General features: G+C 42.8%; 9 protein-coding genes and 1 pseudogene across 13 annotated transcripts in view; 6 read left to right on the top strand and 4 right to left on the bottom strand.

Moving 5' to 3' along the window:
- Positions 1 to 13,387, top strand: part of LOC306920372 (tryptophan 5-hydroxylase 1-like) — a gene marked incomplete at both ends in the record, with an annotated part of 16,940 nt that extends 3,553 nt beyond the window's left edge. Inside the window, 10 exons of the mRNA XM_079497115.1 lie at positions 2,153 to 2,287; positions 5,331 to 5,511; positions 6,417 to 6,514; positions 6,816 to 6,883; positions 7,861 to 8,057; positions 9,872 to 10,007; positions 11,698 to 11,824; positions 12,144 to 12,239; positions 12,559 to 12,692; positions 13,213 to 13,387. Of these exons, the coding sequence (XP_079353241.1) occupies positions 2,153 to 2,287; positions 5,331 to 5,511; positions 6,417 to 6,514; positions 6,816 to 6,883; positions 7,861 to 8,057; positions 9,872 to 10,007; positions 11,698 to 11,824; positions 12,144 to 12,239; positions 12,559 to 12,692; positions 13,213 to 13,387 (1,347 nt within the window). The remainder of the gene's footprint in view (positions 1 to 2,152; positions 2,288 to 5,330; positions 5,512 to 6,416; positions 6,515 to 6,815; positions 6,884 to 7,860; positions 8,058 to 9,871; positions 10,008 to 11,697; positions 11,825 to 12,143; positions 12,240 to 12,558; positions 12,693 to 13,212) is intronic.
- A 10,927-nt stretch (positions 13,388 to 24,314) lies between these two features.
- On the top strand, positions 24,315 to 26,077 carry LOC306919684 (mitochondrial ribonuclease P catalytic subunit-like; annotated as a pseudogene). Its single transcript has one exon. The product of its transcript is annotated as a mitochondrial ribonuclease P catalytic subunit-like (transcript).
- A 4,751-nt stretch (positions 26,078 to 30,828) lies between these two features.
- Positions 30,829 to 41,921, bottom strand: map1aa (microtubule-associated protein 1Aa; the record flags this gene model as incomplete). Its single annotated transcript, XM_079496238.1, has 4 exons — positions 37,875 to 41,921; positions 35,198 to 37,661; positions 33,885 to 34,111; positions 30,829 to 30,984 (listed from the first exon to the last, which is right to left on the bottom strand). The coding sequence occupies exons 1-4, from the start codon at positions 41,904 to 41,906 to the stop codon at positions 30,829 to 30,831; spliced, it is 6,879 nt and encodes a 2,292-aa protein (XP_079352364.1). The 5' UTR covers positions 41,907 to 41,921.
- A 43,437-nt stretch (positions 41,922 to 85,358) lies between these two features.
- Positions 85,359 to 112,270, top strand: tp53bp1 (tumor protein p53 binding protein, 1). Of its 4 annotated transcripts, none has more exons than XM_079497883.1 (29): positions 85,360 to 86,135; positions 86,980 to 87,067; positions 87,148 to 87,232; positions 87,630 to 87,697; positions 87,810 to 87,941; positions 88,089 to 88,143; positions 88,347 to 88,513; positions 89,220 to 89,331; positions 90,248 to 90,330; positions 90,449 to 90,630; positions 91,292 to 92,447; positions 93,297 to 93,416; positions 93,953 to 94,117; positions 94,989 to 95,055; positions 95,545 to 95,625; positions 97,541 to 97,645; positions 99,507 to 100,107; positions 100,502 to 100,570; positions 100,942 to 101,097; positions 101,623 to 101,783; positions 102,179 to 102,253; positions 104,115 to 104,518; positions 104,880 to 105,071; positions 105,987 to 106,181; positions 107,557 to 107,748; positions 108,072 to 108,166; positions 108,425 to 108,621; positions 111,436 to 111,572; positions 111,955 to 112,270. In XM_079497883.1, the coding sequence occupies exons 1-29, from the start codon at positions 85,830 to 85,832 to the stop codon at positions 112,137 to 112,139; spliced, it is 5,631 nt and encodes a 1,876-aa protein (XP_079354009.1). In that variant the 5' UTR covers positions 85,360 to 85,829; the 3' UTR covers positions 112,140 to 112,270. The 4 variants fall into 4 exon arrangements, 3 of the variants coding, with proteins under 3 accessions (XP_079354011.1, XP_079354009.1, XP_079354010.1); XM_079497884.1 differs by having other exon boundaries at positions 85,361 to 86,135; positions 102,182 to 102,253; XM_079497885.1 differs by lacking the exon at positions 97,541 to 97,645 and having other exon boundaries at positions 85,359 to 86,135.
- A 45-nt stretch (positions 112,271 to 112,315) lies between these two features.
- tubgcp4 (tubulin gamma complex component 4) lies at positions 112,316 to 122,637 on the bottom strand. The gene is made up of 18 exons (XM_079497886.1): positions 122,281 to 122,637; positions 121,542 to 121,670; positions 121,047 to 121,169; positions 120,615 to 120,668; positions 120,410 to 120,466; positions 120,175 to 120,254; positions 118,937 to 119,138; positions 118,344 to 118,515; positions 117,719 to 117,843; positions 117,576 to 117,626; positions 117,210 to 117,315; positions 116,719 to 116,826; positions 115,984 to 116,128; positions 115,344 to 115,521; positions 114,436 to 114,570; positions 114,228 to 114,344; positions 113,720 to 113,859; positions 112,316 to 112,471 (listed from the first exon to the last, which is right to left on the bottom strand). Exons 1-18 carry the CDS (start codon positions 122,356 to 122,358, stop codon positions 112,465 to 112,467), a joined length of 2,007 nt encoding a protein of 668 aa, XP_079354012.1. The 5' UTR covers positions 122,359 to 122,637; the 3' UTR covers positions 112,316 to 112,464.
- Positions 122,638 to 123,426: 789 nt separating this feature from the next.
- On the top strand, positions 123,427 to 129,071 carry cdkn2aip (CDKN2A interacting protein). The gene is made up of 4 exons (XM_079496934.1): positions 123,427 to 123,722; positions 124,663 to 124,915; positions 125,433 to 125,554; positions 127,285 to 129,071. Exons 2-4 carry the CDS (start codon positions 124,665 to 124,667, stop codon positions 127,824 to 127,826), a joined length of 915 nt encoding a protein of 304 aa, XP_079353060.1. The 5' UTR covers positions 123,427 to 123,722; positions 124,663 to 124,664; the 3' UTR covers positions 127,827 to 129,071.
- A 6,861-nt stretch (positions 129,072 to 135,932) lies between these two features.
- Positions 135,933 to 137,334, bottom strand: cart3 (cocaine- and amphetamine-regulated transcript 3; the record flags this gene model as incomplete). The annotated part of the gene is made up of 3 exons (XM_079497023.1): positions 135,933 to 136,064; positions 136,798 to 136,881; positions 137,170 to 137,334. The coding sequence occupies 3 exons, from the start codon at positions 137,332 to 137,334 to the stop codon at positions 135,957 to 135,959; spliced, it is 357 nt and encodes a 118-aa protein (XP_079353149.1). The 3' UTR covers positions 135,933 to 135,956.
- Positions 137,335 to 159,271: 21,937 nt separating this feature from the next.
- Positions 159,272 to 160,795, bottom strand: cartl (cocaine- and amphetamine-regulated transcript-like; the record flags this gene model as incomplete). The annotated part of the gene is made up of 3 exons (XM_079497033.1): positions 159,272 to 159,376; positions 160,436 to 160,516; positions 160,655 to 160,795. The coding sequence occupies 3 exons, from the start codon at positions 160,793 to 160,795 to the stop codon at positions 159,272 to 159,274; spliced, it is 327 nt and encodes a 108-aa protein (XP_079353159.1).
- Positions 160,796 to 168,976: 8,181 nt separating this feature from the next.
- Positions 168,977 to 230,259, top strand: iqgap1 (IQ motif containing GTPase activating protein 1). The gene is made up of 37 exons (XM_079497614.1): positions 168,977 to 169,260; positions 170,889 to 170,991; positions 187,958 to 188,114; positions 191,057 to 191,134; positions 191,576 to 191,652; positions 192,856 to 192,923; positions 194,109 to 194,222; positions 195,548 to 195,726; positions 196,248 to 196,335; positions 196,877 to 197,034; positions 197,489 to 197,573; positions 198,083 to 198,246; positions 198,543 to 198,703; positions 199,466 to 199,590; positions 200,837 to 201,000; positions 209,438 to 209,528; positions 210,024 to 210,191; positions 210,603 to 210,745; positions 211,598 to 211,768; positions 212,118 to 212,201; positions 212,294 to 212,365; positions 213,102 to 213,171; positions 213,906 to 214,270; positions 215,099 to 215,262; positions 216,526 to 216,750; positions 217,748 to 217,888; positions 218,447 to 218,531; positions 219,461 to 219,693; positions 220,476 to 220,608; positions 220,916 to 221,018; positions 221,507 to 221,642; positions 221,854 to 221,941; positions 222,807 to 223,019; positions 225,216 to 225,385; positions 225,941 to 226,063; positions 227,854 to 227,962; positions 228,342 to 230,259. Exons 1-37 carry the CDS (start codon positions 169,197 to 169,199, stop codon positions 228,453 to 228,455), a joined length of 4,986 nt encoding a protein of 1,661 aa, XP_079353740.1. The 5' UTR covers positions 168,977 to 169,196; the 3' UTR covers positions 228,456 to 230,259.
- Positions 230,260 to 230,606: 347 nt separating this feature from the next.
- Positions 230,607 to 286,867, top strand: crtc3 (CREB regulated transcription coactivator 3). The gene is made up of 15 exons (XM_079497111.1): positions 230,607 to 232,131; positions 240,701 to 240,811; positions 244,641 to 244,769; positions 249,179 to 249,240; positions 263,324 to 263,386; positions 266,397 to 266,503; positions 274,315 to 274,353; positions 275,108 to 275,193; positions 275,594 to 275,643; positions 276,265 to 276,485; positions 278,178 to 278,452; positions 279,087 to 279,335; positions 279,989 to 280,072; positions 283,485 to 283,695; positions 284,382 to 286,867. The coding sequence occupies exons 1-15, from the start codon at positions 231,997 to 231,999 to the stop codon at positions 284,579 to 284,581; spliced, it is 2,022 nt and encodes a 673-aa protein (XP_079353237.1). The 5' UTR covers positions 230,607 to 231,996; the 3' UTR covers positions 284,582 to 286,867.
- The last annotated feature ends 1,491 nt before the right edge of the window (positions 286,868 to 288,358 follow it).

Genomic DNA, 288,358 nt, shown 5'->3' with positions numbered 1-288,358 from the left:
GCATTTTGAGCTTGTAGATCGGATGTTTGCTACTGTACTTTTGTGTGCCACTGTAGTTAGTGTCACAGAAAGTAGCAAACATATTACATACTACAGTGCAGTATGATGAATTAGTGCATCATTTACAAAACAGGGGCGCTCTTATCATCATACATCATCATACATGATCACACTCTGGCCAATCACAATTGGCGTCCTCACTTTTTATCCTCAATACGTACATTGCTCAGCCAATCAAATCATCGCTATGGGGTACGCACAAACACAAAGCCGGGAATAGGAAGAGGGGCTAGTGCCCCTCAAAAATGAAATATAACATTGAAATATGGAGATACAGGGTTTCTGCCTGACATGGAGGTCAGAGTGTTTTTTCAAGTGAATGGAACCAAACATCTGTCACTGTGGTTGCTGTGTGTTCAAACACAGCGTGAAAGAGCTACCGTACAGATGAAAGAGGAAATACAGTAAATTGTCTGTCTCATTTCAGCAGGACGGCAAACTCACTAATGATACTGTCTTTAGTGCCCACTGACTCATTGTCAGAACTGGCGAAGCCAACCCTAAAGAGCATGCAAGCGGGCTGCCATGCTTGTTGGCCCGAGACCCGAAAGGCTGAAACACCAGAGGATGCCTTAGAGCAGGGGTTCTCAACCCGTGGGTCGCGACCCCTCGAGGGGTCGCCAAATTATTTTGGGGGGTCCCCAAATTATTAAAAAAAAATGTTTTTTTTGCAACTGAATGGCTGTAAAGTGGAAATGAAGAGTTTACATATAGTACACATAGTACATGCATACACCTTCCCTAATGATTATGGTTTCAGTATTTATTTATGGTGTATTGTCTCTATTATTAAGGTTATTGTAGCAGTCAATTTATATTGGGGGTCGGGAGGGGGCGGGGCGGGGGTCCCGAGACGTTGCCAAAGCATTTTCGGGGGTCCCCGGCCAAAAAGGTTGAGAACCCCTGCCTTAGAGCTCCAAAAGACTGTTTTCTGTGGCATCACAGCTGTGATACACCACATTCATGGATGAATAAACATTGAAAAAACGTTCATTTTTAGACCAGTTATAACCCGGTTTTAGACGGCTGGTTAGACGTATTTTAGACATACCTGTATAATATCCCGGAAAATGCTCAGTGAGTCCATTTAACTAAAACAAAATGAATTCAGTTATGCACATAATATATAGGCTATCAGTACACAGTCACACCCAAGTCTGTTCAAGTTCACTTTTAACTTCATGTTTGAACACCTTTGGTTTTGTTTGTTCTGTAGTAGATTATCTGATTCCACATGGTGGCTCCACTCACTCAGAGCTTTAATTAAATGCAGCATTTCTGCTCAGAGGGATTTGAAGTTGATCCACTTCTACTACTAATCCTGAGCTGCTGTTGACGTCAAACATGTGCATGTGCAATTGTGCATGTGCATGTGCATGTGCATGTGCATGTGCATGTGCATGTGCATGTGCATGTGCATGTGCATGTGCATGTGCATGTGTGCGTGCGTGCGTGCGTGCGTGCGTGCGTGCGTGCGTGCGTGCGTGCGTGCGTGCGTGCGTGCGTGCGTGCGTGCGTGCATGCGTTATATCGATATAACAATATATGAGACCATGCTTTACATCACCTGAGTCTTATTTTTACTGTTTATTTTCAAATATTTTCAAAAATAGTGAATATCGAGCTGATATTTATAGTATGGTTAAAATTGTTAAAATATACAATATTAGAATCTAATTAGTGAAATTATATTCTGTTGGAATTCAATCAAGTCTGATCAGATTGTACAGACATTGTGCTTATTGTTATTTGTGGACAGATCCACCATAATGCATCTGGTTTGGCCGAGCGTCTATAGTACGAACACAATTGGCCCATGTTCAGCCGGGCGGGGAGGAGGGCGAACTTTGTCACTGCATATGTATTCCTACGGGCTTTGGTGGCACCTGTCAGTGGGGAGTGTCGGGCGGGAGGAGTAGGACGAAGGCTCTACGTCCTCCCGGTGGAGGCTCCTCACTGGCAGGTGAGTCAGTAGGATAGGACAGCAGTGACAACAAACAAATGTGTGAGGGGAGGAATCAATTGGGATAACGAGTCTTGGGGAGAAAAGGGGGGAATAAGCTAAAAAACAAGTGTTTGTGTTTGTGACCAGATGTGCAAGCTGAGCTTCAGCAAGATGGGTGACAGCAACAAGGACAACAAGAAGAATGGGAAGGGTCAGGCTGCCATCGTCTTCTCCTTGAAGAACGAGGTGGGAGGGCTGGTCAAGGCTCTCAGATGCTTCCAGGTGAGTGTTGCATTGGCTTTACAAGGCCTGTGGGGCTTTTCACCTCGCCATTTACCGGTACTAGTTTAGAATAGCTTTTGCACGCCCAGAATAAATTGGAAATTGGAAATTGGACTTTCTGCACAATTAGTATGTCCCAAGAAGCTCGCTAGCCTAGCAACCCAGTCTGACTGCTGCGCTCTGGGAGAACAGAGCAGCTGATTTATTTGTTTTGATCAGGTGTTCCATCATGCTCGTTTGAAGCATGGCTGAAGAAGGCTGTTTCAACCAATCAGATTGCGTTCTCAAAATGACCTGTTTTATAATAGGTTAATAACCTGGCAGAGTCACTTTATTAACACAGGTCTCCTCATTGGCTGGAGCTCAAACTCTAGCTTTCCATGCAGTGCGGGGTAAACTACTAAAGTACCCTTACGTATCATTTCGAGGTACTTTTACTTTAGTGGATTTTTTTCTTTTTTTGTCAATTAACTATTAGTGTTAGTCATCACAGCTTAGTTTTTATTTCGTTGTTATTTCGTTTTCCTCAGTGAAAAAATTTAGTCGCCGAACATTCTTCGTCATAGTTTTAGTAGACGAAAGCAACACTGCCTTAATTGTCCTGCATGTCCTCTCTCACTGAATCCAGGAACCTCCTCTTGTACCCCTCGTCTCTCCTCTGCACATATCCAAACCTCCTCTTGTACCCCTCATCTCTCCTCTGCACATATCCAAACCTCCTCTTGTACCCCTCGTCTCTCCTCTGCACATATCCAAACCATCTCAACCTCCTCTTGTACCCCTCATCTCTCCTCTGCACATATCCAACAGGAACCTCCTCTTGTACCCCTCGTCTCTCCTCTGCACATATCCACACCATCTCAACCTCCTCTTGTACCCCTCATCTCTCCTCTGCACATATCCACACCATCTCAACCTCCTCTTGTACCCCTCATCTCTCCTCTGCACATATCCACACCATCTCAACCTCCTCTTGTACCCCTCATCTCTCCTCTGCACATATCCACACCATCTCAACCTCCTCTTGTACCCCTCATCTCTCCTCTGCACATATCCTCCTCTTGTACCCCTCATCTCACCTCTGCACATATCCACACCATCTCAACCTCCTCTTGTACCCCTCATCTCTCCTCTGCACATATCCTCCTCTTGTACCCCTCATCTCTCCTCTGCACATATCCACACCATCTCAACCTCCTCTTGTACCCCTCATCTCTCCTCTGCACATATCCACACCATCTCAACCTCCTCTTGTACCCCTCATCTCTCCTCTGCACATAACCTCCTCTTGTACCCCTCATCTCTCCTCTGCACATATCCTCCTCTTGTACCCCTCATCTCTCCTCTGCACATATCCAGACCATCTCAACCTCTTGTACCCCTCATCTCTCCTCTGCACATATCCAAACCATCTCAACGTGTTGCCTCTTTTGTTTCATCCCCATGCAAGTCTTAACTAACTTGAACTGAAAATGTAGTCATTTTTTCTGATCTTTTACTCCATTAATTTCTATCCGCCAGTGCCACCGTTTCCAAGCCGTACAGCATGGCTGCTCACACTACTGTCTTATAGGCTACATCTTCCCTTTCACTCTTTCACCGTATTCTGGTCATCGCCATACTGGCTTATGGTGGAATTTTTTGTCAAAATTATATTTTTGCCATGGACCTACAAAATGAGTAGACAAACACATAAAGACATACAATTGGAACCAAATGGACCCATAGCGTCCATTTAGTTCCATGTGGAAGGCTACACACCAGCCAGGCTCCATACCAGCTAGAGGTCAAACCCTAATGAGCTGGCATCAGGGCTACTCTGTTAACACCTCCAGCCAGGCTCCATACCAGCTAGAGGTCTGTTAACACCTCCAGCCAGGCTCCATACCAGCTAGAGGTCTGTTAACACCTCCAGCCAGGATCCATACCAGCTAGAGGTCTGTTAACACCTCCAGCCAGGCTCCATACCAGCTAGAGGTCTGTTAACACCTCCAGCCAGGCTCCATACCAGCTAGAGGTCTGTTAACACCTCCAGCCAGGCTCCATACCAGCTAGAGGTCTGTTAACACCTCCAGCCAGGCTCCATACCAGCTAGAGGTCAAACCCTAAAACGCTTTCCATGTGGGGATAAAACCCCATTAGTCTGCTTCTTACCAGTGGTGGAAAGAAGTACTCAGATTTGTTTTACTTCAATGTAGAAATACTATCATAATGTAGGCTACTTAAAGTGCCAAAAGCAGAATGTGCCATTTCAAGTTTTCAAATGTATAAAAAATCTTTAGAATATAGCAGATCTATAAGCTCACAATGTGTCGCAAGTCTCGCGCCGCATTGTGAAAAGATACATTGGCTATTTTCAAATGGCCAAAATGTATATAGGGCTATGTCAGTGTATGTTTTGTAATAATAATCAAAATATACAAATTAACTAGTAACAAAACATTTCAAATAATTGTAGTGTAGTAAAAGTACAATATTTGCCTCTGAGATGTAATTAAGTATTAAGTACAGTACTTGAGATCATGTACTTAGTTACTTTCCACCACTGGTTCTTACAAGGGGTGAAGTACTCAATCAGTAATCAATTATGCAGAATGTTTCTGTGTTGCCTTTGTCAGCGTGACACTGATGAAGGCTGGATAGCCGAAACGTTTGTGCTTCATTGTAAAGAAGAATTAATATAAAAATTAACTCTTGTCATTCTGAGTGCGACCCATCATTTTTGTAAATGATAATGGTAAATGATTAGTCTTGTTCTTACATTGTAAATTCCCCCAAAAAAGGGAAAGGGGGAAGTGTGCTCCTCACATTATGTAGAATGCACTTGCATAATTCACTGAAGGATGTGCCTCTCTGGCTTCTTTCAAAACTTTGAAATGAGGGGTCATATGTTCTGTAGCTAGTTTTTTTATATTCTATGATCTGTTGATGAATTGACTACATGCATGGGACTAAAAGTGGACTAAAAGTGGAAGTCCCCAGCCAGGACCTTTTATTATGTTATCCTTTTAAAGCCCAATTGTTTGAATTGATCCGCCGACAGGAGAAGCACGTCAACCTGGTGCACATCGAGTCGCGCAAGTCCAAGAGGAGGAACTCGGACTTTGAGATCTTCGTGGACTGTGACAGCGACCACGAGCAGCTCAGAGAGCTGACTCAGCTGCTGAGGACACACGCCAACGTGGTGGAGGAGCTGGAACCTCTGGGCAACAGCAAAGAAGACGGTAAGGGGCTGCACAACCATATTGGCTTGTGGTCAAAATTCCATGTTAGCCAAGAACATACAGTACAAAATGAGTGGACAATAATATTAACAGAAACACATAAAGGGCTAGCCTTGGTAGTGCTGTCGCCTCACAGCTAGAAGGTCCTGGGTTCGATTCCCGCTGGGGACAAATGTGGGCGCTGGGGGCATGTTCTCTCCTCCGCGTCATCAGTGCCCATACCCGAGGCGGGGTTGGCGAAAGGGCCTTTCTGTGTGGAGTTCTGTTCTCCCCGTGTCCCCTAGGGTGCATAGAAGGAAGAGGTCAGTCCGCTGCCCCCCCAGGTTGGCAGAGGAAGTGTAGCGTCCAGGATTACATTAGATAATTGACACTGGGTGAAAAAATGGGGTGCAAAATTGTGGGATAAAAAATTATCACCATCATTTAAGATACATGTAACCACAGTAAGACTATGGCTAAACCTAAACGTGTTCCTAAATGTAAACTCAGTAAAATTAATACAAGAACCGCTGGAGGCAATCAGTCCGCGAAAACAAACAGGACGAGAGTGTTTACTGGTAAAACATACAGTACATCAACCACTTCAGCTCTATTTAAACTTGGCTATTTGAAAATAGACGAGCAAGCTCACAATGCGACACGTTGGGAGCTTGTATAAATCTGCTATTTTCAAAAGATTTTAATACATTTTATAAATACTGTATGATACCTTTTGAAAAGAGACATACTGCATAATGAGTGCTTTTACTTTTCGTACTATATTTTGATGCCAATACTTTTGTACTTTTACTCAGGTACATTTTTTACCATACCCTGACTTTTACTTGTAACAAAGTATTTCTACATTGCAGTATTGATATATTTTAGTTAAGTGAATAATTTGAGTACTTTGTCCACCACTGCAGACATGACGGCCCCCTGGTTCCCCAAGAAGATCTCAGATCTGGACATGTGTGCCAACCGGGTCCTGATGTATGGCGATGAGCTGGATGCTGATCACCCTGTACGTTATACTACACTGTACACTACAATACTACTGTATAGTACACTACAATACCCACAATACCACTGTGCAATACACTACACTACACTACACTACACTACACTACACTACACTACACTACACACAATACTGATCACCCTGTACGTTATACTACACTGTACACTACAATACTACTGTATAGTACACTACAATACCCACAATACCACTGTGCAATACACTACACTACACACAATACTGATCATCCTGTATGTTATGGTACACACACAATACCAGTGTAGTTTGTTTGTTTGTTTGTTTGCAGGGCTTCAAAGACAACGTTTACCGTAAGAGAAGGAAATACTTTGCTGACATGGCCATGAGCTACAAGCAGTGAGTTTACTCAAAGTACACTTCCTCAGTGGAGAGACTATGCCACATATAGACATAACATTATATATGTAATTTGTAGCCTGGTTTCCAGCCCATATACCAGTAAGATGCCTGAGGGCGAGAAGCTGGCGCTTTGGCATGGGGGGGTCAGATCAACATATCTGCCTGGGCGACGGCAGACAGCAGACTGCTGGGCGAGCGCTGGTGCTTTTGCATGGGGGGTCAGATCAACATGGAATGAATTCTGTACTGGCCACATATGGAGTATGTCTTGAGTGTACAGGGTTCGATGAGGTCAGATCAACATATGGAATGTCAGAACCGGTCAGCTCCATATATGGAGATCTAAGTGTGACAGCGGGGGCAGTGTCTTGAGTGTACAGGGTTTGATGAGGGCCCAGGTAGGCCCGGGCCTTAATTTTCCGCCCTGTTGAGAACGTAAATATTGATGACATCAGGGATCTCCATATATGGGCTCAATTGTGAGAGCAGGTCGCATTTACTATGACATCAGGGAGCATCACTGATGATGTCACATGATGTCATGAGACCTGGGCACCATATATGGGACTTTCCCCATGTGATACACTGACAGACAGGAAATGCACGATTCCATATAGTTAATATGCCTGGAGCAGGTCACTCCACTGAGTGAACTGCTTCTTTGGAAGCTTCAGAGTCTGATAATCAGGTTATATGTTATGTATTTATTCCTCAGTGGAATTGGAATATAGTCTTTCCACTGACGATTAAACACATTTGCCACATAGACATACCATTTAAAAGTTATATAGGCTATGTTATATGTTTATTCCTCAGTGGAAAGACTATAGTCTTTATTCCTCAGTAGAGAGACTATACCTATGATGACATATAGACATGACATTTAAAAATTATATATGTTCTGTTTATTCCTCAGTGGAAAGACTATATGACATATAGACATGACATTTAAAGGTTATATGTTTATTCCTCAGTGGAGAGCCTATATGCCACGTAGACTTCACAGAGGAGGAGGTGCGGACGTGGGGGGTGGTGTTCAGGGAACTCAACAAGCTGTACCCCACGCACGCCTGCAGAGAGTACCTGAAGAACCTGCCCCTGCTGTCCAAACACTGCAACTATAGGGAGGACAACATCCCACAGCTGGAGGACGTCTCGCGCTTCCTCAAGGGTGAGAGAGGGGGCGCCAGAGGGACCCTAATACTGTAATGACAATTAACGTGATGTGCCTGTTTGTGTGTGACAGATTTACCTTGGTCATTGATTGATTGAAGTACAGTTTGCAGAATTACAGTACATTTCAAGCACAACTCAATACAAAAAACTGTTAACTGTGAGTGGACGACCCAATAAAGCACTACACTTGTTTACAAGAGGGTCCACCTTGTTCAATTCATCATAACATTTAGAGACATGCAAATATACACTTCTAGCCAAAAAACAGGAAATCGTCATCATAAAGGAGGTAAAAAGGGAAAAGAAAACATATACAGTGAGGGGGAGAAGGGGTGGGTGGGGGATTCAGCTTAAGTAAAACATTTGGGTACTTTTTCCACCACTACCTAAACTTGTGGCAGTGGTGGCCGAACGGATAGCGGAGCGGTCTTGATACCGGAAGGTCGCCAGTTCAAATCAGCGGTCCGACACGTTAAAATTATCACCGCTGAAGTGCCCTTGAGCAAGGCTTTGAACCACTACGATGAAATGTGTTCTATGAGCAGGGCCTGGCTGGAAACAAGTTCTTGAGCTTAGCCCAGATACCCTGGGTAAATATAGTAATCATTTCATTTCATTTCATTTCCTAACCTTATTCCTAAACCTATAACCTCAGTAAAACTATGCCTATATGTCTTGTGGTGAGCGTTCTGAGAAAAAACAACATACAGGCGAGTTGGTTTGAAGGTGACCGTTCCGGTTACCATTTGTTTTCATGTTTTTGTTACTGTTAATGTACAGATTATTATCATGCTAGTATATAGTATAAACATATAGGAGCCAGTGGTTAGAGCATAGTATATAGTATAAACAGATAGGGGCCACCCTAGTGTAGTGGTTAGAGCATAGTATATAGTATAAACAGATAGGGGCCACCCTAGTGTAGTGGTTAGAGCATAGTAGTATAAACAGATAGGGGCCACCCTAGTGTAGTGGTTAGAGCATAGTATATAGTATAAACAGATAGGGGCCACCCTAGTGTAGTGGTTAGAGCATAGTAGTATAAACAGATCGGGGCCACCCTAGTGTAGTGGTTAGAGCATAGTAGTATAAACAGATAGGGGCCACCCTAGTGTAGTGGTTAGAGCATATGCCTTTCAAGCGGAAGGTTGTTGGTTTGACTGGGGTCAACGTCAGCAAGGGCATGCGGTCCCAACGTAGTCCAAACACCACATAAAAAACGGCCTTACTGGCCCCATTCAATGGTATGATACCAGTCGAATGGGGGGCCTTACTGGCCCCATTCAATGGTATGATACCAGTCGAATGGGGGGCCTTACTGGCCCCATTCAATGGTATGATACCAGTCGAATGGGGTGCAGCAAGAGGTGCGTCTATAGCATGTCCTGGACGGGGAATGCGGACGTAAAAGTTGGTGGTAATCTTTGCATATTGTTTTTAGACTGATGCTACATGGGTGCATTGTTTACCCTGTGATCCTAGTTTACTGAGGCACTACTATACACATGTCTCTCTGCATTCTATGGATGTGTTTACCTTATTATAAGTCATCTGAAAGTTGATTACCTTGCCATGTAACTAAATTATGAATTGTAACAGATGATGTACAATAGTTTACATATCATGCCCAGGTATTTATAAAAAACAAATTGTGCATGGATGCGTGTATGTGTGTGTGCGTGCGTGCGTGCACCCGTGCACCCATGTGTGTGTGTGTGTGTGTGTGTGTGTGTGTGTGTGTGTGTGTGTGTGTGTGTGTGTGTGTGTGTGTGTGTGTGTGTGTGTGTGTGTGTGTGTGCGTGTGCGCAGAGCACTCAGGTTTCATCATCAGACCAGTAGCAGGGTATCTGTCTCCCAGAGACTTCTTAGCAGGTCTGGCCTTCAGAGTGTTCAACTGTACCCAGTATGTGAGACATAGTTCTGACCCGCTGTACACCCCCGAACCGTAAGTACACACACACACACACACACACACACACACACACACACACACACACACACACACACACACACACACACACACACACACACACACACACACATAAAATGGTGTAATAACAGCAAGTATATGGGTGATTAAAAAGGTTATGTCTGTAGGAGTGCAGGGCTGCAGGCTAAGTGCAGGTGGAAAACGTTAGTTAAACTTGCAAAGTTTAACAACAAAAGTGACACATTAGCCTACAGGTTACATCTTCTGATAGTTGTACTTGAATGTTGACATGAAATAATAATCCTGCTTAGTTTTTCATTAGCGTGAACATGACAAAATAGGGCAGCTTGTTGTGACGCATCATTCTGATCACGATCACACGTGGGGGGGGTGACAGCCATCGTTGCTCTACTCGAGGAGCGGTCGGTCGTCTCTGCTCCGTCATTGCCCCATCTGGGTTCCTAGAGAAATAGAGACAGAAGGAAGAGCGATAATCGAGGAGGAAGAAGGAGCTTGGGGTGGAGGAGGACGATGAATTTGAAAGCAGTTAATGGCAGAAATAGGCGATCTACAAGAGCAGTACTCAAGTCACGACCCATGTTTGGTCTGTTGTGAAGCAGAACAGACAAGCCGGCCGAGATATCACACTGTGGTGATTGCAGCCATAGATATATATAAACTCTAGATAGCTCACCCGCGCTGTTGGCCAATGGAGAGCGACGTCGTTACGTGGCGGCCATCTTACCTCGGGCCACATAACATTGTGTCTATGGGGCATGTACTCTTAAATGACCATAACTTGCTCAATTTTCAACCGATTTTCAAACGGTTTGGTTTGTTATAAACGTCAGAGACGTCCACATACTTATATGCTTTTATACGACGTTCATATAAAAAAAAATAAGCAGATACGCGTCCTGAATCATAGCCACGTTGACAACGTTTGTAATAAACCAACCCGTTTGTAAATCCGTCAAGATTTGAGCGAGTTATGACTGTTTCTGTTTGAGCTGCCATTGAACATACTGTACTGTAGCCCCGAAGTAAGATGGCTGCCGGGTGAACGACGTCAGAAACTCCGCCTTGAGCCATCTAGTTTATATATATCTATGATGATTGGCTGTGGTGAGTGGAGGCAGGTGTAGTGGATACGGTGATTGTGAATGGGGCGTGGCTAATGAGTGAGGGCAAGTGTGGTAGATAGGGAAGCGATTGAAAATGTGGAGTGGCCGTGATAAGCAGAGGGTGGTCTCTACGTTGAACACAACTACATAAAGTGATGCCACTGTCATGCAACATGGAAGTAGTATGGACTGCGACCGAGTCAGCGTCTCTCCGCTGGAAGGTTATAGCTTCACGGCCCAGGAAACTGAATTCCCGGCCGCCCTCTTGGTGGTACATGTCCTGCGTATTGGCTCCATAAGGTCAGAGCAGAACATTTAGAAACATTTAGGAAACGTTTATAAAGCCTGCAACATGTTGGAGGCGCCAGACCTTCCTCAGTCGTTCTGGAATAAGATCATCTTCAATCATTTCTTCATTTGGATGCTGCAGGCCTCTCTGGGGCAATTACACTCGTTGGCTAAATTGTGTGCGTGCGTGCGTGCGTGCGTGTGTGTGTGTGTGTGTGTGACGTGTGAGTGTGACGTGTGCGTGCGTGCGTGCGTGCGTGTGTTGTTTGTGTGCGTGTGTGTGTGCGTTTCAGAGACACATGCCATGAGCTCCTGGGTCACGTGCCCCTGCTGGCGGAGCCCAGCTTCGCTCAGTTCTCTCAGGAGATCGGCCTGGCTTCACTGGGAGCCGATGATGACTCTGTTCAAAAACTGGCTACGGTGAGGACACACACATACACACACACGCGCGCACGCACGCATGCACGCATTCACGCATGCACACACACACACACACATGTGCACACACACACACACACACACACACACACACACACACACACACACACACACACACACACACACACACACACACACACACACACACACACACACTGTAGTCTGCACAGTGTACACAATACACATGGCTATAGTGAGGAGACACTAATGAATGGGATCATCTGTGTGAAAGCAGAGACTCTCCTCTTTCCTTTGAGTTAAGTTGTAGTGTAATAATGCTATATTATGTTTTTTTCTACAGTGTTATTTCTTCACAGTGGAGTTTGGTCTGTGTAAACAGGAAGGAAGGCTTCGCGCCTACGGAGCTGGTCTGCTGTCCTCTATCAGTGAACTGAAGGTATCAGTCTCCTCTCCTCTCCTCTCCTCTCCTCTCCTCTCCTCTCCTCTCCTCTCCTCTCCTCTCCTCTCCTCTCCTCTCCTCTCCTCTCCTCTCCTCTCCTCTCCTCTCCTCTCCTCTCCTCTCCTCTCCTCTCCTCTCCTCTCCTCTCCTCTCATCTGTTATCAGATATTCTGCCTCATAGTGTGATCAGGACTCATGAACACAGTTCTGTCTGTCTGTCTGTCTGTCTGTCTGTCTGTCTGTCTGTCTGTCTGTCTGTCTGTCTGTCTGTCTGTCTGTCTGTCTGTCTGTCTGTCCGTCCGTCTCTCCCTCCCAGCACGCCCTCTCGGGGAACGCCCACATTCGAGCATTCGACCCGGTGGTGACGTGCAACCAGGAGTGCATCATCACCACCTTCCAGGACGTCTACTTTGTGTCTGACAGCTTCGAGGACGCCAAGGCCAAGATGAGGTCAGTGTGAGTAGATCACCAGAACCCTAAAGCGGGACGTTTTCAAATGTATGAAAATCTTTTGAAAATGGCAGCTCTATAAGGTCACAATGCGTCGCATTGCATCGGCTATGTTCAAATGGCTGAGATGTATCAAGGGCTGAAGTGGTTAAAGAATGTTTTCTAACAATAATCTAAATCTAAAATGTAACTAGTAGTAACTAAAGTTTTCAAATAATTGTAGTGACGTAAAGGTCTAAGTAGAAGTAAAGCATTGGAAAATGCAATTACTAGTACAAATACCTCAACATTGTACTTTAGTACAGCACTTTAAGTAAATGTACTTAGTTACTTTCCACCACTGGATTTTATTTAGTTTTTGTTTCAGTTGAGGAACTCAACACTGCATGGTTTCCACGTCTCTCTCTCTCTCTCTCTCTCTCTCTCTCTCTCTCTCTCTCTCTCTCTCTCTCTCTCTCTCTCTCTCTCTCTCTCTCTCTCTCTCTCTCTCTCTCTCTCTCTCTCTCTCTCTCTCTGTCAGGGAGTTCGCCAAGACCATCCGCCGGCCGTTCACGGTGCGTTACAACCCGTACACCCAGAGTGTGGACATTCTGAAGGACACCAGCAGCATCACCAACATGGTGGAGGACCTGCGGCACGAGCTGGACATCGTCGGAGACGCCCTCAACCGCCTCAACAAACACATGGGGGTCTGAGAGAGAGAGAGAGAGAGAGAGAGAGAGAGACAGAGAGACAGAGACAGAGAGAGAGAGAGAGCTTGAGGAGGGGGTTCAGGGAGTCAAAACAGTAGTAGCGTAATATGTACAGATTTGGGGGTTTTCTAGTAGTGTATGTATGGAATTGCCAATCTGTGTTATTTCACTGTGTTTGGGTGAGATCGGGCTGGAAGTGTGTGTGTGTGTGGGGGGGGGGGGGGGGAGGGGGGGGCTGCTTCATTGGTAGGTTCCAGTTCAGCTCTAGGTTAGATTAAACAAGGCTGGAACTTGGTAAAGATGTGAAATATCTTAGTCCGGGTTTGGGTTGGAAGAACTAAACCACTGTTTCCTAAACCGTGTGTCGGGACCCATATGTGGGTCGTGGACCAATTTTCATGGGTTGCCAGTAAATACCAATTTATTTCTTTTTTTGTTTACTACGTTTTGTTTTGAATTATTATTATTTCAAAAGGTTTTCAAAGAATTCCACCCCAAAAGAGAATCCATTAAAATACTATGTATGTCTATTATAATGAATGTTTTGGTCGTGTACTATTTTACTATTAAGGTACACACCTACTTTAGCCAGGGCTTAGTAAGTAGAGACACCAGACGATTCTGTCACTCAACGAGATTCACACTCCCCAAAACCAATGGGTATTTATAGTACAAAGAAATGTTGGCTTGTTCGATTTTTAAAACAAGCCACGGAAGTTTTAAAACAAGCCCCAAAAGCCGCAACCTAAGACTGGGAAACTCTGGAAAACTCTTGGAAAAAAAACAAGTCAAAAGTTGCGAGAAATAAGCGCACTTGGCAACCCTGGTTCTGGACCAAAATGAGCTGGTTAGCCTGGTGTCCTCCTACTGGTCTGATCTTATGTTAGTAACTCATGTAAAGCATCATCATACTGTGTAGTGTGCACAAGTATTACTGTGTATAATGTACTGTATAGTAACGTCTACATGTATGTGTCTTATCCTATGGCATCTATCTCAGATATACACAGATATACAAGTAAACACACACACACACACACACACACACACACGTGCATGCACGCGCATGCACACACGCACACACACACACATCACATACACACACACACGCACGCACGCGCGCACGCACGCACACGCACGCTCCTTATCGGTTCCTTATTGTAACCCGTTGCTTGGGATGTGGTGTTTGAAGTAGTTTTTTTGTCATGTCGTGTTTTTTTGTGTGTTTAATAAAATGAAATGAAACACAATATCAACAGTACCCCAAGACCCTGCTTGTGTTCTGTATAATATCTTATTTACACGGCTGCTCGACTCTTCAGCGGTGTGTTATTTCTGTGACCGTGAGCTCTCTCAGAGCACCTGACAAAATGGCAGTTACAACTTTGATTGATTGATTGATTGATTGATTGATTGAAGTATTTATTAACAGATTGGAGAATTACAGTACATTTCAAGCACAACTCAATACAAAACTGTGGACGACACCATAAAGCATGACACTTGTTTACAATAGGGTCCACCATGTTCAATTCATCATAACATTTAGAGACGTACAAATATATACTACTATAGCCAAAAACAGGAAATCATCATAGAGGAGGTAAAAAGGGGGAAAACATATACAGTGAGGGGGGAAAGGGGTGGGTGGGGGATTCAGATTTTACGGGGGCCAGTTTCGAATTGCAGCCGTCCGTAGGTGCCCTTTAAGAATTAAGAGCGGTTTTGAAGGAGTCAAGGGATTTGCATGTCTTAATGACTGTTGGTAGGGCGTTCCACATTTCGGTGGCATAGGAGCAAAAATAATTTAGTCCCTTGTTTGTGCCGAATCTGGGTTGAACATGGTTCGTTGCACTCCCTCTGGTGTGGACTTCGTTGACATTAAGGAAGTATTTAGACAGGTACATGGGTATCTTGGTGGTGTATCGAATCTTGTGGACCAGACCCATTGCAAGATGCTGTACTCTGTCGTCAACCCTAAGCCATTCCAGCCTATCAAAGTGGGCAGGGGTGAGGTGGGTTCAGGGAGTGAGGCCAAGTAGTAGCCTGACCAGTTTGTTTTGGGAAGTCTGGAGCCTTGTTTTAAGGGCCTTTGAGGTGCTGTGGTACCAAGAGGTGCATGCATAGTCGAAGAACCTTGTACGAGGGCTCCTGTTAGGGTCTTCAGGGTGTTTTTGTTGACCAGTGAGGAGATCCTGTATAGGAATCTTGTTCTTTGGTTGACTTTTTTGATTACGCCATTTTATCACCAGAAAGATTTGCCTCCAGGATGGAACTTAGGTACGTAATTTAATCTTTACGTGTGATAACATTGTCAGTTGTCACCCACTCTAACAAACAAGCCATCTGCCTTGCTGAGATTATTATTTGATCCAAAGAGAATGGATTCAGTTTTTCCCAGGTGTAAAGATAGTTTGTTATCAGCGAGCCAGGTACAGATTCTACCGAGTTCAGAGCTGAGGGCCTTTTCAAAATGCAGTTTATTCCTGTCCGAGACCAGCAGTGCCGAGTCATCTGCAAACAGGAACAAGTTGCAGTCACAAGCTGATGTCATGGCGTTTACATATATTAGGAACAGTAAAGGTCCTAGTATGCTTCCTTGTGGAACACCACAGCTCATTGGGAGGGGGGATGGGGCCAGTGTTCCGTTCACCTCCACCATCTATTCTCTCCCCTCCAGGTAGGATTGCATCCAGCTCACAAGAACTAAACAGCAGCAGCCAGCTCTGAAATGTTTGGTTGTAGTGATCACAATTTGATTACTACCACAAGGCAAATCAATATACCCAAGGCTGGAAATAGGTCCTTTAAAAAGTTTAATCAAGATATATTTGTGATAGACATTGAGCAGTGGTCAGATGTAGCCTATGCTTAGAAAAAGACTCTGAGATTGCTCTAAATAGTTTCATGTTTAAACTGAACTAACCTTGCGTCTGTGTTCCTAAATCGCCTGTGTGATCCGGTCTGAGCGTGGTTTAGACCAGATGAAAACTTGAAACTTGGCATCGCTTTGTTTATCTCGGGCCCCCTCCCATAGAGTTATGGTCCCTGTTTGTTTTAGTCTCGCAGTCTCTACGAGTTGGAATAAAAGATGGATAGACCAAACAAACTATTCCAAGAAGTACTTGAAGAAACCTGTCGGATTCATACACTACAGTATAGGCCTACATCAAGACTTGTATTGGGAGAAGAAGGGAGGCCCGCACAGTCAGGCGCACACTGCCACTTGCTGGTTCAAGAGCTATTATTTAGAGTCCAGCAATGTGTCAGTCTTGTGACCTTCTTCAGGCATAAGGGTGGGTAGGCCCTAAAATAACGATGCAGGGAATCATTTTGCGAAATTACTAATTTTGATTCCGGTTTGGGGGTTCCGGCCTGATGACTATAAACTAGACTACAACATGACGTAAGTTATTATCATCCGCTCCCGACCGGATCATTAACCCCAAATGGTAGTGGATGGTTACGCCATGTAGTAGTCGCTGATTTGTAATCATCAGGCAGGAAAGCCGGAAACCACAAACGGGAATACAAGTTTTATTTGTTTTTTTTACCATCCGGTCGAGACCGGATCACACAGCGATTTGGATACACAGACCAGGCTTTCTTCCGAGGTGGCCTGGTGATGTGATGTGAAGTTAAGGCTAAAACTGAACAGACTAGCTGACAAGCATGCCCCCTTGAAGAAACGCAGTGTAAAGCATACATAACATAGTTAAACGATGAGTTGAAGGCTCTAATGATAGTGTGATAATGCTAAGAAGGCTCTTAATCAGTCTGCATGTTATATGACTGTATATTATATTACTATATATATTACTGTAAATTAAGAAATAAGGTCACTAAATTGAACAAGTAAGTAATGCAATAAAAAATTAGAATATGGAAGACTCCTGGCATTGCAAATTAGTTTCATATTTTACATAGTTTATTTACATAGTTTTCCACCAATAATATAATCAAATTAAGTGATAGCATGCAGGTTCCAACACGCAACACCCATAGTTCTACGTATGTCAGAATATTTGATTAAACAAAATCATTATGAAAGAGAAACAATGCAAATTTGAGTTCAGGCTGGTTGTTGTCACTGTGGTTGAGAAAATGTCATTGCACCTTTCTGATGATATCCTACATATCCAGGTATTGACAATATGGATGGTACATTTCTCAAGGTGGCAGCTAGATTATCTGTTGCTATGTCGTATTTTTTAACAGATGTCTGGCTAGTGGCCAGCTCTCTGTGTCCTACAAGAAGCTAAATTAATACCACTGCCAAAAGACAAAAAATGCTCATAATTGCCCTGAGTGGCATCACCTGTCATCAGGACCAGATTAACTAGGTTGGCTAATGAGCTCCATACAGACACTATATACATGAACCTGTCGTGTGTGAATGCCTACTTAACTTGAGTTTGAGTTGGCATGTTCGTGTCAGGTCCAGTGGTGTTAGGCCTACCTTTAGTTTTAGAAACACAGGATATGATGTTATTATCCAAAGTGCCTTGGACTCTGCATGGCAGGGGCGTCCTCCTCCCTGAGCCAAGCTTGCGCCTAACCGCATACCTGAATGGGACTGGGTGTTACAATCTGTTAAATACCATCAGGTGATTCACAGGTTTCAGGGGCGCAGGGGCATTGATTGATTCCCAGTTTGCAGAATTCCAGTATAGCTGGGTCTGAATTCGTCCAAAATCAACAAGATCGTGCACTTGGTGACAAGTTTTTGATTTTTGGTGTGGTGGTAGGTATGGTTATAAGGTTTTCAAAAACCATCGCAAACAAGTTGGGAGCGCCCCCTAGTGGTCCGTTTGCAATGAATCTAATATTAAATGGGTCAGTATATGGTTATAAATCAAAATAATTGATAAAAGAGATTTTCCAATGGATTATATTAGTATTGGGTGTGCTAAATAACATACTAAAAAAATTGGAAGAAATAACTTCTGGAAAGGCATCATTTTCAAGATGGCGTCCACGATGGCTGCCGGGAGCTTAAAATGCCTATAAACTGGGATTTAATACATAAAAAATCATAACAATTATGCACTTGGTGACAAGTTCTTGATTTTTGGTATGGTGTTAGGGATGGGCATAAGGTTTTCAAAAACCATCGCAAACGAGTTGGGCTCACCCCCTAGTGGTCCGTTTGCAATGAATCTAATATTAAATGGGCCAGTATATGGTTAAAAACCATAATAATGGATAAAAGAAAAAAATCAATAGATTCTATTAGTATTGGGTGTGCTAAATAACATACTAAAAATGTAGGAAAAAATAACTTCTGGAAAGGCATCATTTTCAAGATTGCGTCCACAATAGCTGCAAAATGACTATAAAGCTTCGATTTAATATGTAAAAAAATAACAAAATAATTGATAAAAATAGATTTTCCAATGGATTCTATTAGTATTGGGTATGCTAAATAACATATAAACATTTTGGGTGAAAATAACTTCTGGAAAGGCATCATTTTCAAGATGGCGTCCACGGTGGCCTCAGTAAGCTTAAAATGCCTATAAACTGGGATTTAATACATAAAAAATCATAACAATTATGCACTTGGTGACAAGTTTTAGATTTTTGGCATGGTGTTAGGTATGGGCATGAGGTTTTCAAAAACCATCGCAAACGAGTTGGGCTCGCCCCCTAGTGGTCTGTTTGCAATGAATCCCATGTTAAATAGGCCAGCATTGGATTCATTGCAAACAGACCACTAGGGGGCGAGCCCAACTTGTTTGCGATGGTTTTTGAAAACATTATGCCCATACCTAACATCATGCCAAATATCTAAAACTTAGTGCATAATTGTTATGATTTTTTATGTATTAAATCCCAGTTTATAGCTTACTGAGGCCACCGTGGACGCCATCTTGAAAATTATGCCTTTCCAGAAGTTATTTTCACCCAAAATTTTAATATGTTAACATATTAAATCCCAGCTTTATAGGCATTTTGCAGCTATTGTGGACGCAATCTTGAAAATGATGCCTTTCCAGACGTTATTTTTTCCTAATTCCTTAGTATGTTATTTAGCACACCCAATACTAATAGAATCCATTGAAAAATCTCTTTTATCAATTATTATGGTTTTTAACCATATACTGGCCCATTTGATATTAGATTCATTGCAAACAGACCACTAGGGGGCGAGCCAGACTTGTTTGCGATGGTTTTTGAAAACCTTATACCCATACCTAACATCATGCCAAAAATCAAAAACTTGTCACAAATAGTATAATTGTTAGGATTTTGTATGTATTAAATCCCAGTTTATAGGCATTTTAAGCTCCTGGCAGCCATCGTGGAGGCCATCTTGAAAATGATGCCTTTCCAGAAGTAATTTTTTCCAAATGTTTTAGTATGTTATTTAGCACACCCAATACTAATAGAATCCATTGGAAAATCTCTTTTATCAATTATTTTGATTTATAACCATATACTGACCCATTTAATATTAGATTCATTGCAAACGGACCACTAGGGGGCGCTCCCAACTTGTTTGCGATGGTTTTTGAAAACCTTATAACCATACCTACCACCATACCAAAAATCAAAAACTTGTCACCAAGTGCACGATTTTAACGAATTCAGACCCAGCTAGTACATTTCAAGCACAACTCAATACAAAAACTGTTAACTGTGAGTGGACAACACTATAAAAGCATTACACTTGTTTACAATAGGGCCCACCGCCCTCAATTCATCAAGACATTCAGAGACACACAAAACTCCTCCCTGAGCCAGGCCTGGTGGTGGGTGGAAGGGGCTAAGGGTTTCACTGGCGTCGTCAGGTGGGCGCCCTCCATCTTCGGTGTTTCATTGACTTAGGCCCACGACACCTCAAGAGGGTTCAACAGCAACTCCTGGCATCCCAGGTGTGCCCCCCTACGCCCCTATCCCCCTCAACAAGACCTAGGCGTCATTTCGGAGCCCAGCTGTTGTCTCTCCTCCTGATCCAGAGCCACTGGCTTGCTCTTTCAGCAGCGCTGGCCAGGGCTTTGATGGTTTGACGTTGGGCCTGGCCTCGGATTCCCATGTCCTTGAGGAGACTGGTAAATATTATATATTGGTTATAGCCTATTGGATACTAAAAATGGCCGATCTACAAGCTCATAATGTTACTTAGACACTTTGATGAAAAGAAAATTAACTCAAAACTTCCTTCATGGGGGTCCCTGGTATTAGATATATCTTTTTAGTTACAGGTCTGTGGCCTTACATCAATCTGGGGGTCCTAGACATATTGGAGACCTTTAGCCTTCTCTGGCTATCCCATAGCCCGAAGGTACAGGACCTTCGGCTGAGCCTGAGACTGTGATTGGTTGAGACACAAACAGGATTCCGCTTCAGACCGAACCTAAAATAAAATGAGTTACTGACAAAAGCTACACATTTTAATAGCTATTCAGTCAAATGAACGGAGCTGAACGTGAACGTGAATCCCCCCCACCGCCCACCCCTTTTTTTCCCTCACTGTATATGTTTCTTTTCCCTTTTTACCTCCTTTATGATGAATTCCTGTTCTGTCGATAGAAGTGTCTATTCGTACGTCTCTAAATGTTTTTGATGAATTGAACATTGTGGACCCTATTGGAAACAAGTGTAATGCTTAATTGGGTCGTCCACTCACAGTTAACAGCCTTTGTATTGAGTTTGTGCTTGAAATGTACTGTAATTCTGCAAACTGTTAATACATTTTTCAATCAATCAAAATCAATCAATCAATCAATCAATCAATCAGACATGGGCCAACACATAATTGGAGTGCCATGACTTTTGGCCACTTGAGGGCGACACAGACCATGGAATAAAAATAGAGGCACAGGTGTTGCTGATGGGAGGCAAACAGTTCCCACTGTGTTTGTTATGGTGGGGGGGGGGGGGGGGGTACTACCTGTCAGTGGGGAGTGTTGGCTGATGAATGAATATCAACATCCTAATACATCCTAATACTGGGGGGTCAAATTATGACAGGCAATTCCTGCTGTCAAAATATGACCCCCCAGTCAAAAAACACTTTGTTTGAAATAGACACTCATGCTTTCCAAGGTGTGATTTGGGGTCCTAAGGATGAATACAAAATGAATATCAACATCTTAAAACCAAAATGTTGAATTGTGGGTTTGAGCTCACATGCCCTTTATGTAAATCAAAAGGGGGGGTACTACCTGTCAGTGTTAGCTGGGAGGAGGAGTAGGACTTTGGCCCCGTCTTTCGATATATATATATATATATATATATATATATATATATATATATATATATATTGCTTATATTGACTGTCCTATTGGTGACACAGCACGAATTTAACCCCATTTTGATTTTGGCCACTTGAGGGCGACACAGACCATGGAATAAAAATAGAGGCACCCCCCCCCCACACACACACACACACACACACACACACACACAGAATTGTGGCTATTTGGTCAATGTAATAATTTTCTGAAGAGTGGCATTATAGATGGTTAGAGTGGTGGTTAGAGTGGGTGACAATGTTATCACATGTAAAGATGAAATTACCTACCTAGGTTCCATCCTGGAGGCTAATCTTTCCGGTGATAAAATGGCCACCAACGTAATCAAAAAAGTCAACCAAAGAACAAGATTCCTTTACAGGATCTCCTCACTGGTCAACAAAAACACCTTGAAGACCTTAACAGGAGCCCTCGTACAAGGTTTCTTTGACTATGCATGCACCTCCTGGAGTCCTGGTACCACAGCACCTCAAAGGCCCTTAAAACTAGGCTCCAGACTTCCCAAAACAAACTGGTCAGGCTCCTACTTGGCCTCACCCCCCGAACCCACCTCACCCCTGCCCACTTTGACAGGCTGGAATGGCTTAGGGTCGACGACAGAGTACAGCATCTTGCAATGGGTCTGGTGACCCACAAGATTCGATACACCACCAAGATACCCATGTACCTGTCTAGATACTTCCTTAATGTTAACGAAGTCCACACCCACAACACCAGAGGGAGTGCAACGAACCATGTACAACCCAGATTCGGCACAAACAAGGGACTAAATTATTTTCGCTCCTATGCCACCAAAATGTGGAACGCCCTACCAACAGTCATTAAGACATGCGAATCCCTTGACTCCTTCAAAACCGCTCTCAAAGGGCACCTACGGACGGCTGCAATTCGAAACTGGCCCCCGTAAAATCTGAATCCCCCCCACCCCTTTTTCCCCTCACTGTATATGTTTCTTTTCCCTTTTCACCTCCTTTATGATGAATTCCTGTTCTGTTCTTTGACTATATAGAAGTGTCTATTTATACGTCTCTAAATGTTTTGATGAATTGTACAAGGTGGACCCTCTTGTAAACAAGTGTAATGCTTAATTGGGTCGTCCACTCACAGTTAACAGTCTTTGTATTGAGTTTGTGCTTGAAATGTACTGTAATTCTGCAAACTGTTAATAAATATTTCAATCAATCAATCAATCAATCGATCATATTTACATTGTTAATTCCTCCTGCACGCATTTCCTTTTTAAGTTGTTTTGATACCCAAAATCAAATGATTGAATCGGATCGGAAGCAAAAAAAAACTTGATCAGGACATCCCTAGTTATAGGATATTCAACCCTTCATTTCCCAAATGAAGCACAGGTGTTGCTGATGGGAGGCAAACAGTTCCCACTGTGTTTGTTAGGCTGGTGGTCTGCATGCATGTGGCCGTTCATGTTTATGTATGTATTTTGAATGCACAAAGTAGGACTTTGGACAGAGAATAAATAAAATATAATGTATTACCAACATGGAAACGTTTTGGACATCAGTTCTTGAGCACACGTCTGAACCTTAATCCCTGGCCGTCCCATCGGCAACAACTAGTGCCAGAGTATAGGACTTTGACACAGGCCTCCAGTGTGTCCCTGAAGTTTGGTTGGAAATAAATTAAATTAAGTGATCAACTTTTATACGTAAAGTGATACTTGAGTCGTGTTTAAGGGCTGATAACGGCAACTATTTCTGTCAATAGCAGAATAGTTTTGCATTCTGGCTCAGATTATTTGAATATCATGTTAGCAGCAGCAGATTATTTAGCTAGTTTATTTTGAAGGATCTATTATGGACTTTACTCTTCTTTAGTATATTGTTGTACACATACTGTTGGTGTTGCCACAAAAACAAATTATCAGTGACAAATAGTATGCGATGAAACAACGCTCCTCTTCTTTTAGTGTTATTTAGCAAGTAGCTGTGTTGTTATCACACACCTTACCAAGGCTCCATGTTCAGGTCTATTTTAAACTCAAGGCCTCCTATTGTTTATTTGCCAGCTGTATCAGACATTTGACATGGTAACATGCAAACAATTAGGTTAGTACTGTACATTAGTACTCTTGGTTATTACAAGGTACTTGCAACGAAGGCTTTCACTCCTAAATCCTTTACGTCATATGAGTATTCGATAGGTTGCCCACTGAATATTGGTACTCCATATATGGAGATATCTTATATCTTACTAATATATCCAAGTCTGACATCAAAAACCCAGCTCCATATATGGAGACGACAGAGACATTTAGTGCCGACATCATGCCAATGTAGAACTCCTAGATGAAGACGACTGGCATCGTCATCAAACCCTTGAGTGCAGATGCAAGCAGTATTTACTATCCTCCTCGCCAGGTGCGTCTCCTCAAGGCTATATCCGCATTCAACCTCCATTTCTCACCAAAAGGAGACTCCATGGCCTTCCGTACGAGTCAGGATATTTGACCTCACAACCCAGATATCTATATATGCATTATACAGGGATCTAGACATCTCGGTTAAATTCATACAATCCAGATATCTGTGCATTATAAGTTCTTACCGGACACCACTGCGGTGGGGTTCTAGACTCGTACAACCAGTCCCTTTGAGTAGTATTTTATAGTATTGTCATATGACGGTGAAGTATAAAGCAAAGATATGCTTGCTAACTGTCTCCTCCAGAGGAAGCTGCATGGGTTTCTACACCTAAACTCCGTAGCAGCGTCCCTGTCTATAACACAGGCTCTGTGCAGCAGTGGAGGGGCCAGGGGAACTGCTGGGGGGATCAGTAAGAAGACAGAAAGAAAGACCAATGGAGCAGCAGACAGCCCCAGGCTGCAACACAGAGCCTCCTTCTTCCCCAAGTCTGTGTTTGCTGCTGGGACGGCAAAGAGGACAACAGAGATGCTGAGGAGAAAAGAAGCCCTGGCGTCCCTGGGTGAGAAGGAGGAGGAGGAGGTGCAGACGGAGGACCAGGAGGCTGTCGGGAGACGGAGACGAGTGAGGAAGGACGAGCCTCCAGAGCGCCCTCTGTCTGTGGCCGAGTGGAGGCGGATGAAAGAGGCGGCGTACGATCCGAAGCGGTTTGACGTTCACATGATGTCGTCGCTGCACAAGTCCGGAGCAGAGCTGGACGTTGCCAAGTCCCTGCTGACGTTCGTTGCCATGGAGACGGGAACCCTGTCCTATGAGCAGCTACTGCGTTACCTGACGGTGTGTGTGAAGGGCAGCCATGACGGCGAGGTGACAGATGTGTACGACATCATGCGCTCACGTTTCCCGTTGCTGGAGACGGGCGCCTGCAGCCTGTTCATCCAGTCCTTCAGCAGGACAGAGAGGTGGAGGGAGGCCCTCGACATTCTGCGTGATATTAACAAGGTCTCCCTCCCCTCGCCTCGCAACTACGGAAAAGTCATCGCCGGAGCCATTATGCACGGCGATTCAGCCACGGCCTGGGCACTCTACGACGAGCTTACCAACAAGGGCCTCAGCCCAGACCAGGACACCTGGGAAGTGCTGTTCAGAGGAAGACAGAGGGAGGCGGAACAGGAAGGTGTTTCCCAGTCTGAGTAGCAGGAGAGGCTTCTGGCCATTCTGCACAACATGAGAAACAACGAGGTGTATCCGCAGCAGAGACTAGTCAGCACCATCAAAACCTGGTTTGAAAGTCTTCCAGGACAGAAATGGAAAGCAGGTTGGACCACCGTCAGCCCCAACGGGGTGTGCAGATGTTGTGGTTCTTTGTTAGAGTCCATTGAACTCACTACTGAGGAGTACCAACAACTGAAAGACCAAGTGATGACTAGCGTCATCCAAGGAAGAGATGTCTTCAAGAAGACCACACCTTCAATGAATTTGTGAAGCAGAAGCCGGTGTTTGACGTGGTCGTGGATGGGCTGAACGTGGCCAATATCACGCACAATGGCAGGCTCGCAGAGACGTTGTTAGCTGTGGTGTCGGAGTTGGAGCATCAGGGTCAGGTTGTGTTGGTTCTGGGAAGGAAGCACATGCTTCGGCCCTCCCTGTCCTGGGACCGACAAAGCATGAGGCTCATCAAGAAGAAGGCACACTGCTTCTTCACTGACAACATTTCGGAGGATGACCCCTTCCTCCTGTATGCTACGCTGCATTCTGGGAACCACTGCCGGTTGGTGAGTCGTGACCTGATGAGGGACCACAAGGCGTGCCTGCCAGACGGAGGCTCCAGACGCCTCTTCTTCAAATGGCAGAGAGGACATCAGCTGGTGGTGCATGGACTACTACAACCCAACAGCAGGGTCCACTTCCAGAGTGTCCCTGGTCATGACACCATAATACAGACTGGACACAACACATGGCACATTCCCTATGATGACTCGGTTGAGGAGAGGACTATCCATGAGGTTCCACAGCGATGGCTGTGTCTCACAAAGACTCACTGAAGAAACAAAGGCCTTCATGTGGCAGGAACTGCAGCTGGGCTCACTTCACGTCATATGGTTTCATTGTAATTGTCAAACTGCAAATAAAAGTGTCAAGTGTGAAGTGAGTGGCGATCTTATCATGGTACAGATTCATCATACATCATCTCATTCCAGCCAATTAGAATTTGCGTCCTCACCTTCGTCTTCAATATTTGTTTTTACGCAATGTTTGTGTTTACACAAACACTCAAAACTGGCTATTCATTATGAAAGGGGAGGGTCTCTGCAGACTGAGGGTGAACAGAGAATTTTATACTGGGTGGAGTGGAGACGCAGGTGGTGGCTCATCAGTCATGATTGAATAGATAACAAGGGAAGTACTGCCCTCCGGTGATCATGTAACCAAGGTGCCAGCGCTTGACTCCCACTCGCTCGCACGCACGCACGCACGCACGCACGCACGCACGCACGCACGCACGCACGCACGCACGCACGCACGCACGCACACACACACACACACACAATCAATACATCAGAGATTTGTGGAGACTGGACTCCTGTGACAGTATGGGTAATAATATGCTTTTAAAAAATGACATCAAATGATAATGTCATGCAGTGAGCTAAATCCTACTTACTTAGGCCAAACAAAAAGGCAAAAATCATGTTTCTCAATAAATGTGTTTTATTGGTGTTAACCACACTTTACCATTTTACAATAAATTTGAATTCTATTTTTCAAGCTTTAAAGATGGAGAATAATATTGCACTTAAAACAAGAGAGGAAAGCAGAGCCATGAAGCAAAAAGGAGGAAAGGGATCACAAGGCTTTCTTTGTGGCGTTAGCACTGCTTAGGTTACAACATGTGCCTTCTCAATACCACACATTTTAGTTCTTTTTTTTTTTTTAAATAGCATTTCTATTGAAGTTCATTAACTATTACAATACAGGAGGACTCAAAATTACACATGCACATACAAGCAGGGCTCACTGGAAACCAACAGTCTTTATTGTGATCGGCATTCAGAGGTGTTTTAAGTAATAAGTTAATAATAATTTAATTAATTATAATAATTAATTTGATCTTTTGTCACACAATACAAAAAAAAAAAAATGCTGTTTTTCTGTTTTTGTATCGTTGTGTCTGGAGGAGATTGGATGTAAATGTGTATTTTCTCTACGTAAAAATGTACTGAAGGAGCAAACAGGGTTCCTCTAGCTCACAGTTTGGTCTAATAATAATAATAATATCATTAGCCTTTAGAATGAAGCATTAGTGACCAGTGTCAATACACTGTAGCTGTCTAATATGCACTCCTGCTCTCTCAGAAAAATAAAAGCTGATCCTGCTTTACCAAATCCAATCAATCCATCAATGATGACACTATATACTTCATCATCTCAAAATCCTTTTCAGCTCACTTGGTTATTATAATCTTCCTCCTACAGACATATGTCAGTGTTCATTTATTTGTGAAACAGTGACTGCCACAATTGCCGTACTTCATACATAAAGAACACAGTTATGGTGGTTAGATTAACAGTTAAGCTGTGCAGACGGACTTCAACGCTACATGACGTGTTGTAGTCTGCAGGTAAATAAACTGTTCTCAATACCAGTGACAGAGGATTCAGAATCATGTGAAATGCACACAGTAGCCAAGGAAACAAAGACATGGAAAGTAGTCCACTGAGAACATAAAGGTTATCTGCTTCTTCACATTACAATCAGACACAACCACGCCGAGTCCAGCCCCAAACCTCATCATGCTTTTTGTACATTTGAACAAGGAGCATAGAACAAAACATTGCAGCATTCAAAAGCATGTTTTTACCGGAAACATGTGCAAACTGCAAGTCTTTCTGCTGTTAAATCTTAGTGCTGTTATTTACAGGCGTATAGCATTTAAAAGTGTTGAAGAAACACAATAATGTGCAGCAAAATGTTTTGAGTTTTAGATTGCTGAAGATTGGGAAATGGCACCAATCTCTTGATTCCCAGGTTTGTTGGTCCTGTATTTTATGTTTCTAGAAAGTTGTAATTGAGCGTTGTTAAAAATCTATTCCAATACACAAAAGACGTCAAAAATATAAAAGCATCAATATCAAATTAGAAGACACATAATAGTATGATAATAGTGAAAACTTGCCATAAGAACCATTTGAGTTCCAATGAAAAACATTGATAATGAAAACACCAAATAAAATACTGTAGCCTAACAAAAAATAAAAAATAAAACATAGAGTTGATATGATGGGATATCCTGTGGATTCTGGTCCCAAAGATAAACATCTTAAAACCCACTAATCCATATAAATGATTTTTTTTCTTTTTTAATGACGTAAACTAAACAATAACATCAACTAAAGTAAGTAAAGTAAAAAGAAAGCAAGTGTAGAAGCAGAAAAAGGCCCAGGCTCAATATCAGAATAGCAAAAGCACTTTACTCTAATGTTACTATAGTTACTTCCTGAAACTGCCTGTCCTCACTACGTAGTTGCTGTTTTTGGCTCTACAGTGGCCTTTTTCTGCTTCTGCACAAGCAAGAAAGAAAGAAAGAGAGGTAAAACTTTGTCACTGCATGAGAGGGGGTGACCCTCTGGCAGCGGTGGCCGAACGGATAGCGGCGCGGTCTAGATACCGGAAGGTTCCCAGTTCGAACCAGCCGTCCGACACGTTAAAATTACCACCGCTGAAATGCCCTTGAACAAGGCATCAACCACTACGATGAAATGTGTTCTATGAGCAGGGCCTGGCTGGAAACAAGTTCTTGAGCTTAGCCCAGATACCCTGGGTAAATATAGATTTCATTTCATTTCATTTCTCTCTCATAGCTGTCCTGTCTCTGTTTTCACTGTGTCTATTGAAATAAAGCAGACATGTTGAAAACTTATCTTTAAATAATAATAATAATAATAATAATAATAATAACAACAACAATAACAATAATAATAATAATAAAATAAAACTTGCATTTCACTATAAATATATAAGTAATGGCAAACAATAATCACGAGATTTTGATTTGATTTGATACTGGCAGGTCTGTAAAGGTTTTAGATTGGACTATTGGCCCGTTGGGTTGTATTGGATGTTTTGTAACTTGTGCTTTTTGAGAAATAAAAGCTACAGGGTATTATAGTAAGACCCCATGACTGAAACAAAAAAAGTGCCATTGTATTATATGCATATTATGTGCAAAGAGTACTGGACCTTTTGTGTACTGATGGTCACACCAGTTCACCATAGGTGTACCTGGATATACAGTAGACTATATATATATGACTCTGGCACAATACATTTTCTATATATGTATGTGGTTAATGGTTATACACATCACCTTCCATACACCAAGACAGAAAGGCACATGTACCTCTACCACCTATCACACCAATCCACCCTACATCGTGTTCATCAATATAATCTAAAACGACCTTCACACCTTTACAGCCAAACGAACACTTGCCACATGTCACTATTGCTGTAGTGGAATTACATTCTTAAGTTCTATTACAGCTTTTATATGAAGTTTACCAAATAAAAAGCCTGTCTACCAACAGCTCACAACCAGTCTTTGTGTACTACGCACAACGTGTTCTATATATGTAATGATATGAGTGGTTATGATCAATATTTTTGTTTGTTTGTTTTGTTTGTCTTGTCACTAAATCTTTAATGCAAACCTGTGTTCCATCCTTCACCACATAAAAAGTCCCCTGCAGTAACTATATTGAAGAATACAGCTACAGACTACGGACACTGAACGATTCTTAGTGGATTTTTACTTTGAGATAGTTACGATAGTTAGCATTACGCATGAACACAACTTGTTGAATATGAGCTACCCTAAAAAGTGACAGCAAATATATTAAATGGCTACTGAAAGATACATGGGAATCTACTTGGAACATTACCTATGGGTATCACTATGTCAGTAGTAGGCACAAAGTTCAACAACAGGACTAAGCATTGTTTTAGATGCAGAGATAAGGTCTGAATAAAGCCTGATTTATTATACGTTGTCGTATGATGTGTCGCTCACAAAAACAAAAACAAAAAAAAGAGCTTGTAGATCTGCTATTTCCGTCAAGTAACATCATCCTACAACAGAGTAAACCGTCTGAATCACCATATTTAGCTGATGATCATAACTTAGCAATAGCATAATTATTACTTAATGTGATCAAATTGTATCATATAAAGGCTTCTGGGCATCAGGGGGAAACAACAATGTAATACGTCGCTCGCCTGAAAGTAAAAACAGAGGGCAAATTTGTGCTTTTAATTTAGGCTATTTAGTATATGACCTATCATAGTGAACCAAGAATCAAAATGTAGCTTTTTTTTCCTGAACTGATGCCACGTCAGAAAACAGTAGACAGAGTGTCGGACGATAGATACAGAAATTATTAGAGGGGGTTAGAAACAATGTTTTATACAGAACATCCATTCTCCCAGGATAGAGTCATATAATCCCATACTGAAGTGAAGGGTGTTGTGACCAGAAAAGCACCATTGTTGTAATACAAATGGTTGTGATAGCTGTTCTGTGAATATAAAAAAAAAATCTAGAAAAGTTTTAGAGTAGACTGCTAGCCAAACCTGTCTCAGCTTTAGACCAAACACACTGACACCCGAGTCAGAGACCAAAGCGGAGACAGACTTGCGGTATCAGGCTATAGAAAAGAGCAATTAAAAACAGATCTACAGCAGCGATGCTGGATGTCCTGTCACGGTGACAGGGGTGTGTGAGAAGACCTCTACTCTTTAGAACTCTATCTTGCAGGCGGGGAAGGACTCGTCCTGCATGACCACGGTGCTGCTGGAGGCCAGGACCATGATGTTCAGTTCCTGCTGTTTCTCGTGTGTCTGCTGGTACCACTCACGGGTCACGTCGGTGTCATGGGTGGGGATCAGTGTTACCTGAGGAAGGAGATATCAAAGGGAAAAGTAATACATTAAAACAAAGAAAAGAGGCTGTGCCTGCATGCTTCTCCTGTCTACATCATTTAGTGTTTTCAGTGTTTACGATAGAGGGCGCTCTTCCGCAACCTGTGAGTTAATCTACAGCTTTCAGATCAGAGGACAAATGGAAAAGCAAAACCAATCCGGATGTATAAAAAATATGTTTTCTCTGCTTTCTGTTACCAGACAGCTAACTCAACTGCCAATTACTAAAGAACGGAACATAGAAGTATACTCTCTTCTTTCTTTTGAGATATTTGGTGTTCACAAAATATTCTGTGGGTCTTGAAAGATTTGTAAAAAACACTCAAAAACACTGGCAAGGGCTGCAAACTCCGGGCAGTTAATGAGTTAACCCATTTAGACCTGAGCTCGATTCTACAAATGTCTTCTAAATCCTGACAGTTTTCTGAAAAACCTATGTTTCTTTGTCAGTGGTGCTCAAACTTGTTCATGTCAAGGAGCCCCACAATTATATGTATTTGGCCACCGACCCCCATCTAAAAATATGTTGTTCCGGGGCCCCCCCAGAAGCAAAGATTTGAGTTAAAATGTTCACTCTGAAAGAATATAATATTCAAAGATTTGCACCACATTTTCACGATTAAAACAAAATAGCAGACCTACAAGCTCATGTGATGTGCTATTTTTCAATAGCTAAAGTATAATAATAAATAATAATGCTTAAAACACCAAAAGGGGTTGTGTGTTCGTCAAAGACTCCTGCCCCACGTGCGGCCATTTTTCTTTTAGATCAGAATGGGTGTAAAACCAGATGGAAAAATAAATGGCTTCACAAAACAGATACCTGTTAGTACCATACAGTACATAGTACACATCGGAGCACAACACATTTAACATGAAAAACAGAGTAGACCTCTAGACCTACTGCACATGTAAACAGAGCTGCTACCTTTAAACGTATTTTAAATCTGAGGCTTTTGGTATGAAAATAGTTTTGAGAAAAAAATGCTATTTGTTCCAAAATGACTGCAAAAGATTACTGCTATTTGTTTAAAAAACCTTTATACAATGTGTATATGTATAGGGATACATTTTTTGGACACCACTGAAACATCTGCCATTCATTTTTCCCATAGAGATATACACAAATATTTATATCAATTATTTTAAGCCTACAATTAACGCATTGATTGCGGGAATTGGTTTTCTACGTGGTTCGAATCCCAACAGTCCGATGCGGGACATGGCTATCTACGTTTAGCGCATGTTTTTATTGATTATACTTTCAATCGCCTTTGTACACACCCGGACAATACATCAAGCAACCCCGATTCAACCCACAACACTCCGGTCACTTGATTAAAAAAAAGAAAAGCCTCTCCCAATCCCTTCCTGAAAACAGGACGGGAGAGGCGCAATGGCGCATTGTGTAAACTAGTCTCTATCACACAATGGCTGCGCCCATGCGAGCGTACTCCAGTCAACAGAATCACACGGCATAACATTCGATCGGCTTGGGCTTCCATAGTCTCCACCTCTCCTCCTGTTTCTCCCTGACGGATGGAACAATGCACGGATGGAACAATGCAAATACGCGCTGTTGTGTTACTGTTACTTGTTACTGGAGGGGCAGCACAGCAACACCACCGTCCCTCGGCGAACTCGGCTAGCCGAGTTGGACCGATACACAGTGACAGACACGTACATACCGGTAGATGGATAAATAATGACAACGCGTCTTTGCATCGTTTTATCTGCCCGCCTGGCATGTGCTCGATCCATCATCATCATCATCATCGTAAAAAATAAACAAAACAGTAGTAACGTAGCCCCGATATGTTCCCTCAGTCCCTATGCTCATTCTTTAGCTCATACAAAAGCCAATTACCGACGAAGGGTAAATGAGATCAATGTGTACTTTTTTCCTCGTAAAAGTAGACATTCAGGGCTTTCATTCGGTGTATAGAATGTATAGGATATTTTGTGTGTTAATTTTTATAACTGCCTGTCAACGTCTGACATAAAATGGTCCCTTCTGTTCAAGAAGAGCCCGTTACTACAAAAGCAGGTGTTACATAAAGGTAAATATCTCCAGAATGGAAGATGGTAAAATCTAATTTATTTTTTAAATTGGAGTGGACAAATTAAGCTTTCTTTTGAGGTATGCGGTGTGCTTTCGCTATAAGAGAACATTTGCTGTCAGCCTTGGAAAAGGTTGGTCGTCCAATGCTATCAGTGTAGTGTCAGGGCTAATCAGGCACGCGTTGTGTTAAGCCATCCAGGATCCAGGAAGCTAAACAAAACATTTATTTAATGTAGTAGGCTATATCATAATTAAATATTTATTTATATTTATATAATATTTATGGTCATGAAACACCAGGATCCTGGATGGCTTCATTCTAGGCTTAAAATAATTGATATAAATATTTTTGTAAATGTCTATGGGAAGATTGATTTTTCCGTTGTTCCAGAAAACCATGCCCACTGCTATGCCCGATAACTTGTGAATATAAGGATGCAATGAAACATAGCTCTGTTTACACAATGCTGTACCTCCTCCTTGCTGAATTGAATTGAATTGAATTGAATTGAATTGAATTGAATTGAATTGAATTGAATTGAATTGAATTGAATTGAATTGAATTGAATTGAATTGAATTGAATTGAAAGAATCACACCTGTGTGAACTGAGTGGTGTAAGGTATTATATAGCCTGATCAGCTGTGGTCTGACGTAATGTCTGACGTAATGAAATCACACCCGTGTGAACTGGGTGACCATAGCAACCATGCTCATTTTTTGCGAACAGACAGACAGACTAACAAAGCCAGTTGTAGGAGTGGTTTACACCACTCAAAAATAAATAAAATAAAAGATGGGGAAATGTTTACCTGCAGGTTGGACCCCCACTGAGCCTTGCCTTCCAGCAGGGCATCCAGGACTGCTCGGCTGGGTTCGTTGCTGCCCGTGTCGTTCCCGCTCACCACGTAGTATGCAGAGCGAACGCGCTTGAAGAACTCCTGGTCCACGTTCTTGGCACTGCAGTGGTTGGGTATGTAGGCCAAGTCCACATAGATGGGAAGACCCGAGGGAGTTGTTGAGCCAGACTTCTGAGAGCCTACAGGTGAGAGAGAGGAGAGAAGAGGCCATAGTGTCACCAAACCCCATTCTGTACAAGCAGTGGGATGCACTGGTATGGAAATTCTTGGCCGATACCGCTATATGTTTATTTAGTTTTTGTTCAGGACTCTGAGGAAGATCACAAGATCAAAAGGTCAGTCATTACTATTTATACTAGCACCTGAATAAAAGGTTTAAACTGGCAGAGCTGCAACAGCATCTTCTCCTTCCTCTACAAGAAATAAATGTTCAGAATCTACAGCTTGGAAGGCTGCAGATAACCAACACACCAACATATAATCTACAGTTTGGAAGGCTGCAGATAACCAACACACCAACATAGAATCTACAGCTTGGAAGGCTGCAGATAACCAACACACCAACATAGAATCTACAGTTTGGAAGGCTGCAGATAACCAACACACCAACATAGAATCTACAGCTTGGAAGGCTGCAGATAACCAACACACCAACATAGAATCTACAGTTTGGTAGGCTGCAGCTAACCAACACACCAACATAGAATCTACAGCTTGGAAGGCTGCAGATAACCAACACACCAACATAGAATCTACAGCATGGTAGGCTGCAGCTAACCAACACACCAACATAGAATCTACAGCTTGGTAGGCTGCAGCTAACCAACACACCAACATAGCCAATGCAAAATGTATGCTTATCAATAACAGATAAATATTGGCTACTGCCATCGGTTAATGACGGTTAATTAGTTTTATTATCGATTAGAGCAAATATCGGCCGATACCAATATGTGGCCGATACATCGGTACATCCCACCAGTTAATTCTTAAAATGTTTACATTTCAAATGTATTTATTATTATTATTATACTATTCCTTGAAGATTCATGTCTTTAAATGCAGTGTTCATTTTGACAGCAAATTTAGATTTAGTTTTAGTCATAATCTTAGGAGTAAAATTCTATTTAGTTTTAGTCATATTAGTCGACTAAAATATATTTCGGCGAGCAGTGATGGAGTCGTAATGCCTAATTTATACAGTACGATTACGACGAATATTTTTCGCCATAGTTTTACTCAAAATGTATGTACGTCATGCTTACCAGAGCTGGTCTTCACGCCATTGGTCAGCCCTCTGCTGGGGTTGAAGCTGGACCTGGAGAGGTCATCTTCTTTTGAACCTTGTCCGTCCGACAGACGAGACATCCTGGAGCTCTTGTCCGCATCCTTCCTCTTCAGCGAAGCGCTGCGTGGGGATGGCATCTGCTTGAGTGGCATGGGAGAGCGCTTGCGTCGAGCCGGGGACCCTGATTTGGGCTTACCAGAGGCCTTCTTCAGGCCTTTGGTTTTTGGCTCTTTCTTCATGGGACCCTCCAGCGCCCGTGTGTGCTCATTGGCCAGGGAGTCGGGGTCCACCATGCAGACGTCCGGGTGAGGGGGTTGTGGGCAGGGGTCCATGAGTGGCGCAGGGGGAGGATCGTGGCTCCTCCTGGAGGAAGTACGATGGCTGCCTCCTCCCATAGCGGAGGATTTATCTACGGGCATGTAGTCGGCATCCTCGTCGTCTGAGTCCGACTGAGAGCCCAGAGACTCACTGACAGAGGTCGGTGGAGTATCCTCGGTGGCAAGACTGAGCCCCGCTGGGTGGCGAAGAGAGCTCTGCACCAGCGGAGGCTGAGCGGGCTGTTTATGGGCTCTCCTCTTCGCCGACAGGTCGTGCTCATCGCCCTCCTGTGACTGGTCACTCCGGCACGCCGGATGCTCGTCGTCCTCGTCACTGGACACTTGTTGTATGCAAGGGTTGATGAAGGAGGGAGACAGATCCCCTTTGCGCTGCCTGTACTCGGAGGAGGAATAACCCGGGGAGGAGCGGCTGGGGTAAGAGGAGGCAGCTTGTGCAGTAACGGCCTGGTCACTGTCGTCGTCATCATCATCATCATCATCATCATCTCTCCCTCCTTGGCTACACTCCTCTGTAAAGACGGGGGCGCGGAATGACTGATCGGTGGAAGACAGAGATAGAGGACGGGCGGGACGCTCGGGTTCAGCTTCACATTCTTCTTCGAACTCCTCGTCGTGGCGGTAATGAGGAGGCGAGTCCCCGGGAACCATCCCCATCTGGGGCTTGGGTACGTCCCATAAATAGGCGCTCCTGAAACCAGGTCCCTCCCTTTCGGTCTTGGCTGGGCCTGTGGCTGCACTACTTGGAGGAATAGGAGACCTCACACTGCCATGCGTGAGGCCGTTGGCAGTTTCTGGCTTGCTCGGCTGGAGAGACGAGGGTATGTAAGCACTAAGAATGTTCGAGAGCGTGCCGTCTGCCTTGCTGCTGACTGCGGGAGCGCCAGGTTTGTCAGGCGAGAGACTACTGGTCAGAGCACTGGACGGAGACCTCTGGGTAAGTTCTCGCATGTAACCTTCATCGTCGTCCTCTTCTTCACTGCTGTCTGTCTCCTCAAAGTAATGCTTGGCCACTACGTCTGGCCGTGGCGAGGAGGTGACACCGATGAGAGCTGCATTGGCAGACTCTTTGTCCTTGGCCAGCTGTGCCCCTAAAGCACCGGGCGTCTCCAGCTTAGAACCTTCTGACCATGCTGGCTTGTAGAAGCAGTCTGACTTAGGGCCTTTATCAATCGCTCCACATGAGGTATCCATCTGACCCTTCTTGTCCGTAGTCAAGAAGGCAGAAGAGAGTGGCGAAAAAGGCTTGACCTCCTCGAAGGGACTGCTGGGTGAGAAGCGGGAGGTGGCTAAGCTGGAGGTAGACTCAGCTTTGGTGGTGGCGGGGGCAGCTGGTGTGGTGATCTGTTTCTCAGACACTTCCAGATATTCATCCTTTACCCCTCCGGAGCTGGAGAAAGGAGAGTCCATGGCTAGAGAGTGTTCCTCTTTAAAGGAAGAGTATTCAAAGAGTGGCTCTGCAGTGGCAGGGGTCTCCAGTTCCTCTCCAAACTGACGACTGGTGGAGAGAGAGCCTGAGGTCGAGGAGGAATAGCTGTAGGCGGAAGAAGAGGAGTACGCTGGCGTAGCTGTGGTGGTGTACTGGAAGCTTGTGTCCAGCGTTTTCTTCTGTTTCTCAAACTCAGAATCAGCCCTCTCGCTCTGGTAATATCTGTCCTCGGTCGAGAACTCGTCTTTGCCTTTGTCTGTGATTTGACTGGAATTAAAAGAGCCTCTCGCTCCGCTTCCATATGAGTATTCAGAGATGTGTGAGGTATCTGACTTATCGGCTGTGGACGGTAACCGTGTATCTGTGCTGTAATGGAATGCCTCCTTTTCTTTTTCTCCTACATTGTAAGGAGGCACAGTAGAACTGCTCTTGCCGGATATGTCGGTGGCTGTGGGCTTCCAGCTGTATAATGAGGATGAGCCGTCTTTCATCTCCCCTTGAGCCTTTGTATCTGGACAGCAGCTGCTTTTAGTGGTACTTGGTTTCCCCTGGCTGTTGTAACCATAGCCAGCCATAGAAATCATGAATTCAGGCTTGTTAGAATCAATTGTTTCACTGAGTGGAATTGTCCCCTGGCTGTTGTAACCATAGCCAGCCATAGAAATCATGAATTCAGGCTTGTTAGAATCAATTGTTTCACTGAGTGGAATTTTCCCCTGGCTGTTGTAACCATAACCAGCCATAGAAATCATGAATTCAGGCTTGTTAGGATCAAATATTTCACTGAATGTACTTTTTACTTCCTTCTCAGATTTGTCTTTGGCCCCTTTTTCATCAGTGGCACCTTCCACATCATCCTCATCATCTTCATCATCGTCGTCGTCGTCGTCGTCGTCGTCATCATCAACAACAACATCATCATCATAGTCTTCCTCATCCCTTGCTGTTAGTTTTCGCATATCAACCTCCAATCCTCCAATTGTGGTAGCTGGTTTGCCTCGATCAAAAGCAGCCATTGAGGAATATGGAGAGGACACCTTGTTATCAGTGTGGCCCGATGACAAGGTAGTGGATGAGGCCTCTGGCCTGTCGGCCACGGAAGGGAACCGGCTCTCTCTGCTGTATTCAAACGCCTCCCTTTCTTTCTTGGCGCTGTCATGAGGAGATGTAGCAGAGGTGGTCCACGACGACGAGAAATCTTTGCCATGAGAGCTGGCAAATTCCTCTTTCTCTGCCATCTTACCTTTGACTGTCGACGGAGACATGAAGTCACATTTCTGGGAATCCGTTTGGCTCTTTGCACCATCTTTCCCCATCTTATCTGAGTGCAGCTTATAAGAATCCGAGTCCACAGAGCTCATTTTACTGTCATAAATGTCACTGTAAGAAAATGTCTTGCCATGTACATAAGGAGTGTCTTGTCTCATGTCTCTCCCTGGTACCCTTTCTTGGCCTTCCCTCTCTGGGAAATTATAGAGGCTGAATTGAACACTTTTCTCTGCATCTTTGAATTCTACATTTTCTGTTTTCTGCTTGCCATTGTCTTTAGAGTCTATTTTATTATCTTCTGCTAGGGGCTTAGATCCTACCCTGCTTTGGAAATCAGGTTCGTCATCATCATCATCATCATCATCATCATCTTCCTCATCTGAATACATCATTTGGGTTTTGGGTTTCTCGTGTGTGCTACTAGAGACCTGAGTGACATCTGATGCTTTGGTTTGTATATCCTGGATAGACATGTCTTTGTCTTTATCTTCCTTAGGAGACTTTTGGCCATTGTAATCATCATCCAGGAAGCACCCCTCTTTCTGTTCCATAAGCTTTGCCTTAATGGTGGGCTTTAGATCTGTTTTCACATAATAATTGTCTTCCTCCTCATCCTCTTCCTCATCAGATTCTTCAAATGTTTCCTGGCCAGCGGAAATAATGACAGATTTGTCTGTCGTATGTGTATCAGGTTTCAGCTTGATGGTTGAATTGTCTTTTTGCTCTGTCTTGCAGGACATTTCCTTAGTGGGAGAGTATGCACTGCTAGTAGGAGCAGACTGTGTGGGCGATCCCAGCTTCATGGTGCTGTCATCTGGACTTAGACATCTTTCCTCACTTTCCGGCAAAAACCCAAACAGAGCCTGTGTAGCAGAATATTGTGTGGGAGGGAAGGGAAGAGAAGATATGGTGGCAGGGGGAAATGTATCTTTTCCCTGACGCATCATGGAGGCAGCAAGTTCATACCCCTCTTGTAGTTTTCCCAGTGGGATGTCAACATTAGGAGTCTGGTCATCGTCTTCGTCTTCTTCGTCGTCTTCTTCTTCGTGGACGGGTTTGGTCTTTTTACCGGTTTCCATCTCGGGGACGATGGGCTGGTACTCCTCAGATGGAGGAGACTTGAAGCATTTGTCCTCCTCCAGGGAGGAAGTGGGAGAGATGGTCCCCGCAGAGTGGAGGTAATCCTTCCCATGTGTAGCCTCGGTACGGGAGGGGATGCTGTTCACCGGGTCCAGCAGCAGAGAACTTCTCCCGGTCTCTTGTGCTGTCACGGACGTCATGGACTGGTCTTCTGCCATGGAAGTGGCAAACGAAGATAGCTTGTCATACTCTGTGATGGAGGTGGCTGAGGAGATGTGCTCTTCTTCTGCCAGAGGAGCAGCAATGATGGTGGGGTACGCTGCAAGCACGGGGTCATGACCTCCAGTGAAACCTCTGGGTTTGACATCAGCCATGTCCGTTACAGCCGAGGGCCTCATTCCTTTTATACCATGCATGGAGTCAAAGGAGCCCGGGACATCGGGGACAGAGATGTCATAGGAGCCCACGTCATAGTGTAGCTGCGGGATCCTGTCCTCTGTCTCTTCGTGGATCTCCTCATCGGAGATGGTCTGCTCGGTCTCAGAATAACCAGGGATGGTCTCGTCCTGGATGAAGGAGAACTGTTCGGAGACAGACAGCGCTGCAGCTGCTGAGCCAGAGGGCGGTTTGTGTTCAGCTGGCTTGGTGTCAGATTTCTCCTTTTTAGTCTCCTGTGGTCTGTATTTCAACTCCTCGTCGTCTTCCGTTCCCTCTAGATCAGCTTTTTCAATGACTTCGTCTTCCTCCTCTGAGCTGTCACTCTTCTTAGTTCTTATATCCATAACCTGTTCTGATACAGCCTTGTCCTTGCGGTCACTTTCTAGTTTAATTGGGGATTTAGCCAAGGGAGACTTGACCTCAGGATGAGTGGATGTGATCTTTCTCTCAGGGTGAATCACGGAAGGAAGCTTAGTATCTGCGTAACCTGGATGCCCAGAAATCACATCATTTTGAATGGGCTCGCTCCTAGGCTTGCTGAGCCCCTGTTGTTTCAAAGCCTCAAAGTCCTCCGTGAGATCCTCTGGAGATGACACAATGGACCTGTCTGCCAGGGCTGCGGCTGCTGCCTCTTCATGGGCCTTCTTTGGGACTGGCCTTTTCTGATCCACCTGCTCTTTTGCCGGTTTGTTTTTGTCCGTCTTGGGTTTGGCCTGAGCCTTGGCCTTGTGCAGCGTTTTCCTCACCTCAGGGGTGAGCGGCTTCATGTCAGGTTTGGTGATTTTCCTCAGCTCTGGTTTGTTTGGATCCTTCTTTTTATCCTCCTTAGCTTTGCCTTTTTCTTCTTTTTTAACATCCTCTTTCTTTACTTCACGTTTCTCTTTCTTGATTTCTTTCTTCTCTTTGTCCTTCTTCTCATCCATCTTGGGCGTTTTTTCCTTCTTGGCATTTTTGTCTTTTAACACTTTCTTCTTCTCTAGTTTGGCCGCTGCAGGCGCCACCTCACTGTTTTTCTGCTGTTTGGTGGCTTTTGCACTTTCGATCTTGGGTTTCTTCTCTTCTTTCTTTTCTATTTTGTTCTCTTTAATCAAATCACCTTTAGACTCATCTTCCTGCCCAGTGGTCTCTTTCTTGCTCGTTTTAGAGTGCGGTTTAGGCGAAGATTTGAGGCTCTCTTTGCTGTCGGTTCTTGATCTCATCTTTGTTTGTTTTATGATAGGAGGCGGTGCTCCAGAGGAGATGTCTTTCTGGGTGGCCACTGGGTATCGCAAGAAGTCCAAGTGCCTCAGCTTCTCAAGCCCTTCAAAGATTTTGTTCTGCGGTGCATTTCCCGGGAATAACACCCTCACTATCTTCTCCGTGCGACTGTGAGGAATCCAAACAATGAGGGCTGTAACTGATGTCAAATAAGGGACGGATATCTCTCCTTCTTTTCCATTGGACATCGTTATCCCCGTCTTGGCTTTGCTGTTCCCAGACCATTTCTGCATTAGAAATTGCATCTCTTTGCTTTCTTTAACAGGGTTCAGAACATACATGTCTAATTTTCCAACCCCAAGTTTATGGAAAAGTGTGATGGGTTCAATGGTGTTACTGACTACCCTGTGAAGAGGCTCTGGCGTGATGCCAAGTTTGTTGAGGTACTGCAAGGTTAGGGATGCCTCTTCAATGCTTCGCTTCACTTTCAGTGTGGACTCTGGCATCCGTAGCTTCTCGGGGACATTGAAGAACACAACCCCGATCTCGGGGGAGATGAGGTTCTTCGTCCAGTCACCGTAGGCATTGGACCCCTGGGACTGCTCCTCCTCCCGTTCAGCAATCTTCCTCTGGAACAACCCGTTGATGCCAGGGAGGTTGTCTGCCCCGATGTGGGTAAGCAGGACAGAGTCTATCCTGTCCAGGTGTCGCACCAGTTTCCAGAAGCAAGACTTTCGCTCTGACCCACCGTCCACTAGGATGTTGAATCCATTCACGGCGAACAGAGCAGAGTCACCCCTACCACCGGGGAAGATGTAGCAGCAAGGTTTGGACAGCTTCAGAAAACCGCCAGAAGTAGGGGCCTCCAGAAGGTCAAAGGACGACGGAATGTCCACCGTCTCTGAGACGTAATCCGTGAACTCTTTGACTCCCTCCATGTTAGGGAGTATTGAGTCGGGGTTCAGATGGTATTCCAGGAGTGGCTGCTGGTCCTCGCTGTGACTCAGGGAGCTCCAGCCTCCGTCCCCCAGACAGGAAAGCGTTAGCCGAGGACGCTGGTCTACAGATGCCCTGGATAGGATCTCAGTTACCTGCACGGGGACACAGGCACAGTAAGAAAGAGGTTCATGAAATCCTCATAAGGTCACTGTCGGGTGAAAAAAGAAAGAACCATAATGTTCTCAATAGATTCCAATGTGGTTATTGTTTAGTCTCAGCTAGTTTTTCTACTTTTGTATAAGGATTTTTATAGTTGACTAGGATTCGACTAGGATTATCTATAGACGACTATTAGTCGACTAGGCTGGGGGGGGGGGGGGGGGGGGGGGGGGGCTGGTGAAAGCTACAGGCATGGTGTGTGTGATATTAAATGTGAGCTTAGTTTACCATAACCACGGTGATCCTTAATCATATTTTATCATATATTCAAGGGCTTTTGGAGATAAATTAAACTTCAGTCACTTTACTGCAGAGGAGAGGTGTGTCTGTGTCCAGCTCGTTGACGCTCGTTAATGCATCAAGGAAGGCAATTGTGTTTCTGCAACTGTCAAATAGGTCTTCTACATCTATTCTAACTAATACATTCACATTTCCGTGGCACTCAGCATGTCACCCTAGACATAACTGGGCCCTTGGGGAAAACTAATTGAGGAACCCTGCAACAGAGAATCATTCCATTTGGGTTGTGGGGGTGCTTAATGTCTGATTTAAGAAAACTTGGTTGGTTTCTCCTGATAAATCATAATACATAACCTTTTTTAATATATATTTGTAAATTAGTATAACATATTAGGCCAATCACTAAGTCGAATCATGCAAAAACGAATCGACTAATCAGCATCAGCAGTCAGCCCTATCTGTAAGTGAGTGAATGTTTACATATACAGAAATCACTGTGGCTTACTTGAGGATGGGAGACAGTGTCATAAAGGTGTTTCCAAGTGAATGCTCCACCTTGCAGGAGTATGTCACCACCTTGTTCAGAGCTCTGGCCGCTTAGCACTAGTAACTTGTGCCTCGCCTTGTCAGTGACCAGAGAACTGACCTGTATGGAGGACATGACAAGAAACAAACAACGAAAGCAATGAATTTACAGTTTGTGCAAAGTCAGCATGGGTCATCAATATGCCTGCACACGGACAAATGTCAAATGTGTCCATGGGAAAGACTTGACCTTGTCCGTGGCAAATTTATTTTTGAGTGGTGCAACCACTCCCTTACGGAGCTATGTGTGTGGTTGGGTGGCTGGGTGGCTGGCTGGGTGGGTGCCTGGGTCTGAGCACGAAAACAGCATGGTTGTTTTTCACCACCTGTGCGCAACCACAACACACACACAAATGCACACGCACATATTAACTGTATATATGTGACCAGATTTGACTGAGAAACTGCCATCGCGCAAATTACAGCTTTTCACCAGAGGAGAAAAACTATTTTTTTTTTTACATTATAATTTTGATCATAAAACCAAATTGCGTGCGTGTGTGCGCGCGTGCGTGCGTGCGTGCGTGCGTGCGTGCGTGTGTATCTCTGTGTCTGTGGGGAAAGTGAAGGCATTGACTTCCCTGATCGGAAAACCAAACCTTCGGCGCTATTAAAGTGCTAGCGTGTACAACAATGGATCTCATGTAATGACCAAATACCCGCCTACCCGGCTACCATATACGGCAGTAACACCTCAGCAGTTTATGATGACATCAGGGATCTCTATACCGGTCATATGTACTCATAAATAGGTGTAGAATACAGCATACAGTACAGTATGATTGAAGAACTGCTATGGCAACACTAATACAGTACAGCAACTACCATAGTACAGCATGGACAAAAACAGAATACGATTTGTGTAAGTCTTCTTTATTTGCACCAACTATCTCTAAAGGTGATTCCAGACCGAACGAACTTGTTCAGACTAGTCAAAAGACTCAAAACTAGTTAAAACTGTCAAAAGACTGCAAACAGACTGCAGCAGACTGGAGGCTATATAATAGCCGGGGCCACAGGCCCAAAAGCTCAACAGTTAAGGATTAACCTGTGATGTCATGACATACTTTTTATTGTCTCCACCAGGCCGAAGGCATGGGGAGAGAGTATGTTTTGCACTCCGTCCGTCCGTCCGTGTGTGTGTCCGTGTGTCCGTGTGTCCGTCCGTCCGTCCGTCTGTGAACAGCTAATCTCCGGCATCGTTAACCCGGTCGATGCCAAATTTAGCACACACACTCCCTGGATGCCAACGATGAACCTCTGCCCCAAAATTTCCAGAACGGCCTGTTATAGCGCCACCAGGAGGCCGCTTTGTGCAAAACAAGTTTTTGGACAGTACACCTACAGATTTTGTCCAAACATCACGCAAATTGGTACACAGTCTCTCTAGAGCCATTCAACGAAACGGGTTTTTCAGATTTCTCAGACTCCATCCTGATTGGCTAAGATTGTCTTCCAAAGTTCGCAGGAGTGCTCAGTTTCAAACAAGATGCTGCAAATCATGAACACATCGTGTGATTTCCGTGAAATTGCGCACGCACATTCCCACTAGGCCGAGGAAGAAATGCCATGTGAACATTTTCAACTCAGCCTCATGGTGGCGCTATAACTGGCCGAAAAGTGTTTCTACCTCCAATTGCACGGATTTGTGGATAACTTTGTATGCCAACTCCCTAGAGGCCAAGGAAAAACCTTTGCCTGGAATTTTTCACATCTGCTCTTTATAGCGCCACCAGGAGGCCGACATATGTAAAACACATTTTCTAATATTACTCCTTCAGATGTTATCCAAATTTCACACAAATCGGTACACATGCTCTCCATAGTCATGTGATCAAGACGGGTTTGTTTGATTTCTCATAATCCACCTTCATTGCCTACGATTGGCATCTAAACTTTTCAGGAGTAGCCCGCTTTGTACCCGTTTTGTACAAATCGCCACAACTACTCAACGCAGCGTCCGATTGCGGTGAAACTGTGCATGCATATTCCCACTGGGCTGAGGAAGAAATGCCTGTTTTCAAATCAGCCTCATGGTGGCGCTACAACAGGCAAAGCCGTGTCTCACTCACACACACACACACACACACACACACACACACACACACACACACACACACACACACACTCTCCTGGTGGAGACCTGTGCCCAGAAGGGCACTTTTTCTAGTTTGTGTTTGTTTTGTAAATGCATTGACAATTTACGTCATAATGTGTCATTTACGTCATATTGTCTCTTTATTGTTAATGACGTTTAATGTTGTTGTTTTACATCACCATTACCTCTGGTTACCTTTTACCACCATCACCTAATCAACATGAGTTAGACTTTATTAGCGCCCCTCACTTCACACAGGTGTGATTTTTTTCTATTCACTTGGTCATTAAGGTCCACAGAATGAGAGGTCTGCTCTGCCGGAAACATCACGAAAAATGGCCATTTTTGTATACCACACCATAGACCAGGGGTTCTCAACCTGGGGGTCGCAACCCCTCGGGGGGTCCCGAAATTATTTTGTCCTCAAATTAAAAAAAATGAATTCATAATGAACACAGCGAACAGATAATTGATAATGCCATGTCATGTTAGCATGAGTGTTCTGATCTTAAGGTGGGGCGGGGCGGGGGTCGCGACTCGCGAGACATGGCCAAAGCATTGCATGCTTTTCGCTTGATGGAGATGCAATAAAATCACGACCTATACAACCAATTAAAATAGAAACCTCATAGATTATAAAGATCGCTTCAGATGAAATGACGAGTATGTATGTACAATACGCACACATGCATGGGTAGTTCTGTCCTACAAACAGTAATTTAGTATGCATATTATTTATTATCATGATAACGGCCGTCACTTCTGGAAGGCTGTAGCAACCATAGGACATATAGGTAGCAACAGAGTACCATAGAGGTATATAATACAGAAAACAAAACCGCCTCTAGCTCTGCACCACTTCCCTTTCTTTGATTTACAAGCTAAACAAGCAATGAGGGTGTTCTACAGAGCCTATACCCCATCCCCCCACCCCTCTTCTACAGAGCCTATACCCCATCCCCCCACCCCTCTTCTCTATCGACTGGGTAAACCCGTCCGTGAACGACCAAACATGTCGGGTTTATCACGATCCTCGTCCATAACGTCAAGACTAGCTATATCGACAACATGCCGACAGGCAAGAGACAGCAAGAAATCGTCCCGACGCCAAATCGTGAACGAATCTGTGCTATCTGAAGGTGCCTTAATGGGCATGCTATTAAGAGCACACACACACTGACATTTTGTGATAATTCCAGAGAGAGTTGCATATGAAGAACATTATGCCACTGTGGTCTTTTAAGGGAACTATAAATAAACATCCACTCAGTCTGAACGCCTAGTGCAGTGGGTGCCGTGATGCCAGTCCAGGGGTGCCGCAGATTGCGCAGAATACTTTGATAATATTTGGAATTCATCAATATCACTTCAGTTAAACCACTTAGACCACTATGCTTTAGTAAAACATAGTGGTGAGTGATGAGTTCTTCTTCCATCTACCCCAACCCTCTTCAGACAGATCTAGCAGATGTGCTATTTTTGGTGAATGTTCCCCCCAGAATAGGAATGCTGGGGTTCAAGTGGTTAAACGTCAAGTATAAAGTTATTTTCAGTCTGTGCTAATGGAAATATTCCTCCATGACATACTGTGTCTTAGGGGGAAAGATTTGCATATTTACGTTGCGTAATAGGCTTATGACATAAGATTCGAGAACTTCACATGGCTTTGTAAAAATGCTTGAAAGAAAAGAGAGGGCTCGCAACTCACTTTTGAATGCACAAAATAAATCACACTCGTGTGAAGTGAGGGGCACCTTTTATTTATTGTGACTGCAGGTCGCATTTACTATATCATATGAAAACGTGCAATTCCCGTCAGTCAGTCAGTGTGTCACTCAAAATCCCCATACATGGAAAAGCCTCAATATATGGTGCCCAGGTCTCGTGACATCGCTGCGATCTGCTGTCGCAATTAAGCCCATATATGGAGATCCCTGATGTCATCAATATTGGCCAGCAACTCCACATCTGACCTCAAACCTCAAACCCTTAGATCTCCATATATGGATATATGTCAGAACCTGTTCAGAACATGACATCCATCCTTCCCCATCCATCCTTCCTCCTCGATGTCTCCCTTTTGACTGATACCATGTCCATTCAAACTCTAGACGGGCCTGCCCCAAAGTTATTAGTGCAGCCGCGCCCGGAAGCCGGCGAAAACTAAGGCCTAGCCCTCATCAAACCCTGTACACTCAAGAGAATGTCCCCGCAGAATGTCCCCTTAGATCTCCATATATGGAGCTGACCTAAGTAGCTGTTCTGACATACCATATGTTGATCTGACCTCAACAAACCCTGTACACTGACTAGGCCTGAAAGCAGTGGCGGCTTTACAGGGGTGCATTTGTGGGCAATGCCCACCCAGATTGGACTTTGTGCCCCTCCAGTCCATATTGGCCAGTAGTACCCTACCCTACCAATATTTTAATGTTTTACAAATGTTAAATCTATAAGTTTGTCATGATTATTATAAATATATAAATGTAATTGAATAGTTAATAGAAATACAGGGTAATATATGCAAGACATAATGTTCAACATAATTGTATTTATTTGTTTGTTGTTGGTGCTGCTGCATAATTGTAGCCTACTTTGAAAAATAAAGTATGGAAATAAATATGCCCCCCTGCTGATTTCTGCCTGGAGCCGGCACTGGCTGAAAGTTTGTACGGAACAGAATTCGTCATAAAGGTCCATAGACTTGCATGGCCACACACATGACGTCACGGGCGGAACACAAAAAAACAGCGCCCCTCAAAAGAAATGCTTGACATTCTCTTTTGGTGACTGATAAACAGCTCAAAACGGTCAAAATTCCAAACGATCCTGCACAAATCAGAACATATGGTTATCTCTGGTGTGATTTACCTCTGATGTGATGGTCTCTTCTGATGGGTTCACCAGTACCACGGTCTCTAGCACATCACTCTGGTACTGCAGGATCCGCTGGCCTGTGTGGAAGACACACACACACATAACAACATAATCAAACATCAATGATGTCATGTTCGGTGCAGATAGGAGGAGAACCACAAACCGTAGTCCTTTGTAGTTTAAACACAACACTTCACGTTTGGACCCCTTGTTACGATGCAGTCCCATAATCCATGATTGAAAAATAATTACATTTCCACAGGGCAACACATAAATGAAACATGGTACTGTAGTCCTAACCTAACCTATGTATTCTCTAACATGTCTGGGAGAGGATGTCTATGGCAGTGGCATTCTTGGCTCTTTAAAGTTTAATTAGCGTCAGATGCGCGCGTCATAGTCAACACAGATGCATCCATTTCCCATGTTATCTTGCGGAGCTATAGGCAGTGACGGCAGGAGTGCTGCTTTTGACTTGGGTGCAGTGGTGTAAAGTAGCCAAGTACATTTACATTTACTGTACTTAAGTACAATTATGAGTTGTTTATGTTTACTTTACTGGAGTATTTCCAATTTTGAGTAGCCTACGTTTACTTCTACTCCACTACTGTACATCTCAGAGGCAAATATTGTACTTTTACTCCACTACAAATTATTTGAAAACTTGTGTTACTAGTTATTATTTACTTTGTAGATTTTGATTATTACAAAACATACCTTAACCACTTCAGCCCTATACACATTTTGGCCATTTGAAAATAGCCGATCTACAAACTCACATTTTGAGCTTGTAGATCTGCTATTTTCAAAAGATTACATGTGAAAACTTGTCAAATAGGACATTCATTCATTCTACTCTTGGTACTTCAAGTACATTTTGATACCAATGCTTTTGTACTTTTACTCGATGTTTTATTTATTTCCGAACCTTTACTTGTAACTATATAGTACTTCTATAATGCAGTATTGATACTTTTACTTAATTACAAAATGTGAATGCTTTTTTCACCACTGCTTGGGCGTAGTGCTATTTTTAGCATGTACATGTTGTAGAATGAAAACATTGTGACATTGCACACTATGCACTTGTAGCAGTTGTAGCATTGGAGTGCTGGCTCAAGAAAAGAAAACCACAAGCTAAATGGCTGACAAGTGCAGCCAACATACAGCAGTGCTTCTGTCCAATTGGCTGGCACGCGGTCAGGGTTCATTCATCTTCTGTCCTATTGGCTGGCACGCAGTCAGGGTTCATTCATCTTCTGTCCTATTGGCTGGCACGCAGTCAGGGTTCATTCATCTTCTGTCCTATTGGCTGGCACGCAGTCAGGGTTCATTCATCTTCTGTCCTATTGGCTGGCACGCAGTCAGGGTTCATTCATCTTCTGTCCTATTGGCTGGCACGCAGTCAGGGTTCATTCATCTTCTGTCCTATTGGCTGGCACGCACGCAGTCAGGGTTCATTCATAAGAGTTGAACCCGATGCTTCACAGAAATTGGACTTCACATGCTTCAACGCTCCGCCTCTTTTCTCCCGTATAATGGCAGTGAACAGGGAAGCTGGCACGTCTGGCACGCCTGACACGGATGTGTGTGATGCTGGCTTTAGAAATGCCAATTCACAGAAAGCAATGATGCACAGACACATGGCTGTTAACCAGGAGTGGAAAGTATTTGTACTTTACTTGAGTATTTCCAATTTCCAATATTTGTACTTCTACTCCACTACATCTCAGATCCAAATATTGTACTTTTCCTCCAATATATTTATTTGATAGCTTTAGTTACTAGTAATTTTGTAGATTTTAATTATTATTAGAAAACATACAGTAGCCACTTCGGCCCTTCGGCCATTTGAAAATAGCCGATCTACAAGCTCACAATGCGTCACATTGTGAGCTTGTAGATCTGCTATTTTCAAAATATGTTTTAAAACTTATAATGAGACATTCTGCATAATGATATTTTTGGCACTTTAAGTACATTTTGATGCAAATGCTTTTAGTAGTACATTTTGAATTCCGGACCTTTACTTGCAACATATTTCTACAACACAGTATTGATACTTGATACTCAAGTACAAAATGTGAGTACTTTTTCCACCACTGCAAACAACCAGTCTTCTAGCATTCGACAAACAACAATTACACTGTGTGAGAGGCTTCTCACCCCGCCCCCTCACTCTGCCAGCTCAATTTGAGTCTTATTTCTCTATAGCGAATGTCCTGCAATGAGTTTTATCCCATATGAATGCACTCTGTTCCAACACGATCATTCACAACAATAACGCAAAAACCCCTCAGCATTTTGGCTGTTGCCATGGGGATGCTTATATGGCTACTGCCGCTAGTCGAGTTACACTGACCCAGTCTTTGGCTGAGGGAGACGCATTGCAGCATTTCTGAGAGGGAGGGGAGTGGGAGAGAGAGAGCGTGGACCCGCGTGCTGCAGGATAGAATGCACGTAGCATATAACACGGGAGGTTACGACAAGTGCCACGGCAGCAGTAACATAACAAGCATGCAGGTGTTACGCCCTGGAATCTACATTTAGCACAAATGAGCTCACGAGCCCATCCCCAACTCAAACATTTGAGACAGAGGATACAGCAGTCCGTTTTCTTTCCCTTACTCTTCGCTATTGAAGGAATGATAAAAAGAAATGACCAGAACTGACCCCTAAATTACATGCCTTAACACCCAGAGGTTGCATTGTGTATAAGCTCATTAGATGTCACTTACGCTTAATAGGGCAGATGCAACAAGGCAACTGCCAAAGATGATGTTTGACATTCTAATAGCTTTCACAGCATCTCTCTGTGAGAAAATGTGTCAGCTGAGAGAGCCTTGGGAACGATAAGCCACTTTGTGCACACAAAATGTCTAAACTTATATCAGAGGCATATGCATATAGTAGGGCTGAATAAACCCACCACGGAATGGTTTAGAGACGTACTGTACAAGTTGTACTCTTGATGTCACAGTGTCTTCTGAAATAGGTTAACTGTTTGAATTTGTTCAGCTGCCAAGCAAGTAAATATAATTTTACTTGCTTGGCACGGGGGAATTAGGAGTAACAATACAACAGCAAATGCCAATATTTACATTCCACATTGGTATCTCTACCTTATGACAGGAAGGGTGTCCAGATAGCCATGTGCCTCAAATTATGGAACTACAATCATATTTCTCATCTCTTTTAGTACCCTCTAAGTGCCATGACATCATCCAGAGACCTGGCCCCATGCCAAAGGTTTCGTCAAATTGAGTGAATTGACGTTGCTTGAGAGTAGTACAGATAAAACAGCATGTCTGTGTTGCACAATCAAAATGAGAATCAGGAAATGTCTCTCCTACGACCTTCATTTCCTTCATGTCAGAGAATAATATGCTATGTAATAACATTACATATAGCCGACGTCACTCAAAGAAAAGCACAGCGGAAAGATTGCACTTATGGAAAAATATTGGAAATATGCTCAAGCTGCGAAATGTAAATTAATTATATGCTACAGAACCTCAAGCAACCGCTATACATTTCTGAAGACAGACATGAATCATTTATGCTTCACTGTGTGATGCAGTCAGGCCTCAGTGTTTCAGAGGCACAATGTTGGCATAGTCCAAGCATGTGCCATCCTGTTTGTTATGTGATCAAAAATAGCCTCTACAAAACAATAACCTCAAAGAATTAATCTTGAATCTTTTATCCTCTGATAATTCCCACAACAGATTAATATCTTCTTGGCAATATGTTCCAGGTGCTTCCATTCCATTTTGCACTGATCTACTCTACTGTATTATGTTGCAGTATGATTGAAAAACGTGTGTGTGTGTGTGTGTGTGTGTGTGTGTGTGTGTGTGTGTGTGTGTGTGTGTGTGTGTGTGTGTGTGTGTGTGTGTGTGTGCGTGCGTGCGTGCGTGCGTGCGTGCGTGCGTGCGTGCGTGCGTGCGTGCGTGCGTGCGTGCGTGCGTGCGTGCGTGCGTGCGTGCGTGCGTGCGTGCGTGCGTGCGTGCGTGCGTGCGTGCGTGCGCACATTTTAGACAGTATACTGTAACAACAAAATTACTAGACAAAGTGGGGAAGAAGGGCTCCAAACAGATCTCCACCAGGATGGGTTGGCTACCCAAGCCACACAAACTTTGGAAGTCAGTCATATAGCCAGTGGAATATGGAATATGACAAATCTGACACACGGTACACCAGATAATTTGTGCAATTTGTGTGCGATTTGGTCAAATCGACAATTGACAGTAAATCGAGAGTTGTAACTAAAAGTGTGTTTTAAATAAACACAAAATGGCGGAAAATGTAGATAAGTGCAAATGGATGGTGGCTTTATGGGGAGATGTGGAAACATCCAAGGAATCCGGGGGAAAGTATTTTTTGATTGTACCACGTACAGCTCAAGAGTTATAGGAAAGAAACTTGAAGCAACCTCTTATAGCGCCACCATGAGGCCGATTGGAAGGATTTGAGGTGGCGGTTCTTCCTTGGCCTACTCTACTGGGAGTCTGCGATTAACTGTTTACAGCCCTACAACAAAAACAAACACAAGGGCAGACAGGGGCCAAAAACATAATATCTGCCTTTAGGCTGTCTAGCCTGGCAGAGATAACAATAGAGACGTTAACAGGTGTTAAGTGTTAATACACGTACTGTACAACATGAGATTTAGAGGCAAGTCCATGCGTATGATTAACCTCCTGTGTATTTCACTGGTTCTCAAACATTCTTGTCTCTGTCATTCAATGTTTTGGTGAATTGTTTCCAAGCCATAGTGCTTTCTTGGGTCTAAATCTAAAAACACATATTGAACTGCTTGTCTTTGCAAACTGTTAATAATGTATTCAATCAATCAATCAATCAATCAATCTATAAATCAATCAATCACTATATAGAACCTTACATTTTATGTCATATTATGGTAAGTAAATATGTAAATATTTCCTCCGAAGATACATTATGTGTCACGACTCACGAGGACAACTTGAGAGAATAGTGGTTTCCATTACGACTGTTTGAAAATAAGTTTTTACCACTTGAACCCCAACATTCACCAAAGATAGCTGATCTACAAGCTCACAACGTGACGCATTGTGAGCTTGTAGATCGGCTATTTCTGGCGAGGAGGTTCGGTGGTCCATCTTACTAAGTATATATGTATTTAAGTGTTTAAAATGAAGTGATATGGATAAATTCCCAAAATATTATCAAAGTATTATATACGGCACCTCTGGATTTGGCAACATGAGACCCTATAGGGTTCCACGACACCAACAATCATCAATCCATGGTTTCACATGCACATTTGACACAACAACAACGCTACTGAGACACAGGGCTGGACTGGGGACAGGCGGTACTACAGTGTGTGTAGACTAGAGTTCAGTGGAGCAGCCTCTCCTACACTCAAAAAGAGTATAGAGGGACAGACAGTAGGCTGACAGGAAATGGGGGAGAGAGATGGGGGAGTGACATGCAGTAAAGGCCGTCGGGATGGCACACTGCCAGACTCGGGCTGCCGGCCAAGGTGCCTGGACCGCTGAGCCACGGCCCAGGCCAAAAGTTTACATTTTTAATATCAAATATATACATAATAAGTAGGTCCATAATAAATAGGCCTACATATTTATTCTTGTGATTTAAAGGGGCTGGCAACTATCCTCCAAAGCATATTGTGCCTTGAGAAATTTATTAATCAGGTACTGGTTTACATTTACTTATCTAAAATCTCTGCAAGTTCATTTACACAAAATATTGAAATAATGGAAACCAGCAGCTTCCAATAAACTATAAACAAACTATATTCAACAGTAACGTCGACTATCATCATGTCAAAGGTCATGTCTCACCTAGACACGGGATCTGACACGAATTCTGACATGATGGTCAAGATTCAATTTATTCATAGAGCAAGCAGGTCAGGCTCTATCTCAATGGTAAAAAGTTCAGCACTTGCGCAGGAAACAGGGTTCAAATCCGGGGTAGAAGAGGAAAGTTACATAGAGTGCATCTTTACCATGGCAGCCCACCGGTACAATCCTTAGAAACAATAAAGCCTTATACTTGCCAATAAGCACATTCTTTGAGAGCATGTTCTCTTTGCCTAGTTTCACTGCTGTACAACACGAAGCGTTCAACAAAAGACACACACAGCCCTTTGAAGTGAAACAGAGCTGTTGAAGAGTGAGTGGGTGTTCATGGCTGTAAGGAGTAATACAATGCACAGGAAGAGAGCTCATGGTGGAAAGTAAAACAGTACACTAAGTACTCAAGTACTGCACTTAAGTACATTTTTAGGTACTACTTTTACTTGAATACAAGAACGCCTGCCCCAAAACACGCTCACCCCAGGTCAAATCAGGCGACCTCGGTACAGTCAATACCAGGTATTGCTAATCTTAACCTCAGTAAAACTATGCCTAAACCTAACCTTATTCCTAAACGTAACCTGAGTAAAACTATGCCATAACCTAACCTTATTCCTTAACGTAACCTCAGTAAAACTATGCCATAACCGAACCTTATAACTTAACGTAACCTCAGTAAAACTATACCTAAACTTAACCTTATTCCTAAACATAACCTGCAATATATGCCTAGACCTAACCTAATTCCTACAATAGAGGGTATGCGCGTGACATCATCTTCATACCAGAAAGTTATACGGGAACACCTGAGTGGCAAAAACTCGATTTGCCACTCACTTTATTCAGGAGTTCCCTGAGCCAAAATGGTTTGAGAACCACTGTTCTAGTGAGTGACGGGCAACCTATAGAGGGTATGCGCATGCTTAAAGTGAATGGCACATCGAGTGGCAAATCGAGTGGATGTATTGGCTGTCAAGGCCAGAAAGTCGTGTTTTGCCACTCAGTAGGCGTTCCTGCATAACTTCCTGGTTTGATGATGATGTCACGCACATACATACCCTCTATAGCTGCCCGTCAGTGTGTGTGTGTGTGTGTGTGTGTGTGTGTGTGTGTGTGTGTGTGTGTGTGTGTGTGTGTGTGTGTGTGTGTGTGTGTGTGTGTGTGTGCGTGCGTGCGCGTGCTTGCGTGTGGAGAAACTATAGTCCACGCCCCTTATATCACTCTTTGTGACTTCACACACAGGGCATAACTCTCTGGCTAGTCTATAAACACACTTGGGATGGATCATCTGACTGGAAGACACAAGCGGGGCCTGAGGTGATTGTGAATGAGGTCGATCATTTTTAAATTAACCTGACAGTGTAGTTGAATCTGAAGCTGAATCTGAAGCTGAATATTAATCCATTAAAAAATGTACATGACTATTTTGATATTCTACAATAAAGAACTACAACATGCATTTCAAAACTGTTTTTAACATTTAATATTGTATTGTTAACATATTTCTAATGGTTTGAGCCTAATGGTTTGAGTCATTATAATACTGGCTTGTTTCCAATCCATGCCAGCTTGGAAAATCAACAATGGCGGACATTGTAAACAAAGTGGAAATGTAAATTTGGAACTGAAGACTGAAGAGGGGGGGGAATTATACAAAGTAGGTTGATACAGATGACATCACGTGTACGACCAAATCAGTTGAGCTGTTCCTGAGAGCAATTTCCATAAAAGCCCCTATGTGATGAGAAAGCCTGATTGTTCAAAATTGAGCATTTGTGGCGAAAACAAAATGAAACGTTGAATTTCATTGTGGTACTGTCTAATGTGCGTATTTAACTTCATATGCCCATAATTATTCTTATGGCGAACATACCGTTATGAGTCTGACAACAGAACTGATAATGACTTATTTGTATTCTCATTGGCCATGAGAGGGCAAGTACTGTCCCAGCTGGCATCATTAGTAAATGAATATGGATATAGTCCATAGGATATATATATGGTCAAGTCAAGTCATTACCATCAGTTCATTCATGCTACATTAGAGGTGTGGCTATACATCACGCCACAGATGGGATGAAATGAGAATAAACCTGTTGGTAAACCTTCGCATGCAGGTATACGTTTTACAAATTAAACTACTGTACTTAGTTAGTTTAAAGTACTTATAGCTGAAACTACTTTAACCACGTGATGAGGCCTAGCATCCATGGGGTGAACTTTCCCCCAAAATAGCAGGTCTACAAGTGATCTACTGTACCAACTCACGGCAAGTCGCATTGATGCATTCTGAGCTTGTAGATCAGCTATATTTGCCAAAGATATTTGGTCTAGAAGGAAAAAGAGGAGGGGGGGCTATTTTCAGCATGCAACTAAGTGTAAAATCAGCCATTACGACGCCATCAAGGCCTGCCAAAATAGTCGACAAAATCAACTGCAGATTTAGTCGACTAAAATCTTACTACTCTCCTTATGGGTGGGATGGCTCAGGGCAGACGACAGGGCACAGCAACTTGCAATGGGCCTGGTTTTCAGGATATTCAATGAACCAGTGTCAATGTACATTTTATTGTCAAATACTTCTTAAGAATGAGAAATGCCAACGGGCACAATGCCAGAGAGCTCCTGGCATTGTGCATTGACACATTAGTTACAAAGGATAGAGGGCGGACTGCCCGGCCCCCTGCTATTCATTTCGATGGAAGTTGCTCAGTGGCGTTTTGAAGCACCCGAAAGAACGGTCTACTTCCAATTTTTTTCGATTTGGGCACCAAAATGTGTGCCCAAAATGTGGACGTGCTCAATGTTAAACCCCAGCTGTATGGGGTTTCTTTTCTTTAGCACGGGCCCGCCTGCCGTCCCAGCTCTAACCAGTAGGGCCAAGCACTTCAATGTTGGCCAGCCCTTCTGGGGGCTTGAGAGCTCCACTATGACTTCCTACTAGTACCCTCCTTCAAAACCCCCATGAAAGAGCACCTGTCTGCAATTTGCAACCGGACCTAGACAAGTCTTATGGCTTGCCAAAAGAAATGACCCCCCACTGTTCTGAGTGCAACATATGTTTTGAATTGTTTACAATGTTTTTGGAAACCCCAGCAGTGGGGCGCGACGTAGAATGTTTTTTTTGCACTGGCACATTCAGCGTTTTTATCTGCTTGAAGCTTGAGCTGAAATATGTTCAACATCAGCTTTTTTCAGCTTTGGGGTTTTCAGCCCAGAGAAAAAGCCTCAGTGGACACGGCCCTTACCGTGGCAGATGTTTCACTCTTCCTCCAAACATTAGAATGAATGTTGTTTTCTGCTTTATCATTTAACCGCATTCCTCATCCACCATCTTAGAATAGTCTCATATAAGAATAGTGGTCCAAAAATAAACACTGTCTCTGCAATATTGTCGGGGAGGTGGCTCTGTATCGTTTTTTGTTTACAATAGTCAGTCACTTATACACCAGATACAGCCTGTATCTGGTGGAAATGTAACTAATTAAACAGCACAGGGGTTGACACTAAGCCGGTCTCCGAGGCACTTGCCTGTCGGGCCCGTTGGGCAAGTACGTTAGGAGTTAGGAGGCAGGCAATCATACTACACTCCCATTGGCTTAGGCAGCGTGTGTGGCAGCCAATCAGGCTAGGCTGTCAGTATGACTAGGTGATGACGATGTTGTCTACATTTCATGAGCGATCATTAGTCAGGTTTCACCTGACAAAAAATGTAAGCTTGTACCACACACACACACACACACACACACACACACAGAGCACACTCGTAGTGGTTCTCTTAGCTAATTTACAAACGACACAGCCGTAGGGCCTCTCTAATCATATTTACAATACAAATACAATTGAGGGTTTTCCAGACATAGGTGTAGGTATTCAGGTGTTTGGACAGATATTTTGTGTTGTGTTTATGGACGGAATTGTGTCCACTCTCAAATGAGCACTTGCCCAGTCGGGCAACCTGAAAGCAAACTCCACCTGCCCTAAAGTTTTTATTTACCTGCCAGGGGCAGGTGGGCAACCCTCAGCACTAACTTTAATATTTTCTCACTGTCAGTTGATTCTTCATATACATATGAGTCAAACTACCGGGATCATTTGTTTATTTTTGGAACACAGTTCTTATTTGACACAATATAAAAAAATATGGGAATTCAGGAGGGAAAGAAACGCGAGCCAGGTAGGATGAGTAAACTATGTCAGACGTGCTCTATAGTGCAAAAGGGAGAGATTGCAGTAGTAGAATGAATCATGAGTCAAAGCAACAGGGAGGAGGAGGCTATTAAATAAAAATGTATTACATGGTAGTGCATGTCCTAGAGAGTGGCATTGAGATGATTTGAATTTCACATATCCCCTTTATTGTCAGGTGCTTTATAGAGTTGTAATGGTGAGCTGAGGCGTGTACAGCGCCAGTTTCTAACAAAGACAAGAATCTGACCCTGGAGAAAAGGTGAAGTCTTCACACAATGAAATTATCTCTGACAATTTAGTTTCTGTCGTCAATATGGCATGTCAAAAGAAAATACCAACTTGAATGATAATACAACAAGTAAGACGCGTAAACGCGGGAAGCTAACGAAGTGTTGTGGCAGTCAGACACACACACACACACACACACACACACACACACACACACACACACACAGAGACCTCTGTATTGTTCCAATTTCAGTTTGTAGTTGCCCTCTGGTGGCGGGCGGGTGGTGTTACAGCGTGACACACAGACAGACAGACTGACACACAGACATACAGTTTTGGCCATCTTCTATAGTTAGTGCTCACTTCGTTCGCAATAAGTGTCCTTCCTTTTACCTCTAACAAGGATGCAGTGGTTATCTGAAGGAGATGATGCAAAGCTCCAGAGAAGCACACATTCTACAGGCCCACTGCATGTGGGTGGCAACAGTTCATCGAATGAATCGATTTCTTTGATTATTAAAACAAATATATCCTATATAAAACATAAAGAATAAGATTTACAAGCTCACAACTGAACAGTCAGTGTAGCTGAGCTTCCAGTAGGCTTGTATCCCATTCTACACTGCTGATGTCAGCATCACACACCCAAGCCTACTGTGTCATGTGGGATTTGAAAACACGTGTCTGCAGTGGTGTAAAGTAACTAAGTACATTTACTCAAGTACAATTTTGAAGTATTTTTTACTTTACTGGAGTATTTCCAATTTTCAGTAGATCTCAGAGGTAAATACTATACTTTAACTCCATTACAATTATTTAAAAACTTTAGTTACTAGTTACTTTGTAGATTTTAATCAATATTACAAAACATACATTAACCACTTCAGCTCTGTATACATTTCGGCCATTTGAAAATAGCCTCTACAAGCTATATAAATAGGTCACGCATCGCGATGTGACACATTGTGTGCTTGTAGAACTGCTATTTTAAAAAGATTTGTATACATTTTAAAACTTGTGAAATGGGACATTCTGCATAATGAGTACTTTCTACTTTTAGTACATTTTGATACGAATACTTTTGTAAGTAAATTTTGAATTCCGGACTTTAACTTGTAAGTATTTCTATATATTGCACTATTGATACTTTTACTTTAGAAATGTGAATAGGCTACTTTTTGCACTTACAATCCAATTGATTATGAAAAGTCAAAACAGAACCTGGCTATAAATAAACACCCTTTAGTTGTTTCGTGACTTTAGTCTAACTAATCTTACCAAGATTTGCCAGAGCAAGGCACTGCACTGATAATAGCACTAGCACTTACGTATTATAAATAAATTCCATTATTATTATTGATGGGCTTGAGTACCAAACCAACTATGTTATTATTATTATTATTATTATTATTATTGTTATTAGCCTATTTATTCGGCCTCCTGTAATGTGGGTCAATACATCATCATAGCATGCTACTCGAGCAGTAGCACACACTGTTTCTTCAGTATTTTCTAGTTATTAATATTATTATTATTATTATTATTATTATTATTATTATAGCCTAAAGTTGAAGTTAATAAGTCTAAATTCCTCACCTTGGTTTTGCAATTTTATAGGAAAGTCCTAGATTGTTTTACATAAGTCTGAAACTCTAAATCATACCAAACATCCTATTTGAGCATGCAGCCATGGGAACAAGCCATCGGCTTTCTTGGGTTTAAAATCCTCTTCACAAACTGTGGTCTGCCCTAGACCACTGCGCTTGTCTTTGTAAACTGTGTAAATCAATCAATCAATCAATCAATCAATCAATCAATCAATCAATCAATCAATCAAACAATGGGTTCGTTTCTGTAACTGAATTAATGAGCGTATGTGCATGTGAGGTTAGGGGATGATGCTCATTCCCATGTTCGGTTACAGTCAAATGAGTTAAGAACTTCTGTAAAGAAGACTTGAGTAGGCTACTACATGCCTACACTAAGCCATTAGGGCAGCCAGTGACTGGGCACTATTCTGACAGGCTAGGCCGCCGCCCGCCGCCTTACCCATGATCAGCCTTCCCATCACCAACGAAGGTTAACTTAAATCGACACGGTAACTCTTATGTTTGTATTCCTTCTGTTAATGCTTGCTTACATATATGCCTCAGTATTTCTTTCCTCGCATTTTCTATAGCAGATAATTATGGCTTTCAAGAAAAGGCGCCTGATGCGCATTCTCACAGTTGGATGCAGTGAATTAACACATCAGGGCAGGCCAATCACATGCACTGACTGAGCTCTTTTAAATGCTCCGGTGATTTCAATTAGTCTATGTATTATTTATACAATACACAACGTGATCGCTGATTTAGAAAACAAATACTCGACCTAAATACATTTTCAATCCACCTATACATTTCGCATGGGCTGGAGAAAAGAAATCCCATGCCATGCCACCACAGCGGCAGCCAGCAATGAGCATGCATGCAGTGACATAATAACATGCTAAAACTGTCTCTCTCTACACACCGATCGTCGTTGCCTGTTTAAAAGCAAACGTAGGCTAATGCACAGAGATCGAGAGAGACATAGACAGAGAGAGAGAGAGAGGGCAGCCGACTGCTTCTTGTTTGGCCAGATGGACGCCATTACAGGTAGCCTACGAATTAGACAGAAGCCAACATATTCTAGAGAACCGTTTAGCTTACCGTTGTGTGTGAGAGGACTTCGGAGGAACGCACGGTGTACCGTAGCCGACTGATGGACCACCAGAGGCTGGCAGCCAGGAGGAAAGTGGGAGGGGCAGGAATGGATGGATGCTGCTTGGCGGTGGGATACGGATGGAAACAGTACTCTCTGTGAATCCCATAGTCCGCGAGGACGATCGCGCGGTGATTGGTTGGTTGGTCGCAAGACCAGCAACCAGTGGTGTAATGTAAAGTATTAATTGAACTATAACCCTACATTTATACTCAGTAGCCTTACTAGCCTACTCGCCCTACTGTACTTATAAGTACAATTTTGAGGTATCTTCTTTACTTACAGCATATCTCGTGTAAAATAAGCAAACATACTAATTCCAAAAAGCTTATTTTATAGGCCTACTATTAAAGCTTTTCTAGGCCCTACCACATACAAATAATCTGAGTGAAATTAATATAAAATAGAGAAAATGGAGGAGCACGGTGGCACAGTCGGTAGTGCTGTCGCCTCACAGCTAGAAGGTCCTGGGTTCGAAATCATGGGATAAAAATTAGTTTAAAAAAAATAGAGAAAATGAGTGGAGGTATGCTAAAAATGCCATGTCCCCCATCATGTTTATTCAGCTTCAGTTACAAATATAACCAATCAAATCAAATAAAAAATATAGCTTATAGCCTATACACACACACACACACAAAAATATGTTTTTTCTTATGTACCTGTACACAAGATGTAACTTCATATAATTTCAGCCATTTGAAAATAGCCGATTGCGATCTACAAGCTCACAATATGTCTCCATGAATTAAAGTCTTCATGGGGTGTGTAATTTATTGATATAAAATAAATAAGTCACTTTGGGTGAACTATACTCCTTTAACATGCAACACTACCGGTTACCAGTGACAACCATAGCATATCACAGTACAGTATGAGCAACCGGGCTATGGGATCAGATACATGATTTGATGTGTGAAAGCTCCTTAGCTCACAAGGCCTGCTGTGTCATATGGTGCTGCTGGTGCAACACCATTTAACTCTCTCTCTCTCTCTCTCTCTCTCTCTCTCTCTCTCTCTCTCCATTTAACACCATTTAACTCTCTCTCTCTCTCTCTCTCTCTCTCTCTCTCTCTCTCTCTCTCTCTCTCTCTCTCTCTCTCCATTTAACACCATTTAACTCTCTCTCTCTCTCTCTCTCTCTCTCTCTCTCTCTCTCTCTCTCTCTCTCTCTCTTAAGGTGGCTTTAGCTGTCGTCATGTGTGTCTCTTAGATTAGGGTTCTCATTCTCTATCACCCCCCCCCCCCTCTCTCTCTCTCTCTCTCTCTCTCTCTCTCTCTCTCTCTCTCTCAGTCTCTCTCTCTCTCTGTGTGCATGGGTGGGTGTGTGCATGCCTGCTTATAAAATTCTCACAGAGGAACTGCTTACTTAATTATGCAACAACAAACACCCTGTTGCATTATGTTGCAACAAATGGCCATTATGCATATTATATCAAAACAGGGGTCTTGAAACAACGACACAAGACAAGCCATATAAGAACATTTATGTCTGTGTCTCGTCTCCTGTGTAGTGTAACCGTGTTTTTCCCACATCCGCCTGGTGATAAATGCTTCTTGCCAGGATGCCCTCCTCCCATCAGTCCCATCACATAAAGACGATGCTTCAATTATCCCCCGGAGGACCATTTCAGTGACCTATACACCCTCCTCTGTTATTGGGGGATGGTGTTTATTGTAGACGGGCAGTCATTGAGCACACAGTGTGACCGGTTGATGGGTGACCCTGTATCAATGATTCATTCTATTCTGGTAGAATAATGATGCTAAGTGTGGCAGTACAAGCATCTTGCTCCTTTCAGCAGCAGCCATATAGATTGGTCCAGGATTGTTTTATGGGAAGTTCTTAGCAATTTGCTTAAGAAGATGGACTAGATAATATATAAATGTTTTTTAATTGCTATGCTTATAGTTGCTATTATTATATGAGGAGGGAGTGGGTCATCTGTTCTGGAAAAGGGACTTTTCAAACAGCTGTGAATCAAAACCAGCAGCTGCTGTGAGGGACAGACAAACTGAAATAGAACGCTCTGCCAATGCCTACTGTATACCCAGCTCAATGTGATGTCCAAACTATATGAGCTCTATGCCAAAACCCATATCCTAACCTCACAAACACAGTAACCTAATCTTATTCTTAACCCCATAACCTCACAAACACTACTCCATGCCTAACCCTAACCTCACTGAAAATATGCCTAAACCTAACCTCAAAACCCTGTCTGTCTGGGAGAAACACTGGGGAAAGAGATGTCTGAACTATATGAGCTGTCTCTACCCATGCTCAATATGATGTCCCAACTATATGAGCTGTCTCTACCCATGCTCAATATGATGTCCCAACTATATGAGCTGTGTCTACCCTAGTACCCATGCTCAATATGATGTCCCAACTATATGAGCTGTGTCTACCCTAGTACCCATGCTCAATATGATGTCCCAACTATATGAGCTGTGTCTACCCTAGTACCCATGCTCAATATGATGTCCCAACTATATGAGCTGTGTCTACCCTAGTACCCATGCTCAATATGATGTCCCAACTATATGAGCTGTGTCTACCCTAGTACCCATGCTCAATATGATGTCCCAACTATATGAGCTGTGTCTACCCTAGTACCCATGCTCAATATGATGTCCCAACTATATGAGCTGTGTCTACCCATGCTCAATATGATGTCCCAACTATATGAGCTGTGTCTACCCTAGTACCCATGCTCAATATGATGTCCCAACTATATGAGCTGTGTCTACCCTAGTACCCATGCTCAATATGATGTCCCAACTATATGAGCTGTGTCTACCCTAGTACCCATGCTCAATATGATGTCCCAACTATATGAGCTGTGTCTACCCTAGTACCCATGCTCAATATGATGTCCCAACTATATGAGCTGTGTCTACCCATGCTCAATATGATGTCCCAACTATATGAGCTGTGTCTACCCTAGTACCCATGCTCAATATGATGTCCAAACTATATGAGCTGTGTCTACCCTAGTACCCATGCTCAATATGATGTCCCAACTATATGAGCTGTGTCTACCCTAGTACCCATGCTCAATATGATGTCCAAACTATATGAGCTGTGTCTACCCTAGTACCCATGCTCAATATGATGTCCCAACTATATGAGCTGTGTCTACCCTAGTACCCATGCTCAATATGATGTCCCAACTATATGAGCTGTGTCTACCCTAGTACCCATGCTCAATATGATGTCCCAACTATATGAGCTGTGTCTACCCTAGTACCCATGCTCAATATGATGTCCCAACTATATGAGCTGTGTCTACCCTAGTACCCATGCTCAATATGATGTCCCAACTATATGAGCTGTGTCTACCCTAGTACCCATGCTCAATATGATGTCCCAACTATATGAGCTGTGTCTACCCTAGTACCCATGCTCAATATGATGTCCCAACTATATGAGCTGTGTCTACCCAGCTCAATGTCTGAACTATGAGCCCTGCCTATACCATTACTTGCAGATCGGAATTTTTTTGGCAAAGAGATTAGGTGGTCCATATACAGTTGTAACTCAAGTGACATGCACTTTGTTTGAAATATAGTGCAGTGAAAGGTCACATGTATCACACACTGTGTGTGTGTGTGTGTGTGTGTGTGTGTGTGTGTGTGTGTGTGTGTGTGTGTGTGTGTGTGTGTGTGTGTGTGTGTGTGTGTGTGTGTGTGTGTGTGTGTGTGTGTGTGTGTGTGTGTGTGTGTGTGTGTGTGTGATATTAAATCAGATACTGTAGATCAGATACTTTAGGTGTCCCAGTTAGTTGAGTGACAGTCTAGACTAGACTAGACACTTAATTATCTTTACTAAGAGAATCACTGTTTATCTCCCTCTGAACCTGTTTTCTTTGATACAAAAATAGTTCCAAAAGACAGGAAGACAAAACAATTCACAAAGTTAAAAATAATTTTGGTGAAAATGAACCCTTCGTGTCACCTTTCTGTTATCCAAAAACAATTATTGAACCAATATACGTATATTATTACAGCTCACAACATTTATAGATAAAACCCAACGTGACAATACAATTCCCCAAATACATGCTGCTCATGGTCATGGATCAGTTTAGCATTATAGTAAATTGGTTTCAAAGTGCTTGGCTGTCATAGCACATATTTCTTACTTATCCAAAAGAATCAGGATCACCCATGACAAACAGAAAGTCTCCACCACCCATTATTGTAAAATCCTCAGTATTAATTTAACTGAGTGTATAAATGGAACCGTAAGAGTAGAAATTGATCAATTTTTATATGAAATCCTGAGTATCAATATTGAACTAGAGGATTTGAGTGTTATCAACCCATATTAACCAGTAGGTTACTTATCAAGCCCATTTAATGGAACCAGTAGGCTCTACTCTGCAGGAGCTGAGACATTGTTGTCAGCCATTGTCCGACGTGGCGTTGGTCGCGTTGTCCGACTATTACTAAGCCTAACCCTGAATCGAACCCTAACCCTGGAATGTTACCCTATGTTGACCAATCATCGTTATGATGAGGTTATCCTCTCTTCCACTTTCCCTTTCTGCAATGTTTCACTGTGGGAGCGCAGCCTGTAAGTTTAGAGGACAGACTCCGCAGGAGCTATAGGAGGCGGTTCTGTTGGATCACATAACGTAACGCGCCTAATGCATCCTTATAAATCACTGTAACTATAACTGCGTTAATGAAAGGGAAACGGTAACTAATTACGTTATTAGTTACCGCAAAGTTGCGTTACGTAACACTTTACATTAGTAACACGTTAGTCACAACACTGGTCTTATTAGCCGGCCACGTATAAGTAAACATAAAGGGAAGTTGTATAGCGCAGTTTCACAATGTTTTCGTTTCGGCAGCATTCATTTCACTTCCGCGATTCCTAATCGCATCCAGTTGGCTCCAGTACAGCCTACTTGCTCCATTGCATGGTCTTGATGAGTAACCTACTGGTGATTATGGGTTGATAGCATTCGAAGCAGGTGATTGAGTTACATTAACACTGACTCATCTAGATTTTTCATTGCAGATAAAGCCCACATACACTCACTTACATTGCAGATAGCCCACATACACTCACTTACATTGCAGATAGCCCACATACAGTACATTCACTAATGTAGATTGTATATTGCAGATAGCCCACATATTCACTCATGTAGATTTTACTTTGCAGATAGCCCACATACATTCACAGTGTAGTACCACGCCCTTATGTCCAGACATGCTGTCTGGACATAATGCTCCCCTGAATATCTCTGAGGTTCCTTCATTCTTATATTGTTTCCTCCACTCCTTGTAATATAACTCTGTTTCTCACGCACGCACGCACGCACACACACACACACACACACACACACACACACACACACACACACACACACACACACACACAGAGAGACCACGCAAATGGGGAACGGTGCGAGTTGGAATGCATCCCACCCAGTTATGCAGGATACCCGATTTACTATTATTATTATTATTATTATATTATTTATGTACCCATCTATTTGTCTGTGTCCCGTTTATGCCCATATATAGTTCTGTGAGGCGTGCCCAAATATGGAGTCCAGGCCCGTCTATATAACCTGACTGACTTTCACGCATCACTCCGCACGCCAGAATAATAGTCTCTATATATGGACATGTTGGCCTTGCCACGTCCAATGTGCAGTCGTCCATCCACCGTCCACGCATCCATGTTTGCCCGTTAAATCAAAAATAGATTTTAAAATCCTTGTAATCACCTATAAAGCATTGCATGGGCTGGCCCAATTTTATATCACTGACTTACTGCACTCAAAGCCCCATGTGAGACCTCTCAGGTCCTCTTCAAAGGCCTTCTGGACATACCTGCGACCAAATTTAAAGGAACTACACCATGCATTTTAAAACTATTTCATATTTAATATCATATTGTTTATGTCCCTCAAATGTATTTCTAATGGTTTGAGCCTAAATCACTCTGAGATAACCAGTTCAACTTTCCAGTCATTTCTGTCTGGCTTCTAAAGCAGTTTCAGCTGCAGTACCACATTGTCCTGAATGAATTGTGGCTGGTGTCGCTATTTAGCCACCACTACTTATATTTCAGTCCATATATCTATATGATGTGATATTACCACGTCCAGGGAGTGAAAATCAACACTGTCTTACATTGTAAACAAAGAGGAAATGCTAATTACTTGCGCAAGCAGAGCACGCAAGTAGCCTACTGCGATCGGCTGGGTAATGTATGTTGGTGTTGTCCACCGACCAAAGGGTATGTTGGTGTCCTCCACCGGCGGAATATTCCGGTGTCAGGTACCACTGTTCTTGATGACGTAACTAAAGTACGTTTCAAAATTGGTATAAAGGTCAATAGGGGGTACAGTATGTATTGGCTGGGTATGTATGTATGTTGGTGTCCTCCACCAGGCCAATAGGGGGTATGTATCTGCTGGGTATGTATATGTTGGTGTCCTCCACCAGGCCAATAGGGGGCCACCATTCTTGGTGACGTAACGTTTCAAAGTTGTATGCAAAGGGTGTAAAACATTTAGAACAGCAATTGTAGTAGACATTGGTTAATGCCATTACGCCATGAACGCATCTCATGGCATGCTCTGCTTGCAGAGCATGCCATGAGTAGGCTATACAAGTAGGCTATACATGGCCTACTTGTGTGCAAAGCACAAGTTGGCAGCTCGACAGAGTGCATTTCTAGTTTTTAAAACAAATTTGTTTCGTAAGCATTTTGTCTATGAAGCTTATACCTGACCCACTTGTGCAGGTCAATGTTTTGTTTTGTTTGACTTCTTGTTGTGTTAGAGCACCGAAGTCTAACGTCACTTTCAGTAGAGGGCGCCAGTACACAGGTTCATGTATTTTTTTAGTTGCATTGAAATCCCCATAGGGCGATTTAGGTCGCTTCATATAAGAACTGTGTTTGAAAAATAAACCGACCATCCCGGCCTTTCTATCAGGGGGGTGGCAGCTGTGCGTCCATTAATATTTGATACAGCCAGTTTCTGGAGAAAACGGAATTAATGTGGCCGCAAAAGCCTTGAAATTACATATGAAAGCAATGTCGCTGCTAATATACCCAGCTGTCAACACATTGCATTCCTGAGATTCCTTGTTGACGTAAGCTCAGCTGGCGGTGACTCGACTCGTACTAACCACGAAACATTAAATATCAATTCAAAAAAATTAAAAGAACGTAATTAATATGTCAGTTTATGTTGTGCGACAGGCAGCTGCAGCCACCCTGCCTACCCGGAAATGTAGTCGCTGGGTTGTTTGACTCGTTTCAATCGCTTATTTTGTTACTCTTTGGGTATATTTGTACATTTTCACCTGCAGTCGATGCTTCATATCCATATGAGTGAAAAGGCCGGGATGATCGGTTTATTTTTCAAACACAGTTCTTATATGAAGAGATCTATAATTCCCCTATGGGGAATTCAATGCAAATAAAAAGTACACAAACCTGTGGACTGGCGCCCTCTACTGACAGTGACGTCAGGACTTCGGTGCTCTATTGTTCTTATGTGCCTTGTTTTACTTTTATTGTGTTACAGTAGGCCTATATTGTTGTCCATTGTACAGCACTATGTAACATTGTTTCGAAAGGTGCTTTATGAATAAAGTGTCTGTGATAATTGGCAGTCGGCATATGGCAGAGGCGATGCTTCCTGTACCCGTGATCTGTATCCTGAAATACTTGTTGAGTTTCCCAAGATTGTGCATAGTCTACTAATGTTTGTGTTCAAGAATTTCTTGTTAAATGTGAACGCAAATAAAGATGTTAAATGTGTGTGTGTGGGACTGTGTGACACACCCAGCCCTTGGATGAAGGGGACAGGGACAGGAAGCTATAGTCTCTCTCAGTTGTCACGCGACCACTGCAGCGAAACACACGCCACAGCCAGATCAATAACAGCATGCTGAATTATTTATCAGCCCTGAGGATGCATGACACCGTCGCCCAAACCCTATCCAGATTCCAGACCAGCACAATCTCCATGGCTGGGATTTGAAGACATTTAGGATTTATTCCCTCCTATCCAGTTATTGTATATTTGACAGAAACTGAGACAGTATACTAATCCTCAGTGTTATAATTTAACTTTGAGAGTGTACAAAGGTATAACCGAATATATTTGACCATGCAGACTGAACTGAGGATGTGTGCTGTAAGTAAGTCATATATGTCTGAGAAGGAAATAGATCTAAAGAAGGGATTATTGTAAGCCAGCCATGCGCTAACATCCATGGAAATACATCACATTTATAGCCGCTCTACAGGGTCAGCATACCCAGGAGAGGGAAAACCATAAGAACATTAGAGATTGAAGGGAAAGGAGAATTTATAGATATTACATGTGTAATACAGTTTAGGGAATAATACAGTTGTCATAGCAGAGTAGAACAGAGGAATGCTTTGTTGACATTGTAAATTATTGCCTAATATTCTGCTTCTGTCACTGTTGGCTCTGACAATCGATTTTAGTTCAGAATCGTTTATTATTTTCATTTATTTAAATTTGTTTATGTTTACGCAACAATCATTGGATTGCAGAATCACAATATAAATTGAATCGGCACCTATAGCGTAGTGATGCGCAGGAGCGGGATTCGAACACCAGGCTCCCACTCGCCAAACCAACGCGCCACGTCTTGGCTGGGGGTTACACTATATGGAGATCCAATCGAATCGGGAGGTAAGTGAATCGTCCCGCCCTTACAAGCATACATGTGTCCATGTGTGCGTGTGTGTGTGTGTGTGTGTGTGTGTGTGTGTGTGTGTGTGTGTGTGTGTGTGTGTGTGTGTGTGTGTGTGTGTGTGTGTGTGTGTGTGTGTGTGTGTGTGCGCGCACACGTGCGAGAGAGAGAGAGGAAAAGAGCAGAAGACAGATGGACCAACATAAATAAAGATGGAGCAAGAGAAATACAGAGAGAGAGATAGAAAGACAGAGAGACAGACAGAGAGAGAGAGAGAGAGAGAGAGAGAGACACACACACACACACACACACAATATACACACACACACACACACACACACACACACACACACACACACACACACACACAGAGAGAGAGAGAGAGAGAGACAGAGAGGGTCAGAGAGAGAGAATCTGAAGAGGATCTTTCATATTGGAAGCTCAGCTCTTTGGACGGCCATCAATCATATCTCTCTCCCTGTCAGAGTCAAGCAGCTATTATGTCCGTCACAGTCCAAGAACTCCCAGTCAGCCTTTTTCTGTGTGTGTGTGTGTGTGTATGTGTGTGTGCGTGCGTGCGTGCGTGCGTGCGTGCGTGCGTGCGTGCGTGCGCGTTTTCGTGTGCGCGTTTTCGCGTGCATGTTTGTTTATTTATCTATGTAGTCTATAGATGCAGTATGTGGATGAATGGACAGATATAGGATGGATTAACGACTGAAGCCATATTATGGAAACATGCCCAGTGTTGCTGTCTGATGAGAGATGGGTGTGGTAGCAGGGCTGTTGATTCACCATCGGCCAGAACGAGCAGTTCCATCCCATGAATATGAATTGCTCAATGTGGGCGACAGATAGCTGACCACTGAACCCCTCCTCCTGCTCTCCTGGGATTGAAAGGTGATCTGTCATGTTGCCAGACTGACTGGCCTCGTCAATGGAATCAATGGAAGAGGAGAACTCAACCTCAGGGAACGGAGAATGTGTACTGGAGGCACTGGTTTTCAACCCTTTTAGTATCAGGGTCCATTATTCGGCATTTGAGCCACGGACCACCATTTGGTGAGTTTGGCCTCTCAGACCCAGACTTAGAATATACATATGTTGTTATCGTTGGATCGTTTCCATGCTGTATTATGTGGTACCATAATAGGAGAGACAACAGGCAAATGTTGATCAATGTTGTGAAGACGTAATGCAGATGTTTAACAATAATTTAACTCTTAAATTGCTTAAAATGAAACCAAATGGGCCCATATGGGTCCATTTGGTTTCTGTCAATATAAAGATCTTAAGGGTCCACTCCATTAGGTTACCAACTCTCCATCATTTAGCTGGGGACCACCCCATCGGGCTAGCAGATCGTATCATTTGACTGATGTGTGGAGTGGACAGGCCAATTACTTATTGTGACAAAAGTATTCATTTCATCATGACATAAACATCCATTAATTATTCATCATCATCATGACTCTTGAGAGAGACTGAGAGGTTCTGCTCTGGGGTTTCTGGGAGTTAAAATAATACCAAATAGATTGACATTGTCAATGAGAGAGATTTTGCTGCTGCAAAATAATTTGTTCAGTCCAGTTTTGTGTGGAAAATATAGATAAAAGGTCAAAAGATAATGGTCTGAGGGAGGTGTGAGCAGTGCATCAGTATCCCCTGTACTAGACTGTCTGTCAGTACTGCATGCATCTCCTCATCACAACACTGACAGCCCCATGTCAGCAGCTACCTCAACCTCATACACAGATATTGACCACCCTGTCTCTCTGCTCCCCTGCACTCTCTCTCTGTCCTGTCTCTCTGCACGTGTGTGTACATTATGTGCAGTCATGAATATGCTTGCATTTACATATCTGTATATACGCATGTGTAGCTGCATACTGGTCTCATGCAGGCAGGGACAATAAAAATGTTAATACAGTGTTCTAGCAAAGGTTTTATGACTGAAGGACACCGGCTGTTGTCCAGGACATTACGCCATCCATCTGGGAGGTCAGAGCTGTCCTCTCCTGCTCACCCTTGTGTGGCAGAAAGGGACAGGGTGTGCCGGCTGTAATGTAAGCATTACCTTAGTCTAGTGACTACCCCCACCTCCTTATAACCTCCTTCTTTGTTCCCCAACCTGTACATACTTTTGTTATTTTTACCTTTTATGATGATTTGAATTTTGTTCTTTTTCATGTCATGATGTTCTGGTGATCCCATTGGACGTGTGTTTGACTGTACCGTGTACCGATTACATTTGTTTGACTGTACTCTGTACTGATTACATTTCTGCCAATAAAGTATTCAATCAATCAATCAATCAATCAATCAATCAATCAAATGGCTTTCCAAGAAGAAGCAATAACATGAATAGGCTACTTGGAAAGTGTGTTCTATATAATTGTAGTTTGACCTGGATCTAAATCTGTTTTACTCTACTGAGGAATCAGGCCTCTCCTGTTTCACAGGCAGTGGACAGGCATGTTTTACTTAAGTAAAAGTATCAATAGCCTATATTGCAATGTATGTAATGTATGAAATAATCTGTTACATTAAGTCCGGAATTCAAAATTTACTTGAGTAAAAGTAAAAGATATTGGTATTCAAATATACTTAAGGTACCAAAAGTAGAAAGTACTCATTATGCAGAATGTCCCATTTCAAGTTTTCAAATGCATACAAAATAATCTGAAAATAGCAGATCTACAAGCTCACAATGTGCCGCATCGCAACGCATTGTGAGCTTGTAGATCGGCTATTGTCAATCTCACCTCCCGTCGGTCTCGACTCGGACTCGACCCCCTCCCACACTCGGTCTTGAGTTGGACTACCCCTCCCACACTTGGTCTTGAGTTGGACTCGCTTTATGTGGACTCGACTACAACACTAGTGTTCTGTGTGTGCCTGAGAGTGCATGTCAGCCATGATGACGGTGCAGTCCACCAGCAGCAGCTCTGTATTAGTATTCTAGCCTCAGAGCAAGAGGAGTAACAGCATGCGTGGCAGGCACAAGTCCAGCAACACATTTCTAGCAGGGGGTTTTCACAACCGGTGTATGTATTCAAACAGGTCGTTATGTTGGGTTGGATGAAGAAGATCAAATCTGCCAAATGTGTGATCTCAGTGAAATAAAAAAATAGTATAATTTTGTTTTGTATTGTACATTTTATTGGAAGGTCCGATAGGACCTTGAATACATTCATTCATTCATTCATTCATTCATTCATTCATTCATTCATTCATCCATCCATCCATCCATCCATCCATCCATTCATTCATTCATTCATTCATGCATGCATGCATTCATTCATTCATTCATTCATTCATTCATTCATTCTAAACCTCATACTGATGCTCTTAGCATTAAAGACTCTTGAATTTTGAATGATTGTATTTCCTAGTTGCAGCCCGTGTGTGATGAAGTGACCTTACTGTTCCAGTGAGAGTCATTGGACCTCATCATATTGACTCACATCACACGGTTCCAGCTGAGTGGTGACATAAAATGCTCGGTGGGCTTAATAAACCCAATACCAATATAGACACAATATATAAAGCCAACGCCATAAAATACACATTATACTCCTTCAAACACCACTTCACTGTAGGGTGCGTGCGACGCTGCAGTTATAACATCTTTCTGTTTATACGCATTGCACTGCAATGTATGGGGGATTTCGGTATAGATTTAACAAGGGGTGTGGAAATATCAAGTTCCGTAGACATACAACCAGTTCTGTGTTCCATAGCCTTGTAAGAGTGAGAGGACTGGAGCTGTGAGATTTGTGAGATTTTCTCTTGATGCTATCCTTTTTGAAGTTCTAGCTAGCCTATATATAGGCTATATGCCATTTGAGCATGGCATTAGGAATCTGTTCACTGTCAGAGGTTCAGTGAAATGGTGATGGGATGGAGGTTCATAGTCTGACCTTAGAGGAACACTTTCAGTGTCATTCTCTTGCTTCAATCTATCTTTGTGTCTTTGTTTTATTTTTCATGATCCCATCTCCGATTCCTGATCTTTACTGCCCTCAGATATAAAAAGAGGGATGCAACAACATGAACATCGCTGTGGATTAAGAGCGTCTGCTAAATGCCTTAATTGAAAATTGTATACTCGCATCTGCCTTCTCATCAACATGCAGGGACACCAAGTTGACAGCCTTTTTAAACCCTATATATTCAACCCTGTCTGTGAAGATTTGCTGACCCTTTGTACCCTTTTTTACAGCAATGTCCTTTAATGTACTGTAACTTTAAGTACAACAAATTCCCTGCTGGTATGTGCCCTTTGTAGCCACTATACTGCAGTGTTACAAGTAAAACTCTGGAATTAAAAATGTAAAAGTATTGTATCAAAATGTAGGCTATGTATTAGGCTACTTAAAGTACCAAAAGTATAAAGTAGGCCTACTCATTATGCAGAATTTTCTACGTGTTCAAAGTAAACAAATAAAAGTAAGTAAAAGTAAAAAAATAAATAAAGATCCTTTGAAAATAGCTATATTTTTTATATTTTATATCTTCATTTTTAAATGAAGTGGTTAATGTATAATAATCCTAATCTACAAAGTAACTATACCAGTAATTATAGTGGAGTAAAGGTACAATATTTTCCTCTGAGGTGTAGTGGAGTAAAAGTATTGACCGGGGATGGGGGTCCTCCAGGGCTCTACACTAGGTCCGCCCACTTTTTCCCTCTCCACGAAATCTCTAGTCGATCTACAAGTGCAGGGCGTGTTTGGTGAATGTTCGCCCCCAGAATAGGGACGCTATAGGGTTCATGTGGTTATGGACTGTAGACTATATTCACTTTCCCCACATACAGATTATCCCAGTTGATATCATAATTCCAATACAGTAAACCTGCTTCAAGGGCTCTACCCTGCCACCTGCTGGATGCTTAGTGCATCACAACAACTCACCCTGGCTCTTATAAACATTTAAACCCTGGCTTTATACTGTATCTCATTTACCGGAGTTCCCCCGGGCTCTGGTTGGCTATTATTTTCCTCAGCTGAAAATATATACATATATAGGGTTTAACTGGATACTGTTGTGAGCCTGTGCAATACATTTGTTAAATTGGGCTGTTGATATCTTTTTTGAAAGACTACACAGATGCTGATCAAATTGTCCTAAAAATAAAAAGATTTTCTGTAACCATGGCATCATCTATAGATGATCTTGATCACTGCAGATCACATCACTCTGGCTACATGCCCTATTTTTAGTCTGATGATCAATGACCAAGGAGAAGTAATCAATGTGATTAAAGTGTCAATGCATGGCCTGGCCCAGCCTAGCGGTCCGGCCACCTAAAATGGTAATCGAGTCCCGATCTCGAAGACCTTTTCTGCGTGTCTTCCCCTCCATCTCTCTCCCCATTTCCTGTCAACCTATGAATTATACTCTGTCCTATGATGGCGTGACGACGACCAGTGGCAGCCTGTGAGCCTGACATCTCATCGTCACACCCATAAAATCACACCCACTCCTTCGCTTAATAAATCTTTACTCCCCTGTGACGCACTTTGTGGGGAGCGAAATAGAGCAGCAGTACAGGAGAGGTGGAAAGGAAGGAAATGTAAATGTTGTGAATGAGAGAGTGGAATAAAGGAGATTAATCTGTGGCAGCCGAGACAAGTGTCAATATAAGGGTGTGACTGTCTGCAGGGCAGTAGTTAGAGAAGCATCAGTGAAGACTGTTGCATTATTCATGATGCTGACACAAGGGCAGACGAAATGCAGCAGAGGCAAAATGTGGAAGCATTACAACAATATGGAGGAAGGAGACAAGAACGGAATCCAAATTGAAACTAGTCTAGTGGGTTAACAGGTTCATGATGTGAATGTGTGTGTGGCACTGTGTGCATCATCGTCGCCCACTTGATTTGCATAATGAGACAGTAACTTGATGTGAAATTATGCAGAGCTGTGAAGATCAAACATTAGTCCTCACATCAAACAGCAAACTGCCCACTGTTCTGTCAGGCCTCTTAGACCTGACATAGAATACGACACAGTCACATTAATGTCCCGAGGACGTGCCATGCTTACTCATGTCAAATATTCTCTGCATTTTAAATACCAGTAAGACACCTGCGGGTGAGAAGCGTGCATGCATCTGCCTGGGTGACGGCAGACTGCTGGGCAAGCACTGGCGCTTTGGCATGGGGGCCGGGGGGTCAGATCAACATATGGAATGAATTCTGTACTGGCCATATATAGAGCGTGTCTTGAGTGTACAGGGTTTGATGAGTTCAGATCAACATAAGGAATATCAGAACAGGTCAGCTCCATATATGGAGATCTAAGGGTGGCAGTGTCTTGAGTGTACAGGGTTTGATTAAGTTTCGGGTCTCTAAAACTCTAGTTTTCGCCGGCTGCCGGGCGCAGCTGCACTAATAACTTTGGACGGACCTGTCATCGAAGAGGAAGGACGGGTGGGGAAGGATTAACATATGGAATGTCAGAACATGTTAGTCGAGATGGAGGCGTGATGTCACGAGGCGTGACCATATATGGAGGTGTGACATGACACACGAAAATGCAGGTTTTCATTGTAAATGTGACCTATGGTCGCAACAAAACAGCATTCTGTAACAAGTTTAGTTGTCACTGACCAAGAGTGATTATCACCACCTGAGATGTAGGCCTATTTGTGTTTAACTCTAGGATCATTATTATTGTGCTCTATAAATATGATGGATTGTATTGGATTAGATTGTTAAATAGTTACTCTCCCTGGTGTGCTGCACTGATCTAATACAAATATTTTATTTTGACAACAGCTTGTGAAATGCGTGGGAGGACTGTAGGTTGAGATCTAAGTGTATTTACTTTCCTTTTTTTAGTTGAACCAGAATTCATTTGTCCAAGCTGTACAGATTATTTCAGGTGTATGAATCCGGATGACAAACTATGGCTTTGGATGTCACAACTGGTTCTTGTAAGTACTAATGCAGTGATCCAGACAGAGCATATAGGCATATATGGTAAATGGTGCATTTATATAGCGCCTTTATCCAAGGTGCTTTACATAGATTGTGCATCAATTCACCCATTCACACACACATTCATACACCGATGGCGGCGGAAACCATGCAAGGCACTAGCCAGCACATCAGGAGCAATTTGGGGTTCAGTGTCTTGCTCAAGGACACTTCGACACTATCTCTGGGGGAGCCCGGGTTCGAACAGGCAACCTTGCGGTTACCATCCAGCCTCTACCCCTGAGCCACCACCGCCCGGCAGCATACAGCATAGCACACCTCTGCCAGTAAGAACCACGTTACAATACAATGCACGGTAGGCTCGCTTTACTGCAGATTTTATTTTCACCCAACAGTTAATGTTCTTGCTCACATTACAGCCATTGATTCATGGCTTGCCATGTGGCCTTCACATGAGACCCTGATCAATATACGGGCTACCCCCCCCCCCCCCCCCCCCCCACACACACACACACACACACACACACACATCTACAAAGATGGGGTGGCATGTTGTTTTGTAACTGCGGGAGGACATACAGCAGAGCTCAGAGGACTAAAGCAGATAGAGGACAGGGCCTGTCTTTGTCTGGCTCTGAAAGACCAGACTCAACACAATCTGATCTCCTGTGTGTCCTTCCTCAGTCACAGCCGCAGAGCAGACACTACAGATAAGAATACTGCAGCAGATTATGAAATCCCACTAGCTCAGCTGTGATATGTGTTATTTTGCATGGCTGTGTTGCTGAACACAGCTTAATGTTGGGAAAGTTACACGACTGAACCACCCAATTGATGGCAATGCCTCATACACACGTATCAAACGTGTTACATGTTCTGTGCTCTGTCTGTGTTTGATGGCCGCCTCAATGCTTTTCCAATGGGGGGGGCAGCAATCAGCAATCAAACACAAATGTTTGGTCAAACCATGTGACTCAATGCTTTTCCAATGGAAGTCACATGGTTTGAACAAACACTTGTGTTTGATTGCCTCCTCCCCCCATCGATTGTTGTTGTTGTTTTATTTGGTACTGACCTTTGACCTTTGAAGAAAACTGGGCAGAGTGTCTGGTCTCAAACAGCTGAAGTTCCTTGTTCAGATTGCATACGGTCAGATCAATATCCCAGCAAGACAAACCTAGTAAAACATCACATCATTAAGAATCAGGGGTCATCAATATCAATATAATATATTTTGATCATGAGACCCAATTACTGAATGTCAGTTCTCCAGGTTTTCTATCTATGACACAAAAATGGAATTTTGACCAAGTGTCCACCACAAGCCAGCATGGCAATGAACCCTGTTGAGAATGAATCATACATTTTTTCACAACATTTCATTCCTGTTCTTAGGTCTCAGACCACCATCACATTTCCATGGTGAATGAACCTATGTATGTATATCATCAGTACAAGATAGCGGAACTGTCTTCCATTGTTTTGGTTTTTTACATGAGGATCAGGAGGGCAAATGTTGTTGGTTGTTGCTTTACAAATGAATAATATAATATACAATACCTTCTTACAACCTGTACAATGCACACTTGAGACATGTCCTGATGAAGCTGTATAAAATATGTATAGGTGTTACAAATGAATACATAAAACAAAAAGAAAACTATGAGAAAAACTGGTTCAACCACATTAACTAATTGAACTGCCATGAAAACGGATCATCAGTTTTAGACAATAACTGTATCGACGATTTTATTTGTTTAAGTTTTGTCTTAAAGTATAGTAAGTTATTGCCACGCATGCAGTGCTCATATAGCGATGCACATACTTGTGTTAATGTGTTAGCACACACACACACTCACCCTGTTTGATCTGATTCTTGGCGCACGCAAGTTGGTGGCTGGTCGATATGTCTCCGATCGCTATCAGCATGCGATAGTGTCCATGTTGAAACGGCTGCTCTGTGTGGCGCTGTCCAGGGTGCTGAACCTCCAAGGTAGGGTGCTGCTCCTCCGGTTCTCCTCGCTCCGCCGAGAAAGGTGCTGCGACTGGGATTTCCATGGTAACAGTGCCACTAGCGGACGCTGAGCCCCTCTCCATCTCCATGACAACTGCATCCGCAACAGGCACCATGACGGTGCACGATGACTCGAGAGGACCATGGGGCGTGGCTCTGTGAGAGGCGAACGCCTGATTGGATCTCGGCTTATGTGACTATATGATGTCACGGCTCACCATTGGACGGTCGGAAAAGAGGGATATGGACATTTTTATGGTTAACCATATTTCATTTTATGATGGGACTGCTGCGGCTGACAGGCATAGGACATGTGATGAAGATGAAGATGAAGAAAGAAAACGTATTGATCACCAGGGTTGTCACACTATGCTTACTATATGTTAAACATGCTCTTTGCCAGCCAGTGCTTATTAATGTTAAATAAAAGCTACCTGCATGATCGTTTTTTGCAAAGGGCCCCTATAGCCCCCCTTATTCTATCCTATAGTATTCAGGATCTGTAATCCCTAGCATAACAGCAAAGGCTGAAGCTGAGAAATCTGAGACATATAAAGGTTCTCTTTATATCAGCGTCATTGCCAGAACCAGGCTGTGTGTCCCGAACAACAAACTGATACGTCTCTGTTCCCATTGTGAAGCAAACAATGCTTCATCTGTGCAAAAACAGGGACAGTGACAACGAGGACCTTCAGTTGGCGTTATAAAAATAAAATGCTAATTTAAGCATAACGCATTTGAACGAGACCTTGTAAAACCTGGCAATGATTCATTCTCCCAAGTTGACATGCATGACATTGAGCGGATAATGAACTCAGTGATACTTTTAACAGGACATTTGTGTGAGGTTATGATAAAGATAAAGATCACATGTTGATTTGTTGGTATCATCACCTTAATGTATAACATATGGATACAATTCACTTCGTTCCTTGGTATCTCATCTCAGGCTGCAGACAGTTCTTAGTCACTGCATTATAATAGGCAGGGTAAGTTGGCACAATATTCCGTTATCAATGATGAAGTTTTAATCTTCATCGTGCAACATATACTGTTGGGGCATTCACGTTTTGGGCTGACTGACTGTCATTCAGTGACACAAAACAGATCATTGTCCTGAACGGTCAAGAGCCTGCACTGCAGCAATCAGTACAGTCTGGGCATTAATCCAGCATAGGTCAGAAACAGGGGGAGGTTGAGAGGCTGGGAAGAAACCATTTTATATACCTGCATGCTTAGGATCTGCAGATTATGTAACAGATTGTTGAGGGTTTCGTTGTACTGTCAACATGTGTATACAGTACATGTATGCATTGTGCATACATGACACCTTATTTGTTTCACATTGGTGCAATTCTCTTGGCAGCATTGAAAACCCTGTTGTATTAAGAAATGTCTGTTTCTTTGAAATAAAACAGGGGGCGAGAGCCATGGTTGTTGCATCAATATAAGAAATAAGGTTTTACATCTCTGCTGATTACGTCATTGGCAGGTAAATTTTTTAGCAGACCGCCCCTAGAGAGAGTGAACTGAAATGGTGGCGTCCATTTGGGAGCATTATTGTGAGGACTGATATCATTATAGAGATATGGTTGAAAAAAAGGTGAAGGTTCCTCAAACATTAGGAAACAGTTTTGCTATCTCTTTGTTTTTCAAATTCATCTAACCAGAAAAAACACAATAGTTTTTACAAAAGAATAAGTGTCTTAATTCATCATATAATGGGCAGTAAAACAAAAAATGAATTTCATTTTCAATTTCTTCCAAATCACACACTAAACACATTCTGTATGAATCTACCCGTTTCTAAAGCTAATGGTAAGGTCCCAGAATGCAGCTGTACACAAAAATATCTTTGACTTTTGGATACATTTTGTGTAACATAAGGTTACCAGATATTGACACGTCTCATTTAAGTTTAAAATGTTTGTGTAGGCCTATGTAACAAAATCAACACATATCGGATTCGCCACCCTGCAACTCTACTAATGCTTGCTTTGGTTGCTGAGAAAGAACCCTGCCCTTCCTCTGTTCCCAGAAAGCTATTTTTCTCCCTTTTAGGTTGGTCACCTTTGGTGGAGTGGTATTATTGATACATGGTGCATGTTTACCTGGGAGGAAGCACGCTGTGATGGATTACTGGGCGGAGTTGGTATAGCAATCCACTGTATAGGCATAGGCACAATTTAACTGTGTAAGTATATGTTTAGAACTTTGTTGATTGCTTTGTTGCAACTTGTCTATTTTAGAAAGGCAGCAACCCCACCAAGTAAAATCCCTTAGGGATTGTTGTGCAATGTAGGCTACAACATCCTTCTATCCTCCAGAATTCAGAATCAGATTCAGATTCTAATAGAATCCATGCATGTCTGCAACTGCCAATGAGTCAGCATTCTCCACTCTCACAGTGCAGTCTGAGAGTGTCTACTGGCATCTGCTGGACATAATGGGTAGGTGCAGAAGGTAGCCATTTGACATTGGTTTCTATTTGCCACCTGCACAAGAAGAATGTCTGCCTTCCATAATGTAATTTATCCATTGTTATTTTATTTTTTAATCATGGACCTGATGTATACTGGACTTTGCAGGTTTGATTTGACAGGACTTCCTGAAGTTCCTGTTATTTTAAGGGATTGCCACTAGAGCAGCTCGGACAGTTTACTGAGTAGCCTATAAGCCTTGTATTCAGCTGAAATTACAGTTATTTTACTTGTTCCTTCTTCCTTCCTTCTTCTCTTTTCCTATTCCAAGTCTACCTGCAACTGCAATGTTGCAGGAAAGTAATTCCACCCACTGTTTCACACATGTAATAATCGTGTGATGTGCACGATAAATAAAAGTTGATTTTTAAATGTCTCTGCATACATTTCTCTCCTCTCCTCTACAGGCCTATGCTCTGGCATTAATATTATTCTTTTCACGCAATAGTGGAGCAGAACGAAGCTCCATCCATCATGACAGCAGGGAAGGTCAATAATATTCACATATAGACCTATTGCCAGCTGGATATTCTATTCACTGGATCGGATGCATGCATTAAATGTTCACTTTATACGCGCGCACCACACGCACGCACACGCGCGCGCACGCGCACGCACACACACACACACACACACACACACACGTTGATTAGGCTATATTTCACACAATATATATAAATATATAGCCTAGCCTAATTGGCATAAAAATGCCATTGCATCTGTACGTGCCATGCGTGTAGCTATAGCTATCCAACACCCCTGGCTCTCAGCAAGACAGAAGCAAGCTAGAAGTGATGTTGGACGCGTCATAATTAGGCTACAGCCAAGGGGACAGTGGAGAGAAATTTTAAAATCCACGAGCAAAACAATATTAATTGCTAAGGTAGGCTAAAGCTGTTTATGTTGTGTATTGGAGTAGCCTAGCGATAACAACGATTGTCGTAAATTGCTATTATCTCTGTGTTCGTGCATGCCTATAGCTCAAGAGGGTCGGCTGAGATTAGACATTTTGGGCAGTGGTTGCGCATTTCTTAATTTCTGTGCCAGTCCGACCTCCCGGGCGTAACGCTAGCCTATTACCGTACCAGGATGAACTTGCTCTGTATAGAAAACGTTTATCCATACTGCATGCTGGAAGCTTGACTTTAGTTTTGCGCACGACTAAATAAATAGGCTTTAACAACGATCGTTGCTTATATGGTTGTCCCCTGCATTTGAATGATTTTAATTCGTTTTTCGTGAGTGTAGCCTATTATTGGGCCTACGCCTACCGGCATCCATTTGATCTTCAGTGTCCTTTCATGTCAATCTTATTTTGGTCAAGAGCAGATCAGGATACCTGATCGGCTATCACAGGCTATTGGTGGCGTTACTGGCATACCACAGTTGTGGCGTTGACAGCTTCTTCCAGGGTAGCCTACTCACTGAGGCTTGGCCTAGTTGGTGATCCTATGTTGACTGCAAGCAGATGAGCCCCAGAGATATCAGTTACTTGCAATTGCACCCCAATCAATTGGGAAACAATTAGCCTAAGCCATAGGCTTTATTTGATTTATAATCCTGTTAGCAGCCCTTGCAGCTGTAGCCTACTTCCCTGTGCTCTTTTTTGCAAACTGCTAGTATATTCAATCAATCAATCAATCAATCAATCAATCAATCAATCAATCAATCAATCAATCACAATCACGCATCCACACCAAGGTACATGGATGTCAAAACTGATATTAATTATAACTAGAAATGCACTCTATCGAGCTTCCAACTTGCGCCATGCACACAAGTAAATGGCCTACTTGTGCGCAAGCAGAGCACGCAAGTACTGCCAACTTCTACAAACTTACTCTCAGCCCCTCTATAAAAGACGAAAGACAAAAACAACAAACAATCCCGACATACACTTACATATACCCTCTACCCTTATACCAACTTGTAACCTCGTGAACAACACCGACCTACATACCAAGCCGATCGCAGTACCTTTTACCCTCCCAAAATGAAACCTATAAAGTTACGTCAACATTAACAACCAATAAGGGACCACCGAGGACACGCCTACATACCCAGCCGACCGCAGTACGATCGCACTGCACCGATTGTGCAGTACCTTTTACCCATGCACCCAAACATATCTTAATTACGTCACCATCAACAGCCAATCAGCGACCACCGATGACATACCATACATACGCAGCCCTACTTGCGCGCTCTGCTTGCGCAAGTAATGACCAATACGAATATTAGTTTAAATTGACTCCAGATCTCTAATCATTCTGAAACATGGGACACTTGCATGCCTGCCTTGTTTAACCATATAATCTTCGAATGCCCCCCTGTCAAAAATAGCTAAAATCGCTAAAACGAAAGAAAGCATAGCAAATGAAAAAAAAGATTACACTCACCTTTTACTTTGTCTAATAACAATCTACAACCTGAACCTTGGTTGAAAAAAACTAAAGTTGTCCTTTAAGTAAAAGTATCAATACTGCAATGTAGAAATACCATACTTTTACCATACTTAAAAGCCTGGAATACGAAAGTATTTAATGGTATTAATTGTAATATACTTATAAAGTATAGTAAAAGTAGGCTACTCGTTATGCAGAATGTCTCATTTCTTTTCAAATGTTTAAAATGTATACAAAATCTAGGGTACCACAGCACCCACTTTGACAAACCCTGATCTAAGGGCATATTGTCAATTTGTTTGTTAAAACATGTGATTTCCATGTTACATTAGGCTATACATGAATATAAAGTCCTCTAAATGTCCTATTAGTTGTTGCAGCACTGATGCCCAGTGCTGTAAAGTAGCCAAACTAAATACATTTGCTCAATAACTGTAGTAGCCTACTTAAGTACAATTTTGAGGCATTTTTACTTTAAGTGAGTTTTTCCAATTTCAATACTTTTACTTCTACTTCACTCAGAGGCAAATATACTCCAAATATTCGTCACTACAATTATTTGAATAGCCTAGGGTGTCGTGTAGTGGCGCAAGTCCAGGGGTTCTTTTTCAATCTGTTGTTTTTGGCGATAGTTCCCCCAGAATAGGGATGCTGCATGGATTTCAAGTGGTTGGCCCTACTTCAAGTATAAAGTTAATTTCTATCTGGCCTATAATGGAAACGGATATTGTCTCAAGTTTTCTTCCTGACATACTGTATCTTATGGGGAAAGATTTACATATTTACATACCATAGGCTATTATATAGATGTAGGTGCTATAGGCCTAATTCAAGAGTGCCATGGATGAAAAATCTATTTACAGGCCAGGTGTTCCCTGAGCCAAAAAGGTTTGAGAACCACTGCCTTTTTAGTGAGACTACCATGTGAAATAGACACTGTCTCCATAGAGATGGATGGAGGCTGGGATAATTGGCCCATGACTCAATGGTCCTAAAACAGGCACTGAAACATATTGCTGCCTTTTATTACACTGGTGGTGTGTGGGGTTTCTTTTAAAATATGAGAACATTACAATGCATTTGCAACCAAAACTATTTTTTTTTCACAAACATTCACATCACATACACATATACACACAAACCCTTCCCACCCCCCCATTCAAAGGAAAGAAAAAGGAAAAATTATAATGCACAGAAACAAAAACAAAACGTACACAAATGAAAATAATAGATCACAGTTAAGAGTTTTAGAAAATAAAAAATAAAATAAAATACTCATGTGCATACATACTTCAGCCTGTTAATGATAAGTGAGAAAAAAAACGGTTGCCACATTCTGTCGAATACTTTCGTTTTAAGAGAAACGTCATATCTTATCTTTTCATTTGCAGCAGGTTGGTCAATTCTGCTAGCCATACATTAAAATAGGGTACTTCCACTCCTTTCCAATGGGTCAGAATTTTCCTTTTTGCGATAACCATGCCATATTGTATGGCTTTATCATGTTGGTAATGAGTTAGAAATGACAGGTCTTGAAATAGCACAGTAGGAGTCTGGGTGATAACACAGTCAAACACGTCTGAGAAAAACTTAAAGATGTCACTCCAAAATGTTGTTAGTTTGGGGCACGACCAAAAAAGATGTCCTAGAGAGCCCTCTGTCGTGTTACATTTTGAGCATAGTGGAGAAACAGAGAAGTCTATATATGTTTCTTTAGCTGCACTACTGAAGAAATGATTAGTTGGGATTCAAGATCATTTTAAGATGAATCTGTACGGTGGGCATATATTATTATTAGCCATTAATGTGCTTCCCACTGTCATGGGCCAAAAAAGACAGTGTGGTCATGTTTCATGTTGACTGACGTGTGACGTCTTGTTGCTGTTGGACCAATCAAATCCCTTCCAGACAGTTTTGCCGCGCAATATGTTAAACTGTGTTTGTGATGATAAACGGGTGGGCGGATCCATCCACCCATTTGTTTGGGACCTGTGTGAAGTAGATATTAATAAAATGATATACATTCCTGGTTGGTTCGATGGAGAGAATGCAGTGGAGAGGAGTCGATTAGTTCAGTCATATCACTGCAGTCAGTGTACGACTGCATGCACGGAGTACATACCATGATGGACGTATAAATTCTGTACACAAACCGATTGGAAACGTGGGTTGATCTGGAGGGCGGAGCATGCAGTGCATTGTGTGAAAGAAAAGTGGACAACATTGTTGAGCTAACATGCTAGCTCCGACTAGCCCTTTAAACAGCACACAAGTGCAAATCAATGGCAGTTGATGTGTTGTGGATAAATGCATGTTGATCGTGCAGACTGATATCGATCCCCATCGACCGTTAATACAACCGTTATCTCATCTGCACGCCCCGTTTGGTTCTCCTGTGGCCCTGCCTGCCTGCCTGAACAGACTCATGGATCATCCCGGCGGAAGTGAGCTGGACTCCAGCCTGCCCCAGCCGGACAACCCGTGTCTGATCGTGGAGGACTCCCAGCCGGACAGTGTGGTCGCCCTCATGGATCAGGACGACCCGGAGAGCAGCTACCGCGCGCTGCTGTCCAGACGCCTGTCCAGCCTGCAGCCCACATCCCACAGCCCCGTGTTGGTGAGTAGAGTGTGGTCATTACGGCGTTGTAACTTCTGCAAGATAACTATCTGGAATGTTGTTTTCGCTGTTGCTAAATTGTAGGCTATCGATTGCACAACTTCGCAAAGAAAACTGTCGATAAAACTCATAAAAGGCACATTTATCTGGCTTTAGATTAATTGTCCGTTGGAGAGGCATGTCTTCGTTACGATGAATATTCATCCAATATTCAATTCAATCATCAATTTATGTGCAATTTGTTACTGTGTGCTCAGAGCACAACAACAACAATGCGGAAGTAATGTAATGTTTGCCAGCAATAGTTCCACACCATTCCTAGCTCTGTTCATAGCGTTTAGGAGGAGAGAAGAGAACTCCTTCCTTCTGTTAACTAGTTCCATGCTGCTGTAGTTCCACTTCCAATGTTGAATCCGTTGTTTTGTTGCTGAAGCACGCCCATGCACCACGTGATCGCGTCGCGGCGACATCAAAGAGTGTGTAGTACTCTTTCTAGGGTTTGTTTCTCCTCTGCTTGTTGTGTATGGAGGGCTAAACGAGTTTGTGTGTTTGTCCGCTTGTCCCGTGTTTTTCCTTTTTAAATATACTTTATTTAAATTATTCATGGTACAGTTTATGCAGTCATATTACATGAAGTTTGGCATTTTGTAAACAAGTACAGCTTTAAGGCATTTCAATACAAAAATATCCGTCCATGTCATGCTGTGCTATCATCTGATCTGACAATTGGGCAGCAGGCAGCTCTCATAAACATAACGAGGTGGAATGTGTATTAAGGTTATCAATCACAGCATTTTTCCATTTTGTTGAACAATATTTGTTGTTCAACCTTTTTGTCTCTTAGGAACTGATATCATCACCAGCTGGAAGTAGATCCTCTCAGATAGACAGCCAACTGGAGAGGTCCCAGAGCTGCAGCCAGTCTGGACCAGGTCTGCACTTTTAATTTCCCTGTACGAGGTTCTGTTTGAATCGTATGTCAATCCAACATACTAAAAAATAATCTTTTTAGCCGTTGCAGGGCCAACTAATGTCGGTCCAGCACGCGAGGAGGAAAGTCAAGTGATAAGCATCTGCCCACTTCCAAATAAGAAAAGGTATGACGCTTCCAGGTGTTTTCTGATAGCTAGTGGTGATGAATGATGCATTTCATCGCTGTCGATGGAAACCTTGTATGTCCAAAACAGTTCAAAACCGCTATTTTTCAGGAAATTGGCAAAATAACCTGTGTTCCAAAATTGGTTAAATGTAGCTACTATTATTTACTTTCAAGCTCTGTATTAATTAAATATATAGATAACCCCACAGACAGACCTAACCACTTGCAAAAATCTGTCGTCCCTATTTTAGCCATGACATATGTGACCATTTTCATATTTGTTAATAGCAGATAAACAAGCTCACAACGTGTCCTGCGTTGGAAATGCAAGGTTTCTGCCTGATGGCGAGGATTTGGTTAAATACTGAAGTTCTCTGATTCTGTTTTGCTTTTAGCGGCGCAGCAGAGTACAGCAGTATGGATTCTAGAGCAGATTCCACAACGCATTGTGCTCAGTCTGAAGGTAAAAATCCAGTTGAGCTCCTTTTTTCCAGAATGTAATGGATGGTGTTCTGTGTGTGCTTGGTATTTCTGTTTTCTTAATTCCACTGAAAATTGTATCCATGCTTTTTCAGAGGGAACGTCTCAGTTTGGTTTCCTTGAGCTTTCGGAGAGCCAGGGTCTGGGTGGTGAGGTGGAGGACGTCCCAGAAGTGGAAGGAGACGTTATGGTTCCTCAGACAGACAGTCAGAGGCACAGCAAGCCAGGTGACCATGATTTAGCTTTAAGATGATCTAGACTAGATTCATTTTAAGACCGCCATAACTCTTGAGAGCGTACAAATGTTTTTGTCAATAATGTTCACGGATTGCACACAGACTAATGTGATTTACACCTGTTTTGTACCTAAACAGTTGAGCAAAGGTTCGGCATCGATGCTTCAGGGAGACGAGATAACAAATCAACAAGGTACACTACACCTTCGTCGTTTTGTGCTCTGTGTGTTTCAGTACATTATATTTTCATGTACACTTACACACAGTAACTACACAGCTGTAGCAACATTTCATACAGCGAAGCTATTGTACTAAGAGCTTCCTCAGTGAGGATGGAAAACATATTTTACAAGCTGAAATTGCATACAAATATTTAAAAACATGTGTTTACTCCAGATCCGAGGTGACGTCCAGTAGTTCCTCTGAGCCTCTGCTCCAGTCGGTCAGAGAAATGAGGGTCCAGGCTCTGCTTCACTCCCAGGGTCGTCACAACACTGAGGACCACCAGGATTCTGAGGTTCTGTCTTCACAGGAGGACCTGTTTGATGCTGCCGATAAGACAGGTGGGTCATTGGTGTAGCACAGCAGCAGCACCTTGTGCACAGCTAATCAGTGCTGCTTTGCCAGTTGTTCTTTTTGCTTGGCAGCTTTAAAAAGTTATCCCTTCTCATCGTTTGAGTCTATATTCTATAATGAGGAAAGCCACAGCGCAGATGGGCCTGCAGCTCATTATCTTATATTTTATCTTTAATTCTTATACTTATCTATCTTGATTCAGTTCTTTATACTCTTACTCGTGTGTTGTGTGAGAAAATGTGCTTAACAATTGTGTTCTCCTCCTGGTGAACATTAATTAACACATTTACTGCCAGGTATTAATTAATTAATTATTCTGCCACTGTTATTTCAGTGAAGAATCTTATTTTGAAGGCCCACAGGTCCTGAGATGTGACCCGGAAGTAAACAAATGCCATGTAGAGTGACGGATGAGTGTCTGTTCTTTCACCCGGAAAATACATTTTGCAACCGCGACCATCTTTAGACCATCTTTTGTTATGGGCCGTTGAATACGCAATCTGGGAAATTAATCTGAGATAAATGCATTTTTGTATATCTGTTTTACATTGAGGATGACAGAGGAGTTTTCACTTCGGGCTTTATCGGTCTCATAGCAACCTAGAGCCATCCGTACGTTGGCGAAGAGCGCAATACTAACTCTGTTGACTGAAGGCCAGTGGTTTCCTAATCTTTTCCTCTGGTCTTTCTCAGGTGCTGGTGTGGACAGCACCGTGTCAGAGCTGCACCCACTGACCCCGGCCCACACCCTCAGTCTGCTGCATCTCTCTGGACAGGGCACTCTGGCGCAGCAGAGTCTTTCCCAGTAAGCCACAGGAGCATTATTACAATGGGTTTCTTTCAACCCTTTTCATATCGAGGTCCATTATTTATTCAGCATTTTAGCCACGGACCACCATTTGATGATACTTGACCCAAGACATGGAATATATTCTTGTTGTTGGATAAGACTTTCTCCACAATTCCATGCTGTAATGACGTTTGTACCATAGGAGAGATAACAGGCAATTATTCTACATTATCTCATTGTGTAGACAATAGTAGTAAATTAAGTAATGCAGATGTTTAACAATAATTGTACTCTTGAGAGCGTACAATTAAACCAAATAGACCCTTGCAGGTGCATTTGGTTTAATTTTACACTCAAGAGTTAAACATGATCTAATAAGTGTCCACTTGGTTACCAACTTTACATAACTAGAGCGGTGCCCGTTGGGCACTGGCCTACTTGGAACGATGCAAGTTGGAAATGCATGCCCCACCCAGATATTATGTCTGTGTCCCTTTTATGCCCATATATGGAGAGCTTTGTCAGGCATGCCCAAATATGGAGACTATGCAGACGTCAGAATTATGTCGGAACAGGCCAGCTCCATATATGGTTCCCTTGGCAGGACCCCTTTCAAGAGCCCAGGCAAAGGCCTTTTTGGGGTGGTTCTGGACAACCGTGGGTCCAACCGACTCGACACCGGCCACTCCACCCTGCGGTGGTGTGGAACGCGCGTGTCGAATTTGAAGTCTGTGGAGCGAACAGTTCTCGAGTTACGTGGATTACACACACAGACAGAGACTTTATAGATTTAGCTGGAACCCTCTCAAGGACCACTGTTGGTCCCCGGACCATTGTTTGAGAAGCACTGCTCATCATGTTATACCCGTTTCCTTCTTTGAAACCACCACAACCCTAGAGTAGACTAATGATTGATGCCACCTCCCCCCAGGTGTTCTACTGACTATGTGGCCCCTACCCAGGACTTCTTGAGCCAAACACCCTTTATTGTCCCCAATTCACCCACTGAAGAAGGTATGTAACAACCTGTTCACCTTCTACCTTAAGCTTCAATAACTGCTGACTTTGACAGTGCTGGACGTGATTATTTGGAGAATAGAGTTGAATATTTTTATTTTTTATTATTCACCAGGTCCTGATGAACCAATGGACACGTCACTGCCCACAGGCAACAAATCGGGGTCAAAAGGGCCAATGGAAACCGCTGCTGTATCCAAACCCCGCCCAACCGCATCCACTCCGGTGTCCCAGAATTCGCCCGGTTTTGTTTTGGATAAGACGCTCTCTCTGCCCTCCCAGCCCGAGTTCTCTCATGTATGAACATAACTTTATATCCTGGGATTGTTAAAGGGCAACTTTAATATATCCTATCGTTCTAAATGCAGCTGGTGGTCATAATGTAAATTGTGGTTGTTTCATTTAGTTTTTCTGTGCTGATAGCATGGAAATAGCCTTTTATGAGCTGTCCAAAAATACAGACACTGCACGTGTGTGAGAGAGGGAGTAATTGCTTGTTAACTATGTAATCTTAAAACAAAATTTGTTGAGGGATTTAGTGAAACATTGTTTAGTTACAGCAGAGACTGAGACATGAAACAACGGGTGTGGGCTTCATTAAGTCACATTTTGCCCAGTCTGCTGCATTACGTAACATGAGTTTGACACCACTGGTTAAGTGGTTAAAGAATACACTAAGTTGCCCATTAATGCCACAACAAGATCCCTCATCATAGCTTAGTTTGGCTTCATTAATATCTGCTGTGCAGGGTGGATTTTTAAAAATCTTGTAGATCAGCTATTTTCAGAGCATGACACCTGCACACACAACCACACATAAAATGAATTGTCTTACTTTTAGTCATCCCTCATCATAGCTTAGTTTTTATATAGTTTTTGTCAGTGAAAAAAGGTAGTCAGCATTGTTTGTTTGTTTTGTGTGTGTGTGTGTGTGTGTGTGTGTGTGTGTGTGTGTCAGGATGTGTTTGTCGCAACACAGAGCCAGGAAGCTGCGAGCAGTAGCGTGGCTACACGAGACGCACAAAGGAAGCCGGTGACGGCATCGTTGCGTGACGAGAAGCCGAGGTCCTCCGTTGAGTCGAGTCCGTCCGCTCTGTCCTTGCGGTTGACTGTGAACACGGAGCGCAGCACCATGGCCCTGCTGGCCTCGGAGCAGTCCCAGGACGACAGCCAGGCCACACAGATAGAGGGTCTGGACGAAGCACTCGGCATCGACACCAGTGACTCTGTGATGATGTCACGCTGCAGTCAGAGGAGTGAGCGCAACGGCGTCTCCTCCTCCCCGAAAACTGCGGCCCAACCCAAAGCCGTCTCCGCCTCAGACTTGTTAAAACACAGTGGCGAAGGTGCCGGGATGGAGGACCGCGCTCCGTCACAGAGGTCCCAAGTGCAGGAATCTACGCCGACGGCTAGGAATGTAACAAATGTGAATGTAAGTCAGCGTGCCAGTGGCGGGAGCCCGATGGGCAGCCGTGCGGACAAAGTAGACGCTCTGGCCAGCAGCCGTGTGCAGCGGACCCCCCCCACCGCAGTGCGCGGCAGTCTCACCTCGATGTCCCAGCCTGTGTTCTCTCAGACGTCAAGCAGGGCTTCTGTTAACGTCACAGGGAGCGCGTTAAACACTCAGTCGCTACTGAGGCGTGGACCATCCTCTTCTGCTCCCAGTCAGCTGCTGTCACTAGACCGAGACGTGATGGATGAGGGACTGGGAGACGAGGCTGGAGAAGAAGAAGAAGAAGAGGAGGAGGTGATTATGGAGGAAGGAGAGAGCACGCTGGGGCCAGAGACCTCGGCTCTGGGCCTGGCTCTCTCCCAGAGCCAGCTGCTGTCCCCTGAGCCCATGGAGGAGGAGATGGAAGGGAGGGAGGAGGTGTCGGAGAGTGAGAGAAGCCACGGGCTGCTTGAGAAAGGGGACGCGTTGTCATCGAGCCAGCAGAGGAGGAGCGGTTCTTCTCAGCCAGCGGGAAGCAAAGTGTCTGTGTCCACCAACGGCCACGGTTCCCAGGCTCAGTCTAAAGAGGTACGGGTGGCTCCCAATAGCCTCTCTCAGACTGAGAGGAAGGGGCCTGAAGCAAAGGGAGTCAAAGACAAGAGCCTCAGTGACAGCTCTGGAGGTAAGATTGTCGTGCTCACAGTCACTGCAGTTTGTCTGTTTTTTCCCATAAGGGGAGATTAGTGTGATGCATTCTGAGGTGAGGGGAGTGGGTCAAGTACTACTATAGCAGTATAGACGAATCCAGAAACGGGTCTCATGGTCGCAGCTTACGTATTTCCTGTACGAGGGTTTAAACCCTCACCAGGCGCACCTCGTCTACTACAGTGAACGGCAGAGTGACTGATGTTAGTCTGCCTCAAACGTTACTCTTTTACCTGCTTTTTACTAACACTAACATTACAAAGATGCCCAGAACATCGAGATGAACCTGTGTAGTTTATGGCTGCTCCAACAGTAGTGGCAACATTAAATACTTTAAATGCTTAGTATGAGGTATAAAATACAGCAGCCTTGTGTTCATAAAACAGAAAGTTTGGGTATTGGGTAAGACTGACGTTATGTATCTTTCAGGACCTTTCACTGCTTTGTCTCAACCATTACTCTATGGCTCTGGTCTCAGCCACCGCGGTGGATATCTTGACATTCCGTTTTTTTTAATGTTGCCACTACTGTTGGAGCAGCCATAAACAACACCGGTTCATCCCGATGTTCTGGGCATCTTGTTTCTGGATTTGTCTATAGAGACTAATTTAGAAGCTTTTTAAAGCCAGAGGAGTTTGTGTGAGGTTAGGTGTTAGGTCAGCACTAGGGCTGCAACTATCAATCTTGGTGATTATTCTATTGATTACTTTTTTAAAGATGAGGTGTAATAGTGGTTAATGACAAAAAATATCAAGGTTCACAACACAATAATAAAGCTACTTTCGGTTTGCTGAGACACTGACACTGTCCCGTTTGCCTTGTGCAGAAATCCCCTTCCACTTCACCCTTCCTAAAGAAGGGGAGCTGATTGGGCCAGCTGTGAATGCCACACCCCCTCTGATCAACCAGTTAAAGCAGACACCAAGACACAGCAGCACTCCCATTGGTGAGTTCTGTTTTACAGCACACAGCAGCACAGAGTGGTCATTTCTGTTGTCCTTCCCCTGTTGACCGCAACAAACCTGGTCACCTGATGTGGAGTATCACACTGTTCTGAAATTCTCCCATCTCCCTTCACTCTGACTCTGGCTCCAAGCCTCAGTCCTACTCTCTGCCCCATGGCATCCTCATCACTTGTATAGCCAACGGTTCTGTCTGCCTTGCCTTGTAAATACTAAAACCTTAACCCATTCAGTTCTGAGGCTGATTCGCCAAATGCCTTCTAAATCAGTAGTTCTATTTAGTGCCAAGCACCCCTAAATTGATATATCTGGCCGCGGACCCTCATCTGAAAAGGTTTTGTGTCAGGGAGAGACCCCCAGAAGAGAAGATTTGTGTATATTATTCACATAAGATTTTCCCAAAATAACAGATTTACAAGCTCGCTGTGCGAGTACATCTGATACGTTTGAATAGCCAACGTTTCAATGTGTTAAACCCATGTTTCATTTTGCCATTTTATTGTTTGATTAAATATCCCAGACAAGCCAGCAGCTGTGGGTGATGTGTCAGTGGCGACCTGCGACATGGTGACTGCAGAGAGCTCCGGGGAGGACACGGCGGAGAAGGGAGACGGAAAACTGAGCCTACGGATGAAACTGGTGACTCCGGTGGAGGAGGGCAGCTCGGAGCATTTCTGTCTGCAAAGTAGGAACCTTTCACTAAATGCTCATCATGACCAGGGGTCATACAAAATGAGTGGACAATAATATTATACACACATATAATAATATACACACAAAGAGCCCTTAAAGGACCACCTCACCACATTTTTGTTTTACCCAGTCTGTGTGTCATAAGAGGGCTGTGGGAAGTTCAGAAAACCGTCCACCAGTGACATCATCGTCTATCGAGTCTAGTGTCATACATATTCTGAAGAAAACATGGAGACTTCGCATTAATTGGGTCTTATGATCAAAAGTGAGTGGACGAGATTTTGGGTGTTGGAATTTGGCTTTACAGACACATTGATGACTCCTGATCATGACCAGCTTTCATGTTCTTTGAAAAGTGTCACAATGGCATCCATTGCAACCTCTAGTAGTTTATAATTTACCTATTTGTTTGTTGTCAGGTGGAAACCATGTATGTCCAAAACCTTTCCATTTCAGTAAAATGGACAAAAGGTGTGTTCCAATTAGTAGTGTCAAAAATAATCTATTCAGCAATGCATCGTGATTAGCCATAATCGATTATAGCCTGTACCATTTATATATTTTATTGTATTTAATGGACAGGAGAGAGAGTGATTGATTACATAGCAGTTTCTAAATAAAATATGTCGTTCAGTATATCTGACTCAATCAAGTTCACAATGCGTTTCATTGTGACGTTGTGAGCTTCTAGTTCGGACTCAATTTTCCCACTTCTTTTCTGTAACGCCAAAGCGAAATATAAAATTGGTCATTAATGTAGGAAAAAGCATGAAAAGAGATGGCAAGGTTTCTTTCTGGCCGAGAGCGATTAAAATATTTCAGAATCAGATCAGTGTTCCACTAATATAACATCTTCCTCCCAGAGCCAACGCTGTCAGACGAGGAAGGATCTGTTGTCAAGGTTACCGCTGTTGCCAAGGCTGTAACCAGGTAACCTGCAGCTATTTCTATATGCACAACTGCCTGTTTTTTTTTTTTTTTTACCCTTCCTCCTGCCATTTCCAAAATGGATGTTGAATATCAGGCTTTGAGTTTATTTTGCCCTCACAGCATTCAAGATGGAGTTGTTTCATATTGGAGTATTTTGCATTTCTACATAAGTGCTTCACTAAATGCAAATTGATTTGGCTTGATAAGGGCCAACGTGTTTTTCAAGGATAAGTGTGCTTCTAGCCAAAAGCAAGTCAAATTAAAAAAACATTTAGGATGTGAACCCCTTTTTGTTTTGTTTTGTTTTTTACCTTTCAAGACGGGAACCCCTTTCGGAGTAGTTGTTGCTATCATATATTTATTTTGTAATTTTTTAATACTGTAGGTTTAGACGGTAGTTTAATATTATGAAGGTTGCATCAACTAAGCCTGTACACAATTATTATATGTAGGGAGATGCTGATGTAGTACTCTGTGTGTCCTTGGCAGTCCGTCTGTGTTCAGTCGTGTGAGACAGGTCCACAGACAGCTGGAGGTGGACCAGCATGATGTCACACCTTCGCCTGTGGGGTAAATGCACAAACACACACACACACACACACTAGGGCTGTGTTTATACTCACGATTGAGTCAGGTGATTTCCAGTACTTTATTGTTGTGCCTTATTATTGGTTTCCACTCACCAGCATAATGTAGCCAGTGTTTCCCCTGGGATGCAGTTGTAGAGCAGCAGTGTTTTCTGTGGGCTTTTTTTTTGCAAAGCTTTTGTCTGGAGCTCTCTGTGTCTACCGGCACCAGATGGGCTCATACTGCTTTGCTGTTACTGTCACATGCAGCCAACTTCTGATATAGAGGTTACTGGAACCAGTGTTGTGTTCAACTAAAACTAAAAAACGAAATTCAATTCTATTCAAAAAAAGAACTAAATCAAAATATCCAGGTTACCTGTGTAGAGGTAAGGGATCTCTCTAAAATAAAATGTCATCCTCTGCTGGCTACTACAAGAATGCATTGAATGGCATTGAAAGTTGTATTTCTTTGTGTGTATTTCTGGGTCATTTTGTATTGCAATGAGGAATGTTCCTCTTTGTATTGTTTTGAGTGTCGGCCAGTTGTTATTATTAAGCCGCGTTAGTCCCTCCTGTCAGTTTGACAAGTATGACGACGAGGTCTCTCCATTTGAAATGCATTTTAATAGACTGAACTAGATCCACTAGGGGGGGGGGGTGTAGGTGCAGAAGAGACCTACTTTTCATTCTGTGGGTGGGTTGGGCAGTTATTTTTGGAATCTTGTAAACCCTTGAGATATGAGAAACTACATTATTCGCCCCCCTCCCATTATAATATGACAAGGTCGTGCATACCAGGTGTATGCATTGGCGTTGAAGACTGCCCAGCTCTCTCTCTCCGCTCATTAGAGCTACACTGCTGTATTGCTAATGGTGACCTTAATTAGAGACACACTAATACCATTTTATTTTAATGTTCACATGGAGACCATTAGTTATTGGGTCATTTGATAAAAATAGGACTAAAATTTTATTTTCTCCACTAGAGCTTTTCTATGAGAAGGAAGACTGCTTACATGTTGTTAAATATATTAGTTTTAGGGCAAATGCTTTGTTTTATTCTGGTGTCAACCTGAATCTCCTACTTCATTTTCCAGCAATGGTTCTCAGTAAGGCTCCAAGTTGATTGTCATTACAGTTATACGATTAAACTGTGTGTGATTATCGATTAACTATAAAATTACGATAAAATAAGGTGCAAATTATGTAACTAAATGCTCACAAGACTAGCACAGTGCCCATTCGGGCCATGGTCATTCGGAGCAGGCCATTTGCTGAATATTGTAATCACAATTATTTATCACAATTAATCTTGCCGATGTTATAAAACACCTTTTTGTCATTGTGCTTCTCGGTGTCATATCTTTGGTCAAATAGTATGAAAATATCTTTGATTTAATTGTTTCTCTGTTATCCAACACATAATTCCCATTTTGGGAACTTTGATAAGGTCCTCTGTGCAACAAGTAAATACTCAAAATCAATACACCTCATTGATTTTCTTTATAGAATATAACCGACTTTTTTGACAACATTCGCTGAGACTGCTACAGCCACATTTGTTATGGTGTGTTATGGTTCCTCCTGAATCTCAAAACAATACTAAACCTTTAAATAGAATTGTCTCAAGATACCAGAAATAAAACGCTTTTGTCGTATAGGATAGTTCTGTCTCATATGCACTTATCTTTAATTGTCACAACACACCCTCTCCCCATCCACAACTTAATGCTAACACTAAACCCTGACTTTAACATATTAGTGCCACACTACTTAATTATGTTCCACACATCTTCACTCATTGGTTGACCCTCCCCAAAAGAACTACATCATCAATGCAAAACAAATTGAAGATTAATCAAACCAATGCAGCTTAGTATTAATTAGAACTCTTATTTTGGGACCCCCTTCTCCAGGAGACCTTCCCAGGGAGTCCCTTCTTCTGGGGGTGAGGGTATGAGGACTTCGGGCAAAGACCAGGGTGTCTCCAGCTCCTTCATGACGTTGTGCAGCACTTTTAGGTACGGGTACTCGCGGCCCTCCGCCTCTCTGTTTCATGTATGGGTACTCGCGGCCCTCCGCCTCTCTGTTTCATGTATGGGTACTCGCGGCCCTCCGCCTCTCTGTTTCATGGGTACTCGTGGCCTCCCACCTCTCTACCAGGCCTTTCCTACTCCTCCTGTTCCTTCAGCACCACCTTGTGTCGGTTCCACAGCATTTAAGTTTTCCATTTGACCCTGCTCCCTCTGTCGCTTTGCATTCTCTCTCCCTTGCTCATCTCTCTGCAACTGCTCTCCGGTTAATAGCGGCGTGAGTACGCTTTCCTGCGTGGACTCCATCTCTCTAGCCTGTATGACACTGGTCCTTACTCCTTTGACAGTACCAAAAGACAGTACCAAGAGGCCTTGCTTCTCCAACCTGCTGATTTCCTTGGCCATAAGGCATAAAGCATCTACTGTAATTGTGCCGTCCTCTACCAACACCCACACTCTCTTTCCACGGCACCTCACATCCTCCAACCGGCCTCACACTGTACATCTGCTCTGCTGACCTTGGACTCAGACAGGGCGGTGGCCGTGGCCTGCTCTCCTCCAAACGTCCCCCCAGAGATCCTCTTAAGGTGGCCTTACACTAGCCGAGTCTTTTCAATCTGATAGCACCACACACTACAGGATAATCGGAGCGGGGCAGAGCAAATATCAAACATTCTTGATGTGGATCGGGCCGATCACGATCGCGCTTTGAGCGGTCGGGCACCCCCTGAGCGTCAAAAATGCCCGATTATCGGCTAGTGTAAGGCCACCTTTACTCAGCTCCAGTAATCCTTCTGCTGTGGCTATCGGGGAAACAATGCCAGAAGTATGCAAATCATTCCTGACTGGGTCATCCATATTGACACTGAGACTGGGTACAATGTTCTCGTTATTAATGTGAACAAAATCACAATACAACTCAAACCTTAAAAGGAGAACACATCAAACGCTTGTTTCCAATGTGGTCTTGCGATATTATTTTGTTCTGATCTCTAAACCAGATCTGCCATTTCTTCAGAATATTCAAAAGTTTCAAGTCACCGCAAGTTTATTTTCATACTGCTTAGCTTACAGAAATGTACTGGATCCAATGGCTTTCTCGAAAATCAAAAAACCAGAACACTACTAGTTCTCGCTAGAAAATGTATCCTTTTCAATTGGATTATGGACAAACCACCAACAGTTGCACAGTGGTACCGGGACATATATAACATTTTACCCATGGAGAGAATGAGTGCTAGGTCTAAAGGCAGTGAAGACATTTTTACCAAAATATGGAAACCTCTACTCGACCACCTACCATCGGTTGCTCTTAACTAATGTGTCTCTATATAGCTGTTTAAATGTTTTGAACCATTGCAAGGGAAGGTCTATGTAAAGCTGCTTATTAATCTGAACCAATGCAAGGGAATGCTGCATATGTCTCTGTATAGCTGGTTAAGGTCCTCGAACAAACACAAGGGAATGCTTGATGTGTCTTGCTATAGCTGATGAACTGTTCTGATGAACTAATGCAAAAATAAGCAATGATCAATATTTTTTCTTATTTAGTTTTATTTTACTTTATTTACTTTATATTCATTTTTTATTTGTCTATGTCTATTGTTTGTCTGTTTTTGCTAGCCTGTTTCGTACTTGCTTTATTGTTGAATTGAATGTAGGTGATTTATAATTTTGTCTGTCTTAAAAAAACAAAGGGACGATACAATGTAAGGATGACAAGCACATTGTGTGTATACTGTAAATCAATGTTCCCTAATAAATAAACATAAAAAACAAACAGACCACTGGCGTGGTCCTTAATTTTTCCATCAATCTTAATAATGGATGAATGGTTTCACCCCTACAGTTCTCAGAGATCTTCACTGGGATGCAACAGCCTTCCCAACAGCCAGAAGGATGTCCCCGCCAGCCCACATCAGGAGCCGTCACCGGCGCCACGAAGGGAGCCGTCCACGTCTGGTTCACAGGCTGCTGCCGCTGGCGGGAGAGCGGTGCGTGGAAGCCTCGAACCGTCCCTCACTCCGACCAGAACACCTGGTCCCCAGGCCGCTGCCACTGGGGTGAGAAGCCTCGAACCGTCCCTCACTCCGACCAGGACACCTGGGCCCCAGGCTGCGGCCGCTGCCGCTGGGGTGAGAAGCCCAGAAAAGTCCCTCACTCCGACCAGGACACCTGGGCTCCAGGCCGCTGCCGCTGGGGTGAGAAGCCCAGAAACGTCCCTCACTCCGACCAGGACACCTGGGCCCCAGGCCGCTGTCGCTGGGGTGAGAAGCCCCGAACCGTCCACTCCGACCAGGACACCTGGTCCCCAGGCTGGGGACAGAGAGGTGCGTGGAAGCCCCGAACCGTCCACTCCGACCAGGGCGGATGTTGGACAGAGGCCAGAGTCCCATCAGACCAGCTTTGAGAACAGCAATGACACCATCATCCTCAGTCCACCCAGCAAGGTAAATAAGAGATGCTACGTTATGACGTTCAGGTGATACACATCACAAATAATATTATATCTATGGTATTATAGTACGGACACATGTGTGTGTATATATATATTATTTTAAGGAATAACCGTTGACTGTCATATTTGTGGATCTTTAGACAACTTACTTCAAGTTTCAAAAACTAATTTTTTGTCTGTCCCATTCTGGATGTGGCACTTGCCGTCTGATCTTACCCAGCCAGCGGTTATCCTTGCCAAATTCCCCTAGTGGCAGAGGGGAGAATGGCTGTTGTTTTTGATGTTCACGTGGATACATCGAGATTAGGTCGATTTCTTTACGCTATTGGCAAAAATATGACACATGTTTTTGATTCCTCTGTGGTCTATGTGGGTCTCTCTTCCAGCGCTTTCAGAAGGCAGCCTCACAGCCGCCTGGCCTTGATGCCCAAGGCTTCCGATCCCCAAGCAGCAGGGTATGGAGAACTTTGTGCAGATATTTCTCACTAGAGGTTCGGGTTGCTACGCGGCACTCGCATCTAGAGTTTTGTCTAGACTTTGGGCCACTTGGTGCCCTTGCCGAGCTCCATATATGGAGCAGGCTGATTGTATTTGTGCTTGCTGCCATGACGATACATTGACTGTTAGACAACACACTCCATATTTGGGTGTACCTGCATTGTGAACTCCTCCATATGGTTACGGCCGAGTCATAGTGACATGAGCGCGACTGTGTGGTTCGTCCGCCATCCGGCCGACCTGTCCTCCCATTGGCCAATTTTACTATAGGATTATAAATGGGAGCTTTATTTTGCATCGTTTTTTAAACACTATGTTTGACTGACAGGGTGAAGCAGATACGCCTTCCTTCAGAAGAACAGGAAGTGGCCCCGCCCACCGCAGGCACGTGCGCACCATCCAGGAAGTGCGGACCACCGTTACCCGAATCATAACGGACGTGTATTACGAAGACGGTAAAGAGGTGGACCGTAAGGTCACTGAGGTAATGACACACACACACACACACAGTGCACCCCAATGTTGGAGAGTAATCCACTTGGGGGGGACGGGGGGACATGTTGTCGACTAAAACTATGACGAAAAATATTCGACTACCTTTGTCACCTATGAAAACTAGATAAAAACTAAGCTATGGTGACTAAAACTAAACATAATATATTGAACTAAAAGACAAGTCATTTTATGTTTGGTTGCACTCTGAACCTGAAAATAGCAGATTGACAAGCTCACGACCAAGTGTAAAATCAACCATTACACCGCCATCAAGGCCTGCCAAAATAAACCTTTGTTGACAAAATGTTGTATATCTATCTCTCTGTTTTGAATGTTTAATGATGATGTGCCGAGCAGAGCCGAACGCCAAGATAAAATATTATATGCACACTTGTATTCATTCTATAATAACTATTGGTTAAATCTATTTGTGAGTTATCCGACTGAAATTAAAATTAATTCTAAAGATTGAAACTGACAAACTAACTAAATAAATGGTGGGTGGGACGTCCAGGAAAGCGAGGAGCCCGTGGTGGACTGCCATGTGATGGACAGTGACGTGTCCCCATGCCGTACGGTCAGCTCGCTGACCTCTGGTGACCTGGCAGACGTCAGCTCTCTGTCGTCATCCAAGACGTCCAGTCTGCAGCGCAGCTCCAGCGGCACCAGCACCAGGTTAGAACACTTTGGGAGTTATCATTTGAGTTCAGTTTTTGTTCGTTTTGAATATATTTTTGTCTAATTCAGTTAGTTTTGAGAGCGGATTTGCTGGATATTATTATTTTTATTTTTGAATATGCTAATAGTTTTAGTTTGTTAGGTGCAGGATTAAAAAGGTAGGTATTAACTAACAAAAGATAGCATTTAAAAATGTATTCGGTTACAGATGAACCATCCAAAAACGAACATTATCTCATATACATTATCTCTATAATTTCAGTTGGTGTTTGTAAGTTTTGTAAACACACAATACAGTTTGAGTTAGTTATCGTTTATTTTTAGTTCAGTTAACGAAAAAAAAATCCATTTTAGTTTTCGTTATTTCGTTAACTACAATAACCTTGCACCAGCAGCACCACCGGTGGCCATCTTAGAGCTGACTTCGCCATGCCATCCACCAGCCGAGGGGCCAGCCGAGGGGGCAGGTACTGTACCACCTGGTTCCACCTCGCCCTAGGACCGCCCTCTGACACTTATAGGGCATAGCAGTGGCGGACATTTTCTGGTGCCATTGGTGCAGACCCCTATTCATTTTCCCCATAGACATTTGCAAAAATATTTAGATTAATTATTTTAAGCTAGAATCAAGCCACCCAGTTCACAGAATCTAATGTTTTATGGTCATGATTCACCAGGATCCTGGTTGGCTTGATTCTAGGCTTAAAATAATTGCTATGAATATTTTTGGAAATGTCTATGGGGAAAATGAATGGGGTCTGGAACGATGGAACCAGAAAATGGCCGCCACCGCTATGCTTTATATGATTCGTTTATAGCAGTGGTTCTCAACCAGTGGTCATTGAAGGGTCTGTAAAGATGTGTAAAATGAAACTAAATTGACCCATACAGATCTATTTGGTTTCATTTTAAGAGTTAAATTATTGTTAAACATCTGCATTACTTAATTTACCAGAATTACCATTGGAGAATGTAGAAGAATTGTTATTTTGCTCAACATTTGCCTGTTATCTCTCCTAATGATACCACATCAATACAGCATTGAATTGTGGACAAAATCTTATCCAACGACTCGTACGTTTTAGGTCTGAGGCCACATCTCATCAAATAGTGGTCTGTGGCTCAAATGCAGAATAAATAATGGACCTTTATATGAAAAGGGTTCAAAACCACTGAATTATAGGATAGTGTGTGTGGTAAACTTTCACTCTTGCTATTCTGCTTGGTCTCTGTCCACTGGTTGCATGCTGATACGTAGAACACTCTTTTACAACTTTCTAACTTCTAGGGATGGGTACCGTTTCCTGATTAGTCAGAGCTGATATACAGATTAGCTCTAAAAAATGCATATAAATGTAAGGTTCCTTGACATAAAAACGTTTGAGCACGACTGGTGTAGAGATCCCTTATCCCAAACAGAGAGCTTGTAATAGTATCGATGAGCGGTGTTATTATAAAGATTCTCACGATACCCATCCCTACTAATATCTCAGTTCCTTAATACATAGTCTCTGATTAACTGAATGCTGCCTGCCTCGGTTACACGTTGCCCCCAGGCACACGTCTAGGGTCAAAAAGGCACCCCTCATAGCTCGTCTGGGCTGTGTGGGGGGGCTTTGAATGTGTACGTGACCCTAGATCAGTGTCTCTGGGCAACCTGACTTGCTCCATTTGTGCCCTCTGTGTGTCTGCATCCCCAGGAGGGGGGGTGGGCATCAACAGAGGGGTCACAGGGGGCAACGGGCAAGGTCAGCGGTCACTAAGGACAGGGGTTTTGGAAGCCCGCCGTCCCGGGGGGCCCTCGTCCCTCAGACCGGCAGAGGAAGGGCCAGGAGGGGTAGACCTCCGTCCCGATCCTCCCCGTCCAGGTGAGTCCTTTCTGGGGGCTCGCTTTGTACTTACTAGGCCTGTCACCATTAGGACATTTCACTACTAGACCATTGAGTGTCGCTCAAACAATTGCAATTGACGATTTAATAAACATTTATTGGAACATTTATGAATTCAAAGTTAAAAAATGTCCACTATTTTTTATTTATTATTTATTTATTTTATTTACATTTCTAACATGGAAACGATAATGACGATTATACAAAGAATTATTACGATTATCTCTAATTGTGACAGGCCTATTTGTAAACAATACTATTTCTTTTTTCTTTTTTTAGACACTATCCCTGCAAAACACTTTCAGGGTTTTCCCTCTTTTCACTAATCATCTCTTCTTGAGTAGTAGTAAAACAATTACATTTCCATCTGCATTTCATTTTTTTTAAAGCTTTCAGTGTGAAGTTAAACTTTCATCCCATTCTGTTGTCTGTAAATAAGGGGAGGTGGGACTAGCGGAATGCGGGGGGTCGGTACCCCTGGCCTGCCCCAGTCCTCGTCCGAGGACGAGCCCTACACCCGCTTGGTGAGTCCCCCGGGGCTCCCGGACAGCCCCATGGACGCCCAGCTCCCAAGCCAGTCCGACTCCCTCCGCTCCTCTCCGGAGGAGGGGGGCTCGGCTGGCCGCAGCAGCCTGGTGGGGCTGCGCGTGGTGGCCAAGTGGTCATCCAACCACTACTTCTACTCAGGCCGCATCACCAGAGACTTGGGCGAGGCCAGGTTCCGCCTGCGCTTCGACGATGGCTACGAGTGTGAGGTGCTGGGCAAGGACATCCTCCTGTGTGACCCCATTCCCCTGGAGACGGAGGTCACCGCCTTGCTGGAGGGCGAGTACTTCAGCATAGGTGAGGCGCAACACAATCTTAATTTGGTGGGTTTGAAATTGGTTTGGGTGGGCCAGTGGTAAAGTCCCTGCCCACCACCACGGAGGTTGTGGGTTCGAATCCACCGTGGTGCGGTTTGCCCAACTGGCTTTGTCGGCCGTCTACATGAACACAATTGGCCCGTGTTCGGGGGAGGGAAGCCGGACAGGGAGGGAGATAATTGTCATTGCATGTACTCCTACGGGCTGGGGCGGCACTTGTCAGCGGGGAGTGTTGGGCGGGAGGAGTAGGATGAAAGGTTATGTTGGTCATTTACGTTCCAAGATACTGAATCACTGAGTGTATCTTGAATATTGTTGGTGTTTTGTGTGTTTGTGTGTAGGCACCGTGAAGGGCCACAAGACTGAGGACCACGAGCTGTTCTACTGTGTGGAGAGGGAGGGGAACAAACAGTGGCACAACAGAAGCACCATCATCCTGTCTTTGGAGCAGGGGAACAAGCTGAGGGAGCAGCACAGTCTGGGGCCGTACGAGCCCTCCAGTCCCCTGGCCAAGGCTTCTGACATCAGCCTGGGTAAGAAGGACGCAGTGTTTCAGTTCAGTTCGTTTGTCGTCTACCTTTTTTCACCTTATGCCAAAGCATGATAAAAACTAATTAAAAACTAAGCTATGATGACTAAAACTATGACTAAATTAATGTAATGACAATTTCATCAACAAATAAAAGGAAAGTGCACTGGCCAATCACAGCGTGTCCTTGCACAAGCGGTATTGAGTATTTTAGCCGTGACGTAAGCGCCCCCTCCAGAGATACTTCCGGGTCCTACTGTTTGTGTCGCTTTTGTGTCCCTCCCCATAGAGTTATACTGTGTCCCTCCGTCGGACAAAATCTGAGACTAAAACAACCACTAAAGTCTCATTTTACCGCTTTCCTTGCAACAACAAAGCTGCTGGTCTCCCAAATCTGGCTGCGACAGGCTGTCACAGGACAGGCTGTCCTCCATTAGAGATCGTATTAATGCAAACTAGATTCAACGTACTCAACCCTGCACACATTCTAAATATGCCCCCCTCAATGGCTTTCTTTCTGAAAAATAACGTTATTGTAAAAAGATTCACGCGTTTAGATATTGCTATTTACAATGAGAAGCGAATGGGAGCTGGTGCCACTTGGACTACAAAATGACGTCGGACTTAAATACCGAATAGGCTTTGGCATGAGGTCGGAGGCACTCTTTGTTGTGCCTCACTAGCCTCTCAGCCACTGTAAAATATATGGTGAAGTTTGAACAGCGACCTCTAGTTGCCCATTGCTTTAGTTGGTCACATCCATAGACACTGTTAAATCAAAATCAAAAGCATTCTTGTCCCCATGTCACTTTGTTATCACCATATTTACAAATCACTCAAGACCATAATAAACAGAAAACATATAAATGGACTAAGAACGTGCCAGTCTATAATGCTGTGATTTTTGTTTTTTCTCCAGACAACCTGGTGGAGGGGAAGAGGAGGCGTACAGGGACCCCAGGAGGCCAGTCCACTCCCAACCATAGCTCCAACTCGTCGGCCAGCGCCCGCACCCCGGGGCCTTCTGGGAAGAGGAAGCTCATGAGCTCTGAGGACGACGGGAGGAGGACCACACCGGCCAAGAGAGGCCGCAGGGGGGCGGGCTCTAGAGCCGGTATGCCTTCCCTTCCGACTGACTCGCCTTAACTGTGATCTTTTTTTGTCTATATTTAGATAGGATAGAGACCGAAGAGTAGACTGAAGCCAAATTCAATACCCAAACTCCTGGTCACTCCAGCATGGCGGTGTCACGGTGAAATTGGTGACGATCTTGTGGACTTCACATAACTGACATGTTACATGTGGGCCTAAATACCACATGTGATTGTCTACACGATTGTCACATATTTCAGCAGGTCACCAATTTCACCTTAAGACCACCATGCTGGAGTGACTGAGTGTGAGTGAGCGAGTGGCCGAGATTTGGGGTATTGGAATTTGGCTTAGCTGGAGAGATAACTGCAGCTGTCCAGCCAGTATACAACCTGGGACGGTGCAAATATGTTATTGAATATCGATGCACTATCCAGTCAGCTACCGGCGTACCCCGCATAGTTCACTATTTTTATTTTCACACTGAGCCTAGAACTTTTTACCCCAGCCTGGTTAGAATGAAGGCTTTTAATCGGGCTGCATTTTAATTATGTACTTGATTTTAGATGTATGAGATTTTATTCAGTCTTAAAAATCTTTCCAGTATATATATATTTTTAAACATTTTTCAGCTGTTTTAAAGTTTTCCCATGCCAACCTGTTGCACATTGATTCCAGAGTCACAATGGGCCATGTTTGACAAATGAGGGGGTGCAGACGTTTATCCGAAAATTCTGACATGCGCAAATCACCCGTTACGCGTTGCGACTCTTTGGTATGTCGGATGCCTGCAGCTCTGCACCCCAAAATTAGTGCATTTTGCTACATTCTAAATGTTAAGCTCCTTTTAAAACGGTACTTGGCTAAAAGTGACATACATGCCATTATTATGCAACATTGTGAATGGACTTGTTTTAACCATGAACTCCACCATACATTTTAACAGGTCTACCATGAACTCCATTATACATTTTAACAGGTCTTCAAATCAGTCTATTTATATTAAACAATATTCCAACCTTGCATTTTGTCGTTGTTTTAATTCAGGTGTTTGTAACCAGATTTGATCATTTTATTTGTGTGTGATGAACTGGTATTTAACTACATTTTTTTTATATATGTAATTTTGACATTACATTTGACCTCCCATATATATGCTTGTGTCCATCCTGTGCTGCTGGTTCCGTTTTCTACTGACCTGGTAACTACTAATCAGTTACTAGTATTATTCTGGTGTTGGTCCACGTGTGCCAAGATGGAGGTGTTTTTCTACACTGGTGTACTTGGCTTTGAACCACTCACTATGTTAAATGACTCGCTCAATACCCAATCCCCACCAGATTTCTTACTGTTCGAGGTTTTCTGCTTTATCTTACACGTGTGTTCCCTGTCCTCAGCTCAACGTGTGGGTGTGGTTAACACGTCTGATAGTGCCCCAGAGATCCCTGGACAGTCCACTGACCTGCTGGCACAGAGCCACGGTCCTCTGCCACAAAATGCATCTCTTTTCATGGGGTTTGCCTTCATGCTGACCGCGTCTTCCGAGTGTGACCGGCTGTCCAACAAGCTGACTAGCGATGATGACGAAGGTAAGAAGGAAACACTTTGGCTCGAAGGGTTGATGTGATTATAATAATAATATATAGCTTTTCTAAGTACCCAAAGATGCTTTATGTGGGGGGGAGGAGAAAACGAAACAAAATCCAGGCAGGATGCGTAAACTACGTCGGACTTCAGTGCTCCATTTAGCATTCACTTGGTGCAGCCCCTCCACTGATTTTATGACGTATCCTTCACTAGAATACGTGGAGATGGCTCCATACCACTGATGATCTGACATTGTATATCGTTCACTAGAATGTGGACACGGCTCCATACCACTGATCTTATGACATTGTATATCGTTCACTAGAATACGTGGAGACCGCTCCATACCACAGAGGCTACACGGAGTCCCAGCTGCAGGCTGGAGGAGGATTCATCCTCTCAGACTTCAACGAAGAGCAGGTAGGTGCTGCCATGTGGAACCGGACTTCATTCTAAGGCATGCAAATCAGGTGTATTGGCATGATTAATTTATCCAACACTACATTTTTTTTTAAATAAAAATCATCATTGAGTAGTATAAAATGAGGCTTCACTCTGTTGACAACTTTGTAAGGTTCTATGGCATGATTGCTACATCAGCTCAAGTTTGAGGAAGTAAAATGTGTATTGTTTTTCTGACACTGAACTGATCCCTCTGTCAACGCCGTTCCTTTCCAGTGCAAGGCAGCATATCAGAGCCTGCTCATCGCCGACCAGCACTGTCGTACCAGTAAGTACTTGCAGTGTGTGGCCAGCGGCGTGCCCTGTGTGTCCCACATGTGGGTGCGAGACTGCTGCAAGGACAACAAGCTGCTCAACTACAGGAACTACCTTCTGCCCGCTGGCATTGGCCCTGATGACAGCATAGTAGAATGGTACGATGATCCTCCAATCATCTTCATGGTCTTTATAGTACAATGGTGCAATGCTCCTCCAATCATTTTGTTTATGTTTGTGGCTTTCGCCTATATTTTTATAGAGGGACAGACAGTAGGCTGACAGGAAATGGGGGGTGACATGCAGTCAGGGCCGCGGGAAGATGTTTACACTAGCAGGTGCTGAACGTTCAGTAGGGGGTGCGCGCACGTTAGCGTGAGCCGCAAAATGCGCGTGCACGCGCATTTTCGCTCACTTTCGCGCAGAAAAGTGGCTTTTACTTTCCCTCTCCACACGCATGAGAAAACTGACACAGGCAATTAACCAGGATAAGGTGCTGATACTGTGATACAGCATATTTATTAAGCCTAGTAACAGAAATCTGTTTTAATTAAAATTATTATTATTTTCCCCCTCCCGTCCGAGGGGGGGCTGTGCCTGGGGGGAGGGGGGTGCTCCAGCCCCCCCAGCACCCCTACTTCCCTCAGCCATGCATGCAGTAAAGGGAGTCGAACCCGCGGCACACTGCCAGAATTGGACTACCGGCCAAGGTGCCTGGACCGCTGAGCCACGGCCCAGGCCTCCAATCATCTTTTAAGATCTTTACAGCAGTCGGTTTGAGCAGTACGATTGGCTCGGTGCGAATCATTTGCTATTGGCGCCACGGCGGATTTGAAAGCGAACAGAGAAACACCTTGTATTGCCTGCCTGTGTGACTGTCATATTGAATGTCACATCGTTAAAATGATTAACCACTTAACCCTTTGAGACCCGAGGCCGATAATACAAATGCCTTAAGGCCCAGGCCACACGTATATGGGTCTTTTGCAAAACGCACATTTCTCTGTGCGTTTGGGCCTTTCAGCCACACGCAAACGGCGTTTTCGGCCACTCAAACGGAGGTTTTTTGAAACGGATAAATAAGTGAAGATTTTCGAAAATATCCGGATCAGTGGAGCGGTGTAGTCATGCGAAACGGAGTTTTTGAGAAACGATGATGTCACCGCCACCGCCCACATGCAGCTTGTCAAGCAGAGGTCCTCACAAGTATAGGTAAAAAAAAACACTGCCAGCCCAGTCCTCAGCGCAATGGCCCGTTGCGCAAAGAGGTTGAGATTTGACTCGTGCTATATTCAGATAATCTTCAACCGATTGTTATAATTCGAAGTGGTATATATTCCGTGAAGTTTATATTTTCATTGGGTGTACAAGTCATGTTTTTAATATGCCTTCATCAAATGATATAGAGAGATGGTAGGGTAGTGCCCAAGCCCATATAGCCATGCAGCCTATATGAGCTGTGGTGCACTTGCTAGGTCTACACTCTCAATTAGGGATTTTCCCAGAGGTTAATTTCACTGATGTGTACAACCTTTATTCAAATAGTTTAATTTGTATTGGTGCCGAGTGCGAAGCCAATGGGTTCATTGCGGACCGCTACAGATAAACTGTGGATATTAACCTACCAATAAGGACCCAGGCCAAATGCCATTGCGCAGTAGCCTACACCAACAAGTCTATGCGTGGTGTGTGCATAGCCGCATGTGAAACTATATCGTGCTGTATTTTGCATCATGGTCATGCGAGGAGAGAGAGAGGGTGCAGAGAGAGAGAGAGAGAGGTGTGAATGGGATCGCATCGTGCGTGCGCATTATGGCACATCTCTCTCATGTTTAGGGCGCACCATTGACTGCATGTCAATGATGTCACTGTTCCTACATGCTGACAATGTGCGCGTGAACTTGTATTAGCCTAAAATATAGCCACTCTACAAGCTCACAACTGGTTGTGGACACTTCTATAGGTCTGACTCTGCTATTAATTTCTGTGCAGGACTTGCCAGGTCGCCAGAGCAATGGTAAAGTGTCTATCATTTTTAAATTATATGGAGAGAAAAGTCGAGAGTCGGGATCTGGAGATTTACGCACATAGTGTGACATGCTGACAGACAATGAAAGAAACATATACTTCCACTCACAATTTAGGTGGCTTTTAAAATGCGGTACTTATTCCTTCATAAAAAATATGATTGGCACCTCATAAGTGTAAATATAAAATCAAATATAATATAGCCTACAATTGAAACCTGCTACTGCAGTGATTTTATCCAGTGTTCAATGCGTTTCTGCGTTTGGGTGTGGACATAGATATCTCTGTCGTATGGCCAGGGATTTTTTCTAAAACGGAGGACGAAAATATCCGTTTTGCAAAAGATCCAGAGTGGTGTGGCCTGGGCCTAAGTCAGTGGTTCTCAAGCTTTTCGTGCAAAGGATCCCCAAAATGATATGCATTTGGCTGTGGACCCACATCTGAAAATGTTTTTGTGCCAGGGACCCCCAGAAGTGCAATTTGTGTTAACAAATACAAAATTAAACATTTTCAAGATCTTTCAAAAATGTTATCTGCTAATTTTGAGAACTGCTGTTCTAAATCTTACAAATTTGTCTGAAAAACCCTATGCTATACCTACTGTGCGTGCGTGCGTGCGCACACACACACACACACACACACACACACACACACACACACACACACACACACACACACACACACACACACACACACACGGTATAGGTACAATCTAAAATTATAAACAAACTTGAAGTACAGCATAAATTAAATATCATAGCTTTGAACCTCGTAACTGATCAAAGCTGTGATGTCATCTACTCTAAGACGGTCCTCCTGTTCTATTGCTTAATTGACTATTTGTGTTCACTGAGACATTACATCAGCTGGCATGGCTGCTTACTTAAACCCTTTATCAATGTTAAAGTTCTTGGTACAGTGTGCAACTTTTCTTTTTTAAACAGGCATCCCCGTGCAACCCCATTCAAGGCCCTGCGGGTCCTGTTGGTGTTCGAGGAGCCAGCGGAGCTATGGTCGCAGTTGCTTACCCTGAGTGGAGCGTCCTCTGTGAAACATTACCAAGCAGACAAGGATGCTCCTGGTAGGAAACGCACTACACTACGTAGCTATAGCTTTGAAATCCGGAAACCCCTTTTGGAGATTGTTGTTGCAATGCACAGTAACATACTTTTTTGAATGAGTTTGAGTTTTTCAAATAGGAATTATAAGGCGTTTTTAGATTCGACCTCTGGTCTAAATGGCTTTACCTTGATAAATGAGTTCTCATTGTAATACATACAAAAGTATACTATGTTCGTTTTATTGATCCAAGCCGCAATAGACTAGCAGAATAGAATAGCAGGCAAAAGCTGCCTGCTGTGTTAAGTGGTCAGATTGGGTGGCTTCTGATCCATAAAATGTTGAGAACCACTGCACGAGAATATATATTTGTTGGTAAAAAAAAATCTTGTTTCTTCTGTCAGATATTCCTACGGGCAAGTTTGACCTGGTGATCACAGATCGTGCCTGTCCACCGTCCATCCAGAAGAGTGTGATGTCCCAGAAACTTCCGCTGCTGTCTGCAGAGTGGCTGATCCAGAGTCTGATCTGCGGGGAACGTCAGGGCTATCAAAGTAAACCACAGTATAGCCATGACCATTTGTCATAAATCTTGACACCGTCCTAAAGGCCTTCGGATTATGTTAGATGTCCAGTATTAGTTAGTTCTACTGCATGCTTCTGTTGTATATAATTTATCATGTTTGTTTTTATGGAATAAAACTGTGACAGTTGTCCTCATTTCAATGTTTATTTTTGTCTTGTAGAAAAGGGCACACACAGAGCAAGGCTTGAATATATACACTTTATACATGAGAATTGATTTAGGAATTACGAACAATTTTACAGGAAATCTTGATGACAAAAAAAAAAAATCATAGGATGACGTACACTGACAGAATTACAGCACATTTGAGCTCTTCATCCACTGGTGTTTAGAAGCTGAAATTAAGCAAATGTAGATTATGTCAGTTGGGCACATTTAAAACATACAGGGCCTCATTCACAACGGCGTTTACGCTCATAAAGTGACGTGAGCGGAGCGTGAGCGGACAGGCATTTACGTGGATTCAGACATTACGTGGGAATTCATGAACTTGAAGGTGACGTTGTTTGGTCGGAAACTCCGCTAAAAGATGCGCCAGCTCAGAGGTGGCGTAGATTTATTCAGAATAAATTAAAAGTCCCCAAATCTCAGATAAAATATGTAGGCATGTGTCCAAAACATTGGTCAGCACCTAATTAGCCCTATAAAAGTCCACATTATTGCATCAGCGCGTGCAATTCGGCCAGTCATAGTTTTAAGCCAGTGCACCTTCATTTATAATATGGGGAACTTATAGCTAGGCTGTAGGCTACTACATTGATCTCATCATGAGATCAATCAAGTTTGGTGCCAAATGTCCCACGAATCATTTTAATATGACGACATCATGAAATGAACCTGCACTTAGGCTGACAAAAATCGGATACCGGTATCTATTTTACCTCTGCGGGAGAGTGTGCAATTGTTCTTTTTATATAACCCTGCAGTGCATTCATCAGTATTTTATCATTGCCGAGTTGTAATATAGCATTTGGTCGTGTGGTGAACAGTACACTTTTTTTCTCATGTGAAACTAACATCAGTTAACTTATTAACGTTCTGACATTTAACAAGGAGTGAACTTAGTGAAGCAATGCGTGCCAAGTTCACGTTCAAGTTTCGTTTATAATTATATACATATAACTCGCGCTGTTTGCTTGAAGATCTGTCCGTGCAGAGACCCGCCTGTCAAAATTAACTGCTCTACAAGCTCATCGCGGCTGTTGTATATAATTTAAAGCTCTGTGCTGGCTATGATGACGTATTTTGATTTTTCCTGTTGCCTTATATGGTGTGGGATGGGCGTGGATGTTCCATTTAACCAGGCGACACCAGGCGAATCGCTTGGGAAAAATGCGGAAAGGCTACACTCTGCGATCCACACAAATGAAGTGATTACACCAGCTTCCCTGAATATCACGGGAGCAAATCGCAGCGTGATCGGACAGAGAAATACGATGATATTTAGTATCGGTTTACGCATACGTTACACTCTGGCGTATTTCTCCTTTGTGAATGAGGACCACAGAGAGCTTTCCTTTGGCTACGGGGTGTGTTGATTCCACCACCTGAATGTGTGTAATACTTGTTGTAGTACCACCTACCTGCCCAGAGTACCTCCTGACTGGGTGTAGTACTTGTTGTAGTCCAGCCTGAGCAGCAGCTGGGCCAGGTCGGAGTTGATCTGGTGGTTGCGAACACCAAACAGGATTTTGAAGAGCAGGAAGGACTGGCGGCTGAAACCCTGAACAGTGAACAAATCATATACGGTTGGTATTCGAGAAGTTATTTGTGGAATCGTCAGGTGTGACGTGGTAAATTATGAGATGTGATTAAAGTTTGCACATTCATAATTTGAGCATTGGTGAGACTACAGCAATAATAACATAGGTTTACACTATGAGTCAGTAACTATCCGGTGACTGTTAAATCGATTTACATTTTCAAACATGCGCACACATTTGACTAATCTTTTTCATGGCAAATGAATTGTGCAGTAAACCACATCTTAATTGGATTTTACTTAGTCCTCCCGACGTTCACATGACGATTTTGAGAACCAGAGTGTTGCATCAGGATAAGATAGCCAGTGAACCAGCATTGCAACCTCACCTTCACCAGGATATCCAGTTGTGCTGTACCCCTCTCATCTAATGGAGCCACATTTTGACTGACCAGCGAGCAGAAGTTGTGGCACAGCTCTAGGATCTCATTTAGACAATGGAATACCTGGGTGGGGACAGGAGGATTTTGAATGCATTACTTGGAGGCAAAACTATATCAGATCCGTCTAAATCTGAAATGGGATTGTGATGCTAACCGGCTTCAGCAGAATGAAGGACTGGGCTAGCAGGTTGCTCAGGAAATGATCGTGGGCGAGTCTGATGCTCTCAAAGTCTCTGGTGGAATTGATCTGCTTAAGCAGTTGAGAGAACTGAGATTCCAGCACATCCACCTGGGGCACACAAAAAAAAATATATTGGGCTGGTTAGTGCTTCAGTCTCAAAGGGTCCACTTCAGAAATTCAGGCCCTTTAAGTCTACACCAAGTGAACAGGTCCTACTTCTCTTGTCCATTTCCCTTTTTTTGTTAAAGGGGTTTACCCCACCCCACCCCTCCACAGATTGAACAGCAAATAATTATCTCCTTACGCTTACGGGAATATGGGGAAGCTCTGGTGAGTTTGAGGGGTGACTGGATGCAATGGTTTACATGATGTATATATTTTTTAATTGGCCAATCACACAAGGTGTAAATGCAACAGACCAGAAGGAAGTGGTCTCCACGGCCCGGGACTACCCATAATGGTCTAGACTATGCACATACCAAAGAGATTCTAGAGCAAGAGACGAAAGTCCCATAGTAATAACCAGTGCCTCCGCCATGACATAACTTCCGGTTACTTTAAAAAAAAAAAAAAAGTCATGCTGTACTTTTTTTTAATCCTATGCTACTCATGTATTGATTTACTCATTTATGAACTGATCAAAGCAGAAATTAATTATTATGTTCATTCTGAATGTCAGGGTGCATCTGTGTGCAGGACATGCATGTTTACTTGCGCTGGAGTGATGCGCCATCTAGTGGTGATCCAAAAAGTCACAGAATTGTTCTAATCTAGAATCTCTTTGCACATACATTGTGTTACTGATGATACTAATGTAGGCTGTTAGTCACTGGCGCTCACAACACCAAGTGTGTATATCCGGTGTGTGCTCCTATGGTTACCTGTAAGTAGTACTGCAGGTTGTCCACCAGGAAAGCCATGTGGTTGCGCAGTCTCCATTTAACAGCATCCGTCTGGTTGGACTTGAGACGTTTCCTCTGCATTTGCAGTGCCCAGCAGTGCTGCAGCTCTGACTGCACCCTCCGCACACTGACCAGATACCTGAACACCACGTTGTACCTGAGCACAAGAGCAGGAACAAATGGAACAGAGCAGTGTTCATTTCTTTGACTAAAGCTATGGCGATAAATGTTCGATTACCTTTTATTTCACTGACAAACTAAGACTAAATAAATTGACAATACCGTCGACAAATAAAATAAAAACTAGGCTAAAATGTTAGGGAGGGACTAGTAGAGAAGAGATCCAGTAGAACTAAAAGACATGTCATTTTATGCTTGATTGCGCTCAGATTCAGCGTTCTGAAAATAGATCTACAAGCTCACGATGCGTTGTGCTGCAACGTGTTGTGAGCTTGTAGATATTTTCAGCATGCAACAAAGTGTAAAAACCGTCATGACAAGTACTATGACATTAAAACTAAATCAATAACCAAAATAAAAAAGATTATATGAGCTCTACTTAAAAATAAATATATAAAATCAATTTCCAAAGAGATGGAAATAGAATGTGAATGCTAACTTCTCCAGAACAGCAGGAGTGAAGAGGATGTGGAGAGGCCATTGGACCTTGTAGGCCAAGCCTAGAGCAGCCCAGCCCGTAGGAGGGACCTCACGGGGGGACGTGTCCTGTGGAGGGGTGGCTCCATCTCTGGTGACCATTGACTCTGAGAATACATGCATAACCACTGTGACCACCGAAATTAACATACGTGCAAGCAAAGAAGTATAATTTAGGCTCATGGTTAAATATTGTCAATTTAGCTCCTGGAAGAACCAAACTGAACACATCAACTTTAAGCCCTTAACCACACCAGAGGGTCACCATGCAACTCCTTGCAACATGCAACTACTTGCAACCATTATTCCCAATGGCAGTTGCAAGGAGTGGCATCTGGTGTGGTTTGGGCCTTACTCTCTTTGCCTTGGTAGTCTGTAGTCAGGTTAACCAACCTTTACTCTCTGCCTTGGTAGTCTATAGTCGGGTTAACCAACCTTTACTCTCTTTGCCTTGGTAGTCTATAGTCAGGTTAACCAACCTTTACTCTTTGCCTTGGTAGTCTGTAGTCAGGTTAACCAACCTTTACTCTCTTTGCCTTGGTAGTCTATAGTCAGGTTAACCAACCTTTACTCTCTTTGCCTTGGTAGTCTATAGTCAGGTTAACCAACCTTTACTCTCTTTGCCTTGGTAGTCTATAGTCAGGTTAACCAACCTTTACTCTCTTTGCCTTGGTAGTCTATAGTCAGGTTAACCAACCTTTACTCTCTTTGCCTTGGTAGTCTATAGTCAGGTGCAGCAGAGGCAGCAGGTTGTCATCATCCAGTAACACCTTATGAGCAGCCTGCTGAAACGCCACGTTTACATCTGTAGAAAACAAAATGCAGTGAAGGCATTTCTCATACAAAATGTCATCGTTACCGGTGAACGAATACAGTGATAATGAGTTATAGTTTGCAGTCCTGAAACCTAGAAATGAGTTAGGGCCATATCTTCCCTCATCAGATAGCCAGTGTTTTTTTACCCCATAGAATTTTTTAATCTGTGTGGCTCATTAAAGCTCACATTTTAGCATGTGGTTGAAATAATTGTGTTCCTTTGTGCCATTGTGGAGAAAATCTTGTTGAACAAAACGTGTGAATATTATAGGCATCCGTTTGCTAAAAATAAAACTTTGCTTGATTTATCCCAAGCAAACACAAATCTTCTGTGGGAACCAATGAGGAAAAGCATGACTAAATGTAGGCTACCGTGTTCTGTGACAGCTGTCGGTGGGGTCTTCAGCATGTGCTGAGCATGGTCAAAAAACACCTGGTAGAGTTCGCCACGACCCAGTAAGTAAAAGTCCTTAATTATCTGCAAGAAAGAAGGAGGTTCAATCTAAACAAATTATTCATAAAATACAAAATGATACAATCCCAATACTCGTTTTATTTTCAGTACAAACCAACACTAAAACTAAAAAGGGGAAAAAGAAATGCATCGTTTCATCCAACCTTTTTCACGAAAACTATTTATGTCTCATTATTATGCACTTGTAAAACAAACAAACTAAACTGAAATCAAATGCCAAACTTAAAAGTCAATATCTACAGTATAAGAACTCTGGTTCAAACCTTTAGCTGTCCCAATAGATCTGACTCCTCGACCATCAATGTCCACAGATGCTGCAAATTAATGGATTACAGTATTATTACAGCTTAGGTTTGAGCATACCAACATGGAGACAATGAACAGAACTAGTCCTTTATGCTCTCACCTCTGCCACGGTGCTCCTGATGCCATCGATCAGATTCTCAAAGTCCACCAGGCTGAATAAGGGCTGCTGTTTCAGTCTGTGCAGCTCGGCAGCAAACAAGTCCTCCTGGTGCTTCAGTATGGAGCCTTGGGTAGCGTTAACCACAGAAAGATGCATTGTTACACTGACTCATAGTAATGCAGATCATAGCAAATATCTGGCACATGATTTGCATTACTGTGATCACTTATTGGGACTGATGTATTTATTTGCATGTACCTACATACAGTATATCGGCCGGCCATAGCTGAATGGTTAGTGAGGTTATTAGGAATCTGGAGGTCTCGGTACGATTCCAGCTCCAACTATTGTGTCGAAGTGCCACTGAGCAAGACGCTTAAACCCATAACTGCTCCTCTGTGGGCAGCATTCAGCTTGGTGAAGCTGAAAACTGAAGTTCCCCCCGGCCGTGGAATGTGATAGGTTTAAAAGAAAACTGTGTGTGTATGCGTATACATTATATTATTGTAGTTAAACAAAATTTCTAAACATTAATTTACATATTTAACATGTACTTTTTTCCTGAAGTGACAAGTGGTGCAGTGCTGTATTGCAATCACAGGACAATAAAAGCCTTGGACCCTACCAGCTCTGGATGGACTGGATGGACTGTTGTGGTTCTCAAACATCTGGACGGACTCTCCCACAAAAAGGATCTTCTCTGCTACGCGGATGGGGATGTATGACGGCAGCATCTCTGTTCGCAGGGAGAACTGCTGCATGGAGGGAGCCAGCATGTTCTCCTCCTCAATCAGCCTCTGCACAAAAGTCATAATATAGTGGACCACCATTTGATGAGATTTTCTTTTGAGATTTCTTCTTAAACCCTGGAGTTAAATATCTAACTCTCCATCATTTAGCTGGGGACCAACTGGGTTTTATTTAGTTTTCGTCTGTGAAAGAAAAGGTAGTCGAACTCGACGGCCATTTTTCATCACGGTTTTAGTCAACGAAATCAACAGTGATCTCTCTCACCACAGCGGATTCAACCGTTATCTCTGCATTGGAACGGCGAAATCATCCGTCAGCACGTTTGAATGGTGCCAAAATGTCCATACTGGCATCCTCACCACATAGCCTGGTCAAGGTTTACCCCTGGTGGACATTCAAACGTGCTGATAATGAGTGCTGATGATTTCGCCGATTCAATACATGATACCAGTCGAATGGGGTGCTCACCAGGTCCTGCAGTTCCCTGAGCTGTTTCCCGCTCAGCCCTCCTATCCCCAGGTCCTCCTCCTCCTCCTCTGCGTTGTTAGCAGTGCCTCCTGCACTGGGACCCTGCTTGATGAAGAACTCCTCACTCTGGTCCAGAAGTAGGCCGTGCAGCATCCACGCAGCTAGCTGCTTGTACATCACGCCATGGCAGACAGCCAGGATTCTGCAGTGGACAAACAATACATATAAAGTAAGCCCACCTGTAAGTAATGATTATTTAACCCATTTAGACCATTTTTTAAATGCCTTCTAAATCCTGACCTTTTTTCTGAAAAATTCAACATTACAAAAGAAAACCTGTAGGCCTATGTTGCTATATACTCAACTGTACATAGCAAAAACTGGATTGAAAGGTTAAAACACCAAAAGGGGTTCCCGACCGTCCTAAAAAGGTTAACCTGCCTTATGTTTATCTATGCGATTTAAATGTAAAAAAAAAACACCGGTCATCAGCTGAAAAGACTTGAAGTGAGGTGCTGGAGTCACAAAAGTATAATGAAGAAAAAATTAAGGGAAGCACCGCACACTAAATACTGTGCATCTATTGATTGTGCCAACAGATTCATATGTTATCATGATTGTGCACAGATTTGAGTGTACGGAGCTTCCCTTTATCTACGCGATTTAAAATAAAAGGTAAACAAGGGCTTAAAACCCAAAATGATGGTAAATGCCCATCACGTCATCTGAACACAAAGACACATTGAAACGTCTTAAGTCTATCTAATGGTCAACCAATAGTCAAAAACATAATTTGTTTTCATGTTATAATATGGAACAAAGACAAACATTGTGAAGATATACAAAAAAAAAAAAAACAATTTACAATTTAAGGCATTAAATAGACACTCTTAATCCAGAGCGATTTACAGTAAGTAAATTCTTAGTAAGAACGAAATCATGGTAATACATCAAATACATTGAAATCAAGAATCATACTTAAGCTAAGAACCTAACAGTGGAATATCGATAAAATGCTATTTAAGTTGCATAAGTTGAGCCGTTGCATACGCCTGTAAGGTCGTCGAGGCTAGGGCAAGTGCTATGGGCATTGGACAAGTGCATTGGACATTCCGGCACGATACATCACTAAACCGATTATTCAATTACTTTATTGATTGTCAATTGATTCATCGTTTCACATCTAATGTGAAACTAACTAATGCTAAGTAGACCCCCGCCACGGTAAGGTGACTTACTTCTCCAAGGCCATGCGCACAGGGGGAAGGCCTCCACAACTGTGTTTGTACACCGTCTCCAGGATCTGACAGCCATGGATCTGATTACGACAGACATGACAAAGAGCATGAGCACTTTTCACCTCAAAATACATAATGAAGCTTTGTCATCTTTCCAACCAATAAACAGTGAAATGTGTAGAGCGGGGATTGGGGGGAAGAGTCCATCTCGTCGTTCTGCTTCAACAATGCTTACCTTCTGGGATTTGAGTGTCTCTACGACCACCATCACAGAGGGAAAGAGCAGCTGGAACTACAAAGAATAAAATGTGTTTTTAGTCAAATTGATCGGTTTCAATAAATCTTTTTAGATCAGAGTGGAGGTTTTTCCAACCGATTTTTATCCACTTGTAATTAACACTAGTTAACACTAGTAATTAATTTCCCCTAAGATTTGTTACCTGATCCAGTACATAATTCACGTGGGATATCGTCAGGTGTGGGTCGCAGAGGAACTGAAAAAAAGGCAATGTTTTGTTGTAAGATTATCGTATGTTATGTATTTAGGCATTACAAATTCAATTCGATTACTATTCAAAGATATTCCAAAATAGCCAAAAGAAATATTCAAAAATAGCCAATCTACAATGCTCATAACGCATCACAATGTGCTTTGTAGATGAGCCTTTAAACCTTTTCATTTTTGAAAGATTTTGAATAATTTCCAAAACATTTGACAGAAATCTCATCTTATGGAGGTCCCTGGCACAAAATATCTTCAAGATGAGGGTCTGCTGCAAAATACATATCAATTTGGGGGATCCTTCCTTGACATGAAAATATTCGTGAACCACTGCCATAAACACCAAGTTACCATGTCATAAATATCTTACCTCCTGTTCAAGGTCCAGCAGAGCTTGTCGGTATGGCTGGAGCATGGAATCCAGACCAGTGCAGAAAGCTCGCAGGTAAATCCCATTAAGTCCAGCCTGACTAGACTGGTTTGTGTGATGTTCCTAGAAGAAAATATCAAGTTAATTTGAGAGGCAAATACACCTTTTCCTTTCATTTATTTGCATTCCCTATCAATTTACTGTACTGCAAATTGTCAACTTTATTCATGGCCATCATCTAGACACAGATAAATCCACTCAGTGAAATGCAAAGCCTGCAGAAGAGTACTCATTCTGTGAACTAGCCACTGCTTTAGCTCCTTTCGGAACCCTACGTTAAAGTTTCTGACATTTTGATGACTTTAGGGGTCCAAAGGAGCTCAACCCGGGGGGTCCGGAGATGGGCTACCACTGCTTATACACTCAAACAAAAAAGGAACATTTAAAATAAATACAGTCGTACTTGTTTTTCCTCCCAACTCTGGGGTTACTTACTTGCTGGTGGACATGGCCTGTGTGTTGCTCTATGAACTCTGTAAAGCGAAGGTAATCGCTTCCCAGTTTACAGAGGCGGTTCAGTACATTGGTCTCACTGGGGTGAAGAAAGGGCAGGTCTTGGGATACCTGTGGAAGAAGGGCTACGTGTCAGTAATATTGATACCTGTGGAAGAAGGGCTACGTGTCAGTAATATTGATACCTGTGGAAGAAGGGCTACGTGTCAGTAATATTGATACCTGTGGAAGAAGGGCTACGTGTCAGTAATATTGATACCTGTGGAAGAAGGGCTACGTGTCAGTAATATTGATACCTGTGGAAGAAGGGCTACGTGTCAGTAATATTGATACCTGTGGAAGAAGGGCTACGTGTCAGTAATATTGATACCTGTGGAAGAAGAAGGGCTATGTGTCAGACTGTCAGTAACATTGCAATAAACCCATGTGGTTAGGGATACTATTAAGTTAGCCCTAGAATGGCTGTGACATTACACACATTGAATGTATTCCAGACCCAATTACTGATTGTCAAGTCTCCAGGTTCTCTGTATATCTGACACTGATTTACTATGACACTATGAATGGCACATTAAGAGTCCAACTAGTACTGGAGGTTCCCAGATGTTTTATTTGCTAGGACCCCCCCAGCAAATAAAACACACTTTTTTACAGAAATGCCCACCACAACAAGTCACCCCTGAATGTATGTAATATCACAGCTATGGTGTGTGTGTGTCACCTGCAAGCCTGTTCGCTTGTTCCATGTGAATATAGTCCCAGGGTATCCGCTTAATGCCAACAAAAGCTCATGAATCATCGTTAATTGCGGTTATGCTGAAACTGCTATATATCTGGTTTGGACATTCATTCATCCATCCATCAGATCACTCAGAACCACAACACACTGAACTGGTTTGGACATTCATTCATTCATCCATCAGATCAGAACAACAACAAACTGCTATAGATCTGGTTTGGACATTCATTCATCCATCATCAGATACATAGATCAGATCAGTTCAGAACCTTATATATAACTGTATAATCAGCACAACAACCCGCGCTGAGTGTATCGTCGCAGTGTGATGACGTCTGCTGCAAGCGAAGACAGAAGTCTTCTTCTTCTTTGTGGGGTTTTATGGCGGTTGGCATCCAATTTGTTGCATTACTGCCCCCGAAGACAGAAGTGTTGCCATGTCGGTTTATTACAAGTAACGTTGGGCATGTTTTTCCTGTAAAGTGCTCAACAACACCTGGCTGCAGTTACTGCTCAAACAGTGCCACTTTAGGTCACCCCAGAGTAGTATAAAAGAGAGTAATGACACTCCCGTTGACTCTCATTGTAACAATGAAATGCGGAAGTGCTCATTCTAGCTCAATGGAATAGTTCCAGCCATAGGAAATGAAATGAAATGATTACTATATTTACCCAGGGTATCTGGGCTAAGCTCAAGAACTTGTTTCCAGCCAGGCCCTGCTCATAGAACACATTTCATCGTAGTGGTTCAATGCCTTGTTCAAGGGCACTTCAGCGGTGGTAATTTTAACGTGTCGGACCGCTGATTCGAACTGGCGACCTTCCGGTATCAAGACCGCTCCGCAATCCGTTCGGCCACCGCAATGTTTGGAACTATAGCCCATAGGCACCCGCTTTGCGGCGAGATCAAAGTGTGTCACCACTCTCTTACTACATTACTCTGGGTCACCCATTGGTATTGCAGCTGTTCGTACCCAACATACAGACAGACAGACGAGACATGAGTTATGCCCGTTCAAAGTGCCGTTTCGTGAAACGGGCCCTGGTTGCTTGTTTCTCTCGCAAAATATTAAACCTGGCAACACTGAATGAAAGCATTGAGGGGCGGGCGGGGCCGGTTCACTCAGAGTCTCAGACTCGTCTCACTCTCACTACATCAGTTGAGTGAATGTTGTTGTTATTGTCGCTGACATAACAACAATAATATAACCATAAACATAACAGCGTTATATTCTCTATTTAAAGTCGTTTATTACATTTTGAGAACCGACCTATGTGTACGGACTAGAAGAAGAAGCTATAGCCACATTTAGCGTGTGTGTTTGGGAAGTGTAGTTCTAACTAGGCAGCCTCCAGTCATTGGGTCATGTAGCTAACGTTAGCTACTAGCTAGCTACAGTTTGCAACGGAAATACCTTGCAAAGGTTAGTGTGTCAGACGCTAAACTATGTCTACATAACCATTGATAACAATATGTGTGTGTTTTGTATCGTGAACTAAATCATAATAGACTTTTATGACTTAATTTGGCTGTTACGGCGTGTGTTTGTGTAGCTAGCGGCGACAACTTGTTAAAAGTGTGCTGGTTTGTTGTCAAGGTTCGGCTCTCTGGGTAAAACCTTATGCTTGCTAACAGCGTTGAAAACAAACAATAAATCTCTTTAACGTCAACCTCGAACCTTGTATCGCGTCTGAAACGTGTAAAAGTTCAAAGCGAAAACTTTTAAACCGCGTTTAACCATTTGGAGCATAGCGCAACATATGCGCATCTCCCTTTTTAATAATGTGAGTTGAGCTTTAGTGGTTAATAGATGGATTTATTAGACTAACGGAAGGCCGCATGTCAAACTAAACTTTATTTATGGATTACATATACCATATTATATATAGCTATAATAAACAGTGTTGTAATAATTCATATCATCTTGTGTTGACTGCAGTGGTACCGTGAGGTATTTTCTTTTTTACTTTACTGTAGTCTTTTACTTCTACTCCACTACATATCTCACATGATCTCAGAGGCAAATGTACTTTTACTCCACTAAAATTATTTGAAAACTTTATTTTTATACTACTTTGTAGATTTTGGTCGTTACCAAACAAAAATTACTTAAGCCATATTTACATTTCGGCCACAAAATATTTTTATACATTTGAAAAAACAAGTTGTGACAATCTGCACAATGAGTAGGCTACTTCCTAATGTTGGTACTTCAAGTACATGTTTGTATCAATACCTTTTGTACTTTTACTCAAGTAAAGGCTACTTAATTGTAACAGTGGATCTACATTAGAGTATTGATACTTTTACTTCTACTACTTAATCCAACACATTTTTTTCCACCACTGGTGTGTTGACTATAGTGATGGCGGAGGAGAGCGGTGCTGTTGAGAACATCGTTACAGAGTTCCTGCGTCAGAACCCCGAACTGGTCCCATGGGTGGACTCTTTCCGGGGTATCTGTGAAACCAACAAGCAGTGGTGTGCCAGGAGAGAGTTCATCCTGCGAAACATGGAAGCTTTCCCCACCTTGGAGAGAGGGGTCCCCAGTCCGGATCTTGACAGATTGTTGTCTCTGTCCATGGTTTGGGCCAATCATATTTTCCTCGGCTGCAGGTACAGTTTATTGGCGGAACATGCAATAAATCATGTAGTACAGTGGTTCTCAACCCAGTGGTCCTTGAGGTCACTTCCAGGTGGTCCCCAGCTAAATGATGGAAAGTTGGTAACCAAATGGACCCTTACTAGATAGGGATACAGATTTAACTCTTGAGAGGGTAAAATGAAACCAAATGGTCCCGTAAGGGTCCACCAGTTTCATTTTACACTCAAGAGTTAAAACGTTTAATTTAAGACGTCTACACAATTAGAGAATGAAGAATTGTCATTTTGATCGTTTGCCTGTTATCTCTCCTATGGTACCACATCAATACGGCATAGAATTGTGGACAAAATCTTATCGAGTGATAACAAAATATTCTTAAATCTTGGGTCTGAGAGGCTAAATCTCATATAATTAATCGTGATACGAAAAGGGTTGAAATTGAAAACCACTGGCGTAGTGTAAAACCAATTACAGGTATGGACGGATGTACAGTAGTTATAGCGGTTTGGTGTTTTCTTAATTCCTCAGATACCCAATGCCAGTAATGGACAAGATCAAGGAGATGGGTGAAGGAATAGTTATCTGTGATGTTCCAGTTCGAACAACAAGAGATGAAATCATCGCCAAAGGAAAGAGGGGTGCTGCGGCTGGTAATGGATTTTCAATTTTAACAAAAAATAAATACCGTATTACGGATTACTACAACCCTGGAGTGCTTCCCCCTAATCAAATGTATGTCCACATGAAACCTAAGGCCTAAGCAGATAATGATTATACAGGTATATAGATAAATGTAGATATAGATATGTGTAGAATAGACAAAAGGTCACTTCTGTAAATATCAATTACAGGTTTGTAGTGCACTCCAAAGGAGCTATGACACAAAAGTCACTGAAAGTGCTGAATGCACACCATAGAGTTAAAAATCACACCTGTGTGAAGTGAGGGGCACTAATATATTAAAGTCTAACTCATGTTGATATGGTGATGTAAAACAAACATTACATTCTCTTTAGTCTTAATGGCATTTAATCAAAAAATGGCGTTTGTCAAAAATAACAGAGGACACCGGAAATCCCCTCCCATTCACTTGTATTGAGTTGCTCACCCAGCGCATGGGCCAGGGGCCTATTTGGGGCCTCTGTGACGCATTTTGCGGCATCTCATATGTGCAGTAGTCTCACCTCCGCGCACAATCCCGTGTGCAAGCTCGTGAGTCGAGCCCATTGGACGAAACAATTTTCGCTCGATCATGTGTCAGACCCCAGCCATAATACGCTGCAGTACCTATGATCGGCCAGCATGTCCATTGCACTTCAGCTCTCGGTTCTGGGGGTTTTATGCACATGCATGAGCTCCTCATGATCCATATTTAATCCTATATTAAAATTGGCTAATGGGAAGGCCGGCAGACCTCTGACATAACCATAAACAAACCTTATACGTCCATATATAGGCTGGTCACTATGACTCAGACATAAACAAAAAAAACATTAATTTCCCAGACTCTTCTTCAACAAAGATGGCGAAACATTCTTTGTTCTGTATTTGAGCCCTTAACCCATTTTGGACTGAGGCTGATTCTAAAAATGCCTCGAAAACCTGACCTAAGTTTTCTGAAAAACTTCAAATATTTATATACCAGCATCAAATATTTAAAATGTTTGAATACTGTACATACTGTACAGAACCCCAAGAGGGGTTCCTGTCCAGAAGGGTTATAACACCAAAAGGGGTTCCCGCCAAGAATGGGTTAAACCAGAAACCTAACGCAAGCACGGAGCAGCACTTGTTCGACCACTGTTTCCGCATGTCGGACCTTTGGTGTGTCGGATCTGCGTGTGCATCCCGTGCCCATATAGGCATATATGTAGACCCGGTTGTCCAGGGCCACAGATTCAACCGCCAGCTGGTGGGTTGTGCACATCCAGTCCCTCACTGGTGCTGGACAATAGGTAGATACAGTTTAAAAGATAGAAGTCCGCACATAGCTCTGCTCCACAGTGATTAATTTACCGGTATAAAAAAAACAAAAAATAAATACACTGGCATTAATGAGGCACTCTGACTCTCCTAATGGTACCACATCAATATAGCATGGTATTGTGGACAAAATCGTATCCTAATGGTACCACATCAATATAGCATGGAATTGTGGACAAAATCGTATCCAACGATAACAAAATATTCTAATTATCTTCTAATAAGTATTGGGTCTGAGAGGATATGTCTCATGAACTGGTGGTCCGTGGCTCAAATGCTGAAGAAATAATGGACCTTGATATGAAATCATATCATCATTCATTTTCGCTTTCCCTTTAAATGGTTTGCTGTAAAGCAGAAACACCCACTTTACCGCCTATTGCATTGCCATTCACAGGGGCTGACACTGACAACTGTGTAAAAAAGTCTACCGGGACAGTCATTCTGAAATCAGGACCGCCCCCGCAGGCCGCAGCCGAGCATCAGCCATTCTTCAACCGCCTATACAAGGCCGTGGCCTGGAAGCTGGTGTCGGCCGGTGGCTTCGGGCCCAACCTGGACCATTTCGAGATCCTCCGCAGCTGCGTGGAGTCCTTCAAGCAGAGTCTCAGCTGTGTGATCGTGCCGCTGAAGGACATTCCGGACTTGCCCGCGGGCCGCACGCAGAAGGAGGGCCAGGTGTGTGAGCTGCGCTGTCAGACTGTCTACCTGGGCACGGGGTACGGGCGCGACGAGCCGGCCGCCAAAGCCATGGCCTCCAAGGAAGCCTTGAAGGCTTTCCAGGGACGGAAGGTGATCGTAAAGATCTGCAGGCGGCGGTTCAAAGGGAAAGACGTGGAGGACGTGATGTTACTGGACGAGCAGCCAAGGACTCAGGGCTTTCCCCCGGCTCTCAGTTACCCCTTCCAGGCTGAGCATCCGGTAGGCACGTCGTCGTAGCAACAAGGACCCGGCAAGGAAACCTCAGTAGGGATGGGACGATAATCGTTATTATTGTTTATCATTATTAAAAAATCACCCACAATAATCGTATCGTGGAGATTTTAATTTAACGTGAAATTATCCCCCGTCACACACTAGGAATTTGTTTTTGTTGAGCTGCGAATTTGGTACCACTTAAACATTTGGTACGCTCTTATTTCACTCTACACAAATCGATTCGCCAAAAATATCACATCTATAAGCTTGGCGAACGTTCCTCCCCAGAATAGGATGCTGGGTGTTCAAGTAGTAAACAAACGTGCCATTTGATTATCACGAAAATATCGTTAATCGCAACTAATTTTGCCACTCATAAGTAACCTGTAATTTGCATATCGTCTCATCCCTAGCCCATTGCAACATGTAGAGGCGGTGTGTTTGTTTGGACAACGATACAGAATGGGCTCTTAGCCGTGATCACAGATGATGGAGCCACATGCTGATGGCTTTTCTTTGAGCGTCGTAAGTTCGTAACATCAAATCTGTTATTGCTTCATTTAAATCTCTGCTGTGCAATGTTCTGATTTGGCCATTAGGCCACGTTAAGGGTAATTTTGTGGGATTCAATCTTATCTACTTTCGTCAGACCATTCTCAACTGATTTCATTTAGAGCTCGAGTCTAACAACAGGTAATTTAATTAATATGAAATTAATTAAAGTCCTGTTCTCGTGACAAATGGGCTGCTGTATCATCCTATACATCATAATAAATTGATGACACACTGAGGGTGTTTATGCCCTCCATCAAAAGTGATGCAACTATTAATTCATCCTTTCAAATTCAGTGGAATCCTCTAGTGAGTTTGAAAGTCCCAGCTGCGTGTTTAAATTCAGTATATGCTTTGCAGAGTGACATGGAGGTGTACTTCACAGATATGCCCTTTTTTGTAATTCCTTAGACATAGTAAGAAGTACTGCAACCTCTGTCTTTTGTTTTAAAGACCGTCTTTGAATAAAAACCGATTGGTTCCATAGAATGTCAAAGATGTAGGGTTATCCTAATTTAGATTGTTCCCTTCAACACAGTTCATAGGCGACGTGGTTTGTGTGTGTATGACTATTGTTATTCAGGGATGACTAAAGTGAATGATTGTGAAGTGAGCTATTGCATTGAAGAAAGCCACACTGATCCGCAATTATTGTATGTTTGCATTCTTGGTCCTGTTTCTATATATTTTCGTAAATAAAGATAATTTAAAGTAGTGGATGTTTTAATAATTTGCTTAAATAAAATTCATGACAAGCTCATGATATAAACTGTAAGGAGTATGTACTGTATAACTAAGGAGTACTTCTCAAGTAATAGTCTTTGGAGAATTATTTCGCCAATGTCTGCATATCTGCCACACTATGGAAATTCCTTCTGGAAATATGGCCAATTCAGTGGGAAAAAGGGAAACCTAAACCTTTCCGCCTATTCCACACAACCGTCAACCGTTGATGGGGCATTATCAGGTCAACATTGAATCTCATTAGCAATTGTTGGTACAATTAGAGTTGCAGTCAGTGGTGTAAAGTAGAGACTGACACAGGAGTGAATTCTTTCAATACTCATACCAGGAGAGGAAATACATTTCTTCACACATTTATGTGGCATGTGTCACATACATTACCACTGTAAAATAACTAAGTATATGGGGCACGGTGGCACAGTCGGTAGTGCTGTCGCCTCACAGCTAGAAGGTCCTGGGTTCGATTCCCGCTGGGGGCGTGTTCCCGCCTCCACGTCATCAGTGCCCATACCTGAGGTGGGGTTGGCGAAAGGGCCTTTCTGTGTGGAGTTTGCATGTTCTCCCTGTGTACCCTCACAAAAACATGCAGTAATCCTGGTCTCTAAAACAACCTCCCCCTGGCCAGCCGGGGCGCCTGATGGAGGGGAAAGGAACTGGTCGGAATAACGTGTTCCTTCCACGCGCTACGTCCGGCCTGGGAAATTCCCCCCTGTCACGTGAAAAGAAGCAGCTTGGACTCCTCATGCATAGAAGGAGGCATGAGGTCAGTCTGCTGCCCCCCCCAGGTTGGCAGAGGAAGTGTAGCGCCCAGGATTACATTAGATAATTGGCACTGGGTGAAAAAAACTGGGTTGCAAAATCGTAATCGTAATAATAACTAAGTATGTGAGTGTGACACTGCCACATAAATGAGTATTGAAAGAAAATTAAACGTAACATACTGGGTGATAACAAGGGAATGTATTGGTTAAAATAGGGTTGAATATTTAACCCAGAAATGTAGTGTACGGAAAATATGTTTTGTTTTGTGCAGTTAACCCATTCTGGACGGGAACCCCTTTTGGTGTTTTAAGCATCATGTTATACTTTAGCTATTGAAAAGCCCAACACACACCGTCTGTGAAGCGGGTGCGCAGCGACGCGGCACAGTATTGCCGCGCGTCATAGCCGCACAGCAGCACCCACAGGACGCGGCGCGCTACCGTGCGGCTGGCCAGCCACGCCCATGGATTCCCGGATGGAGGCCGTGCGGCAACGCCTGGAAAATAGAACAGCGGCGTATCGGAGCGTCAGGCGAGGCGTGAACGCGTGCCAGCGCACGTCTGACGCCGCCGGTGTGGGATAGGTTAATTGAAAATAACGGATGCGGCTGTTTTGACGCGTGGCGTTCACAGACGGTGTGTGTTGGGCTAAAAATAGCAGATCTACAAGCTCATAGCGCGGCACCGAATGCAGCGCTACGAGCTTGTAGATCTGCTATTTTTGAAAAATCGGGAGAATGTGCCTCAAATCTTTGAATATACAGGTCCATCTCAATGAATTAGAATATTTTGTAAAAGTTAATTTTCTTCCGTAATATAATTCAAAAAGTGAAACTTTCATATATTCTCAATTCATTGTGCATAAAGTGAAGTATTTAAAACCTTTTTTTTAATTAAATCTTGATGATTATGGTGTACAGCTCATGAAAATCAAAAAATCTATTTTTTTTAAACGAGAAATGTCGACAATCTGAAAAGTATATTAATGTATGCACTATGCAGAGTCAATACTTGGTCTGGGCTACTTTTGAACAAATTATTTCACTGTTGATTATTCATCGATGAATCAAATAACAGTGCTTTTTAAAATATTCTTTATAAAATTGTTGTTGCACGTGCGCTTCCAAATCGATATACCGCCTTTTTTTATACTTGGCCATACAACAGCGTTGTGAAAAAATTGTGAAAACGGTAGATCTACAAGCTCACAAGGCTTTGCATCACGGCTTGTTATGAGCTTGTAAATCAGCTAATTGCATAATCTTTTAACATTCTTTGAACCTTTTCGCCTCGCCTCTGGACCGCACATTTCATAATTAAACATTATGCAAGGGTTTGTCACTTCATTAGTAAAAGTCAGAAAGAATACCAGCACTCACTTTATATCCAATAGGATTCCTGTTTTATTATTTCAAGTTTTCCCCCAGCAGCAACAAACCTTGGACGTTTCGGCCCTGAGGCCTCCAGAGTGAGGAAGTTGGAACACATTTCAGTTGGGCATTGAGTGTACAAATGGACAATGTAGAACTTTCTCTGTCTCATCTGTCTCACACTCTTTTGATTTATACCTCAGACACCCGAGGTGTCACTTGTCTCCCAGACAGTGTATTTATCTTAATTTATTTCACATGATCTCCATTTGTTTTCATTTGTTCTATTCTATCTCCATGCCCCTATAGTCCATGTCTCTTAATCATACAGACACAAAAACACACACACACACACGTGTGCACTTGAGCACCCATGCACATGCCCATATGCAGACAGTGACACACACATGAACACCAAACAAAAAGGATATGCACAGTAGTACAATCCTAGCCTACAAAACTAGCCTGCAGGTTTTTGCCAGACATAACGTGGATTCATTGACGCACCATCCACAGGGACAAAGCAAGAGTGAATCCTACGTTATCAGTCTGGGTTAAAGCCAGGCTACTGTCAAACAAGTCTATGAAGCTATCTATGAAATCTAGGTACAAGTTTAAATTGCAACACAAGTGTTTACAATAGGGTCCCTGCTTCATCTCTCTCTCTCTCTCTCTCTCTCTCTCTCATCTATACAATATGTAGTGGGGTTCCAGTCCCTGGCTCACTTGATATGGATAGACTCAAAATAATAACTCAAGAGCATTGGTGACAGATCATGCACTAAAAGTCTTTTAGAGAATTGTAATTGCTGTTTTATTGATTTGCTACTTTGAAAACTACTTTGCTTGACCCAAAACACAATTAGAGTTGAACTGCTGTAATAAGAGCAGTGAGCGAGTGTGGAGTGACTCACTGCAGTGCACAAGTCACTTACAGTCAGTGGTGGAAAGTAACTTAAGTACATTTACTTAAGTACTGTACTTAAGTACAATTTTGAGGTATTTGTACTTTAATTTGAGTATTTCCACTACATTTATTTAAAAACCTTTAATTAATAATTACTTTGTAGATTTCGATTATTTTGCTTAAGTAAAACATTTTAGTATACTTTTTACACCACTGCTTTCAGTTACATCAATAATGTATTATTGGTGGAATGGTCTGAGCTGTATTGATGTATCGTGGAGAGCAGCAGGTGTTGTTGCACGTGCCCTTCCAGCTATGCATTGGTTTGGTATTAGTATTCCTTGGTGGCAGCCAGTAATACATCAGAAAGGAAAGTGGGTGGCTGGCGTTTGACCTTTGCCCTTATTCAAGATTCAAGGTGTGTGTGTGTGTGTGTGTGTGTGTGTGTGTGTGTGTGTGTGTGTGTGTGTGTGTGTGTGTGTGCGTGCGTGCGTGCGTGCGTGCGTGCGTGCGTGCGTGCGTGCGTGCCTACAGTATGTGGATGTCTGTCTGTTTCTGTATGATTGTTTATGCACAGATGCAAATGGTCAGCTTACATATACAAGCCAAAACAAATAGACTGAGCTTGTTTTTTTGTGTGTCTGCATTAATCAAAGATTAGGGACATGATGGAGCAGAGCAGGGCTGGACTGGGACAAAAATTCGGCCCGGGCATTTTCGCGTGAATTTGGCCCAGACCGGCCCACCACAACCAGCGCGCAGATAGCAGAAACTCTACCACCCACTCCGTCGAGGCACACACACAAACAAGCCCTAATACCACCACTTTTACAGAACAACATAAATGATACAAACAGTAGTGGCCCTAAGCAACATAATATTATGTGGCCCCACCCCTGCACTGCACCGCCGGGGGGGTCAGGGGGGGCGCTACCTGGTGGCCTGCCGCCTATTGGCCTGCCTGCCTGCTGCCATGATTTTTTTAATCATGGCGGCCCCCTACGGTCGCGGCCCACCGGGAAAATGCCCGGTATGCCCGGTGGCCAGTCCAGCTCTGGAGCAGAGATGAAATCAAAATGGAGACCATGCAGACTGGATACATTATATACAACAACAATACAACTATAGTGTTTAACAAACGTTTTTATTATTGCAAATAATAGTCTTACCATCCAGTCTCCCTCTCTCTCTCTCTCTCTCTCTATCCATATACACACACATACACAGAGAGAGAGCCAACCTGAATTTTAAATGATTAAATCCAAAGCACATAATTATCCATGATTTTGACACCTGTTGTAGTCAAGTTATTGTTTTGTTGTTGTTATAACCCATGCAGTGGTTCTCACACGTTTTCATGTGACAGTCGCATAAATTAATCTGGATTTTAAATGATTAAATCCAAAGCACATAATTATCCATGATTTTGACACCTGTTGTATAGTCAAGTTTTTATTGAGAAAGGTGGAACGTGGTAAAATGTTTCCACGGTTGTTAAAGTCTAATAATTACACGTTTTCAATTGCACTCTGCCAGAACTCCAGTTGTAAGTGGGCCAACATCCCTCTTCTTTTCTAAAGATGGATGTTCCATTTATAGGAGCAAATTGACAACATTGATTGGATATAGGCCTACATGAATAAGGGCATATGAATTTAGGACCGCTTTGATATGGTGAACTTGTAGAAGATCGGGTATTTTTAAGCCAATGTATAGGGTTAAGGTGGTTAAACTGATTTATAATGCTAGCCCAGTGTTTGGTCCGGGGACCACCAGTGGTCCTTGAGGGGGTTCCAGGTGGTCCTTTAAAGTTAAATGATGGAGAGTTGGTAGATCTTTAACTCTTGAGAGCGAAAAATGAAACCAAATGGAGTTTGGACCTGTAAGAAGTTTTTGGTCTGAGAGGTGTCATTAAAATTTAACTTAAATGCAGAATAAACTAGTGCCCCTCTGGTCACAGGTCTCCACCAGGGCAGGTCAGGTTGTGGTCTCCTGGTGGCGCTATAATAGGCCAATGTGAAAAGGGTGCCATTTCTCTTATGTGAGGCATTTTGTTCCTATAATGTGTTTGCAAAAATCCACCTGTTGGTGGTGCTATAATGTGAAAAGTGTGGGATATATTCAGGATATATTCAGGAAACTCTAGGACCTGGCTAAGATATGTATGCGCTTCATTTAGTGGAGAATATCTCAACTGTTCTTGGCTAATATGACCGCTGCGAACAACGTGGTAATTGTGAAAGATTCTCTATCTGGGGCGAAATACCCGGAAATGACCACACCAGACAGCTACTTCAAACATGGCTCTATCTTCTAAACTGTTTGTGCGACAGATTTCCTGAGATGCTCAAAATGTTCAGAATACTCATGTTTGAATACTCAATAGACCATATGCACACGGCGGTCATCTTTTCACAAGTTAATGGCAGGGTGGAAACTATAGCCGCAATTTGCCAATGACTGCCCATACATCTAAACAGACAAAGTCCTATCTAATTGTATTAAATTATGTCAAACTCACTAAAATTGCAGCTGTACGAAAAGCTTGAATGATGCTCTTTCTATCTGCAAAGTGTTTGTTTCATAAAAATCCACCATAGACATGTTATGAGCTATACTTTATGTCAAGAAATTCCTTGCAGGTGATTTTGTTCCAAGTGTTGGAGTTTGGAAGCGCTCCCTTTCAGTAATGCAACATCCTGCTTCCTCCTGCATTATGTGCAAATTCAAAACAGGTGGTACGCGGGACTGTTGAGTGATTAATCAACAAGCGCTTCCAAACTCCAATACTATAACAGGCCGTTCTGAAAAGTTTGGGGCAGAGGTTCATCGTTGGCATCCAAGGAGTGTGTGTGCAAAATTTCCGGGTGACCGGGTTAACGGTGCCGGAGATTAGCTGTACACAGACGGACGGACGGACACACAGACTCACACACACACACGGATGGAGTGTAAAACATACTCTCTCCCCATGCCTTCGGCCTGGTGGAGACAATAATGGACCTTGACATGAAAAACGTTGAAAACCACTGCTATAGCCAATTAACTAATTCTGCTCCACCTTTATTGAATTTGCTAAAACATCTTTTTTGGAAAAAAAAACTAAAAACAAACATGAAATATGCCCAGTCACCATGCTGCATCTGTGATGTTCCTTTTTACTGACACCAAGTTTAAAATAAGAATTGAGTGCACAGAATATCAATATGAAGCAACTGTAAAACATGTTATTTCAATGGTAGTGGTTGGAGAGAGAGGATTTTTGTCCAACCACGAAACGGCAAGGCAACCAATGGGTGCGAAGAGAGGGGCACAAGTACAACCGGGCACAACCACGGGCGGTACTTGACAAAGGGTGAATTAGAATCAGACCAACACATTCAAAGGAAACAAACAGCAGAGGGCGCTGTCCCCCCGTACCCCCCTTTATTTGGCCGATGGGTTCCACCCAGAGTGGAGACCATGTCAATGAACTTCAACTAAAGAGGAACATTTGGACAAAATAATACTTATAGGATTAGTTAGGAACTACCACAGCCACTCCAATGCTTTACGAAACAAGATGTGATAGTGTTTATTGTGACTCAAGTCATTATACATAAACATTCAGTTAAAACACAAATCAACAAAGTCATAGACAAAGTCATTCAAAGTGCGCCACCCCACAGCTGTTGCTTCTCAATAAAGCATTATCGTTGTATAATAAAAAATATGAATATAATAAATATTACATAATATATGACCTTTGTCTAATGTATCTACCGCTTCCCTTCGAACCACCATGCAGCTCCCACACATTCAGATCTTGTTGTTGAGCTCATAAGCATTTAAGCAGGAAGAAGTTACAGAATGCTCTCCGGGGACAGTCACACTTCTTTCCGATCCTCGAGCCCTTCCGTATCGCGCACTGCTCTCCGATGTCACACTGATAGAAGGATGACACAACATATGCTACATTTGTTAAACAGTGGATTATTTTTTTCATCTTTCTTTGGGCTACTGCAATGTAGAAATACGTATTCCCAAATTCAAAATGTACTTGCGTAAAAGTATACAAACGTATTCTATAAGTAGATATAGTATACTATATCTACTTATAGATATAGAATATAGGAATGTCCCATTTCAGAAGTTTTCAAATTTACAAAACATTTTTTCATCTTGTTATGATGAATTGAAATTGCAGGACCCTGATGTAAACAAGTCTTTCTGGTTTTATCATCGTAGCAGATTTGTTTTATTGACCTGCACTTTTGTTTGAACTGTACCCATTCTGTCAATAAAATGTTCAAACAATCAGTCAGTCAATCAATCTTTTGAAAATAGCAGATCTACAAGCTCACATAAAATCTAATTAGCCTAAATAAAGTGGTTTTAGTGGAGTAGAAGTAGGCTATACTGAAAACTGTAAATACTCCAGTAAAGTTAAAAACGACAGTACATGCATTCATGCATTTAGTTATACTTGTTAGTGAGTAGCCTATTATTGAATAAATAAATAAATAATATCGCCAGCACTGTTAATTTACACCGACTCAATAAACTCCCATTTAGAACCGCAGGTTTTTCCCCCAGTATAGAAACTTGAAAGCTGTTAGCCTACTGTAAATGTAACATAATATCGAAGCATATAGCTTTAATAGGGCTATAATATTTACCGTAGGAACTTGCCCGAACTTCTTTTCCCATAGTGGTAGTCGTTTTTTCTGCAGCTTTTCAAGAACATCTTGGAGAGCTCCGAGCTGTTGAAAAGATAAACGAGACATATAAAGAATTGATTCGCAAATATGTGTAACAGGCAGGCATGACAACAAAAGTTATTTTTGCTCAGTAATAATCAGAAAAGAAGATTTATCTTCTTCCTGCTCCTTTTCTTTTCTGGTATGGAATATGTAAAAAATAAGTACAAAGTAAAAATGAATATAATCATGTAAAACCATAACTGAAATGAAATTTAAAAAAAATATATATGAAAAATAGGACTATGTCGCGTTAACCACCGATGCCATGCCTGGAAAAAACTATCTTACCAGCTCCTTTTCATTGGTCAGATTTGGATCCTTGGGGTAAAAGTCTCGCAAGGCTCTGGAGTCGATATCTAGTTCTGATTCGGATTCGTAAAGCTCTGATCCAAGCACGACGGACAGAAGCACCGCGCACACAACCACTGTCGCCCACATTCTGGAGCTGTCCATGGTTCTGACGCACCTCGCCTTCCTTCCTGCAGTCCCGCTGTCTGAGAAATGTTCGGAGTACACGCTCCAAACACCTTTTTATGTGATTCTCTGCTCTTCGCTTCTCGTTGACTACTTGCTCCACCTTATCCATTGATTGTTGTCCTGCGTAACAGATGTCGTGGGTGAGTCATTGTTGCGCTGAAGTTGCTGGGCAAATTTGCCAAAACTTGTTGGCACTGAAAAATAGGCTGCAACAAGGCGACATTTTCAGTGCAGCAGTGACAAAATCACGATGTTTTACAAAAGTAAATGGAATGTTATTATTGTCTCCACCAGGCCGAAGGCATGGGGAGAGAGTATGTTTTGCACTCCGTAACAGCTAATCTCCGGCACCGTTAACCCGGTCGATGCCAAATTTTGCACTCACACTCCCTGGGTTCCAACGATGAACCTCTGCCCCAACATTTCCAGAACGGCCTGTTATAGCGCCACCAGGAGGCCGCTTTGTGCAAAACAAGTTTATGGACAGTACACCTACAGATTTTGTCCAAACATCACGCAAATTGGTACACAGTCTCTCTAGAGCCATTCAACGAAACTGGTCTTTCAGATTTCTCAGACTCCATCCTGATTGGCTAAGATTGGCTTCCAAAGTTCGCAGGAGTGCTCAGTTTCAAACAAAATGCTGCAAATCATGAACACATCGTGTGATTTCCGTGAAATTGTGCACGCACATTCCCACTAGGCCGAGGAAGAAATGCCAAATGAACATTTTCAACTCAGCCTCATGGTGGCGCTATAACTGGCCGAAAAGTGTTTTTACCTCTAACTGCACGGATCTGTGGATAACTTTGTATGCCAACTCCCTAGGCCAAGGAAAAACCTTTGCCTGGAATTTTTCACATCTGCTCTTTATAGCGCCACCAGGAGGCCGACTTATGTAAAACACATTTTCTAATATTACTCCTTCAGATTTTATCCAAATGTCGCGCAAATCGGTACACATGCTCTTCATAGTCATGTGATCAAGACGGGTTTGTTCGATTGGCTTCTAAACTTTTCAGGAGTAGCCCGCTTTGTACCCGTTTTGTACAAATCGCCACAACTACTCAACGCAGCGTCCGATTGTGGTGAAACTGTGCATGCGTATTCCCACTAGGCTTTGGAAGAAATGTCACTTGACAGTTTTCAAATCAGCCTCATGGTGGTGCTACAACACACCAAGCCACGTCACACACGTTTATATTGCTCCTAAACATTTTGCCAAACATCACACACACTCCTATCTTCCTGGTGGAGACCTGTGCCCAGAAGGGCACTTTTTCTAGTTATTTGTATTTTTTAAATACTTTTACTCCCGTAATGCTTATAGACCTAACTGACATATACATTCATAAGTTGCTGTTGGATGGTCAGATATGACCAAACAGTTGAGTTTTGTTTTGATTACATGCTTTGATTGTTTCCAAATGCAGCTGCTGTTTCCTACTTTTAGAGATAAAGGTTTACCCTAAACTATGAATACATTTAGGCATAAACCCAAATTCATGAAGAGAAACTATTTGAGGATGAAAATGAATGTGGCAGTTGTAGAGATGACTATGGCTGAACATGAACATAGACAATTCGTTTTCTGCATAGCCTATATGTTTTGTAATAATAATAATAATAATAATAATATCCTCATCATCATCATCATCATCATCATCATCATCATCATCCTGTTGTAATTGGAAACTAACTAAGGATATGGGTTGAAATAGGAATACTGTCTGAAGTATAGCCTATAATTTAGCAGCCGACATAGACTAATCTATGGCTAATCATGCTGGACCATGGATGTTATACCGTTAATTATATAGTGTGATTACACCTAACAATATTTTACATTTTACATTTTACATTTACATTTACATTTGAAATAACAGGCACACAGCCTCATCTCATCTGCACGCACCTCCAACCACGAGTTAATGTGATTCTACAAGATCTGAAGCAACCATGACTTCTTCCACTGCCCAAAGCCAGGTGATAAATCATGAGGCATTAAAGGAAATTCTAAATAAACAATGTATATTGTATCCTTTAATCATGTGTTTGAGACAGTTGCCTCTCTAGTGATCCTGCCGGCTGAGACCATGGGCCAACGCTCAATTATTTTACTGTTGTCTGTTGCCTTCAGTGGTGCATGGAAAAAGTAGGTACTCGCATGTTTTACTTATAAGTAAAAGTACTACTACTAATGCTGAAATGTAGAGTTTAGTTGACCTGACGAAGATGTAATTGACACATCGAAACGTTGTCGCTTTTTACCTGCACCCTGTTACAAATAAAATAAGGGCCTAAATCGTCTGAGCTGCTCCAGTGCCTTTGTTCGCTGAAATGTAGATTTACTCTGTTACAAGTAAGAGTCTGATATTCAAAATGTACTTGAGTAAAAGTACAGAAGTATTGGCATTAAAATGGCAAAAGTAGAAAGTAGTCATTATGCAGAATGTCCCATTTCATGTTTACAAATTATAAAATATTTTGAAAATAGCAGATCTACAAGCTCACAATGTGTTGCGATGAGAAGCATTGTAAGCTTGTAGATCAGCTATTTTCAAATGTCCAAAATGTGTAGGGCTGAAGTGCTTATTGATCCTTTGTAATAATAATGAAAATCGACAAAGTAACTAACTAAAGTTGTCAAATAATTGTAGTAGTACAATATTAGCCTCTGAGATCTAGTGGGGTAAGTAAAAGTACTGAACATTTGACATACTCAAGTAAAGTACAAATACCTCAAAATTGTACTTAAGTAAATGTACTTACCGGTAGTTACTTTCCACCACTGGTTGCCTGGCTGCTTCTGTTCTACGTTCTACCAGCAGGGACTGAAGACAGTGTGACTCATTTCTCTGTCTTCAATTTTTAATGACTTGAACTCACAATTTTTACATTTAATTGCTACAACCATTCAAAGGGAGTCTCTGATAATGCAAAAAACAAACAAAGAAACAAAGTTTCTCTTTATTCAAGGTCTTCAGACCTTCATCCGAACAGACGAAGACTGTTATGTGTCCTGATGAAGGTCTAACGACCGAAACGTCAAATAAAGAGCGACATGTTTTTCCTGCAATGTGCTGATCCTCTTCTTTGACATTATTATCAGAGACCCCCTTTGAATATACAGTATGCACCTTTTGTCCTACGCACCTGTTACCAACCATTGGAGGTGTGCCTTTTTGTTAAAATAAATAAATAATTCCAACAACCAACAATTTCCTTTTTAAATACCATCTCATTATCTCCGCCAGGTTGAAGGCCAGGGCCAGAGATTATGTCTGTCTGTCTGTCTGTCTGTCTGTCTGTCTGTCTGTGAATCTGGAGATAATTTTGCAAATTGCATATCAGTGCAAATCAAATAAAAAAGTACCTAAGTTTCTGTGCAACAGTGCATGCTGGGAAGAAGGCCAAGGATGACACTATACCATGCAAAATGTCCCCCATGGATCATATGAAGGCCAGCCTGGGAACCATCAGTGGTTGCTGTTTTCCACAATACTTGCATTTTGTTTCTTTCTAAACTCCAGTGACTCAGCTGTGCATGTTTGGTGGCTGCATTTCATCCATGTTTGACATTACAAGTTGTGAATACAGTGGCCTGGGAGATGCTTCAGCCTTCTGTTTTGACCATGCCTGGCAATATGATTTCTACGGGAAACATTTGAATAGTGTTCCTTTCTTCTTTTTCTTTCTTTCACCTTTATACAGGGAAGTCAATTGAGAACCAGCTCACTTTTACAATATTACACTGTAGCCTACATAACATACATTTGAACACAAATACATTACAAGAAAAATAAACAATTCAGATTGAACAAGTACAGCTATATGTCAAATTATTCCATACAAGATATTTAAATTGATCAAGTGAAATCAAGTTCTTCAGTTTTAAGACTGATTGTAGACAGTTCAATATGTGGGGGGCATAGTATTGAAAGGCAGTCTTAGCCAGCTCAGAATTAATATCAGGAATTTCTAATAGACCAATTATTTGTTTACAAACATTGGGACTGGGCGCACGGGTGACTGTTTCATGTAATCAATTCCCAACAGATCTCCAAACCTGTTGTTTTGGGGAGCACTGGTTTCAGTCCATTCAACCTCCTCTTGTGAGTTGGCTAGTGAGATGCACCCTAGGAGACATTTATACTTCAAAGCCCAACAGTATTGCGCACAGAGAACAGCTGATATACAAGCTCACATCGCATCGCAGATGCGACTGTTGTGAGCGTAGAGGTCTGCGTGCGCGACACCATCGCGGGACGAAGCATAAATTATACTTGATGGACTGCAGGTGCGCGTGCAGCCGTGCACAAATAGGCTCTGCTGCCGTGATCATGAGCGCACCTCCCCCAGCGACTGGAGGTGTGGTTTTGAGGACAACTGTTTTGAATTGCTATTATTGTTCAAACACAACAGAAACCACGGATTATGTATTTCAAGGGCGAGAGATCACAATAACAATCCTAATCATTCTTCCTCCACACTGGGAGAAAAACAGCATCTGAAAGTTTGATGGGACATTTTTTACACGTGAGTGCAGTTAGAACTTTTCCATTGCATCTTATGAGAGGTGGTGTTCTTCTGCTGCCTTTATGCGCGCGCATGCTGTTTCTTATCAGCGTGACGTCGTCTGATAAGGCGAAAGTAGTCTTGAGAACGGGTGTGATGATGGCCTATTGCTTTAGGCTGTAATTGGCTGCAGAGATAGTTAGGTAATTTCTTATAAGGCCTTTTAGATGAAAACTGTTCAACCTTCTCATAAAGTCTACAGTGATGAGTGAGAAACCCATCTCCGGTTATAAACCGGAGGGCAGAGTGATTAGGTGGTGGAAAGCCTGGTGAGGCGAGGTTACAGAGTGATAGATTGCATCCAGTGGTTTAAGGGAAGACGGGGCAGAATGCATGTAAATAAGACCGCCATAGTCAATAACAGATACAATTGTGCTTTGAATCAACTGTTTTCTACTGTTGAAGTCTCATCTGTGTGTGTCCCTTTGTCACACCTACAGTATTTAAATCCCCCCCAACCATCTCTTCTGCATTCCTAATGTACCACCAACCTATGACCCAGCACAATAATTGTGCCTTCCATCAGAATATGATCATCTTCTCACCTGTAACAACTCACTCCATGTAGAGACATCAGTATTCAGTACAACCCGGCTGCTATGAAGAAACTGACAAGTTTATGCCTCAACTCATTTTTTTCTTCTTGCTTTCAGCTCTGACTACTTTGATCACCCTGCATCCGCCCACACCAAGCAAAGCTCGATTGTTTCCCTGCTGTGCTCCTCAACTACCAGACACAATGAGACACTGCAAATGAAAAGCTATGGGCCACACAACACAACTGCAACCCTCAAGGTTTCCTTGTTTCCAATTTGTTCCTACAACGTTTAACCACGCAACTGGTAAGTTAGATCTGTTTCCTGCTTAAGATTTTGGTGCATGTTGTCTACACCTGGACGCAAGGCTTTGTTTTCCACTTGACCTGTGCCTGTCGGGCACCGGCCTACTTGGGAATGACCCCTCATTTCAACTCATTTCCACTTGTAGTTTTCTGACAGATGCTTTTTCAGGCCAGTTTTGAAAGAAATTAAATTTGGGGATACCAGATCAGGTGCAGAGTACAGAAGACTAGAACAACGAGTTCAAGATAACGGGACATAAACAGAGTAATTAAGTACATTTAAAATGTAAAAGAGCTATCCCCAGCATTATTCGCTGCTGCCTTAGCTTGTTACAGCAAAGAGTTTACATCGCCCATAAAAGTCCTTCTAAGGGTGAAAGGTAAAGAATGGTGGAAGATTAAAAAAACAAAAGAATCAGTGCAAACAGCTGGTCTCGATCTTTCTGTCTCATCCACACTATTTCTCTTTCTCGCACAAATAGCTGTGATCCTTTTTGTTTACTCGTCACACAGAACGCTCGCTAGTCAAGGACGTATAAACTTTGTGTCAACTCCAACGGTGAGTCATAGCTAACGACTCTTCAGTCAAGCAAGCCGTGTGGGGAAAAAAAGGTCATGATTAATAATAGCTGCATGCTGCCTCGAGCAGACGTGACGGAATACAAAGATTTATTAACAATATTATTTTTGAAACAGCTTGTTATTTGTTTTGAATGTCACTCTCTGACTGACTGTCATTTCTAATTTGTTATGACTGGATGAGTCATTGAGATAACAGCTCATTTGTATTATTGCCAATTTGACGGGCAATAAACAGGACCTGAACAACTGCGTACTTAATTTGGAATGATCACTTGTTAACATAACTTTGAATTTCCACTTGAAAAGTTATTGAACAATTAATCTGAACATTGGTACTTCACTAAATGATATACTGTATGCTAGCAGATCTTCAGTAACCTCATGAAGTCACTGAGGCATTTATGGCAGGAAGGGTGTGTACTTTAGTACCAGGGGTCATCAATATGTCCATACACTGAAATCAGACATGGGGCTCTATTTTCGTCCCTTCCGTTACCCGCAACGCTGCCCGCAAGTCAGCCGCTGCCCGAAAATTACGAGTATAGGAGCTTGCTCTGTCCCTAAATGGTATTTTGGTCCAGTGTCACCCACTATCCATTATGCCGACACCGGTATTTGCGCCTAGAGGTGTGGTCATGGGCGTGTTGGCACGCTTTCCCCTAAATTGCTATTTTGGTGTACACACATTTGGGAAGGCGCATAGTGGAGTTTAAAAGCACCTGTAAGCCGTAATACCAAATTAGTTTGGTATAGATAAAGGGATGTGATTGTAATTGTAAGGGATGTGATTGTAATTTTCCTATAATCAGCAGAAGTGAGTGCCTGTCAGTTCATTGTGTCCATTGTTTTTATATAATTGTCTAGTCAATGTTTTTATATAATTGTCTAGTCAAAGAAGTTATTTGACTTGTGCCATGCATTGTGCACGATTCCATTGCAGCAGCACAAGTGAGACTTAAGGCAGCAACACATCACTCTTCCATGGGCTATGAGCCTAGACCGTAAGGCTATGAAGCAATATAGCACTGGGCATAACAGGCAACGGATAATGGATCTCTTAAAGGCAATGGCATGTGGCACGGTGATTTGTTTCATTATTGTAACGCCCAAACCACACCTATGCATAATGTAACTAGTAGCGGAGGTGTTTTAGGGAGTTAGGCAGACCAAAATAGCCACTTTAGTGCGGGAACACCCCTTCCCTACAAAGCTAAATCCCAAAATAGTGGCTTTATAAAGCCCGGACGAAAATAGAGCCCTTGGCCTCGACCGTGGTAAATTGTCGATTTTCCTTTCACACCATTATAACGTTCTTATTTTGATTATAAGATCCAATTACTGAATGTCATTCCCCAGGTTTTCTGCAGAATATGTATGACAATGGTTCCATCTGTACACTCTCAGAGTTATAGACCTGTAATGGTCATTTAGGGCTAGCTCGATGTTTTGTCTACTCATTTTGTATGTCCATGGCACAAATAGAATTGACAAAAATGTCCAGTATGGCAACGACCCCTATATATCTTGAGAGCAGTTGTTCTCAACCTTTTCAGGCTGTGACCCCCCCAGATAATCATATTTGAACTGGGAACCCCAGTTCAAAGCGTAAAATGAAACCAAATGCACCCTTACGGGTCCATTTGATTTCATTTTACGCTCTCAAGAGTTAAGTCTACACAATTAGAAAATGTAAAAAAATATATTGTATTGTTATTTTGATCAACATCTGCCTGTTATCTCTCTCCTAATGGTACCAACATCAATACAGCATGGAATTTGGACAAAATCTTATCCAACGCTAACAAAACATTCTTAGTTTTGGATCTGAGAGGCTAAATGTCATCAAATGGTGGTCCGTGGCTCAAATGGCAACAAAACAAAAATGGTCCTTGATATGAAAGAGGTTGAAAACCACTGATATAGTTGATTAACGTTGTCAATTCACTGTCATCTGGGGAACCCCCCTGGGGTTCCTGACCCACAGGTTGAGACCCACCGGGCTAGAGGACATGCTGTTAGTGTTGTGTGCTGTTTATTGATTAATCACAGCATTCTAACGCTGATTACAGGGCTTCCATCAGTGTGACACAGTCAGTGTTTAGAAGCAGCAAGTTGTTGCTCTATTCACAACAGGATCATAATTGCCTTACTGGCTTGAGGTCTGTTGCTGCCTCAAGCATGTCCATGTCCCACCAGATTATGTCCCTATTTCCTCGACGGCCTCTATAGGCTATTTATGTAACACGGAAATTGCTGTGTGTAGACTGCAGACTGTAGGAATGACAAGGGAGACAATCCGTTATAGGCTCTTGGTTCTCCTGACGCATCCATCGACTGAAAGAACAAGTCAACCCAAAATAAAAATGCTTAACTTGCATAACAATAGACAAGAAATAAATAAACTAGCACATCCGCTGGACGGCAGGGGCAGGACCAGCACTGCACAAGGAAAGGCAGGGAACAAAATAGAAGTTCGCACACTGGGACTTTTCAAAACAAACAGCTTTTATTGATTAATGTTTCGACATCTGAAGAAGGTGTCGAAAGGTTAATCAATAAAGCCTTGATTGGGAGCTTTTGAAAAGTCTCAGTGTGTAGACTTATTTGTTTTCTAAAGAGTTTAAGTCTTAAAAAGACAAAAAGAGTGGCTGCACACACTGATAGCCAAAGAGCCGATTATTTATTAGGATGCAGAGTTAAACCAACGTTTCGGCAGTACAACTGCCTTCTTCAGGGTATATGGAAAAACAATTAAAATCACATATATATAGAGCCAGGGCTCAACAGTCAACCAATCACATACTGATAGTGTTGCGGGCAATCAGGATCAGCTGTCTCACATTCCTGGGTTATTAGGGAGGAGTTATACCTCATGAATAACTGATGAGACTCTTGAAGGTTAATTCCTTGTCACTAAGACAAATAAATCTATCAAAGATATTGTCTATACATTACAGTTTAGGGATATCAAAAGGAGATGAAACCACACAGTAAAGAACATACAATACAAAATAGTTCAATCGATCACAAATATACAATAAATATAGAGATACATTTCCATGTCCTGTATTTAACACAAGTCCCCTAAAGTAAACTGAATATAAGCCTCTGGTAGGTAGGCCATCTGTGGATCAGAAAGGGGAGAGAATAATAATAGGGTTAAAAAAGTATTTGTACAAAAAACATTTTTTAGAATTATTATTTATAAAAAAGGCTTGAGATCAAAGTCTACATTTAGGCCAAATGGGGACAATGTTTTTAGAGACTGAATCCAGAAAGCCTCACGTTTTAACAACAACTTGTCGATTTCTATTTGTTTTCTAACATGCATAACATGCCCTGATAAAATCCCATCCCACCCCAGCCTATTGTTATTATTATTTTGTTTTATCAAGTGCAATCATACAGTACAGCCACATGTTCATGTTGAACATGAATTGAACATGGTGGACCCTGTTGTAAACAAGTGTAATGCTTAATTGGGTCGTCCACTCACAGTTAACAGCCTTTGTATTGAGTTTGTGCTTGAAATGTACTGTAATTCTGCAAACTGTTAATACATTTTTCAATCAATCAATCAATCAATCAGGAGGGCAGGGGAGAGGGGAGTTGCACCACTCCAGTTCACACGGGTGTGATTTTTGATTAGTGTCTAGAAGACTATAAAGCTAGTTTTGCCAGTTTCACTATCTCACCAGCATCCCAGCAGAGAACACCATGACGATATGATGCCTTAGGTAAGATTTTGTATTTCTCTTTATTTCTGTTCTGATGGGCTTGTCGTAAGTATTGTTTGGTGTTGTTTCTTTTCTGGGTAGTTTTGGTATAGTTTATGGGAGTCTGGTGAGTGCAACGGCACATAGTGCTTGGCACCAGACTTCCCTCTTTTGAGTTTTGTTTAGGATATTTAGTTAGGTCACAGGTTTATTTTGTACATTTTCCACTCTGTATTGTGTTTGCCAACAAACTCCTGATGTGATTCTGACTTTAAAATACAAGCTCATTGTATTTTTGACCTGGCTTTTGTCCAGTGATATATGGTATGATCTTTGGTGTTTGTCCTGTGATATATGGTATGGTCTTTGGTGTTTGTCCTGTGATATATGGTATGGTCTTTGTCCTGTGATATATGGTATGGTCTTTGTCCTGTGATATATGGTATGGTCTTTGTCCTGTGATATATGGTATGGTATGGTCTGTGATATATGGTATGGTCTTTGGTATTTGTCCTGTGATATATGGTATGGTCTTTGGTATTTGTCCTGTGATATATGGTATGGTCTTTGGTGTTTGTCCTGTGATATATGGTATGGTCTTTGGTGTTTGTCCTGTGATATATGGTATGGTCTTTGGTGTTTGTCCTGTGATATATGGTATGGTCTTTGGTGTTTGTCCTGTGATATATGGTATGGTCTTTGGTGTTTGTCCTGTGATATATGGTATGGTCTTTGTCCTGTGATATATGGTATGGTCTTTGGTGTTTGTCCTGTGATATATGGTATGGTCTTTGGTGTTTGTCCTGTGATATATGGTATGGTCTTTGGTGTTTGTCCTGTGATATATGGTATGGTCTTTGTCCTGTGATATATGGTATGTATGGTCTTTGGTGTTTGTCCTGTGATATATGGTATGGTCTTTGGTCTTTGTCCTGTGATATATGGTATGGTCTTTGGTGTTTGTCCTGTGATATATGGTATGGTCTTTGGTGTTTGTCCTGTGATATATGGTATGGTCTTTGGTGTTTGTCCTGTGATATATGGTATGGTCTTTGGTGTTTGTCCTGTGATATATGGTATGGTCTTTGTCCTGTGATATATGGTATGGTCTTTGGTGTTTGTCCTGTGATATATGGTATGGTCTTTGTCCAGTGATATATGGTATGGTCTTTGGTGTTTGTCCTGTGATATATGGTATGGTATTTGTCCTGTGATATATGGTATGGTCTTTGGTGTTTGTCCTGTGATATATGGTATGGTATTTGTCCTGTGATATATGGTATGGTGTTTGTCCAGTGATATATGGTATGGTCTTTGGTGTTCAAGCCCATTTTAAAGGGCTGTAGCAACATACTGTAGCAAACGAATGGGGTCTATACCCTGAGAATGTTGTCTCTTTCTTTGCCATCTTTGTGGATCACTCACATGCTGGCCTTTGACCCCGTAATTGGTAGTTCACCTTTGGGGAGTGCCAAATTAAAAAACGTAACATATTAAATTAGCTTTTCACAGTTGCTTGGGGTGCTGGTTATATTCTCATGTCAAAATATAGCTCTCCAATTGGCCCGTCATAATATCTGTTTTTGGCCTCTCTCTGCCCTCTCGTTAACCTCTTAATATATTTGACATTAGTAGTGCTAATACATAATTCAGGGCAGAGAAAAGGGCTCTGTGTCATACTTGAGTAGGTGGGGAAGATGACTAATTCAAAGATCTATCAATTGCCACCATTAATTGGTAATACTAAGTTCATTACAGGCGGGCTGATGGAGTTAAAACCCAAGCATGTTATGTTTTTCATTAAATCTGTCGCAACATTTCCAACACGTCAGGGAAAAAAATGCCCCCATTTCCATTCCCGTTTCCATCACAGAATAACGGCTTAGACATCCTGGCCCACACTCTACAACATCCAAGTCCTCGAGGCAACACTGAAGCGCTGCTGGAGATCAGTGTGCAACTGAAAGTTCAGTCTCTGTGAGCCCAGCCCAGCACCCTCCGTGCGTCATTGTTAGGTAATTAAGGGTTATGAGCATGGAACCTTTCTCCTCCCATCTGCCTACACAGCTTGCATTTTGTTCTTAAATAATACCGACTGATTTGTGTAATTGCAGTGTACAGAAATTTAAATTGTGACATTACTGTTTTTAACCAGGCTGAAAATAAATGTCCCAACGGTCCTGCTGCTCATGTAATCGTCACACACCAACACACAGGAACAAGCACACATTGTACCCTTTTAATGACAAATGCAACCAATTACAGTATTTTAATTGACTTATTTATTTAAATGCAAAATGGTGAATTTTAAGTTGTGCATATATGTTTTGTAGGCTGAAAATATATCCAGAAGAATGAATATGCACATAGATTGTAAAGAGAGAATTGGGTGACACTAGATTATCTTGGTAACATTTTCATTTAAATGTCTGGGAAATGCATAAGCTCTGAATCCCTGGGGGTCTATGAACCAAAATGTGTTCCACATGTTAAGAATTATGGCTCTTATACAATGTGGTGTAAAGTAACACTTACTACATTTACACACTGTACAAGTAATTCTACCATATAGCACAATATTGGTTCAACTTTGACCCCTCTGTCACATGGAACTATGTTTTTGTGCTGCTGTTGGCGTAGTCATACTGGATACAAAAAAAAAGAGTTCCATGTGACATGGAACTATTTTGGTCAAAGTTGAACGAAAGCTGCGCTATATGGTAGAACAATACCAATTATGCTAGTTTTGTGGATTCATGTATTTTTAATGAGTGGCCCCCAGAGTCCAGACCCCCACCAAATGACCTAAACCAGACCAGAACTCCCACCACTAGACTCAAGCAATCAATTAATACCTTTGCAACTACTATATTATTGGCAAGTATTTCCTACATCTTTAAATTCTGAACTAACCCTTTAACATGACCTCACTTGCAGTGGGCACTGGGCGGGAGTTACATTTGCAGATCTGGAGGCGGCCTCTATACTGTAGCCTCAAAATATCTTACTGTTGAAATGTTGTAATTAATCTGTCCAGGCCTTTTGCAGTGTATGGACTTTGTTTTCATATACGGTTGTACTTGTCCCAGAGATTCAGTAGTCCAGATTTGGTGTTGGCTATATAGAGGCTATGCGCGTGACATCATCGTACCCGGAACGGCCGGAAGATATGCTGGAACGCCTACTGAGTGGCAAAAAACAACAACTTTCTGGCCTTGACAGCTCATGCAAACAAACAGAAAAGTCTTATGATTGTATTAAACAACATTAAACTCACCAACATTGCAGCTGTACAGAAAGCACCGTAGACATGTTATAAGCTACTTTATGTCAAGAAATTCCATGCAGGTGATTAAGTGTCAAGAGTTTGAAAGGGCTCTTTTCTATGACGCAACGTCCTGCTGCCTCCTGCATTATGTGACATTTAGGAACAGGTGATACGCATGACCGTTGAGTGATTTCCAACGAGCACTTCCAAACTCTAAAGACCTATTCATAGTCTGGATTCTCGGTGGTGAGGTGACCACCGCTCCGGTGGTGAGCTGACCACCGGAGCTGAAATAACGTTGAGCGGTGGTGAGTAAAAACAGAGAGAAGGGCTGGAGCGGTGGCGGTGGTTTGCTCTTCACCGCGGCTCGTGACGTCATGTTGTAGTTCGGTGGTCACCTAACCACCGAAAATCTATGAGCCTTAACGCTTCATGCTGCTCAATGTCTTGCCACTCAGTCTAGATGTGGCGGGCATGTCCCGGTGAAAAAGTGAGTGCATACTCTCTATAGGCCGCACTCTCGCATTGCACTTCTCGTCCCAGTATCTGCATTATATTTTGGACGTCTGCGCATTCTTTTTCTAAATGCTTTTATTGGCACACATCACTGTGGCAAGTGTGGCAACACAATTTTGGAACAATGTCCTATGGCAGGGAACATAGCCAAGGCAAAGCAATGCACATCTTATGAGCATTTTGGAACAATGTCCTATGGCAGGGAACATGGCCAAGGCAAAGCGGATTATCAAGGACAGAAACCACCCCAGCCACAATCTGTTCACGCTGCTACGGTCATGCCATCGATACCGCAGTATCAAACTAGAAAAAGTGCCCTTCTGGGCACAGGTCTCCACTAGCAGGATAGGAGTGTGTGTGAGATGTTTGGCAAAATGTTTAGGAGTGTGTGTGTGTGTGTGTGTGTGTGTGTGTGTGTGTGTGTGTGTGTGTGTGTGTGTGTGTGTGTGTGTGTGTACGCGTCCTCAGCCTAGTGGGAATATGCATGCACAGTTTCACCGCAATTGGACGCTGCGTTGAGTTGTGGCGATTTGTACAAATGGGTACAAAGCGGGCTACTCCTGAAAACTTTAGAAGCCAATCGTAGCCAATCAGGATGGATTATGAGAAATCAAACAAACCCGTCTTGATCACATGACTATGGAGAGCATGTGTACCGATTTGCGTGAAATTTGGATAAAATCTGAAGGAGTAATATTAGAAAATGGGTTTTACATAATTATGTCGGCCTCCTGCTGGTGCTATAAAGAGCAGATGTGAAAAATTCCAGGCAAAGGTTTTTCCTTGGCCTCTAGGGAGTGTGCATACAAAGTTTTACACAGATCCATGCAGTTAGGTAAAAACACAAATTGGCCAGTTATAGCGCCACCATGAGGCAGAGTTGAAAATGGCATTTCTTCCTCTGCCTAGTGGGAATGTGCGTGCGCAATTTCACGGAAATCACACGATGTGTTCATGATTTGCGGCATTTTGTTTGAAACCGTGCACTCCTGCGAACTTTGGTAGCTAATCTTAGCCAATCAATCTGAAATACCCGTTTTGTTGAATGGCTCTAGAGAGACTGTGTACCAATTTGCATGGTGTTTGGACAAAATCTGTAGGTATACTGTCCAAAAAGGGATTCAGGGAGTGTGTGTGCAGAGTATGACTGCGATCAAGCCAACAGTGCCAGAGATTAGCTGTCCACAGACGGACGGACGGACACACACACACGGACGGACGTAGTGCAAAACATACTCTCTCCCAATGCCTTCGGCCTGGTGGAGACAATAATGCGCAAACAGACTAAGGGATAGTTTCCACAGACTCACTGTCAGGCTGCTGAACGGCCACTGAGGCCTGCCTCACGTCTGCGCTGTACATATATGCCCATATACTGTATATACGGTAGCCTATCTGCTGCACTTTTAACCAAAATCTATTTTCTGTACAAAAAACAGTGGAATACGCCTGGAGGGTAAAGATGAAATCAGAACAAGGAAGAGAGATAAGTTGTTCTGAAGTCCTGCTGGATAAGAAGGAACATGAAAATCTGAGGTTTATGGAAGACATGCCTCCCATGATGACTGTACTGTACACTTGAGTACAAATTTGAGTATTTCCAAATTTTAACTGATAAACAATATGTTATGATAAGCCATATAATAGAAAAAAGGAAAGTCTGCACTCAAAGAAAAGGCTCCCATAGAAATGTTGGCAAAACACAAAAGTATGCAGAGCTGATGAAGAGACAGCAAATGTTGTGGTAATAAATGGCTATGGGAGCAGGGTTCCTTTGTCCAGCAGACCATCACAAAGTATTTATCCATGGTAGTCTTGAGATAAGCTAAAACATAATAGTTTTCTGGATGGTAGATGACAATAATCATTGTTCCATAATCAGAGATGGTTTAATTCCCGAAATAAACATTGCAAACGCTTGCATTTGTTTGCATTTGATTTGTTGATATTGGACAAAACACAAAATATACTTTAGATGAGCTAGGGGTGAGGGGACAGGCCAGTTTGTTCCTGTTCTGAGCCATTTGATGTGTTTCTGAGTCAATTCAACAGATAGTACAGTATCTGTTCAAATGTCGGCCACAGATTATCTGTGGGAACTCCAACAACGTAAAAGTATTTGTTGCCCGGCGCTGTTGATCCGATCTCCTGAGTCGGGGGGAATGAAATCTTGCTATGCCATCTATTTAACATCCTTGTGTGACTTCAAAGAACCTGTTTCTCTTGTGAGTGAGCTGTCCAGCGGAGTCATCTATTTGTGGCGGGAGGAGGGGGGGCAAGCAAAATGGGGGAGCGGTGCTGATTCCTTAATCCTCTTATATTGTTCATGTTGGGGTTTTACTGTACTTAAGTAAAAATGTGATGTATTTGTACTTTACCTGAGTATTTCCAATGTCCAATACTTTTACTTCTCCACTATCTCAGACCCATGTATTATACTTTTATTCCACTACATGTATTTGAATTGTTTTGTTACTAGTTACTTTGTAGATTTCGATTATTATTACAAAACATACAGTACATTAATGTAGCCCGTAGCACTTGCCGCAGCACTTGTCCTATAGCCTCGACAACCTTACAGGCATATACGTAACGTAAGTACTTATGTAACTTGGATAGCATTTTATGTAGACATAGCACTCCATAGTGTATGCATCGTTTTATTATATAGATATTCCACTGTTAGGTTCTTAGCTTACGTATGAGTCTTGAAGTCTATTTTTATGTATTTGATGTATTACCATGTTTTTGTTCTTGCTTACTGTAAATCGCTCTGGATTAAGAGCATCTGCTAAATGCCTAAATTGTAATTAACCTCTACATTTTGACCATTTGATTTGAAAATACCCGATCTACAAGCTCAAATTGTGAGCTTGTAGATCTATTTTCAAATGATTCTCTTTACTTTAAGTTTTGAATTCAGGCCATTTACTTGTAATGGAGTATTTCTACTTTGTAGTATTGATACCTTTACTTAAGTAAAACAATTGAGTACATTTTCCAACATGGTGTTAATTAATTTATTCAGCAGTATATTTAAAGGCCTCACACAATCATGTTAAGTATCACAAGCCAGTCTAATTAGGTGGTGCGTGACCGTGAGAGCACCTCTGTGATCAGCACATTTTTATCACGTTGCCAACATCCCCGTTTGTTTTTTTCCACTCTCGTGTAATGTTGCAGAACAAACCCAAAATCACTGTTTAACAAGCCCTGACAGTAATGAGTTGGTAAATAATTAATTCTGGTTGAAAGTTATTAGAGTTGTTCACATTAGTCACCAAGGCTATTCCTACTATGTTGGCGCATTCTGCTACTGGGGTAATGTCTAATTGTCTCAAAATCAAATTAGAATAATTTCTTTGTTAGGGGAATTATTTTGGACCCAAAGGTCATTAGTGACATGGTTTTAATTATCAGACTCTGGACCGCCACAGAGCACACCTTCCAGCAGTGGTTTAAAGTAACTAAGTACATTTATTCAAGTACTGTACTTTAAAGTACAAATTTGAGGGGGGTTTTTCTCTTTTCTTTTGAGTGGTGCAGCCACTCCAATGCACAGCAATGCGTGTCCCTGGCTGGCTGGCTAGGTCTGTCACTGTCTGTCCGTCCATCTTTTACGAACTGTTTAAGTCTAGGGGTTTTACTGCCCGTAACATGTGTGGAAGAACAACACGGCTCATAAAAGAGTATCTGCTTTAATACTCAAATTACAATAAATAACAAAGTGGCTTCGTGCATGATGAAATTATGACAGAAAGATAGACAAGAATGACTTACATGACTGATGACGAAACGACACAACCTAACACACAGACAAATGGAACTACAACTAACACCTGGAACAAACACTCCTTCCCGAAGGGAGTAAACTTAAAGACACTCAGAATGACACAGATAAGTGGACGGCTGGAGTGAGAGGACAGGGGGACCGATTCCCTGCTGTCCTGAAGCTGACAGTCCTCTGAACAGAGTTGTTTGTGACTGAACTTTATAGTAGATCGGGTGTGGCCACCACCCAATCCACTGCTGGTGTCATAGGGCTCATCAGAGCCGGCCAATCCGTGGAGAGGACTAATTCCCCACAGCAGCAAGCACTCTCCAGTAATCAGTAATCATGATGACACAGGTCTCCTCCACTTCTCATCAACTCTCCACCTCAGAACAAAGGAAACAACAGATAATACCAAATACAAAATAACTTAATTATGGCTGGCCATAACACTGTCCAAGCACGAAAATAGCGTTAAGTGTCACACCACCAAGTGTCACTGTTGCAGCCACACACACACACACACACACACACACACACTAATGTGTGTGTGACCAAAATGCCAATTTAGGGGAAAGCGTGCCATAACACTTCCATGACCACACCTCTAGGTGCAAATACCGGTGTTGACATAATATATAGCGGGTGGCGCTGGACCAAAATACCATTAAGGGACAGAGCAAGCTCCTATAATTTTCGGGCAGTGGCTGACTTGCGGGCGTCGCGGGTAATGGCAGCGACGAAAATGGAGCCCATAGTCTGACTAAAACTAAATGAAAATGTGCTGTCAAAATCAACACTGTCTTATGACCACAGGGTGGCAGTGGTGTAACATGGCATGTGCTTGCAGAAAACATTACTGTAGTGTAAACTGAGACCAGGGGAATGTGATGATGGATTTGCGCTCAAGTGCTTTCTGAGTGTTATTCCCAAATCAAGAGGATGCTAGCTTAAAATGAACATAAATGACAACATGCTGTAAAAGCTTACCCTCTGGTGGATTGTTTGAATGAAAAATAGAGAAAACAAATGTCTGTAGCTCACAATGTGTTTGGGATAGCGAATGAACGACCCTGAAGCAATAGAAAATGACACAACATGGATCAACAAGCATGTTCAATCACATTTATGAGAACAAATGCAAGATGCTCTAAGTCAGTGGTTCTCAACCTGTGGTCTGGGGACCACCAGTGGTCCTTGAGGTGGTTCCAAATGGTACCCAGCTAAATGATGGAGAGTTTGTAACCAAATGGACCCTATAGATCTATAACTCTTGTGAGTATAAAATGACCCTTATGGGTCCATTTGGTTTCATTTTATGCTTTCAAGACTTAAATTATTGTTAAACATCTGCATAACTTAATTTACAAGAAGTCTACACAATTAGAGAATGTAAAATAATTATTTCGATCAACGTTTGCCTGTTGTCTCTCCTATGGTACCACATCAATACAGCATGGAATTGTCAAAATCCTATCCGACGACAACAGAATATTCGAAGTCTTGGGTTTGCAAGGCTAAATCTCTGCAAATTGTGGTCCGTGGGTCAAATGCATAATGGACCTTGATATGAAAAGGGTTGAAAAGCCAGTTATGCTGGAATTACATTTCAAACAAACCATATACATTGCCATTATTTCAACAGCCAGCTGACTCACACAGAAAATACAAAATGGCTATTTGTGATAGATCATATTCATAAACTCAAATAGCTCACAGAAACACTGCATGTGTGCGCAGGGATGTTGGTGCTGTAAAATAGACTGCACTGGACTGGACCCAGGCCAGATGTAGGCCTACTCCATAATCCAATCTAAATTGGGGAAACGGTTCACAATATCCTCACCTGCCTAGTAGTAGTAGTAGTAGTAGTAGTAGTAGGAAACACTAGCATAATGCATAAGTTATACTGGGCCTTCACTAATCCTACATTTTCAACAGAGAGTCTTATCACTGCACATGCTAATTGGTAACACAGTGTAATTAAAAGCAACCATGTGCAGCACATCATATTGGATATTACAATGGATGTAATGTAAACATTGAGAAATGCATTTATTAAACGTTTGCCTTTAAAGATATGGGACGCTCTCAAGAGTTAAGTTATTGTTAAACATCTGCATTATTAATTTACAAGGAGTCTACACAATTAGAGAATGTAGAAGAATTGTTATTTTTGATCAACGTTTGCCTGTTATCTGTCCTATATGGTACTGTAGGCTACCACATCAATACAGCATGGAATTGTGGAGAAAATCTTATCAAAAGACAACAAAATATTCTAAGTTTCAAATGCTGAATAAATAATGGACCGTGATACAAAAAGGGTTGAAAACTACTGTTATATATAGCTATATGTCCAGTGGTGGAAAAAGTAGGCCTATACATTTCCAAAGTATCAATAATGTAATGTAATGTTGAAATGCTCTGTTACAAGTAAAAGTCCGCAATTAAATACTTACTTGAGTAAAAGTACAAAGGTATTGCTATCAAATTGTACTTAAAGTAGATCACGCTCACATGCGACGCATTTTGAGGTTTTAGATCGACTATTTTCAAATGGCCGAAATATATAACTATACAGTTGTTAATGTATGTTTTGTAATTATCCAAATGTACAAAGTAACTAGTAAGTATGGTTTTCAAATAAATGTAGTGTAGTAAAAGTACAATATTTGGATCCAAGATGTAGTAGAGTAGAACTAAAAGTATTGGAAATCAGAAGTAAAGTACAAATACTTGAGTAAATGTAGTTACTTCACAGTACCACTGATTATGCCAGGTTCTGAAGTAATTGGGCGCAGCAACAGCATTATAGATTACTTCCATGCCATTTCATCATAAGGTGAAAGGTTAAGAGCAGATCCATTAAACAAGGCCCTTTGGGGCAATCACCAAATACTGTTTCTCTCTTTTCTCTCTCTCTCACTAGTGAGGTCATAAATACAGAGTATGGGTCAATTATTCATCCCTACATCTCAGGGGAAAGACAAAGATGTACTGTGCAGTCTTGAATGATAACTACAGCGGCTGCCAATAATCAATATCTAGGCCTGCACGCACGCACGCACGCACGCACGCACGCACGCACGCACGCACGCACAGTATTTATCTATGGAGGTGTCTTCTGATTTATTGATCTCATTTTGGTACCAGTCTGACTCAACATGTGGGACCTGTAGACACAAAGTACCCTGACATCCTCCACTTCCATCTTATATTCTTAATCACAAACTGATGACAGTATCAAGAATGTTCTATTTTATTTATTGCATGCTGCTGAATATCTGCATGCATTGAGTGAGGGAAGCATTTTTGCTGCTGTTACTTGATCCCTCCCCCAAAGGTAAGAAAACTAAGGACCATTAAATGTTATTACAATCCTTATGGCTCAGATGCATTTTCACCACGCTGAGCATGTTAACATGTATATTGTACGCTGTAACAGACAAAATGCTGATACCAATAAACATATTTTTTTCAGATGGATTACATTGTGTTTAGCAACAGTCTGCAGTCTAATAACAAAATATGCACACCAATATCCAGAGAATGTATTTGACTCTGGGGGTAACATTTCATATTTTACTCTACAGTAGAATAAAAGCTTAAGAAGCAGGTGTAAGCAAACAAGTGCGCATCAATTATAAAGGCATAAGCCCGCATCACACTGCCAAACTGCAGTCTGTCTGTATACAGGAGCAGATTTATTGAGAGGGGAGCAATGTTTTTCTTTTTTTCTTTTATGATGCTTGAAGTTAAATGAGCTTAGGAGGATCAAATATCTAAATATTGAATCAAGCAACTTAAAAACTGTCTGGAGTGCACACAAAACACATTAAAATGATCTAGAAGTGCTTTAAAGTGAATCCCTTAACGGAATTGCCAGGGCCATTAATTAGTGGCAAGATTTACTGAAAACTAAAATGAACGAAAGTACAATCAAGTAAAGTATAGAATATAAGTTTATTTGACAATCAGGCATTTACAGAATGCATTAGTAATTCCATGCTTTTCTTAAGAATACAATATTGAAACACTTTATTAACTATATTAGACCATAAATAAGTGAGGTCATAGAAGAGTGCACTGTGGATACTGCATAGCCTCTTAGGGTTGTAAGACAGGATAGTGATGGTTGTTGGTTTTGTGTCAATTTCGTCAACTAAAAGTATGACGTAAAATGTTTGTTGACTACCTTTTTCACTGATGAAAACTAAACAAAAACTAAACACAAGCTAAGCTATGATGATGACCAAGACTATGACTAAATATATAACAAATTAAGAACAGATCCATAGAACGAAGTCATTTTTCATGTTGTGCTCAGGTGTTTCATTCTGAAAATAGTAGACCTAGATCTGCAAGCTCACAACGCGTCATGCTGCGGCTGCAACCTGTTGTGAGCTTGTAAATTGGCTATTCAAAATCAACTGTACATTTAGTCAACTAAAACTAGACTAAAACCAAAACATTAAACATTAGACTAAAATGTGACAAAAAAACTAAATGGAATTTAATTCAAAAGACTATGACTAAAACTTCATCAGAATTTGCTGTCAAAATCAACACTAGTTGTATGGAGTCAGTCCGATGCAGTGCTGTTGCTTTTGGTGATCTGGCAAAGACGTTGCGTGACTCTAGATACACTTGAGCAGGTATGAATTGCAGTTTCCTCTGCCGCAGTCACACAACTGCCCAATGCGGGGTCCAAATTTCATCGCACACCTTTCCCCCATCCCACACTAGATTGAGAGAGAAAGAGAGAGACACAGACACACACAGAGAGAGAGAGAGAGAGAGGATAATCACACAATTCTTCAATGAAATAATTTAAACCTATTAGTTACTCAAATATTGATTAGGTTTCCAATTAGTGAGATATAGGTGGGTTGCAGTATTGCTTAGTTTAATTCTTCCAATTAACTGGAGTTAAGACCACAGTCTTAAATGTAATTGCAATCTTAGTGCAATTACAGACTGCTGTTCTGGCATTTTCTGCTATCTTTTAATTACCGCTCACTCATCACTGCGGTTCAATAGAGCAGTGGTTCTCAACCAGTGACCCGGGGACCACCAGTGGCCCTTGAGGGGGTTGCAGGTGGTCCCCAGCTAAATGAAGGAGAGTTGGTAACGGAATGGACCCTTATTGAGTGTGTAAAATTAAACCAAATGGACCCTTGCGGGTCCATTTGGTTTCATTTCACACACACACACACACACACACACACACTCACTCACTCACTCACTCACTCACTCACTCACTCACTCACTCACTCACTGCTGTAAGTGAACGTTTTGCTATGAACAAAACTTTTATTGTTAAAAGTTTAAAACTATATTCCATTGGCAATAATCATTCCTAGAGTTTTTGTTCAGTAACAGGGGTCTGAGACCCCGGGTCTCCTCATCTCTCCAGCTCTTTAATAAACATAACATGAATGCAGGGGTGGGTTCACTTCATCCAATAATTCCAGTTCCAATTTTGTCTGCTCATTTGTTTAATCACTTTGTATTTCACTTGTTTATCGTGAATCCTGTATGAGTTCTATAGTATCTCATGAATGGATAACATTGGTGTCCCGACCTGAAAATGTCTACTAAAGAGATATAGGGAGACCCCTGCTATTGAACAAACACATAACAACAATTGGTGTGGGGATATCTTTAACACGTATTTTAATTCAGCAACAGCACTTTAAACAAGTTGAAACAAACTTATATTATATATATATATATATATTATAACTTATGTTATATTATAGCGTAACATGATGGGGCAATAATGAGAATGTAAATCTTACCATCGGGATGCTTCCTCTTTTATCCACAAAAGAAACGCGTCTATTGTGCATACTTCCCAGCAGCGCCTCCATTGCCTCCATCTGGTTCAGAGAGAAGTAAGTAGGGAATAGGTGTTTTTAAATAGACTTTCTTGTGTTGGCCTATGTACCCTACCCCAACTATAGCAACAACAACAAACGTAATAATAATAAGAATTCATTGTTGATTGCAGTACTTACAAGTTCTTTCTCTGCAGCTACGTTAGGCTTATCCACTCCAAAGTCCTCTGCCGAAACTTCTTGGGAAGCTTCTCCATGACACATGACTGCCAGCAAGCCGACGCACAGCAGTCCGCGCAGCATCATCCCTGAGCTGTCCATGGTACCAGAGAGAGAGAGAGAGAGAGAGAGAGAGAGAGAGAGAATGATGCTGTGACTGTCTGTCTGTCACCTCTTTTATACGCCTACCAACAACTCACAGCCCCGCCCCCCGTAAGGCCACGATGAGAACAAATCAACCACGTCGCCAAAGCGGTAACACTTGCTATGGATCCCATGTTTATAACGCATTATGAACACACTTATAAGCCATTTTAATCTTCTCATAACCATGTATAATTATATGTATAAGCGCTCATGAATAATCATAATACTTTATAACCTTAATCATAACACATTATAAACTTATTATAATCACCTTTCCAATATTGATAATATAGCCCTATAATGTCTGTAATCTTACATACATTTCATGTATTCCAAATACCAAATACAGCCATATGTCAGTCCTATCAGAGCAGTTAGCAGACTGACACACAGCCATATGTCAGTCCTATCAGAGCAGTTAGCAGACTGATCACGTCAGCATGTAAACTTGTAGCATGCGTGTATACTCAACCAGTAATTAATTCCTAAGACTTTGAGTCAGATATTGCCCTCTATAGTTTGTGAAAGTTCTGGCAGAAAACATATCTTATGTAAAATATTGCCACTTTTACATGAGGAAAAGCTAGACTGAAAATATAAAAACTTCCTTTGGGAACAGTCGATGTTTGGGAAGCACAAACATTATGGCGAACACAATTGACAGATGTGTTGTGATTGGTGTTGGGTAATTGATCACACCACCTATTTTGTGTGCCCCATATATTTGTGCTTCCTAAAGTTCCTAAATGTTCAGTCCTGCTCTCATTCAAGGCTCCTCGCCGGAGAGAATGTCGTCCGTGTGCAGCTTGTGAAAAAGTGGAGATATTTGACTAAATAAACATTTTCTGCCAGAACTTTCAAATTTCAAATTAATATGAAACTATAGTCCCCAAAACAACTCCAAGTCTTAGGAATTAATTATTGGGTGTTTGCACAGGCAGTGCTATAAGTTTAAATGCCGACGAGGTCATTCGGTAACCGTGCGCGGATAGGACCGATCTATGGCTGTGTATTTGGAATACCTGAAATATATGTAAGATCATAGACATTCTAATCTAGGGATAATAACTTGCAAATTTAGAATATTCATCTAATATTCAAACATGTATTCACCAAGTAAAATCAACTTACAGTTAGTTGATTTAAAATGTAGGCCTATGTGTGCTTGTGCTCCGGACAAGTGACTTTTGTGCCCGGACAAGTCAATGGGAAATGTACTTGTGCCTCAAAAAGTTAATGTCAAGCCCTGACTTCATAACTTGCTATGTATTCCATGTTTCCATCCAACGCATTATAACAAATATTGTAAGACAATATACATTTCTCAAACATTTATAATAATATGTATAAGTAAATAATCATGAAAATTTGTATTCATCTTTAGGGCCCCAAATTTGTGTCTATTTCACTCTTTTTCTAATTTTGTTTTGACTGGGGAGTCATATTTTGACGGCAGTAACTGCCTGTCATAATTATCGAAGTATTGGACAGTATTAAGATGTTGATATTAATTTTGTATTCATGTCCAGGGCCCCAAATCACACCTTAGAAAGCACGAGTGTCTATTTCAAACATAATGTGTTTTTGACTGCACGGGAGTCATATTTTGACGGCAGTCACGGCAGTAACTGCCTGTCATAATTTCACCACCCTCCGTATCGAAGTATTGGACAGTATTAAGATGTTAACTTGATATTAATTTTGTATTCATCTTTAGGGCCCCAAATCACACCTTAGAAAGCACGAGTGCATGTCTTTTTCAAACATAAAAGTGTTTTTTGAGGCCTGGGCCATGGCTCAGTGGTCCAGGCACCTTGGCTGGTAATCCAGTCTGGCAGTGTGCCGCAGGTTCGACTCCCGATCCCGACGGCCTTTGCTGCATGTCTTCTCCCCATCTCTCTCCCCATTTTCCTGTCAGCCTACTGTCTGTCCCTCCATAAAAAATAAAATAAAATAAAGGCGAAAGCCACAAAAAAACATTAAAACTGGGGAGTCAAAAAACAGTTAGGCAGTTATGACAGTAACTGCCTGTCATAACTGCCTAACATATTTTGCACTCGATAGATTGATGCCGTCGCCAGGGACTTATACCAACTGGGTTTGTCACTGACTGAAGCCGAGCCCCCACTGGACCGATCCAAATGGAGAAGATTGGTGAAACGGATTGGCTCTACGCATGGCGCCACCCCCGCCGCCGTGCAAGAGACCTGATGATGAGTCATATTTTGACATCAGCAACTGCCTGTCATAACCCCCCCCCCCCCCCCCCCCTATCTAATTATTGGACAGTATAAATATGTTGATATTAATTTTGTATTCATCTTAGGGCCCCTAGAAAGCAAACACAAAGTGATTTTTGACTGGGGAGACTGAGTCATATTTTGACGTCAGTAACTGCCCGTCATAATTTCACCCCCTCCCTATCTAATTATTGGACGGTATAAAGATGTTCATATTCATTTTGTATTATACAGACCCAAATCATACCCTAGAAAGCACTAGTGTCTATTTCAAACAAAGTGTTTTAGGTATTATAATACTTGACATTAATAAGTCAGTATAATAAGCTTTATAATGTGTTATGATAAAGGTAATCATTATTTATAAGTACTTATATATATATAATTATAAATGTTTATGAGAAAATTATATTGTCTCATAAGATTTTTTATAATGCGTTATAAACATGGAATACATAGTATACAAGTTATGAAGTATTATAATATTATTATTATGATATTATTATATATGAAGTCATTATAATAAAGTTTATAATGTGTTATGATTAAGCTTATACAGTATGCTGATTATGTATCAATTATAAATATAATTATACAGTTTATGAGAAGATTATATTATCTATAAGTGTGTTCATAATGCGTTATAAATGTGGGATGCATAGCAAGTGTTACCCTTGTAATGACAATGCATTTGGGTCATGTAGCGCGTAACTTATGTGCTATAAATCTCACCCCATGTGGCCTAATGAAAGCAGTAGCCTACAACCCTTGAGATGTGTAGAGCTGCATGGTCCAGAAGAAAGGGGTTAATCTGCCCCTGCGGGGTACGGACCGCTTCCATTTCAAATGTTATTGATTTACAATAAAAGCCTGTAATAATAATGTTCTGCCCATGGCGGTGTGCACGCACGCACGCGTGCGCGTGTGTGTGCGGGGGGCGGGGGCTTTCACAAGTAGTATTGTTGATTTCAACTAAAAACTATGACAAAAAAATTTCGTCGACTACCTTTTTTCACTGACGTAAACTAAGACTGAATATACTGTCAATTCTCGTCTACAAATAAAAAATCACACCCGTGTGAACTGAGTGGTGCAAGGTCTTATATAGTCTGATCAGCTATGTCAGTGACGTCACACACTAACCATAGTAACCATGCTCACCTTTGCATGGACACGTAGGTATACAAGTACACAAACATACAGACAAAGCTGGTTGTTGGAGTGGTTTGCACCACTCAAAAATAGACTAAAATGTTAGGGAGGGACTAGTGCAGAAGAGATTCAGTAGAACTAAAAGACAAGGCGTTTTATACTTGTTTGCATTCTGAAAATAGCCGATATACAAGAAATTAACATAATTGATCAGACAGATAATTAACAGTCTAAACGAGCTATTCTGCTCAGGCCTCATTCACACGTATCAAACACCAATCAAACAAATGTTTGGTATTTCTTTTGTTTTTTTAGGCCACCACAATGCTTGAAAAAACCCCTCAAAAATCTCCTGTCCGTCTGTCCGTCCGTCACCTGCACGCCCAGCAGTCTGCCGTCTGCCGTCACCCATGCGGATGTGTGCACGCGTCTTACTGGTTATACTGTATATGTGTCCCCTTTAGTTGTTGTATTTGACAACAAATACAACGGGAGTGGCTCAGGGGTAGAGTGGCCCGGGAGCAGCTGAATACAACGGGAGTGGCTCGGGAGCAGCTGAATACAACGGGAGTGACTCAGAGAGTAGAGTGGCCCGGGAGCAGCTGAATGGGAACCATGACGTTTTCCAGTTCGATCCTGGGCTTCCCCATGAGTCAGTGTCGAAGTATCCTTGAACAAGACTCTGAACTCCTAATTGCTCCCGATGTGCAGGTTAGTTCCTTGCAAGGTTTCCTCCGCCATTGGTGTATGGATGGGTGAATGTATAATGCACATCTAAAGCGCTTTGGATTAAAGCTCTATATAGATGCACCATTTGCCAAGTTTTTGCACATACCTGGAATTTGTCCTCTGCATTTACCTATTGATTATTAACTATTAGGAGCAGTGGTTAGATATTGAGCTTATTGAGGTTCAGAGTCTTACTCAGGGACACTTTGACACTAAGCCAGGAGGAGCTCGATCGGGATCGAACCGGGGACCTTACCATTCCCAGTCCCAGGTGGCCACTCAACCTTCTGAGTCACTGCTGCCTGCCGGGCCCCTTTCCCTGTGGAAAGGTGACTGGTCTCTAGGGGTCATCGCCATGTTGGCCTAATTGTGGTGGACACTTCTGTCAATTCCATTTTTGCCACGGATATGCAAAATGAGCAGACAATAATATTACCAGAAACACACAAAGAGATAGCCCATAACAGGTCTGTAACTCTGAGAGTGTAAAAATGCACAAATGTACACGTCAGTGTCACCAGACACTGTCCACCTCGGAGGGTCTGGTAAGACGGTCAGTGTCGGTAGGCCAATCAGAGGCAGGCGGGGCGTTACCATGTCTATAGACGGATGTAGTTTAGAATCATGCTTTGTCAACCCCACGTCCCCACTCCACCGCTCTATCCTCTCTTGACGTCAAAAAAGCAACGTGAAAGATTTTCGTAGCCAGGTTAACCACTCTTTTGTCTGGAGCCTGCTAAATTGCTAATGCATGGTTGGCTGCGGGAGTACAACATTGATAGGCAACCCCTTCAGCCAATCAGCGTAACAAAAAAAAAGTGACGTCATCGGTCTCCAACCAATTATTTAAAGCGTTCATTTGTTAATTGAGTGGCCTTCTCTCAAGTGTTTCTATGCATATTGCATATAGCTTTTTTCTTTATTGCTTTTATGGCTAGGTTTCAGTCTTATCGCTGCTTGCAGGTATATTTGTTCACACCTGTGTGAAGTGAGGGGCACTCTAATATCATCATACATCATCTCATTCCGGCTAATCACAATTTTCGTCCTCACTTTTGTTTTCAATGTTTGTGTTTACACAATGTTTGCAGTTGCACAAACACTCAAAACTGGCCATTTGGGGCGTCCACTGGCCTAGGTGTCCAGGCGCATGCAGGCTCTGGCCCGTTCATGACGACCTTTGCTGCATGTCTCTCCTCTTCTCTCTCTCCCTCTTTCCTGTCTGTCTTCACTGTAACTAATAAAGGCACAAAAGCCAAAAACAAATCATAAAAAAACTGGCCATTCATTGTCAATGGCATTCAATGTTTGTGTTTGCACAAACACTCAAAACTGGACATAGGTCAAAAATAAATGAAAAAAGGAATTGAAAAAACACGTCCCTCTCAGGTATTAGAAGGACCCAGAACCAGAACCAGAACCAATGACGGGTGTTTTTGATGAATCTCTTAAAATGGAGTTTGAATTTACAATGGGTTCATATAGGAAGGGGGCGGGTCAGCTAAAATGAACATCAAATATCTAAATACTGAAACAATCAACTTAAAAACTGTCCAGGGTGTTCAAGAAAGCCTGAGTTGAGGAGGAGGAGGAGGAGGGCTTAGACTTTCTACACGGGCAAGTTATAATTTGCAGCCACCATAGGTGCTCTTTTTAGAGTGTCACACTTTTTTATGATTGTTGGTACGGCATTCCACATTTTGGCATCAGTAGAATGATTTTGCGACCCCGTTTTTGTGCCGAAACTGGGTTTGCTGAGATCAGTGGGGCGGCTCCTTCTGGTGCTGTGCCTGTGACATGTCTTTACACTATTGAAGTAGTCTGATAGGTACAGTACATGAGTATCCTTGAAGACCATTGCAAAGCCCAGGCCTATTCCTCTGCCCTGAGCTATCCCACCCACCCTAGTATAATAAGCAGGGTATAGGTGAGTTCTGGCCTGACCAGTTTCTGGGATCTGCAGTGAACCATAGAAAAAGAATAGACCACAGACTCAGCTAAACTTACACAATTACAAACCTACATTTTCCCATAAAGCATGTATTAAGGCCCTGAACAAACCTTACCAAAGATGAATTAATTCGCTATACAATGAGGTATGAGAGCAGCAGTGGTGGACAGCAATGACAATAAAGTACACTTACCTTGAGTACTGTACTTGAGTAGGTAGGCCTATGTGTACTTTACCTGAGCACCTAAGACACTTTCACTCTACTACATTTCAAAGACAAATTTTGTAGCCTACTTTTGACTACATCCTAGGGAGGGAAAAAAGTATAATATGAATTAACCACTTAAGACCTATTTCAACTACACAAAGCATTGCAATGTGACATATTGTGAGCTTGTAGATCGACTATTGATTAGTATTTTTTGTTTCTGGAAATCCTTGATTTTGGGGGGGAAATGTCAATCAATGCATTGAAGAAAATATTCTATGTAATTTGTAGTTTTTAATATTTAGTAGCCCGCCCCAAAGCAAGTATTCTGGTACTTTAGCTCAAGTACAAATTTGACTGAGCAACTTTCACTTGTAGTTGAATAATGATACTGGGGGGTTGAGAGAGTATAGGGTAACAGGATAGGTGGCAATCTGGACACCTCAATGTAAAATAGAGAGGGTTGAGAGAGTATAAGGTAACAGGATAGGTGGCAATCTGGACACCTCAATGTAAAATAGAGAGGGTTGAGAGAGTATAAGGTAACAGGATAGGTGGCAATCTGGACACCTCAATGTAAAATAGACAAGTTTTGTCCAAAATGTTAAACATTTAAATATTTGTAAAATGTTTTTAGCAAAGTAAAGTAGCCTATACATGATTAGAACATGCTTAAACATTCGACAATAAGGTGTAACATTTCTACAATTGCTACAAAACCTGTATATCCTGTATGTCATTTTGGGGCATGTACAAGAATTTGAAGGAAACATTTAAGTCTTATAATGACGTCACGTGCACGCATGTTCACATGTATACTTTAAGACCATTACAAATAAAATCACAACATTTTGGACAAAATAGCAGATTTTACATTGAGGTGCCCAGATGATATCCCTAGTGCAACGTTTCTCAAAGTGTGTGCTGTATAATTCATCAATATCACTTTAGTTTTACCACTTAAACCCTCCCTTTATACCCTCTCTACCAAAAATAGACGAGCTACAAGCTCACAACGCATCACCTTGTGAGCTTGTAGATTTTTGGTGAATGCCCCCCCCCCCCCCCCCCCCTAGTGGTTACTGTCAAGTATTACAGTTTTTTTCAATCTGTCATAATAGAAACTACTATTCTCTCAAGTTTTCCTCATAGGCCTACTGTACTGGTTAGTCACCTGGTTGCACTCTCAGCACATCACAACTACGTTGTACTTGTACCTGTACCTGTAACAATGACAATAAAGTCTGATTCTGATTCTGGTTAGGATGCCTCTCGAGCGTCTCCCTATAGGGAGGTCCTCGAGGCACTTGGTCTTGGAGGAGACCCCCGGGTAGACCAAGGGTGAGATGGAGGGATTACATCGACTCACTGGCCTTTGGAATGCCTCGGGATCGCCCAGGAGGAATTTACTAATGTTGCTTTGGAGAGGGAAATCTCTGGTGGAGCTGTTGCCCCCGCGACCCGACTACGGATAAGCGGTTGAAGATGGATGGATGGATGGATGGATGGATGGATATACTGTACTGTATCTTAGGGGGAAAGATTTACATATTTATGTACTGTTAATATGACATGAATGTCAGGTTCTATAAAGTAACAATGCAATCCAGGGGTGCCTTGGATGAAAAAACTATTTAGATTTACAGGGGTGACCTACCTAAGACATTAAGACAAGAAAGTTTGAGAATCACTGCCTTTAGTGCCCACCTATCCTGTGTTCCTTGAGAGCAGTCAGTGTGCCTGCAGAAACCAGCAGAGGGCGTTGTCTGCGCCTGTATAGTTTCGGCTAGTATGCATGCATGGAGGGTGTTTCCTGAAACGCATACTTTAGGATTATATGAAGAACACACCCAGTGACATCAGTGAGGTTTGAAGACGGGGAGAAAAAAAAAGTTCCTGCTCAAACTGTGTGTTGTTGCAGTCAGAGAAGGAACACAAGGGGCCGAAAAGGTCCTTCCCATTTTTTCTGTTAGTATTGTCCCACACAAGAGAAGAGGTGCGCAAAGGTGTTACGAACACGGTGTATAACTTTAAACTTTTAGAAGTGAATGAGTGGGGAGATTTATTTACAACGTGATGTCTCAAGAACAGAGGATGTCAACTTCAGACGAGACGGACGCGCTCCGGCCGAGATATGGCTGTAAGTTAAACTTTACTTTACTTTTTAGGCTAAGTCAGAAAGGTTTTATTTCCTATGCTTTATGCCATACAAATCCGTCCCGTGTCGACTTAACTGTTACTGTCCTGTTCCTGCCTGGCGTCGCATCATGCGCAAGGTCAAACTCTCATAAAGTTTATTTTATTTCTACAAAGAAATGTGAGTTTAGACTAGACTTGACTAGAACTGCATGGTTTAGAAGTGACTTCCGCGTTTTGGTTGTCATTGGTTGATTGCTAAAGTTGAAAGAAAGAACTGCAGTGCATGTCCATATTGTTGCATTCGAGTTTGTTGTATTTACAATAATTAAGTAAAAGGTCTTGCTAAGTGCTTTTGATGCCACCGTACAGCAGCACAGTGTCACTCATGATGGAGGGAGGGCGGCACACTATGCTATGAACAACTTGACATTAACATTCCGATACTCCCCATTATTCACAATCATAAATCAAATGTTAAAAGCAACAGATGACATAATAATGGTGTCAGTCTTTCTGTGTCAAGTGGAAAAAATGTCAGAAACGGAGCGGGATCGAACTCCGACGCTTCATAAGCACAGTCTAATAAAGTAGAAATGTGATGTCATGGCTAATATCCAAAGAAGGCTAAATGTACTGTACATTGAGTGATGGAAAAAAAATCCCCCTTGGCTTTGTATTGCGCGCGCTCTATAGCCCCCATCCCCCTCTCTATAATAAAAAAGGGAAGGAAAAAGTATTTTCAGTACTGTACTACTGTGCTGTGCAGGCGGGGATCCGGCCCATTCTGTGTTGTAATACCACCATGGGAATCAAATCACCACCCCAGACCCACATCATTGTTTAGTTTTCTGTCTATGAATAGGCTCTGTGCTGTCATTTCATTTAAGACAAAAGCATAATTATCCACACAGCCCCAAACAGCCTTGAGCCTATTGTTTATGCACACATAGTAGCCCAGATAAGATTGTAATGTATGTCAACTTTTACTCGTTGAGTGAGTTGTAGACAAAAATCTTTTTATGAAGCAAATGAGAGGGTGGAACTTTTCTTTTTAGAGGCCAAAAGAGATGTATGCATTGGAAACTACTAGGCAAAGTTATGCAATCACACCCTGATACTAGTTGTTTCTGGAAAGTGTGAGACAGCCCTGCACCCTTCCATACCCCTTGGTGAATGAATGGACACAAATCATGATCCCAATCACCTTTAATTATTATTGTTATGTATTATTATTACTTACTACTATTGAGAGTTTAGACAAGGCATCATATAAAACAGTGATTCTCAACCAGTGGGCACCTTGAGGGGGTTCCAGGTGGTCCCCAGCTAAATGATGGAACATTGGTAACCAAATGGACCCTTATTATATGTTTTGTTAAACAGCTGCATTACTTAATTTACAAGAAAGACAAGAAGTTTGCCAGTTATCTCTCCTATGTACCGACATCAATACAGCATGGAATTGTGGACATAATCTTGTTCAACAATAACAACATATTCAAAGTTTTGGGTCTGAGAGGCTAAATCTCATCAATGGTCCATGGCTCAAATAATGGGCCTTGATATGAAAAGGTTTGAAAACCACTGATATAAAAAGTATTCACCCTGTATGTGTTGGTTGGTTGGCAGCTGTTCTGGATGGCGTGGAACGTCTCACTGCAGAAGAGATGGACGAGAGGCGACAGCAGAACATGGCCTACGAGTACCTCTGTCATCTGGAGGAGGCTAAAAGGTAAGAACGCCACAGCTGATGTCAGTCATTTGGACTCCATAGAACAGATTCAGCATCATGCATGTATTCTATGGAAGCATGTACGCAGCAAAAATAGCCAACCTTCTACAAGCTCTCGACGCATGCACTGAGAGCTTGTAGATTGGCCATTTTCTGTAATTTTTTGAGGGGTGCTAGCCCCTCCTATATTCAGCTATTAGTGTATATTTTCGTCTTACACAAACATTAAATTCCCATTGACAATGAATGGAGAATTTACGTCAAACGTGTCTGAGCAAATCGGCTATTTTTGTCCTACACAAAGATTAAATTCCCATCGACAATGAATGGACAATTTTACGTCATAGTGTCTGAGCAAATAGACATGTTACTCATGATGATGTACGATGATAAAAGCACCCCTCACTTCACACAGGTGTGATTTTTAAGATTACAGCCACAGAGAACCTCAGCCTGATGGCCTAAAAGTCTAATACAGTATCACCCCATAGTCATAGGGACTTGTGATGTTGGCTTTCCACACGGGAGACCCGGGTTTGATTCCCGGGTCCGGGGTGTTCACAATAGTACCGTGACCCTGATCAGGTTTCTCTGTGGGAGGAGGTCAAAAGGGGGGTGAGTGTAGCAGAGTGGCTGACAACCTAAGGCTGATGGCCTAGCTTGTTCTGGGCCAGATCTGATTGATATGATATGACCTAAGTTTATCTGTCCTCGATCGGACTCTCTCTGATTCACCCAGGGACGTCCGTCCATCTTAGTGGGCAGAATTTATGTTGGTTGAAATCTGTGCTGTGCCAGATCTGACTAGTCTTGGTTTGACTTGATCTCGCCACAATCAAGACGTCACTAATTCGCCCAGGTCCTGACCGTGCTTGTGTGTGTACTGTGTGTGTGATCTCCAGTAATACATTTCTGTTATTATAATTTGCTACATCTTGCTGGTATAGATGTGTGTGTGTGACTGTGTGTCTGCTCTTTTCATGCTGTTTATTTCACAAATCACACATTTTAGGACTTGGTCATACACATCATTTCAGCCGTGAGATTTCTTTGTACTGGACAACCTGTTAAACATGTACAGTGTCCTCGCCACTGAATGGCCCTGCAGTCTGCATGTGTGTGTGCGCATTCTTGTGTATGTGGGGGGTTATTATACACTCGCATTGACCTAACATACTCTAGGCTTCAGTTGCTCTGCAGGCAAGCGTTTCTTGTGCATGGATTCTAGTAACCATCTGCTGTAGTGAGGTTTTTAGGGTCCTTGGCTGCTGTGTCTTCATTGTATATCTCTTCATGGAATGCTCCATACTATGTTTTCACACTTTTGGCTGTCATAAACGGAGATATCATATGTTTTTGAGTGGTGCAAACCACTCCAACAACTGGCTTTGTTAGTACCCGTGTGTGTTTGTGCCTGTACGGGTGAGCATGGTTGCTATGGTTAGTATGTGACGTCAGTGACATCACCGACATCACGTCAGAGTGATCTCAAAAAAGTAGTTGCACCACTCAGTTCACACGGGTGTGATTCTTATTGCAATAATTTGCAATATCGTGTCCTCAGTAGTGTATTACAGATCAAGGCACTAATCACTTCTGAACAGACTGAGTTAATAACATTAACGACTTCGTCTTACAATAAGCAAGAACAACACAAGGTAATAGATCAAATGCATAGAAATCTTCATCTAGGATCATAGCCATAGGTAAATAGGTCTAATAGTAGAATGTCCAAAAAACAAACAATAATCTGTACATCAAAACTATACACTATAGGATGCCAGGTCAACAATGACCTGGCATCTGTCTACATAATATACTATCTAAATGACATTTTAGCCTTTTGCGTAAGCCTGCAAGGTCAAGTGCTACGGGCTATGGTGGAGTCTGAAGAGGTGAGTCTTCAGATTATAGTGGAAATGAATGCTAGGTTGTAGGACTGGGATAAGGTCTACAACCACATGGTGATGGTTACAGAGCGTTACGGTTGGCTCAGAATCCAATGAAGATCGAGCTGAGGTGCTTTACTTAGGCATGCCGTGTGTGGGTGTGTGTGTGTAGGCCCCAAAGCGGTCGGACTGACGCATGAAGAAGAGGAAGGACCAAGCAAGACAGGAAGTGACTCGGTCCCTGTTGACTTTAGTATCTCCCCCTGTTGCTACAGAAACGCACGTTGTCGTGGTAACGGGTTCCGGTGTGAGCGGCTTGACTCATTGAGCATACACACCAGATAAAAGTTGAGACGTTAATTGTATTACTGCAGTGCACCCCCATGCATGCATGCATGCCCCTTGTAGTCATATTTAATGTCCTCTCTCCCCCCTGAGTCAGCCAGCTGATAAGAAGACAGACACCGACCGGTACACCCCAATGTTTATTGTGTTGATTCTGGACATTTGTGTCTGTGCCTTTGAGGCTGTTTTGTCCTGAGCTGCAAATATTGACCCTTTTTATAAGGAGTCTTTAGAGAGATTTCTATTCCCAGCTCCCTCCCGATCCTATACTGAGGTACCAACTTCGTCATTGGTATGTACGTTATGTGCATGCCGTTTCTCCATTGGGTGAACAACAACAGAACATGAGTTTCAGGTACAAGTACAGTAGGCAGGCCACCTGCAGCTGCAGGCTTAACGCTGTGGGGAGGAATGCTCATGCAAAGTGTCTGGAGGTGCATGCCATGTGGTATGGCGAGAATGTCTCTCATTGCACAGGTGCACAGCAGGGTGTGAGAGTGTGAGCTGGTGTTTGTCTGTATTCACACGAGTGAAGATGATCCAGGAGGATTGACCCTAAGGTCTCGGAGGCACTTGCCAGTAGGGCAAGTACAGGCCATGTTTTACTTGCCCAAAGGTCATGCTCACTTACCGGAAAAGTCAAATTTCCATTATAATATGATAAAATTTGATAAAATTGGTAAAATTTGAGCTCGTAAAAATAATGTGTTTTGTTAAAATCCAATCGATAACTGCAGAGTGGCGACGGTCACTTGTAAAAAAAGTTTGCATATTCTTGTTCTTCACGAATATCCTATAATGGAAACTTATCAGAATATCAAATCTGGGAATAAATGTCTTACCAAGAATTGGTATTCTTCACTAATGTGTAAGGGTGTTTACTAACAATATCCCACATTGGTTTCTATTCAACCATTCCTAGGGGAATTTTTGACAGCTGCTGAAAGTTGGGGTACCATCAACAATCAATATAAGGCAAAATGTTCTAAATTTCATTATGCTTTAAGTAGCATGTGACGTGTCAATCTAGGGGGTTTTCATGATTCTGAATCCATTCCAAGCATTCGTTTTTCACGAAAAACACTCCTTGGGCTAAAAACGGCCATAGCCGTCATCACAAATGTGATGAGGTCAGCACATTTGGTGGATATGGCCGAATAGGAATGCCTTAGTCATGATGGATGCATCATGATTAAGGCACCGCCTGTCTGCCACCACACACAGTGTGATTTATTCAAGCAATGCTCCAAACTAAGTCATGGCCTGTATTTGATGTTTCTTAATTTCTGCCAATGTGCTCATTCAGGCACATATTTGAACAAAATAATCCACACAACATAGGTGCACATTGCACAGCTAAGGCACATGATGAAACACTTAGGTTAGTTGTGGGTGCACATCTTGTGTATGGAAAACAAACAAAATGTACTTCAACCAAATCAAATATGGTTTACTGACCTTTGAAGGTACTGTATTTGATGTTTAGTCAGCTTGCTTATATAGTGTGAGGAATGCAAAATATAGGGTATCACTCTCATGACCACGATACCATCAAATGAAATGTTAATGTCTGCTCAGTTTCATGCCACCAGCTGTGCAGGACAGGTTATTATCATTCCAAATATTTGAATATTCTCTGTCTAGCTCCTACCACTCGGCTACATTTATGATTCACATAACAGTGATAGCATAGCATTACGTGTGTGTGTGTGTGTGTGTGTGTGTGTGTGTGTGTGTGTGTGTGTGTGTGTGTGTGTGTGTGTGTGTGTGTGTGTGTGTGTGTGTGTGTGTGTGTGTGTGTGTGTGTGTGTGTGTGTGTGTGTGTGTGTGTGTGTGTGTGTGTGTGTGTGTGTGTGTGAGAATTTATATAGCGCCATTATCCAAGGCGCTTTACATAGACAGTGCATTACATTCAAACACTGATGGCGGAGGAAACCATGCAAGGCACCAACCTGCACATCCAGAGCATTTTGGGGTTCAGAGTCTTGCTCAAGGACATTTCGACACTAACTCTGGGGGAGCCTGGGATCGAACTGGGAACCTTCTGGTTCCCCATCGACCGCTCTACCTCCTGAGCCACTGCCACTCCATGAATGTGACCTAACCATCTAAGGTTAAGGTTTGCTACTTTCGTCTTGCATACATTACACATCCATTTCATAGCCACTATATACTGTATGTAGTTCATATGCAAAATATGTCACCGTTAAGAATGTAGGTTGGGGGTATACACGCGATCTGTGCAGTGTTTTCAGTTTGATACCTGGGGCTTATTGATCTGTGCAGTGGGCTGCCTTCTCTCTTTAACCATTCAAGATGACAGTGACATGTAGTGCAGTAAGTGCACACATACTGTATGATGGGAGTCGAGCAGCTTCTGTCCTCCTCAGGCTATTGTTGTCGTCTGTCCTCACTTGTTTTCTCTTCTCCTCACTCTCACCTGCATACAATGCAACTGGAAAAACATTGCATCACAGAACGTTTACAGGTTTAATTGTACAAACATAGCACATAGAAACAGAGTGAAAACTAAATAGAAGGTGATACTTTTATTTTTTAAAAACAAGAAAAAAAATGTTTTTTTGTGCAACACTGAATTATCATCCAGCCCTAGCTTACACACTATTAAATGTAGGTTATGCTGTTGTTGTTTTTTGGACATTGTCTTCTGCATTCTGGGCATGTGCATGGTTCTGATTCCAGGTCATTCCACGCTATGCCCTCCCCTGACGCAAGCCTGTGGGCTAACGTACTCGTATAACTGCATTTAGACACTAATGGACATTTAGGTTGACTCTGTTCCAACTCATTTTCTTTTCTTTCTTATTAAAAATGTCTTAAAAGTCGTTAAACTGTCACTTCACCGTCATCTGGGACCCCCCCCCCCCCCCCCCAAATTAATTTTTTATAAATAAAATAAAAAAATAAATCATGTGGGGCCCACAGGTTGAGAACCACTGGTGTGCACAGTAAAGAGTAGTGTGTGTGGTCGTTCGTTGTGAGTGAGCCAAATGATAGCTTTTGTTACTGAACTGAGAGCTTAAGTGAAGGGGATTTGCAGCTGAGGGAGTGCCAACGTAATTGTGGCTGATGTGGCATTTATTCACCTCAGAAGAAAACAACGCACTACAGAATCAGGTGTCCCTCCCTCCATTGATCCCCTGAAGCCTCCTCCCTGTGCTGTGTCTGAACTAAGGTATCCATTCATCTCCCTGGAAAATGTACTAACTTCATGGATGGTCCCTCACAGTAGAAACGGAGTCATACCAGTCCACTGTGTCAAGTTTTTAACCACACCTCATCATATTTCCAACGAATATGATGACGACGACGGCTGTTCTACTGGCAGACTTGCACTGGTTTTGCCAGCAATCCTGGCCGCTTAGGTCATGGAGAAGTGTGTGTGTGTGTGTGTGTGTGTGTGTGTGTGTGTGTGTGTGTTGTACACACAGTACACTTCAGTGTGAGAGAGAAAGAGAGATGGAAAGGTATACATCTCATGTCAAAAACAAAATATATTTGACCAATCATTAGCCTAAATCCAGTTTATACCATATGTGACTTGAATATTTGTGTTTGAACTAACCGCTCAGCCTAAATGAAAAGGTTGTTGATTGAATACTGGAGTAGCTTACACAGGTTAGCGTGCCTCTCTTCCTGGTTTTATTCTACAAACACCGCTCGGCTTCCATGGGAGCTGTAGCTCCCACTGAAAGAATCAGTGAGTGTGAAAGATTATTGATGTTGGAGGAACACGACATGTAATTGTTTACTGTATAAAGTTCCCATAACACGCTGGCCATTTGCTCGCAATTTCCTGTTTTTCAATGATTTCAGACTCTTGCATACATCTGTTGTTGAAATTAGTATTATGTAATGTACAGTAAGGCTCTGCAATGATGTCTGCAAGCAGGTGAAACTCCCTGAGCGGTGATAAGATCTCTCCTCAAGAGACTTCTGTGGTCTGACTAGTGTTTAGTCCTCCTTAGCTTGCTCGCTGGCTGGAATCATTAAAGCGCCTTAGCTTTCTCGCTGTCTGGAATCATTAAAGCGCCTTAGTTTGCTCGCTGTCTGGAATCATTAAAGCGTTTAAACCTACCGGTATCAGTCCTGTCAGGCCAGGCCAGGTAAAGTAAGGCCATTGTTGACAGCCAGAACTGGACACTGTACAAGTTCCATCACTTACTAGGGGCCGGGGGGGGACTTCAGTGAAGAACACATGTCAGCTTTAAGGCTGGGATCCACAATGAGGAACCGGAATAGGTTCCATTCACATCTGGAACCCTTTCCGGAACCAGGTTGTATCACACTGTCAGAGCTGGTTATGTGGACTTCACGTCTGCTATGCAATTTCAATACTAGGTGGTTCTCTTAACTATTTAATTTAAAGGAAAACCATAACTCTGAGTGGGTACAAATGGACCCTTATGGGTCCATTTGGTTCCATTTGTACTTCCATTTGTTCTCTCTCTCTCTCTCACAGAGAGAGGGATTAGGCCCACAGAAACACTGCCCCCCCCCCTCCCCCCAAAAAAACACACACACACACACACACACACACACACACCACCCATCCAGACCCCCCCCCCATCCTTATTACCGTCTCACTGTGAAACCTGAGGCAGGGAGTTACTCTTCCTGTTTAGATATTAGTCAGCCAAATCCCAAGTGTTTACTTTGAATAACACTGAGAGGGCTCAGAACAAGAAAGAGCTTCTCGGGTATGTATAATGTGGGGGAACGTGGTGGCATGCTTTAGCCACTTTCACTTTTTAAGCACTTTAGGCATGACATTTATAATGTAATTCTGCCTGTCAATGCTTACATTAAAATGTGCTTTGCAAAACCTTAATGCAAAATAGCACATCTACAAGCTCACAATGTGTCACAGATGGTAACCGGAAGACTCTCCCCTACACACTAGCCCCCATTTTTCTTTCTGCGGGTTCTTGTTTTTGCTTTATTGAGGATAAAGGTTAGGTTTAGGGTCAGGCATAGTTTTACTGAGGTTATGTTTATTAATAGGTTAGATTTAGGAATAGTTTTACTGAGGTTATGTTTAAGAATAAGGTTCCTCCATTGGAGTATAAAACTCTGATGCTGGCATTCAAAGCAACCAAAGGCATGGCTCCCCCATATCTTACAAGTATGATCGTACCCTACAAACCCCCCCTGCGCACTCAGATCAGCCAACGCAGGGAAGCTGGAAGTACCTTCACTAAAAACGCCGGGACAACGCTCCACATGTCCCAAACTCTTCTCCCTTCTGGCTCCAAAACTATGGAATGCACTTCCCATCACAACAGAACTGCAGCCTCACTCCCAATCTTCCGCTGTAGTCTGAAAACCCACCTTCAGACTCCACCATGGCCCGTAGCACTTGCCCTAGCCCCTTAGATAGCACTTTATGTAGACTTAGATATAATTTTAAACAGACTTATAGCATGTTATGTAGACAGCACTAGAATTGTATTTTATGTAGTCATAGCACTTTATAGTACATATGTATAATATAATATAATATAGTATAGTATGTATAGTTTACATATATAGTAGTTTCATGATATAGATACTCCATTGTTACGTTCTTAGTTTACGCATGTTTCATGCTTCATACGTAAAAATCAACTACTTTTCATATATGTGATGTATGCCATGCTTTTTGTTATTGCTTAATGTAATGTAAGTCGCTCTGGATTAAGAGCGTCTGCTAAATGCCTAAATTGTAAATTGGTTTAGGCATAGTTCTACTGAGGTTACGTTTAGGAATAAGGTCAGGCTTAGGCATACTTTTTCTGAGGTTAGGTTTAGGAATACCAGGTGAATACCGCCGGATTTACCCCAGGCCGACTGTTTTTTGGGCGAGTGTTTTGGTATTCTCACAGACATGTGAGTTGGTAGATCGGCTATTTTCGCTATCCGTCGTTCGACAAAGTATACTACTAGGGCTTAAGTGGTTAAGTCAGTAAGGAGAGCACAGGAGGTTTAGCAGTGTCCTGTGAAAGCTCTTACTTGCGCAAGCAGAGCTGAAATCCCGGGGGGATAGGTCATTTTCCGTTGTAGCACCCACACCCACACCCTCATGTCAGAGCGTCGCAATCCTTATCTGTGTTTAAATCACGTCTGAAAACTCACTTGTACTCCTTGGCTTTTGAACATACCGATTAAGAGTTGCTGCTTCCACTGCATTGTCCTTATGTTGCCCTGTTTGTCTCCACCAGGCCGAAGGCATGGGGAGAGAGTATGTTTTGCACTCCGTCCGTGTGTGTGTGTGTGTGTCCTTCCGTCCGTCCGTCCGTCCGTCCTTCCGTCCGTCCGTTATCAGCTAATCGCCGGCACTGTTGGCCCGATCCATGCCAAACTTTGCACACACACTCCCTGGATGCCAACGACGAACCTCTGCCCCAAATATTCCTCAACGGCCTGTTATAGCGCCACCATGAGGCCGATTTAGGCAAAACACATTTCTGTAGATTACTCGTACACATTTTATCCATATCACACAATTCGTTATACACTATCTCCATAGTCATGTGATCAACACGGAGCGGCACCATTTCCCATCTTCCATCCTGATTGGCTAAGATTGGCTTCCAAAGCTCACACGATTGGTCCGTTTCGAACAATATGCCACAAATCACAAACACAGTGTGCAATTTCCGTGAAATTATACATGCACATTTCCACTAGGCCGAGGACGACATGCCACAATTTTTTCCCCCAAATCAGCCTCACGGTGACGCTATAACAAGCCAATTCCTGTTTTTAGCTATAACTGCATCGATCTGTATACAACTTATGTATGCGCACTCCCTAGAGGCCATGGAAAAACATTGTCCCAGCATCCCTCCACATCGGTTGGAGGTTATAGCGCCACCATGAGGCCGATTTCTGCAAAACACATTGCTTAGTCGCACAGATTTCATCCAAATCTCACGCAAATCGGTCCACATGATCTCTGTAGTCATGTGATCAAGACGAGTCTGTTGGATTTCTCAGATTCTACACAGATTGGCTAAGATTGCCTTACAAAGTTTTCAGGAGTGGCCCGTTTCGTTCAAAATGCTGCATATGTCCTGCTCATCCAGAATTCTATCCTCAGAGATGCTATGAGTGGCTCTGCATTTCCTCAACAAAATGAAGAAAATTGTTGCAAAAAACAAAAACAAAAAAACATGTTTATATTACTCCTAAACATTTTGCCAAACATCTCACACAGTCCTATCCTCCTGGTGGAGACCTGTGCCCAGAAGGGCACTTTTTCTAGTTATGTACTGTTGTTGTTGTTGTTGCTTTTTTCCCTGATATTTGTAGTATTTCTTTGTGTACAGCACTTTGTTTCAACTTTGTTGTATAAAAATGTGCTTTATAAATAAAGTGGATTGGATTGGATTGAAGCAGCCTCTACTTAGCTTCCACAGGAGGTTTAGCAGTGTCCTGTGTGTCTGTCTTGTCTCAAGCAGCCTCTACTTAGCTTCCACAAGAGGTTTAGCAGTGTCCTGTGTGTCTGTCTTGTCTCAAGCACCCTCTACCTAGCTTCAGCACAGGAGGCTTAGCAGTGTCCTGTGTGTCTGTCTTGTCTCAAGCACCCTCTACCTAGCTTCAGTAAGGAGAGCACAGGAGGTTTAGCAGTGTCCTGTGTGTCTGTCTTGTCTCATTCACCCTCTACCTAGCGTCCACAGGAGGTTTAGCAGTGTCCTGTGTGTCTGTCTTGTCTCAAGCACCCTCTACCTAGCTTCCACAGGAGGTTTAGCAGTGTCCTGTGTGTCTGTCTTGTCTCAAGCACCCTCTACCTAGCTTCCACAGGAGGTTTAGCAGTGTCCTGTGTGTCTGTCTTGTCTCAAGCACCCTCTACCTAGCTTCCACAGGAGGTTTAGCAGTGTCCTGTGTGTCTGTCTTGTCTCAAGCACCCTCTACCTAGCTTCCACAGGAGGTTTAGCAGTGTCCTGTGTGTCTGTCTTGTCTCAAGCACCCTCTACCTAGCTTCCACAGGAGGTTTAGCAGTGTCCTGTGTGTCTGTTTTGTCTCAAGCACCCTCTACCTAGCTTCCACAGCCTGTCTGTCCTCGTCTCATCACTTCTCTGTGGCTCCGTCGTTAGCTCTCTGCTGGAACTTGGTTGCAGTGTTGATTTTTGACGGCAAATTTAGATTTAGTTTAGTCATAGTCCTTTGAATAAAATTTTGTTTTAGTCACATTTTAGTCATCTGAAAAGGTTTCATTACTTGCGCAAGCAGAGCGCGCAGTTCAGTGCAGTTAATTTTAGTCTATCATAAGATTTTGTCGACTAAAGACTTATTTTGGCGTCCCTTGCATGGCGTCGTAATGGCTGATTCACTTGCATGCTGAATAAACTGATCTACAAGCTCACAAATTAACACTAGTGGTGGCAGGATGCTTGCTGATTGCAAACATGTGCCGTTCTATTGGTAAGCTGCTGCACTGTATGCGTGTGTATGTGTACTGTACTGTACATGGCATGTGTGTGCATGGTTCACGTCGTGCACGTGAGGAAGGCACGAGAGGAGGGAAGTTATGTTTACACAGTGCCAGGAGGAAAATGGCTAATGTTTGGTGTTCCTTATCTGCACAACTGCACAATGAGAAGTAGTTACACATCCATCTTTCTTTCTAATCCAGCTCTATCCCTCTCTCTCTCTCTCTCTCTCTCTCTCTCTCTCTCTATCCCTCTCTCTCTATCCCTCTCTCACTCTCTCTATCCCTCTCTCTCACTCTCTCTCTCACTCTCTCTATCCCTCTCTCTCTATCCCTCTCTCTCACTCTCTCTATCCCTCTCTCTCTATCCCTCTCTCTCTATCCCTCTCTCTCTCTATCCCTCTCTCTCACTCTCTCTATCCCTCTCTCTCTATCCCTCTCTCTCTATCCCTCTCTCTCTATCCCTCTCTCTCACTCTCTCTATCCCTCTCTCTCTATCCCTCTCTATCCCTCTCTCTCTATCCCTCTCTCTCTATCCCTCTCTCTCTATCCCTCTCTCTCACTCTCTCTATCCCTCTCTCTCACTCTCTCTATCTCTCTCTCTCTCTATCCCTCTCTCTCTATCCCTCTCTCTCTCACTCTCACTCACTCACCCACTCACTCACTCACTCACTCACTCACTCACTAGTAGGTCATTTCAGAAATACCGAGCACCAAGACAGGCGGGGGGGGGAATGGGGGGACGGGGGAAAAAAGAGGGGATCAGAAAAAGACAGAGTGAGAGCCAAATTGTCCATTATTACATGCTTTGCTGCAACACTGGAATCCTGCACTGACTGACCTCTGCACAGTTAGCCACACTCGTACAGTCCGTGAACAGCTGGTGTGTGTGTGTGTGTGTGTGTGTGTGTGTGTGTGTGTGTGTGTGTGTGTGTGTGTACAAGATCATTTTGTAGATCGACTGTAGTGTAAAATCAGCCATCAGGCCCACCAAAACATTTTCTTTTGTCGACAAAAATAATCAAATTATTTAGTCGTCTAAAACGTTTCAGATGACTAAAACAAAATAAATCAAGAGAAATCCATAAGAATTTGCTGTCAAAATATTAACACTGCCAATTACAATAGGCTTCTTCAAGTAGTGTATGGATGTAGTAACATGGACAGTAGCTCTGACTGCCAGGTGATATCTCCCTGGACAGAACAGTGGTCAAGTGACAGCCTTTTCCTATGAGGTTGACCTTCCAACGATGCACTGGCTGAGGTTTCCTGCCAGAAAGAAGGGAACGTGACATTGGACAGGATGCCATTTCAGATGTCGCTGTCAGATGGAAACCTTACGGGCTCAATTATATACGTCATATGATATGACTAAACCCATGCGGTAATACAGAATTTGGCCTCGCTCTGCGCCCTTTCGTATTATGGAAGCCGTGTTGAACGCACACACATGGCATACCATGTTCCTGCATATTTTACCATTGGGGGAGTGTCCATATGTTAATTATATTCGCTTTGCGCAATTTGCTATTAAGCCCCTTGACCTAAAAACACTCTGCGCATCCCGATTACACCTGGGTCTGACCACCTCTTAAATGCAAAAAGCACTGTTTGATTTTACACAAGAGCGGCTCTGTGCACTGCTCTGGAGTGTTGCCATGTCTGTTTATTATAAGCGACTTTGGGCTTCTTTTTCTGTAAAGTTGCTTGTAAATATCGGAAGTTGTGGTTGCTTTTCTTGTTTCTAAAGTGCTTATTTGGGCTTTTCTCCTAATGTTGTTTAAACCAGTGAGCCTCACACAGCGACATTCCCATGTCAAGGACCCCCAGATGAATGCATTTGCCCAACTGTTTGTGTTTGAACTGGCTAAAATGGTAAATGGTGCATTTATATAGCGCCTTTTTACAGAGATTACATTCACCCATTCGCACACAAATTCACACACCGATGTGGGAGGAAACCATGCAAGGCACCAACCTGCACATCGGGAGCAATTAGGGGTTCAGAGTCTTGCTCAAGGACACTTCGACACTCTAACTCTGGGGAAGCCCGGGTTCGAACTGGGAACCTTGCGGTTCCCATCCGGTCACTCTACCCCTGAGCCACTAGCTCAAATTCCAACAGTCACTCTGTAGTACCTGTGTGGATTCCAGAGAAGACTTGCATATTTCCTCATGTCACTTATATGGCATATTTGTGTCATGTACTGTATGCAGTATGTTGTTTTTTTTGTTTTTTCAGCTCTGCTGCTGCTGTTAAAGTTCAATTGTCGACATTCTAAAATTCCCTTTCATAGCCGGTGTTATTGGTTAAGTGGAGGGTGTGTCTGTGTTTGTGCTAGGTTGGTTGGGAAGGGTGTGTGTGTGTAAGCCTGATAAAAGAACCATTAGTACGGAGCCTTTATGGAGCCTTTCACTGCTTCGGTGTGTGTAGTGAAAGGAGTGGGTTGTTCATGTCTGGCCAGGCAGGCCAGGCTCTGTGTGCCCTGGCCTGAATAAGAGGCCTGTGTCGGGAGAGACCCCATGTCATGATTTCCTGGGGGAGGTGTGTGTGTGTGTGTGTGTGTGTGTGTGTGTGTGTGTGTGTGTGTGTGTGTGTGTGTGTGTGTGTGTGTGTGTGTGTGTGTGTGTGTGTGTGTGTGTGTGTGTGTGTGTGTGTGTGTGTGTGTGTGTGTGTGTGTGTGTGTGTGTGTGTGTGTGTGTGTGTGTGTGTGTGTGTGTGTGTTCTGAAAGCATGTGTTCATTATCTTACTCAGGATATAGGTGACCTTGTTGCAGTGAAGGACAAAGTTGCATAGTGTCTTAGAGACAGAGAAAGAGGCGGGAGAAGGCTTGCCTTCCTCCAAGGCCAAGTTTGACCGTACTCTGTCTGCCCTTGTGAAATGCCTCATTATAAATCCAGGCTCAAGAAAGTGGATTTCATCATAGCTGCAGAAAGGTGATATGTTTTGGGCATATTGGCTACTTCTGCAATTAGACTGTTGCTTAGTTACTTCAAAAGTTATCAAAGAAATCAGCTTGCCTAAACCAAACAATTTCTCTATCGTGCGTGCACAAAATAGTTTTCTAGTTCATCTATGGGGCATATTGGCTACTTCTGCAATTAGACTGTTGCTTAGTTACTTCAAAAGTTATCAAAGAAATCAGCTTGCCTAAACCAAACAATTTCTCTATCGTGTGTGCACAAAATAGTTTTCTAGTTTATCTATGGGGCTCTGCTTTGGGTGCTGAACGTTAGGTTAAGACCCTGTCCAATGTATACAAGGCTGGAAGGCGTCATTTTACCAGGATCTACCAACAGCTTTTGTCCAAACAAAATGGGGAAAATGTACGTCATCTTGTCCCCACACGTCTCATATTTGCCATCGACAATGAAAGGAGAAATTAGGTCAAATGTCCGCCAAATATGACGTACTGGCCAAACATTCTGATTGTACTGGCCAGTATGAGATAATGCATTCTTATATATATCTGTGATGATGTACGATGAAGTGAGCGCCCCTCACTGTGATTGTTTTGTTAACATCCTCTGACACACCTCTGACTGGAACATAATTGTCCCTCACATAGTGAGATTCAGACTTTCTTCACTGGACTTCAGTGTGCTATCAAGGGCTGGGCAATGTATCAATATTATATTGATAATATCGTGAGTGATATGAGACTAGACTAGATATCATGTGGGATTTTGGATGGGGTAAGATCTCTCAAATGGCATCCGCATAAGTGTTGTCTCTTCCTGGTTTTAATCAAGGAATCTCTATTTGAAGCTGGTCCAGCTGGCTCCATTCACTGCCATGTATTACATTGAACTTCCGGTGCGACCCCTGATGAGGGTCATGACGCATACCCGGCGTCCATAGCGTCCTTTCCTTAAAATAGAGATTCCTTGGTTTTAATCACATAAGGAAGGGGCGGCCGTAGCTAGAGAGGCCGTATGAGAAACAGAAGGTCCCTGGTTACATTTCCTCACATGACAATACACATGTATGCAAGAACACACAAAACACACAAACATATACATGCCAAATGCCAAGGCATTTGCTTGCGGAGATGTGAGTGTACAGTTTGGGGGAACTATGCCAAAAATGGCGGTGTGGAAAGAAGGTGTTACCACTGTTCCACACATATGAGAGAATAGCATGACACTTATTAACCCCTAACTTCTCCTAATTCGCTGGAATTGGTTAATACTAAATACATTACAGAGGACACATTTCACGTATGTATAAATATACCGTGACGACAACAACACATACGACAAAGGGGTGGGGACCAAATTATCTGTGTTTGTAGTCCGTTCAAAGTTGAATTATAGAAGTTTGTACCACCTTACTTCCTTGGACAACCTTTCTTCAAATCCATCCATGGTGCGCTGCCTGCAGATTGTGGAAATAAAACAAAATAAATCACAAGCACTCACCCTGAATATCTGGCCAGTCACGCACAACGTTCACATTGGTATCTTCTGAGGTGGTGTTTGTCCACTTAGAAAAACCTGGAGGTGCGAGAAGTGCCAAAGATTCACATGACCTTGCTGAACTTCTATTCTGCAAGACGTATTGCTCACTGCAGCCTTTACTTCTTGGAATGTGTATGTATAGGCAGTGAAAAGGTGCTACGTTCAGTACGTTGTACGTGTATCACTTGTTACTAGTGGATGTTGACAATGTCTGGTGCAGGAATCCAGTGGGCCAGGCCTGCCACGGTATATCTGCCCTGTGGCCCATGGCTGACACATGCACACTGCAGGAATGTGACTCCACACTCTATGATCTCAGGGAAATGAAATGTCACACAGTGGGAATGTTGGGAACTCATCATTTAGGAAACAAACACGTTGTCGTGCAAAAAGAGCCGATCTACAAGCTTGCAATGTGTTGCAATGCAAAGTTTTGTGAGTTTGTAGATGTGGTATTTCTTTCTAAAGATATTTGACAATTTGCGCCTATAATGACATGCCCAAAATAGGGATGCCAGGTTGCAAATGGTTAACTGTTGCAGCTCTGTTGAACTTTATGATCCCTTTATAGTACTAAAAAATATATACCAACATTTTGATTATTAAAATATGTGTTCCTTCATAATTCTATTCGCCTATCCATCGTAAAATGTGCTTATTCGTTGAATTGGTCACTCCTGGGCTAGTATACACTACTATACACAGTATTTATAGCATGTGTGCTTTGCAATTTGCATGCTTTCGTTGTATGCATCATCATTCAAATGGGAGCTATGGAGCAGATGAACAGGTAGTTGTATTGTAGCTCTGACCTGGGCCTCTTGTGCTCCTTGCAGATGGATGTATATTATATAATAATAGTTGTATCCTTCTTAAACTAATGGCCTAAAGTCATTTTTTAAGGAAAAGTATGGCCTAACTTTTATTTTTCCTGAAAAACTTTAAAAATGTCAATATCCAGACCCCCAGGAACGGTACCGGGGCACCAATCCGGTTCCAACGGGCCACCCACGCCCGAAACAGTCGAGAAATGACAGAGTTAGTTATGTGGGGGTCCCCAGGGGGTCCCTGTACTGCACGCATGCACGTAATGGAGGTGGTTTGCACCGCTCAAAAATGACTTGGACCGTTAGTTTAAGACTTAGTTTTAAGTGACGGTATGCTAGCTCTGACATGAGTCTCCTGCGCTCCTTGCAGATGGTTGTCTAATACATAGTACTAATAGGTAGTTGTATGGTAGCTCTCTCTGTCCTGGGTCTCTCCTGTACTTGCAGATGGTAGCTCTCTCTGACCTGGGTCTCTCCTGTACTTGCAGATGGTAGCTCTCTCTGACCTGGGTCTCTCCTGTACTTGCATATGGTTGTATACTAGTTGTATGGTAGCTCTCTCTGACCTGGGTCTCTCCTGTACTTGCAGATGGTTGTATAATAGTTGTATGGTAGCTCTCTCTGACCTGGGTCTCTCCTGTACTTGCATATGGTTGTATAATAGTTGTATGGTAGCTCTCTCTGACCTGGGTCTCTCCTGTTCTTGCAGATGGTTGTATACTAGTTGTATGGTAGTTCTCTCTGACCTGGGTCTCTCCTGTACTTGCAGATGGTTGTATAATAGTTGTATGGTAGCTCTCTCTGACCTGGGTCTCTCCTGTACTTGCAGATGGTTGTATACTAGTTGTATGGTAGCTCTCTCTGACCTGGGTCTCTCCTGTACTTGCAGATGGTTGTATAATAGTTGTATGGTAGCTCTCTCTGACCTGGGTCTCTCCTGTTCTTGCAGATGGTTGTATAATAGTTGTATGGTAGCTCTCTCTGACCTGGGTCTCTCCTGTTCTTGCAGATGGATGGAGGCCTGTCTGGACGAGGAGCTGCCCCCCACCACGGAGCTGGAGGAGGGACTGAGAAACGGCGTCTATCTGGCCAAACTGGGCAACTTCTTCGCCCCGCACACCGTCTCCCTCAAGAAGATCTACGACCGTGAGCAGACGCGCTACAAGGTGAAAACGGCACCATGCATGATTCATGGAACTAATTAAGTCGGCATTGGGAATTTGATTTAGTGCTAAAACACGACCAGCCCTGCCAGGGCTGGACAACAAATTTGTTTTCTAATCGTTCGGTTCTGAACCATTTAACGGGTGTGTGTATCAGACTGTTACAGGGAGGTGTATCACTTTTTGGCCCGTGACCCAAATTAGACATTTGCCAGGGACCAAACTTGTGAAAATTGCAGATCTACAAGCTCACAACACGCTTTGCACCGCGTTGTGAGCTTGTAGATAGACTATTGTCACTACTTCTTAAACATTTGCTTACTAATTTCTTTTCTTTTATTTCTTCATGAAATGACTGCAAAAATCTTATGTTTTCTAATAATAATAATTAAAAACTAAATATAGGAAACAAAATAAATAAAGGGAGCCATAAAAATGTGTCCGTGCCCAAAGTACAGCAGTAGCTGACAGTCAAAATGACCACCACGCTATTCTGGCACTATGACCAACCTTGCTGCAGAAGGAACTATTATGGCACTATGACCAACCTTGCTGCAGAAGGAACTATTATGGCACTATGACCAACCTTGCTGCAGAAGGAACTATTATGGCACTATGACCAACCTTGCTGCAGAAGGAACTATTATGACACTATGACCAACCTTGCTGCAGAAGGAACTATTATGGCACTATGACCAACCTTGCTGCAGAAGGAACTATTATGGCACTATGACCAACCTTGCTGCAGAAGGAACTATTATGACACTATGACCAACCTTGCTGCAGAAGGAACTATTATGGCACTATGACCAACCTTGCTGCAGAAGGAACTATTATGGCACTATGACCAACCTTGCTGCAGAAGGAACTATTCTGGCACTATGACCAACCTTGCTGCAGAAGGAACTATTATGGCACTATGACCAACCTTGCTGCAGAAGGAACTATTATGGCACTATGACCAACCTTGCTGCAGAAGGAACTATTATGGCACTATGACCAACCTTGCTGCAGAAGGAACTATTATGGCACTATGACCAACCTTGCTGCAGAAGGAACTATTATGGCACTATGACCAACATTGCTGCAGAAGGAACTATTATGGCACTATGACCAACCTTGCTGCAGAAGGAACTATTATGGCACTATGACCAACTTTGCTGCAGAAGGAACTATTATGGCACTATGACCAACCTTGCTGCAGAAGGAACTATTATGGCACTATGACCAACCTTGCTGCAGAAGGAACTATTATGGCACTATGACCAACCTTGCTGCAGAAGGAACTATTATGGCACTATGACCAACCTTGCTGCAGAAGGAACCATTATGGCACTATGACCAACCTTGCTGCAGAAGGAACTATTATGGCACTATGACCAACCTTGCTGCAGAAGGAACTATTATGGCACTATGACCAACTTTGCTGCAGAAGGAACTATTATGGCACTATGACCAACCTTGCTGCAGAAGGAACTATTATGGCACTATGACCAACCTTGCTGCAGAAGGAACTATTATGGCACTATGACCAACCTTGCTGCAGAAGGAACTATTATGGCACTATGACCAACCTTGCTGCAGAAGGAACTCAGCATGTCAAACATGGCTGTCGTGGTTGCTGCGTTGATGGAATGCCACAGTATCCATCCAGCCCCGACTGCATCAGTCTGAGCCCTTACTGATGACTCATACATCGGAGCAGAGGTGGATAATCTAGGCAAAGACAGTTGCCCAGGTGATGTTTTATACGTGACTACCGCAAGATTATGAGCTCCATAGTAGCTTAGATGTCAAATCAAAAACTGCTACCTTGATGTCTATGCTGGTGTGCTACTGTATTCGGCAAAGTGGGAAAGGGTGACTGACAAACATGGGCTCAGTATTGTAATATTCAAAAAACAAAATGAACTATTGTATATTGGTGTTCCTGAAAGCTTGTTTGTGTTCCTTGAACAGTATTTCCCTTCTTTATCTTGAAGTGAGTTCAGTATTGCATTAGGACATACAGGCACTGTAGGTGTAATGCTCAGCTTCAGTAGTCTACTCTGTGAGGTGTAATGTTCAGCTTCAGTAGTCTACTCTGTGAGGTGTAATGTTCAGCTTCAGTAGTCTACTCTGTGAGGTGTACTGCTCAGCTTCAGTAGTCTACTCTGTGAGGTGTAATGTTCAGCTTCAGTAGTCTACTCTGTGAGGTGTAATGTTCAGCTTCAGTAGTCTACTCTGTGAGGTGTAATGTTCAGCTTCAGTAGTCTACTCTGTGAGGTGTACTGCTCAGCTTCAGTAGTCTACTCTGTGAGGTGTAATGTTCAGCTTCAGTAGTCTACTCTGTGAGGTGTACTGCTCAGCTTCAGTAGTCTACTCTGTGAGGTGTAATGTTCAGCTTCAGTAGTCTACTCTGTGAGGTGTAATGTTCAGCTCAGTAGTCTACTCTGTGAGGTGTACTGCTCAGCTTCAGTAGTCTACTCTGTGAGGTGTAATGTTCAGCTTCAGTAGTCTACTCTGTGAGGTGTAATGTTCAGCTTCAGTAGTCTACTCTGTGAGGTGTAATGTTCAGCTTCAGTAGTCTACTCTGTGAGGTGTAATGTTCAGCTTCAGTAGTCTACTCTGTGAGGTGTAATGTTCAGCTTCAGTAGTCTACTCTGTGAGGTGTAATGCTCAGCTTCAGTAGTCTACTCTGTGAGGTGTAATGCTCAGCTTCAGTAGTCTACTCTGTGAGGTGTAATGCTCAGCTTCAGTAGTCTACTCTGTGAGGTGTAATGTTCAGCTTCAGTAGTCTACTCTGTGAGGTGTAATGTTCAGCTTCAGTAGTCTACTCTGTGAGGTGTAATGTTCAGCTTCAGTAGTCTACTCTGTGAGGTGTAATGTTCAGCTTCAGTAGTCTACTCTGGGAGGTGAAATGGACAATGTGTTTATGTGCTAAAGCTGAAGTTTGTCTCCCACAGGCAACCGGTCTCCATTTCAGACACACAGACAATGTTATCCAATGGCTCAATGCCATGACGGAGAAAGGCTTGCCGAAGGTAAGTGGGCTAGACCTTCCATTAATTTATAAATTCATTCTCTGTCTCTCTCTCTCTGTCTCTGTCTCTGTCTCTGTCTCTGTCTCTGTCTCTGTCTCTGTCTCTGTCTCTGTCTCTGTCTCTGTCTCTGTCTCTGTCTCTGTCTCTCTCTCTCTCTCTCTCTCTCTCTCTCTCTCTCTCTCTCTCTCTCTCTCTCTCTCTCTCTCTCTCTCTCTGACATGCACGCACACACGCACACACTTTATGTGTAAGCCTATACCTGTCATTTCAAAGACAATGCCAAGAGATGTGAAATTGCTATTGTGTCATCTGTGGTTCACTGCTGTGAATCACACAGGCCTCCATAGCAGGCTTGGACATGTACTGGAGAACATCGTGCAATTGATGGGGAAACCGAGCGCGTAACTCTGTGCATTGATTGAATCTGTGATTTTGTTCCAGATCTTCTACCCAGAGACCACAGACATATACGACAGAAAGAACATGCCACGCTGCATTTACTGCATACATGCCCTCAGGTATATATACTACCATGTGTAATAAAATACATAGTGGATGTACTCTGTATTATGAGCTTGATGCTACTCTCTCTCCTGCTTCTCTCTCTCTTTCTCTCTAGCTGTCTCTCTCCTTCCCTCCCTCTCTCCCTTCCTCCCTCTCAGATGCTAGTTTTGTTTTTGTTTTGTTTTTAATCATGCCCCTGGGCCATCTTTCTTTGCTGTATGTCAAAGTCAACACAATCACACCCAGGGCTCAGGTTCCCCCACAGTTCCGTTTAAATGGATGTACATACACTGAAGAACAAATAAACAAACACAGTGCTTACAGGTACTATTTTGTCTGGCTGAAAACAACATGATGTTCCCTTGCTGAGGAAACTACACCAGTTCCTCTTTTACCATCTTCCAAACGTGCTCTAGTAACATGTGCAGCCGGAAAAGTAGATCTTTGCTGTTAGGCAGAAAGTAGCGTTTTGAGCTTATAGATCTGATACTTTTGCTAGTTTTGAAAAGTAACAGTTTTGGACATAAGGGTTTCCACTCGATAGAGAGGATATATTTTCCTGGATCTATACGTTTCAAGTCTCAAGATTTTTGACCCTTTTATTAGGTGAACGGGGCGGTTTTTCAGCAAGCGAAGCATTCAGAGCTATAAGGTGAACCCTCCTCCTCCTCTCTGCTAAGGAGTTGAGCTGTTTGTTTTAATAGAGCATTCCAGTAAATGTAAAATGGATGCAGAGGGTCCAGAACTGTAGTCAGGTGTGTGTGTGTGTGTGTGTGTGTGTGTGTGTGTGTGTGTGTGTGTGTGTGTGTGTGTGTGTGTGTGTGTGTGTGTGTGTGTGTGTGTGTGTGTGTGTGTGTGTGTGTGTGTGTGTGTGTGTGTGTGTGTGTGTGTGTGTGTGTGTGTGTGTGTGTGTGTGTGTGTGTGTGTGTGTGTGTGTGTGTGTGTGTGTGTGTGTGACTGCCTGTTTGCCTCCCAGGTGGCACACAGATGCCAGAACTCTGCCACAAAAGCCTGTTTATAAATGTGATCCCGCTACCTTCCTATACACACGATGACCTGCTAGCTAGAGGCTATCTGCTGTGGGAGTGGCTGTGTGCTTCTTGGCCTCTTTGTGTAATTTGTTCTGTTCGCTCCTCTCCTCTCTTCGTTCTCGCACTCCTTGTTTGCTTTTGCAACGGACTGTGCTGTGCTCACTTTGTACATGTACTCCTCCACAGTCTGTACCTGTTTAAGCTGGGCCTGGCCCCACAAATCCAGGATCTGTATGGCAAAGTAGATTTCACAGGTAAGAATGTGTGCACAATCATCTCGAATAAAGTCGAGCCTCCTTTTCCCCTGCCCTGCAAAATTGTCGTTATTGTTCAGATCATTAAATGTATAATGAATATTTATGGAACCTTTCTCAGTTGTCATACTGTCAGTACTATAGTATACCCCCCCGTTTACATAAAATGTCTTTGTAGAAAATTGCTGATCTACAAGCTTACACGTAGAAGGCTGAAAATACATTTTTGAATAGTTCAAATAGCCTACAAGCTCACAACGTGTCAAATTAGATCGGCTAGTAAATGACTATCGTTCAACTAGCATTTAAAATGTTTTCAAAATAGTAAACAAATGGAAAAGAAGTTTAGGGATAAGGGTATGGCACTGGCGAAAATAGAGCCCTACGTACAGGGAAGGAAGGGGCTTTCAGCAGGCAGACAGTCTGTGTGGAGTGGAGTGGAGTGGAGTGGAGGGGCTGCCTGCCTGCAATGTGAAAGTCATTAGTAACTGTGAGAGCTTTTCCTCCCGCTCAGCTCCGTGTCCCAAAGCCAGCAGAGTCAGACATATGAGTCAGTCTCTTTTCTTCCTCGCTCTAGTCTAGTCTCTGCCCTGCTGTGTTAGTCTCTGCCCTGCTGTGTAACTCCCAAACGCTTCGGCTCAAGACCCTAAAGATACATTTGGTGTCTCCCTGGAACCCCAAACGTACAAAGTTAAATGGTGACTTAAAGGGATAGTTCACCCAAAAAACAACGTACAACTAACAATTACTCACCCCATGGAGACTTGAATTAATGGACTTTGTTCTTGTTTTTGTCGCATTCCTAAGCAAATAATAATCTAGAGATCTAGAGATACAAAGAGTCTCCATAGGGAGTATAAGGAGCTGGTCATCAAACTATTGGCTTAGGAATGCGACAAAAACAAATACATCTTTGAAATTGCAATGAAAAATGTTTTTGTAGGAAACACATTTACTCTCAACCCATTGTTTGGGAAACACTTTTCTAGTGTAGGCCTTGGTGTTTAACTCCATGTTCTAAACCCTCTTCTCTTCTCTTCTCTTCTCTTCTCTTCTCTTCTCTTCTCTTCTCTTCTCTTCTCTTCTCTTCTCTTCTCTTCTCTTCTCTTCTCTTCTCTTCTCTTCTCTTCTCTTCTCTTCTCTTCTCTTCTCTTCTCTTCTCTTCTCTTCTCTTCTCCCTCTCAGAGGAGGAGATCAACAACATGAAGAGTGAGCTGGAGAAGTATGGAATCCAGATGCCCGCCTTCAGCAAGATTGGTGGCATCCTGGCCAATGAGCTCTCAGTAGACGAAGCTGCATGTGAGTGAGCTGGGCTCGGATATCACTGGGAGCGAGTGGGTTTAAGGGTGCAGTTTGGTTCCTGTCTTTTTGCATTTTAAAATGCAGAATACTCCTTTAATGTTAGTTTAGTGGAAAATGTGGGGCAGAGGTTCATCGTCAGCATCCAGGGAGTGTGTGTGCAAAGTTTGGCATCGACCGGGTTAGCGGTGCCGGAGATTAGCTGGTAACAGACGGACGGAAGGACGGACACACGGACGGAGTGCAAAACATACTCTCTCCCCATGCCTTCGGCCTGGTGGAGACTATGAAAGGCTTGTACCACAGACCATATTCATACGACAAATGCCACCCCGTTGCCACCCTGCTTTTTGAATGCAAAATTCCAACATGGCCGCCATGTGAATATGGTCTATGGCTACTCTCTAGCACGGTGTAGGGCAACAGGAGGCCTGTGGGCAAGGACTTGCCAGCGATAATATCTCGCCCAGCAAATAGCTGCAACTGACAGTTCTGGTTAGGATATGGACAGCAAAAGCTTTGCATTGATGCAACCGGCTAGGATGAACAAATATTTTGACCTACCTCTTGAGATCTCTTGAAAAATAAACCACAACTTTGTTTCACATCCCTTAAATTATACATTTGTTTCTCTCTGTTCTAAGAGACCTTGAACCATGAAAGAGCTTTTGTTCAAAAAGGAGTATGACTGATAAAATGTTCTTTTGAAAATATCCTTGAAATGCTACATTCAAGGTTGGGACCGGTACACAATGATTACAGAACCATTTCTGTACACACCTGTAACATTTGATTCCCCGTCATTATACCACACGCATCTTTATTTAGTATAACTTTTATAACAGTATGGTTATTACTTATTATTGTATACAAACAAGTTGGTTTGTTCCAGGTCCTAAATGAGCTGTTCTGGCCCAAGATCTAATGGCTATAGAAAGAAATTGTCCCGTGGCCAAACTTACTTGCCAACCCCTTTTCTATAACATACTGTATCATATCGATACATCAAAACATGAATATACATTCATGACCTGACGAAGATGTGACTGATATATCGAGACGTTGTCGCTTTTTTACTTGCACCCTGATAATAAAATAAGGGCTTAAACTGTCTGAGTTGCTCCAGTGCCTCCTTTCCTCATACAATATACAGTACATAGTTCCCATGGACGTGACATTCCTGGAAATATTTCTAGACATGGAAAAGGTTTGCAAAAACAAAAACATGAAATGTACTATAACTACATATCAACATAGCCGTCGACCTGTATGAAAAATATATACGTGAAATCAAGTCATCACATCATCCCTCTCACCCCCTCCAGTACACGCTGCTGTGATAGCCATCAATGACGCCATTGACCATGGCGTACCGGAGGGCACGATGGCCGCCATGCAGAACCCCAACGCCATGCTGGTCAACATGGACCAGAACGGCGCCCAATACTACCAGGACATGCTCTACCAAGCCAAGGGAGAGAAGGTGGCAAACTCACGCAAACGGGTATGAATCTTAGGCAGATCGTGCACGTTGAAAGTGGTTCCCCATGTTTATTGGCCTCCCTGTAATAATAGGCTCTATGCACATATGCCATTTTGGAAATAACTCTTCTGACTTCATTCACAGGTGTTATCGATGGTACTATGAGGGAGTGTACAGTGGTTTTCAATTTTTAAATTTTTCAAGTTCAAGGACACCCATAATATCTGTACAAATGGTGTGTAGTAGAGTTCTCAACGGGCCTGAAAATTAAGGCCCGGCCCGACTGATTAGCATACATTTTAGGCCCGACCCGTCCCTAAAAGTTCAGGTCGGGTAGGGTCGGGTTTGGGCAGAATTTAAGAACTCTTCATAAAAGATAAATACACAGACAGAACATGGTTATTATTTTCGGGTCTGGTTTGGGCCATTTTTGACCAGAATGGAACAGAGCCTTAATTGGTATCATTGGTAACACCTTGGTTTAGGCCTGGTAAACTGTTCGTTTTAGTAAGCGGTTGTTGTGTTGTGTTCTCCTGGTGCAGCTGGGCGAGAACGCAGACGCAGAGAGAGACGTCTATGAGGAGCTGCTCACCCAGGCTGAGATTCAGGGCAATGTGAACAAAGTCAACTGTAAGTCAACAAGGTCAACACATACATCAACATGTTCCTGGTTTGGTCTTTGCAATGATATCTACACATATACTTCAATGTCTATAATTGAGATAGTAAATTGAGTAGCAAAATGTAGCTATGTAAAGTATCTCCTATGTCAGTGGTTCTCAAAGTGGGTGCCGCAGAATACTTGGATAACCCCCTCTAGTCTAGTCTATACTTAGTAAGACGGACCACCAAACCTCCCCACCAAAAATCTACAAGCTCACAACACGTTGTGAGCTTGTAGATCTGCTATTTTTGGCGAGTGTTATTTTCAATCTGTCATAATGGAAACTACAATTAAGTTTTCCTCGTGACACATGCTGTATCTTAGGGGAAAATATTGACATGCCGTAATATGACATAAATGTAAGGTTCTATAAAGTAACAAGGTCATTCGGTGGTGCCTTAGAACTAGTAGAAAGTTGAAAGATAAAAACGTTTATTTACGGGGTGCCCTAAGACAAAACAGTTTGAGAACCACTGTCTTCTGCTAATATCTACTGTACGTTGACAGTGAGCAATGCACTGAGTGCAGCAGAGCAGGCCCTGCTGAGTGGAGATCTGGACAAGTTGTTTGAGGCCCTGAAGGCCATGGGCATCCAGAACCTGCTGGGTCACAACAAGGAGTGGTACCTCAAACAGCTGCTGGCTGACCGCGAGAGTAAAGAACAGGTAGGATCTTTTAGCTTTTTTTTCTATTACCGGTCTATTATTATTTCTTGCTTTTCCAATAGGGACGGAAATTTCTAGGTACAGTACCTGACGATTCGATTTGATTCCTATTAAGAGGCCTACGATTTGATTATAAATCAATTAGCGATGCATCTCGATTCCAATACATGATTTATTTTTAATAAACAAAGTGCTTTCTAATGATCTGTGTGTGTGTGTGTGTGTGTGTGTGTGTGTGTGTGTGTGTGTGTGTGTGTGTGTGTGTGTGTGTGTGTGTGTGTGTGTGTGTGTGTGTGTGTGTGTGTGTGTGTGTGTGTGTGTGTGTGTGTGTGTGTGTGTGTATTAAAGTGAATCGATTCATAATCGTCCATGTCTGCATCACAATTAAACATTTTATTTTCCACCCCTATTTGCCTAATTATGACTTATCTGGTGTGTTTCTCTACATTCCAAGACCTCTCCCGGAGAAGCCCTGTCTAAGGACGAGCTGCAGAGTGGAGTGAATCTGGCCAATGAGGTCGCAGAGGCCTATCAGAAGAGTATGTACAACAACAATGAAACATTCTTTCGCACGTTGCAATTCTTTTATTTAGTTTTAGTCAATCTTTTGAGTAAAATTTAGTTGTCATATTTTAGTCATCTGAAATGTTTTGTAATGGTTGAGACGAAGCACTGAAAGGTCCTGAAAGATACATAACGTCAGTCTTACCCAATACCCAATCTTTCTGTTTTATGAACACAAGGCTGCCGTACTTTATACCTCATACTTTAAATGCTTAGTACCTCTCCCCCTCTCATGAAAGTAATTGACAATATATAAAGTTACACCAACTTTGATGAGGCTGTATTGTTTTGTTTTAAAAATATAAGGTTTTCTTAATTTCCTGAAAAATGTATATTTTTAATTTCCTGAAAAAGGACCATTTGGAGTTATGAGGTTTCCTCCCGACAGCAGAGATATATCGGTTAAATAATGACGTGTATAGTATTGCAGGCGTTGAAGCGAGGTTCTGTGTGTCTCATGGTTTTGTGTGCATCCTCATGGTAGTGCTGCAGGCGGTGGAGCGGATCAACGGTGCCATCAGTGCGGGCGTAGCAGAGAAGACTGTGGAGGAACTGATGAATCCAGACGCCCAGCTGCCAGAGGTCTACCCCAGCGCTGCAGACCTCTACCAGAGAGAGCTGGCCAGCCTGCAGCAACAGAGCTCAGAGGTACACTGACTGCACAGGGTTTCTCAAAGCGAGGGTGCCGTCTGTGACGCAAGTCCAGGGGTGCCACAGAATACCTTTTGGAATTTTTATTTGGATTTTATCAATATCACTTCAGTTTAGACACCCTCTATATTTAGTGAGTCTGTTCTTTTTCATATTTTCTAAACGTAGACATACTACAGCCCTGTGTGTGCATGTTGCATCCTTTGAGGAGCTTGCGGCTCCACTAATGTTTATTTATGGGCAGATTTGAAGTACAGTATAATGAGTCTGAATGTGCTGCCTCCGTCCCGCAGGGCTCTCTGTCCCACCCAGAGTTGCTGGTTGCCGTGGAGATGCTGTCCTCGGTGGTGTTGATGAACCTTGCGCTGGACGCTGGGGACAGGGCTGCCCTCTGGAAGCAGCTGGCCAGCTCCGTTACTGGACTGAGCAATGTGGAGGACGAGTTTGCACAGAGGTACGCGCACGCACGTCTGCACACACACACGCACACCAGTGTCATATTTTTGAGGGGGGCTAACCTCTCCTGTCCTATGTCCAGCTTTTAGTGTGTGTGCACATTTTGCACAACCTTTGTCTTACACAATAATTCAATTCCTGTTGACAATGACAATGACAATTTTACCTCATAGTGAAAACACAAACATTGCGTAACACAACCATTGATGTTTTATAGGAGACTTTCAACTCTCAACTGTCAGTAAGAAGTCTGTGATGTTGATGTACGATGATAAGAGCGCCCCTCACTTCACATGGGTGTGATTTTGTCATCTACAGTTGATTTGCTGAAGATTTCATGTAGTTTTCATCAGTGAGAAAAGGAAGTTGTTGAACTTTTTTAGTTTTCATCAGTGAAAAAAGGAAGTCGTTGAACTTTTTTAGTTTTTTGTCATAGTTTTAGTGAACACCACACACATGAGAGGAGACCTATCACAAGAGGACAGTGTGTGTGATAGGGGTTTTAATGGTGTGTGCGTATTTCTCAGGTGTGTCTGTGTGTGAGTCATATTCACAATTCCCAGGTCCTTTTCAGGGTCTATCCTTGGGGAGGGTTCAGGCCCAAAGGGCATTGAACTTTTAGAAGGATCCGATACATTTCGGTGGGAAGCTTTGTTGCTACTATACACCGCACACAATCTCTCGTGGGGAAGCACACCGAAAGTCTCTCTAAACCAGAGTTGTATGGTTGATGAGCTGTGTGTGTGTGTGTGTCTCTCAGGTACATGGATGAGCTCATGCGTCTGAAGGCAGCAGGCAGAGAGGAGGGCTGTGACTATCTGACGTGGAACGACATCCAAGCCTCCATCGACAACGTCAACCAGACTGTACAGGAGGAGCACGAACGTAAGGTTTTTCAGCTTACGAGTTCATGATTAAAAGTCTAATTGCTTTATATCCACTGTATATAGCGTCGCAGTCCCGCCCCTTTTCATGACGACAAGAGCCCCGGAAGAGAATTAGTAAGAAGAAAAACAAAACAAAGTGTTTTTTTCTTCTTTCTAATTATTTGATCGGCCCAAAACATTGTGTTTATTGTCATGATTTGTCACGAGCTGAGTTGGCTTTGTCCGCAGCATAAACGTCTTTAAATTAATACTTTTTGAAAAGTCTATGGGGAAAATGAACGAGGAATCGATGCTTTATTGTCTTAACACAGAAGCAATAACGCACACAATAACACCCATTACAATTTGACTCACTCCCAATCTTCCACTATAATCTGAAGACTCACCTCTTCAGACTCCACCTTAGCCTGTAGCACTTGCCCTAGCACTTGACCTTGCAGGCGTATGCAAAGGCTAACATTGAATTTAGAATAGCATGTTATGTTAGATGGCAGGTTATTGTTGACCTGGTGTCCTATAGTGTGTATAGTTTCAATGTAGAGATTATTTCTTTGGATATTCTACTGTTCGACTGATGATAGGTTCTTGGTTTGCCATTGATGCCTGGTGCAACCTATACGTTGTTCTACCCTTGATGCCGGCGCGCTCTCTGTGTCTCATCAGCTATTGCTATACATGTAGCAACATAACTATTTAAAAAAATAATGCATCAGAATTTGAAGGTTTTCAGAAACCTTAGGTCAGGCCCTAGAAGGCGTTCCCAGATTCGACCTCAGGCATCAATGGGTTAATGCAATTGATGTATTACCTTGTAAATCGCTCTGGATTAAGAGCGTCTGCTTAATGCCTAAATTGTAAATTGTAGAAGCAGCAGGGCCTTTTCTTAATCACAGCAGTATTGCAGACTATGTTTGTTTGTTTGTCACTTACAGAATATGTAAAAATGTTACACAAAGTGTAAGAATGCCTAAAAACCCTCCAGGGGCTTAAGCATTGGCATTCACCAATAACATCTGTACATTCACAGGACAAAAACTACATAAACATTGAAAATGCAGATCTATTACAAATAAGAACACATATCACACAGGAGGAAAATAACAAGATAAGGAAACGGCAGAACAAATCACAATAAAATCAAAGATAAACAGAGACAATAAGACAACTCCCATAGATGTAAAGGCATGATGATTTACTAAATGACTTTAGCTGAGCTAAATGGACCTCATGTTTGTTTTTTCCAGGTATTGCAGCCATCGGTCAGGTCAACGAGGCCCTGGATGAAGGGGATCTCCTGAAGACCCTGGAGGCCCTCCAGCATCCCTCAGCCAAGCTGACGGACCTGGACCCCTCTGTGTCTCAGCACTACTATGACAAGCTGCTTGAGGCCCGCAGAGAGAAGGCTCACGTAAGAACTGTACCCTGTAGAATATATACATTCTATATCAATACACCCTACAGAATATATACATACTATATCAATACACCCTGCAGAATATATACATTCTATATCAATACACCCTGCAGAATATATACATTCTATATCAATACACCCTGCAGAATATATACATTATCAATCCTATGACAAGCTGCTTGAGGCGCGCAGAGAGAAGGCTCACGTAAGCACAACACCTCAAACGTTTTACATTTCAAGGTCTTCTCTTAACTCTGACAGCATACAAATTGAACCAGATGGACCTGTTCAGTGTCCATTTGGTACCATTTGTATGCTGTCAAGAGTTGCATACTTGAAAGGATGAATTTAGACCCCCCTCCCCCATCCTAAAGGAATCCAGAGAGTCCCTGAAATCCACTTTGAGAGCAACATATTGGGCAATAGGGCAATATATCGCTAATATATCAATATTGTAATACAATTTATATATCAAAAATGTTTTCCTGGCCTTATTTTATACTATATAAAAACAATTTAATTTGATTTTGTCCATATTGCCCAGCTGTACTTGCCCAGCTGAACCCCCCCCCCCCCACACACACACACACACAGCTGATTCTCTGACTAGTTCCGTGAAATACCTGGTGGATGGTTAGTTACCTGAAATGGTTGCAGGACAACTTTCACTCTTGGCTGCTGCCGTTGAGTCATTAGATTAGATTTGAATGAAAGCATCCCAAGGTTTCCATAGAAATATTCACTGTCAGGATGAGACAGACAGACAGACAGACTATTGTTGTTGGTTTGTGATGTAAAAAGGCACCTATTCGACAGCGGTGTACCCCTCTACCTTATTACTTCCTGCTTACCTTCTGTTTGCTTTGCTTCTCTGGATGTAATAGACAGGCAAACATTATGCAAACATGTGGCCCATTATGCAAACACCTCCTGCCTACAGTTACCTCCAGCTTTCATCTCGCCTTTTCAGCAAGTCAAGGTTAATAGGATGTGCTGCATGATTGTGTCACTCAACAAAACAAACATATTTTCAACTGAGAAAAGTGTTGTATTTTCATGTGAAAATACATTCTTTATGTTGTGTAAATTGTATAAATTGAGCCTTATTCTGTGCATGGTTGCATTATGTTATTATAATGCAATACTGTACATGTCAGTAGTTGCTTCAGTAATGGTGGTAGTAGGACTTGTTGATATCACCAGTAAGACGCCCTGAGGGCGAGAGGTTGCGTGCACGCGTCTGCCTGGGTGATGGCAGATGGCAGAACGCTGGGAGAGCACTGGCGCTTTGGCATGGGGGGTCAGATCAACATATAGAATTAATTCTATACAGGCCATATATGGAGCGTGTCTTGAGTGTACAGGGTTTGATGAGGTCAGATGAACAAGAGTTGCTGGCCGGCTCCATATATGCAGATCTAGGTGATGATCCAGTCTTAATGTTAGATGAGGTCAGTGTCGTGATCTTCATATATGGTGGCGTGACGTGTCACGAGGCGTGATGTCATGCGGCGTGACCATATATGGAGGCGTTAAGGGTCTCCATGATATCACGTGATGTCACAAGGTATGATATATTGGCAACCATATAGGTGGTGTGACGGGCGGACGCTCTATATATGGTGGTGTGACGTACACGAGACGCAGGATTTCATAGTAAATGTCCAGATCTGGGACAGTCATATCTGGCTTGGGTTCCATTCCATGAGTCCCATTGTTCCAAAGTACCATTGGTCTGATGGCGCACATTATAACCAAACCTAAGCCTAACCTCAGACTAACATTTTTGAGCGGTGCCTCCGCTCCATTACGCAGCTATGTGTGTCCCCATACATACATACATACGTACATACGTACGTACGTACGTACGTACGTACGTACGTACGTACGTACGTACGTACGTACGTACGTACGTGTATGTGTATGTGTATGTGTATGTGTGTCTGTCGCTGTGTCCGAGCGACATAATATAAATGAAGTCCAACGATCCTCAGAACTGTAACACTGATGACAAGGGAAAAATATATTAACCTGTGTACAAAACACACAATAACACAATATGTTGGAATCAAAGAGAAAGTAAGAGAAGAGAAGAAGAAAAGGCACCTCCATTAAACTGTAAAACTCCTCCTAGCCAAACTCCAGATGACTCAGCATGGCCTGAGCAAGGCTCTGTGTGCGAGGGGAGGAAGTCCTGATTCATTCTTATCTGATGCAGACAGCACAGCACAGCACAGCACAGGGGGCGATTCTTAAAATAATTAAAGTTAACGATGAACCCAGTGACTGTCCCACAGTCCCACAACACATCAGAGCAGACCACCATCGACCCAGTGTTAATTTTGTGGCTATGATGACTAAAACTAAATGTACCGGTATTGACAATTTCGTAAAAAAAATAAAAAATAGACTACAATGTTATGGAGGAACTAGTGGAGAAGAGATCGAGTAGAATTAAAGTCATTTCATGTTTGGTTGCGCTGCGGTGTTGCTCTCTGCAGATCTACAAGCTTGTAGATCGGCTATTTTCAGCAGGCAACAAAGTGTAAAATTACATTTTAGTCGATTAAATCAACTGTACATTTAGTAGACTAAAATTATATATTTAGTCAACTAAAACTTGACTAAATCTAAAACATTTCAGATGACTAAAACTAAATAACAATTTGCTGTCAAAATTAACACTGCATCATAAGCATAGTGTGTGTGTGTGCATGCATAAAGTGAGTGACAAATCGAGTGGCAAAGTGAGTTTAATGTTGTTTAACATTGTTTAATTCAGATAGGACTTTTCTGTTTGAATGTATGGGCTGTCAAGACCAGAAAATAGTTTTTTGCCATTCAGTAGGCGTTCCCGCATAACTTGGGTATGATGATGATGCCATGTGCATGCCCTCTATAGTGACCATGGTTCACTAAATAAATCTGTCTTGTTTAAACCAGAGAGGTTCTTAAACCTTTTCATAACGAGGACTCCAAAATGATGTATTTGGCTGCGGACCCCCATGACAATTTGCCACATGGTGATGCGTTGTGTGCTTGTAGATCAGCTATTTTCAAATAGCCGATGTACTGTAATCCTATATAGGATTACAGTGGTTAAAGTCATTTGGATGCATAAACACATTTAGCTTCGGACCCCCTGGAACCCCCTCATGTACCTCTGGGGGTCCCCTCCGGATCCCACTTTTAGAACCACTGGATTAAACGGTACACCCAGTCAACCAAAAAAGGGACTGTTAAACCACCTAAAACATAGATGATAAAGGGAGTTGTCCCTCCCCATGGCCCGAGACACACAGAAAGGTTGAATTTTACTTATTTGCGCATCAGTGCCAAAAATAATGATCTGATCTACATGCTCACAACGTGTCATGCTAGCAATATGTTGTGAACTTGTAGATCAGCGATTTATTTCCCCCGGTGTGTGTGCAACACCGTGCACAACCGAGTACAACTCGAGCAGAAAGACTCCATGTGATTCGGTCTGCTTATCCCCTCATGACTCCTGCAGACAGCGTAGTGATGTCATGGTGTAATCATACTTTCTACTCCCTCTCTGCTGTCTCCCTCCCACCCCCACTCACTTCCTGTAGCCTAGTATAGTACATTATGTCTGCCTGATGGGCCACACTTTCACGCTTATTTCCTGGTTTTCGAGCTTACGTGACGTTTAACTAGACTCGATTCACAATGCTATGTGCTCTTTATTACCTGTCCTCTGGTTAACCCCGTCTCCCGTCTTTAATTCTGATAACATGCTATGGAATCGGTACAGGGTAGGTGGCCAGACACAGCTACAGTATGTGTGTTTCTAGATACAGGACCATAAAAAGCGCCCTGCTCTGTGCTCTCTCTGACTCATTTGCCTGTGCTATCATAACCCCGGTGAGGTGAGGTGACGATTGTGGATCTGGTATGTGCATGTCTGTGCTGGTTTTGCATATGATGTCACTGCAGAGCACCATATTAGGGGGGGGGGGGGGGGGGGGGGTTCCTCTCAAAGGAAAAAACAAAATCACCAGTTGAGTTGGCTGAACTCACCTGAGTTCAGGGAACAGAGACAGGCTGTGGTTTAACCAGATAACAGTGAAGTGACTAAGTAAGTAAGACTGGGGAAGTAAGTAGGAAGACATTGTGAAAATAGCTAATCGTAGATTGGCTGTTTTCACAATATTTATCTGTGGAACTGAGTCAAACAAAATGTAATGCCTCGTGCTTGTCAGGGTGGGGGGTCCCCAGTTCGAATGTGATTATTTTGGAGGGTCCCCAGTTCAAATATGATTATTTTGGAGGGTCCCCAGTTCAAATATGATTATTTTGGAGGGTCACCAGTTCACATATGATTATTTTAGGGGTCACAGCCTATAGGTTAAGATTGAGAACCACTGGTTTATGAGAAGTGGTACAGACCAACTCTGAGAAGCTCCTATTTAATAAGCCTTAATAGAAAAATGAATTATTTCTAAGCTAAGGTTATTAAAGGCAAGAGGCCTGTAAATGGCAACAACTCTGACGTTCTCGTATCAGTTTTCTGGATCTCTTGTCTTATTTTATCCTGTGTAAATATAGATAAAAGTTATCGAGGTTGCTTTCCAAAACACTTTGCCGCAGCCCACAGTATTTGAAATGTCAACAACCATTAGTTACATGTTGGAGGGTTGGAGGCATCATCATGTGGGAACTTGATGGTTGTTTGTTGCCGAGTTCCATTTCCTCGTCGCACATTCAAGAATGGGAGCAAAAAAAATAGTAAGGGCAAGCTATTTCCCCCTAGCGATCCTTTCTGTGGGCAGTAGGAAATGACAAGCCCCCAACATAGCCGTTTGCTTCCATAAAAGGGCAGAAAGCTGACGACTTTATTAGATAGATCCATTCCAAACCTTTGAGCCCTATTTTTGCCCTATACACTTGAGCTGCCGTGTGGCCAAAGTACATTCACAGTTCACACAATGTGCTCTCGCTGGTTATTGTGAGGAGATTTATCTGCATGGCCAGGCGGAGGAGATGGAGGAAGTGGTCAGGTCAGTGGGAGCTCCGGTGGGATTTCAAAGGGCCCGATGTCTCTCATGTTTGTCAACGCTGTCGGGCAGAAACCTCTTATCTCCATATTCATATTGTGTGTTTTTCCCGTAAATGAACGGCCTACTTGATCATAGATCATACTACACACAGGGGTAGGCACCCTTAGGTGCGGTTGCCAACATTGGCACAGGGGAGGGTGATCACTGGCATACGTGTGTGAGAGAGGTTTTCTCTTTTAAAATTAAATATTAAAAATAGTTCAGTCAGTTAAAATAAGTCCCCCTAACAAATTACATCCCGCACATAATTCGACATTCATACAAATATCCTAACTCTGACTGGGGACTGGGAGGGGAGTCTGGAAGATAGGTGGGTTAATGCTCAGTTGGAATGTGGTGTCATAATTCAATGTAATGTTGATATGGCAAAATATGTCAAAATATCTCAGACCCCAACTACAGCGTTAAACACAAAAAAGCATCAAAAGAGTTTGAAGCTTGTAGATCTGCTACGTTTGATGCTTTTGAATTTGAATCCTGAAAGGTTTTGGACATACAGTATGAGGTTTCCACCTGACAGAGACATACAGTATGAGGTTTCCACCTGACAGAGACTATGTTCAGTATATAACTGAAGCAGTGAAAGCGACGGAAGAGTTGGAATCGAGCCAAGCCGATGAAGCCAGTTGGGAAAATGCAGATTAAAGCCCAATTTATGCTTAGATGATAAAGATGTTTTTTGATATTGTGAGTCATATGAATTGCATAAGGATTACTAAAGCTTTTCAATTAGTCTTAGGGATTAGAGACAGTTTGCCTGCATGCTGCTCAATGATGCGCTGCAGTTTGAAATTGATTTATTTCTTCTACTGCCAAAAATAATGATCTGATCTACAAGCTCACATCAGTCACGTACAATTACAGTTTAGTCGGACATAGAGTGGCTCAGAGCCTCTGCCTGATGGCCTCAAAAGTCTAATATCTCCCCCAGTCCCTTTGGTCTAGTGGTTAAGATGTTGGACTTTCACGCGGGAGACCTGAGTTTGAATCCCGGGTGTTACACATATAAGCATCAATCTGCATAGACTGTGGGCTGAGCGCACTAAATGTTGCCTAAATATACAGTCCTGCCTGTGCCTAGTCAACAGACTTAACAGGCAGAACAATACTCTTTTAAATAAACTCTTGACTAGTTGGGATATTTATCAGATTTACTAGCATTTACAGCAGTAAATGGCATCCATGAAGGATCCATGTGTATCATTATAATAATAAAAAAAAAGCACACATGTATAAATAACCCTTTTGTCTTCATTCAGTTGAAAGGTTGTATGGGACAAAATGTGGGAGTGGCACATTTTTTCCAAAGATTACAAAGAGTGATAAGCAGAGTCCTTCTGCTTGAGTTGTACTCGGTTGTGCGCGGTGTTGCACACACACCTGGGAAAATCGCTGATCTACAAGTTCACAACATATTGCTGGCATGACACGTTGTGAGCTTGTAGATCAGATCATTATTTTTGGCACTGATGCTTTCACTTCCTCTATTTCCATTACCGGTAATAAATTACAAATATCTCTTGTGTTTCTGTTTTGCACGGTACAATCATGCTGGAGAAGCCTTTAGTGCTAAAAAACACTCATGCAAAGTAATTAAGAAAATGCCTGACGGACAGACATTTCGGCGAGTATTAGTAATCCCTCTAATTACCAGCAATATGTTGGAAAAGTGTCCTCCTAGCCTACTAAAGCAAGTTACACCCAAACAGTCTTGTACCCATGGCTGCACCACACCCCATCTAGTACACACACTGCCAGTTGAAGACACTCGCCTCCTACATTTGTGGCACTAACTGCAAACGGATAAGCGCTAAATTCACTCTAGTCCTAGCAAGGCTTTAATTTACTGTTAAAGACAGCTCCATTTGGGCTGAAGCAGAGTGGCATAGAGTTAAAGTACTGCTTGGGTTCTGCGCTGCCTGAGGGCGAATGGATTGGCTGGTGACTCCCATGTGTACCAGAGGAGGCACGAGATGAATCAAATTCGTTTTTAATTTTGAAACGTTATTTGAAAATGTTTTGAAATTATAATAATGTAGGAAACAAAAAATAAAGGGACCCATACAAATGTGTCTGCGACCCTCAAATGGGTCCCGACCCAGTGTTTGAGATACAGTGGGGGGGAGATATCTCCTATATCTCGCAACTGGAGTATTCTGCATAATGTTGGCTGCCCAGCCCACCCTTACGTAAGAAACCACACCTTCAGATCAGGTATCAGTCCACACCGCCCCCTACTTTTTATCCACCCAAAGGCACGATCAGAGGGGGTGGGACAGAGAATGAGAGTGGAGAGGGGGTGGGACAGAATGAGACGTGAGGCTCAAAGCAAAATGAGTTGTGCTTTTCGTCCAGCTCCTGAAACCAGTATCAGCGAGGTGGCCACAACAACAAGCGCATGAACATGCATATACAAACCCCCCAACAACCCTGTGCCCCCTACGCAAGCAGGGTCCACACACACACACACACACACACACACACACACACACACACACACACACACACACACACACACACACACACACACACACACACACACACACACACACACACACACTGAGCAAAGGGGTGAGGGTGCCATCTGGATGCAGGCATGGATTACTACAAGACGAGATTCCACAATGTGTTGATGTTTTGACTTCATTGTTGGGATGCAGGGCTGGGAAAAATATATTGAAATTTAAAACCTCTAACCGGCTCAATCGGGTTATTGTTTTTTGTTTTTTTATCCTGAAAAGTAACAGTTTTGGACACCCGGCAATATGACAAATAATTATTAATGTGCCACTTTTGAAGCAAGGATGGTGGTGCTGTGTTGCTTCTTTTCCTGTGTGTGCATGTACAGGTATTTGTGCGTGCATTAGGGCTGAAACATTTATTCATAGATTAATCGAGATGCGGACATGGACGATTATGAATCGATTCATGTCAAAAATATAATTTGTTTTTGTATGTTACATAATTATTATGTTTTAAAGAACGCTGCTTAATGGTTTTGTAGTGTAATAAAATATGGAAGTAAATGTTTTCATTATGGATAATTAGAAAGCACTTTGTTTATTAGTCACAGAGTGAGGAACATAAATCGTGTATTGGAATCTAGATGCATCTTAATTAGGGGTGGACATTTGTGAATCATTTAATAATCGCGATTCGATCAAATTATAATTGAATTGTGGCCCTCTGAATCGGAATCGAATCAGGTACCCAGAGATTTCCGCCCCTAGCGTGCATACATGGCTCCTTTCACAGGGAACTGATTCATTTTTCAAAATATTCTTGAGTGTGTTCCGCTAGGAGACTCAGGATCCCTCATATAAATATTGTTGTATGTCTTCCACTAGGAGACTCAGGATCCCTCAGCTGTCCTGTGGTTGGATGAGATCCAGGATGCAATACTCGCGGCCAACAAGAATACCCAGGAGGCCTTGCAGTGTAAGAACACACACCATTAGACACATCATGTTTGACTCAGAGGTCATTTCTATACACAGACAAATGTGGCAAAGACAAATATGGCAAAGACTTGTCCTTGACCGTGGCAAATTTGAGATTTTCTGTTTTGCACACCATTTTATTCTCAAATGTTTGCAAGGACCCCCATAACGCTCAGAGTTACAGACCTGTTATGGTCATTCAGGGCTATGTCTTTTTGTTTCTGGTTATGTTATTGTCTGCTCATTTTGTCTGGCATTAATGGCATTTTTACAAAAATGTCCACCACAAGGAGCCAACATGGTGATGAAACCTGCTCATAATTCTTACATCCCTTTGTTGGGTATGCCATTATCGGCTAAAACAAAAGCTTGCAGATTGAAAATAGGTCTTAAGAGGTTAAACTGAAAAGCAGTGGGTTTGTCCTCTTTTGCGTGTTGCTCCACGAGAGTGCATGAAGAAGAACTTCAATGATCACGTTCTCTGTCCCTTCAGTCTCACAGGCCATCCAAGCCATCAACGAGGCGGTGGACAGCGGCGATGCGTCCCAGACTCTGGCCGCTCTGCGCAGCCCTGGCGTAGGGCTCTACGGGGTCACAGCTGAGTGTGCACAGACCTACCAGCAAGACCTGAGCAAGATCAAAGAGGAGAAGATCAAAGAGGGTAAGGAGCGGAATTTTGTGTTATCCTTTAGACCAAAATGTGCAGTCATTTGTTTTTTGCATAATGCTTGTCAATAAATAAGAGTGAAAAGGGAAAGCAGGGAGGGAATGAAGAGGTGGTCGGTTGATGGGTCAACTTACTAATTATTTCATGGCTGGGTATATTTTACCACTCGTTAAGAGTTTTTAGTTGATGATGTCTTCTTATAGGCTAACCTGGACGTTTCTCCTGCCATGGGTTCATACAACAGATTTACACTGGAACTTTTTGCATTTGGTTTTGGATAAATTATGAAAACGAGCTCTGTAGCAAACAAAGGCTTATTGATGATATGCACACATTTTGTTCAACAAGTAAGTCTCACTATGTCTCTCTCTATCTCTCTCTCTCTCTCTCTCTCTCTCTCTCTAGGTGATAATGGCAGTGAGTGGATGAAGCATTGGGTGAAGGGGGGGCACAACTACTTCTATAACATGAAGACGGAAGAGGGCACCTGGGTGGAACCCGAGGCATTCCTCCAGAACAACACCCAACTCAACAAGGAAGACATTCAGGTAGGTTAATAACCGCAGTGGTCCAAGGACCCACAAATTCATGTGCATTTGGCTGCAGACCCCCATCGGAAAATATTTTGTGCCAGGGAGTCGGGAGACTTTACTGTGTTGTAAAAAATGTTTCAAACATACATTTCCAGTGCTGTACTGTAGTACACCAAGTAGAGGCAGTTTTAATCTATTGGAGTATTTCCAATTTTCAGTACTTTTACTTCTACTCCACTACATCTGAGAGGCAAATGTTATACTTTTACTCCACTACTGTTCTTTGACAACTTCACTTACTTTATAGATTCTGACCATTATTACAAAACATACATTATCCACTTCAGCTCTGTATACATTTCGGCTATTTGAAAAAAGCTGATCTACAAGCTCACAATGCGTCACGATGCGATGCATTGTAAGCTTGTAGATCGGCTAGTTTTAAAACGACTGAGGAGGACCTAGAGTACTTTCTACTTTTGGTACTTCAAATACATTTAGATACCAATACTTTTTACTCAAGTACATTTTTAATTCCACAATTGAACTTTTAACAGAGTATTTCTACGTTGCAGTGTTGATACTTTTACTTCTGAGTACTTTTCCACCACTGTACATTTCTCAGATCCGTTCAAGATTATTTTGTAATTAGCCGACCTACAGTATATATAGGGTTAAAGTGGGTAAACTGATTTTGATGTTATATTAACTAACTTTCGGGGACCCCTTGTAACCCTCCCAAGGACCACTGGGGGTCCCCAGACCCCATTGTAAGAACTACCGGGTTACTGTACCGGTCCAATGATACATTATCACTGCGCTCCATGAGATACACTAAGCAGCTTACTTTATGTGTTTCCTTATCAGTCTGTAGTTTCCGGGGTAACCACAGCCTACAATCGAGAGCAGCTGTGGCTGGCTAATGAGAGTCTAATCGCTAAGTTGCAAGCGCGTTGCCGTGGCTACCTGGTCAGAAAACGCGTAAAGGAGCGAGTGGAGTTCCTGCAGACTCAAGACCCGGCTATTAAATGCATACAGGTGAGAGAACATGGGCAACAAGATAAAAGCCAAGTTTAAAACTGTGTACACCCAATACACCGTGTTCATGGGCAAAACATTACACACACACACACACACACACACACACACACACACACACACACACACAGTCACACACACACATTTGTTGACGCAAACGGCGCTAGACATCCAAATCCAATGTTTCATCTAAAGATACTGGACACACACACACACACACACACACACACACACACACACACACACACACACACACACACACACACACACACACACACACACACACACACATATCTAGAGTGCTTTGCATTGCAACCATCTAACCTCCCTTCTCCCCAATTCCTCCCAGGCCCACTGGAGAGGCCGCAAGCAGAGGCAGACCTTCAAAGACCGTAAGAAGTATCTGAAGGACCATAGTGACGATGCTGTGAAGGTACAGTAACCTCTGTACCCTTCTGACTGAGCACAATGTTTACGGCTGGTGCGGAAAGTACTGATTTTGATCATCTATTCTCCTCCTCCCAGATCCAAGCAATGGTTCGGATGCACCAAGCACGAAAGAAATACAAGGACCGCCTGATGTACTTCAAAGATCACGTAAGCATAGTAACAACAGCAGCAGCTTCAATATCTGATACATTATAGAGGCTATGCACGTGCCATCCTTGTACCTGGAGGTTATGCAGGAGCGGACGCCTAGGAGTGGCAAGAAACTACTTTCTGGCCTTGACAGCCCATACTGTATATCCAAACGGATACAATCTGATTGAACAAATCAGATTGTATTAAATAACATTAAACTCAACTACATTGCAGCTGTACGGAAAGGTACTGCTGCATTATGTGCAATTTAGAAACGGGTGGTACGCAGGACCCTTGAGTGATTTCCAACAAGCGCTTCCAAACTCCAATTCTCCTTGCTGCTCAATGTTTTGCCACTCAGTCTATGAGAGGGGCGTGCTATCGGTGGAAAAGTGAGGCATGTGCATGCTCTCTATACTGCTGCAAATCGAGTCAGATTATAGAACTGTTTTACTACCACTATAGATCAGAACTGGCAGGTCATGTAGAACATTTTAGGTCACAAAGGATAGCGCTGAGATCAAGTCAAATGAGGAGCCTGCTCTAATGAAAGCATGTGGATCTTGCCTGTAGATCACTGTCCCCCGATGCACCCACTGACATTTACTCCCAGTCCTCTGGGACTTTATGGGATGCTCATTTAGCTCTCAATAAAATGCAAAAGTCATCGGGATGTAGTTCTCCTCCACGCTATTGTCTTTGTGTCTAAACCTCCTGATCAGCCATGTGATTGCATTTTGCTCTGCTGCAGATCAAAGAGGTGGTGAAGATTCAGGCTTTCATCAGAGCCAACAAAGCCAGGGATGACTACAAGACACTGAGTGAGTAGGATCCAATAATAATAATGGCAGCTGATGAAATGTTTAATTTTTTAGATGAACTGTTACACTCCTAGCTATGAGTATGTTTTTAAAGGAGTGCTAAGGTGCAGCTAGCTAGGGTGAGTTTGCATCCTCCATGGCAGGTGAACTTCATGGTAATAAAATGGATCATTCTCAGCCTAAGAAACGTTTTGAATCGTCATCTCATTATTTAAAACATATTAAAGATATTTTGGTCCAAAATAAATCGCCTACAGCTCCTACAGTTTTGAGCTTGAGGGTAAATGTAATAGGCTCTATGTGCAGTTTTATGCACATATGCTGTGCTGCCTTTAAAAGGCAAAACTATTCATAGTTTAAGAATGTTCAATGATTCTGTCATTTAATCATTTAATAAGTTATGTTAAAAAGTGAAGTTCTTTGTAACGGATCATATTGTTTGTACTGCCATCTAGTGGTGGAGGAAAAAAGTAACAGTTAGCTGTGCACATGGTCTGCTGCGAATTCTTCTAATAACGCTTTTGCCTTGGACATTATTTGTCTGTAAGTACATTTAAGCACATTTAGCCTTCATTACATTAGTATCATCGGTAACACCTGTGAAAGAAGTCTGAAGAGACCCGGAAGTAGGAAAGTAGTTGTTTCCAAAATGTTGTGCATGCATAGAGCCTATTGCATGCATAGAGCCATTTGAAGTCCACCTATACATAACTTCCCCCTCTCTCGTCACACAGTCAACGCCGACGACCCTCCGATGGCTGTGGTGCGTAAGTTCGTCCACCTGCTGGACCACAGCGACCAGGACTTCCAGGAGGAGCTGGACCTCATGAGGCTCCGCGAGGAGGTGGTCACCAACATCCGCTCCAACCAGCAGCTGGAGAACGACCTGAACCTGATGGACATCAAGATCGGCCTGCTGGTCAAGAACAAGATCACGCTGCAGGAGGTGGTCTCCCACAGCAAGAAGCTCACCAAGAAGAACAAGGGCCAGCTGTCCAACCTGATGATGATGAACAAGCAGAGAGGAGGCCTCAAGGCGCTCAGCAAGGAGAAGAGGATCAAACTGGAAGCCTACCAGTATCTCTTCTATCTCTTACAGGTAAACATACCTTTGTTCAAGTTCAAGAGGGTTTATTTGCCATTTGTATCAAATCTAATCTAATCAAATCCAATCACACTTTATTTATAAAGCATTTACAAAGGCTTTATATGCTTGTATAAGGTCAGATACAAAAAAACAAGCATACAGAGAACAAGAAAAATAGCATAATATAACAACAATTATACAACGGGTTGTATCGAGGAAGCAATCTGATTGGTTGAAACCGCTTTCTAGCCATGCTTAAACCACGATATAGGAACGGCTAATAAAAACAAAGAATTCAGCCGTGCTTTTCTCTCAGAGACCGCAGACTCGGTGGCTAGGCTAGCTAGTTTCTTGGGACATTTGTGGTCGTAGTGACTATCTGTCATTGACAAATTCTTATTTTTCAGCGATTCTCTTAGTTTTAAGGGTAACTGTTGTATAATTGCAATATTACACTCAAGGGTGCCTGTGGTGCCGTAAGAACTCGCCCGAATAAAGAACGTCACCCTCTTGTGTAATATTGCTTAATAGTACAATACTATATGGTCTGCTAGAACAGCAGCCCATATAGTAATTGGTAAATTGCAGAAAAATGCTGCGTTCACACTGGCAGATACAAAATCTACAAATCTACAAATATGCTGTGTATCTTTTTCTCTTTTGTATCTGCCATTGTAAACGCAGCATTATAGATGGTAGATACATAATAGATGAGAAGCAGATGCCGGTGGCAAAATGATTTGCCTTTTGCAAGCAAGTAGATGTAGAAGGAATTAAAGTCTTGATTTAGCCTTGATTTGAACCATTCCTCTGTCTTCCGTCTTTCTGCCCGTCATTCAGACCAACCCCACGTATCTGGCCAAGCTGATCTTCCAGATGCCTCAGAATAAATCCACTAAGTTCATGGACACAGTGATCTTCACGCTGTATAACTATGCCTCCAACCAGAGAGAGGAGTACCTGCTGCTCAAGCTCTTCAAAACCGCCCTTCACGAGGAGATTAAGTGAGTGTGACAGTCTCTGCATGGCAGTGGTGGAAAGCAACTAAGTACTAAGTATTAACTTAAGTACAACTTCCCTTCCAATTTCAAGTAATGAACTCCGCTACATCTCAGAGGCAAATATTGTACTTTTACTCTAATTATTTGCAAACTTTATTTACTAGTTATTTTGTAGATTTTGATCAATATTACAAAACATGCATTAATCACTTCAGCCCTATATACGTTTCGGACATTTCACCTATAGCTAAGACCCGGCCACTCCCACTTGGAGACTTCCAGCCGGGCTCATTAATTCCAATGAAAATATGGATTTTACACATTAAATACTGGCTCATTTTTGGAAACAGACCTTCAAAATCTCTTCCAAATCCGTCAACAAGGCCTGCCATATGCACTGGAAAAATATGTGTGGGGCATTTCTCTTTTAAAACAATGTTTTATCATATTTTTAACCCTGTACTGTTGTTGTATCTGTTATGTTTTGCTTTGTTTTTTTTCTTAATAAAGTCTGTTCCTAGTGTTCCTATGTAAAGCGCTTTGGGTATTTAGAAAAGCGCTATATAAATTTGAGCTATTATTATTATTATTATATAGGAAAACTATTGGTGGAGAGGTTTGTCTAACCCATGTTATGCTTAGCTGTGATTGGACCATAGCAGTTTGGGGAGGGGCTTAGCTATAGGTCAATTGAAAAGAACTTGTAGATCTGCTATTTTCCTATTTTACTCAAGTAAATGTTGCTTTCCAGACTCTTACTATTTCTGTATTGCAGTACTTTTACTTAAGTAAAATCTTTTCCCACCACTGCTGCATGAGGCCTAATGGGGAGGGAGGAACGCAGCTGTTAACTAATTACATTATAAAATGCAAAGAATGCATGCTATATGTACATTATAAAATGCAAAGAATGCATGCTATATGTTTGTCTGTCTGTAGTCTGTACTAGAGTGCATTTGTACATATTGAGTGACTACATGTTATTCATGCAATACTTATATTAAGTATTGCCTATATGTACATAGCATAGCACTAACTATATAATCACTGTTTGACCGTGGGGAAGTACTCATAAGAGATTGGGAATGTACATTGACTGCACAGTGAGTGGGTGATTTATTTTTATTACCAATACTAGATCCGTTATATCTAGGCAGCATTTCTTTTTATGACTTCTGCTTTAATGTGTTATCTTGACCTGCCGTAATGCTTGAATTATCTCCCTGGGATTAACAAAGTGCAATGTAATCTAATCTCCGTCCACAGATCTAAAGTGGACCAGATCCAGGAGATAGTCACGGGGAACCCCACAGTCATTAAGATGGTCGTCAGTTTCAACCGAGGGGCGAGGGGCCAAAATGCACTGCGACAGATTCTGGCGCCGGTCGTCAAGGAGATCATGGACGACAAATCTTTGAACATCAAGACGGACCCCGTGGACATCTACAAGAGCTGGGTTAACCAGATGGAGACGCAGACTGGAGAGGCCAGGTGAGATCTGAGGCCTGGCGACAAGTTCTGACTTTGTTCATTTCGTCAACTGTGAAAAATGTTCGTCGACTGCCTTTTTTCCCCTGACGACAACTAAATAAAACGTAAATAAAATCTAAGCTATGATGACTAAAATTAAGACTAGTTGGTGTGTCTAATCTGCGGGTGCATCCCAAGTATAAATCAGGCATTGCGACGCCATCAAGGCCTGCCAAAAATACACTGTAGGTCAACTGCAGATTTAATAAACTAAAATATTATGATTAGTTTACGGGAACTCCTTTTGGTGTTCACTTCACTTTCAATGTTTTATTTTGGTCTTCAGTTCATGTACAGAATGAAACAGTATATAAATAAAGATACATTTCTATGACCAAAAAATGTGTAGGCTGAAGCTAATTAGCTTATTTTGCCTACCCTCACCAACTACAAATAATATATGACAAACAAAGAAAACAAAAACAAAGTAATAAGTCTCTGTAAGAATACAGGAAAAAACAAAAAGAGACATATATTTTTGGGGGTCCTTGACATGAAAATGTTTGAAAACCACTGACATGGAAACATGTTTTTTTCAGAAAACTGTCAGGATTTAGAAGACATTTGTAGAATCGTCCTCAGGTCTAAACGGGATAAAACAGGTCTAAAACATTTCAGATGACTAAAGTGAGACTAAACTAAATTAAAGTGAGCCACCATTTGGTGTTCCCCATCCACCCCTTCTTATCCCCAACAGTAAACTAGGGATGGACGATATGAAAATTACGTTTCGATTATTGTGGCAAAAATCATCATGATAATGTGATTAATGATATAATCCCTATTCTGGGGAGAACGTTTGCCAAAAATAGCAGATCTACAAGATCTCGCTGAGAGCTTGTAGATCTGCTATTATAACGAGAGCTTGTAGATCTGCTATTTTTGGAGAATTGATTTGAGTGGGTTTTTTTTGTTATCACAATAAAAGGTAATAACGATTGTGGTCCCATCACTACAGTAAACTGCCGTACGACGTGACCCCGGAGCAGGCCATGTCTCACGAGGAGGTAAGGACGAGACTGGAAGCGTCCATCAAGAACATGAGGACGGTCACAGACAAGTTCCTGTCTGCCATCGTCGTCTCGGTGGACAAGATTCCGTAAGTTATTCAACCTTACTGGTAAACTATAGAACAAAGCGGAGATCCGGGCACACTTAAAGGTGAGACGGTGAGATTGGGCACTTGAGCGAGTGTAACGTAAGGCTGTCCCCAAACATTCAGGGTTCGAATGTTCGCTCCCCACTAATAGTGGTAGACTGGTAGTTGCTAAACCACGCAACGATAATTATTTACAATATGAAAACCATGCATCTTGAACAACACTGGGATTATTTATGGAACCTGCAGCAGTAGGTGAGTAATTACTTTTATCTATGTTGGACGTTTGTTTTGGTTTGGTTGAGCTGCTAACAAACGTCCTCCTTAACGACTACCCTGTTACAAATACACTGTGTGGGAAGCATAACATTGTGGCAAATTGAATTACAAACGAATTCTTCGGATGTTCGCTCAAGAATTCCTGCCGAAGTTCGAGTCCTAAAAAAAGGGCTAGGGTACAGCCTTAGTGTAACGTCAGAGCAAAATGGCTGCTGTGTGGATATGGTCTGAATTCCAAGCCTTCTGCGTCTACAGTCTTATCTGTATTGTGTTTCCCAGGTATGGGATGCGTTTCATCGCCAAGGTGCTGAAGGACAGCATTCATGAGAAGTTTCCCGATGCCACAGAGGATGAGTTGCTAAAGGTTGGTCTCCTCACCAGCTTGGAGTTGACAACATTGTTATCCTTCCACCCTGGCAAGCTTCAAAAGCATTGCTCCTGTTCCTGTCGTCTTGACTGAAACATCTTCTCTCTTCCTCTCTATCTGTTCTTGTCTTATTCATTCCTCTTGTGCCTGTATTTATTTATCATTTCCTTTCTCTTGGTTTATTCTCCCTGGCTTTTGTTCCTTGCTGTCTGACTAGTTCCAGCCTCTTTGTTGCGGGTGTCCTTACTCTGCCTGCTGAAAAAAGGTGAGCCACACCACCTCTCATGGCTCTCCTCCTGTCTCCTCTTCCTTCTCCTCAGTAATTCCAACCAGGAATGGGGATTCTAACTACTTTCCTCTGTTTATTAACCCATCTAACCAACAGACTTAAAACAATAAAATAAAATAAAACAAAAGAGGCAAAATCATGGATTAAACTGAGAGGTTTTAGATGACTAAATATAAGTAAAACTAAAAGGTGTGTTATTCAAAAGACTAAATCAGAATTTGCTCTAAAAATTAACACTGCCCTGGTACAACCCCCATTTATTAAAAGTTATTGTTTTCCTTTTCTGGCAAATCTGCCTTTCTATAGATGTATTGGTTTAATTTGGTTGAACTAATTCAGAACTAAATTGGAGTAAGGAGTCCATCGGTTTAATCATCTCTAATTCACACCCACTAATCAATGGAAGATGGAATACTTATTCCATAATGTGTAATTGTGTTTATATATACACACACACACACACACACACACACTCTTATATGTATTTGTTTATTAATAATGTTTATAACAATTTATTTATTTGTCTTACATGCTAATATATTTCTACATGTTTGTTGTGTCTTAAAGTGTGTGTGTGTGTGTGTGTGAGAGAGATCACTTAAGATAAATGGACACTTAAATATGTGTTTTTGTTCAGATCGTGGGGAACCTTTTGTATTACCGCTACATGAACCCGGCCATCGTAGCCCCGGACGCCTTCGACATCATCGACATGTCGGCCGGAGGTCAGCTGACCACGGACCAGCGGAGGAACCTGGGCTCCATCGCCAAGATGCTGCAGCATGCGGCGTCCAACAAGATGTTCCTGGGAGATAACGCCCACCTCAACCCTATCAACGAGTACCTCAGTGTCTCCTACCAGAAGTTCAGGTAATGCCCACCATAGACATAGAAAGGCAGACACCTCCTTCGGCTCTGGGGCGTCTGTATCTCGAGGAGTCTAGCTTCTGTGACGCACGCGGAAGCTTTCTCATGCCAATAAAGCTCCTTAATTGAATTGATAAGTCCCAGAAATGCGCGCTGTGATTGGCCAGTGGCGGTGTGCCTTCTGAGTGTTCAGCATATAACATTTGTTGCATTTTGGCGTACAATAGAGAGCACAATGGCTTTCAAACTTTGATTGTGCCCAAGCTGTCACAAATTCTAGGCACACCTGTATTCATAGAAAAAATGTCCGATATACAATACAATGTGTTGTAAGCTTGTAGATTGACGAATTTCATACCCAGAAATTGTAAAGTAAAAAGAAAAAAAATGTCACCTATAATTTCATGCCCGAAAATGGCAACACCAGATTGATAGTGGTTCAAATATTTATTATTTTCTTTGGGTATAGAATTTGACTCTGTATTGGGCAATGAGAGCTCACAAAGTACAATATAATATTATAACATTTTGTAAAGTTGTATATATTTCAATGTGTGGTTGTGACAAAATCCAACATCCCAAAGCACACCTGGACTTGTCATTGTTTTTTGAACCACTGCAGTAGAGTTCAAAGAGTGCATGGTATACAGAACAAATCACCTTTCCCCAAATGTTTCTCCACCGTTTGTCACCTTTTGTTTTCCTTCACGTTGTTCACTGTCTGCAATTGATTTTCATTTTTTGTGTGTGTCTCATTTCATCCGTCATCCCATCTTGCATTCCAGGCGTTTCTTTTTGGCTGCATGTGACGTTCCCTCGTTGGAGGATAAGTTCAACGTGGATCAGTACTCTGATCTGGTCAACCTCACCAAACCTGTCATCTACATCTCTATCGGAGAGGTCATCAACACTCATACAGTGAGTCTAGGCTGTATGAATGAACGCTCTCATCACGGCTCATTTATATTTGACACTCGCGTCGAACATGTCGGATATGTCGATAGTTTTCGAGTGACCAGGTATAAATTATTTTGCCTTTGCACATGCCCCTCTCACTGTCATCACCCCTGAGATCACCCCACTCCATTCCGCATGCATGTGTACACGCCAGTGTTGATTTTGACAGAATTTTTTGATTTAGTTTAGTCAATACATACGTTTAGTTTTAGACTAAAGCTCTAGTTTTAGTCGACACAGTTAACACTGGTTCTGTACCTTTTGTCAGTTGCTGCTGGATCATCAGGATGCCATTGCTCCAGAACACAACGACCCCATCCATGAGCTACTAGAGGACCTGGGGGAGGTGCCCACCGTGGAGTCCCTCATCGGTGAGTGCACTTTGGGGGAAAACACAGCAGTCTGCTATTGCCAGAAAAGGTTGCGCAATTTTCATAGACGGCAGCACAAATCATCGTCCTTTATCTTTACGTTTTCACTACATTTAGTCTGTTATTAATCTGATTAGAACATTTTATTCATAAATGAATGAATGCCTTATTTTACACTTTGTCTTGACAGTGTTGTGTGAAAATAGTAAATCTACAAGCTCACAATGTGCTGTGAATCTTGATGCTATTTTTTAAGCTTTGATACACAGGTTCTTATTTCCATTTCCTGAAAAACATTTATAGTTTCCACCCGACAGCAAAGGCATTGAACATGAAACAGAATATTATTGGTCCATAATACACTACAGCCTTATCATCTAGTTAAAAGCTCCTTTTTTAGAAAAAAGCAACAGTAAACTATACCAGACCATTTCAAGCTCATCCTTTGAACTGCACATCACTCACTGGGATTTGTTTTGCGTTCCCAGGTGAAAACCCCCTCCCTCCCAATGACCCCAACAAAGAGGTCATGGGGAAGACGGAGGTCTCTCTCACACTGGCCAACAAGTTTGACGTCCCTGGAGAGGCCAACACGGAGATGGACGCCAGGACTCTGCTGCTCAAGTGAGTCATAATAAATCATTAGATTACATTCTCCTTCTGAGACTTAAACAAGAATGCATGGTGTTATCAAGTGTATGGCACAGGTCTTCTGCCCAAGGACTCCCGCTAGCTGACAGAGAGATGCTGCAGTGACCCCCACCACTACATGTTGTATATGGCATTATGTTTGTTAAAACATTGATTGTTTTCGTATGCCTGACTCTCTCTCCAGCACCAAGAGGCTAATTGTGGATGTGATCCGGTTCCAGCCTGGGGACACTCTGACTGAGATCCTGGACTCTAATGCCGCCCCTGAGCAGGTCAGAACGGAAGCAGGGGATTGTTGGACGGGGAATGGGGGCAACTACATTGCAACATACTCCTTAAGTTATATAAAAAGTAAAAACTATAAAGACTTCCACGTCTATCTGTGGCCTCTCGGTCCAATCCTCCGGTGTCTATAGGAAGCCGTTAGGAGTGCAGTTTGTAAATTAATCATTGGCGTGCCTGTCATCTTTTATCTGTGGCAGTGAGTTATACAAACCACAAATGGTTAACTGCAGGCGTTCCCTATAGGCCTGGAAATTGGGCTAAATATTCTGGAAAAGAACCACTGCTGTATGTGACATCATGCACATAGCCGAGTGAGCTGTGATTGGTCTACTTATTTTATGTTTATTTGCATGGACATCACAATCACAATGTAATGCACAATTTGTAGACACATTGCTTGCAGTGTATTATCACATGTGCTACTTTTCAACACCTGTCCACAGGAGACCTTTCTAAAATACGTTAACACTATAGTCTAAATTCCAATCAAGTACAACAAACTAATGTTAGACGCTTGTGGATTTCCTATTTTCGGCTATTCATTATTTTAAGTTTAGAGTATTTCAATATAAAAATGCAATCCATTATTCAATATTCCAGATATTTCGTCAAAGGTCCTGCAATTTCTGCAACGGGCTAGCTGTATGGCTACGAAATCATTATAATTATAATTGTTTTACATATTTTTGCTTGTTAATGAATGCGGCAGCACTAGTGCGAGGAGGACTCCTTTTCACGCCGTTTCACAAATCGCAGATCAAGACCTCACAAAACGCTTCAGCCGTGAGACTTGATCTTTGCTTTAATTAATCCATGCATGCGTACGACCGCTGTGATTTACCGGGCTAACAGGAGGTGGAGTACCAGCGTGCGATGCAGAGGAGGGCCATCCGAGACGCCAAGACGCCGGAGAAGATGAAGCAGGCCAAGCCCGCCGTGGTGGACGACAGCCTGACGCTGCAGGGCAAGAAGGACAAGATCAGGAGCAACCTGCAGAGGCTGGCAGAGCTGGGCAAGGTCCACCCCGAAACCCGCTACCAGGACCTCATCAACGACATAGCCAAGGTACAGAGCGGTCAATGATGGAGAGTTGGTAACCAAATGGACACTTATTAGATCTTTAACTCTTGAGAGAAAAAAATGAAAGTTTAATTTTACGCTCATAAGAGTTGAATTATTGTTAAACATCTGCATTACTTAATTTGCAAGAATTCTACGCAATTGGAGAATGTAGACAAATTGTTATTTTTCATCAACGTTTGCCTGTGATCTCTCCTAATTGTAGCACATAAATACAGCATAGAATTGTGAACAAAATCTTATCCAACAACAAAATATTAAAAGTTCTGACCGGCTAAATCTCATCAAATGGTGGTCCGTGGCTCAGATGCAGAATAAATAATGGGCCTTGATTCCAAAAGGGTTGAAAACCACTGATATAGATAGGGATGTCATTCATTTATTTGTGGGGGCAGCACATAGTAATGAACACCACACATACAATGAAATAAATAAGAGCACAACATTGAACATTACTAAAAGGGTACAATAGAAGAGAAAAACAGAGACTCCGGACAACATTCTGTTATTACCTTACCAGAAGACACATGAAAATGCTTGTCAGCTGTTTGTTTACACACCACTAGTCATTTTTTAACCACTTGGGCCTTGGCATCCGTATTCTGGGTGAACATTGACCAAAAGTAGCCGATCTACAGGCTCACAATGCATCTCCACACACAATGCTTTGTGAGCTTGTAGAGCTCACTTCTTTTTTCCCCCCGGTGGAGATATTTGGTGTAGGGGGGCTTACAGCTGTTTCTCAGATAGGTTCTGTTGTTTTACAGGGCAGTGGTTGGTTTTTGATTGATTGGTTGATTGACAGTTTGCAGAATTACAGTACATTTCAAGTACAACTCAATAAAAAAACTGTTAACTGTGAGTGGACGACACCATAAAGCATTACAAATTTCAATTCATCAAACATTAGAGGCGTGGGCCAGTTTAGAATTGCAGCCGTCCGTAGGTGCCCTTTGAGAGCAGTTTTGAAGGAGTCAAGGGATTTGCATATCTTAATGACTGTTGGTAGGGCGTTCCACATTTTGGTGGCATAGGAGCGAAATTAATGTTGTCCCTTGTTGGTGCCAAATCTGGGTTGCACATGGTTTGTTGAACTCCCTCGGGTGGGTGTGGACTTCGTTGACATTAAGGAAGTATTTAGACAGGTACATGGGTATCTTGGTAAAGTAGCAAATCTTGTGGACCAGACCAATTGCAAGATGCTGTACTCTGTCGTCAACCCTAAGCCATTCCAGCCTGTCAAAGTGGGCAGGGGAGAGGTGGGTTCGGGGAGTGAGGCCAAGTAGTAGCCTGACCAGTTTGTTTTGGGAAGTCTGGAGCCTTGTTTTAAGGGCCTTAGAGGTGCTGTGGTACCAGGAGGTGCATGCATAGTCGAAGAAACCTTGTACGAGGGCTCCTGTTAGGGTCTTCAAGGTGTTTTTGTTGACCAGTGAGGAGATCCTGTATAGGAATCTTGTTCTTTAGTTGACTTTTTTGATTGCGTTGGTGGCCATTTTATCACCGGAAAGATTTGCCTCCAGGATGGAACCTAGGTTGGTAGTTTCAGGTCACAATGGTTATAATGTTCGGGATGACAGGGTTAATGTTTACACAATGAAACCGTTTTATGTTTTATTATATTTTTTACTGTATGAGGATTTTACATACTTGACTGGCCAGACTGAGGTCACCCAAGGGGCCGTACTTGGCACCTAGTTTAGTTCCTATTCACCAAATCTCTGCTACAGTTGGAGGCCATCGATATTGTCCTTTTCTTTTTGCTGAGGTTTGCGTGATCTGCGCAAAAGGACAGTTAACCCATTTTGGGCGGGAACCCCTTTTGGTGTTTTAAACATTATGTTATAATTTAGCTATTGAAAAATAGCAGATCTACAAGCTCATAGCGCGCCACCGAGTGGCGCGCTACGAGCTTGTAGGTCTGCTATTTTTGAAAAATCGTGAAAATATTTATTTCAGAAAACTGGAGGATTTAGAAGGATTTTTTGTAATTTTGAGGTCAGGCCTAAATGGGTCAAATGATAAGGGACAATATCGGTGGCACCCAACTGTATGTTCGGTGAATGTTGGTATATTTTCATCGAACGTTCACCTATTATGACATGCCCAGCATTCAAGTCCATTTTCTTCCTAATTATAATCATTAATTATAATTGATCCTTTCTTTCCTTTTCACCTTTCCAGGACATCAGGAATCAGCGGCGGTATCGTCAGCGTAGGAAAGCAGAGCTAGTAAAACTACAGCAAACCAATTCTGCCCTCAACTCAAAGAGCACCTTTTACAATGTACAGATCGACTACTACAATCAGTACATCAAGACGTGTATGGACAATCTGGCCAGCAACAAGGGAAAGTAAGGATCTCCTTTTGTTTAAAGTAAAACAGACTTCAGCTGTTCTTGGAACCAGTGTTGATTTTGACAGCACATTTTGATTTAGTTTTAGTCAGTCTTTTCACAAAAAGAATATTTAGTTTTAGTCACGTTTTTGTCATCTGAAATGCTAGTTTTAGTCTAGTTTTATCTACAGTTGATGGCCTTGATGAGGTTTTAATGGCTTGGTTTTACACTTGGTTGCATGCTGAAAATAACCAATCTATAATGGATAGATCTGCTATTTTCAGAGTGCAACCACGCACCCAGGCCCTCCCTAACATTTGAGTCTAGTTTTTATTTGTTGACGAAATTGTCAATATCATAGCTTCGTTTTTATTTCGTTTTTATTTAGTTTTCCTCAGTGAAAAAAGGTAGTCGACAAAACATTTTCGTCATAGTTTTAGACGACAAAATCAACACTGCTTGTCTACAGACTCACTCAACACCAAATCTCTTCACCAAATGTAGCCCATCTCGGGTTAATAATTACAGTATGGACGTTAAGCCCTTCGTCGTCATCTCTCGCCTCCACAGGTTATCAAAGAAGCCGGGCGACAACAAGACTAAGAAGAGTAAACAAGTCTCGCACAAATACACCGCCTCTCGGCTCCATGAGAAGGGTGTGCTGATCGAAATAGAGGACCTGCAGACAAACCAGTGAGTTCTACAGTCAGTTATACAATATCACTTTTTCCATCCATCTTCATCCGCTTATCCGGAGTCGGGTCGCGAGGGCAACAGCTCCAGCAGAGAGCTCCAGACTTCCCTCTCCAAAGCAACATTAGTAGGCCAGTTTGGAGATATAATCCTCCCATATGATCCTTGGTCTGCCCGGGGATCTCTTTCCAGTGGGACGTGCAATGAGGACCTCCATAGTTTGTGTTGCCGTAGGTGACGCAACAGCACACACATTTTCGAGGTTCTTGGGTTCTGGGTCTACATGTCGGTCAGTACAGCCATGCTCTGTTAACAGGTGTCGCCTGCCTCTGACAGTAGTTGTACCACATTCTGTTTCAACTTCATTATTTACACAAAACATAAGACATAAAATAATACAGACATCCTATTATACATACAATATTAACAATTACATAAATTACATATAATAAACATAATTTCTTGAGCACTTTTCATACATAACATGCAACTCAAAATGCGTGCCCACCACTGCGGAGTCTAGAGGCGCAATTCCACCACCGTGCATTCGATTTGGCCGAGCATCTCCATATGAACACAACATTTAATGACCGTGTTCAGGTGGGGGAAGGGAAGCAGGGCGGAGCACATGTTCCTACAGGCTGTCTGTCTGTGGGGAATGTTGATTGGGAGGAGTAGGACGGAGTTGCAGGTGAGTTGCAGGTGGGAGTCTCTGTTTTCGGTTGGTCCTAACCCACTGGGATAGTAAACAAATAGAAGGACTTTAGAATTGACTCTGAAAGACACAGGGAGCCAGTGTTGTCTGTGCAAGACTGGAGTGATGTGTTCTCTGGTTGTCTGCTTAGCAGTTATTATTAGCAAGGGCCCAAGGCATCTCCCTTGCGCAATACCAAAAATGATGTCAGGCTGCATTAATCTGATAATGTTCTCCAAGACTAATTAAAAATGTCCTTCCTTCCAGCACAATATGTTCTAAACCGGTTCAGTAGATCACATTTTAAAACACATTCTGAGAGGCCAGCCGATCATGGGGGGATTTACAAGAATGTCATGGTCCGTTGTATAGAATGTGACACTTAAATGGAGAAGATCCAGGGCTGATATGGTAGTAGGATCTGTAAAGTTTCAATTATCTTGCTTAGAGAGAGTAGGTTAGATATCAGTCTGTAATTGTGTAGAAATCCACAATAAAAAAATCTTCACTAGAGCAGCACATCAGCAGTTTTCAAGGGATATATTAATGCTATGTATGACCACCATTTTTTAAATGTCGTTGAAGAACATTTTATGAGTATAGAGGTCAATACATAATTGGAAGATTTACTTATGCTGAATTAAGATAAAATGGTTGAGAATTGTTTATTTAAACAAATTAACCAACAGTTCAATCCATGGTGGATCTTCGTCTGGTTGATTCTGATTCCCCACTGCATGGATCAAAATAACTTAAAAATAAGTTAAAAGCCCTCTAGTCACTTTCTGCTGCACCATCCAAGAACTGCTTTTGGACCATGCAGTCTTGTGTTTTGAGCTACAGACAAAACAATGTTACATATAGTGATGATCAGAGACAGAGATACATATGAGACACCAATAGCCACCAATACAGGAATTATAATTCACCATAGGCGTTTTAGTTTTTCTTTGTGGTATCATTGACCATAGGCGTTTTAGTTTTTCTTTTATGGAACCTATAGTAAGAAAGAAACACGCGTGTGCGTGCGATCATTTTCTTCACATAATTGTATGCTAACTTGTTCCTTCGTGCCCCTCTCATTGTATCCTATCAGGTTCAAGAATGTCATATTTGAGATCTCGCCGTCAGAGGCTGTTGGAGTATTTGATGTGAAGGCCAAGTTCATGGGCGTACACTTGGAGACGTTACAATTAGAATACCAGGTATGATCATGTTGTATTTCAAAGACCATGTAGATGCAGTGTCTAAATCTTTGTCATCTTCTCTGTATGTTATGTGTTTTTTGTAGCACTAATCAATGATTGTTCATTTTGCACTAAAATGAATAATCACTGCTTGTGTTCTGTGAACAACTTAAACCCTATAGTTTATTCTTCAGGCTGCGTCAAATGGAGCTTGATGATCTCCACTTTTCACCACCTATTTTGCGTAATATTTGACTACTATGAGTCACCGGAACTAGGGTTCATTGGGTGGGGGAGGGCAGCTATCCTGTCTATTTGACAATCTCACTGAATGTATGCAGATAACTACTTCGATCCTTTTGGTGAATTATATTTCCTTTGCTCGTGTTTCCCTCAGGATCTTCTCCAGCTCCAGTATGAAGGCGTGGCTGTGATGAAGCTGTTCGACAAGGCTACCATCAACGTCAACCTGCTCATCTTCATGCTCAACAAGAAGTTCTATGGAAAATAGAGGGATCATAAAGGAGTGAGGGGCTACGGACACTGATGCACAAAAAAAAAACACCACCCCGGCAGTACTGAAGCCCTGTTTAATCACCGTTCTAGATATCCTAGAGATGCTCTATTCTGTACTTCACATTGTGTGCCTATGCAAAGTTGTTGTTGTTATTGTTTTATTACTGTTATGTGTATCACCATATGTGCTTTATTGTTAAAGGAAAATCAGTTTGTGTATAATGTGCCAGCATAGAGTGGAGGTTTGAGGAATTATTTTTGCTCAGTCTTTTCGTTTTGGTAAAAAAAAAAGAAAATACATATTTTTTTTTGTTGCTTTAAACATTCCCACCAACATGTGCATGGGCTTTGATTAATTGTAGATTGTACGTTTTATGTAAAGAGATACATTTGTATTTTGTTTTAGCGACTGCTTTACTCCGGTTACCTGGCTGATCTGCAAGCCTCATATCACTTTTCGACACCAATACCAAAGCTCTATCTATGCTGTTTCATGCTGTAGCAGAGCTGTACTGTATTTTGATAGTTATGATCTAGTCTGCACATCTGACAGAGTGCCTTTTGTGTTCATTCTTGCATTACTGCCTTAGACCAATGCAAAGTGTGTTATTAGTCTCACAGTATTGTGTGTTTGTTTGCAATGGTCTTAAGACGGTAATGCAAGTAATGTTTAATGTGCCTTTATTTCTATAGTGGCTAAATAGACATGACTTTCTCCTGTCAGCAATAATGACTTGGATTTGATACCAACATTATGACTTGACTATGGGTTTATTTATACTTGTGTTGTGCAACTAAGTATAAATTAGCCTTAAGCGTAACCTGGATTTGTAGTGGAATTGACTGGTGAGTATTACTACTACATCCCTGATCAGCCCTGATGCACAGATGTGCAGTAGGCTAGTACTGTACTGTACTTTACTGTACGAGCTAAATCACACAGGCGTGAAAGTGAGCATGTTCCTGAATAGCAGTTCATAAAACTGAGATTTTAAGTCTGCTAATAATCTATAAACTATACTATATAGCGATAGATTAAACTCAACCTTGATCACAGAGAATTGTTTTATAATGTGTGTTAAATAGATTCAGCAAGCCTGTCCTTATTTATATTTTATATGTTGTCAGTCCTCAAAATATTATAGTTAACGTTTGCTAAAGTTAAGGACAACATGTAGAGGAGTTTCTCAACCCTTGGCTTAGAGCATGTGCAGTATTATTATGGTTAATTTGACTTTTGGCTCCAGACAGTAGATGTCATTCTACACTATCCTTATTTTCTTAAAAGTAGCACATTTGATTTGAAGCCTTTAAATGAGATACTGTTGCCCTGATCAAAGGAACAAGATGTTGATTTCCTTGTTGTAAAGTATCCCTGTTTGGAGTTTGACATTGTTCCCTACAATTATAATTTGGGAACATATTCTGTGTATTAAATTTATTTTACATGTTTTAGAATAAAACGTCCCTCCCTCCTGAGTCCAGAATTTATAGGACTGTCAATCTAACGTAATATTCTCAATCTCAAATGAATGCCCCATGGGCCTGAAATAAAGTGGTCCCAATGTTTTGTGCTGTTGCAGTCATCCTAGTAAATAAAGGATTTGTCATTCATCACCATCAGCTTTTTCTTTTTTTAACGTCTGTTATCAATAGTGGTAACCAGAGTATTAGAGTATAGACGATGGCTGTGGTGGTAACAGGATGGGTGGGCAGTAGGGACATCTGGGCACGATGTAAATTTGGTTATTCTGTCCAAAATGTAAAATGTATTCGATTATTATTAAACATTCGTCAATAAGGTCTAATATTTTTTACAATTGATACAGATCATATCCACTCATTTTGGGTCATTAAACAAAAAGTTGAAGGATAAAATTGAGTATAATCCAGTCTGGTCGATATTATTATTTGTATTCCAATCAAGAGCAGATCATAGAGCTATGGAGCAGACACTGATGCTGCGTCTTGTCGCCGCCTTGTGGACAGCATGTGGATGGACATTGGACGGTGTTTCCATAAGGGCTTGTAGTAGTAGTAGTAGTGTAGTGTTGGTGTGCGTTTACTCGGCAGACAGACAGAGTACTACGATAACAAGCCAGCAGGATAGAGTTGTTGGCCCCTGTACTGTACTGTACTGTACTGTACTGTAAGCGACGGCTTAATGAAGTGAATTTATTGTGAAAGCTCGCTCGTCAGTTGAACCAAACGGGACGGGTCTGACCATCCATGGCTTAATCTTGGAGTTTGTTTGGATTCTCTACAACCGCAGTCTGTCTGAGATCGAGCTGAGGTGGATTAACCGAAGAAGACCATCATCACAGTCAAGTCAATCGCGTTGTTGTTGTTTTTAACCAATTCGATTTGGTATAAATGATTGGATTAATGATCTTCTGCAAAACGGTTGCAGATTTTTTGTTTGTTTTGGTTTTCCATCCAAATAAGCAGCAGCAGTTGTTTTCAGGAGCAGACCGATCGGCGGACACTTGTTGAGAGATGTGGGATTGTTTGAGCAAACCTTTGCCCTTACAACGTTAAGAGTTAATTGTCAGTGCTGTACTCTCTCTCGTTACGCAATTACCACCACTGCATATTATGCAAATGAGCTGATCGTTAAATTGGAACAACTGCTTTATCTTTCTGTCCAAATTGTCATACTTTAGACATGCTGAGACTAGCAGACCTATGCTATCTATGTAGCTAACTGCTAACGTCAACGTCCTCCGCTCCGCGTCGGATAATTCAAACTAATCATTAGTTTGATGAAACAATGTATGTTCTTAATAATACTTATTTGGCCGTTAGACTCGTGTAGCTAAATAACGACATTCTAAAAGCACAGCAATTTGGACTACTTCTGAGGCCAATTTTCTATTTGATAGGTTAGGTCAATTTCGCTCAATGTGTACGAAAATATAAATCAAATAATAAATTAAGGAAAAATGCATAGTGAAGGAGAGGGGAGAAAACAACAGTAACTTTACATTTATAACTAATGAATGCATGTTCTGTCAGGAACTTCACTACGGCCACAGACCAGGACAACTTTCTTTAAAGGCTAGGATAAAAGATCGCCAGGATGGGACAGTGACGTTGCAAACAGTCCGGAAGTGTGTAGTAGATTGTAGTCTATTTTGTTCCTCTTTGTTGACAAAATATCAGCAATACAATTACAGAAATTCAGTTACGATACTGGAAAAGTAAAATAAAAGACAAATAAAGTTTCACGGGGTCCCATCTGACTCGCTCGGTGACATCACCGACGAATCCTTGACACTTTTAATGCTATTCTAGGTTAAAGGCAGCTTTAGCCACGTTAGCTTGGCTTTGCAACAAGTTAACTTCACCGCGACACCACACACACACACACAGGCCGGTCAACTGTGTGTGTGAGACACAGTTTGAAGCTCTGATGGATTCAGTGCTCGTCAAAAAAACATAGACTCCACACACAAACTGTGTGTCAACAACACACTTTTTTTTTTTTTTTAATTGCAAGTTTTGCGGCCCTCCGGTCTGGTCGCACTACAGCCACCATGTCCGGATCCCCGGGCACGGGTAGTGCTTCCAACCCGAGGAAGTTCAGCGAGAAGATCGCTCTGCACAACCAGAAGCAAGCCGAGGAGACCCGGGCCTTCGACCAGCTCATGACGGACCTGACCGTGTCAAGGGTAAATAAAACACCTTGTTGTTTTCACTGTTGGATATGGTCATTTAGTTTCACTTACCCCCCTGTCTGAAATTAATACGGAAGAGTGTTACTTTAATAATAGCCCACAGAGTAAATAGTCCACATATTAAACATAGGGACCCCATGCATTTCCCCCACTGGAGTGTCAATCTGTGTTTAATACAATAACGATTTATTTTAGCTCTTCTGGCATGTGTGTGTGTGTGTGTGTGTGTGTGTGTGTGTGTGTGTGTGTATCAGGGTGCGCGCGCGTGCAGTCATTGACAGCATTGTTGTTGTCACTTGATCAGTCACGGTGTTCGGTGCTATATTTAATCAACAGGTCCTTCACTGTAACTAACACAGGGAAAGTGCACTGCTCGCACCTGCTGGATGATGAAACCCCTTTGTAGGGAATCATCCTCTTTGCCAGACCAGAGAAAGCCATATCATTGATTGAAGTATTTATCAACAGTTTGCAGAATTACAGTACATTTCAAGCACAACTCAATACAAAAACTGTTACCTCTGAGTGGGCGACACCATAAAGCATTACGCTTGTTTACAAGAGGGTCCACCGTTTTCAATTCATCATAACATTTAGAGACGTACTGTACAAATGTACACTTCTTTATCATAAATAAGGTCCCATGTAAATACATGAATAAATGCATTCTCATAACGATGATGACTTTGGAACTTTCAAGTCAGTGCCCATCGTCTCAAATTAACCTAGTGGAAGCATCATGGTCACATCTTTGAATTCTGTCAGTAATTCTTTTTTTTTTGTGGCATTCGCCTTTATTTTTTATATATTTTATGGAGGGACAGACAGTAGACTGACAGGAAATGGGGGGAAGACATGCAGTAAAGACGGTCGGGATCGGGAGTCGAACCCGCGGCACACTGACAGACTGGATTACCAGCCAAAGGTGTCTGGACCACTGAGCCATGGCCCAGGCCTGTCAGTAATTCTAACCAAAGCTGCCTGTTGTGTGCCATCCAGACAACAGTTGTTTAGATCCCCAAATATGTTGAACTGTCCAGGCCAGGGTAGACATTAAGGGGAAATTGTTCTTTTCAAGATCGCTGGCCCCACCATACTGGCCCAGGATCATTATTTTGTAATTGACAAATCAAGTCAAGAATTGACCCTCATCATGATGGGCTCACAGAACGCTATGTTTTAATTAACCGGACAATTTCACAAAACCATTACAAAACACAGGACAGTACCACAGGAAATTAATCATTCTGAACTTAGGTGTTCGGTTTACTTGCCGGAAGGGGACGGAAGCCGGGCGGGGAGGGTGATATTTGGGCTTGGGCGGCGCCTGTCAGTGTGGAGGGTTGGGTGGGAGGAGTACGACGAAGGCTCTACGTCCTCCCGGTGGGGGCTCCTCAGTGGCAGGTGACTTACAGTAGGATATGACAGCAGTGGTGACACAGAAATTTGTGTGGGGAGGAATTGGCATAACTGCTAAATTGGGGAGAAAAGCCAATTATTGGCTACTAATACTATAAATGTGTTATCCAGGTGCACAATTTATCAACCCATGATTTTACTTTTCTCTAAAAATCTATCTCAAGCAGTTTGCAAGCATACATGACACATTCCAATACATAAAAACATATATAAAGCTTCTATTCAGATCGCTACCAAACTGCTATTGGTTCACAATGTGGCCTTTTATGTGAGGCAGAGCTTTAAATGGTCAGCCAAAGAGGATGTGGTTTTGAGGCTATACTGGGTTAAGCTCGCCATAAAGGTATGAAGTGAACTGTCGGTGACCCTTATGAGACAGAAAGGCCCAGTGACTGCAAGCAGTCAACGAGGCTGGCTGGCAACGGCACAGGACACACTGCCAGGCAGCAACGGCTGGAAGGACACACTGCCAGGCAGCAACGGCTGGAAGGACACACTGCCAGGCAGCAACGGCTGGAAGGACACACTGCCAGGCAGCAACGGCTGGAAGGACACACTGCCAGGAAGCAACGGCACAGGACACACTGCCAGGCAGCAACGGCTGGAAGGACACACTGCCAGGCAGCAACGGCTGGAAGGACACACTGCCAGGCAGCAACGGCTGGAAGGACACACTGCCAGGCAGCAACGGCACAGGACACACTGCCAGGCAGCAACGGCACAGGACACACTGCCAGGCAGCAACGGCACAGGACACACTGCCAGGCAGCAACGACACAGGACACACTGCCAGGCAGCAACGGCTGGAAGGACACACTGCCAGGCAGCAACGGCTGGGAGGTCACACTGCCAGGCAGCAACGGCTGGAAGGACACACTGCCAGGCAGCAACGGCTGGAAGGACACACTGCCAGGCAGCAACGGCTGGAAGGACACACTGCCAGGCAGCAACAGCTGGAAGGACACACTGCCAGGCAGCAACGGCTGGAAGGACACACTGCCAGGCAGCAACGGCTGGAAGTAGCTCGTTCAACATTTGCAGTGGTGAAGAACATGACTGGATCTAAAATGCACTGAATTACCGTATAGAGACGGTTGTACCTACTGACGGGATCGGAATCTGTTTATTAGCACAGTTTATTTAGTACAGTATGTGTACATACATGTATTGTACACATGTACACAGTGGTGGAAAGTAACTACGTGGATTTACTGGAAGTACAATTTATGGTACTTACTTGAGTATTTCCGATTTCCAAGAATATATTGTTTTCTGCTCCGCTACATCTCAGAGGCGAATATTGTACTTTTACGTCACTACATTTATTTGAAAACTTTAGTTACTCTGCAGATTTAGATTATTATTACAAAACATACATCTGTTTTGCTGATCTACAAGCTCACAATGCATCGCGATGCGACACATTGACCTTGTAGATCTGCTATTAAAAAAAAATATTATATATATATATATACACACATTTGAAAGCTTGAAATGGGGCAGTCTGCATAATGAGTACTAGTTTGATGCCAATACTTTTTGTACTTTTACTAAAGTAAACTGGAATTCTGTACTGAATCAAAAATTCAAAACTGCCTTAGCTGATGAGGTCAGCACATTTGTGGCTATGGCCGAATTTAGGCCAAGGAGTGTTTTTCGTGTAAAACCAATGCTTGGAATGGATTCAGAATCATGAAAACCCCCTAGTTTGACACGTCACATGCTACTTAAAGCATAATGAAATTTGGAAAATGTTGCCTTTATAGGTTGTCCATGGTGTGCTATACAAAAATGGCCATAACTTTTTTCGCAGTGTTTCCGGCAGAGCAGGCCTCTTATTCTGTGGACCCTAATGACCAAATTAATAGAGAAAACGCAAATAAAAAGTACGGCATGACATCACAGGTTAAACTCTATACCTTGAGCTTTTGGGAAACTTTGGCTTGACCAAAGCCAGCGCCAAAGTTTGCATGGGAAGATCAGCTTGTGTGTGTGCTACAACAAGCAAGTGCTAGCGGCAGCATCACACCCGTTCAGGTACATATTGTGGGGGTACTTACAGTCTGAGTCATATATACAGTATATGACGAGCAGGTGCTCACAAAGGCATCTATTCTTGCCTTCCAGCCAACGGTTAGAAGCCCCTGCAGCAAAAAACAATGGGTATAAATTCTCATTCATACCCACTTCCATTCATGCCATCAGTAATGGAAGCAGGAGGAGGTAGCTGTTGTTTAGTTTCAGGGGTGAGGGGTGGGTGGGTGGGTGGTCGGTCATAGTTGCACTTCTATTTAAACTGGTATCTGGAGCTTGTGACTATGTACATGTCTGTCTGTTCTTGTATGTATGTTCACTGTGTTTTTAGAGTTTTTATAATCTGCTGTAACATGAATTCCCCAGTTTGAGACATGCTTATAAACCTGACCATGGTACCGGAGGCAAGTTTTTTTTATTCCTAGGATAGCTATGGGAAGGAGCGCTCGTTTTACCACGCCGGCCACTAGTAGTAAGCCCCGCCCTACTACTAGTAGCCAAGGAAAGTGCCGCCCGCGCGGGCGGGCGGAACATCACCTTCTAATACAAACACAAAACCCCTAGGTTTAGCTAGCTGCCTCGCTAGCCTAGTGGATTACTACGCCGACTTGTAATACCATGCTTCATGCTTCACCTGTTCGCGCCCCACTGCCGCCACCTCTTTTACTACCACAGACTTTTTAATAGTTTTTGGATTGAGGTTGGTGAGGGGTTCGTTAATAGTTTTTGGATTAAGGTTGGTGAGGGGTACGTTAATAGTTTTTGGATTAAGGTTGGTGAGGGGTACGTTAATAGTTTTTGGATTAAGGTTGGTGAGGGGTACGTTAATAGTTTTTGGATTAAGGTTGGTGAGGGGTACGTTAATAGTTTTTGGATTAAGGTTGGTGAGGGGTGCATTAAAAAAAGTAGGCATAAACACTTGTGTGCGGTCCAAAACACAGCCCAGCGCTTCCTACTCCACTGACAACCAATCACAGCGCTCCAAATTCCTCGAATCCCGCAGCCATCCTAGGAAGAAAAAACTTGTGTACCGGAGGTGTCATCGCTGGTGCTGCGATGCCCTCGTTGACAGACGTGCACGCGTGCAGTCAAGTGTGAGGTCATTCCAGGCTGCATCTACACTACAGCTGTCTCGCAGGCAGCTCAGCCACCATGTTGAATAGATGGGCGTTGGTAAACAATGCTGGAATCTTGGGCACCTGCTGCCGTGTGGTGATGGTGCACTGAGGAAGCAAGGTGATATGTGCTACATCAAAGCCAGCTTGATTAGTGTATGCTAGAGCACTGGTTCCCAAACAATGGGTCACAGACCAATTTTTATGGGCCACGAGTCTCATGACTCGAGTAAAAAAATCTTTTCCTAGATTTAAAAATATATATTTCAAAAGATTTTGTAGACATTTAAAAATAAGAAGTAATGAAAATACGCAATCTTCAAGCGCACAATGTGTCGCTTTGTGCTGTGTTGTGCGCTTGTAGATTTGCTATTTTCACTAGTTGGGTCCTGGGCAAACCGTCTAATCTCTCTTTTGGGTCTCTCAACCTCAAAAGTTTGACCATGGATCCATCGTGCCTTTTTCTGCGCTCCCGGCCATTGGAAGGTTACTGGAGACAATCACTTCTGCAATGCACAGTTTAACATTAGCACATAACTTGCCCAGTTCGCTGTTGGCAGGAATGTATGGCAGGACAACGGGCCTTGCTCAAGGATACTTCCACACTATCTCTGGGGGAGCCCAGGATCGTACTGGGAACCTTCGGTTCCCAAACCGCCACTCTAACCTCCTGAGCCACTGCCACCCCAAGTAACAGCTAAATGTGAGATGGCTGGATTTTGATGCGGTGGTGTCAAATGTCATGTTGACAACCTGGTCGGTGCAACGCCACTCTTTCAGCAACTTGCATGTCAGCTGGGCAGTGATCATTCTCTCCGGACACCTTGACATTCCCCTTCGTATTCACACAGTGTGTTTGAGCCTCTCTGCATTTCCAACGACCACTGTCAAATGCTGCTCCGCCTCCAACTGGTGCACGTTGCAGGGTGAAAATGCTAGGATGCTCCAGCACGTTAGCGTTGATCTGCTGTCTGTCACCGAGGATGCTGAGACATTTGCACAATTTCTGCCGGACAGCTTGTCCCGAGTGAGGTTGATTCTACGAATGCCCTCTAAACCAGTAGTTGACTTTAAAGATTAAAAAAAAAAGAATAGCAGATGTAGTAGCTCACAGGGGGTGTCGCCCTCTGAGCTTGTTGATCTGCTATTTTTAAATGGCCAACACAAAATAATTACACAGATGCTTTCCCTGTTTTAATTGTCTTTGTGAGAGGCCTATTTATTGGTATCCCTAGGAAATGCATAGCATATGCAACCTATTTGTATTCCACTTAAGCCTAAATATTTGTGTCTTGTCCTAATGAGTGTTTGAGTAGGCTGCATTGTAAACATGGCTTTTCAGTTTAGGATGAGGATGGGCATTGGGCACCCTGACGCGACAGGGTCAGGGTGTCGTTTGTTTTAGTTTATACTTATAAATCAGCCTAGTGTCTCATTTCCCATTAAACGTTAGTTTGTCAGGTTAAAAGAACAACAGAAGGTATAAGACACCTGTACACTGTGATGTACGCAACAATGCTGCAGCTAATCACATTAATGATGGATGAGTGTATTACACTGGTTCCCAATTGAGTTTGTATCTCATATCTTCTCCTATCACAGCAGCTCTCAAATCTTGCTGCTGTGTTTGCACATTGTTGTACTTAGCCCAGCAGATATGGGAGTTTTTTGTCATTTGTCATGTTTTCAATGTGTCTCTGATGTCTTGGTACAGTGGACAGACGGTTAGGAAATGTAGCTCAGTTTCCACTCAATTTTGTGTGCAGTGGGTGCATAGTCTTGACTTTTTGTGCAATCCTGATGATAATTCTGTACTGCACTTTTGTGAATTGTACATCTTAAATATATCAAATAAAATCAATCGGTCTGTCTTCTCTAGGGAGACAGGTCTGCCTATGACGGCCTTTCTCAATCACAAGACTGCTCACCGAGTCTCTGTACCTAGTCAAGAAGTTGCTTTGTTTTGGGTCGGTAGGTATTCTTTTTAGGGCCAGATAGCATTCTTTTTTTTTTTTTTTAAGATATTTTTTTGCGGCTTACGCCTTTTTATTGTTTTTATTTTTTGAAGGGACAGACAGTAGGCTTACAGGAAACGGGAGAGAGATGGGGGAAGACATGCAGTAAAGGCCGTGTCGGGCTCGGGAGTCGAACCCGCGGCACACTGCGACTGGATTACCAGTCGGGTGCCCAGACGGTTACGCCACCGCCTGGGCCGCCAGATAGCATTCTAGTTGACTCTGCTTTTGGGTTGCTTCTTTACAATCTGTCGGATAGCTTTCCTTTTCCTTACATTACATCACGCTGTACTAAGGCGAGGTTTGTGTTATGTTGGTATTCTCTCAGAGAAAATGATCTCTCTCTCTCTCTCTCTATCCAGTCTGTGTAAATCTATTGATAAAAGTAAAATGGGGCCAGGCTTTGAGATTCAAATTGTGCCCTTTCAGCGGTGTAAGGATGGGAAGACACGCCCATCATCTCATTTGCTTATTCTTGATCACAATTGATGATTGGGTCTGTTTACCTTACCTTGGCAGAACAAGCCGCCTTCTGTTCAGTGTTGCCATATCGGCCTATTATAAGGGTTTCTGGGCTATATTTTTCTGTACAGTTGCTTGTAAAAGTATGGTGGTTGTGTTATTTTGGGCTTGTTTCTAAGTTTCTAGTCTTGCTTCCAAATGTTTTAATTGTTATTTAAACCAGTGGTTCACAAATATTTTCATGAATTTATTTTATGCCAGGCCAGTAGCATTTGTGGTATTGGAATGTTTCAAAAATATTCCAAATACCGTATTGTCCCGAATATAATAGACTACCCCCGTTTTTCAAGACTCAAAAGAACATTGAATGTCAAATAGTCTAGTCCCGATCATAATACGCACCCGTTTTTTAGGATATTTCCATTGGATAAAAATGTAATCTTATATTCAGGTCAATAGGGTATTCCACATTTCAAGAGTTTTTAGTAGAATGCACATAAGTGCACAAAGACCCGCACACCGTCTGCACTTGCAATACAAACTTTATTTATAGGCAACGTTTCGGTCAAAGACCCTCTTAAGGCATTTCAAGAGTTTTTGAAAATGGCAGATCTGATCTACAAGCTCACAACGCGTCACATTGCAACACATTGTGAGCATGTAGATCTGCCATTTTCAAATTGCCGATGCATACTAGGTTTAATTTAATGTGGCCTAATGTGCTTATTTCTCTCACAAAATATGACATGGCAAGTTGGCAACACTGCTTGTGTTCTGTCTATGTGAGTGGATGCCTGTGGCATGTGGTGAGCTGGTATGCCAGCCATGATGCCCATTTCCTAGAATGTAATATAAGATCTAAAGGTTTGAGCCGGTCAGATGTAGAGTAGCCTCGGAAACCCAGACGTTTTTATTTCCTGGGAGGACCGAGTCCACTTCAATTCGTCAGAGTAGCACAAACGTTGATCACTCTCTGCTGATTTCTGATCGTCTGCACCTTTGTTAAATTGACGCACACACGTACACACACACACACACACACACACACACACTCCTCTTTCTCTGTCGCATGTCTCATGTCTCATGTCGCATGTCTCATGTCGCACAGCTGCGTCTAGATTCTCCCGGCGGATCCTGCCGGGAGCTGCCTATGCCATAGAAAGCATCGGTGGACCCCAGGCTAGATGTAGAGTTGCTGGCCGGCTCCATATATACAAATCTAGGTGATGATCCAGTCTTCTCCATGTATGGTTATCCAGTGTTAGATGAGGTCAGTGTCGTGATCTTCATATATGGAGATGGCCATATATGGTGTCGTGATGTCATGAGGCGTGACCATATCTGGAGGCATAATGTCACAAGGCGTGACCATTTATGGAGGTGTGATGAAACGAGTCGTAATGTCACAAGGCGTGACCATATATGTAGGCTAACTGACGGGAGATGCAGGTTTTCACAGTAAATTAACACTGATGTGTACATATGCCCCCCCCCCCCCCCCCCCCCCCCCCCTAACAGGTGCAGTATCAGAAGATCCAACAGCTCCGTCTGTCTCAGTCCCGGGCCCAGTATTACGGAGGTTCCTTACCCAACGTCAATCAGATCGGCAATGTCAGCATCGAATTCCAGGTGAGATCTTCACTCGGCACCTTTTCCTGGGGTACTACTAGGGTTGGAATCCTTACTTACTTATTAGTCCTCTTGCACTGGCCGTGTAGAGACAACCATAGCCACCAGGTCTCTCCATCTGGGTCTGTCGTGGGCAAGGTGTTGAGCTTGTGCCAAAGTCACGTTACACGCTTTAAGGTCCTGGGATATTGCATCCAGCCAGCGGGTGCAGGGGGCGGGGCGCCTCTAGGTCGTCTCCAGCCGGCTTGCTGGGGATTGAAGGCCAGGATGGTGTGTGTTGGATGTTCCTCTGGCAGGCGGATGACGTGGCCATACCAACGCACTCGCCACATTGCTGCAAGGCAAGAAGCTGGGAGCTGTTGGGTTAGCTCTCTTAGAGTCTGGTTAGTGTCATGCTGTTCCTCCTGAGAGCTCTGGAGTCAAAACCATCGAACGTACACCTAACCTAACCTATGCCATCCTATTCACACAGGAGGCAAATTAATTCTAATTCATATATAAAAATATAAGAATAATATAGCTGTTTTTCCACAGTTGTGTCAGCCAACAAACAAAATCATAACAATAAAACTGACACTTTAACTCTTACAGTTCTCACACGACAGACAGAGCGATACGCGTGGCGTCGCGCGCGTGCACACACACACACAGCTAGCTTATTGCTAGTGAGAAGTAGAAAAATGCACGAAGGAGCTATGAGAAAGTTTAACTTTTACCGCCGGCTTTGCGATGCGCACGTAGCTGGCTTTAATTGGTTACAGCTGTTTTGAATCAACACTTTTCAGTACGCTACGCTACACTGGCTTTGGCTCTAAGATGCGCTATACCAGCCTGTGTGTCATTTCACTAGTGCTCCTGAATGCAGGAATAGTATTGTAGGTCCGTCCGAGACATCCACCACGACTACGTGCTACTCCACCTCCTATGCACACCACCAGCTCACCGCACCGTGTTGTCGCCGCCGACTCACAGCGTATTTAAATACATAGGCTATGGGAACGCGACTACGTGCTACTCCACACCCACCTTTTTCATTTTCGGGAACATTCTGTGTACCACCAAGAGGGGTCGCTAAGTACCGGCAAAGGTACACGTACCATAGGTTGAGTACAAAATAATGACAAAATCTACATCTACATGACCTGGTAGCTTATGCATCTGCTATGTTTGGGTGTTTAAGGGGTTACATTTTAACCAGCTGTAGGTCACGAAGGCTGTACAGGTAGACCACAATGTCCCTAGAAATAATTTAAAAAATTACATTTAAAACACTTGAATTAAGGTGACATGATTGATTGACATCAAAAAGAGCATGTCAGCTCAAACCCACAATGAAACACTCAATTCCATTTTCGTCCTCTATTTCCCATTCCAAGTGCGTTTGTCTGATTTGTGACACCAGCGCCGCTATTCCAAAGCCCCCTTAGGTAAATGTATTAACTATTTTCAGCAATGGGATAATTTTTGGCTTTGGTGAGTAGATCTTGTTGAGCTGTTCATTTTGAAAGTAGCTCTCAAGTAAATAATGGTGGTCACTATTGGGTTAAAGTATTACCATCTTTACCAAACACAAAGTTCTTGTTCTCAACTTGGACTTGCTCAAGGCCAGGCTTGTTTTAACAACAATGAGCCACTCTAAAATATTCTCGGCACTAAGAGCTAAAACAGCCCGACAGTGTACTGTGGTTTCAGAAGTGCAAAGCAGCTACTCTCTTGAGAATGTTGTTAAATCATTCAGATGTCCTTTTATGAAGACGGGCAAAGGCAGAACAGTTAGATCTGCACTCTCTGCTGCAGATCTGGATCAAGTCATTATCAGCTCTCCTTTTTTTAAGAAGTGCAGTAAGCCAACAGCAGTGGAGTCTGTATCTGTGTCAGCTCTCTGAGGAGACAGCTCAAAGTACCCTTGTGTTGCCTGGAAGAATGGCCCTTTGAGCTAGAGAAGCAAGTAGTAAGTGCAGTGATCCCTGTACTGTGCCCGGGTCCCGAAATCTATCCCCGGTATGGCAGAGAGAAGGCCACTCTCAGCCATGGAGACTTGGCTTTTAGGACAGATGCTCCAAAGCATAACATAGATCAGTGGGTCCTGTGATTATAACTGTACTCATACCTGAATTATGGTGTTGACTATTTTAAATGAGGACACCCGACATTCCCACAAATGGTGGTTGTGTGGCATTTTTGGCTATTGATAAGGAGACATTGTTTTGAGGCCCAAAAGAGAAATTTAGGCCCATTTTTTTTCCTACGTTTCTTTTTCTTTTTTAATGGTGAAATTTGCAGAGCCAAGCTTGTACATTGGCTGTTTCAACTATTTTTATACGCCACAAAAAAAAAATAAAAAAAACATAGATCAGTGGTTCTCAAACATTTTTGTCTCAGGTCACCACTGTAAATAACTCTTTAATCCACGGCAACCCTGAATTGCATTGTTACTTTATAGAACCTTATGTCACATTAATAGTTGTAGATGTTGTAGATGTATCCGTTCTGAAATGTCAGAATCGATAAAATACATCTACGAGAGTCTAAATCTTAGGCTTGTCTTGAGCCAAAGTTGAATTTACTTTGATTGGCTGGTGGAACGCGATATGTGTCTGGCAAAGCCACAAGCACCTCAAACCGGGGAGATTTACGGGAGAAATGCCGCGGCTGGCACATGGCAGCATCTCATTATAGTCTAACATTTTTAAAGATTGAATAGCCTATACCAGGGGTGGGCAACTGGCGGCCCGGGGGCCACATGCGGCCCCCACCTTCACTTAATGTGGCCCTCAGGTTAAGAATACTGATATAATATTGGTTTCAGCTGTTTACAATTCCACAACATGCAAACATGACCCGCTTTAATTACTTCAGTCTAAATTAGTAGCTCATTGCTCAACACAAGTATAATTAAAGGCATTTGAAATGACATAAAAATGTGAATTTTCAGGATTTCAATTAAAAAATAGCAAAAAAAAAAGGTTTCAATTCGAATATAGCAAAAATAGCCGATCTACAAGCTCTGCGACGCGTTTTGAGCTTGTAGATCGGCTATTTTTGCGACGACAGTAATATATGGCCCTAGGGAGTGAGTGTGGAAATATAGTGGCCCTCTCCATCGTCAAAGTTGCCCACCCCTGGCCTATACACTACTTACAGATCGGCTATTTTTGAAAATCTACTGTAGACATCAGTAAATGGGGTTGGCATCGGACCCCAGAATCAGGCTTTATAAGTGTAGTATTTGTGTACAGGATTCTGAGCCTGAGGTTGTAGCTATACGTACACTGTAAAATCCTGTTACATTACACATTTGTACATTCTCAACAGTTAAATTAACAGTAGTGTTTTACAGTAGGGGTGCACCGATATGGAAATTATTGTCCGATATTGATGTCTAAAATAACAATTTATCCGATAGCCGATACTGATGCCGATTTATTTCACCTTTGTTGTTTTTATTTCCCCCTTTTGTGCCAGGGAAACAAATACATCTTCAATACATTAAATACATTTTCTGAATGTGCAGTTTGGTAGGCTGCAAATAACCAACACACCAACATAGCCAATGCAAAATGTATGCTTATCAACAACAGATAAATATTGGCTACTGCCATCGGTTAATGTCTCACTTTTATCTTCAATATGTACTTTGCTCAGCCAATCAAATCATAGCTATGGGGTGATCAGCCAATCATCAGCCAATGTTTGTGTTCACACAAACACTCAAAGCTGGGCATAGGAGAGAAAAAATAACATGTATAGGTATGTAATATTATATAATTTATATATTCTCTCCTATAGTATCTTATCCACTTTCCTTTCTGTACCATCTCTCCCTCAGGGCGGCTTCCCTTCAGGGCTGGACTCTATGCGAGGGACGCGTCATCACGGGCTGGTGGAGAGGGTCCACAGGGACCGAAACCGCATTAACTCTCCCCATCGCAGACCCATTGACAAGCACGGACGGCAGATATCCTTCTGAAACAATCTCACTCCACCACATGTAGAAGACATTATCTTAACTCAATCCCCGCCGGGATTAATTCAAGAATGATTACTATATGTAACCACGTTCAACCCTTATTTTGAAGATCCAAAACACTGCGACCGGATGTTGTGTCAGCTTAATGGTGTGTGTGTTGATTCGACCGGTTGTTAGTCTCTGTCTGGAGCATGAGAAGTACAGGCCGGCGCCATTACTGCGACCGCTAGGCTTTGTGTTAAGACACTGGTCAGCCAATGTGTTAAGACACTGGTCATCATAGCGATCCATGTGTCTTGAAAGTTGGCATTGTGGCTGCCAGGTGGGTGGCCTTGGTTCGGTTGCCCGGTCAATGTCCAATAATTAGAAAGAAGAAAAACAAAAACAAAAACAGTGTTTTTTTCTTCTTTCTAATTATTTGTCCGGCCCAACTTTTTTTGGATTATTGTCATGAGTTGTCACCATCCGAGTTGGCTTTGTCTGAGGCTTGCATGTCTTTAAATAAATACTTTCTGAAACGTCTATGGGAAAAATGAATGGGAAATGATCTTCCGGGCCACTCGTCGGGCAGATTAGGTTTGGATATCGAATATGTGTTAATGGCCACAGTATTGTGCACAGTTGATTTAATCTAGAATTCACAAATCAGTTGAAGTGCTATGCACTGTGAACAATCGTTTGTTCACAGTGCATTGTGTCATGTAACTGAAGTGACAGGTTACACTTTCTGGAGAGAAGAAGCTTAGTTGATCGGGGCACGATGGTGCAGTCGGTATAGTGCTGTCGCCTCACAGCTAGAAGGTCCCAGGTTCGATTCCCACCGGGGATTGTTTGGGCGCTGGGAGCGTGTTCTCTCCTCCATCAGCACCCATACCCTAGTAGGTGGGGTTGGCGCTTTCTGTGTTGAGTTTGCATGTTCTCCCGTGTCCCCTAGGGTAGGTACCCTCACAAAAAACATGCAGTAATCGTTGTCTCTAATACTGCTTCCCCCTGGTCAGCCGAGATGCCTGACGGAGTGAAAAGAACTAGTTGGAATAACGTGTTCCTTCCACGTGCTACGACCTACCAGGGGAAACGCCCCCCTTGTCAGTTGATAAGATGCGACCTGCTCACTCCTCATGCACTGAAGGAAGCATGAGCTCAGTTCGGGCCTCTCCCCAGGTTGGCAGAGTGAGAGTAGCGCCCAGGATTACAGCAAAATGGGTTACAAAATCGTCTGATCTTCAGATCAGAGATAAACAAAGACTGATACATGTGAACCCTTGGCCTAAGAGTGGAGAAAGCAACAAACCCATTCAAGTGTGAACGCATCCACTGTGTTTTAGCTGTGAAAAATGGTCATAAGTCATATGAAAATTACAGAGCAGATGACGTCAAACAAGAACAAAACTTAGCCTCAGGGGGGTTTCGGCATGTCAAGTAATTATGACAGATTGCTTCAGTCACCTCCAGGAATCCTCAGATAATCAAGTGCACAGTAAAATCATCCACTGTGATTTAACTCTTTGAGTGTAGAAATGGACCGCTATGCTCTCAGAGTAAATAACACTGATTTGGCTGTAGAGCCAAGGCTTATAGCCTACCTGTAGGGATGTCACGATTAATTGACAATGATTTATGTCAATTAATCATTATGTTTTTGTCATTGGGAATTGAAACTTTTAATATGATTAGAAATTAGTTTGCCTTTTGGGCTTTGTAATGGACAAAGAAATTACTGGCATTTAAAAAAAATATGTTCTATACTTTAAAAAAGGTTAAAAAAAAAATAGCGGAAATAGCTGATCTACAAGCTTACAACGCGTCACGAAGTGAGTGGTTAGTCATGGTGAAATTACCAGTACAGTTGGGTGCCACCGATATTGTCCCTTATCATTTGACCCATTTAGGCCTGACCTCGAAATTTAAAAAAAATCTTCTAAATCCTCCAGTTTTCTGAAATAAATATTTTCACGATTTTTCAAAAATAGCAGACCTAGAAGCTCGTATAGCGCGCCACTCGGTGGCGCGCTATACGAGCTTGTAGATCTGCTATTTTTCAATAGCTAAATTATAACAATGTTTAAAACACCAAAAGGGGTTTTGCGCAGATCACGCAAACCTCAGCAAAAAGAAAAGGACAATATCGATGGCCTCCAACTGTACATTGTGTGGCAATCACATAATGCTGAGCTGGCTAGCTGCTAACTTCAATCTCACACCAAACCTTTTTTTGAAAGGACCATATGTCCCTCACAGTGTTGGCTTGTGTTTCACAAATGAGCTAAACCCTGTTATCTGCACACACACAGTGAAATCCTTGGTATTCATTTCACTCTTCTGAGAGTGTACAAATGGACCCTTAGTTAAAGGATAGGTCAGAGTAAACATTAAAACTCTTTGAGTGTGGCCTTAAAGGGATAGTTCACCACCAAAATGACCCTTTTTTTCCCTATCGATTACACACAACATGCAACAAAAACAAAATAAATCTCCATGAATTCAAACTTTTACACAGATTTATAAATTAATTCCGTTCAGTTCAGTTATTTTCACTCTTTTTTTTTTTTTCTCTCTCTCTCTCTCTCTCTCTCTCTCTCTCTCTCTCTCTTTCCATGTATGCATGTAGGTATTGAGTAGTAGGCGTAGGCCCATTTGTTATCCCTCTGTCAGCCTCTGTCTCAGATTGTTTTCTCAGATCTATGTTGCAAATTATGTCAGCAGAGAAAGCTTTGAGGAACTGTCTGCCGAAAGTCCACCCATTTCCGCTTGTCACACTTTGATTTGTGAGTTTGAGCTCTGTTGATGTAGTAATAATTTTGTCGGAGGACATCGACCAGTGAAATGACTTGTTAGACAGGATTATTCCATGTGCTACACAGGCAGCCTGTCTGCGAGCCAATAAGATATATCTCCTCTCCTCTTCATGTCTTTGTTTTATTCAAAAACAATTTCTCCTGTGATTGTTGGTAGAGATGCATTGAATGGGAAATTATTGGCGTGTGTGTGTGTGTGTGTGTGTGTGTGTGAGTTTTGTACCATTGCTGTCATGGCCGTACCTTTGTTGTAGAGCTACATGATAATGACAAAAGACATTACATTTTGATTTTGTCATCACAACAAAACACTAGATTACGTAGGTAGGTAATCCCGGGTCTTTGACTATTCAGTTTCGGCTCTAAAATCAACCGAACCGAATACGCTTTCATTGTTCGGCCGAATAGTTTTGGTGGATGAATTTCCGGTGCATCCCTAATTGGTGGTGATCTGTGACATGGGGAGTATAATTAGACTCTTACAAATGTAGAGATGAGAGCAGGCCCTTTTCTGCCACTACTGCACCTCTACTCTCGTCAACTTGCTTTATGCTTTCTCGGCCATTAGCATTTCTATAGAGGCGTATATTTTCTGTTCACTTTTCAAAAATATATCACCAGCTAGCGACGGCTTTAGAAGCGTTTCTCTGGCAAACACTCAGATTGTTGGCAAGGCACGGCAACCCCCTCTGAAGTCCTGCCCTGTTCGAGACAAAGCCAGGAACTCTACATACGAGGCACTTGCTACCAAATCATAATGCCATCATTGTTTCATCAACTCTTTGAACAATGCCAGCCCTGTTGTTCATCATTCTTGCCGTCCTCTGTGCTGAGGTTTTAGATTAAGACCTATTCATACAATTTAACTTTATATGTTTTTCTTTGAGCATGTTTAACCTAGTCTGTACCCTCAGGATTCATGTGGTGCATTTGGTACAACAGGTCTGCTCATGCCACATTCTTGATTTGTGTACACTGAATGAAGCCTGTTGTTGTGGCTACTTGGGTACATTTATTGTATTGCAGAGGTTCAATCTGTCAGGCGTAGGACTTTGCTACAATGCCCAAACACTAGGTTGGGGAAAAAATCATGGATTAAAAACACAATTCAATTATTTTTTTATCAGTAATTTCATGAAGAAATCAAAGAATTCCCATAAATTCTAAAACATTTAAGAAGTAGTAAAGATAGACGATCTACAAACCCACAACAACTTGTGAGCTTTTAGATGTGCTATTTTCTCTAGTTTGGGTCCGGGCAAACCGCTAGTTTCTTTTTTGGGTCTTGAGCTAAAGAAATTGGGACCCGTGCTGCTCTAAACTCTGTCTGTCTGTGTGAAAGTAACAATGTCATAGCCGGGCAAGACACTGAACTCTACATTGCCTCCAATGAGTCAGTCGGTGCTAGCTTGCCACCATTGGTGTGTGATTGCGGGAAGTGAGGACGCTGGTGTCGACTGTTCCTCGCTTCACCTCCCAATACATGAATGAATGAACCATTGTAAAGCGCTTTGAGAACTTGGAAAAGCTCTATAAAAATGCAATTCATTATTAGTCTAGTTATTGCCATGGTGACTGTTGTTTCCCTTAACTAAATCTCACATTGAAAGCTCTCCGTATGCAGCAGTGTACCTGTCCCCACCCCCAGACAACAACTGGAGAAGGTGAGTGATCTTTCTCTTATTCTTCCTCAGACCAATTAACTGTAGCATATAATCTGTTTCTCCTTGCTGGCCTCCATTTCCTGTGTCATTATCACTCTAGGACCCAAACACCAGCCACTGTGGACAATCTCAAACCAGAAATATATCCACTCCTGTGACGTCCCAATGTGTCAGATCATGATGGACACATGTGCAGTTGTGCATGTGTGTTGTGTGTCTTCATAACAAATCCTGTGATGTATTCTAACTTATCAAGCTGCTTTCTTAACCTGTGTATGCTGAAAGGAGTTTGGCAGCCTTTTTGGTCAAAAGATGATTGTTAGTATTACATAACGGTAGCCTAATCTCTGATCAAACAAATGTGTTCTGTGTGTCAAAAACAACACTAGACTGTCTAAGGCTACATGCTACATTATGGATACGCTTGTTCTCCGTTCTGCCTGGCTGTACCTCTCTAGAGCAGTCTGCGTTCTGCCTGGCTGTACCTCTCTAGAGCAGTCTGCGTTCTGCCTGGCTGTACCTCTCTAGAGCAGTCTGCGTTCTGCCTGGCTGTACCTCTCTAGAGCAGTCTGCGTTCTGCCTGGCTGTACCTCTCTAGAGCAGTCTGCGTTCTGCCTGGCTGTACCTCTCTAGAGCAGTCTGCGTTCTGCCTGGCTGTACCTCTCTAGAGCAGTCTGCGTTCTGCCTGGCTGTACCTCTCTAGAGCAGTCTGCGTTCTGCCTGGCTGTACCTCTCTAGAGCAGTCTGCGTTCTGCCTGGCTGTACCTCTCTAGAGCAGTCTGCGTTCTGCCTGGCTGTACCTCTCTAGAGCAGTCTGCGTTCTGCCTGGCTGTACCTCTCTAGAGCAGTCTGCGTTCTGCCTGGCTGTACCTCTCTAGAGCAGTCTGCGTTCTGCCTGGCTGTACCTCTCTAGAGCAGTCTGCGTTCTGCCTGGCTGTACCTCTCTAGAGCAGTCTGCGTAAGCAGTGAAAGGCTCTTCCTCTGTGTGTGTTTAGACAGACTGAATTATAGCCCCGCAATAAAAGGCGGGGCCAAACAAGATGCTGGCTGCCAGCCACCTTCTTCTCCCCTCCCGCCAACTGCAGTTCCTGGGCTGAGAGACGCAGCATGTCCCTGGCCTGGCCTCCATGTTGCAGCACACATTACACACACACACACACACACACACACACACACACACACACACACACACACACACACACACACACACACACACACACACACACACACACACACACACACACACACACACAGAGAGTAACAGCTTGTAAAAGTGAGAGAGCTCCACGCCCCTCTTGTCATTGTTGACAGCAGGAAACGGCTTGGCTGACACAAACGTCCTCCTAAGCAGACATCACAGCATGACCTTGTGCTCTGCGAGAGGGTTTTGTGTGTGTGTGTGTGTGTGTGTGTGTGTGTGTGTGTGTGTGTGTGTGTGTGTGTGTGTGTGTGTGTGTGTGTGTGTGTGTGTGTGTGTGTGTGTGTGTGTGTGTGTGTGTGTGTGTGTGTGTGTGTGTGTGTGTGTGTGTGTGTGTGTGTGTGTGTGTGTGTGTGTGTGTGTGTGTGTGTGTGTGTGTGTGTTCTGAGCCATAATCCTCTAGGTTTTAAGATTTGGTTTGAAAAAGCAAACACTGTTGACCATCTAATGACATTAAATCTCCTTTTGACATTCTATGTCCCTTTTGAGTGGTGTAAACCCCTCCTACAACTGGCTTTGTTAGTTTACGTGTCTGTTCGTACCAAAAAATGAGCATGGTTGCTATGGTCACCCAGTTCACCCGGGTGTGATTTCAGCTTTGTTAGTTTACGTGTCTGTTCGTACCAAAAAATGAGCATGGTTGCTATGGTCACCCAGTTCACACGGGTGTGATTTCATTACGTCAGACCACAGTTGATCAGTCTATATAAGACCTTACACCACTCAGTTCACACGGGTGTGATTTATATATATATATATATATATATATATATATTCTCAAAAAAAATCCTCATTACAGCATTATGTCTCGTATCATCTCATATTATGGTCAAATCGGTTCACAATCACAAAATATCCAAACTTCAGCATTACATATATACAGCAATAGGGAATAAACATATTGGGCTCTATCGTATACCATGCCTTACCCGCAACCATTAACTATTATCCGTGAATTACGCATTTAGGAGCTTCCACTATGCGTATCTTGCGGCCACACTACCCACTATATTATAATTGCTAATTGTCTCCAACAGGCATGGGGAGAGAGTGTTCATCCGTCCGTGTACAGATAATCTCCGGCACCGTTGGCCCGGCCGATGCCAAACTTTACACACAATGACGAACCTCTGCCCCACATTCTCCACAACGCGCTGTTATAGCGCCACCATGAGGCCAACTTTTGCTAAACTAATTTCTGTAGATTACATTTTATCCATACATCACGCAAATCGGTAATCTCTATAGTCATGTGATCAACACGGATCTGCCGCTTCCCCATATTCCATTTCCATTGGCTAAGATTGCCTTCCAAAGTTTGCAGGATTGGTCCGTTTTGAACAAAATACCTCAAAGCGTGCGTTTTCCATGCAATTATGCACACACATTCCCACTAGGCAGAGGAGGAAATTTCAAATTAGCCTCATGGTGGCGCTATAACAGGCCAATTCCATCACGCAAATTGGTATACACTATCTCTATAGTCACATGTTCAACACAGATCTGTAAAGATTTTATTGAAGGGATAGTTAGATCTGTTAGATTTTTCTAGTGATCCACCGAATATTCGGCCGCAGAAAATATTCGGCAGAAAATGGCTAAAAATGCATTTCAGCCTATTCGGTTTCGGCCCAAATAGGAAAATATATCACAGAATAGTGTATGCAATTAATGCATTCAAAAGAGCTGAATAAATGTTTTATGGCAGCGTTGCTTTATTGCAGTGAGACTGTGTTGGTCGGATGATAGAAGAGCTACTGGACCCACAAAACAACCGGCAGCAACAAAAAGCAGCAACGCATGGCTCTTCCATGGGCCCTAGTGTAAGACAAGATATCACTGGGCATAATGGATAATGGATCTCTTAAAGGCAGCAACGCATGGCTCTTCCATGGGCCCTAGTGTAAGACAAGGTATCACTGGGCATAATGGATCTCTCTCTTCCATGGGCCCTAGTGTAAGACAAGATATCACTGGGCAGAATGGATAATGGATCTCTTAAAGGCAATGGCAGGTGATAGTGCCTCTGACGCAAGATAGGATATTTATGATGTTATTTGTTCATTTCTCATTAAAAAAATAACTTATTACAGAATTCCATTTTTTTTGCTACAACCATACCCAGAGAAATGGCTCGATATTCAAACTTATTTATCCCATTTACAACACTTGTTACACCGAGAATAGCAAACAGAGGACTAGGTTCCCAGTTCTTCTCAAATGTTTTAGAAAAGCATTAAAAAACGGAATCTGTTAAATAATTTACCAAAACTAATGTGCCAGTGATCCATGTGCCACATTACCCATTGGAATATCTTCAAAACCATTACATTGTTTATCTACCTACTAGAATGTCAAACATAAAATTACTTGCCTTTTCCAGATCTCTTCTCCACTAGTCCCTCCCTAACTTTCTAGGTGTTTTTTATTTGTTGAAGAAATTATCAATATATTTAGTCTTAGTTTTAGTCATCATAGCTTAGTTTTTATTTGTTTTTTTATTTAGTTTTCATCAGTGAAAAAAGGCGAACACTTTTCTGGGCGACGAAATCAACACTACCAGAGAGAGGGAGAGATCTCTGTATCTCTATCTTCCCCACCATACGTCTCTCTCAGTGGGGTCGGTGTTGGCTCCATCGTGCCTCTGCAGGCCGAGCTGAACCTCCCGCTCTAACCTGCTGCAGATTGCCCTCACAGTGTGTAACAGGGATATAAGTACCCTTCAACGCTGGAGCTATGCTCATAGTTATATATAAACTAGAAAGCGGACAGCCCCGCCCCCAGCTATTCGTTTCAATGGAAGTTGCTCAGTGGTGTTTTGAAGCACCCGGAAGTCTGCCGGAAGTACCTCTGTTGCCTCGACATAATTTATGTGAGAGTTCCTCTCACGCTGCTCTTGTGCTTCCTCTGTTCACCTCAGGCGTTCACAAAGCAAAGATCCAGCGCCGCGCTCTCTTGCTCGTGTATGTATTTCACCCGCCTGCATTACCAGCTTTGACCAGTAGGGCTCCGGGGCTTCAATGTTGGCCAGCCGCTCTGGGGGCTTGGCTATGCTCCATCACAGTGTGCAACATAGGGATATACTTCACCCTTCAACGCTGGAGCTATGCTCCACTAGACTGTGTCACAAGCAGTCAATGATGTACAAGTTTCCCTTGGCTGGAAAGTAACCACTGTCTCCCTGAGGGAGACGAGAACCAGAAGGCTTGGAGGAAATCCAACCCATCTGCTTATCGTCAGAGACTCAGAGCTACAAGTGATGATGAAGTTTGATTGTTTTCTGGGTTGTTGCAGTTTCATTTGAGCATTTAGTGAGTGTGGCCAGGTTATGTTCGGAATGTGTTTCCAGTCTGTTCCTTTATATTATTACGTCTGACCTGGATATCTTGTCTTGACTAAAGGCTTTGGCTTGGAGACATGGCAGTGCACTTCTTTGGCCTGCTCGTCAGTGTTAATTTTGTCAGCAAACTTTTATGTGTAGTCATAGTCTTTTGAATAAGATTTAGGACTCTGTTATACAAAATAAGCTAATTAATTAGAGGCTTTGTAATCTTTTATTTTATTTTTCAACGTGCACTGGGGTCTGTTGTCTGTTCGTTGGTCCTCCGATATGATCTGTTTTAGCAACTAAATATCATATGATTTTAGTCAACTAAATATACAGTTGATTCTTTCTGCAAAATGTTATTTTGGCGGGCTTTGATGGCGTCGTAATGCCTGATTTTACACTTGCATGTTGATTGCATGTTGAAAATGGTTGCGACGGGTTGTGAGCTTTTTCTGCTATTTTCTGAGCGCCAGTGCAACCAAACCTAAAATGTCATGTCTTTTAGATCTGCTGGATCTCTTCTCCACTAGTCTCACCCTAACATTTAACTCCCTTGTTGACGAAATGGTCAAAATATTTAGTCTTGTTTCTAGTCATCATAGCGTAGTTTTTGTTTAGTTTTCATCAGTGAAAAAAGGTAGTCGACAAACATTTTATGACAAAATTATGATTTACAGAACATCATTTTTGCGTTGCACTTAAAAAGACAAGAAACATCACTGTAGAGATGAAACAAACGAGGGATGAATGTTGACTAGTTGGACTAGACTTGGCTGACATTATTATAGAATTCCCAGTGAGGGGACATTCAATTTACAGTGAATATCAGGCCAAATATGTCTATTGTATGCTTCACCCATTGAAATGCAATGGCAGAATCCGCCTCCATAGGTAGAATAAAAGTGCGGTGTGGCAATGCCCTTAGAAAACGTATGAATCAAGCAATGTGCTAGAAAAATGCTGTTGGACAAATACCATTCTCACAACTCTTTACACGATAACAATGTGTAAAAATATATGTCCTCTAGTCCAGTGGACAGTGCAACAGATAGGCAGCAGTACTGTCCATCACTGGTAATCTGTCCTCTTCTGACTTGTCCATGGGATGAACAATGCAACACATCTCTTGCATTGAGAGGCAGATATCTTGCATCGAGAGGCAGATCTCTTGCATCGAGAGGCAGATCTCTTGCATCGAGAGGCAGATCTCTTGCATCGAGAGGCAGATCTCTTGCATCGAGAGGCAGATCTCTTGCATCGAGAGGCAGATCTTGTTCAGTCGCTCTAGGGAGAGCGCTGGGCGGGAAGTGTTTACAGCCCTGACCAGTGACCACATCTGCACTGCATTACCACCACCAGGCAGCCTTGGAACAGAGCCACAAATCCCCTTAACCCTGTAGTAACTGTTACTACAGGACACTCTGAGACCTGATCTCTCTCTCTCTCTCTCTCTCTCTCTCTCTCTCTCTCTCTCTCTCTCTCTCTCTCTCCACTCACAGTTTATCCTCTCAAGCACTCAGGATTGACATCAAGCTAACCGCTATGAGGCGAGTGGATGGGATCAGATCAACTAAACAGAACTCTGCAGGAAGCAGCATGCGATGGGGAGGGATGGAAATGTATGAGTATATTGATACCAGTACTATGCTTTAAATAGTACTACTATTTGCGACTCTTTATCGATTCCCAATTTGATTCCTGATCAGAATCATCAAACTATATTTTCACATCACATTACAACTAAAACTTCTTTGTGCGGGCCCATCAATGCAGAAAAACAGTAGACTTTTTACACATGTTTTATAGCTTTTATAGTCAGTGTAACGCAGTGTAGAAGGCATGTATGTTTGCCTAATAACATTTTGAACATATTAAATGTTCAAACATAAATTACAATGCTCCTTATCTCCTTTTCATCAGCATTGACACATGACCAAAAAAAAACATTAGCCGGCATTGATAATAGGAATTGCTAAGCATACATACAATGTCAATTCTTTCTCAGAGTCACAACGACTCCGATACTGTATTGATTCCGGTTCCCTAATCCCGTCCCTGCAATTCACACTGCGCGCGCGTGTGTATTGTATTGTGTGTGTGTTTGTGGCTGTTTATGCGGTACCTTCGCTGTCATACTTTTGGATGGAATGACTTGACTCGTGACAGCTTTACGGCTGCAGTTCCAGTGGTGAGCTCAGAGATGGAGCAGAACAGTAACTTGGGATCGTCAGGAATGAGAGATATGCAGGGAAACTGAGCCGTTCACACAGCCTCTTAACTGCTCCCTGACCGCCTACCATCTGCCATGCAGATTTAATCATGTCTATGGATTGACCAGGCATGTCTTCTCTCCCCCCCCCCCCCCTCCCCCCTGGAAATGAATGCTAAGATTTTCTCACATTAATAAATGGATGTATATGAACTTGTGACCTTATTTTGAACGGAGTCGGGTCTTGATTTTGTATCTCTTGTGTTTTAAGTCTGCTGAATGTCCCGTGTGGTTCCTTCCAAGGGGAGAGCGTAGTGAATGTGGCCGTGTATCGGCGTGGGATTTCAGTGAACACTGGATGATGGGTCACATCAGCTGTGTCTGGTTGTCTGGGTAAAGAGTGTAGGGATGGGAAGATAATCGTTATTATCATTTATCTTGCTAAAAACACTCGCATCATGGATATTTTGATTTATCGGGGTAAAGAACGCTCAGAATTGTATCGTGGAGATTTAAATTTATTGTCCTCTGTCATACACTAGGATGAATTGGCTTTTGTTGAGCTGCAAATTCAGCACCACTTAAACCCTCTACTTGATAAGACAGACCTGTAAATACCACATTTGGTACGCTCTTATTTCCCTCTACACAAATTGATTTGTCAAAAATACCAGATTTACAGCAGATGAGTGAAAACATAACTATTATTATGTTTGCCACAATAAGCGTGAGTCAACTCGTGACTTGTCCCTAAAAGAGTGTCTGGTCTCATCAGCGGTGTCTGGTTAAAGAGTGTCTCGTCTGGGGTCCAGTCAGTGTAGAAGCTCTGGATGTGTCCCTGTGGAGCACAGCTGTTGCAGGTCATCTAGCAGGGTCACAGTCTTCATCTCAGTCCCACGCCCTCCTCCTCTTAATACACCCACCAGCCTCTCTGGGGATAGGATGTTGGACAAAGCTCCCCGGGGATGGGACGGCTTCATGGACGCCCTCCAGAGGGGCAAGAGCTTAAAATGTCCAAATCTTCTGTGGGATTCTGGGATAGATTAGTTCCCTACCCAGGTGGTCCGCTTACCACCGTTTCTAATAAAATAACAGTTTTTCAACCAGTGTATACCATCACTTCCCCAGACTAAAATCACAGTGCAGTCTGCACCAGTCCATCACTCCTGCAGCCTAATGTATAGGACCACATTGGAAACATGTCTTCTCCAACCAATCACCAGAAGTGAGGGTGATTGGCCGCCAGCAATCAGATGACGTTCAGCACCTGGAAGTGAACACTCCAACTCACACTAAACCCACACATACATTGACACAAAACCCCCACACACACTCTGCCACACAATCACACCATACACACACCCGTAACAGCCGGTGGATCCTATTGCTTCAGCGATCTGTGACCTGTGATGCGCTATGAGCAATCATATTAAAATCAAATATTTGCTTCTGGTGGTCCCTGGAACAAAATATTTTGACATATGATGAGGCCAAATGTATCATCATTTTGGGGTCTTTGACATGAAAAGGTTTTGAGCGCCACTGATATATGCTAGCAATATAGGGAAAAAGCCAAACCGCCTTTTTTGAAGAGTGTGTGTGTGTGTGTGTGTGTGTGTGTGTGTGTGTCACATGTTTTTGTTTGTTCATAAATCCCTGAAGTGGGATAAACAAAGCCAAGGATTTGCCTTTAGTCCTGAAGATTTAGTGTAAGCTTACCGTTTTAAGCTTGCATCAACATATCTGCCCACTGGCAACTTTGATTAGGACTCTAGTCTTCAGTAAATCTGAGTTGGATTATTTTACTGTGTAGGAGACGAGGGATGATTTAAATATGAAATATGTTGTTTGTTCATACATATTCACTTTAACATTATTGATGTGGAATTTGTGTTCTGGCTGATGATGTAAGGACTTTTCCGCATAGCATTTCATACAGATCAGGGAAATTATGAAAATGAAAGATCGACAGGCCCTAAAGCCTTTATATGAATGCTGCTGTTAAACCAGTTAAAGTAAATTAAAAGGAAACCAGTACATTGCTTTCAAAAGTATGGCATATTGTACTACTGTATCTGCAAATCCATCCTCCATCAATCCTCTGCGGTAGACTTTTTATGAATCCTGCTGTGGAAGTTAAGTTTCAGCTTCACCCAGCTGATGTCTGCCTGTCCTAAATAGAATTCCCTGTGCAAATTGCCTGATCTTAAATGTTTTAAATACAGTTTTTGTCAGTAGCGCAAATTGCAAAACAGAATGCATTTCTCAAAACGATTATTACAAACGGCACCACACAATAATGGGTTACATGAATGGCGAGTCCTTGTGTTATTGTTTACAAACAAGATAGTCAAAGCCCTCTTGTCAAAGTAACTGTATAGTCTGTAAGTACTGCCTTCCTGTGTTGACTATGGAATTGCAGTTTTTCTACACCTCCAGTGTCAAAGAACAGAAACAATTCTCATCCATATATCACAACGGATGTGTTTCCTTTCAATGCAGCACTTCACACGCATCTCCCTTCACTAGTCGGGGCACTGCTGGGTGTCTAGTGTTGAATATTGCATGTGCATATTTTTATATATTTATTTCTCTCTTTCCAACGTACTGATGGTGTTGCTCTGGGATCCGAACGTAATTCCAATGGATCATTAGTCCGACATGCGGGAACAGCGGTCGGACTACCGCTCGAACACGTGCTGCTCCCGTGCTTGAGGTTAGAGTTAGAGGTAGGTTGTCGGTCTAATGACTGTCGGACCAATAATAGTGTCGGAACTAAGTACTGCACCCGTTGCTCTGACTGTGATGTCTTTCCATCATAGTGTATACCAGTAGCCTGGGCACCATTTCATTTTGGGTATATGATTCAGGTTGGGAGCGGATGATATCGTTACGTCATGTTGTAGTATTATTTTGTAGTCGCCAGGCAGGAACAAAGTAAACGGAACTTCCTTTTCCCTCAAACCGATTTTTCTCAATAAAAGCTGCAGGCTACGAGAGCTTTTATTGTTGTTCTTCCGGTTTGAGGGAAAAGGAAGTTCCGTTTGATTGTTCCTGCCTGTCGACTACAAAACAATACTACAACATGACGTAACGATATCATCCGCTCCCGAGCGGATCATATACCCGAAATGAAACGGACCAGTTATTTTTCCATCTACACCAACTGTCTTCGCCAGAAATAGCAGATCTACATTTTGGATCAATATTTTAACAGTGTGTTCAAAGGAATGAGAGGAATTTTTCACAAGTGACTAGATTATGTGATGGCTGAACAAGTAGTTTTGATAATTTCAATTCTGTTGAAAGCAACTGAGAAAAACTGGAGCAGTGGTACTCTGATTTCACTCTACACTGCATTGTATTGCCTAGATATTACACTGGGTTGCGTACCATAGCTCATCTGCATTGTATTGCCTATTACACTGGGTTGCGTACCATAGCTCATCTGCATTGTATTGCCTATTACACTGGGTTGCGTACCATAGCTCATCTGCATTGTATTGCCTAGATATTACACTGGGTTGTGTACCATAGCTCATCTGCATTGTATTGCCTAGATATTACACTGGGTTGTGTACCATAGCTCATCTGCATTGTATTGCCTATTACACTGGGTTGCGTACCATAGCTCATCTGCATTGTATTGCCTAGATATTACACTGGGTTGTGTACCATAGCTCATCTGCATTGTATTGCCTAGATATTACACTGGGTTGCGTACCATAGCTCATCTGCATTGTATTGCCTAGATATTACACTGGGTTGCGTACCATAGCTCATCTGCATTGTATTGCCTAGATATTACACTGGGTTGCGTACCATAGCTCATCTGCATTGTATTGCCTAGATATTACACTGGGTTGTGTACCATAGCTCATCTGCATTGTATTGCCTATTACACTGGGTTGCGTACCATAGCTCATCTGCATTGTATTGCCTAGATATTACACTGGGTTGCGTACCATAGCTCATCTGCATTGTATTGCCTAGATATTACACTGGGTTGTGTATCATAGCTCATCTGCATTGTATTGCCTATTACACTGGGTTGCGTACCATAGCTCATCTGCATTGTATTGCCTAGATATTACACTGGGTTGCGTACCATAGCTCATCTGCATTGTATTGCCTAGATATTACACTGGGTTGCGTACCATAGCTCATCTGCATTGTATTGCCTAGATATTACACTGGGTTGCGTACCATAGCTCATCTGCATTGTATTGCCTAGATATTACACTGGGTTGTGTACCATAGCTCATCTGCATTGTATTGCCTATTACACTGGGTTGCGTACCATAGCTCATCTGCATTGTATTGCCTAGATATTACACTGGGTTGCGTACCATAGCTCATCGGCATTGTATTGCCTAGATATTACACTGGGTTGTGTACCATAGCTCATCTGCATTGTATTGCCTATTACACTGGGTTGCGTACCATAGCTCATCTGCATTGTATTGCCTAGAATAGATATTACACTGGGTTGCGTACCATAGCTCATCTGCATTGTATTGCCTAGAATAGATATTACACTGGGTTGCGTACCATAGCTCATATGCATTGTATTGCCTATTACACTGGGTTGCGTACCATAGCTCATCTGCATTGTATTGCCTAGAATAGATATTACACTGGGTTGCGTACCATAGCTCATCTGCATTGTATTGCCTAGAATAGATATTACACTGGGTTGCGTACCATAGCTCATCTGCATTGTATTGCCTAGAATAGATATTACACTGGGTTGCGTACCATAGCTCATCTGCATTGTATTGCCTAGAATAGATATTACACTGGGTTGCGTACCATAGCTCATCTGCATTGTATTGCCTAGAATAGATATTACACTGGGTTGCGTACCATAGCTCATCTGCATTGTATTGCCTAGAATAGATATTACACTGGGTTGCGTACCATAGCTCATCTGCATTGTATTGCCTAGATATTACACTGGGTTGCGTACCATAGCTCATCTGCATTGTATTGCCTAGAATATATATTACACTGGGTTGCGTACCATAGCTCATCTGCATTGTATTGCCTATTACACTGGGTTGCGTACCATAGCTCATCTGCATTGTATTGCCTAGATATTACACTGGGTTGCGTACCATAGCTCATATGCATTGTATTGCCTATTACACTGGGTTGCGTACCATAGCTCATCTGCATTGTATTGCCTAGATATTACACTGGGTTGCGTACCATAGCTCATCTGCATTGTATTGCCTAGAATAGATATTACACTGGGTTGCGTACCATAGCTCATCTGCATTGTATTGCCTAGATATTACACTGGGTTGCGTACCATAGCTCATCTGCATTGTATTGCCTAGAATAGATATTACACTGGGTTGCGTACCATAGCTCATCTGCATTGTATTGCCTAGAATAGATATTACACTGGGTTGCGTACCATAGCTCATCTGCATTGTATTGCCTAGAATAGATATTACACTGGGTTGCGTACCATAGCTCATCTGCATTGTATTGCCTAGAATAGATATTACACTGGGTTGCGTACCATAGCTCATCTGCATTGTATTGCCTAGAATAGATATTACACTGGGTTGCGTACCATAGCTCATCTGCATTGTATTGGAGGCGGACTCACATTGTACATAACTTCCTCTTTTTGATTTGACTGGATAAGAGTCAAAGAGACCTAGCAGCACACCATGCTGCTAACTCCCATGTGGCCCCCTGTAGTATGACAGGCAGCCTACAGCAGGGTTTCTGCCGTGGCACCCTAGGGTGCCTTGACGCAAGTCCAGGGGTGCTTCACAATACTTTGATAATATCTGGAATTTATCAATGTATTTTTTTTACTTGATGTGTTCTTTTTTTAGCCTGCAGTAAACCAAGTCTCTTCACCAAACATAGCAGATCTACCAGCTCACAACGAAATTGTCAATATATTTAGTCACCATAGCTTAGTTTTTATTTAGTTTTTGTCAGTGAACACACACACACACACACACACACACACACACACACACACACACACACACACACTGATTCAGAGGACCCATTTCATTGTGGAGAGAGTAGTGTAGTGGTGTGTAAGTGATCTGAATGTTCCAGATAAATCCACTTAGTCCCCGTCCCCCGTCCCACCCACATCCCTGTCTCCAGTGTTTTGGCTACTATGACAGTGACTCTTCACAGCAGTTGTTTATGCTCCTTACTTCGCTCTCAGAGGCTAAGCGTTCCCTGCAGAGCGCCTCGTATTTGTGCGGTGCCATTTAACCTAAATCCTAACCCAATTTTGTTTATTCAAATTATTATCTTATTTATTTTTGAGTGGTGCAACCACTCCATGGAACAGCAATGTCCGTGTTAACCTATGTGACTGTGTGTTAACCTATGTGACTGTGTGTTAACCTGTGTGACTATGAGTACCAGTAGGGGCAAAAGTGGTGCTGTTGTGCCAGAAACAGAGAGAGAGAGATAGTGCTGCACTGTTGCTAATGAGAGAGAGAAAGAGAGAGGGGGGGGGGAGTTGCACCACTCAGTTCACACGGGTGTGATTTTTGTCTCCACCAGGCCGAAGGCATGGGGAGAGAGTATGTTTTGCACTCCGTCCGTGTGTGTGTGTGTGTGTGTGTGTGTGTGTGTGTGTGTGTGTGTGTGTGTCCGTCCGTGTGTGTGTGTGTGTCCGTCCTTCCGTCCGTCTGTTACCAGCTAATCTCCTTTTTCTAGTTTATCATGTTGTCGGGTGTAGGCGTGTTGCCGAACCAAAAACACTCCGATTATCCAACTAAAATCCATAGATGTTCTTTGGTTCCCCCACATCATGTTGTTCAACCACTGACTGAAATGTACTGTCCCTATGTATGTTTAGAGTATGAACAATACCGCTGGCTGACCTAAAGTGGCATTGTTTAGCAGCCTAAAACACATACACACACACACACAGGGAGGAGGGCTTGACACATGCACACACACACACACACACCCTGCACCGATCAGTTCACACTGGTGGGATTTTTACACTACTGTATACTACTGTATATTATCCTCACTAAAAGATTTTCTTTTCTGGGCCTGTAGTCTTTTGTCCTCAGACAGATGTGTCTCTGGGTGTCTCTGGTGTGTGTCCACTAAACGTGTGTCTTGTCTTCAGAAAGTGGACAGATGTGTCTCTGGGTGTCTCTGGTGTGTGTCTTGTCTTCAGAAAGCAGACAGACAGACATCTCTCTGGGACAGTGGCTCTGGTGTGTGTGTGTGTGTGTGTGTGTGTGTGTGTGTGTGTGTGTGTGTGTGTGTGTGTGTGTGTGTGTGTGTGTGTCCACTAAACGTGACAGTGTGTCTTGTGTTTTCCTCTCTTTCTCTACTGAAGGGAACAGCAGCCGTGGACTGAGGAGAAACGCCCTGGCTTTAGATTAATATCCCAACTCAACAGGTGACCCCACGAGCCCTTTCTCAAGTCCCTCCATCTGACTTTCACACCTTTTCTCTCGTGTGTGTGTGTGTGTGTGTGTGTGTGTGTGTGTGTGTGTGTGTGTGTGTGTGTGTGTGTGTGTGTGTGTGTGTGTGTGTGTGTGTGTGTGTGTGTGTGTGTGTGTGTGTGTGTGTGTGTGTGTGTGTGTGTGTGTGTGTGTGTGTGTGTGTGTGTGTGTGTGTGTGTGTGTGTGTGTGTGTGTCGCAGGGCAGTGTGGGCACTACAACGCACGCGTGCGTTAAACCCATGAATGCCTACACTAGGGTTGGGATCCGGAACCGGATTCAACTTTGAGGAACCGGAACCGATTCAGGAACCGTTTATTTATCACACTGTCGGAGCTGGTTATGTGGACTTCACGTCTTCTATACAATTTCAATATCGGTGGTTCTAAAACCTTTTAATTTCAAGGACCACCTGCACTCTAGTGAGAGGGTACAAATGCAACCAAATGGACCTGTAAGGGTCCAACTGGTTTAATTTGTACCCTCTCAGAGTTACAGAATTCTAAGGGTCGTTAAAGGGAACCACTAAGGAATCGGACCGTTAAGAGGGAATCGTTAAGGAACCGGAATAAAGGATCCCAACCCTACGCCAACACTAATGTATAATTTTCCATCCTTTAGTAAATCTGCACATTAACAGCTTATTTACGTCTTCATCTCTTCTGAAGTACTGGAATACAGGCTCACAGTCTGAGCTCAAGACACTTTTTATGGTTTGTTATTCCTCTGTACTTGTTCTCTCTTTTTCCCCCTGTTCATTTTAGTATTCGTTTAACACTAATGAATAGTTATTTTCTCACTAACCCAGCTTGAAGAACCAGCGCCTCCTTTGCAGCTAACTAACAACAAGGCTGCTCCTGATCTACATCTGATTAATTCTCTCCTCCAATCTGTCATCTCCTCTTCTCTTCCAAGTAGGACATCTGTAAAGCATGTTTGTGAAACCGAACCGTTCCTGTGTGAATACACGTTTTCGATGCCGTACAACAAGCTCACTCTGTTGTTTAGAAACCACTTGAACCGGCGAGCGCGGTGGCGCAAGCGCTGTTGCCTCACAGCTAGAAGGTCCCGGGTTTGATTCCCGCTGGGGGTGTGTTCTATCTTCTGAGTCATCAGCGTCAATACCCTAGGTGGGGTTGGCAAAAGGGCCTTTCTGTGTGGAATTTACATGTTCTCCCCGTGTCCCCTAGGGTAGGTACCCTCACAAAAAAACATGCAGTAATCATGGTCTCTATACTGCCTCCCCCTGGCCATTCGGGGGGAGACTGATGGAGGGGAAAGGACCTGGTTGGAATAACTCATTCCTTCCACGCGCTACGTCCTACCAGGGAAACTCCCCCCTCTCAGATGATAAGAAGCAGACTGCTCACTCCTCTTGGATTGAAGGAAGCATGAGCTCAGTTTGGGGCTCTCCCCAGGTTGCCAGAGGGAGAGTAGCGCCCAGGATTACAGCTTAGGCAATTGGCACCGGGTGAAAAAATAGGTTACAAAATAGTGGGATAAAATGTTTGGGGGAAAAAAAATAAACCAGAAAATGGCCGATCTGCTGTACAAGCTCACAACTTGAAATGTGTTTTTGTGAGCTTGTAGATCTGCTGAATGTTTGCCTATCATTATTGTTATGATGACATGCCTAGACTAGGTACATTTTCAAGCCACCGTTCAAGTTCAATAGTGGGCTCTTTAAAAGCCCGGATAAATAAGCAGGCTAGATAAGGTGCCCATCATCAATAAAAGTTAATGAGCTCCATCCCTAGTTGCAATCCACTAATATACTGTATTGTGCACTCTAGTGTCACTCTAGTGACCTTGTTTGCATTTATGTCCCGCGTGTCAACTGTTAACGAGAGACATAATCTTTGCACATAAACTTTGCAGATGATGACGTGCTAATTTGCCCCCTGACTATTTCTCATAATTATTTTTATTATTTTTTTAATGAGCATCTCCAAAATACCTGTGGGCTACATTGCTTGTTTTGTAAACCATCAGCTGGCGTTCTGCCAATCCTCATAACCGGCTGCAGCCTGCAGGTCTCACTAGGTGGTAAGTAGCAGTAGTTAATCTAATTTTAGACGACTAAAACTATGACGAAAAATGTTCATCGGCTACCTTTTTTCACAGACGAAAACTTTAACAACAAATAAAAACTATACTAAAATGTTAGAGAGGGACTAGTGTAGAAGAAGTTGTTTGGTTGCGCTCGGTTGTTGCGCTCTGACAATAGCAGATCTACAAGCTCACAATGTTCTGAAAAGAACAGATCTACAAACTCACAACGTGTTGCACTGTGCCGTGTTGTGAGCTTGTCGATCGACTATTTTCAGCATGCAACCAAGTGTAAAATCTGCCTTTTCGACGTCGTCAAGGCCTGCCAAAATGTATTTTTTGTTGTCGACAAAATCAACTGTAGAATAGAGCTGACTAAAACTAGACTAAAGCTAAAACTTTTCAGATGAAAATATGACAAACTGGATGCAACTTTATTCAATAGACTACGACTAAAACTACATCAAAACTTGCTGTCAAAATGAACAGTGAGCTGCGGCCTGCAGCTCTCGGTAGGTGGGTGGGTAGGTAGGTAGGTAGGTAGGTAGGTAGGTAGGTAGGTAGGTAGGTCGGTAGGTAGGTAGGTGGGTAGGGCAGGCAGGCAGAGTTCACAATGACTTCCCTTCTTCTCTGGAATCCTGCCTCAAAGCAGACCAGAGTTAGAAAACTGTCGTTCCCTGATTTCATCGCTAGGGACACATGCATCAGTAAGCAGGAATTGGGGATGGCAATGAAGGACTGGGAAGTCTGGCGTGGCATTGTGAAATCCATGATCTCGACCGCGGTCAAAAAATGATGATGATGACTCAGTGACAGTGACCTGCCCCCCAGCCTGTGATGAAGCTGTGTCTCTGTCCAAGGTGCTGCCATGTTAGACAACTCACAGCGTGATGCTTTGTTCTCTTCCTCCGTCACAGAACCAATTCAGACTCTGCTCTCCACACAAGCGCCATGAACCTCAATCCCCTGCAGGACCCCTTCGGTATGAATCATCAAATGGGTCGAGTTCCCCCCCAGCGTAATGGTAAGAGGTTGTGATTCAACCACACACACACACACACACACACACACACACACACACACACACACACACAGAGAGAGTAAAGTTGTCCCACGAATTATTGCAATTAACGATTTAATTGTGTTTTGGACAATGAACATTTGGAACAAATTAATACAATTTGAATTTCCTTTTGGTTTTTATGCTTCATAATCAAAATGAGGAGAGGGTGGAGTCTTCATCAGGGCAAACATACTTGCCCTGATGAAGACTCTGTTAGAGTGGAAACATGTTCGCTTCTTTTAACTTTTTCGGATCGCCGCCTTGTCTTTTGTATATATGATGATTTTGGGTGTGACAGTACGTGACAGTACAGTACAGTAGAGTGACCCCCTGGGGATCCCACACAGTAACTCTGTCATTTCTTAACCGTTTCGGACGCGGGCCGGCTCGCTGCAATCGGCCCGGCCTCCTGGGCACGTTCCTGGGGACCCCCACATGGTAACTCTCTCCTTTCTCTACCGTTTCGGACGCCGGGCAGCTCCCCGGAACCGGGTCGGCACCTTGGGCGTGTTCCTGTGGGTCTGGAACTTCCGGGACCCCCCCGGGGACCCCCACACGGAGTTGCACCACTCACTTCACACGGGTGTGACTTGCCACAGGCTGTCGGGAAACCGTTGGTGTCAACTCTAAGCCTGGGTCAGAGAGAAGCCATTTGGGTTTTTTCTGACGCCACCAGGCATCAGAGATCATGTGGGCTAGATGAACGCCTTCAAAAGGACGAGGTCAGGTGTGTGTGTGTGTGTGTGTGTGTGTGTGTGTGCGTGCGTGTATGTGTGCGTGCGTGCGAGTGACCCTGCGGTGCAAGTGTTGGAAGGATCTATTTTCAGATGAAAGTAACAGGACCAGGTAGAGTTATTTGTGGTGTGACTGCAGTGCATGGGACTCAGCAGCCAGTGCAGGAAATGCATCCCAGAGAAGCCTCATCGGAGGGGCAGTTGTTAACTCGTTGGCTTCCAGATCAGAGGACAAACGGAAAAAACGTGATCAAAACCAAGACGGTTTATTATAGTATTTTAGATTTAAAAAATAAAAAATCTCTACTTTCTGTTCCAAGACAGCATTTTTGGTGAAAACAATCCTATATTCAACTGCCAATAACTATAGAGACTCTCCTCTTTCCTTTGAGATATTTGCTGTTTACATCACAGAACAAAATATTCTGTGGGTCTTGAAAGATGAGAAAAAACGCTGTGGGGCAGCAGCCTGTTCTAGAGAAACTCCAGCACTTAATGAGTTAAAAGACCATAGTGGTGGTCTGACATGTTCAGCCCACTGACAATGACTCATGTTTACTTGACCTTACTGTGTGTGCTGTTCTTTGGATACCATTCATCTCAGTACGTTATGAAAATCTACCTTCTTTTTCTGAAGGTTTTCTGAAAATGCATGTTTTCCCTGCAGGTGTTATTCACTGATTAGCCTTGCTAATGGGGCAAAGATATGACTAAAACCAAATGGAATTTTATTCAAAAGTCTGACGACGCCAACATTTGCTGTCATACTTCCGGCCTGCAGGGAATCATACCAGGGACTCGATCCCCGGTGACAGAGACCATGTGGCACACTGCCATTCGGGTCAGCCCTAAACGTGACATTTAAAAGTGGAACAGTACAGTACAGTTCGCACGGTGCTTCTATATTGTGTTCATATCTTGGAGATCATGGCATAGTTTATGGTGTTTGTGTTTCTCTCTCTCCGTCACTCATTAACAGAGAACACACTCCATCCATTTACCACCTTTCACACTGTCAGACGTATCGACTCGTCGGTGCTATATTTCACCTCCATAGAGTTTGCATTTCATACCATCGAAGACCTTCATGCACTTAAAACACAAGTTGAAATATACACACACGTCCTACTTGCCGTATGTACTTCAAGCTTCCTCATACTGGCATATACCCCCTTACCTACCGCCCCTCATATTGGCATATACCCCCTTACCTACCGCCCCTCATACTGGCATATACCCCCTTACCTACCGCCCCTCATACTGGCATATACCCCCTTACCTACCGCCCCTCATACTGGCATATACCCCCTTACCTACCGCCCCAAACAGATTCATATACCCCCTTACCTACCGCCCCAAACAGATTCATACACCCCCTTACCTACCGCCCATACACCCCCTTACCTACCGCCCCAAACAGACTGGCATATACCCCCTTACCTACCGCCCCAAACAGATTCATACACCCCCTTACCTACCGCCCATACACCCCCTTACCTACCGCCCCAAACAGACTGGCATATACCCCCTTACCTACCGCCCCAAACAGACTGGCATATACCCCCTTACCTACCGCCCCAAACAGATTCATACACCCCCTTACCTACCGCCCATACACCCCCTTACCTACTGGCATATACCCCCTTACCTACCGCCCCAAACAGACTGGCATATACCCCCTTACCTACCGCCCCAAACAGATTCATACACCCCCTTACCTACCGCCCATACACCCCCTTACCTACTGGCATATACCCCCTTACCTACCGCCCCAAACAGACTGGCATATACCCCCTTACCTACCGCCCATACACCCCCTTACCTACCGCCCCAAACAGACTGGCATATACCCCCTTACCTACCGCCCCAAACAGATTCATACACCCCCTTACCTACCGCCCATACACCCCCTTACCTACTGGCATATACCCCCTTACCTACCGCCCCAAACAGACTGGCATATACCCCCTTACCTACCGCCCCAAACAGACTGGCATATACCCCCTTACCTACCGCCCCAAACAGATTCATATACCCCCTTACCTACCGCCCCAAACAGACTGGCATATACCCCCTTACCTACCGCCCCAAACTGATTCATATACCCCCTTACCTACCGCCCCAAACAGACTGGCATATACCCCCTTACCTACCGCCCCAAACTGATTCATATACCCCCTTACCTACCGCCCCAAACAGACTGGCATATACCCCCTTACCTACCGCCCCAAACTGATTCATATACCCCCTTACCTACCGCCCCAAACAGATTCATATACCCCCTTACCTACCGCCCCAAACAGATTCATATACCCCCTTACCTACCGCCCCAAACAGATTCATATACCCCCTTAACCTACCGCCCCAAACAGATCCTTACCTACCGCCCCAAACAGATCCTTACCTACCGCCCCAAACAGATTAATATACCCCCTTACCTACCGCCCCAAACAGATTCTGCATGAGAGGGAGAGCATGAAGCGTGGGTACATTTGGCAGTGTGTGTGATCGTGTTGTCAACTTTATCACATCTCGGATCTGGCCAACCATGAGGTGGATCGGGGCGTTTCTCCTTCACTGGATTACTACCCTCTTTGTTTAGCCAGCAAGTTTAAACAGGATATTGGCTAAAGCTCCGGGCAAAGTGTGAGTTTCAAATGCAAACAGAATCAATGCTTAGACGTCGCTTTTGGCTAATTGGCTCACCTTAACCCATTTTCACGATTTTTCAAAAATAGCAGACCTACAAGCTCGTAGCGCACCACTCGGTGGCGCGCTAAGAGCTTGTAGATCTGCTATTTTTCAATAGCTAAATTACAACTTAATGTTTAAAACTCCAAAAGGGGTTCCCGCCCAAAATGGGTTAAATCAAACTGGAGTAGTAGGACTGACTGTGTGTCTGTGTGGTATGAACCTGTGTGTGATGTTACAGAGTTGGTGTCGAAGTGTCCTTGAGCAAGACACTGAACCCCAAATTGCTCCCGATGTGCTGGTTGGTGCCTTGCATGGTTTCCCCTGTCATCGGTGTATGAATGTGTGTGTGAATGTAATGCACAATCTATGTAAAGAGCCTTGGATAAAGGCGCTATATAAATGCACCATTTTACCTTTTTTGTTTTTACTGCCAAAATCACAAGAGGATGCTATGATATAACCTGCTCTCAATGAGGAGATTGATTTTAAAACCTTCTTGTAAATAGCTGAAGTGTCGACACAGATTTTGTTCAACATGGAGTTCTTTGTCAGGCATGCCCAAATATGGAGTCTATGCAGATGTCAGAATGATGTCAGAACAGGCCAGCTCCATATATGGAGTTCTAGGGGTGAACAGGTGCAGAGCCCGGGCAGAGGTCTTTTGTGGTGGTTCTGGACAACCATGGATCCGACCGACTCGACACCGGGCACTGCACTCCCTGTGGGGGTGTGGATACCCGTTCCACCCATTTGCCTGTGTCCCTCTTATGCCCATATATGGTGATTTCTGTACCTGTCTCTCTGTGTCCCTATGGAGTTCTGTGTCATGTATGCCCAAATAAAGGGGCCAGTGAAGCTTTCCAACGTTGAAGCACTGGGCCCTAGCGGTAAGAGGAGGGACTGCAGGCGGACCCGTGGAAGTATGACGAGGAAACCCTGTGCAGCTGGGCTTTAACGTTGAGCGTGTTTGCACTTCCGCATTTTGGGCACCAAATTGAAAAAAGGCGGAAGTAGACGGTCCTTCCGGGTGCTTCAAAGCGCCACTGAGCAACTTCCACTGACATGAATAGCGGGGGGAGGGGCGGAGCTTCGCGCCAGATCAGTCTCTATCCTTTTATATACTCTATGGCCCAAATATGGAGTGTTGTGATGTCAGAACAGGCCAGATCCATATATGGACCCTGGGCATGCAGGGGCCCTGTCCAGACCCCGGGCAGAGGCCTTTTGTGGTGGTTCTGGACAACAGTGGGTCCGACCGTCTTAACATTGGGCACTGCACTCCCTATGGGGGTGTGGAACACGTGTGTCTAATTTGAAGTCGGTTGAGCGAACGGTTCTCGAGTTGCATTCATTACAGCCGTACACACATACAGACCGAGACGTGGTGCATTTATAGATAGATGTTGTCCATGATTTTTAGTCGTCAGGCAGGAAAACACGAGCTGGAATCAGAAGTACCGACCGAAAGCGAAAGTAATTCCCACGATCATAATTTTAGAGCCTACCCAATAAAATCCTTCATGCTGTTCATGCTGCTCCAGAGACTATTTAGCGTCTGCATACTGTTGTCCCACAAGGAAATTCTATTTTATTGGGTAGGCCCTAAGATTATGATCGTGGGGAGTTATTTTGGGTAGTTCTTATTCCGGTTGTAGTTTCCTGGGGACCACCTGGAACCCCCTCAAGGACCACTGGTGGACCCCAGACCACTGGTTGAGAACTACTGTTTTACTAACCTTGCGTCACCAGGCAGACCACTATAAAACGAATAAACCTGTCATCATAACATCAGACCCACGGCATCTCGCTGGCTTTAGCTCTTCTTCCGTTATTATTTTACTATTATTACTTGTGCAAGCAGAGTGTGCAAGTAATGTTATCAGTCAGGTGCTACGATGCGTATGTCCCTTAGCAGCATATGATATGATATGACGTGATATGCTGGCACGAAGCTGACCGTGCAGGTATGTTTTCCGTCATGCTACGAAGCATATGTCCCATGACGTGATGAAGATATGTACCAATTTAAATGTCCCTTAGAATGCATATGATATGACGTCATATGCTGGCCCCGGACATACGGAAGCAGACCGTGCAGGTATGTTTTCCGCGGATGTCCTATGACGTGATGAAGTTTATGTACCAATGCCAGGGTATAATTGGTTTATGATGGTGACGTAATGATGATATGTTTCAGTGTCAGGTGGATTAAAAAAAAGGAACATACCGTACGCATCAAACCACCCGAGTACCAACATTATACCACTAATCACTCAGAAATTACATATGCATACATATAGACATATACACATATATAGACATATGAGCATATGCTGTGATGAATATATGTACCAATGCCAGGGTATAATTGGTGACGTAACGATGACATGTTTCAGTGTCGGGTGGACTAAAGGTAATGCCCCTATGTATACATGTATGTAATCTGACACCACTGCCATAACAGGCATAAGTAATCATTACCATACTTCAAAATACTACTTTTTCTCCTCCAAAAGCAAGCTACGTAGCAAATAGCTAAACCTAATAATTCAATATTGCAAATGTTCTTTCACAGAGAGGCTGAGATTTGAAAGTTTGTAGCGGTCTCTACAGTACTTCCACGCTCTGCTTGCGCACCAGTAGGCCATTTATGGCCTACTAGTGTGCAACAAGCAAGTAGGCACTCGACAGAGTGCAGTTCTAGTTTTAATTATTTCCCCCCTCCCCCCCTAAATATGAAGCGGTTGAGCCCAAAACCGATTTTTAACATTGGTCCGGTTCCGTCACCACCAGCTTATGGGATCTTTTCAAGCCCCTCCATTTACCTCGGTTAAAAGCAGGATTTTCAAAGCCCCATAACTCTGCTTCAACGTTCGCTGTCCATGGTAATCCTGATTCATCCGATGTTCGGATGTCATTTGTGACTTTGTGTCGCATCGCTCCCTACATGTAAACACATTTCTGGCGAAAGGTAAAATTAGCTAATGCTAATGATAGTCGACCCTTGCAATGATAGTCTGCAGTCTTGTACAGCGGAACTGAACAAACATAAGGCTGGCACAGCTTAACTACACTTCTGCCGCCACCTAGTGGTAAAACACAAATGTAGTTCCCAGATGTTGACACCCCCCCCACCCCCCCATACATCCCATATGGCTACTTATTAGTATACAGTAGATCCCATAAGCCGGAGGGACAGGACAGACTTTCGTTCCACAGCAACAGGGGATGCCTGGAAGGAAGAAAAGTGATATACTGTAGGTTTGTTGTATTCAAACCTACTGGTATGTCTGATACACTATGTACACACACACACACACACACACACACACACACACACACACACACACACACACACAGGGGTGAATGCATGATCTCCCGGCAGAGATAATGCCACCCCCCAAAAAGCATATACAGGAACAGGAAATGTTACGGTTAAATAGCAGAGTTCGACCCGGAACAAAGAAGAAAGACAAAAGGGAGATGTTGGAGGAGTTCATATCTGGCATCCGGCCCCCGCTATGTGGAAGAGGAGAAAGGGCTTCTTTGTGGCATGGGAAAACAATGGCCCTCTCTTTATTCCTACCCTGTCTGTGGTCACCCCTCCCCTACACACACACACACACACACACACACACACACACACACACACACACACACACACACCACTCTATGGCTGTGATCCATGATAATGCCCAGATGTTGTGTTTATGAAACAGCACAGTATAATTGCAGTGTTTGTTTTTGCTGAAGGGACCGTTTCTGTTGAAAGGGCTGATTAATATGTCAGAGATGCTGGATAATTTCTAACAGCTGGTGAACCTTTAATATCCTCTAACTCACTGCTTCCCAAACAGTGGGTCGAGACCCATTTGGGGGTAAATTTGTATGGGTTATATGACTTGAGTATTATTATTTTTGAGTGGTGTAAACCACTCCTACGACTGGCTTTGTTAGTTTACGTGTCTGTCTGTCTGTCTGTCTGTTCGTACCAAAAAATGAGCATGGTTGCTACGGTCACCCAGTTCACCCGGGTGTGATTTCATTACGTCAGACATTACGTCAGACCACAGCTGATCAGGCTATATAAGACCTTACACCACTCAGTTCACACGGGTGTGATTTTTTCCCTACATTTAAAAATCCGATCTAGAAGCTCACAAGGTGGCGTGAAGCGTCGCGTTGTGCGCTTTTGGAGTCTCGACCTGGAAAACCACTGCTTTTAACTGTCCTCTGCTTTTGTCCTCCCTCTCCCTCTCTCTCTCTCTCTCTCTCTCTCTCTCTCTCTCTCTCTCTCTCTCTCTCTCTCTCTCTCTCTCTCTCTCTCTCTCTCTCTCTCTGCAGCCAGTGTGAACGAAGCAGAGGATGTCTGTCAGGATGACAGTGAGTTGAACTTTTCCTTCGGTTACCAGTGATGTAAAGTAACTTACTACTGTATAAGTACATTTACTGAAGTACAATGTTACTTTACTTGAGTATTTCTATTTCCATTGTTCGATACTTAATACTTCTACCTCCCAGAGGGAAATATTGTATTTTTACTTCCTCTCATTTGGTTGCATTTGTACACTCATTGAGTTACAAATGGATAAATTAACAGTATTTTACCGTGTACGTATGCATGCGCGCGCACACACACAAACACACACGCACACGCATGTCAGAAAAACTACTAAGAAGAGCTTGGAGGCTTTAAGCCACCCGAATATCATCATCTTTACTCTGCTTTGTGACTGCTCTGCTCTGTACTTATGTATTTGTATTTGTTAATGTTTCGAAACTATTTATTCCTCATACTTCATTACGATAGGTCAATTACTCGTTTATTATGCATTATAGTCTGGTGTTTGTTTTATTGATATGTCTTGCTTTTTGTTTGTGTCTGTCTATTTATATATATATATTATAATGAAAAAAACATGACATAAATGTAATGTGCTATAAAGTAACAGTGTAGTTCAGGGGTGCCGTGGATGAAAAAGTTATTTACAGTGGTGACCTGAGACGAGACATTTGGGAACTGTAATTGGTCTCTGTATAATGTAGTATAATGTGATGTGTGTATCTTTCTGTGTTGCAGTTTTCTCCTTCCCCTCGCTGGCTAACTAAGTGATGTGTGTATCTTTCTGTGTTGCAGTTTTCTCCTTCCCCTCGCTGGCTAACGAAGAGAGTCTGATTGGTGTCAATAAGCCACTGCCCAAGCAGCTGTGGGAGGCTAAGAAGGTAGGTTCTGCTTACTTCACTTCATTAAGCTGTGTAGACTGTCCATTAACCACTTAACCATATTAGACTCTCAGAGTACGACAAATGGAGAAAATATCATTAAAGTAAACTAAAGTAAAGTAAAATGGTGACCCACATTGTTTCTAGGTTTGGGGTTATGTGAGATCATGTGCAGAGTAAATTATACGTCTAAATGTTTTCTTTTGGATTGACAAGACATTATGAATTCCTGGAGAGTGAACATAACTAAAAATGGATCAGTGTGTCTTTGAATTTGTGAGGAACTTTTGTTTTGGTCGTTAAATGGGTTTAATAGGGTTAGTATTTTGGAATACTTTTTTAGTCCTGAAGTTATGAATAGCAGAATGTCAGTTCACTCGACGTTCATTTTCTCTTGCAGGTCCAATCCCTTGCCTCTCGACCTAAATCCTGTGAAGTGCCTGGTATCAAGTAAGTCTGAACTGGAAATGTCAGGCTCTACAGCACTGTTTCACAAACTGTGTCACGCACACATTTTTATGGGTCCCTTTTTTTTGTTTCCTACATTTTGTTTTTAATTATTGTTCATACTTTTTTATCCATTCTAAGCTGATTGGTTTCTAGGGCAAGAAGAAGAGGTGGTACAGAGTAGGCATAAGTTCTACTGCTTGTTATCTTGATTTAGAAAGTAAACATAAAGCCCTGTAGTGCAACTATAATGTTAGTGGACCAAAATCTTATGATATTTAGTCAACTAAAACTAGACTAAAACATTTCAGATGACTAAAATGTGACTAAAACTAAATACAATTTTATTCAAAAGACCATGACTAAAACTAAATACAAATTTGCTGTCAAATGAACACTGATACCCCCCTGTCAGGTGATAATAAGCAGCCTGCTCACTCCTCATGCATTGAAGGAAGCATGAGCTCAGTTCGGGGCTCTCCCCAGGTTTGCAGAGGGAGCGTGGCGCCCAGGATTACAGCTTAGGCAATTGGCACCGGGTGGAAAAAAAGGTGTTACAAAACCGTGGGATAAAAATCTAAATGAATAAATAAATAGCTGTTATTGATTGCTCTTGTCTTGCAGCATATTCCCCTCCCCAGAGCAGAGCGTCGGGCTGTCCCACTACCAGGGCTCTCTGAACACGGGCGGCTCCCTGCCGGACCTCACCAACCTGCACTTCCCCTCGCCGATGTCCACGCCGCTGGACCCCGAGGACAACGGGGGCTACGCCAACCTCAGCGGGGGCAGCAGCACGGGGAACCTGCCCGCCGCCATGATGCACCTGGGCATCGGCAACTCTCAGGGTGAGACGTGTGTGTGTGTGTGTGCGTGTGTGTGTGTGTGTGTGTGTGTGTGTATACGTGGATGTGCTCAGGTGTGTGATGTTGTTTAAACATATGGTGGGTGGTTTAAATACATGTTTTGCATTTGTAGGAAAGCTATCTTTACAAGTGCCATACTGGTGTTCTGTCCATGCAGCACTTCTAAACAATTAAAGGGCTAGTTCAGATTTTGGGACTTAAAGCTGTAGGAAATACTTGCCAATAATATAGTGGCTGCAAATTTGGTGGGGGTCACTATGGGTTCTATCATGGATGTTGGGTCTGATATTGGTCTGGCACTCCTCGGTTTGTATTACCTTTCGCTCACCCAAGAGTTGTGGGTGGCCAATCATAGCCCACAATTCAAAGTGAGACTTTTTTGCTGCGACGTTGGAATCCGTTTGTAACCGCTCCTTGGGGGGAAAAAATCTTCCACACCGAAGTTCCAGACTAATATTTACACAGTGAAATTAGTCTGGCCAAAGTGGCCATGGCAGGCTAGTTCCCATGTCCCTCCTCTGTTCTATGCGTGTGTGTGTGTGTGTGTGTGTGTGTGTGGCAGAGTGCTGGCCGTGTGGTCCTTATTGGGTCTGTTCTCTCTCCCATCATGTCCCTCCTCTCTGCCAGCCAGCAGCACATTAGTCTCTCTGTCTCTATCTCCGAACAGACTCACTCTGAACGCTCCCGCCTAATCTGATCACATCCTCCTCTAAACCCCTCTTAGCCTTCCCTCCCCTCGTGTGTGTGTGTGTGTGTGTGTGTGTGTGTGTGTGTGTGTGTGTGTGTGTGTGTGTGTGTGTGTGTGTGTGTGTGTGTGTGTGTGTGTGTGTGTGTGTGTGTGTGTGTGTGTGTGTGTGTGTGTGTGTGTGGCCTACCATGTTGAAAACAGTACAACTTGACTGAGCTCCAAAGTGCCACGCATGAACCTTGACCTCTTCTGTTTGGCTCGCTCCAAACAGCTCTTTTATTTTGCTCTGTTTTCCCCTCTGTTCTTTCTCTCACATTTTCTCTCTCTCACAATAAAGTCTAGTGTTTTTGGGGGCGGGGATTGGCACATAATGCTGGAAAACCTAGTACACTACATGCACTCCATCATAACTTCCATGCATTCCCTTTTAGTCTCTAAAGACCCATATCTGCCCTGGATTCTCAGTTTTCTTCTTTTCCTTATTAGTCGTGTGTGTGTGTGGAGGGGGGGGGGGGGGTCAGTACATGTTGCCACAACAAAGCGTTGGGCTGACGAGGTCCTGTTGTTCTGTGTTCATTTTGTTGAAATGTTAAGGAGCGACTAATGGAGAAGAGATCCAGTAGAACCAAAAGACAAGTCAGTTTTTATGGTTGGTTTGTGCTCGGGTGTTGTGCTCTGAAAATTGCAGATCTACAAGCCTTGGGAGGTTGTAGATCGGCTATTTTCAGCATGCAACCAAGTGTAAAATCAGCCATTACGACGCCAAGGCCTGCCAAGATACATTTTAGTCGACTAAATCAACTGTAGATATAGTCAACTAAAATCTCACGATATTTAGTCGACTAAAACTAGACAATAACTAAAACCTTTCAGATGACTGTCTAAAATATGACTAAAACTAAATGACTAAAGACTACGACTAACTAAACTAAATCAAAATGTGCCGTCAAAATCAACACGTGTCTTGTCTTTCCCCACGCACACAGGCTTGTCGTCATCTCTGAGCAACCCCTCCATCCAGGCCTCCCTCACCAATCAGCTGCACTCGTCCCTCAGCAACCCCTCCATCCATTCCTCCCTGCGTCTGTCCTCGCTGTCCAGCGGCGGCCCGCCACCGGGGGCAGGCATGAGCAGCTCGCCGCGGCGGCGCCCCGCTCCCATCAGCCCCCTCACCCTGTCGCCTGGTGTGGAGCAGCGCCGCGGCCTGGCCAAGCAGCTGTCGCCCACCACCATGTCCCCCGCGCTCTCGCCCATCACACAGGTACAGGCGGTCCAGTGGTGGACAGTATACTATATGCAGTGGTGGAAAAAGTACTGAAATGTTTTACTGAAGTAAACGTATCAATACTGCAATGTAGAAATACTAGTTTGGAATTAAAAACAAAAATGACATGAGTAAAAGTACAAAAGTATTGGTATCAAAATGTAACAAAGGTAGAAAGTACTCATTATGCAGAATGTCCCATTTCACAAGTTTTCAAATGTATAAAATGCTTAATCGTTAGAAAAAATAGCTCTATATAGCTCTGAGCTCTACAAGCTCACAATGTGAGTGCCTAAATGTATATAGGATTAAGGTGATTACCGGTAATGTTTGTTTTTGTAATACCAGTAATAATCAAAATTTACAAAGTAACTAGTAACGTTACGCCATTGGCAGGGAATGAGAGATCGTTACACCCCTTATAATTAGCCTATATGAAGAGCCTGTAGATCTGCTATTTTAGGAGAATGTTCACCCCTTGAATAGCAATGCTAGGGTTGAAATAGCAAAGGGTTCGCTTAGCGAAGGGTCCATTATGATAGGAAACAGCATAGACTCCAGGGTCAAGGAAGGAATAGTGCTTCCGCTCCACCCCCTAGTGACTCCCCCTGCTTGTACTGTCCTGTTTTAGGGCGTTGCCTTGGATACCAACAGCATGCCAATGGAGCCACCTCCCCCTTATCCGCTGTATCAGCAGTCCCAGCATGCCGTGGGCCAGGGGCAGCAGCGACAACAACAACACCAGCAACACCAGCAGCAACATCAACAACATCAACAACAACAACAACATCAACAGCAGCAACAACATCATCATCAACAACATCAACAACAACCTGTTTCCCCTCTGCACAACATTGCACTTGACTTTACTGGCAGCCCCGTAAGTGTCCATGTGTCTTCGTGTCTATTATGTCAAAGTCTATTAACTAATAAATCCCAATACTCGAATGTATAGATATTAATTTGCTTTTGTGGTGAGGAGACTCTCCCAACCCACTTGGAGCAAGGATCAGTGTAGTGAGGATACATCAAGTGTGTCTTTCATGTAACCTTTGCGGACGTTTTTGTCCGAATGCGTGACGTATAAATTCTCCTGAGGAAGAGCTAGTATGCACGAAACATCAGCTTGGTGCCAATTCAATAAATCACTGGAGGAGCTCGATGCAGTGTGAAATGACTATTATTATTATTACCCTTATTATTATTATTTATTTTATTATTATTTATTTTTGAAGAGTGGTTCTGTCCAGCATTTGGTATTTTCTAACTTGTTTACTTTGTGTTTTCAGAAGTCAAATAATGTTATCAGTCAATGCTACACATTGTGTTTGGTTGCAACAAGCATGGGTCGTAATTTCTCGGTTATTGCTTCAAATGTTAGCTAGCTGTACACAGTACACCATGTCCAGTGGTGTAGTCTACCATTATAGACTATATACGTAGTATGCCGAGGTTTTTGGAAAATACGTATAACGTCTGCTAATCATTTCATCGATTGATCACGCGTGTTCTTTTTTCTTGTGCCTCTGACAGCACAACAACATGGCGGGATTCTTCAGTGATCCCTTCATGGAGTCTCAGTTCTCCAGCCGCCAGGGGAAAACCCTGCCTTATCAGGTACAGCCCTACACTACTAACCTGCCTTATCAGGTACAGCCCTACACTACTAACCCTACACTACTAACCTGCCTTATCAGGTACAGCCCTACACTACTAACCCTGCCTTATCAGGTACAGTCCTACACTACTAACCTGCCTTATCAGGTACAGCCCTACACTACTAACCTGCCTTATCAGGTACAGCCCTACACTACTAACCCTGCCTTTTCAGGTACAGCCCTACACTACTAACCCTACACTACTAACCCTGCCTTATCAGGTACAGCCCTACACTACTAACCCTACACTACTAACCTGCCTTATCAGGTACAGCCCTACACTACTAACCTGCCTTATCAGGTACAGCCCTACACTACTAACCTGCCTTATCAGGTACAGCCCTACACTACTAACCTGCCTTATCAGGTACAGCCCTACACTACTAACCCTACACTACTAACCCTGCTTTATCAGGTACAGTCCTACACTACTAACCCTGCTTTATCAGGTACAGCCCTACACTACTAACCCTAATATCAGGTACAGCCCTACACTACTAACCCTGCTTTATCACGTACAGCCCTACACTACTAACCCTAATATCAGGTACAGCCCTACACTACTAACCCTGCCTTATCAGGTACAGCCCTACACTACTAACCCTACACTACTAACCTGCCTTATCAGGTACAGCCCTACACTACTAACCTGCCTTATCAGGTACAGCCCTACACTACTAACCTGCCTTATCAGGTACAGCCCTACACTACTAACCCTGCTTTATCAGGTACAGCCCTACACTACTAACCCTGCCTTATCAGGTACAGCCCTACACTACTAACCTGCCTTATCAGGTACAGCCCTACACTACTAACCTGCCTTATCAGGTACAGCCCTACACTACTAACCTGCCTTATCAGGTACAGCCCTACACTACTAACCTGCCTTATCAGGTACAGCCCTACACTACTAACCCTACACTACTAACCCTACACTACTAACCCTACACTACTAACCCTGCCTTATCAGGTACAGCCCTACACTACTAACCCTGCCTACTCAGGTATAGTGTTCCGTTTGATATCCTTCTCCTATCACAGCAACTCACGAATCTTGCTGCTGTGTTTGCACATTGTTCTAGTTTTTGTCATTGGTCATGTTTTCAAAATCTCTGTGTGTGTGGTTGTAATCTGTGGGAAGTATGTGTCTCTGATGTCTTGGTACAATGGACAGATGGTTAGGAAGTGTAGCTCGGTTTCCACTTAATTTTGTGTGCAGTGGGTGCACACATCTCTCGGGATACAGGTCTGCCTATGACGGCCTTAATCGATCGCAAGACTGTGCTCACTGAGTCTGTACCTAGTTAAGATTGTTCTTTGTTTTGGGTCGGTCACGGTGCTCAGGTATTCTGCCACTGCGTATTCTCTGTTTAGGGCCAGATAGCATTCTAGTTTACTCTGCTTTTGTGTTGCTTCTTTCCAATGTGTCAGGTAGTTCCTTTTGCTGTTTTATAATTTGGTTTAGTCCAATGGGTTTTCTATCTCGTGGCTGTTTGTGTTTGTGCCTGGAGTTCCAGGGCCAGCTGGCTAAGGGGGCATCTCTCTAGAGTTTTGCTGTGTGTGAGTGCCTTGTTATGGAGTGCATCTAAGTCACTTTCTTTTAGGTGGTTGTAGAACTTAAGTGCTCTCTTTTTTATTTTGATTATGAGTAGGTATCGTCCTAATTCTGCCCTGCATGCATTATTTTGTGTTTTCCGCTGGGTACGGAGAATGGATTTGCAGAATTCTGTGTGTAGGGTCTCGGTTTGGTGTTTATCCCATTTTTCAAGGTCATGGTTTGCTAATGGTCCCCAGATCTCACAACCATAGAGGGAAATTGGTTCTATCACAGAGTCCAGTATTTTAAGCCAGGTTTTAATTGGGATGTCTATTTTGATGTTTCTTTTGATAGCATAGAATGCCCTTCTTGCCTTGTCTCTCAGGTCCTTTACAGCTTGGTTGTAGTTCCCTGTGCTGCTGATGTTTAGGCCAAGGCCAAAGGTCTGCTAATTTTCCTCTGTCAGCCCCAGCTTGTGCTCTACATCTATTCCTCTGTCTATCATTCCTCTCATTCACTGGTGGTCCGGGGACCACCAGTGAAGTGTTAGGCCTTATCATTGCGCACGTTCATGATGCCACGTGAACGCTGTTTCATACGTGAACACGTGCAATGATAGTCAACGGCCAGCGCGTTCACGATTTGGCCCAAATCCATCCCAGAATGCACTCTGTTCCTACCCGGAAGGAGGAGTGAAATCGCCTCATGCGCTTTTGAGCAAGTTAATGCAAGTGGATGGGAGGAGAAATCCGGTGCCGTCTCTATTAATATATACTAGGGGCAGCTGTGGCTCAGGAGGTAGAGCAGGTCGTCCAATGATCCATGGGTCGGCGGTTCGAATCCCGGCTCCTCCTGTCTACATGTCGAAGTGTCCTTGGGCAAGACACTGAACCCCAAATTGCTCCCGATGTGCTGGTTGGTACCTTGCATGGCTTCCGCTGCAATCGGTGTATGAATGTGTGTGTGAATGGGTGAATGTAATGCACAATCTATGTAAAGCGCCTTGGATAAAGGCGCTATATAAATGCACCATTTACCATTTATACTCTAAGGGTATAGTCCTACACTACTGTAGTAGTAACGCTAACCCTGCCATATAAGGTATAGCCCTACAATAGCCACTTGGACACACACACAGACTACTGCAGTATAGCTCCCTTTGTTTGCAATTTATGCTGGGCTGGAAAGCACAAAGTGGAACTGGATGTTCAGCTCATAGTGTGTTGTTGGGGACCCTAGGAGGAATATAGTGGACTCTTTGCTTCTGCATTTAGGGACTGGGGTTTGACTCGTCCAAGGCCGGGTGCACCAACAAAGTGCTCTAGTCGCAGCACTAGTGACTTTGACAGGTTGGTCAGTGCATGTTCAGCAGGTAGCAACACTGTCTAGGATTTATTCCAGAATAAGTTGCCTGTCATTTACAGCACACAATTTAGGCCACAATAAGGGCCTTTCTCAGTCCCACCCCACTCCCATTGTTTACATTGTGCAGAACACATCCATCAAAGCTGTGTTCAGACACAAGACAGGTGTGTTGAATGTGTGAACGCAGCCCAGTAAGGTCATATGTCGACCACGCCCCGATCCCCTCTACCCCACCCCCTACTGGTGCTGCGGCCATCTTGGATCCTAAACACATTGTAAACAATGGGGTGCGAGGCGGGGCCGAGAAAGGCCCTTAGATGCTTTTATCCAACGTTAGTGCAAGATATTCACCACATACAGTGTCACATGCACACCACATACTCAACCTCTTCCAAACGGCACCCCTTCACTCTATATGTAAAATGTTATTCATAAAGTCATGTTTTTTTTTCTCTCTCTCTCTCTCTAGTTGGACCAATTCAACCTGTTGGAGAATGCGATGTGCTCCACGGCAAGCGGTTCTTTCTTCGACTCGTCGTCGCCTTCCTCTCTCTACTATTCCCAGGCGGCCCTCGCAGGGCTGGCTGGTAGCCATGGCAACCTGCAGGATCCCCTACAGATGAGGTCCCACATGATGTTCTCCAACTGCAGCGGAGGAGTTCCCAACATCATCCTGACCGGTGGGTGTGACACTAGTCAATACTACAACATCCTGAACGGTGGGTGTGACACTAGTCAAGTACACTTTCTTTTTTTATAGAAAAGCGGAAAGTCGCTGGCAGACGAAGCTAAACATGGAGGCATAAACAGTGGTGTATGAAGTACTTGAAAACCATACTTGAGTTTTGTACAGATATCTTACTTACATCTGTATTCTAAACTCCAGTAAAGGTTAAAGGTCATAAGACATTATAGCTCACATCAACATGCTTTAGAAATGTACAAAGAATTCAATGTGGTATATCTCACTACGTTCAGAATAATGTAGCTTTCCATTAGTTGTTTATGCCATGCAGCTGGGTAGCTTGACAAAAACTGCATGGCTACATTTCAGTGGCATGTCAACATAAAAGAGCACTACAGATGAGTTTTGAGTGCTTTTCATCCATTAGCTTTTCACAATGTTTGCCTCTATCTTATATTATTTGACTGCTTGACCAGTTTTTATAGTATTAATAGTATATAGTATTAATAATAATAGCTTTTTGATTACTGTTGATGCAGGGGGTCTTAAAGGTTGATAAACTGTCACTTCACTGTGGGGAGTCGGGCCCGACCCTCAGGTTGAGAACCACTGCATTAAATGACTGGCACAGAAATGATTTCTCCCCCCCCCCCATCCTGTCTGTCTGTCTCATCTGTACAGACGACTCCAGTCTGTCAAAGGACATCAGCGCTGCCCTCTCCGCCGTTCCAGAGTGTTTTGACTCGGACGGCTGCTTCCCGCTGGAGGACGAGCTGCGCATCGAGCCGCTCAGCCTTGACGGGCTGAACATGCTCAGTGATCCAGACATGGTACTGCCAGACCCGTCTGTGGAGGACACATTCCGCAGCGACAGACTCTAATCCAAACAACAACGTGTGTGTGGACTGTGTGCCCATACAGAGACTCTCACACTGTAAACACCAGGGATTGTCGGCTTTCTACTTCACACACACACACGCGCACACGGTGAGCTGCAGTACATGTGTGTATTGTAGTGTACAAATTATGCATGCAGACTTGGGGCCGCTGTGCATGCATCCACTGCCAGGATTTGGTAAATGTGATAAATGTGGTAAAAGTAGTGATAACAAGTGCGTGCGCGTGCACGCACACACGCCACACAAAAACACACCCTTTGTCAGAGTAACAGATTTGTGAACAAATGCCGTTTACAAATGCTTTGTTTTAAAATGGCTCTTGCGTGTGTTTACTCGTATTTGTGAACAGTTATCTCTCTCTCTTCACCACTCATTCATCATGAGCACTGACAGCTTGTTTCGTTCAGCCTACATGTCCCAGAGTCCTTGTGTGTGTGACCAACAGACACCCAGAGCACAGTCCCTCAGCTGTCCTGGAAGTCCAGTGGTGGAGGTTACTTTCCACTACCGGTTCAAAATGTAAAAAAATATATATATATTTATATCCAACCCGACCCCACTGTCTCAGACGGCAAGTGCAAGCAGAGTAATCCACAATCCAGCAGCCCCCCCCTCCCCCACCCCCCCATACTCAGCCTGCCGACGCCATGGTTACGCTGTCGCCACAGCGACACACCACCACATGGACCCTGTCACCGTGCTGAATATCACACCAGAGATATTTAGCACTCAATGTTTAATTGCGTACAGCTTGCCCACTGCCTGCATTCATAAATGACCAGTAACCCAGAACACAAGCATTGTAGAATGTAGATAGTTGTGCAGCAGTGGATATAGTGACATGTATGGTGCTAGGGCTCATGTCTCACAGCCCTCTGCCCTCCGTTGGGATAGTCCAGTTATATAATGGTCACGTCATGCCATACCGTACCGTGTGTAATCGCAGTCTCTTGAAAAAACATGAGTAGAAAGAAAGACTTAAAAGGATCTTATCTTTTATGTGCAGAGCATTACTTTTTCAATGCACTTTGCATGTTCAATACCAGAATGTTTTTTCTTTATTATTATTATATTACAAGAACAACCACACTTTTTTGCCACAGCTCTACGTATGTAAGCCTCAACAATTACAGTCTGACAAGAATGTATTTTCAAACTCCCAGGAAAAGGGCAAACTGTTTACAAAGATGATATTTTTTAATAAGTCAATTCAGTAATACTCAAACGAGTATGCAATTTTTACCAAATTTCCGATGAATTGTATAATTCTATAAGATGTGTGAAATGGGATCCTATATATTTTTTGCTTGCATCAGTCTACTCTCAATGGATAAAGCGAACTGACTCCAGATCAGTGTGATTTCTTCCTGGCCAATGAGAGCCATGGCATGTGCAGCGAGGCTCTCCGGCTGCACTGGGACAATGGAAAACATGGAGGAAAAAAGGAATTTTTTTTTTGTAAGCTCAGTTGTTTTGAAAATCTACGTCTATGTATGTATTATTCATTACATAAGAAATGTTTATTTTTCTTGTTATTTTTTACTGACACGTAATACCGCTTGTACTTTTTATTTTAAATCGCGCGTGTTTCAAATGCTACTGTCGATTGATTATTTTTTAAATGTCTGTAATTGACCCCCCCCCCCCCCCCCCCCCCCTTACTGTCAAAGTCAAAAAGAGATTAAGTTGGAGAGCCCACTGTAACACTGTGGCCATAGGATTTGTGTAACTTTGCATTTTTAACACGCTTTATTTTATTTATTGTTTGACTGGCTCACTATTCTGTAAAGTAGACGACGAGTAATATTTTTTACACCTGCGTATTCTGATGATAATGGATGTATTTGTACAACAGATAACCCAAAGATAAAGTTTTAAAGCTGAAATGCTGTGGTAATTTACTACGAAGCCAAAAGATGCTTTGTTACATGAAGAATTGTTTTAATATACACATAAAAAGGTACACACACATTCTCAAGCCACAGGTGGCATGGCATGTTATGTTACAAAGTGTGGGACGAGTAAATCTGCTCTTGTATCATCTGGGCCAACAATAGCAATGTGTTCTTTTTCTTTTCTTCTTTTTTTTGAGCCTGGTAATTACATTACAAAGTTAATTGTAATTGCCAGACACTTTGGTATTTACCGCCCTCTGGTGGTTGTAATACAAAACCAGTCAAGTAAAATGTAATGTCACAAAACTCAAATGTTTTTAATTTGCTCGGGGTAAGTGTAAAAGTTTAAACGATCTCTTGCCTATGCACCTTACAGCTTCTCATTTATAAGAATTGGTGGAATATGTGACCTGTTGAACAGGGACATGTCATACATTATGCAATGTAATCCTTTTTGTATATGAATTTAATAGCAGTTTTCCTCAGGAGACTTATACAGTGGTGCGTGTGTGGACTGTGGAATAACGGCTGAAAGAAACATTAATGGCACTAATAGTGTTGTAGGACTCGAGTGCACATTTTCATTTACTCTGTCTCGTCTCGGTCTCGCACGTAATTTGACTCGGACCAAGGGACTCAGCACTCTTCCCCTACCGAGTCCACTCGAGTCACTAGACACTTGACAGTGTGTCAATGCAATGAAATCAAGTTTATAGACTGCTACGGAGTGCAGCTGACGCGCCTGCTTGCTTTCGCAGTGTGTTTTCTGTATCTATCAAATGTCAAATCAAAATCTGGCCTCTGTCTCGCCTTCCGTCGGTCTCGACTCTGACTCTACCACCTCCCACTCAGTCTTGACTCGCCCCTGAATTTATCAACAGTGATGTCCAGAACATTCGATTTTGTCCTCTATTATAAAAAAATTATATAAGAAAATGTTAATGGGTGGCACAGTGCTGCATGGCGTTGTTTTTCAGTTGTACTACAGGAAGGTGATGTAACTGCTGTTCGACAGGGATTAGATGGGGAGGGGGTCGGAGGTGTCATTTTGGGTGCCAGGGAATGGCAATCACCACCTAGAATTTCAGTTCTTTGGTGGACATTTTGTACACTGTTGTACACATCTCAATCATCTCCATCCAACACGCAAAATGACGCCTCTGGGGAGGGAGGTGGTGTTCTCTTCTCTAACTGGGTTTATATCTCGTCAGGGTCGTCTGCAGTAGGCCTACTTCAGATCTGCTTTGTGTCTTTTTACACCAAAGTGACAATTCTCTGGAAACAGTTATGACTGTTGACGGGTGAGTGTGTCATTTGTTCAACCCATTAAGAACCGAGACAGATCCTAAAACGTAATCTTAATCCTAACTATTTCTATGGCGGTGGTTCTCAAACGTTTTCATGTCAAAGACCCCCTAAATGTATTTTCCCCCCTCATCTCAACACATTTTTGTTCCAGGGCCCCCCAGAAGCAAAGATTTGATTTAAAAAGAATGTTCGCTTTAAAAATGTATACAGATTTGCACACATTTGCAAGATGTTTCAAAAATAGCAGATCTGCAAGCTCATAGCGCTATGAACTTGTAGATCTGCTATTTTTGAATAGCCAAAGTATAAAATAATGGTTAAAATCTAAAATGACACGGATGCTTTCCCGGTCTTAATGGGTTTAAGGTGTAATCACATGACATGCTTGTCTGTTGGACCCACCTTGTGTGAGGGTGCATTTTTATGAAGTGCATCCTGATTCTTCCCCAGCTGAAAAAGCCTGTCTTCTACTGCCTTAAGCTTAATTAATAGGCTACTTTGTTGTACATACTGTCACTCGCTTAAAAATCAACGATTTATATTGGTTTTCACTTGT

The sequence above is a fragment of the Electrona antarctica genome (assembly GCF_951216825.1).
Source record: "Electrona antarctica genome assembly, chromosome: 3".
NCBI lineage: Eukaryota > Metazoa > Chordata > Actinopteri > Myctophiformes > Myctophidae > Electrona > Electrona antarctica.
The sequence above is the reverse complement of the archived record's forward strand: the minus strand, read 5'-3'. Positions and strand labels throughout refer to the sequence as shown.

Excerpts from the sequence above, each read along its gene's own strand:
- tp53bp1 (XM_079497883.1), top strand. The coding sequence starts at position 85,830 with ATGTTGATCGTGCAGACTGATATCGATCCCCATCGACCGTTAATACAA. Across the intron at positions 87,233-87,629 it reads CCACTTCCAAATAAGAAAAG|CGGCGCAGCAGAGTACAGCA; the intron begins GTATGACGCTTC and ends TTTTGCTTTTAG. Across the intron at positions 101,098-101,622 it reads TGGACCGTAAGGTCACTGAG|GAAAGCGAGGAGCCCGTGGT; the intron begins GTAATGACACAC and ends TGGGACGTCCAG.
- tubgcp4 (XM_079497886.1), bottom strand. The coding sequence starts at position 122,358 with ATGATTCATGAGCTTTTGTTGGCATTAAGCGGATACCCTGGGACTATA. Across the intron at positions 121,671-122,280 it reads ACAAGCGAACAGGCTTGCAG|GTATCCCAAGACCTGCCCTT; the intron begins GTGACACACACA and ends CTTCTTCCACAG. Across the intron at positions 120,467-120,614 it reads TGAATTATGTACTGGATCAG|TTCCAGCTGCTCTTTCCCTC; the intron begins GTAACAAATCTT and ends TATTCTTTGTAG.
- cdkn2aip (XM_079496934.1), top strand. The coding sequence starts at position 124,665 with ATGGCGGAGGAGAGCGGTGCTGTTGAGAACATCGTTACAGAGTTCCTG. Across the intron at positions 124,916-125,432 it reads CATATTTTCCTCGGCTGCAG|ATACCCAATGCCAGTAATGG; the intron begins GTACAGTTTATT and ends TTAATTCCTCAG. Across the intron at positions 125,555-127,284 it reads AAAGAGGGGTGCTGCGGCTG|GGGCTGACACTGACAACTGT; the intron begins GTAATGGATTTT and ends TGCCATTCACAG.
- iqgap1 (XM_079497614.1), top strand. The coding sequence starts at position 169,197 with ATGTCTCAAGAACAGAGGATGTCAACTTCAGACGAGACGGACGCGCTC. Across the intron at positions 195,727-196,247 it reads TGGCAAACTCACGCAAACGG|CTGGGCGAGAACGCAGACGC; the intron begins GTATGAATCTTA and ends CTCCTGGTGCAG. Across the intron at positions 211,769-212,117 it reads CGGCTATTAAATGCATACAG|GCCCACTGGAGAGGCCGCAA; the intron begins GTGAGAGAACAT and ends AATTCCTCCCAG.
- crtc3 (XM_079497111.1), top strand. The coding sequence starts at position 231,997 with ATGTCCGGATCCCCGGGCACGGGTAGTGCTTCCAACCCGAGGAAGTTC. Across the intron at positions 249,241-263,323 it reads CCAGACAACAACTGGAGAAG|GGAACAGCAGCCGTGGACTG; the intron begins GTGAGTGATCTT and ends TCTCTACTGAAG. Across the intron at positions 274,354-275,107 it reads GGATGTCTGTCAGGATGACA|TTTTCTCCTTCCCCTCGCTG; the intron begins GTGAGTTGAACT and ends TCTGTGTTGCAG.